The following is a 288358-nucleotide window of genomic DNA, read 5'->3' on the forward strand; positions in this document are numbered from 1 at the left end:
CTCTTATGACTAGACTATCGACACTGCCCAAGTATCGGCTAAAAGCTTTGCAGGTGACCAAATTCTGAAAAATCATGGAATCCCATCAGATCTGATCAACTCAGAGGAAGATTAAATTTTGACAGTCTCGGGAGATGTGTACAGAACAGAAGACTTGGTTGGTTTAACTACATTGAAAGAATGGGTGAAAATTCTTGGGTTAGTAGATGGAGAACAGTTTAAGTAGAAATGTCAGTTGAGGATGAGAAACCATGAAGAAAGTGGTAAAGATGGTAAACGAATGCTAAAAGACAAATCGCTCTAATTGCTACCCTCTTTCTTTCTCTGCTTTATTTGGATTTGCTCTCTCCTTTACTTCTAAAAGCAAGTTAGTTTTCACAGGAACATGCTCACTCAAAGTATTTTCAACCAATGAAAATCGTTTCAAAACCTCTAAAGTAACAAGTTTATGTCAAATTAATAATCTACTGTGAACTTAGAAACTCATATAAAACGAGGAGTTCAAAAACTAAAAGCCAGAGAGAGACTTCACGTGCTGACTGCACCAAAGAACCAAAGAACATATGCCTCCTCGTCTTGTGCATTTGGCGGAGGAAGGCAAATTGTAAAGGAATCTTCAATGACTCACATACAAACTTTCATCAGTTCGCGCACATCTATACACGCATTAACAAAAACAAAGTAAACCGACACACAGTTACTTACATAAGCATATTATTCACACTATAAACACTTTGACTTGTGATTACTTAAAATGAATACTGAACTGATTGAAAATAATTTTTATATTCTTATAAAATTATAGATATGTAGCAGTTTAACAGAAAAAGGATTCAGACGAATGCTAAAAAGCAAATGGCTCGAATTAGCTACTCTCTTTCTTTATCTGGTTCATTTCGAAATGCTTTCTTCATTAGTTCCTAAAGCTAGTAAGTTTTAACATGAAGGTTTTAACTCAAAGTAAGAATTGTAGCAAACAGGATTGCAAGGAACACCAGCAAAACCGAATCTCACAGCTCAAGATTTTGAATATACTTTCTATCTGGCTTGTTCAATCAGAAGCTAGCTCTCAGTTACGTGACCAAGTTTATAAAAGGGTTAAAACGGCAACTTTTTCTCTTTCTCTTTTCTTCCCAGATCTTGGACTGACAACAACTCCACACGGCACGACCTGTCCCCCACTTTTCTGCTGGGACTCAACAGAACTTACCTTCAGGCTCGGGGTTCGACTAAGATATGAACAAAAACAAGGCAACATACCTACCTCCGCACACAGACTTCAATGCAGTACACACTCAAACTCTCTTTCTCGTCCCACAGTACTGTCTCTGATCTTTCGTGATGAACGCTTCTACTACTAACTTCAAGGAAACAAATAATCCATCATGGCTATGGACCATAACTTCAACACACACACATGAACTCTTTTTTCTTTCAACATGCCTTCCTAATAATTCATTAATGTCCTCACATGGAAACTTATTCCACAACTAACTCTTTTTCTATACAAACCTACTAATAATGATAATCAATAAAGCCTTTATTTAATGTTAGTATGAGACCTCTCTGTCTTCATTTCTACAGAAGTTTCTATAAAACAAACAGCCCAAAGCTAGAGACAGAGAAAATTTCACCGGCAGCTGTGCTCAGAAGAACCCAAGAACATTACTCACCTCACCCTATCCTCATGGCTTTGGGCTGAGGGAAACAAGTCACAAAAAAAGGACTCAATGACTCACATACCAACCTTCATCAATTCACCCACATTTATACACACACCAACAAAATCAAGATAAACCAACACACACTCATACACACTGCCAAGCTGTCAAATACTTATATTCATATAATATTTTGTTGCAGTTTTAACAAAAAACTCATTTCTTTACTTAATCAACTATTAATACTACCCTTTCCTTTTAAACAGTGCAGACTGCTTGCTGGAACTACTAGTACTACTCTTTCTTTCTAACAGCATAATGCTACTTGCTGGAACTATTGATGCTACGCTTTCCTTTTAACAAGGCTGCTCACTGCAGACATAGTAAACAATATGGCGCTTTTATCATGCAATCAGTTATAAATCAAGCAGCTATAACGATACAACAATGTTATCGCAGGCCTTCTATTTTAGTGCACACAACTCCATTGTGACATGCCATAACACATTGACAAAACGTTATTGGCATAGAATTGTAGGAGTGAACCTAAGTGACCTCAGGCCACATACTACTACCATGAAGAAAAGACATTCTTTAATCCTCTCTTTCTCTAAAAGAACTCAACTAACCAAGATACCCAAAAATTTATTCCCTTTTCTCTTCTGCTGTTGCTGCTCGCTCACCCACACACACTCTCTTTCTCTCTCTCTCAGTCTCTCTCTCTCTCTCTCTCTCTCTCTCTCTCTCTTTGACCGATGATTGACCTAAAAAGGATTGGACAGTCAGTCTCCAGGCTTCTACGTTGTCACACGTGTCCTGCGAAGAGCAGACACAGAATTCTAAAAGTATGTAAAAACTAAGAAAATAAAATATTCCTCTCAAGCTAATATTTGTATCCACTTTGTCAGTTATAACAACCAATAAACAAATATTACAGAATGATCAGCTGATATTACAACCACAGTTGAGAGAGGAGAGCATGCATTATTTTCTCCTCAATCGACAGCTTAAAATAGAAAATAGAAAAATGATAAAAATGCCACGGGCGACAAACTTGGCACAAAAATATCCACAAATGCATCAAGCAAGCAGACAGATATGGATTTTGGAGTTTGAACATCACATCACTTAAGATATAATCGCAAAATAAAAACACAATGACAGCAACATTTTTCCTTTAAACCAATATATGTCTACAACTATGCTGACAATACAGGCAATTGGTCTCGGAGTGGCAGCTGCCTCTAGCGGTGGTCAACTTTTCCACCAATCGATGGCTATTTCAATACAGAAATTTTTTTTTAACCACAACTACATGTGATGAAACAGCCCTTTTTAGGACCATCTTTCTCCACAAAACTACTATCTATTTTGCGAAATCAACTCCTCATACCTGCAGTTTTCCTGCACCTTGCTGCAGCTGTTCCACACCTTCCTGCAGTTTCCAGCACCCTTCTGCAACTGTTAGCACCTTCCTGCAGTTTCTAGTGATGACAGTAAAACCACTCCAGCTTGAAGAGAAGCAGTACTCCAGCTTTAACTCAAGATTTTCAACTTTCTTTTATTTACCTTTCGGTAAATGAACCTGGATGGTATTTTTATCGTTCAAAGCAGTATAATTACGTTTTGTTCTCTCTTCTTTGCCATTGTTGTTTACCTTTTCCTTGCCTGTGTCACCTTTTAGTTGTAGGGTCGATTGTCACCAACAGTCGCCCCACAACAACTTACATACGCATATTATTCACACTGTGAATATATTATCTCTTGTATAAAAATGTTTTATTACAAAATTTCGTTTTTATCACTTTTTGCATTTACAAAACTGTCTATGTTTGAACTTGCATTTGCTACCTGGTGACCCTTCTATTCTCTCAATATTTTATACATTACCATTTAATATGCATGCATGTCTGTATAGATTTCATTTTCTTCCTTTGTTAAAACAATAACGTTTATACCCAATTTACCACATCTGGGCAGGAGCTGCTAGAAGCAGCTTATCCTGCCTTGACAGAGTTCAAAATAGACTTTGTAGCTTAGTGGAGGATGCCCTTTTCTCTTCTCTGCAACATCTTTCTCACAGAAGAGACGTTGCAAGCCTGTCTCTGCTTTATCGGTGTTTTCATGGCAAGTTCTCATCTGAGCTTCAATCTATGATCCCCCCTCGCCAATCTTTCATGAAAAACACTCGCCTAGCCAAAACCACTATCAATAATTTCCGAAACTCTTTATCTGTGTCTAAGCCTAAATGTAGATTCCATGAACAAAACTTCTTTCTTAGGACTGCACGTCTGTGGAACTGTCTTCTGTTTGCCTGCTTTCCAGCTGACTACAATATGGCTGTCTTCAAGTCCAACGTAAACAAATTCTTGATAAACCGGCTCCTAAGTAATCCAATTTACAAAATTCCCACTACTTATGTTTACTAGAATCACATTGACTAATGTATACCAATTAACCCTTATCCTCGAGTGGCCTCCGGCCTTGATGAGTGGTGATTCCTGTGTGAAAAAAAAAAAAAAAAAAATGTCAGCGTGGTTCTTGACTATACCCAAAGACATTATCCTCATCCAAAATTTGCCTCTACTAAGGCCAGGGACCATGTCACAGGTATAAAAATGGTTTATAATGAAACATTTCGCGTACTCAATTTTTCATGATAAAACTCTGTTTTTAGCACTTCCTAACTGGTGACCTTTCTATTCTTTCAATGTTTTATCTGTCTCCATTTTATTTTGTATGTACATCTGTATATATCCTTCATTTTCTTCATTCGCTGTGACATAACTTTTTATAAACAATTTATATTAAATGTTAGTGTGGTTCTTGGCAATATCAAGAATCCGAAATGGCCCTACCAAAATCAGGGCCCACGCAACTATCATCGTTTAATCTGCCCGTTTAACAATCTAACGAAATACTATTTTAAAATTAACCATGACAGATCAACAACGCTTCATTTAGAGATGTGAAAGTGGATTTACAAAGGAAAATTTTAACTTTAAGTTCGAACCCAAAAAAATGAAAAAAAAAAAAAAACACTGCTTAAGTGTAAGATCAAGGATAAGCGTTCTTCTTTGTGAGATATTCACGGAAGATTGGCGCAAAGCTGAATATACTTTGCAGACGCCATAATAACTAAAACGAGGCTTGAACACTTCTACTTCCGTTTCCTGTGAATTCCGGTTTGCCAGAGGAGACGACGAATCCTTACTGTACGAGATAAACTATGGCAGGCAAAAGAGTAGCGAAAACTCTTGTGGATTGGGCAGCTTTCGCCGAAAGAGTTCCACCAGCCGAGAAAGACATCTTCCGACTTTTCAAGGCGAAATCTACCGGTTTCATCACGAAGTAAGAAATGAAGACATTTTCTTTCTTTTAGCTTGTTTGAGTACTTTCCATTGGCCGCTTTCCCAGTCTTCGTTCATGTGAATTTCTCTTAATAAAAAATTGACTAATAATTAAAAAAATATATATAATTTCTTAAATCCCTTAAGAAAACAACCATATAATTCTATCATCTGTAACCATTCTTTTAAAGTTTATGTTAATGTTAAAGTGTGAAAATCCCACTTTGAGGTCACCCCTTTACTGTGTTCATGACCTTTAGATTTTCAGTTCTTTCGAAGGACATTTAATCTGTTTTAATTAAACCAACTTTTACTGTACCAACATTAATATGAACTAATTAATATTAACTAATTTTAATCAAAGTTATATCTAATTATCACAGACCCTGTTCAAAGATACTTGTAAGAGTTATGGAAACGTTATGTGATGTACATTTGTACTTAGGCAGAATACAGAATGTGCTGCAAATAACGCTGTTGTTTAAAAACTCATTCTTAACGCGGAGTTTTGTAACTATTCTATCAACTTAATAAACAAAAGATACCTTAAAAATCCTATCTAAAGAAAAAAATAAAAAAATAAAAATAGCACGGTCCGTATTCTGCATACCCAATAATATTCTTATCGAGGAACGTCTCCTATATACTACTCGATTTGTACTTTTAAAAAACTACATTGCTATTTAAAATGTAGTAAGGAAATACAAAAATAAAGACTTGATTTAATATTAATTTTTTTTTCAAAGATTACTGTAATTTTGCATTTTTAAATTTTTTTTTTAAATTTGAATCTTAGCGACCCGAGAGAGAGAGAGAGAGAGAGAGAGAGAGAGAGAGAGAGAGAGAGAGAGAGAGAGTCCTTTTTATTTCTATCAATATTAAACTTAGACAAACAAAATATTAAATTAAATCTTTTTGAATATTTTATGACCCTTCAAATTTCAAAATTACAAATCAAATAATTGTAAATGAGGTCTCTGGTTTGTTTTTGAATCCACAGAGATTCGAAAAAGTATTAAAAAAAAAAAAAAAATCAAATATGACATCTCATCAAAAGACAAGATAGGTTATTCTTCGGTAAAATTTTACTTTAAGGGCAGTCTCCAATTCGTATAGAAAAAAATATATATATTTTCGTAGATTTCGGTGTGCTAAAACCGAATCTCCTAACCGTTTCCGTTGCAGAAAAACAGTTTTCATGATGGGAAGAAATTACTTTCACAAAAAAGTGGCTGATCACTTTTCCGTGTAAATTCAACTTAAAACGAGCACCCACTTTCTGGCCACTAGTGAAGAGGCATTGTTTTGTTTATTTATTGGCTAAAATGTTTTTGCTTGTTTTCTTTTTTCTTCTGCTTTCATCTTTCAGTAAAGACACGAGGAAATAAAAAAAAATAAAGAAAAATCTGTATACAGATACGTGTAATTCCTTATGTTATCAGTGGTAACCATTTCTGTACACGCAACAGCGCGCATATTTTTGCTGCAGTTTTCCAGATATTAAGCTATGTCATTCTATATGTTATCAGTGGTGGCCATTTCAGATTATGCAAGCGTGCATCAAAAATATGCGCGTACAGAAATGGTCATCATCACTGATAACATATAGAATTACATGGTTTAATATCTGGAAAATTGCTTGCGTTTCACTTATTTTAAATTTTTGCCAAAGATTACTACACTGTGAGAAGGCAGTTTGGGACGTGAGTGCACATTTAACAGCCTTTGTTTATGCTACTGCGCACTCGCAGGCTGTGAAATAGCGGAAAATAGTCCTAGGGTTCAGGGGCTAATACTATGCAAACGGTAAATTTGTGACGGAGTCGATTATCATTTTGTTTTAAAGCACACCGAAATCTACAAAAAATATTGTTCTATATGAAAGTGAGACGGGCCTTAAAGTAAAATAATACCTATTCTTCTACCTAGCTGGATAGGTTTCATTTTACTTAATGTAAAATGTTTATCTGGCTCGAAAAAATAAGCAATGTCAACCAACACGCAACCACAAGAAAAACTAACTGCGTAACAAATCCATTGTGACTTTTTTTTTTTTTTTTTTTGTGGTCGTGTATTGGTTGACATTGCTTGTTTTTTCGAGCCAAATTAAAATTTTACATGAAATAAAAACGCAAAAACCTACCCAGCTAGGTAGAAGAGTAACCTGTCTTGTCTTTGGTAACATTTATTGGTACTTATTTAGTTTAATCAAGACATTAAAAAATGAAAATATTGTACGTACTCATTATGGAATTAAGTTCTCATGAAATATTTTACTTAATTTGATCAAGTAGGGTTTTTTTTTTTTTTTTACAGAAGAAAATCAAATTTTAATGAGATCGATCGTATCTCGCCATCTTGCCTATTTTATGGAGGAGATGGCGCCAAGGGAGATAACTCCAATCATCGCTTTATTTAAAGTTTGTCAAAAATTGACGAGATTTTTGAAACATGGGCAGAAAAAATACCTAAATAAATATTTTATTTTTTTTTGGGGGGGGGGTTCACTTATTTTACAGTTTCCTTTTCCTTTTTTAATCCTCTTTTTGTTTAAAGGTGTCCGTGAAATAAGCAAGATGGCAAGATACGATCGATTTCATTAAAAATTGATTTTCTTATCTTTTGTATAAAAAAACACAAAACTATTTGAAATTAAGTAAAAAATTTTTTTATGGGATCTTAATTCCATAACAGGTACGTATGATATAATTTTTTTCCCAATATTTTAATTTTTAATGTTTTGATAAAACTAAACAAGTACCCATTTATTTGTCATATATTTTTTACCACTTTTTCGAATCTCTGCAGATTGTAAAACAAACATTTAAGTCAGTTCGATTTTTACACAAACACAAAGCACTCAGATACTGTCAATTTAGTTAAATTGAATGTCCAAGTTTCACGTGCAAATGTTTTTCAATTCAAATGTTAAAAATAATGGTAAAATTGTTTTTGGTAAATTTTTACATTAAGTCCACCTTATAAATTTTCGACTATGCTGAATAAGAAAATCTCATTTAAATTTTGCAGAGACAAGTAGTTTTCGGGATATAAAGACCTGTATTATGCATTGTAATTCACTGGCTACCATGTTTCTACACGTGCAATAAACAAGTCTGGGTAAATTTTTACATTAAGTCCAACTCACCGTCCACATTCAAAATCTATTCCGGGGGGAATCTATTCCGAAAGCTGTTTTGAACGTGAAATTACTCAAGGAAGTGAAAAAAAAGTCATAATTGTTTTGTTTTACAGGCATGCACATTACTAGTTCCTCAGTTGTGAAAAAATAGCTGTCAAGAATTATATTAGCTTTTACGTTGGGTTTATATCTTGAGAATTACTTGTCTCTGCAAAATTTTAATATTTTCATATTCAGCATAATCAAAAACCTATTAAAGTTATCCTGTTAAAGAAAATTGTGGCAGTGGACCTAATGTAAAAAAAGTACCTTTTTTTTTTCCTTTTCTGATTAAATATCGTGTGAATTTTAAAAGTGACAAATGTTCACATGAACTTCATATTTTAATTTGCGAACCAACTCTACCCTCACTCTCAGTTTATCTTGTGAAACTGTCACCACAAGTGGCTTGAGTAAAAATCAAGCCCCTCCTTCAGGAAAAAAATAATAAACTTTTGTTTATTTCCTGGTAGAAACATAAAAACCATGATTTATTTATTTTTATAGTTTTCAGAAGATTTGGTTTTATTGAAAATTAACAACCTTCAAAAGAAAGTTTGGGCAGTTGTGTATTTTAGATTTGGATAACAATTTTGTTTTTTTTATATATATATATATTTTTTTTTAACAATTCCAAGGGGAGACAATTCAAAGAGTTGAAGTTTATTATAACTTACTTTCATTTTATGTTGTTAAATTATCTGAACATTTATTAAAATTAAATATAAATAAGTTAGCGTTTATAAAATAATTAGAATTAAACAACAATAGGCATTTTTTGTATTTATATATAAATTTATCACTAATTATACACAAATTTTTTAATGAACCATCTTTAAATAAAAATTCTGGAATGAATATAGTGGTTAAAGTCTTAAGCAGTGATTACTGATTTAATTAAAAATGATTTAGATTTTAAAGGGGTGAGGCAGTGCCACGGTATCCTTTTACTCATACTTTTTTCCAAGCTCTGGCTATTAATTGCTTCATCTTTTTTCTTGTTTTTTTTTTTTCTTTTCTTCCAGGATTCACCAATTCCCTGAGAATTTACCTGCCATTGATTTTGCAGCTTATAAGAAAATTCTCAACAATCCAAAACTTGTTGAGCCATTTGAAGCTGGAGTAAGTTTTTATCTATTCTAACAAAATATTCTTTTAAAATTTATTATAGAAAGATTCTATCGTTAGAAGATTGTAATATTTATCTGATATATTGTCAAACAACAGAGACTGATTGCGACAATTCACATGTAAGCCTAACTTGAAAAATAATAATCAAAACAATTAAAAAGTGATCTTCAATGCAAACATCCAAATTTAGAAAACATCAATATAAAGAACTACCAAATATTTAATTACACTTATAACTCTGGGGGAGTAACTATTCTAATCAGAAACAATATACCCCTCAGAAAAATAAGCATAACAACCGACAAACAAGCAATTGCCATTAATGTCACTCTACATAAAACGATAATGGTATGCTCCATATATATCCCACCAAATGATGACAGATAAAAACGAATTGAAAAAATTGATTGACCAATTACCTAAACCTTTCATTCTATTAGGAGACTTAAATAGTCATAACTATGGCTGTAACAACAGCATATTCTTTTCATTGCTTTGACTCTTGAGTATATACCCATTAATATCTTATGTTTTTATAGAGATTGATGTGGTTCTCAGTTGATTGGCTGTGTCTTACTGTGTCGGATATATATTCTTGAGTCAAAAGAATATTCTGTTGTCACAGCCTTAATCATAACATCCTATGGGGATGTAAAGACCCTAATAAAAAGGGCAAAACGTTGGAAGAGTTGATCGATGAAAATGATATATGCTTCCTCAATGCCGGTACACCTACACAAATCAATTAGTCTAGTGGAAATCATTCAGCCATTGACCTAAACTCATGTGATCATCATTGTATATGGACTTAAATTGGAAAGTACATGACGACACTTGTTGCAGTGACCATTTGCCAATATTGATAGAATGCCCAAAATTCAACAGTGAAAAACTTCTTTGATGGAAACTAAATAAGGCCAACTTGCAACTATACAATGAAAAATGTATAGGTTGAATCACATAGTCAAACAATGTCACAGTAAAATTTTTTCGGAATGCATTCCTAAAACCTCAGCATCTAACAGACACAGCAGACCCTGGTTCGACGATAAATGTTGGGAATCCATCAAATTGCAAAAAGCCGCTCTGAAGAAATTTCTGAAGCAGCCCACAACTACAAACCTGATGGAATACAAATTAAACAAAGCTAAAGCTCATAGAGTAATAAAGGCAACTAAAAAAGAATGCCGGAAAAATTATGTCAACAAGTTAAATTTCGCCATAGAACCAAGAGCAATATATGAGATGATTAAAAAAAATTGCAGGTAAACATCAATTAACACCAATTAAACATTTGAAAAATAACTCCAGAGTAACCAATAAAAAGAACAAAGCAAACTTACTAGCTGAAACCTTTTCCTAAAACTTATCTAATCAAAACCATAACACAAAATTTATAACAAACAAAATGCTAAACAGTAAATCTTTAAATCAAAAAACCTAGAAAATTACAATAAACTGCTTACATTAACAAAATTAGTTAAAAAATTTTTAAAAGATTCGACAACACAGCTGTAGGACCAGACAAAATCCATTACGAATTCTTACAACTCTTTACAGACTCAATAAAATTACTATTAAGAATTTACAACAAATTATGGATAGAAGGCAAATTCCCAGACTTATGGAGACAATAATAACAATGTCTAAACCAGAAAAAGATGATTCGAACCCGCAAAACTACAAACCAATCTCATTAACTAGCTGCTTATGCAAAATAATGGAAATAACACTCATTTGGTATCTAGAATCCAACAACTTTATTTCCAACCTACAATGTGGTTTCCGTAATAAAAGAAACACAACTGATCACCTACTTTGATTGGAAATGGCTATAATGGAAGCATTTATCAGGAATGAGCACCTATCAGCAATCTTTTTCGACCTAGAGAAAGCTTACGATACTACATGGAAAATAGGAATAATAAGAAACTTACATAAAAAGGCAAACTCCCATAATTTGTTAATTCTTGTCAGACCGAAAATTTATGGTCTGCATTGGATTTGCTTATTTGGATACCACAAACCAAGAGGAGGGAGTCCCTCAAGGTAGCATACTATCCGTGACAATAATATTAAAATGAACGGCATAGTGAAATGTTTGGACCCTGCTTTGAGGGATCTTTATATGTAAATGACCTCCTGGTGTATTGCAGATCAAAGTATATATACACACCACTGAGCGCAAACTCCAACAATGCTTTAATAAATTAGACAAATGGGCAACGGAAAATGGATGTAGATTTTTCAAATCAAAAACCAAATGCATTCATTTCTGTCACCAAAGAAAACTTCACAATGACCCTGCACTGAAACTCGGAAGAACAGTAATCCCCACTGTAGAACAACACAAATTCTGGGACTAATATTTGATAAAAAAACCAACATTCATCCCATACTTAAAAGAATCTAAGAAATAGTTTCAATAAAAGACTGCAACTACTATGTGGACTAGTACACACAAAGTGGGGATGTGGTGATCAAGAAACTAATGAAGTTATATAGAACGTTAATTACTACATAACTAAATAACTACCAACGTAATAGATGCACTGAGACTAAAGCTGCTTTCAGGAACGCCAGCAACCACTGTAAAAGAGTAATAAAAAATTCAAAAGAGCTATATGCCCAGTCTGTTAAATCCAAAGTAGCTGATCAGCGGCTTGGTTCCCACCAGTTTTGGCAAATAACAAATAGGATCCTGAACAGAAGTGTGCATTCTATCCCAACCATTATCAATGGACCAGAGGTCATCTCGTCAGCATCAGACAAGGCCAGACTATTTGCAAAGAACTTTGCAGTTAATTCTACCCTATGCGATGAAGGCCATCAACTCCCCTTATTTCTTCCTATAACACAGAACACGCTAGGTAACAAATATCTGTGCATGAGATCACCAAGCTAATCAAGAACCTTGATTCCAGTAAAGCAACTGGCCCTGATGGCATCCTAATTATAGTGTTAAAAAAGCTTCAACCAGAACTTGCTCCCATACTTACGAAACTGTTTAAGCGCTGCCTTAAGGAGAAGTGCTTTCCGACTCCCTGGAAAATCTCATCAGTATGCCCTGTATTTAAGAATTCAGGTGATAAGTCATCTCCCTCTCAGTACAGACCAATAAGTCTCCTGTGTGTTATGAGTAAGTTGCTGGAATCTATATTAAATAGAGAAATAGTCAACCACCTCAGCAGAAATAACCTTCTTAGTGACACACAATATGGTTTCCGTTCTGCAAGATCTACCGCAGATGTGCTAACTGTTATATCTCACAGGATTAGTGAATCTCTTGACAAAGGCTTCCTTTCTAGGGCAATTGCTCTTGACATATCAAAGGCCTTCGACAAGGTATGGCATAAGGGCCTACTTCATAAGATTTCCAGCTACGGTATAACTGGAAATGTTTTCTCAATCATTAAATCATTTCTCTCCGATAGGCTCATAAGAGTAGTGGTCGATGGACAAAAATCAGAGGCCTGCAGTATTAATGCTGGAGTCCCTCAAGAGTCAATCCTGGGCCCAACTCTCTTCTTGATCTACATCAATGATCTCCCTAAACACATACTTAAATCATTCGTTGACATCTATGCTGATGACAGGACCATCTACGGCAACACATCAAAGACTGTAAATGACAAAGTTCTTTCTGATTCTCTCTCCTCTGATCTCGAGCGCGTGGCTCAGTGGAGGAAGACGTGGCTGGTTACCTTTAATGCATTCAAAACCAAACTCCTATGCTTACATCATCAACACTCTGATCCCCATCTGGCATCAATTGTGATGGATGGCTCTTGTCTAGAAGCCCCCCAGCTTCTGGATTTGTCCTTTACTCCTGATCTGAAATGGAACACGTACATCAAGTCTGTTGCTAAGGTCGCTGGAAAGATGGTGGGATCCTTCTACCGCTCCAGAAGATATCTCACTACTGATGCAATTCTCTATCTATATAAAAGCCAAGTACGTCCAAGGATGAAATACTGCTGCCATATCTGGGCAGGAGCTGCTAAAAACAGCCTATCCTGCCTTGATAGAGTACAAAATAAACTTCGTGGCTTAGTGGGGCATGCCCTTTTCTCTACCCTGCAACCTCTCTCCCACAGAAGAGACGTTGCGAGCTTATCCTTGTTTTATCGTTATTTCCATGGCAGGTGCTCGTCTGTACTCCAATCTCTGGTCCCCCACTCGCCAATCCTTCACAAAAAACACCCGTCTAGCTGAATCCACTGTGAAAAATTTCCCCCACTCTTTATCTGTGCCTAAATCAAAACATAGATTCCATGAACATAGCTTCTTTCTTAGAACTGCACGCCTGTGGAACTCTGTTCCGTCTGCCTGCTTCCCACCTGACTACAACTTGGATGTCTTTAAGTCCAACGTTAACAAATTCCTAATGAACCGCCCTCTGAAGTAAACACTTCATTAAATCTCCACACTAACGTACTGTAGTTGCAATAACCCTTATCCCTGAGTGGCTTCCGGGCCTTGATAAGTGGTGACCACCGTGTATAAAAAAATTTAAAAAAAAAAAAAAAAGAGCAAAACTAAACTATGGCAGTTTCATATAATGAAATCCTACCAAAAGACTTGAGATCCAATCTGCGATTGAGGCTTGAAATTAGCACTTGGTGCTTTTAGAACATCCCCAGTCGAAAGTCTTCATGCAAAGGCTAACAAAATTCTTGCAAATATAAGGAGTCACAAACTGGGTGCCCAATACTACACTTAATTAAAAGCACACTGAAGTAATCCAGCATACAAAGCTACATTCAATCCAAAATATAAAAAGTTATTCGAAGCAAAAAGAAAAGCCTTTAGTCTTAGAATGGAAACAATACTACAGGAATCAGAAATGGCTGTAGAAAATATCCAAGAACACATACTAACTGAAACCCCACCTTGGATTCTAAAAACCCCAAAGTAATACTAAGATTAAATGAACTCCCGAAAGCAAAGTCTCACCTTAATATCTACCAAGAGAAAGCCTGTGATATCCTCTTAAAATACCCTGACCATTTACACATTTTCACCGGCGGTTCCAAAGACCACAATAGAGTGGCGTGTTCTGCCGTATCGAATGAAACAACCTTAAAAAGGGCCCTTCCAACAGGAAGCTTTATTACTACTGAAACATGTGCGATCGTCTTGGAACTCAACATTTCAGAACAAAATAAACAAGAAATTCCTGATACTATCAGATTCCCTTTCTGTACTAACATCACTGAATAACAAAAACTCAAGAATCTTCTAATTATTAAACTCCGAAACAGAATTGACTCATTATCTAAACACAAAGAAATAATTATATGTTGGATTCCAAGCCATGTTGGAATAAAAGGAAATGAAAGAACCGACTTAGCAGCCAAATCAGCATTAAACCTGAACCCTGAAACAATAAATAGTCTATATACTAATTTTAAACCCAAAATCAATCCACTATTTTATGCAAAATGGCAACAACAATGGAACAAGAACATAAATAACAAATTATACCAAATTTAAACCATACTGGAAGAATGGAAACCAACTACTAGAATATCAAAAAAAAAACAAGTTGTCATATCCAGAATTCATATTGGTCATACAAAACTCCTACATTCTGAAACAAGGGCAACAACCACAATTCTGTCAAATAACTTTCACCATCAAACACATTTTCGTGGAATGTAGAACCATTGATAATGCCAGATAACAATATTTTAAATACAACAATATGAAGAACATCTTCAAAAACAGCCGCCTGGCTTAAATGCTTTCCTTTTTGAGAGTAACAAGTTTTTAATTTTTGATAAAAAAAAATTTCTCTACAAAACAACCCAACTAAACCCTATGAATAAATTATGCAAAAACACAAAGACCTTTTTCTAAACTACTAGATTTGGCATTAAGTAACCTGAAAAGGTTGATATGCTGTTAAACAAGACTAAACAAACATTTTTATTCTGACTTTGATTGAATAAACTAGATTATGTAATTAAGTTTCATATTATTTCTATTACATTCCTATATGCATCACACGTTAATATCATCGAGAACTTTCATTTCTCCGTCTCATCTGCTATGATTAAAACTACGAAATCATCTTCAATAATGATTTGTTTCGTCATTAAATGACTTTCAAAAAAGATTGACATGCTGTAAAACAACAAACCAACAACAACGTTTTGTAGTTAAATTGTATTTATTTTAAATCTGTTTATTTTCAGTATGCTGCTTTGTCCATTCCGTACCCGTCGGATAAGGATAATGTTAAACAACGTGTTGTAGCCCAAGAAAAGGAAACTGTAAGTGAAGATCTTTTTCTTTTTATTTAAACTAATTTTTATCAAAAATCTTCTATATATTGTTGAGAACCTTTCCATAATGGAGATTTTGTGTCTGTATATTTGAAAGAATATTTTTAGTTATTTTAAAAATAGTCTTTATTTTTTATTTATGGCAAAAAAAAGGTGTGTATATAGGAATTTGAGCAAACGTTCAATGGAAGCGAATCCGATTCATTTTTTGTTACTTTTGGATCACCCTCGTATATGTATAGCGCCTGTCATTTCAAACGGTCACCTATCTAAATATGTGAAAACAATATAAAAACAATCCAAGATAATCATAAATTAAATATATAATGACCTTTATTATCCATTTTGCCTCATTCGACTGCTTCACCTTGATTAGCAATCTTATTCTAGCTTCTTTTGTGTATTTCTGCTGATAAACTTATTTCCTTTTTTTTTTCTTTTTTTTTTTTAAATTCCTAACACTGTTTGGGATGGGGAACATCAATAGTATCACTTATGATTAGGGAAGTTCTCAATGAGAGCTTCGTATTGAGCTATAGCTCTTGACATATCAAAGGCTTTTGATAGGATATGTCATAAAATCTGCTTAACAAGATAGTCAGCTATGGAATAGCTGGAGATGTCCTTTCAATTATTAAATCCTTTCTCTCCAATAGGCTTATAAAAGTAGTAGTTGATGGGCAGAAATCAGAAGCTTATCAACGCTGGTGTTTCTTAAGGTTCTATCCTGGACCCAACTCTCTTCCTGATCTTCATCAATGATCTCCCAAATCACATTCTTAGATCATTTGTAGACATTTATGCAGACAATACCACAATCCATCAACACTTCAAAGATCTTATCTTGAGCATGTGGTACAATGGGGAAAAGGTGGCTGGTTAATTTTAATGTATCTAAAACCAAACTTCTCATAATTGCTCTAACCCTCATCTGGCCCCAATTGAAATAAATGGTTCTTGTCATGGGGAAGCACCATGTCTTGATAAGCTTCTGGAACTGACCTTCATTCCTGATCTGAAATGGAATACATACATCAAATCTGTGGATTGCTGGAAGAATTGTTGGATCATTCTACCACTCCAGTAGGTATCATTGCCAAGGCAATCTTCTATTTGTATAAGAGCCAAGTACATTTTAAAATGGAGTACTCTTACCACGTTTAAGCAGGAGCTGCTTGGCATGCCCTATCCTGCCATGATAGTTCAAAACTGGCTTCAAAACCAAATAGGTTACACCCTTTTCTCTTCTCTGTAACCTCTTTCCCATAGAAGACGTTGTGAGCAGGTCTTTACTCTATCATTATTTTCATGGCAAGTGCTCATCTGAGCTCAAATCTGTGGTCCTCAAAAAACAAAAACACTCTACTAGCTACAACCACTATCAACAATTTCTTCCACTCTCTGTCTGTGCTTAAATCTAAACATAGATTTCATGAACAAAGCTTCTTTCCTAGAATTGTCTGCCTGTTCCATTGGCCTGCTTCCAGGCTGACTACAATATCATACCCTTCAAGTTCAATGTAAACAAGTTATTATTAAACTGCCCCCTTAAATAATCAAATTCCACCCAATTTACACCATTAGTGATTACTACACTACCACCTTACATTCATTAATCATTCGCCCTTGATAAGTGGTAACTCCCTTTATAAAAAAAGATAAAAAAGTCACACAAATGATGACTTTAAAACAAAAAAAGTAATTTTCATGACTTATTGTTGACGATATCGTCTTTATTCTCACACTCATTTCTTTATTTACTGTGGCTGCCCCACTAACTCCATTTGAAGAGTAAGCTTTGCAGGACATCCTCACAACCCAGTTACAGTCTTTCCTCTGATATTTTCTATTAAAAGTACATTTCAGATTTGTTTTCTAGCATTCCTTATAAAGAATATTTGATTTAAATCAACTCCTACCAACCTGATCTGCTGAAATAACATCCAAATTCCAAATGCACATTCCAAATAGTTATTTGTATATGAAATTCAATATTATAGTGATTTTATTCCATTTTTAATTTTTATATTTTTATTTAATTTCTAAGGAAAAGGAATAAACTTTAAAATATTTATTAATTGTATTGTATTTTATTTTTGTTAAAACTGGGCTTTATTTAAGTGATATGTGTTGCCGGTGACTTATACTGTGGTAAAAATCTCGATTTATTTTTATTTATATATATATATATATATATATATATATATATATACATATATATGCACACACACACACACACACACTGGGAATTGTCTGGGAATTTAATATTTTGTTTACACTTCCTCCTTTTGAGAAAACTGGTTCAACCTGTATAGGGTGAATGCCATACAACAAACTTATATATATATATATATATATCAGAATAATGTAATGCAATAAATCTACTGGTATGCAAATCCAGTGATTATCGGTCTTACAAAATATTATTGGATGTAATCTATAAATATAAAAGCGAAAATGTGTGTTCGCTTTTTCTCTATGTCTACAAAAGGCTTTTTTCAGAGAAACGGTCGGTCGCCTAACAACTTTTTAAAACTTTTTATATCACATAGTTAACAACGGAGCTCGACTGTCTATTTAATTTGCTTGACTTCAGGAAGATAAATATTCAACAGTTTTTGCTCGCCGCATGTGGGTTAGGCCTTTTCCTATAATAAAAGCGACACTAATTCTTGCGTTATTTTTCCGGTCTCAATCGCCGGAAATGTTCGAAAGCAATGAGCTTTACTCAATGTGGAAATGTTATTTCCTTATTTGGACAAGTGGAGCTGTTTCCCCCTACCCGCAACATCTTGGGGGAGGAAAAAAAAGCGTTCCGCACTAAATGATACCCCGCAGTCAAAAGTTGACCTCATTAAGTCATTAAAACGTGCACCTGCTAATTTAAGTAATTAAATAAATTCAAACGTGTTTCCATTACCATCTCGCGGTAGCCCAATGGTTAATGCACTCTTTTTTTTTTTTTTTCACACTTTAATTTCCAACTTTGCCTCAAGGGTTCGGGTTCGATCCTCATACTTACCTACCAAAACATTTTTTGTAAGCCAATGTCATCATTATAATAGGTATTATGAATTCTCTTTTTATTTTAAGACCTAATTTTCCCTGGAGTAATTTCTTGACATAATTTACACATGAACAATTTGGTCCCCAATTTTAATTGGAAAGGACATTTTTCATTACCGTCAGTTAATCTTTGGATTTTCTCAAAATTGTTCATGCAAAAATGTATGAAAAACTAATAAAGTTAAATAAATGATTGTAAGCTCAAAAACTGACAGGGAATTTTTTTAGGGTGATCATGCAGTACATTTGAATGGAAAGCATTTCCATTTAAAAGCTTAGTTTGATTTTGATTTTTAAATTGATTTCTTTCTAGGAAGCAGATATGAAGAAGCAAATTGAAGGCTTGCAGACGATGATTCAAGAGGCACAACTTATGGTAAGTTGTTTGGACTAATAAAAAAAAAAGGCTCTTATGCAAAATGTCCGAAAGATTTAGACGTAATCGAAAATCTGATTTGTGGCTTAATTTTGAATTCTGATGCATAAAAGGAGTCTAGATTGCCATCTTAAAAGTTCATTCTTCAGTGGCCGAACTGCATAGATGAATGTTTATTTGTTAATATGTAGACATAGTGAGCTAGAAATAAAATGACCACTGATTTTTTAGAATGCGTACAGCAAGTCTTGTAAATGATGTTTATGATAATGATTTTATGAGGAATAAAGAATTAATATTCCAACTTGTCATGAAACTGACAATTTTGAAATGATTCAGCGGATGATTAATAGTTAATTCTTGGAGGTGTGAAAACTGCAATTTACTGTCCACCATTGTTTGCAGTCAATTGATGCTTAGAGATGAAAATGTTCAAAAGATAGGTTTGTTGTTCAATACAAAAACATGGTGCAACTTTACTATAGCGTGTCGTCCAACCCAATCATGTATTTTGGAACAAAGGCGTTTCAGGAAAAAACACTATTACGTACTTAAGTGTCATGTCGAAATCAATACAAATTCCGAAAATTACAAAAAATGGTCTAGTAAAAAATGTGCTAGAGTTGATTTTCAAAAAAAAAAAAAAAAAAAACATGTAGTGGATTGGGAAAAAGCAAGATGGCCGATCTGAAATATAATGTGATCGGATTCTGTGCAAAGCAACTTAAACGATAGAATGCAGTTATCTTCCCCTGGTTTTGATTTTCTAAAGGATTAATTTACCTTGAAAAATCGCTACTTCACAAAATTCTGTTTTTACTTATAATTATTTTTCTACTGAACTATTTTTTTGTAATTTTTGGAATTTATACTAATTTCGGCATGACATGTAAATACAAAATGCTTTCCTCTGAAATGCATTTTTTTTTTTTTTTTTTTTTTTTTTTTTTTTTTTTAAGATACACTATAACAAAGTTGTATCAAAAATAACTTATTTCTTAGTGAAGTAACCTTCCCTTAAGAACAATTACTTTTATAATTTATGGGTGGAGTAAAGATTTCTTTCAGTTTTTACATAAAATTCAAACTTCGCGTCTTATTCTTTCTTGGCTGCTGTGCCTACGCCTTAACTTAATCTTTATAATTTTATATCAGCATTGGATTGTTTAATCAGTTTCTTTTGCATGATTTATTCTCCTTTTTCTGGTGGCCATAAAGAAGCACTTCTTGTCTCTTGTTTACTGCCTATTTCAAAATCCCTAAATTTAACACATGATTTTGTTTAACCAATCTTAATAGTCTGCTAGATTGAACAGATTGCAGTTTTTTATTTTTATTAACTATTAGGGTATCACTTCTATAAGAAATGGCCTTTTTATTTTCAGGATTGATGTAGATAAATTTTATGTAGTCTATGAACATGTACAGTTTGGTTGAAATTTATTTAATGTCTAAGTTCATAGCAGATTCAGTATGATACTATATTCGACTGAGGTCCTTAAGTGCTGGAGAGGTATGAAAATAACAAACGATAAATGACAAAAGATAAGGAAGTAGATTTTGTGAGTAATAAAAGAACTTATCAACAGACAATCAATAGGAATTTGTTTTTAATGCAGACAAAAAGAAATAAGATTAGGGTGTAATGAATGGCAATAGCAAAAGGACTGAACAATGAACTAAGGATCGAATAATAGGAACAACACTTGACGGGGAGGTGGGGGTCAGATACTTAGTGAGTTGAGGTCTGAACTCTAAGGTGGAGAGTTGGATTTTGGATGCGGCCAAGGTCGAGCAGTTGGTCGCTCAGAGATTCTCCGAGAGATGGTGAGATTAATTACGACAATAGACGTATACAGCCTCGACAGTAGATATAATTGTGAACCTCAGCATGTAGAAGGCAGTTTCACACACCCAGATTCCGACCGATATATCGTGAAGTATCGCCGTCTGTGTTTTTCTTGTGTCGTGAACCTGTATGTGCCCTCATCGACAGTTGGCAGCGAGAAAATGATGATACAGCCATAAGATGAACTAAAAATCACAGTACACAATGTTTGGGGTAGGCGACCTGTTGGTCACTCTAGTATTTTCATGCATGTGTGCCTCCATTGTGTTGATTCAAATTTGTTATTCAATTCAATCATTGATGCAACGAAGAAATTTCCCTTCCAAACGAAAACTCCAGTTTAAAAAAATTAAAGGTTTAGTTTTCTTTGTAGCTTAAAATGTAGTTTTATTAGGTTGAATAACAGCCTTGCAAAATGAGATTTTTGCTTGATGAAACCAGAATATAACACAAATTTTTTAGCTAAGAGCCCACTTTGCTCAGAGTACATGCTGACTGCCAACCCTCAGAAAAACCAACTGCTCGTATCCTGGTTCTAACAGCCTCCCCTTCTCATCTAGTCAACGACTAAAAATATCCAGTAGATATTCAAAGGCTTTTTTATCTCTGACATTTCTTAAGTGGATTGCTCTCAACATGATTCCCCATTTAGTGAGGTACTTATTTTATTTCAAACTAAAAAAAAAAACATCTTTTTTTTTTTTTTTTCAATTCTTTATGCCTCACCTCCTTTTCCTTTTCCTTGACATTCATCACTTTCCATGCATTCATATGCACCACTAAAACATGCAACCCAGCACATGTTTATATCCACTTATTAATGAGGTATTTATTTTATTGATTGTCACGTTTGACTTTTTATATTGGGTGTTCCATTATCATGGGCTTCAGACCAAACTTTTGAAAAATACCCATTCTATTTGGGGTGAGTTCTTTTTTTTACTCCTGAGCATAAGGGGCTACTATTTCGGATTGTGTCCAACTGTGTTAGTGAGATGTTTGTTCACATTACATTTAAATTTCTGCAGGTTAGAACAGTCAGAGAAGCAGAAAACTGAGGGAATTTAAAAGTCTGGCGTGTTGGGACCTCAACAACGAAGGAGTGGGATTTTGCTGCTTATTAAGTTAGTCAGGAGTTTGTATCTCAAGGGGGCACAAGTGCTATGAGTTCATCGGAGCATATTACGTTAAAATATTTGTAAAATAGGCACAGATGCGATAATGGGTCAGAGGTTAGCGCTTAGTCAACAGTGTGTTAATTTGACTTTTTTTTTTTTTTTTTTTTTTTTTACCTGATCTAAAAGTGAGAGACTAGTAGTAGATACACCATCTCAGTTATTTTATATTGAATGATAATCTTTTTTTTCCCCTGTGTGCGATAAGAGTAGCAACTTTAAATTGAAGTAAGTTTGTGTTTTCTTTTTTTGCCTTAAAAGAAAATTTCATTTTTTTCTTTTCAGTTGGATAAACTTGATACTTTACCAAAGCCTTATGAAATGACGCATGAGATGTTTGCCGACTATTTCCCTGAAAGTGCTGTCGATCCTGAAAAGCCTACAATGTATCCTCATGCCAAGCCATACCAGCCAGAAAACAACCCCAACACCTTGAAATAAGGATTCATCCTCTTTTAGTTTAGAAAAAGAACCTTTTCAAAAGTGGATGTTAACTTGGTTTTAGCTGCAAAACAAACTCTCACTGTACAGTTTCCAGATAATAAAACGATGTTATCTTAGAAAATTACTTTTGTTTGTGAATTGCATTACTGAAATATAAAACTAACACTGAATACCTAATATCAACACAGAAATTACTATTCTATATAAATAAAACAAACGTATGTATGTTCAGGCAAGCATTGTTAAATAGCACAGTGTTTTTGCTTAATTTTTCGAATTGTCGTTCTTATTTCTCGGTCGAATCTATGCAAGAAAATTCCATAGTCTTTTTTTTTTTTTTTTTTTTTTAACTTTCAACTGAGTTTCATCAGTCGTCTTCAGACAGTTTTTGATTACTGTTTCATTTAAAATCTGGATGCTTTTATATGCTTCGGTTAAAATTATATTTAAATTTCTTGAACTAGTGAAGTGTCTTGTGTGTGAAAAAAAAAAGAAAGAAAAATTTTTAACATGTTAAGAACACAGCTAAAATAAATATACAATGGTTTAAAGGTGTGATTTACAAAATGTTATAGAATTTACTTTTTTTTTTATTTATTTTTTAAATGATTTATTACTTTACATTATAACATATATACATACATGTACATACCGTATATTTCGGCATATAAGGTGACTGTCAGATAAGGACAAGGTACAAAATTGGAGCAAATTTTAATAAATTTATTGATTGTATAAAACAATTGCTAAATCACAAAACCAGGTTTGTTTAGCTTAGGCAACACCCAGAAATATTGGTTTTTAAAGATGATTTTTTAACTTTAAGGGTCGTTATATGTAAAGTTATAAATTATTTGAAAAAAAAAAGCTGTAGTTTTAACTTTAATTATTCATTTTTTTTATGGTTTCTTTTTGGATGATCCGTTTCTTTTAACTATTGCGCTCAGTTCTATCTACTTTATGTATATTTTCTATATTGTACATAATTGCAAGGCATTAAGGATGAAAACGTTCTAGCATACACACGTGTGTATTTATGTATATATATATATATATATACACACACACACACACACACATCAATTATGTTGTTGAAATATAAAACTAACACTGAATACAGAGCATGAACACGCACGCACACACACACACACACACATATATATATATATATATATATATATACATACACATATAAAATTGAGATTTTTGTACCATTGACATTAAAACCTATTTTTCTATTTAAAAATTAAAACAAATTTAACATACTCAGTCCTGCATATGTGAATGACTTCATAAAGTTTAACTAATTTGCATATTATCTTGAAAAATGAACTTTCGTTAATTATTTTTTATGGTTTCTTTTGGATGATTTGTATCATTTAACTTTTTACACTCAGTTCTATTTATGCATATTTTCTATATTGTGCATAATTACATAAGATTTGGGATGAAAACATTCTAGCATTTGCACACACATACAGGGTGACCCCAAAAAAACAAAAGCTAAATGGAGGCCATCTGGAAGATATACTGTAGAACGGAGAAAAAATGGCCAAAGACCCTTGTTTTGATGTGATGTTTGGAATATAATAAACTAGTTATGACCAAAGTTTCATTTTATTCGCACAAAACAATAAGAAACCGGGCCTAATTAGAGTGTGGGCCCGTTTTTTTTTTTGGGGGGGGGGGTCACCCTGTATATATACATATCTATAAAAGTGAAAATGCCTGTGTCTGTGTACATTTCACTACCAAATAACTGTCAATTTTCGGTCTAGAGACTCAAGATTTGACGTAAAGAGCATTGAGATTTGGGAAAATCTTCTTAATCTGTTGTCAGCCAGAAATTTGGCTGTCAAGGGGTCAAAATTCAACGATTTGACCTTTGAAAACTCTACCAAACTCCTCCGCCAATTTTGGGTCTAAACACTTGAAATTTTAAATGTAGGTTACTTGGACATGGATCAAACTTTTTAATTTGATTTGAGCCAAAAAAAATAAATGTTAAGGGGTCAAAGTTAAAAAAAAAAAGAAAAAAAAAAATTGACCTCTGCAGTCTCTACCAAATTACTCAGCCAATTTCTGGTCTAAACATTTGAAATTTTACATAAGTGTATTCAGAGATAGGGCAAGCTTTTTAGTCAGTTTGGGTAAAAAATTTCAGCTGCCAAGGGATCAAAGTTCAAAAGATTTGATCTTTGCAGTATCTAGCAAACTACTCAGGCAATTTTAAGTCTAAGCATTTGAAATTTATACATAACGGGTATCCATACATGCAGCAAGCATTTCAATCAGTTTTGCTGAGAAAATTTGGTTGCCAAAAGGTCAAAGTTGAAAGAGTTGACCTTTTCAGATTCTACCAAATTTCTCCGCCGATTTTGGGTCTACAGACTTGAAATTTTAGATCTAGGTAACTTGGGTATGGGTAAAACTTTATATTTTGATTTGAGACCAAAATAACAAGTGTTGTGGGGTCAAAATTGGGCTCAAAGTTACGTTTAAACCAGGACCAAACTCAAAGAAAACCAACCTGCCTCCTCCCTTGAGGCTTGCATTTACGAATATCCGCGGGCTTAGAACTAACTTAGATGATGTTGAATCATATCTCCTTGTAAACACCCCAGATATCTTAGCATTAAGTGAAACTAACCTTCACTCCTTCCCTCTAACCACTTTAACATGTCTGGTTATCTCCCACTCTGTTGTAAGGACTCGGACAGACATATGCATGGGCTTGGAGTAACACCCTCCCCCTGACTAGAGAAATAAAACTAGAATCAGAAGAACAGGCCTTTATGTGCTTCAGACTAAATATGCAACATAATATTAGCTACTTGTATTTTCTCTACCGCTCTCCCTCAACCCAGGACTGTACCCTAATAAACAAAGTCTCTGACAGCATAGATATAGCATTGTCCCTCGATACTAGTGCACAAGTATATGTATTTGGTGACTTCAATGTCCACCACAGTAACTGGCTTGGGTTCTCTAATTACAGGCGCAACACATAGCTTCTCTATATCCCATTCCCTATCTCAGACGGTTACATTCCCGACACGTTTCCCAGACTAGCAAGATCAACATGCCTCACTTCTAGATCTATTTCTGATAACAGTTCCCGATGATTGTACAACAAATGCCCACAGCCTACTCGGGAATGCTGATCACGCTGTGATTATGGGAGAAATCACCCTAAAACTGAAGACCCACTACTCAAAACAATGAGGTATTACAAAAAGGCTGACTGGGAAGCCACCAGGGAACTCATCAGAGATGCCCCATGGCAAAATATCTTTTCTCTTCCAGCTGAACCATGTGCAAATGAGACCACTGAATGGTTCAAAACTGCAATTGAAGCACATGTTCCCACACGGAAATTCTGTAGCAAGCCCCACTCTCCCCAATGGTTTACCTCTGCTTGTGCAGCTGCCATTGCTCAAAGGGAGCATGTGTTCTGTAGATTCAATCGACATAAGTCCAGTTCAGACAGAAGTATATAGAAGCTAGAAATAATTGTAAGAGAGTAATAGCAACAGCTAAGACAGATTACACTGAAACCACCAGGAAACACATCGAAGCACAGAAATTAGGAACCCGTGATTTTTGGAAAATCTTCAACAGTGTAGTAAATAATGGGCAGTCAACGATTCCCTCACTATCAAACAATCATGAGGTTGCTTGCACGGCAACCGACAAGGCTAATCTGCTTGCCAGTTGGTTTGCCTCAAACTCCACACTGGACCCAGCACACCACTCCCTCCCTGACTTTCCTTTGCAGACAGACACCACACTAGACAATTTGAAAATCACCCCTTCTCAGGTGCATGGTATCATAAAAAACCTAGACACCTCAAAAGCATGTGGACCAGATCTCATCCCGGCTGTGCTAATAAAAAAATACTCTGCCGAGGTTACTCCAGTTCTCTCCAAACTTTACAATAAATGGTTCAACGAATCTTGCTTTCCAGACTACTGGAAAACTGCTTCTGTGGTACCAGTCTTCAAGAATTCTGGTGAAAGAATTGACCCACTGAATTATCGCTCCATTAGCCTCCTCCCACTTTTCGGCAAAATATTTGAGTCCTTAGTTAATCAAGCCCTAGTCCAACACCTAACAGCTGCTAAACTCCTGACTGACAAATAATATGGATTCAGGCAAGCCCGTTCAACAGCAGATACCTTAACTGTAGTGTCTGAACATATATACCGTTCACTAGACAAAACAGGGGAGGGTAGAGCGGTAGCCCTTGATATACCTAAGGCTTTTGACAGGGTATGGCACCATGGTCTTCTAAGGAAAATTAGATCATATGGTATCACTGGAAGAATGCATAATGTAATTAAATCCTCCTTAAGTAAGAGAAAAATCCTAGTTGTCCTCGACGGTCGTACATCTAAACAATATGATATAAATGTGGGAGTGCCCCAGGAGTCTATTCTTGGACCTTTATTATTCCTGATATTCATAAATGACCTCCCTGATAAAATTGTTCGGAGATGGGTGTATTTGCTGATAACACCACCCTCTATAAATAACAGGCATGAGGGGAAAACAAATGAACACATATCTAAGGAAATGGCAGGAACACTAGAAGATGACTTCCAATCTGTAGTGGAATGGGGACAAAAATGGATGGTCACATTCAATGCTGCCAAGACTAAGCTTGTTTCCTTCAATAATTACAAGAAACCTTTTCTACCACCAATAGCAATGGCCAAGAACACACTGCCTGAAAGTACTTCCTTTAAACTCCTCAGCCTAACGTATACAGGGAACATGAACTGGAATATATACATTAAGAGCATTGCCAAGGCTGCTGCAAAGAAGGTGGGCTCTCTCTACCGTGCCAGAAAATTACTTAGGCCTGAAAGTATCCTGTACTTCTATAAGGCTACCATTCGCCCATGTATGGAGTACTGTTGTCACATTTGGGTTGGTGCATCTGCTGATTGTCTCTCGCTCCTGGACAGGGTTCAAAAGAGAGTCGCCAACCTGATAGGTTCTGAACTGTCATCTAGCCTTCAGCTTTTGTCCCATCGACAAAATGTTGCATCCCTCTCTCTGTTCTACAAATACTTTAATGGTGAATGCTCTGACAAACTGCAAGCACTTATATCTCCTCGACGTGACTACTCTAGACAAACCCGACAAGCAACTAAATCCCACCCCTTTACAGTAGAGATCCCTAGGTGTAAGAAAGCCTTTTACTCCAATAGTTTCTTCCCCAGAACTGCAAGTCTTTGGAACTCCCTTCTGGGATACTGCTTTCTCAACTGTACTGATATGCTGAAGTTCAAATGTAATGTGAACAAACATCTTTCTACTCACCTTCTTTTATAATGCCCCTGCAAATTATGTCCCCGATAGTAGCCCCCTACCTCAAATGGCACTTGCCTTGTTTGGGGTGAAAATTGAAAAAAAAATAAATAAATAATTGACCTCTGCGGTCTCTACGAAATTACTCAGACAAATTTTGGTCTAAACATTTGAAATCTTATATAAAGGGTATTCACACGTAGGGCAAGTTATGAACAGTACATAGGCCTGAACAAAGCCGGGCTGAACTGCTAGTCTTTTATATAAGCGACCTTATCTGTGTGTGTGTGTGGAACGTTTTCTACTAAACTCTTCTTTTATTTTTGGGTTTAGATACTTGAAAAATTGGTTTCTAGGGAATTTGGACTTGTGGAATAAATTTGATTTGGTTTTTAGCCAGTAAAACTATATATTGGGTACAATATAATAACTAATAGAATTTTGGCTCTTTCATAATAAATGCAAATATACATATATATGTCTGTGTGTGGATAAAGTATCTTTCTGAATATTTTGTCTACATAGTTGCAACTTGATATGTAGGGTATTTAGACCTGTAGCACACTTTTGATTTGTTTTTTTAGTCAGCAAAATTGCTGCTAAGGGTTCAAAATTGAAAATAAAATTATTGATCTTAGCAGGGTAAGTAGAATAAAACAAATCCTATTATTTTCACGCAAAGTTAAACATTCATAGTTCAATTACTTAATTTTTAACCTTTCATATCCATCTGTCAGTAACTCGGATGGTAATGATACTGGAGAGGTAAGATTCTAGCGAATGATACCCAAGTCATACTTCTTTTTTTATTGTAACACCAAAGAGGGGCCACATCAGATCAGTAGGGTCGATGTGACGTTTTTTGTTAAATGTGATAATCAATCCCGGGCAAACACCGGTTACAGAAAAAAAAAAAATTTTTTTTAGTTAATATTTTTATGTATCAAAATCTTGTTGTTGAGATACCATACGGTCGGGGGATAAAAATAGAAATCGCCTGCTAAACTTCAAAGCGAAAGATTACTTAAAACATTTTTTTTAACCAAAATATGCTTGCGTTTGAACTACACGAGCCAAACACAAAATATTCCGAATCAGAGCTTTGAAATGTTGGTCGGCTTGGAAATGTGTTGGTTGACAGGTAAAATGTCGGATCGTTTTTGATCTGAGAAGCACACACACACACACGAAACAGATCGGGCCTGATAAAAGAATTCATGACGTCAGCCCAAGGTTCGACATGAATTGTTTTTCAATATGACTTATCTAACAATGTCTTTTGGCAAATTGCTTTGGGCGCTAAAAGGGAATTCTGACATGTAAAGAATATTTTTTTAAAAATCACACGGATGTTTTTACAAAACAAATAAATTCAAAGGGGAAAGAATATCAAACGGATATTTTTAAATAGATGAAAGCTGGTGATCTATTACAAGCTAAACAATAATATTTCCTCTGATTATCAGTTGATAATATGGAAAAAAACATTATAAAGAAGGCGGGGTCAGACAAGTTGGGGAGGAGTCAATTTGATTTTTGGAAATTGGGGGCGGAAAAATAATACCTGCCACAGGCCAAATTGACCAATGAGAAGGAATCAGGTGGATTGTTATCAATCAATTTGATTGGTTGAAGACGAACGTAGGCGTCGTCATTATTCAAGGGTTTTACTATATAAGATCTGTAAAACTCGATTTAAAGAGAGAGATAGAAGATTTAGAAGAAGAGAGAAAGACAGGGAGAGATCCCTGGAGAGACAGAGATAAGGTCTTGGTAGAGGACTCCAGCCACCCAACTTCTCTCTCCCCCTCGCTGGTCGCCAGAGAGCTCAATTTGCAACTTAATAGAATTCAGAGGACCTAGGAAGAGACCAGCCAGAACACCTTAGTGATAATTACAACGGTCCGCGACTCCGACCGAGTATTTCAACACTCAAAAGCTCATTCACAAATCTAATTGCTTGCTTCCATTTAATCTTCAATTGTACATACGTCTGTAGATAATCATTTATGAATTTCCTAAATACATTATATATCAACCAACCTCCAGAGTTTGTTTGCTGATGTGCTGTTGTTCCATGTAATTTTAATTCTTTTTACTTGCCACTTGTGACCCCGTTCCCGTCAACGAACACCCAGTCAACAGGACGACCAATTAGACGATCAAGAAGAACAGGCCTTGAGGACCGTGCAACCGAGAAGAGTCCTCCAACGCCTTGATGAGGACTCACTGGGTGACGCGACGTACCAACGGTTGGCAGACCTGGTTGCCCAGTCGACATAATTAATTACCCGGTGACTAGTATAATCATAATTGGGCATCGACCCAGGGTTAAGATCATAACTGGGCCGCGATCAGAGGTTCAAGGTCGTGTAAGGTCACGTTCAAGGTCACATTATAGCATTTTGAAATCATTGCTATATATTGGATAATAATCAAGAAAATTGACGATAATAAGAAATAAGAAATCTGCATGAATTAAAATATAATATTTATGCATATATTTTACAAATGGGGAATGCCAGGTGACCTACTATAAAGTTGAGATTTTCTTGCCCCGACATTGATGTTAAAAGCCTATTTTTTCTATTTAAATTTTTTTAAAACTAACTTAATATACTCAGTCATGGATATGTGAGTGAATTTATAAAGGTTAATTTGCATATTCCTTAGAAAAACAAACGTTCAGTAAGGAATTATTCAGTTTTTATGGTTTCTTAGATGATTGGTCTCATTTAGTTTCTACATAATGCATAATTGTGTAGAATTTAGGATGAAAATGACCTGTTTTTTATATAACATACCTTGTCGATATGAAAATTCTCTAATATCCTTTCTGAATATTTGATCTACTGACTTAAAACTTGATATATAGAGTATTTGGACCTTGGGAACACTTTCAATTTAGTTTTTAGCCTGTAAAAATAGCTACTAAGGGGGTCAAGATTTAAAAAAAAAAAAAAAAGAACAGTTGATCTTGGCAAAGGTAAATCAACTCACTTCTGAGCATGCATACACATATATTTTTAGTTTGAACTTAATTTTTAGCCTTTTTTTTATCCATTTGGTGATAACTCAGATGATAGTAACAAAAGCTGAAATGCTAAATAATGACTAAAACTGAAGCACTGAATATTTTAGTTTCAATTCCATCTGATTTTTTTTTTAACTTTTGAAATCAGATTAATATATTGAGCACAATATAATAATAAATAGAGAATTAGCTCAATACTAATAATATGAAATCTGCATGAATCAAAATATCATATTTAAGCATATTTTACAACCGGGCAATGTTGAGTGACTTGCAAGTTATAAATAAGCTTCATTTTTAAAATGATTTTGAATATTATCTTAAAATAAAAATTAGCTTTAAAAATTGTACATAACAAGTGTCAGAAAGAAAATTTGGAAACTTAATTTTTTTTTGTTTAATCCTATCAACATAAATGTTAATGTTTCCAATTATTTTGTTTTTCTTCAGTAAAAATAAATTAACAATTTTACTTTTGTTGTATATACATAGGAAAAAAAATTAACGTTTCTTAAATACAAATTAACAATAATACTTGGCTAAGAACAAAGTGTAGTATCTGTTCTGATACTTCACTTTTTCTCTCCTTGGTCAGTGAAGGAGAAATCCTTCATGACTGAAATAATTCTTAATTTTGTCCCTATCCAGAGTGCCTCTTTTTGAGGAACTGGATTTTCCCTACATTAAAAACCGACCTTGTGTCTAACTCTGCCCTCGTTGGTAGGCAAGTAACTAGAAACAATAATACTTAATTTGGAACTATAAAATACATCTTCTGAAGTTGAAAGTCCTGATCATCATATTGTATGAATCCGAAGATTCTAATGTTGGCATTGGTTTCTCCGATATTTTTCTAATTAGAATTCTCTCTAGAAAGACACCAGGTACTTAGGGGTTGGACCATGTGAAGGTTGCCAACATCCTATGTGAAAGTGATTTTGTGTGGAAGCAACTAGATTTGAACATGAAACACTTAGATCGTCAGTCTATATTGCTAACCATTTGACCATCGCCATGTCCTAAAGTCACGATAATTAGTGATTACTAACCACTAAATCACAGTCAACTATTAATCACAAGTTGGCCATTTTAATCATGTAATGTTATGACCCTTTTAGGCTGTGATCATAGCGTAGTATCTGTTAACTGTGGCAAGCAGGGCCAAGGGTCAAAACATTATTATTATTAATTGATTTGCGCGACGGATGGTCGCTGGATCAGTTATTAAGATTAGAAGAATAAACATTTAAATTGGGAAAGAGATGATTAACGTGTGAATCGCAAAAGGAATGTGAAAATAGAAAATAGATGTAAACATTATTTTGGGGTTTGGATAGACAAATAACTAGATGGGGACATTAGGTTGGTCTGAGACACAACGAGGTGACACAAAAGAACATGTGATGTAGAGTTTTGGAGAGATTCAGAGAGTTGAAGCTTGACCGCCGGAGCGGACAGACAATCTAGTCACAGGGGTGGACAGACAGCTAGGGAGCGGGCTGTAAGAATAGAAAATGTAGACGAACTGCAGATCCTGTGAAAACCATTTGAGACAACTGTAATAAATTTATATTATACAAATATAAAGTATTGTTTTGTGGTTTCACAAATAAAAACAGGTGTCTCAATTGGATGGTGCTGGTTGTTTCATGGTTTGTCACAGAGCAGCAGGAAGATAGAAGAACTCTTCAAGAAAAAAGGTATGAAGCATATATTATTATTCTTATATATGAACTGTAAAATATTCCCGTGCGATAAGTCTGATACAACATGACTCAGTTTACACATTAATATCATATCCTGCTGGCTAAACAACATACATACGATTTATACATGTATTATCTGTCTGTTAAAAGAACAATATCTCACATCCACTAGATAACACATGACACGTTTCAATATATCATCTCTTCCAATATAATCCTGATATATAACAGACAAATTCTTTGTGGCTCTCGTATATCTAATCCATTGCTGGAAAAATAATTGGATCATTCAAAAAATTGCAAAAAGTACTCAACTCTTATATAAAAGTTGTACGCCCCAAAAATGATTACTATTGCCACATCTGGGGAGGTGCCACTTGGAAAACTTTCGGTGCGTCTATATTATAATAATGGAAAAGTATTGAATTTCCAGTAAAACAAATGGCAATTACATAATTGTCATGTTGCAAATAGTAACATATCCAAAAATTACAGCAAATGATAGGGTAGAAAATTAATTATGAAAAAATACATTTATAAAATCTAGCTATTTGAATTGGAGAGTTAACAGGGGAAGTAATTAACCTTTCAGCTTCTCACAAATTCAATTAGTTGGGGTTTTTTTTATATATAAAAAAAAAAACTAAAAATTCAAACAGTAAAAAGTTATTTTTAAAAAATTCACAAATTAGGTTTATTTTTGTTTTCCGAATAAATTCTGTCTGCTACAAATTGTTTCAACTGAGTTGTTTCTCCTTTTGTTTACATCACGTGACCCAATATGTCCAACCTAGCATGTAACCTTATCGGAACTGTTTTTCATGAATAATTATTTTTCTACCTTATTGTATTCTGTAATTTTTGGATATCTTACTATTTGCTACATGACAATTACGTAGGTACCATTTGTTTTACTTGAAATTCAACATTTTTTTCGTTATTATAATATAGAAGCACCAAATTTTCTTGTCTTTGTAAAATTGTTTTTGTACTCTGCAATCTGCTGTGAGATGATCTCTTTTGTTTGTTTCAGCTATCTTTGTCACAGAAATGCTGTTTATCTTTTTCTACTCTGTCATTATCGCAATTAGAACCCAGTTCAAGTACCAATCTCTGGTTCCTTTTTGTAAGGCATTCCTAGCAACAACCTATCTTGCAAAACTTTACTTCGATGTACCTAAGATGAAATGGAGGTTCTTATCCAGATTTCCCCATATTATATAAAAAAAAAAAAAATAAAGAAAAAGCTGTATGCACCAATGACAAAACAAAAATATCATCTTCTGAAAATCGATCAAGTAATTCTATTTTTATAAAAAATAATAATTTGTAAGCATTTAACGAAAATTCATAGGCATTACAACATAAATCTCCCAAGCTTGAATTATTGTGTTATCCCCCCACCCCGTCACTTTTTTTTTTTTTTTTCAAAAGATGTTTTCAAAATGGCGGACAAAGCAATCATTCTTTGGTTACTCAAGAAATTTGATTTTCCTTTTTAAAAATAAAACTAATTGATTAATTTGTGGTTTTTGAAATACATTTTCGTTTCTTTACAGTTACATACATCAAATTTTTCCTTATTTTTGTTTTTTTAATATAAAGGGAATCCTAGACAAGAACCCAAATAGGTTATCAATTAATTTTTTTTTTTTTTTTTTAAATTCATTTTCTTTTTTTTTTGTATTTATTTATTTTTTTAAGAATTTCCCATTGGTAGAACACATTAGCATAGAAATGTTTCCCTGCAGACTACAAAATAGTTATGTCATAAAATAAGTAATCAAATTTTGTCCATTTTATTCTTTTTTTAATCTTATTGACTCTTCATTCAACAAACTATCTCTCTCATTAATCCTTATCCACAAGTCGCTTTTAACATTGATGAGATGATTAAAAATATGTAACTTTTTTCTTTTTTTTTTTAAATCAAATATTTAGTTGAAATAAGGACAAGTTGAATATATATAAAAAAACAAAAAACATTTAAAATATTTTATAAACAGGAATTTATTTTGAATTATTTTTCTCTCAGTTCTTCATCCGGGCAATACCAGGTTTTTGTTGTTTATTTCAAATGAATCAGCTAAGTTTTGTTGACATTCGTTTCCCCCGATTCTTTCTAGAAAGATATTGGGCAATTACGGGAGAGATCACATGAAGGTTGCCAACATCCCAAGTGAAATTGTTTCTGTGGAATGAACTGGATTTGAACTTGGCACACCCAGGTTGTCAGTATGTGTTGTTAATCACTTAGCCTCCATCACTTCCACAACGTCAGTTAATGAACATAATTATTTGTTAATATTATTTAATTTGTTTATTATCAATAACATTTTATTTTATATGATGCACCATAACTTATTGCTCAAATTTATATTATTTTCAGTTTGTTTGCCATATTTATTTTAAAAGAAAATAACGTTTCATTTTAAGTTGGATAAAATTATTTATTGCATAGTCATACTGTTGTTTTTTTGTTTGTTTATTTGTTTGTTTGTTTTTGTTTGTTTGTTTGTTTTTTTTAACAGTACAATGCTAATTTATCATATATATCTATATATAAAAGTGACCTTGTTTGTCTGTCTGCATGAGGAAGAGTATCTACGAAACTCCTTTGCCAATTTTTAATCAAAAGATTTGAGTCGATATATAGGGAATTTGGATTAGGTTTCGAAGCTAAACTCAAGGCAGAATAGGGTACTCTGAGCAACTCTTGGTCAGATGTGGCAACAATACGCTTGTAGTACTTGCAGCACTAATTTAGCTCTTATATAGGTAGAGGATTGCATCCAAAATGAGATACCTTCTGGAGTGGTAGAATGGCGCAGCTATTTTTCCAGCAACCTTTGCAACAGATTTGATATGTTTTCCATTTCAGGTCAGGAGTGAAGATCATCCCAAGAAGCTTGTCGAAGCAGGGAGTCTCTTTGAAATGAGAGCCATTCATATCAAGTGGGGATGAGAGCATTTAAGCTGAAAAGATAGAAACTTGGCTTTGGATGGATTAAAATTAACCTTTTGCCCAATTGCACCACGCGCATAACGTTGGAGGAGAGAGACTCAGAGAGATCTTGGTTGTTGGCCATTCAAGAGTTCCTATAGATCATAATATTATCAGTATATACGTCGATAAATGACCTTCGGATGTGATTTGAGAAATTATTGATAAAGATAAGGGAGAAAGTTATACCCAGGATGGATCCTTGAGGCACGTCAGCGTTGATACTTTGAGCTTAAGACTTCTGTCCATTGATGACAACTTGTATAAACCTATTGGAGAGAAAAGATTTAATGGTTGAGGAGACATTTCCAGATATTCCATTCCATAGTTGGAAATCTTTATGTCAAACACTATCAAATGCCTTTGATATGTCAAGAGCTATTGCTCTCAAGAGGAACCCCCCCCGTCGATATATTCACTTATCCGCTGTGAAATTACAGTCAGTACATCAGCTGTAGATCTCACAGGAAAGAAACCATATTGCTTGTCACTGAGTAGGTTCTTTTTGTAGAGGTGATTGACAATTTCTCAAATTAATATGGATTCAAGCAACTTACTCATAACACACAGGAGACTAATCTCTAATATTTTTAAATATTGGGCAGACAAAGGAGGTTTTCCAAGATGTTGGGAAGCATTTCTCCTTTAGGCATCAAGTGAAACAGCTTGGCAAGAATGGGTGCTCTGGTTGCAGCTTTTTGAGTCTTATGAGTGAAATATTACCAGGACCAGTTGCTTTACTAGCATCAAGGTTTTTGATAAGTGTTTTTGATAAGTGTGGCAACATTACAAACAAATATGTGGATTCGTATTATTTGGATTCATCAGACTACTGTTCTCATCTTGAGTGCCATTTCCACACCGTTTCAGTCAATGTAATCTATAAATTTCTTCAAGTGTATCTTGTTGAACTAGGAAATGTTTCTAGAATTTGGATGGAAACATTCCCGAGTTCAACAAGATACACCTGCAGAAAGTCATAGGTTACATCGATCGAAATGTTGTGAAAATGACACTCAAGATGAGAACAGTAGTTCGATGAATCCAAATAATATGAACAACCAATCCTCATCTAATAAAATCAGAAACGAAATATGTGGATATTGCTAAGATTATTTACGATCTTGAGAAGAAATTCAACAGGTAGATGCCCCTGATTGCATAGGATTAAGTTTGTTTGGCTTTGTCAGCTGCTGATGAAATCATCTTAGACTTGTTGATGAGGGTTGAGATACAAAACTCGCACCTGTTCAGGATCTTGTTCATTATTCACCAAAACTCATGGGAATCAAACCTCTGTTCTTCTATATTGGACTTGACATATTGAGTATATGACTCTTGCTTTTTCTATAATCCCTTTACAGTGATTGCTGGCAATTCTAAAGGTAACTTAAGTTTCAAAATATCTATTAGGTTTAAAGCAATTGAAGTAGTGGTTTCTATGTGCAATAGCAGCAGCACATTCAGAGGTGTATCATGGCTGGCTGGTTGGTTTCTGTTGGAATTTCTTGGAAGGTATGCACCTGTCTATGCCGACATTTAACCAATTAATTAAGTTGGATGCTATAATGGACACATTCTTTTTAAACATGGCGCATAGGAGTGGTTCTAATATGAACGGAAACTGTCCCAGTCAGCCATCGAGTATCGAAACACTGTTTGATGGCGAGGGATATCTGGGGTTTGTTGTACTTTGTTGAGATAACCGAGTGATCAGAAGATCATAGTGGAAACAGAATTGATGATGAGCACAGTTCAAGGTATGTAGTTAGAAAAAGATCTTGACAATTTGCAAATTGTCTGTGAGCATCAAGTACCCGAGTGGGTTTGTTAACAATCCGTATAAAATCAAGGGAGAAATCATGGCAAAATCTTCCTTCGTCATCTGTTTTGTTTGAATGGACTTGCATTCAACACTGTGAATACTGAAATCTCCACAGACATTAATGTTGGCTGAGGGATAAGTAAACAGGGCATGATCAATTTGCTTAGTGATACTCTCAAAGATAGCTACTTCATCATTGTGGGAATGGTAGAGGGCAAATAAAAATGTGCTGTGAGTAAGTGCTACTTGAAAGCATACGTAGAGATGTTTGGACTCTTCTTTGGAGATATCCCTGCCACAGGAGACGGTATCTTAAATGTAGGCACATATTTCATGTCCATGGCGATCTGGAGGGTCGGGTTTGGATGTGAAGTTGGAATAGCCTTTGATGGAGAAATTGGCTATGGAAGCAGTTTCACACAAGAACAACAGGCCAGGTTTGGTCTCCCCCTAATTTCATCCTTTGGAAGGTAAGAACATAGACTCCTGATGTTAGAGAAGGAGACTTTGTAATGGGGCTCTATGCTGGAAATTGTGGTTTTGGGTTTTCTCTTGATTTGTTTGTTGGACTTTTTCATGATTAGGTTAAAGAGTTTGTGGAAAAGGTCAGACCATTGAAAAGGAAAAGCTGTAGCAGTTCCCACTAATATGGCATCGAGAGGCCCCACCAGAAGGTACTGCATGGTCCAAACTCCACTCACCAAATGGCAATGCAGCAGCCCGGTATTTTGCATCTGCTGCTTGGACAACCTCCTTGGGAGTTACGCCATGGTTCAGGTCTCTACCGGACAGATAACGTGTCAGCATAGGAAAACGTTTACCTTCAGCACCTTTATTAGTGACATAGCAATGAGAACAGAATAGAGAGAATTAAGTAACCTCTAGTTACTACACACAAAACTGCCGACCGAGTATAAAGCATTTTCTTCCCCTTTGTCAGAAACATCGCTCATTTGTTGAAGATGAGAACTGACGGATAAAACGGAGTTTCTGGACTGCTGAAAACACATCCGCAATACCTTTTTTAATCTCCTTTAAAACAAAATAAAATAAATACTTAGTATTATACTTAATATAAGTTCATAACTACTAGTTTAAAGGGGAAGTTTGGAGATACCCCCCCCCTCTCATGGTGCCATGTGGCCTAGGAGAAAAATACCTTTGAGAGAGAGCTAAATTTGCCTAATTTAGGCAATACATGATGATTTGCTTAAGAATTTTTAAGCAAGATATTACATTCGACAGTTTAAATACTTTTACATGATCACTGGGTATTTTTTTTTTTTTATCAATTATGAACAAAATATTAAAATGATTGGCATTGTGGTAAATTTATTTTAATTTTTTTGCATATTAAATTTCAATAAGTCGAGTAGGAGATTAAAAATATAATTTATAATTTGAGAGATTAGCAGTTTGGGATTTTTCATTCCAAAACAATATCTATGTTTACATTCTATCCAAAACTTAAAGAGGGATATTGTTGGTTCATACCTTTCCAGTATGGAATTGAACAAAATAAATCTGATAAAAATCTATTTTGTACTCTGTCAAGGCAGGATAGGCTGTTTTAGCAACTCCTGCCCAGATATGGTAGCAGTACTCCATCCTTGGCTTTTATACAGATAGAAAATTGCATCAGTAGTGAGATATCTTCTTGAGCGGTAGAAGAATCCCACCATCTTCCCAGCGACCTTGGCAACAGACTTGATGTACATGTTCCATTTCAGATCAGGAGTAAAGGTCAAGCCCAGAAGCTTGTCAAAACATGGAGCCTCCCCTAGACGAGAGCCACCCATTTCAATCGACGCCAGATGGGGATCAGAGCATTGATGATGTAAAGATAGGAACTTGGTTTTAGATGCATTAAAAGTAACCAGCCATCTCTTCCCTCATTGTACCACACGCTCAAGATCAGAGGAGAGAGAATCAGAAAGAACTTTGTCATTTACAGCCTTTGATGTGTTGCCATAGATGGTCGTGTCATCAGCATAGATGTCAACGAATGAATTAAGTATGTTTTGGGAAATCATTGATGCAGATCAGGAAGAAAGTTGGGCCCAGGATGGACCCCTGAGGAACTCCAGAATTAATACTGTGGGCCTCTGATTTTTGCCCATCAACCACTACTTTTACGAGTCTATCAGAGAGAAATTATTTAATAATTGAGAAAATATTTCCAGTTATACTGTAGCTGGAAATCTTGTGAAGTAGGCCCTTATGCCATACCTTATTGAAGGCCTTTGATATGTCAAGAGCAATTGCCCTAGAAAGGAAGCCTTTGTTGAGAGATTCACTAATCCTATAAGATATAACTGTTAGCACATCTGCTGTAGATCTAGCAGAACTGAAACCATATTGTATGTCACTAAGAAAGTTATTTCTGCTCAGGTGGTTGACACTTCTCTATTTAATATTGATTCCAGCAGCTTACTCATGACGCACAGGACTTATTGGTCTGTACTGAGAGGGAGATAACTTATCACCTGAATTCTTAAATACAGGGCATACTGATGAGGTTTTCCAGGGGGTTGGGAAGCACTTCTCCTTAAGGCAATGCTTAAACAGTTTTGTAAGTATGAGGGCAAGTTCTGGTTGAAGCTTTTTCGTCACTATAATTGGAATGTCATCAGGGCCAGTAACTTTACTGGAATCAAGGTTCTTGATTAGCTTGGCGACCTCATGCACAGATATTTGTATGTTACCTAGCATGTTCTGTGTTATAGGAGGAAATATGGGGAGTTGATGGCCTTCGTCGCATAGAGTAGAATTAGCTGCAAAGTTCTTGGCAAATAGTTTGGCCTTGTCTGATGCTGACGAGATGACCTCAGGTCCATTGACAATGGTTGGGATAGAAAGCACATTGCCAAAACTGGTGGGAACTAAGCCGCTGCTCAGCTACTTTGGATTTAACGGACTGAGCATATAGCTATCTTGCATTTTTTATTACTCTTTTACAGTGGTTGCTGGCAGTCCTGAAAGCAGCTTTAGTCTAGGTGCATCTATTACGTTGGTAGCTATGGAAAAAGTGATTTCTGTGCGCGATGGTAACAGCACATTCTGGGGAGAACCATGGCTGGCTGTTAGGTTTTTGTTGGAATTTTTTGGATGGTATGAATCGGTCTATGTCTACAATTAACCATTCGGTCAGGCCTGATAATATATTGAGTCATTTTTACATTCAAAATACAATGGACAATAATTTCATAGAAATATTAATAAACTCATATTTGCTACATGTTGATATCTTATAAATAAAAAAAAAAAAAAAAAAACGGTAGAAATTTTGAGATCTTTTTAATCTTTTTATTCTTCACTAGATTAAATATTATGAACAAAAATTTCATCTTTCCAGTATTTATTTCCAAATGAATGGTCGAGAGATTTGCACGAATATAGGAATCTGTCAAAGAGACCATTTAACAACATCGTTTATTCTAAACTGTGCATAGCCTTGCCCGGCCGTAAAATATGTTTAAATATTTAAATTCATATTTATTATTACAGAGCCAATTCTCTATTGAATATTATATTACACCTAATATATAGTATTAATTTCAAAAGATATAAAAAAAAAAAAAAAAAAAAAAAAAATGATTTGGGTGCCATCAGCTAGGATTGAAACCAAAACATTTAGTGTTCCAACTGTATTCACTACTATTTGGGCTTTCAACAGACAGATAAGAAAGGTGTAAAATTAAACCACTTCAAACTATGAATGAATTTGTGCATGCGCAAAAGTAATGTTATCAATTTCATCTTGCCAACATATTTCTGTAGATTATTCATCCATCCAAACAAAGATTTTACTCATTATAAACCATCCTTGGTGTAGGATTAGGATTTCTTGTTAATGTGATTAGTAGTTTTATGAGTTTATTGGTTAAATATTTTCACACCTACATGAATACATTTGTTTATATATATATATATATATATATATTTTTTTTTTTTTATTTGTGTCATCACTTCTCAAGGTCCGAAGGCCACTCAAGGATAAGGGTTAATGAATGTAAGATGATAGTGTAGTAATTGTTAATAATGTAAGTTGGGTAGAATTTGATTACTTGTGGGGGCAGCTCAGCAAGAATTTGTTTACATTTGATTTGAAGGTTTCCATGTTGTATTCAACTGGAAACAGGCCAGCAGTTCTGGGAAAGAAGCTTTGTTCGTGGAACCTGCGTTTAGATTTTGGCATGGATAGCAAGTGGGGAAAATCGTTTATAGTGGCTGTAGCTAATTGAGTATTTTTGCATGAAAGTTTGGTAAAGGGGGACCATAGATTGGAGTTCAGTCGAGCACTTGCCATGAAAATAATGATAGAGGAGAGACAGGCTTGCAACATAGATTTAGCTTTGCAATGACATCATTACTATCAAACATCTCTGCTCTACTCTGGACCAAATAACTGTCAGATGAATATAAAGTATCCGTTGACCCAAAATAAGCAAATAACATTTCTTCCTTGAGTCAAGAATAAATCCAATAACTCGACTGATACTAAACATGCTACGAAAAGGTTTATAAAACAAAGACAAAATAGCAGTGCATACACAGATGGAGATTATGTGCAAACAAAACGTAAAAGATCTGGCTCAATGTTAGACATAGGAAAACATCAAAAGACAAAAAGATTTTGCTCCAGATGCAGACAAAACCTACGTACAACAGCAAGCATGTCATTATTAGCTTTTTCTTTTTTTTTTTTCTTTTTTATTTTTAAACCCCAAACAAGGCATATTACCACTTGGAATGTAAGGGGATATGATTTGAAATCATGTCTAACAGGGGACTGTGGGGAGTTAAGCAATGCGATGTCTGTTCATATTGCATTTAAACTTCTGTGTGTCAGTACAGTCAGGGAAGCAGGAAACAGGGAGGGTATTCCCAAGTCTAGCAGTCTGACAGAAGAAACTATTAGTTACTATTAAGCTTTCCGGCATTTAGGAACCTTAGTGAAGAAGTGGTATTTTGCCGTTTGCTGTTAGTCAAAGGGGGCACAAGTGTTAGGGGTTCATCAGAGCATATTCTATTTAAGTATTTGTGAAACAAGTACAGGAATGCAACATTATTGAAGTGATGGAACAGTGGTTGGAGGTTGGCCAATAGTGCAGGACATTAGATTTTTTTTTAACCTGTTTAAGAAGGAAAAACTAGCAGTAAATGCAACAGCCTAGCTGGTTTCTTTCTGAGTTTGCTTGTGTTAAGCTAACCTTTGTAAGTTACAAAACTTTGTCACACATTTGTTTGCCTTCTCTTTAAAACTTCAATATTCATCACATACATCCAAAGCATTTTAATGAATTCAATTCAAAGCTGTGAACACGGACCAAAAGCTTAGAACATTTATGATTTCCAAAGGAAGCTGCTGAGCAGAAGCATCTAAATGAGTTGGTCATGGACAACCTGTTTTTTTGTTAATTGCATTTTCATCTCAAACAAGGCACAGTGCCACTCACCAAGGCCAAAAGCAACTTGAAGATAAAGGTTAATGAAATTGTCAGATAATGAACAATACTGTGAGAGGATTGAAAATGATGAATGAAATGGACAAAATTTGATTACTCAAGAGGACGGGTTGAAAAGTATTTGTTGAGATTAGACTTACAAAGACAATATTGTAGTATGCAAGGATGCAATCTCATAGCAATGTGTTCCATGGATAAGAAGTTCTTGGAAAATAACTGATGAAAATTTTATTTTTCAATACACAGAGGAAGAATTCTTTGATGATAAAAGATGAATTCTTTCTGTGAATGTTTTACTGGATTGACCCAGAGATTGAAGCTCAGTCGAGCACCTTCCATGGAAATAAGATATCTGGAAATATCTTCAAATCTAGGTGTGTAAAAAGTTTGAATTCACTCAGTTTCATAGATAGAAACATAATCGGATGTTTAAATATGCATACATCTATTTATTTATTTACTTATTTATAGATAAAATAGTTATCCACGGACACATGTTTCACCACCAATACGACTCATGTGTAATGGGAGGCAACTTTTCAAGGTTCAGGGAAGCTAAATCCATGCCAAATATAAAGATGTTGCTAAAGAAGAAGAAAAAAAAAGAAATATTACATCATATATATATATATCTATAAAAGTGAATGTGTCTGTCTGTGTACATTTCCCTACGCAATAACTCTGTCAATTTTTAGTCTATAGACTCGAAATTTGAAATACCGGGTACTGAGATTTGAGAAAATCGATGTGACGGGTGTCAGCCAGAAATTTGGCTGTTAAGGGGTCAAATTTCAACGATTCGACCTTTAAAAACTCTACCAAACTCCTCCGACAATTTTGGGTCTAGACACTTGAAATTTTAGATATAGGTTCCTTGAACATGGATCTAACTTAATAAAGTGATTTGAGCCCGAAACTATAAATTTTAAGGGGTCATAATAGGGGTCAAAGTTTTAAAAAATTAATCATTTTTTTTGTTTTTTTGCTTAGCATACACCTCCAAACACCCGAGCAACGCCGGGCACCCCTGCTAGTATATATATATATATATATATATATATATATATATATATATATATATATATATATGATTGCCACTCCCTCAGACACTGACCTTTTTTTCTTTTTTGTTTGTAGGCCTGCCGGTGAATTCACACGCTCAAGCACACGACACTGAAGATGGTCATACACACACAAATATACACATGTGCACATACATTTACCTACACATGCATTTATACACATACACAGATACATATAATGATGGCAGATCATTTATTACATGCTTCCATCATTTCAGGCCGACACATGTCACAACTTTTTCATCGTCACAGGACTATTTTTTATAGACAAATGCCTGAGGGAGTATCTGTACAAAGATGTTACAGAGTTTTAGCTTTGTGCGACAGCTAAATCTCGCTCTCGGTTCAAAATGTTGACATCCAGCAACAAGCAAGAGCAAGATAGCCAACAACAAGTCAAACTGTAGACCAGCTTAATGTGGGTACTGATCTCCTGCTTTATGTTTTTAAAGGGGTTGCCTTCACTACGGCTTACGGGAGCCCTCTCCACCCCACACACACATGGAAATAAAAACCTGCAGGTACACATACATGCATACATAGATGTACACAAACATACATATACATGTACACACACACACACACACATATATGTAAAATACACATGAAGGAGCATTCCAAAAGTCATAAAACCTCAATGATCAGGACGATAATGATGGTGATGGGTGCAATTAGTTTGACATGAATAAAAAAAATCAATCCAATATAAACAATTTGTAGAAGAGACAGTCACTCGAAGTGTTTGTGCAACTTAACAAATGAATGAACGTTGAAATCAGACGAAAGCAAAATCCAAACGATCAGTGTTTAAAGCGGCTAGACTTTTTTTTTTTTCTTTTTTAATTTGTTTATAAGACTCACACTTCTGCTGTAGATGATGATGATGACAAATTTCACATTATTTTACAAATAAATTGGACGTGGGAATCAGATGAAAGCAAAAATCCAACTGATCATGTGTGTGTATATATATATATATATATATTAGCTGTACCCTGGCACGCGTTGCTGTGGCTCAATTTGGTGTAATGGCAAAATCATCATATTAAGAACGCCATATTAAAAATGGCTTTTGGAATGAATACCGCAGTTCTCCCCACGTTAAGACTTTGTTTTTTTTTTTTTTTTGTAATAAATTGTTAGTTGAAAGCACAGAATAGTTACCAAACACCATCCCTCCCCATGGTAAGAATGGCTAAAGAAAACGGTTTTCTTTGTAGAAACGTATCTGTATGTCACCTAAAAATTTCTTTAATGAAGGAAAAGCATTCATATTTTTTTTATAAAAATCAACTTCTTGTAAAAAAAAAAAAAAAAAGTTTATTTTCCTTGTTAAAAGTTTTCTGGGGGGAAAAAAAAAAGCTTTAACCTAATAATTTATGGTAAAAAAAGAAGCAGAACCCCAACAATCGACTGACGTATAATGTCACAATATTTTTTTTTTTTTCTTGGCAGATTTGCCATTTAGTTGTATAAATAGCCTACAACCCTTTTTTTTTACACGGTGGTCACCACTTATCAAGGCCCGGAAGCCACTCAGGGATAAGGGTGATTGCAAGTACAGTATGTTAGTGTGGAGATTTTAAAGTGTTTACTTAAGGAGGTGGTTCATCAGGAATTTGTTAACGTTGGACTTGAACACATCCAAGTTGTAGTCAGGTGGGAAGCAGGCAGACGGAATAGAGTTCCACAGGCGTGCAGTTCTAAGAAAGAAGCTTTGTCCATGGAATCCATGTTTTGATTTAAGCACAGATAAAGAGTGGGGGAAATTTTTCACAAGTGGATTCAGCTAGACGGGTGTTTTTCGTGAAAGATTGGCGAGGGGGGACCAGAGATTGGAGTTCAGACGAGCACTTGCCATGGAAATAACGATAAAACAAGGATAGGCTCGCAACGTCTCTTCTGTGGGAGAGAGGTTGCAGGGTAGAGAAAAGGGCATCTCCCACTAAGCTACGAAGTCGATTTTGTACTCTGTCAAGGCAGGATAGGCTGTTTTTAGCACCTCTTGCCCAGATATGGCAGCAGTATTCCATCTTTGGACGTACTTGGCTTTTATATAGATAGAGAATTGCATCAGTAGTGAGATATCTTCTGGAGCGGTAGAAGGATCCCACCATCTTCCCAGCGACCTTGGCAACAGACTTGATGTACGTGTTCCATTTCAGATCAGGAGTAAAGGTCAAACCCAGAACCTTGTCAAAACACAGGGCCTCTCCCAGACGAGAGCCATCCATCCCAATTGATGCCAGATGGGGATCAGAGCGTTGATGATGTAAGGATAGGAGTTTAGTTTTAGATGCATTAAAGGTAACCAGTAACTTATCAAAAAAAGGGACACACATAAGGTCGTCACCGGAATATATCAAGAAGTTTGTTTATGTATACTTTATTTTAGATTAACCATTGTTTAACAAATAAAAGGATTAACTGTGTTTAATTTTATAATTTATTATTGTTTTATAATTAAAAATTTAAAACATTAAACAATACAAATAATACGTTGTTTAACAAATAAAAAAGAAATGAAAAACAAAGTTTTAAAATGATTAAATGTGTTTTATTTTATAATGTAACATTTTTATTTTATATTTTAAAATATAAAAGATTGAACAAAAAAAATAAGATTTTGGTTTGATTTTACATTTTATATTGTACTCGGATACATATGATGATGCGTCTCAAACATAATTCAATATTTAACTTCATCTTTCATTATTTCTTTTCGAGAACAAAACCAACATTTTATTTATATTGTTTAATGTTTTTATTTTTAAATTAGAAAAATAAAACATTTAATCATTTTAAAACTTCATCTTTCATTATTTCAGTTTTGTTAAACAACGTTAATTTTAATTAAATTTTAATCACAGGATTATATTTTCAATAATCACGTAAATAGAAACAAATTTTCTGTTTACGATATATGTACACCGGCGTCGACAACGTGTCCCTTTTTTTTGATAACAGGGTTGGAGGCTATTTGTACAACTAAACGGCAAATCTGCCTTTTTTTTTTTTTTTTTTTTTTTTTTAAAAATAATTTCACGCTATCTTATTGTTTAATAATAAATTATTAGCTGTAGTTGAAAGCACAGTATAGTTACAAAATACCCTCCCCTCGGCAATGTAAAAAATAAAAGTTATTTCAGCACGATACAAAAAAAGCATAATAAACTGTACTTTCACCTAACAATTTGTAGTTTTAGTAATAAAAATAAAATTTTGGGTACTTATATATTTTTTGTTACTGTGCTGAAATAATAATGTTAATATTTTGAAAGGCATTCGTAACATGGGAAGGATAGTAAAAATAAAAAGATATTGTGAAAGTTTAATCTAACCAAAAAAAACTATGTAAAAATAGGATATCAAAAATGCGTAAGCACCAAAATGTGGTTTAATTTTACAGGAAATATTGTTCCTGGGTGCATACGATGGCAGATGGTAACCGTACTATGTTTACATATATTTTTTTTATATCTAATAAATGTAAGGTGGAAGCACAAAATAGTTAGAAAACACCCTCACCTACTCCGTAAGAATGGTTTTCCAAATAATAACGATATATTTCAGCACGGCACCAGAACTACATAAGAACCGAAAATTTCATTTTTATTGGTCAATGTTTTTCATTCTAAATAAAATGAAAGACATGTAATCATTTCAAAACTTCATCTTGCAGTTTATTTTTTTTTAATTTGTTAAGCACATGATCACATTTTCAATAAGTGTGTTATTATATTTTACCTGTTTAAAGGTTGTAAAACATGTAAACAAACTTTTGCTCGATACGGGTGACGACTTTTAAGAGTCCCTTTTAGTGATTACCTGGTGTGAGGATATATGTACAACTAAACGCCCAATCTGCCCCCCAAAATCCGGTATTATTTTACTTTAAGGCCTGTCTCACGTTCGTATATACGAAAATAATGCTTTGTAGATTCATTTTGGTGTGCTGAAAACGAATCTGCAGACTGTTTCCGTTGCAAAAAAAAAAGTAGTCTTCATATGAAGAAATTACTTTTTTGAAAAGTGGGTGATCACTTTGCGATGTAAATGTAACTTGGAATGAGCACCCACTTCGTGGCCATGTGAGAGAGCGGCATATTTTGTGTGTTTATTTTGGTTTAATTTCCTTTGCATGGTAATAACCCTTGGATTCTGGGACTATTTTCCATTTCACAGCACTAGCCATCGTTTACGCTACGCACGAGCATAAATGAAGGCTAGTAAATATGCACTCGCATTCCGAACGGCCTTGTCAAAAAGCCTTATATGCAATAAACACAAAAGAAAATGCCCCCTCTCTCAGGTGGCCAGAAAGTGAGTGGTCATGTTAAGTTAAATTTACATGAAAAACTGGTCACCAAGTTTTCGGAAAAGTAAATTCCTCATATCATGTAAAGTATTTTTTTCAACGGAAATGGTTTACAGTTTGGTTTTTAGCACACCGAAATCTACAAAAAAAAAAAAATGTTTTGTTATATACGAGAGACGGGCCTTCAGGGGAGAAAAGTTTGTAAACAAATATTGAAATATTGTAAATCGGAAGTCATCAACTCATGGTGCAAGGGTAAAAATAGTTCCGCATTTACTGAAAATATTTTTATTTTATTTAATAATAATTTGTGTTACTATTTTAACGATTTTTTAAAAAAAAGTGTATTATAGTCAGAATTGTTATGTTTTGTCATTTCAAAATGGTAAACTGGAAGTATATTCGCTAATCGGCTTGGATAAAATCGGAAATTTTCCGACGAATAAAAGTTTTTTTTTTAGTAAGGTAACATTTATTTTTTAATATTTAAAAAGACAGTTAGATGATAAAGATTCACTGTTATAAAATTTCACAGTAAACGGGATTGTAAATTTCTAGTTTATCGATTTTGAATAAACCAGATGTTCCATTTTTATACATATATATATATATATATATATATATATATACACACATACATACACACACACATACATACATACAAAAATCAAGAAAACAAAAAATAAAGACAAAACCAAGTCTACACTTTGCTACCTTTCCCACATTTTATTTTAAAATTCAATTTTTTTTATTTTTTGAGGTTGAATCTTTCTTTATTTCTTCTGTCCATTGGTAGCAGTGAGGCAGCAAGCTGGAAATCTTTAAACCAATCAAATGTGTCGTTTCTCCTTCTGCTGCATGTGGTAGTAGGAGGAGGGAGAGGATTAATTATTATTGATTATTGTCAATATTAATAATATTTATCAAAGGTCCTGTGGACAGTCCAGAACTGATGGTGACTCTGGCTAATTGTTAGGTGTTGGTGAGAAAAGAACAGAATAACATTGCAGAGGGTGACTGGAGGGGTGGGGGGAATAAGATCAATAAGAACAAAAAATATCAGTGAAAGTTCTTGTTTTTCTCTTAGAAAAACAACAAAAAAACACTTGGAGCAAATAAGAGCATATAGCTAAAAAGGTAGAAACACATCACAGGCATATCTGCATTTATAAATCAGACGAAATTAAATTTGATACATTGCATTTAATGATTAGATCAATTTAAAAAAAAAAAAAAAAATGTATTTATACATATATCCAAGGCCTCCTGTCTTCAGAGAATAGACACCCAGATAATGGACAGACACAACAGCTTAGAAAGAAAATGGCCGCTGAATTCAAGTTTTATATAAAAACTGAAAGAAATCCTTACTCCATATATAAATTATAAAAATAGTTGTTTGCAAGGAAAATTTTGTGTTTTATATATATATATATATATATATATATATATATATTGAATACTGAAATTCATCTTCAATATTTCTATCTCCAACCATCAATTGACTGCAAATAATTGTTCAATACTTATAGTAAATTACAAATTTCACATCTCCAAGAATTGGCTATTAACCAATGATTGGCAAGCCATTGAATCATTTTGAAATTGTCAGCCAGCTTCATGAGACATTGGAATGTTGTTTTCTTCAGACCAGATGAAATCATTGTCATTTACAAGACATGTTTGATGCATTCGAAGAACTCAGCAGCCATTTTCTTTCTAGATCACTGTGTCTACACTGTACCAGATACCCTTTGTAATGGTGCCTGTACCAAGTTGTATAGTGAAGCAAGAGTTGTACAATTCCTCCTGAACCAACATTGCTTATGTCCAAGACAATAGGAAACAATTTCAGGATAAGAAGTGAAAGACTAATGTTATTTCACAGTTTTACTTCTAGGTTAGTTGCCCAACCCAGGCCTGAGAAACTAGTCTATCCTATCCTACTATTCTATACATAGCTGGAGAAAAGATATAGGTATGAGCAAAACTGATACAGTAGCCCTAACAGAACTCGTATCTAGAATGTGCTCATAAATGCTTTGTTGCTCAACAAGATAAATATAGCAAATATGTGTAAACATACCTGTGCTCTGGATACTCAATACACTTTCTCTAACAAGATTCAAATCCATGTTTGAAAGGGATTACCTTATTAGGTTTTCCAATGCTCGGACACTGAAGAATAACCAATCAAGGCTGAATTTATCTCAAAAATTTATTTTGGAATTCAATTTTCTGAGAGCAGGATTTTTTTTAAATGTGCGTGTGTGTGTGTGTGTGTGTGTGGACCTATAATTTAGAAGCCAGTACAATGCAAATATTAATTTAATTTAATGCACAATTAAAAAAGAAAAAAAAAAAAATACAAATAAATAAACATTTGTTTGTAATCAAATTTTTTGGTGAAACACCATCTTTCTAAGTGACAAGTAGTCAACAGAAGAACAATATGGTTGTCTTCAAGTCCAACGTAAACAAGTTCTGGATGAGCCGGTCCACTTAAGTTAACAAATTTACTGAATTTCCATTACTAATGATTACTATATTGTCCAATTGACTACTGTATACTCTTTAACCATTATCCTCAAGTGGCCCTTGGGCCTTGATAAGTCATGATGCCTATGTAAAAAAAACAAAAAAAAACGGTGACACAGACTTTATTTTTCTGTTGATTACCTGACACATAAAAAGACAAAGAAAAAGAAATTCCCGAAGGTGTTATTTCACTAAAAATTTGATAAACATTAAAAAAAACCCAAAAAAAAACAATCCTACATTGAACTGATTTTCTAAATTACAGGTTTATTCAAATTTAAACGCTTAAAAAAAAAAAAAAAAAAAAAAAAACATAACTGCTCTTTCAATAAAACACAATGTATCAAATTTCAGGTTTCAGTAATTAAAATGCAAGATTTATGAATCCATAAACCGTTATAATGCATGTGTATGTGGAGAGAGCTTATTGATGTTATCACAGTTCTAAAATGAAAGCAATTTAAAAGATGCTTTTCAGATAATATACTGTACAATTAGTACAATTAGTCTATGCTATTTACATAAAAAAAAATAAAACAGTAAAAGCCGTAAATTTGTTTCTGTTCATTCAATCATGCATCAATAGCGGTAGAGGGGAGAGGAGGGGGAAGTCGTGCTGAATTTTTTTTGTGGAAGGAGGAAGAGGAGGGCAAAGACAAAATTATGAGCAAGATGAAAAAGTAAAGTAAATGGATTTGCCATATTTTTTTTTATTATTTATCTCAGAAAAGTAAAATGTGTGTGTGTATAAATACAAATATATATACACACACAAATCGATTAACCATAAAGATACTAGAGGTTGCAAAGTGGTAAATATAATCAAATGTTATCGCTACCATATTTTTAGTAGTCAGCAGGCTAAAAATGATATAGCTAAGTCTGTGAATATATATATAACAAATAATGACAAAAGTCTGTATTCCAAATTTCATGATGTTGACCATCTTACAATTTATTCTTTTAAGTATGTTGATATTCAAAATTCTTGACAGCACCTGTTTCGTAGTGCAAAACCATTGTCATTTGTTATATGCTCTGTAATTACATTGAGCTTCATAAATTAAGGATTAGTACAAATAAAAGGTGAAATATAATTAAAAAAAAAACAACATATTTCCACAAAAATATATATGGAAATTAAATAAGAGTATGAATAACTTAGTAACAGTAAATAAAAAAACAAAAAACAGCAGATCATGATCAGTTAGATTTTTGTAAGAGAATATTAAACTTGACAAAATACATCAAAGAGGAATTTTACCAAATGCTGTTTTCAAATTATTTAATAAATTATATTTCTAATCTATGAAAAACAAAGTTATAATTCCATGACACAAAAAGGATTGAATTGAAGCAATTTCGCTGACACCTAGGTAAAATTTTTCCAGTTAATTAAAAACAAAGATTGCCTAATCAATAACCATGTTTGCATCTCGTTATATAGATGACAACTTAAAAATGGAGTGATTTTTCTTCACTTTTCCATTTAAATGCTTTGGAGGTGATTTACATTTCCTGTTGACAACCTTCATTGTGTTAACGGAAGGAATCTAATTAAATATATAAATCGTTTGTTATGTACAATATTGTTACTTCTCTGAAGAATGGAGTTGGAAGGGAGACAACTCACTCAAAGACCCCCCCCCCCGCTTTTATGACTATAGATTTGAAACATTAAAGATTTCAGATCAATTATTAATGAAAATAAATCTGGTATTTGCTTAGTTTTGTGTTAGCCTACTGAGATTACTTCCCTTGGATGGATGTGCAGCAGTTAAAAATCAATGGACAACAAATGCACAAAAAGTGCATTAATACATAATCAAGATTGAAAAATTTGCAAAGAAATACAACTTGGAAAAAGTACAAACTTTTCATATAAACCAAAATTAAATTTCGTTTTGTTTTAACATGTTCAAATCCACTACTAAATATATATATATAAAAAAAAAAAAAAAAAAAAAAAAAAATGGAGACCCACATCTAAAACTAAGCACCTAAAATAAGTTTTAAGATATTAAAAAATTAATCAGAACTACAGCAACCTCCGCATCTTTCATAAAAGCTATACCGCATCCCCCTCTTCAATAATAAAAAAAAAACAATTTCTATTATTAATGCGTCAATTTTGTAATAGGCTTATTTGGAAATATCTACAAAAGTTAACAAAAAGAAATGACGAAAATAGTTACTTTGTGAGAGTTAATATTCAAATGTTAATTTCAATTTCTGTGCAGGATACAAGTGATTAAAAAAACCTTTGAAGAGACGAGATGAAAATAAGTATCGTCAACAACAAATAATGAATAACTAAAAAAAGAGAAAAGATGTTGGTAATAAAATTTATGCTCAACGTTCGACAAACAATAACGGACATAAGTTCACTTAAAACATTTTTTTTTTGATTAGGTGAGGACATGAACAAGAAAACTATGTGCAAAATAACAAGAAAACGTTGACGCGAGATATTTAGATGAATGGGGATCAAAAATGTAGCAAACGGAAGCGAGTAATAATAAAACGCACACCCAAGATTTAATAAAAGATCAGTCACCAAATGAAGCATTCGACACACACACACAAAACATGAATAACAGTTTCTTTTTCCACTCGTATATCATTGGTAATAAAGCTGAAATTTGAACAACTAAAAACCCTGCCCTTTGAGATATTATTATTATGATTCTATGTATCCACATTATGAAATTTTATAGGAACATAATATTCTCAGTATTTACTTTAACAGTGCTCAGCACGCGAGTAGAGCTAGATAGTAAGTTATGAAAGTATACATGGCAATTAAACTACACAGAATTTTCTGTTTTTCATCCACATAAGGACTCGTCAGGCTAATGCATTAATTCTGTGTAGCTTCATTGCCATATATATTTTCATAACTTATTCTCTCTCTCTCTCTCTATATATATATATATATATATGTACATATATATCATATTATGTAAACAGAAAATGTGGGTGAGTAAATTGTGTGTGTGTGTGTGTGTGTGACTTAAAGATACATTATATAATTATGAATTAATCATTACAATGAGTAATGAAATAAATTTGTAGACCTAAAACTTAGTCTGGGCACAAGATAAAATTTCTCCACTTAAAGGAGACATAGTGCCATTGAATGAATGAATGAGTGTGTGTGCGTTCATATTAATGATAAGATACCAATATTTTTTTCCCCCCCAGATTTCAATATAATTACTGATTCTGTTTGAAGTTCTAGATTCCAATCCTTTTAAAATTTCTAAATATTTAGTTTGTTTTTTTTGTTTCTAATTTTTAAATCACCATAAAAACCCATGCAGTATGTGCATGCATTTTTGCAAACATAAAAATACATTTGGTAGAGTTGCTCTACAGATTTTAGTTTTACTGGTAGTTTGATATCAATAAATATTATCATTAGGACCAGCAACGGAAAATTAAATATAAAAAAAAAGTTAGAAAAATGCTTTTTGGCTTGAAAAAACGGATATAATTTTTCCAATTCCAATTAATCGTCCTAACAGTACTAACTGTAGACAAAAGCAAGCTGAAGACTCCTCTTCTGTTGAGATGTAGGGGAGGGTGGCACTACATTCACAGGATTTTTCCACTTACCTTTGATACCTTATAGTTCCAAGTGTTTTACAAGGTGGTATCAAGTACGACTTTTAAAACTTTTTAATGACTTGAGGATTGAACTTGATCCATCAACAAGCACTTTAACCATTATGCCAAATGAGCTGAAAAACATCTATATATGCGTATATAGTGATCACAAACCTACTTAGTTTTTAAGTAGGTATATAACTCAAACTTATTGATATGTCTATAAATATAGTGCAGGGCTCTATATTGCAAGTGAAGCAGTCGCATTTGTGAGTGATTTTTCAAAATGACGAATAGAAATAATGAACCGTTTATCTTTTGGCGATTGTATTTCTTTCACCGACAATCTTCCAAAGCTCACTAGTTTCCAACTGTTTTTAAAAATTTTTTTTTAATAAAATGAGCAAAGTCAAATTATTTAAACAATAAAAGGTTTAACAAAACAATATACTTTTTTGTTAACAAAGGCTGTTTAAAAAACATCAGAGGAAATTCAAATGTTTATACGTTCAAGTATCAACATAAAATATATTTAGAATTACACTTATTAAAAAAAAAAAACACAAAAAAATCTTTATGATGTGATAGAACGAAGATGTCATTCTAAAAATCATGTTGGCTCAGCTAGTAACTTCTCTATTTGGCTAGTAGACGACAATATTTAGTTGTCAAAGGTCAACTAAAGATAAATTTGTCGTAGAGCCCTGTAGTGACTATGCATTCATTGATTCAAACTTTTTTTCTTTGCAGGTAACTCAACTCTTTTCCCTGAGCATCACCAAAGTGCAGTGAAATCCAAGATGCTGTTCATAAAAATGCAGATACACACATGTATATCTACACACACATATGCAAACTTACATACCTACGAGAAATATAGACAGACACTAAATTGATATTCTTGAATCCATAAATGCAAATACTTGTCAAATGAATATTAAACAAAATAGATTATAAAAATGAAAACAAGACCTTCCTTTTTTACCAATGTCATCCATGATATATAACGGGCATAATCACATTGACAGAAAGATTCTTGTTAGATCACCATGTTAAGAAAAGTTGAGCCTAATCAGTACTAGATAGACCCCCCCCGCCACCCCCCCAAAAAACTTAACAGTCATCTCTCCTTTTTACTAGTGTCATCCATGACACTTTATATTAGTTGTTACATTTATAAGGAGAGAGTGCTCAGCAGTGAGCATGTATGTAGATGAATGCAAGAAACTGACAATCACCCTGCGTTGCTGAATCTATACAAATTTATATATCTTAAATTCACAAACAAATCAGATTTTTTTTTTTTATTATTTCCTCAAGAGTTCTGGTCTTACTAAGAAAAGAAAAATAAAACTTAAAAAGTACTTTATTTGTGAGGATTGAGTGCCTAATATCTATCATATGTCATATGTAAATATATAAAATTAATCATTGTAGACATGCAAATTTGATTTCCATACCTAAAAATGATATTGAACACTACTCCATCTCACAAATAGTCATTTATTTAATGACATACATACACACACACATATATATATATGAGCAGCATTTTTCTGCAAGACACATTTCATTAAATATTATGGACAAATTGTGGTCTTCAAATTTTTCTTTTTAATCTTTTAAAATTATCTTTATTAGTTTGTGTTTCAAGCGCAAACTGGCTGATGCATTCACAGTATTTGCTTTGAGTCCTCGTACTTCCAGATCTATCTTTAAGGATAGTCATCATGTAAAAAAAATGTGTATTTTCTTAATATTTAGTATTCATTTTAAACTAAAACTACAAATAATAGAACTGCCTTGCATATAAGAAAAAAGACGCCATCCATTAACAAAATTAGGTACTTGTACAGTTTAGTCAAGACATTAAAAAATGAAAATATCGAAAAAAGTTTATACTTCATGTATCCGTTATGAAACGAAGTTCTCCGAAAAAAAAAAAAAAAAATTCACTTAATTTCATCAAGCATTTTTTTTTTTTTTACAGCAAAAAAACGATTTATGATACCGAGCAAAAGGTTCGATTTTTAGGAAGAAAAGCTAGAATTAAAGATAGGAAGGGAGTGTCGGCACTTTACATTGAGTTATCTCCCCATAGCATGTTGTTCAGGTTCAGCAAATTTTACAATGGCTGACTTCAACGCGCTCTCATAAGAACGTGTTTTTCCGTTGTAAAAAAACCAAAAAAAAAAAACAAAAAAAACAAACTACTCGATCAAATTAAATTAAATTTTTTTTCGGAGATCTTCAGTCCAAAACGGATACGTACAATGTAACTTTTTTTTCGATATTTTCATTTTTTAATGTCTTGACTAAACTGTACAAGTGCCCAAAATTAATATCAATAATAGCAAAAATGTCATAAAATACTGATAATATTAATACCTTATTAATACTAAAACCAATCCCATGGTTCTCATTAAAACTATGACTAAATATTTAAAAATATGCTTTCTTTACTGGATAAACATCTCTGAAAAAGGATCTGAAAGTATTAGTAAACGAGTACAGCAAATATAATGGTCAGTCCAGCTTGAAACCTGAAAACTAATAAGAACTTATGATCTAAAATAAAGATTTGCAAACACAAGTTATCGGTTGTAATATATATGTGAATAAATAAATGAAACATTCTATTAAGTTACATTATTTGTGGTAAATAATGTATTACACTCAAAAGTGCCCAAAACTATAAAAGGTAGACCAATTACGTATAACACATATATTGTATAAAATAAACATTTTGTAGATTAATAAAGTAGACTGATTTTATTAAATGAAACACTGAAATTTCATACATTGTATTTAACAGGGAGATTTTTTGTTTTTCGTTTTTTTACAGATTCATGTTTTAATACTGAAAATATGCAACGCATTACACTGTTTTTTGTTGATGCTAATGCTAGCACAGGTAATATCACTAAACAAAGACTATTTAGACTTCAGAACTGTGAGTAAAATAAAGAATACCACAATAATATCTCAATTTCTAATTTTAAGTTCTTGCCAATACTAAATATTTAAAAATATGTTCTTGCATAGTCACCCTTGAAGATGGATCTGAATGGATCCTAAAATAGTAGGGCTCAAAATGAATATGGCTACTACATTGGTCAGTTACAGTTTAAAAATCAAAAACTTATAAGGAACTTAGGATTCAAAGAATATGAACATGAAAAATGTGACTCATACAAGATTCAAACGAAGGACCACTTATTGCACATGGCATTTTAGACTGCTAGACTAACAAGCCGAAGGTCTAAAGAAAGTCAAAATTAAAAAAAAAAAGTGTGAGAAATAAATTTCAACATTAAAACGTGTTCACCATATTTTTGCTCACTTAATGCAGCAACCAGATATAGTTACATCTCTAGTAAAAACACAAACAAAAATTTACCACAGAACATAGAAGATGAGTTATTTGTACAATTCTAACTAAAATTGTTTGGTTAGTGATAATATCTGCATAAACATTAGCATTGATAAAAAAAAAAAAAAGAAAAACATAATACATTTAGTTCTTGTCCAGAATTCTCCCTATATTAAAAACAAAAAATTTGGGTGATGTATGTACACGTGATTAAACAAAAATAGCAAATTTTATGAATATCTGAAAAGTGATGATCTCATCATTGTGAAAAAGATCTTAAAAAGGAGATAACTCAATAATTCATACTAGATTTATGTTTTAAATGCTTACCAATTCCCAGTAATCGTTTTTTTGTACCATATTTTCGTTTTGTCACAGGTACATCATTCAGATTTTTCTTTCTTTTTTATTTTAACAGGAATTTTGGACAAGAGCCATATATATAAACTGCGTATAAGTTAAATAAAATGTAATGCATCAAATTTCAGGTCATTTCAGTTCATTTAAATATATATATATATATATATATATGAGAGAGAAAGAGAGGTAAATAAACAATAGATTTTTCTAAATGTTTTTTTTTTTTTGTTTTTTTTTTTACAAGGGGGAAAAAGTGAAATTACTAAGAAACACCAACCTACACTCTCCCATTTGTTAAAAAGAAAAATTCAAAAATATAACAAACAAATTGCATGAGAATGATTGAGGAGTGAGTGGGGATGTGAGGAACACAAAGACGATTGTAGTGATTCTACGAAGAAATGTCTCTTCAAATAAAAAAATAAAAAAATTGAAGCTTTCTCAAAGATGTTTTCCTTTTAATGATTTATCCATTGGTTGTCAGCTGAAAAACCACAGAAATGCATTTAGGAAATAATACTTCCTCACAGAAAAAAAGTTATATTTTACTCCCCATTAGTGAATTTTTTGTTTTTAATCTTAAAATGATAATTTTAATAAAGTATTCAAATAATAAATAATGGTTAAAATTATCATTTTAAAATTATTTATTAAAGAAAAAAAAAAGCAACTCAGAATTATATTTTGGATATAAACCCAAAACGAGAAATTCAAAATATTTTATAATTATCATAAAATAATTTTAAATATTAAAAACAGAGAAAAAGATTCACAATAACTATTTTTTAAGCAAAAAATTAATTATGAGCATTAGAAAATAATTATGAAAAAAAAAAAAATTGTGATTACATTTTAAAAGAATGAATAAAAAAAATATTGTCTTTTACACACAATTGCAAGCAACACTACGTTTATATGAACTGTCAACTCTTTCTCTTGTGCAGACAAAAATGCAGTTAGAGTTGCCTCCCTTGTTTGTCCTTAATTGCCGACAGGAGGCAAAAGGAGGAAAAATAGAAAGAAAAAGAAAAACGGAAACTCCATACACACACGGATATGAAACCAATATTTCCTAAAGCTCAGAGTCACTGCCTAATCAATAGATTGATATTCATAATCTATGTATAAATAAAATATATGAAACGAAACAGAACAGAAAAAAAAAAGAAAAAAAAAAAGAAAAAGGCGGACGGATACGACGCATTCCAGTTTACAAACGGCTTTTTAGGAATGGGGAGGGGGAGCATGCTTATATAGCAACCTACCTGAACGCCCATCTGAAAATTGAACAATTTTTCAATTTTATTCATTTTTATTCTTTTTTTTTTTAAATTTTAATAATCCGAAGAATTCTTATTTTCAGTTTAAATAAAATTGGTAGAGGTTGGAGTGAAATGTCAACTCTCTTCTAAGAGTATCATCTTATATTCAATTTATATGGAAAACTGATTCCAAACATACACTTAAATTTGAAAAATCAATTAGAAAAAAAAAAAAAAAAAAAAAAAAAAAAAAATGTAATCTGAAAATGTGGTGCTTAAATTGATAATAAACTGAAAATGAAAAAAAAAAAAAAAGAAAATAATAAAAAAAAAAGATAAATAGAAAGCTGGGGTTTGATGAACGCGTCGTAAACGACCAGCCAAAAAAGAGAAAAAAAAAAAAAAAAAGAAAAAAGTGAAACAGAAATGAGGAAGAAGAAGGAGAAAGGGAGTTAAAAAAAAAAAAAAATCGAGTGATGGTATTTTTTTTTTTTTGTTGTTGCTTTATATGTATTTGGTTCTTCTTTATTTTCCTTTTCATTTCTGGTAGCACAAATGCCACCAGCCCAAAGACCTTTCGGTCAACTGTCAGATATATTTTGAATATAATGTAGCAAATAAGAATACAATGGTCCATTTGGTCAAATAGGTAAGACCAAAAGAAGACTGGGCTATTAGTGGTGGTAGTCGTAGTAGTGGTGATGGTGTTGGTGGTGATGGAAGAGTGCTCAACCACCGACTGTTGGTGCTGCAGCAACACGATGAAAAAGGAACGAGGAAGAGTAAAGTAGAAAAAAAAAAAAAAAAAAATGAGACCGTGAGAGAACAGTCTCCCACCCTCAATCAATGATGTCCATAGTAGCGTTGCCATACCTCCTGGATTTTATGCACCCATTCTTGAGCATGAGAGAAAGGATCTTCCAAATAATAGGTCCGGTTTGGCTGCAGATAGAAAATAAAATTTATCTTATTTTTTCTTTTTTTAACTACTATATAAAATATCCAAAATATATTGAATCAAAGATAAGGCATTTTAAGTAAATAAGTCTAAGCTTAACATCAATGTATTTGGCTGCTGAAGATGAGAATCTGTGAAAATTCCCACTCCCAAATTGGAAAAGAAAGAAATAGGTATGCATCATAAAATATATTTTCTTATTTCACCATTTTTTACTCACTATATTTTTTCAACCTCCTTTGTATTTCATTTTCTTGCTACTTATTATGTTTACGGTTAAGTTTGTTAGCACAATATTTGTGTACAGCCTGACATCTACATCACTTGACAAATCATGACCAAACTAATCACAATATCAATCATGATCTAACTTTGATTTAAATGTCCTCAAATTAAATTAATTCTAAGGCTAAGGTCAGAAAATGATGAAAGTCTTACTTCTATGGACAATTCTGGTTCTATTAATCATAAAAACTCACTCCTTAGTCTGTATTGTAGACAATGATGTATAGATCTGATACTCTTTGACGATAGCAACTATCTTGCAATATTTCAGCCTAATCAGATAACGTTTTAGGATTATCAAAGTTTCCATGTCGTGTAACTTCCTAAAATATTCCATGCAATATGGTGACGTAAAATCCAAATAATATTTTGATCCATCTTTACTATGTCAGGTATAGGAGGTATGCAGACTCACAACTGACTTGTGTTCTTGTTCATTAATTATGCATTTATTTTTATTATTAGTATTTTTTAATGTGGTTTTATATTTGTGTGAAATAAAACCACTTGATCAATTTACGTGTTTTTTAGCGTACACTATTTTCTTTCCATCACGGATACATGCATCATACAGATTTTGTTTTTTAATTTTTATAGGGGTAAATCTTGAGACATTGATTCCAGTTTCCTTTCATATAAATAACTGTAAATGCTTTTCTTTCATTTGCAGTTTCATTTTACAAAGGGTTTTATAATAAAATAAATGTGCAATGGTTTTCCATGCATGTAATATGTTGATATTTATTTTTGTGAGAAAATCATATCAGCAGTCATTTATAAGAAACAAATGAACCAACTTCCGTGTTATGGATATTATCTAAGGATGGTTGGGTCAGTTCTTATCAATTTAATAAGATTCTATATGACTATGCACCAAGTTTGAGTTCCCTCAACTACAATTGTGATTCCATTGCCAAAATTTTTACATGTTAGTGCCCAACATCAGTTAAAGATCTGGCATGGCTATGAAGACCAATATCTTCAGATGACTATTTTGTCTTTTTCATCAAGTTGTTAGGTTTTTATTTGGTTGCATGTCAGGACATCTGGATATAGGTGAAAAACATGGTTGAACTACCAAAGACACCTGTGATCAGAGGAAGGTGAGCCACTGTGTTCCTGACATGGTCAAGTCACTGAATTCAGAGATGATGTACACAAGACTGGTGAAAAAACTATATCCCGCAAAAATCAGATAGCAGCCTCCATTTAAATAATGAAATACTCTTACTATCTCACGTGTAAATAATTTGTATACAAGAAAACAATGTTCTTGTTTAGAATTTCCCCTATATTAAAAAACAAAACTGAAGAAAAATCTCTATGATGCACATAGCTGTGATGAAATGAAAAACTCATATTCTAAAAATCACGTAAATTGAACAAGTAGTTTTATTTTTATGAAAAATCATTTTTAAACAAAGGAAATTCGTAAGAATTATGTAAATCTAGTTAGTTTTGAATTATCTCCCTAAGATTTTTTAAAGACTTTTTTTTTTTTTCAAAATTGCAAGCAAGACAGCTGCTCTAATGTTACTCATAAAATTTAATTTTTATATATAAAAATAAAATACTTGATCAATTCATGTGAGTTTTGGAATGGGATATTTTCGTTTTATCACAGGTATATATATCATATAAATTTTTATTTTTTTTAATATGGATGAAATTCTGGACAAAACCCGCAAACAATTTTAAAATAAAAAAAAACAAAAAAAAAAAAACAAAGCAATTTTTTTTTTTAAACTATGCATATTATTATTTTTTATAAAACATTTCTATTAATATTAGTTTAATAAAATAATTGTATATAAAAAAAAGTAAAACTTACTGTATGTACAAAATAAATCTTGAAATTTTTGGCTTCAGGCCTCAGGTCTATTGACCTAAAAGGAAAAAACAATGGCATCATTTGCCATAATTCAACATGTATTACCTTAATATCAAACAATGATAATTGTCATACTTTCATAATCTGCCCAGTCATGGAGTATTACTGCCACATCCGGGCATCTACCATTAGTAGTCACACTCTTAGACAGGGCTCAAAAAATAGTCTAATTAGTAATACACATCAAAAATTGAAATTACTAAATATCTCAATAATGGCATGCATAGAAAGATCTTGATTACGGCCATATGCATTTTGTTACATTTTTTTTAACTACTTTTTTCAGTAATAATGCTTTATTTTTGCTAAAACAAGATTAAGCAATGAAATTTGCCAAATGAATGTACTTTTATGCAAGGAATCTGAGTATGGTACTGAAAATCTTCAGAAATTGGTTTCTTAGTAATCTGTAGTAAATGCACATAAATATGTTGCAATACCATAAAAATTCCATGTATGCATTAACAAAAAGAAGTTAGAGAAAATAAAGTTGAATTGTAATACATTTCATGTACAAGAAACAGAAACCTAATAAGTAGGGCTGTTTAAAAAATATATTGTAAGATTTCTTTAGTATTATTGTAGATTAATATGTGCTAAATCGCCTCCACCTGCCTCTCCAAAATATATGATTCTCATGTTTTTTTTTTGCAGCAATTACATATGAACACACTGAAAAACTTGCAAGAAAAAAAAAAAAAAAAAAAAAAAAAAAAATTATATATATATATATATATATATATATATATATATATATATAGCAAAAATGGTAATTAGTAAAAACCTGAAGAAAGTGCTCAATTCTATAGCAGAGTAAACATTTATTCTATTACCGTTTTATCTGTTTACTTACACTTCTGTTAAAGTCTGACAAAGTTGCTAGATCGTCGATACGATTCAGTAACAGAAACAGATAAAACGGTAATAATATATATATATATATATATATATATATATATATATATAAATTTAATGTAAAACAATTTTCGATTTTAGGGCCATTCTAATGTTTTAGGGCAGTTAACCTTTTTTTTCTCTATGGGAAATAAATCTTATGTATTTTTTAAAATTAAAAAAAAAAATTATTATGTGTTTTTAAGAAGGTCTTTTGTAGGAGGAAGAAGCTTAATACCCAGACTTCAAATTAGTAGTGGTAGGGCAAGCAGCAATTATATGTAAACACCCTGAAAACTTGGCAGAAAGAAAAAAATAAATAAAACAAGTCTTTTAGAGTAGGGTATTAGTTTTACATATAAAGTTAATATAAACCAATCCACCAGCATTTTAGAGCATTTAATTTATTTTTCTATGAGAGACAAATCATGTGCATTTTTTTTTAATGTAGGGTCTTCTTTTTTTTTTTAAGACTTTCTATGATGGGGGACTTGCCATTCAGATTTAGGGCTAGTGGTAGAGTTATGAAAGGGTTTTTATTTTGAAATTGGTGCCATTCAAACTTAGGGTCATTGAAATTTAAGGGTGATGGTACAACAGGCACTATTTGGAGGTGGGCTTGTCACTCAGACCTAGATTTAGTAGGTAGTGCAACTTTTCAAATCAAAGAAATATCAAGAAAACTGCTCTAAAAGGCAAGTATGGTCAGGAAATGGGGGTTCATTATACATCAAATGCAAAAATGATCCCTCTTTTATTCTAAGTTATCTTTGTCATTTTTTTCATTTCCATTGTTTTTAGAGTAATCACACATATCGTCTAAAAGAGTAGAATCTTATTTATTACTAAGAGTCTGAAAGTATATTTGAAAACCAATATTTCTTGAAGGAAATGTTCTAAAAAATATTTTTAAAAAATCACACACTGCATTAATTTAAAAAAAACCCCAAAAAACAAAAAAAAAAACCCACCCCAATAAACGTAATTCAATAAAATTCGATTTCAAGCTAACGGACAACAATTGCTGCTTAGGCTGTAATTATTAGCGCTACTGTTCAAATTGTTTACTTTCGCTGAAAATGTGTTATAATTTGGAGGGAGACCATATTTAAAAACATTTTGTACCAAAAGAGAAATAAACACATAATTACCATTTTAACGCATAAAAAATAATGAAAACATTAATTTACTCATTACTTAGAATTATTTAGAAACAAGTGTTTGAAACACATCATGTTGAAGTCTTATTTTTGAGACAACTGAAAAACGAATGAACCAATTTATTTCATATGCCGACAATAAGTGAGACTGATTTTTTTTTTCAAATTGTCTTCCAAATTTTATGATAAAATTCTTCAGAGGTGTGTGACACAAAGCTTTTAAACACAACGGAAGGTAAAAAGAAAAATCTGATGACAAAATGGTTGTTTCATAGCATTAACATTTTCATCATTACTTTCCTAAAAACTCTTCAAATATATCATGTAGATTATTATTTATTCATGCATGTGAAAGGATATCCATTTCTGAACAAAATGGTGGTATTTTGAGGACTTAAAATGTTTTGATTTCTGAAATATTATTTTAGTAGAACAACTTTGAAATATCTGAAGTGGTTTTAGGGTTGGTCGGCATTACTACTCTAATCAAACAGGTCCTGCACTATCAACCAAACTAAACTTTGTCTTATCGCCACAATATCACTGCCTGTTTTACAAATATTTTAACAGAACTCACTACTACTGCCCCTCTTTGCATACATATTCCGGGCAAGCAGCAAAATCCCACCCGCCTTACTGTTAAGGCCTCTGGTTTCTTCCCTTAAACTGCTAGATTTTGGAATTTATTCTGTTTCCTTCTTCCATGACTGTACTAATCTGCAGAAGTTTAACTGTAATGTGAACAGACATCTTGCTATTTAACTTCCCACAGTCACCTGTTAGACACGATCCCAAATAGTAGTAGCCCCTTATGTTCCAATGGCAATATGCCTTGTTTGAAATTAAAAAAAAAAAAAAAAAAAAAAAAAATTAAAAATGCATATTGCATTTGAAATCAGTTTTTCAAATTATGAGTCTTGACTCTTCAGCAGGTCACTACATAAAAAGCGGATGCTAAGAGCAAATATATAAACAAACCTAAGCGTTGTATAGAACTCATAAATTGATGCTAGTTTTACCTATTTCTCCCAAAAAAAAGGCAGAATTTATTAATCAAGAAATACTTATTCAGAAGAAGTACAGCAGGTAATTGTGTAACCCTTGCTTCACTATCAATTCCTTTACAGTGGGTATTGATTGTCTTAAGACTGAAGAGAGGCCTTTATAATATATTTAGTTACATAAAATACCAATATTTGTGGATGATAAATATATAAATAAATTAATGCTGAAGTGTGTAATAGTCTGCCTCTTAATTTATTGCATGCAAATATAAAAAGTCAAAATGCATAACAGGATTCTGTGGGCAACAGTACAAAAATAAAAAATGTACTTGCGCAATATAATTCAATTTCAGATAAATTCATTTTAGGTAAAAAAACAAAAAACACTATGTTCTTACCTTGCATATAAAAATTTTTAAAAATTATGAAAAATGATTCAATAGAAAAATAATTATAAGCAAAATTTAACGAATTATACAGTTTTATAATTGTGAAAAGTTCTTAAAATACAAGGGAAGCAACTCTGGCCCATGATCTTTGAAAAGATAATTATCTCCCTTGTTTCTAATTAAAATCCGGCATTTCAAAATAGAAAATGTTGGATTGCTAATAACTATGATCTATGATATTTTGTAAAAAAAATAATTCTAGCAGATGTAGTCAATCATTTAATATTTTTTTTTACTAATTTCAACATGATACGTAATTACATGTTTATCTAAAAAGCATTTTTGTAAAATGTAAGTATACCGCAAAAGCACACACACACACACACACACACACACACACACACACACAAAAAAAAACACAAAGTCAGAACACCTTTTCCCTGCCTAATGATTAAATTAACACCAAAAATGTAAAAAGTTGTGAAAAAAAAGAAAAAAAAAGAAAAGAAAGAAAAAAAGAAAAGAAAAAAAAGAAAAGAAAAAAAAAGAATAAAAAAAAAAAAAGAGAAAGATTTTTAAAACATTTCAATATAAAAATGCTTCCAACTAACCAAGGTATTTCCCCTTTAAGAACTTTATTCACAGGATCTACGTAGTAGAGATGTGGGCCCTCTGTAAGCAACAACATTCTTCTTCGAGCAAAGAGTCCCTGTAAATAAGAAAAAAAAATAATGACAAGACTTGTAACTGATTTGTCAAAAATATAATTGTCAATGTTTCTGAATTTTTGAGGTGAGGATTGATAATTTATATTATTTGGACTACTATTCTCATCTTCAGTGTTATTCTCACAATGTTTTGTCTGGTGGAATCTCAGACCTTCTTCAGTTGTATTTTGTCAAACTCAGGGAATCTGCATGGAATGCTGAATCAAACCCATTATTTAGCATGTTTTGTTCCATCAGCCATGACCCAGTAGAAGTAATTCTCAGTTGTATTCTTAGTATCGCCTGCACTGATGATTGAACCTTTAAACTTAAGATACACTTAAAGGTTGGAGGTTACATTGGCCGAAATGTTGCGAGGATAACACTCAAGATGAGAACAGTAATTCAAATGCATATAATTCCCTATTAAGAAATTTTAAAATTAAATGAAGATTTTTCTAACAAATAAATTATCTCTCTTGGAAATGAAAACTAACGTTTTGCAATGATCTCACTTGAGTACGAGGTTTAGGTGCTAATCCTTAACTGATAACCCCAAGTTAAAACTGAAGAAAAATTATTCTGATGTACATATCTGTAGCAGAAAAGATTGTACATCAAAAATCATGTAAATTTGATCAAGTAGTTTTCTTTTACATTTTTACATGAATTTGAGTGATTTCAATGCCCCCCTCTCCATTTTAAGAATGGCTTTCTAAAATCTTGCAAAAGTTTGAATTATTTGGAATTATCTCCTCTGCCTTGCAAAATGGCTTAAAGAGATCTCGATTGCTGTTTTAGTCATAAAATTTGATTTTCTTTTTTAAAATAAAACCACTTGATCAATTTAAACGATTTTTGGTGTACAATATTTTCATTCCATCATGGGTATATGCACACCATAAAGATTTTTCTTTATTTTTAGTAATTTTGTTTTTTCATGAGGGGAGGGGTTATGGACTTGCACCAAAGTTTATGTAAAATGACTGAACACCTTGTCAAAGTAATTCAAAATATAGATTGGAAGAAAAAAAAACCTTGAAGATGCTGTGATGTGAATCATTAGTGATGCGCTGATTCAGCATCCAAATTAAAACAAAAATTAATCTTTAAAACTTTTTGAAAGAAAGAGTTAGAAGTAACTTTTCATGTAAAGTGTTCTTGTGCAAGGAACTATACAATTTGGTAGAGGAAAATGACTACAAGTGAATCAGGAGGGTTACAAAAGAAGCAAGGGATAAAAAAATATATATGAAATTCAAAAACACTTTTTTACAACAAAATAAAATGACAAATCAAATCATCAAAGGTTGATAAGAGTTTTCTGCTTTACAGCAAATCAACCCAAGCCTCTTTCATGGACTAGCAAAGATATAAAACATTTAAAAAAATGCTAAGAATTTAAAATATTTTCCCAAACGAAATATTTTATCTTTAATAAGGAAAAGAAAATCTGCACATGTAGATTTTATCAAAAAATTTATTTTTTCTCTTCAGCTTTGCTGATACTGTTTACAGGATCTAAAAATACCAACCGGCATTGATCTTTTGACTAAGATCAAAGTGTAATATCTGGAAATATTTGAAATAGGATGATCTGTCCAGAGTAAAACTTTGCCAGATGTATTTCATAACACATTGGTTCAGCAGACATTCAAGTGAGGAAATATGAAGTAGAAAACAAATATTCTCAAGAAGATCACCCACCCCACTCATTTAGAGCATCAAGCTATTTACGAAATCAGTTTTCCATTAATATATAATAAACCATTAGATGTATACTAGCTGAAGTAAAGAGACAAAGCTGTCTTCCGGTTATACCTACAAGGCACATCACATAGAAATTACCAAGAAAAGCAGTCCTCTCTTCTGAACTCACCTTGCGTTTATCAACCAAGCCTTGCTTTAGAATTAGGTTCCCTTTCACAAACCTGTGGAAATCATTTTCACGAGCTTGCTTTTCAAGAAGCTCTTTCCGTTGGTCTTCAGTTATTCTGCAATGACAAACACCAAGGAATGGCGTGAAAGTACACAGACGAGATAAAAACCCAGTCCAGGTGGGTGCTTAGACTAAAATACTGTAATTGTAAAAATGATACAGCTGTAGCTGACCATCTTTGCTGGAGAAAGTAACCCCCAAAGAATCATTTTATAGATTTTTTTTTTTTTTTTTATATTGATACAAAGAATGGCTAGAAACATGGGAAATTAATGTTTTGGTAAATTAGTTTAGCTTTTGCAAATCAGTAAAAGCTTAGAAAATATTTTCATGCTAATCTGAAGAATAAACCATGCAAACATTTTGTGAGAAAGAATTAGAAAAAAAAAAAACATTTCTTTCAGACTGACACCTTTGAAATGACTAACCTTTAGTTAAAAATTATTTTTAGATGATGATATATCAAACAATTAAATAATATTTAGAAAAATATATTATTTGTGATTATAATAAAAACAAAAGTGCATAAAAAAAAATTATATTCTATGAATAGGAATAAGTCGCATTCAATGGATTACAAAAGCAGACATAAATTTGAATAAAAATCATATTTGGCTTTTAATTCTTTCATTAATGCCAATTGAATATACATGATATATATATATATATATATATATATATATATATATATATATATATATATATATATATATAAGTTAAAATATATTGTTAAGATGAACTTGAAACTTATTTTTATTCAAGTGCTCAATACAATGTAGAGCTTTTATTAATAACTTATATAAAACATGAGAAATAGTTTATATGCATCAATCAGCATTTCAATATTAACACATTTCAGCAGTCTGGTTGAGATGTGTCAACATCAAAACGGTGGTTGATCAACATAGACAATTTCTGTCTATCTCTCTTTCCATATATATATATATATATATATATATATATATATATATATATATATAAATAAAATGTAATAGAAAAAAAATAATTATAATGCTCAATTACTTGTGCAAAGCACACTTTATATAAATATTAGTGTTGGGACAATCAGAATCAGAAAAATCAGAACTTTTGGATGTATTGAAAGCAATATCAGAAAAATTTGTTTTCTGATACCAAAAACGATTCCTTTGATTTTTTTTTTTAATTCAATTTTGTTTCAAACAAAATCTTTGTAATAATAAAACAATAAATATTTATTAGTTTTAAACTATCAGTAAAGCTAAAAATCTAAAGATCATCCCCCTCCCACAAGTGTATTTTTATGTTTGAGAAAATATCTGCAGATTTAACATGTTTTTACGGTAATTAGGAATAAATAACTTTATAGTTTAGAGATTTATAAAGAATCGGTATCAAAATTGGGAATTTAGCACAGAACTGGTAAGAATAGTGGAGTCGTTCCATCACTAATATATGAATATATATATATATATATTAAATTTTAATTGTCATTACACATTAAGTTGATCTTTTATCAATACATAATATTTCACAGAAACACTAGAAACTAAGCCCACTGGGCTAAAGCTACCAAAAGTAACTGATTCTTCAATGTTTTGACTAAAAAATCAGTTACACTCAGTACCTTTAGCATAACAGGCTTAGGTTCTAATGTTTCAGTGAAATCAAAAGTATTAACTGAAGATCAAACTAATGTATAGTGTCAATTTCAATATATATATATATATATATATATATATTGAAAAAAAGAGTGATGTTTAATATTGAATTGCTGGGGACAAGGGTGTGAATGACATTACAAGGAACAAAGTGCTAAAATTGCATTGTTTCTACAATGAGAAAGGAATTGATATTACATATAATATAAAACAATAAAAAACATGTTACTTCTTAAATCAAAATACAAATATCATGTATTAATGAAATGAATAATTCTTTTCTAACAGTAAAAAAAAAAAAAGAGCATCTTAAATAACAGCAAAACCATAACTTTTTGATTTTATAATAAAAATACTTTTATTCCCTCCAATTTCATGAATGTTCTAACGTTTTTCTATTTGAATTTCTGGTTCTGGTCCAGAATTCTCCGTATATTAAAAATAAAACTAAAGAAAAATCTGTATTATGTGCATGCTTATGACAAAATGCAGATATATTCCAAAAATCACCAATTGATAGTTTTATATTGATATAAGAAAATCAAATTTTATGAATATCTGAAAGGTAACAGTCCTGCACCATTTTATAAAATATCTTAAGAAACAAAGGAAAATAATTCAACAATAATTCATACCTATTAGATTTGTTGTAATGGCTATGATTTTCAATTAATCACTTAAAATGATTTGATCAATGAAAATAAAACTATTTTATTTATTTCCATGATTTTTGGAATACATTTTTTTTTTCTTGCAGATATATAGATCATACAGATTTTCCTTATTTTTTGTTTTTTTAATGTAGAGAGACTTCTAGACAAGAAATAAAATTTCCAAACTCAATATTCAAAATGTATAGAAAAATAAAAAAAAAAGCAAAAAACCTGCCTAAATTATAGAAAATTGTTTGGTTAAGCAGAATTCTATTCTAGAGAAATCTAATTTCTCCTTCCATGTTTGGAAGATGCTACAATTTCATTTTTTTTCTTCTTTAGAAATAACATTTTTCCATTAATCTACTTTTTAATTCAAGACAAGTAGGATGGTTTAATATTTTAGTTATTTTATTTAAATAAGTAAGAATCATTCATCTAGTTTGGTTCTATGAATCGCGTGCAAATAATCTGCTGTAAAATGTATATTAAATAAACAATCAGACAAACTTTTCTAAATGGCTTTGATAAAAAAAAGAACAATTTTAACAACTAATTTTGTGAGTTTTAGTTTCAGCACTGAATTCACAAAAAATGTAACCAAATTCACGTTTACAAAACGATCTATTATGGAATGTAAAAATGTAGGTTGTTTTTTGTTTTTAAATTGACATTTAAATATTTGAAAAAAAACAAAAACAAAACAAAAAAAAACTTATTTCATTATTTCTGTTATAAACAAGATTGTCTGCTCTTTTTGCAACAGACAGATGGACGACGATAACAAGCAAGGTATGGTCTCTTCTGATTAATCTTTCTCTCAAATAACATGAAATCTCCCCATTTACCCAAGAACAGCTTCCTTGTTCGCTGCAGAAATCAAAAGTTTAAAAAAAGAAAAAGAAACAACAAAAAAACAATACAATTTTAACTATAACTACTGTTTCATATTAAAATATACTAATGGATAATGTAATTGTTGACAATGCATTTCCATAGAGATAAACTAGAAGCTCCAACATATATGCCTGAGATGGGTCAATATGAAAGGGACCAATTCTCTTCCATGACAACGCTTGCCCACATGATTTTATTTTATTTTTTTTACATGGAGGTCACCACTTATCAAGGCCCGGAAGCCACTTGGGGATAAGGGTTATAGCATGTGTACAATAATCAATGGGATAGTGTCGTAGCAATCGTTAGTATTGGAGATTTGATAAAGTGTCATTACTTAAGGGGGCGGTTCATCAGGAACTTGTTTATGTTGGACTTGAAGACATCCATGTTAAAGTCAGGAGGGAAACAGGCAAGCGGTAGAGAGTTCTACAGGCGTGCAGTTCTAAGAAAGAAGCTTTGTTCATGGAATCTACGTTTTGATTTAGGCACAGATAAAGAGTGGGGAAAATTATTAACAGTGGTTTCAGCTAGACGGGTGTTCATCGTGAAAGATTGGCGAGGGGGGGGGGACCAGAGATTGGAGCTTAGACGAGCACTTGCCATGGAAATAACGATAAAACAAAGACAGGCTTGCAACGTCTCTTCTGTGGGAGAGAGGTTGCAGGGAAGAGAAAAGGGCATCCTCCACTAAGCCATGTTGCTCAACTGACCCTGCAGAAGCTGAATAAATATGGTAGCTAAAAGACTGCCTCATCCACCATATTCACTGGCTCTCTCACCCACCGATTATCACTTTTTCAAGCAACATGACAATTTCCTGCGCGAAAAATGCTTCAAAAGCCGAGATGATGCCAAATCGGCCTTCAATAACTTCATCGCTTCCAGAACTTTGGATTTTTATGCTAATGAGATAAATAAACTCATTTCTTATTGGAAAAAATATGCTGATTCTAATGGTTCTTATTTTGATCAATAAAGTTTATTATGACAGGAGTCATGAGCTTTTGAAGTTGAACATAAAAAACGACATTAATTTTGCATCAACCTAATATGTACAAATGATAGCGAGGAATTTGAAAAAAAGAAAACATCTGATATATCCAAAGGCGTTAGAATTAAATTGTGAGCATAGAGGAATACAAGCTACATTTTGAAATTTAGATATAAAAATTAAGGATGGAATTTTTTATAAAATATTTAATAAAAGAGATTCCTTCCCCTTTCAAATAGTTTGTATGCCGCACAAAAATTGTACTTGCCCTATATATATATATACGTTTTATGGAAGCATTATGTCAGAGTTTCTGACAATAGCTTGCATCACCTTAAAATTAATAAATTTTATACATACAGTTTCTATCTTTGTATTAAGGATGATTAAACAAGGTGGTAATAAATCTAAAATATTTAAACAGTTAAATAAAGCATTTGTTCGTTATCCTTATGCTCTTAAATTGTATAAAACTAACAAAAATATATTAACAAGGAAAATTCAAAACTACATTAGTAATGTATATAAAAAATTGTATGTGTGTGTATATATAAATTATTTTTAACTTTCATATATTTTTAATAAATAAATAACAATGTAAATCTATAAAAGTGTGCGTGTGTTAGCTGTTAAGGGGGTCAAAGTTCAATGATTTAACCTTTGAGACCTCTACCAAACTCTTCCGCCAATTTTGGGTATAAACAATTGAAATTTTAGATATAGGTTCCTTGGACATGGATCTAACTTAATAACTTGATTTGAGCCCAAAACAATAAATTTTAAGGGGTTATAATAGGAGTCAAATTAAAAAAAAAAAAATAAATAAATAATCGACCTCTCAGACAATTTCTGGTCTAAATATTTGAAATTTTACATAAAGGGTATTCAGAGATAGGGCAAGCTTTTTAATCAGTTTGGGTTGAAAATTTGAGCTATCAATATATAAATGTATGTATGTATGTTTGCATGTCTGCTTAAAACTTTTGACAGAGGCGATGAATTTTCACAAGATCAGTATCGTTTTGAAGCTCGACCCTTCAGATGATAAATACCAAAACATTGACTAAAAACAATTTCTTCACTCTGAACTGGCCACTTTTCTACAGGGAGGGGTCGCTTTTTCACCGATATTTTCGAAAGTCATCCCCTCTTTTCGATTGTCTAGCCTTAATTTAAACCTATGTCACTTCCGGTGGTAACAGCAAAGATGTCAGATTTTTTCCCCGTTCTTTTCCCTCTTCGTGGTATGGGTTCGAGCCTGCCTTCCTACTACCATTTTTTTTTTTTTTTTTTTTGCTCCACACCTCCAAACACCCGGGCTGAAATGCGAGGATATAAATAAAGTACTAATAATAGTAGGGGATGATAAGCAGTATAATGGATCAATCTGAATGGTATAACAGATAGGTAAATTAAAAAAATATATCCATTTTGAATTTGAAGACAAGGACGAGTGTCACAGGTAAGGAAGACATTTGTTTTGATAGCATGACTAGGTTAGCCAAATTAATCTGGAGCAGGAAACTAGATCAAATATACAGAACATTTTTTTTGTTCTTGTGATTAAGGTGTCTGATCAACACTGCTGGAAGCCATGATTTAATATACTATTTTGTTTTTAAATCCCCAAAACAGTTTTATGATAGACAACTGATGATCCCTGAAATAACATTAGGACTATCGTGAATTCAAGAAAGCAAGTTGATGCAGCGATTGCAGGTGATTAAATGACTTACTGACTAAATAGTTTTCCAAAAAAACTTCCAAGACTATACACACATATATAACTCTCTACCCCGATCAGAAGTTTAAAATAAGGGATGTTGGGAGCCAAGCTAACTATTTATCAAATAAAGAAATAACTCTTTCCTACTTAACCACTCATATTGGCAAAATTGTTAGTTGGAACCCAATATTAAAATATACAAAGATTACAAAAAGAAAAATAAGACCAGGGACTGTAATATCAGATTTTCATACAGCAAGTGAGACGCTAGTTCTGGGGATACAAATATAAAAGTCTGAAAAGAATCCAATGTAGGCGACCATATTTTTGGATTTGAAACCAGCAGTACTGATGTTTTTCTGATCTTCTGTAACACATAAGTATTACATTCTTATTTTGATATTTCCTTATAATTGAGTACTCGGCTGGGTTTCTCTCCCACTAACCTTGCATAGGTATATAAGGAGAGTAGAAAGTGGATCTTGGGTTTACTTTTGGCAGCCACATAACTTTCGCTTCCTTTATTTTGTCCTTTATTTTCAACTTGGAACTCAATTTTTAATATCATTTCCAAAACTCCTAGATGGGAGGAGGGGGTAGGGAATGATGGTAATGCTTAAATATGAAACGTCAAGCCAATTTTATGTGGTTATCCAGTTTTACCCAAATAATAACGGCTTGTAAAAAAAAGAAACAGAAAAGAAAAAAAAAAAATGTCTAAAAAATTTCATGAACTTATGTGCTAGGTTTAAAAAAGTACATTAAAAATTATGCAAATTCATTAAGTATTTTTTTTAAACAAGAAAAAACACATTTTAACAGCAAAATGTTTCATCTGCCATTTTCAGCTTATATTAAGGTATACAGCCAAGAGAGAGAATTTAAACTTTAATCCAAGTAAGCTTTATTTCTAACACGTTTATCAATCAAATTTTATTTTATAAAAACAAAAATACTGGATGCATTTGCATAAATTTTGGTGTACAGCATGTTTTTCAAAACCTTACAGATATGTACATAATAAAATTGGTGTTTAAATATAATTTTTTTATATTTGGGTAAAACTAGATAAGGTTCAAATTTATAATACCCTATTTAAAAGAGAGAATAACAGCAACACACAAGCAAATTTGTTTATTGAACACAAATTGTATCATTAAAGAACTAAAAAAAAACAAACATTTACAACTTTAATCATATCGGCTTATATTTTATTTTTGAAGAATTCATTAGAATTAATAATGCAAGAAAAAAATTGAAAAAACGAATGCTTTAAATTTAGTTTATTTATGCAACAAAGTATTTGAAGAATGGAGTTAATGGAATGAAATACCAGTCAATCAATAAAACAGGATGAACATAGATCTGTTTATTTTAAACTAGAATGTTAAAAAAAGCTTAATAATGGTTGACTTGGCACAATGACAAATTTATATACAAGGGTAGGAAAAAAACACTAAGCATTAACACTTACATTAGAGAACAAATGCTTAACAAGACTGCAATTTTATTCAATTTGGACAACACTAGTTTGTATTTTCAATGAAGATACCAGGAAAGTAAAAGACGAGAAATAAACAATTTTTTATAGGCTCTTTGGTTTAAAGGGTCTAGAAGTGAGGTTGAATTAATTATATTCTGGTACGTTGGTTGGTTTGTTTTTATTTTACGGCATATCAACCCTTTTCAGGTTATTTAATGCAGAATCCAAAGATTTTGAATCCAAATTTTTTAATAGAATATATTTGTTTTCAAGCCGGTTTCTATATAACCCATAGTTGGGACCCTAACAGGTACTACCACTCTGGGTCAGAGTGGACCTGGGAGCAATGGCAATTAAAGGGTGGCTTCACACTCCCCAAAGCCTGCAAGCTGAGGCCTCACCACTGGATATAGTTTCAGGTCATATCCAGGACCTTCTGGTACGTGTTAGTAAAGTTACCCTATAGTCCTAAATACTGGTTCAGTATACTAAATAAATTGAGCTCTCTAGTAAAAAAAATGACGCTTGATGTATATCTGTAGCTCTATATTTGATTTTAGACTGAATCTTTCTATTCGGATTAAGCCTGTAATTCAAAATGTTAAATTTTTAAATGGACATTAATATTAGTACTAAAATTGATTTTGCTTTTGGCCATGGAAGAAACTGTGTGAAACCATGTACCTCGGAATATAAACGCCAAACTAAACTTTTCACTTCCAAAATTTAAATTAAAAAATTTATTTAAGTCTTCTAAAAGCCAACAGATCCTCTACAAACCATAATATCTACACTTCAAGAATTTTTCCAGCAGAAATCTCAGCATAACCATTCAAAGAAGTAGAGATCTATACGATTTAAATATTCTTACCTCAAGTCTATGGATGTACATACCAGCAATAGAGTTATGGATTTATCCAAGTTTTGACCAACTTCATTGATTAAATCTTCTGTCAAAATGCATTTTCATACTTTGATATCAATTTGAATATCCTGTTTTGCATTTGTATATTTACTAGCAGGGAAACCTGTTGTTCCCCAGGATTGAATGATCATCAATGAATGTTTCCAACTCTCATATTTTTTATTGTCGTTGAAATTTGTTTGAAAAATGGGTGATTTCACTAATCGATTTATTGCCTGGTCTAGTTGAGGATTCATCGCAGTGCACTGGGAGGAAGTCCCCCCACCCCACACACTGATTTAGTCCACAATACATTGGAATCTACATTACACTATAGAGAACCTACTGCTAATTTCATAATTTTTTTTATATATAATGACTTGAATTAAAGTTTAAAATACATAAGTCAAGTATCCTGTTTCAATTGTGAACTAAACAGAAATGTTCATTTCAAATGTGCCCCTGTCATATCAAAGCGCCTAGTGTTGATTTTGTTTCTTGCTTTACTGCAAAATTTAAACTCATATATATATATATATATATATATATATATATATATATAGATAGAGAGAGAGAGAGAGAGAGAGAGAATTACAAAATAAATATCAATATTCTCTAAAAATTAGAACCTATCAAGATAATAAAAAGCTCAATATACTAAACAAAGCAATTAAATAAAAAAATAGATGCAAATAAAATTGAATTCATTACAATATTTATTGATCCATCAAATTCAAATAAGGAATTACGATAATAAAAATTCATTAATGCATGAATTTTTAAAGATATGATTGAAAAATTAATTTTTCATTATTATAATTAGAACTTGATGAATCAGTATAATAATTTATTCAATTTTATTTTCATCATTTATTTTTCTTATATATATGTGTGTGTGTGTGTGTGTGTGTGTGTGTGTGTATAAAATTGGTTATAGAAATGTGGATAAACTAGTAAAAATAAGGACACAGACATTAAGACTGGATCAAGGTAGGTTCAATCATATTCATTTTATGATGTGACTTATATTGGAACACAACTCAACATGTTTATCACCAGCATAAATCAGAATAGATGACTTAAACCATCCCAATGACCAGATACTAGTCTTTTGCTTGTTATACACCTGTGTGGAAAGTTATGTTACAGAATATACTGTTGTCAAATAGTCATTCATCTAAGTATTAACCAGGCTCAACATCACTTAACTTCAGCAACCTGACATGACGAGCACATTAACGCGATGTCAGCAATATCATCATCATCATCATCATCTTCAGTTTAACGTCCTTACATGCTTGCATATGTTGGACGGCTTTTAGAAAATTGATTTCTAAAGTTATCTCTGGTCAGGTTTGTTTGGAAGGTTTTCCTTTAAATTGAAGTTGGATTTTTATAGTTTGGTTGCCCTTCCTGACACCAAGTTAATGCAGACCAACATTTTTATTAAGGCGCCATCTCTACATGATTGCCAATGAAGGCTAAAACTTCACTTGCTCTCAATGCGTGTAAATAAATAACAGCATAATTATCTTTCTCTTTTTAAAATACTAATTATTAGCCAGCATTAAACATGACATTAAATTCCTTTAAAAAGAAAAGAAAAAAAGCAAAATAAAATGACAAATATGCATGCGAGTATTATTTTTTCTAAACAGTTCACTTCTGGTAAGTAAAAATAAAGAAATACTCAATCTGAAATCGAAACCAAAACCTAAAGACAGGGAGTCAAGTATGATAACCATTAGGCCAGCTTGCTATGACCTTTAAAAAAATATCTTCAAACCTACTTATTCTTAACATAAGCTGTCATGTGAATGATTTATGCATGCGTAATTGTGAAACAGTTGACAAACAGATAAAAATCCGATTACCCCCCCCAAGCACCAATTTTTCAATTTTGACCCCTTAGCAGTCCTTGTTTTGTGGATGAAAACCAATTAAAAAGTTTACCACATGTCTGAATATTCTATATACCAAATTTCAAGTCTGTAGATCAAAAATTCATTGAGTATATAGGTTGAGAATTGTCCTCTCACACACACACATTCTCACTTTTATAGATTATATGTATCATAATATGTGATGGCTATTAATAAGAAAAGTTTTCAGGATTAAAACAAACAAAAACACAATTTTATGAAAGAAAAGAAATAATCAATACATCAAAATCAATCAAGAATCCTTGCTACTCCATAAATGTTGATTAAGGACAGCACATTTAGCAACCAATAAAAGAGAATGACACGGGAAGAACAAATTCAAACCTATTATGGCAGCTTTAGTTGATGGTACACTTAAATATATCTTTTTTTTTTTTTTAAATTTGCCAAGGACTATTTTTCATTTGGTATTCATTGCAGACAACTTTTAACTCTACTCAACATCATCTATTTAATAAATAAATGCATCTTAATGTTTAATGAAATATAAGTGGTATTTTCTTTTTAGCTCCTTAGGTCAAGTAGCTTTATGACTTGTCTGGGGCAATTTCCATTAAAAAAAAAAAAAAAGAGAAAGTAGTAAATTGTGAGATGTTGGCAGAAAAAAATAGCGTTGTTTATCACATTAACATGTAACATTTTTTCTTTGATTATTTTAGTGTTTTTAAGGCCATCATTTTAAAACACCAAACAGAATAAAAAGTATACACAATCCTGTTTCAAGGGTTTCATCATTATTTTTCCTTTCTTTATCACATTGCTGTAAGATCCACTTAGTTCATAATCATTATAAAACTTAATTTGAAAACTCAATTCTGTTCCATCCAGCACATTCTAGATACTATAATAAAAATATCAGTCAATATTATAAAAAAAAAAAAAAAATTAAATGATTACACTTCCGGTAAGAACTATATATATATATATATATATATATATATATATATATATATTTGCTTGATTATTTTTTTGGTAAAGAAATCCTGAGGTTTATGGGATAAACAATCAAATTGTTACTTCTTTTTGGAATGATATAAAAAAACAAAGCAAAAAACGTGTCCATTGTTTTTAAGTATGTTTTAAACTTAGAAAGGTTCAATTAAATTACTCCAAAAATAAAATTTTTCCCAATCTTTATAACTCAAATTGCCTCCTAGGTCTTCTTGAAAATTTATACAAACTTTCTCTAAAAGTTTTCTGGTTAGTGTCCAGAATTCCGCCTATATTAAAAAATAAAAATAAATAAAAACTATTATGGACATACCTGCGATGAAATAAAAATATCATATTTCAAACATCACATTGAATGAGTACTTTTATTTTTATAAAGAAAATAATTTTTAAACAATTAATGGAAATTTGTAGGCATTACAACAAATCTAGTTGGTATGAATTATTGTTGAGTTATCTCCCTTTGTTTCTTTTTTTTTTCTTCTCCTAAAATGGCGGACCAGACAGTCACTATTTGGATATTCATAAAATTTGATTTTCTTATTTAAAAATAAAACTTGATCAATTTACGTAATTTTTGGAATATGATATTTTTGTTTTGTCATGGCTAGGTACATTATACATATTTGTCTTTATTTTGTTTTTAAATATAGAGGGAATTCTGGACAAGAACCAGTTGTCTATCTAGATTATTTTTTCATTTTCATGGTTTCTAGCTTTTAGTACTGCAATTATTTAAAGCCAAAAAATAATGTATACAATAGATGTGATAGGATTTAGACTGGATTATCTTATCCCAGAATTTATAAGGTCACATGCAAACATTACAGAAGGGAATGATTATTGAAGGTAAAATTTAAGTAGGGGCGAAAATTCTCTTTGGTGCTTCATACTAGTGGATGACACATTCTCGACAATCAGTGTGACAACTGTCCTCCTAAGCATTTACCATCTCTTTTTGAGAAGGAGACAGTTTATCGTTAGTCGCCCCTACCGGAAAATGCTAATGGGACTGCTCAGGCATTTTCATGGGGCCAGAGTTCATTATCACTGAAGCATTGGCCTTTCTATTCCCACTTTCCAGCCTTGTGCCACAAATGCCTGCAGTGGGAGTGCGGTTAATATCAGGTAACTTTAAGACAATAAAAAAACACGAGAAGGAACTCTTCCAATGTTTGAAAAGATGCAGTTAAGAGAAAGAAAGAAAAAAGCTGAAACAATTTATATAATGAAGATATTTTTTTCAAAGAGAAATTACTTACACTGTCTCTGTAATGATTTCACCAATTCTTGCATCATCAAGACCAGGCTAAAAAATTGAAAAAAAAAAAAAAAAAAAAAAAGGTTAAATTACAAATTGTTTTATTATATTTTCATATTAACATTGGGAACAAAATTCTTAGGCAATTTTTAAGTTTGTATAAATTACTGGTTAGATCTTTATTTTCATAAATAAACATTGCTCTTTCTGGATTATAGATTTAAAAACATACAGGATGTCCCAAAATGATCCGACATTTGTTAGTCCCTCCAAAAAAGTTAAAAAATTAAATAATGAAAAAAAATTTAAATGTACGTAGAATGCCATTTTATTTCGCACAATCTTAAATATTAAATCAACCAAATGTTTTCCATCATTGCTAACATATGATTATAGATGTTCACAAAAGTTTTCATCACTTGATGGATTATTTCGAGTGGAATAGCAGCAATTTCAGAATGAATAGTTAGTTTTAATTCTTCAAGAGATCGAGGGTGATAGCTGAATACTTTTGACTTCAAATATCCCCACAAGAAAAAAGAAAATAGCAGGGGATTAGATCAGCCGATCTTGCGGGCCAACTAATATCACCACAACAGTTCAATTCATAAGGGTATTCTAAAATTAAAACAAAAAAACAAAAACCGGCATAAATACAGATATACATAAATTTTGACCTAATTAAAATAAAATGGCATTCTATGTACATATAAAAAAAAAAAAAATTTTCTTTATTTAAATTTTTTTTTTTACCTACAAATGTGTCAGATCATTTTGAGACACCTTGTATACAAAGGACATGTTATAAAAGGGTCAATATTTTAATCCTATTACTACTAACAATTATGAGTTAAAAACTATTGGTTAAAATTCTATTAAATAAAACCCTTGCAGAAATATTCTTTTGAACACTTTCATCATAATTATGCACAGTTTGAACTTTCTTTTATAAGTTTAACATAATTATTAAAACTAATATTTTTCCAAATAATAGATGATTAAACATTTAGAACATAAAATATGGATTTTCTTCTTCATTAATATAGATTTCAATATTTTGATATATCAAATAAAGCTTTGTTTCTCAATTGTAAAACCGAAATGAATGAAATCTATCCACCTTTAATGTCTCCCAATTCAAAAAAAGAATCTTTGCTCATCTAGTTGTGACTGAATATTAAAGTTTGAAGAACCTCATCATCTGAACTTGTATTTTGCTAATATGTATAAATACGCACACACATATTTTCTCAATGTTTTAGAAACCTTGAAAAAACATTCTTTAAATATCAGTTTAATCAACTATTTATCCATAAACCTATTTCAAACTTTAGTGTGACAAACCAATAAACAAAACCGGAGTTAGAATGGCTTATGAAAAAAAAGAAAAAGGTTGGTGGTTGTACAGAACGAAAAGATAATATCCCAAAAATCATGTCAATTGATCACCTAATTTTTATTAAAAAAAAAAAAATTTTTTTAAAGCGATTAATGGGAAATCGTAGTCATTACAAGGTTGATTTTGTAAGTTTGAATTATTGTGGGGTTCTCTGCTCTTGTTTCCTCAAGATGGCTTATTCATAAAATTTGATTTTCTTAATTAAAAACTATTTGATCAATTTATGTAATTTTTGGAATATGACATTTTTTTCGTTCCATCATGGGTATGTGCATCATACACTTTTTATTTTATTTTTTTTTTTTTTAATATGGGGGAATTTTAGAAAAAAAAAAACAATTTTGTCTAAACTAAAAAATTATTTGAAAAATAAAAAAATCCAAATAATTAAGAGATGATAAGAGCTATACCCGGTAGTTGCTCCACAGACTGGGGTTACTGGGTGTGGCAGGAAGATAGGGTATGAGATCTGGGGGGTCCTGTTCCCAAAGCTGGTCCCAATTAATTCCCTCAAAGAAGGGATGTTTCTTCAACGGTCCAAAGCCTCCAACCTCTGGACATCCTAATCTCTTAGTAGAGTCCAAAACCTGAAATCAAAAACAGAATCTGTATAAATAATAATAATGTATCTACCTTTGTCTGTATCTACATCATCACACCCATTGAAAAAAATTTGATTGTTCGATTACCAAAAATGAAATGCAAAAAAATATTTAATGTACCTATTTACTATGCCTCCCCACGAGACAGAGTTAGACACCAGGGTCGTTTTTTAACGTGGAGAAAAGGTACAAAAATAAAAATTGTTTCAGTCGTGGAGGATTTCTCCTCCACCGAAAGAGAACAAGAAATAGAAGTGCAGCATCTGAAGAACAGATACTACACTTTGATCTTAACCAAAAGGCAAAAAAATATTTAATGTAACCAACTTTAAAAAATAAGATTTTACTCATTTCAAAATGAATTTGTGATGAGGATTGATTATTCATATTATTTGTATTTATGATTGGAGTAGTGTTCTCATCTTGAATGTTATTTTCACGTTTCAGTAACTGAAACCTTCAAACTTCTCCAAATACCTGTGGCATAGTGGATACAGTACTTGATAAAATTCAATAGCAAGTCATAATCTTCTGGTGGTTGTAAGTTCAATCCTCAGTGTGGGTGATTTGTCTTATTTAAAGAATATTGAGCTGACAATGAACATTTGGTACTTATGCAGAATAAGGATTGTGCTATCGTTAGAAACTTTCCAAGCAGATACGTAAAACATTGGATGGTGCCAAACAAAAATTGTGATTCTTGTTCCCCCATACAAATACGAGCCAATTTGTTTCAATGAATTGAGAAATGAAAACATTCTTTTTCTTGTTACGAAAAAATACAATGAATAATTATTGGACAATTTTTATGAAACTTGAAAAAAAAACATTCATTGTAAGGTAAATTTTATGAATAAATATTTTTTCATAACTGATAGCAAACATTTTTTTAAAATTTTTTATGATTTATTTTTGTTCAAATTAAATATTTAGTTTTTAATAATAATAAACCAAGGATAGCAAATAAATGTCATTTTTTAAATGACATGGGTTGCTGCGATTTAATTGTTTCAGTAAATATTTTTATGGAAGAAGAGACAAGATTTTCTTTATGTTATTAATCCTGAGAGACATTATTTTAGGATAAATATTGTTAACACTAAATCATACAGATGGATGAAGATGCTGTGGAATGCTCATGGGATTCTGCCAGTGAACAAACAGAGAGGCAAACAAAGTCTATTCAAGAAGATTGTCACGACAGAACAATGACAAATTCATGATTAGATAAATCTGTAATGTAAAATCCAACACGTTTTTCGGAAATCACTACATTTATAGTACAGTATAAAGATAAGGACGTATCGGTTATGCTGGTACAGTCATGTAGAACATTCATCCTCCTGAATAAACTGCTGCAGAAGCAGGAAGGTTAGCCTTCTAAGGAAAACTAAGAAGCAAGTATAGAGTGCAATTGAGACAGTTGACATGCTGAACTGTGAGAACTGGAGAATGAGATTGTGAAACAAAAACATCTGCCATCTGGACAAACGAAAAGTGATGTTAAATAAAGAGAAAGAGAGGGGGGCTGTACTCAGTGACCATAGTTGGATAATATGGATGAAGTTTATAAGAATGATTAGGTCACGCATTATTTAAAGTCAAAGGTCATAGTAAAGACTTGTAAAGATTGACCTTCTGTGATACTATCAATCCTCCCACCCACCCCACAGTATTAGGAAGCAAAAAAAGAAAAACTATAACAGAAAGAGGAAATAAGTTGATCAGCAGAACAAAAAATATAGGAAGTAAGCTTAGTAGTAAGACAGTGGGGAAGAAGTTGGTTCATAAAGGCATACAAAGGCGTTCGAAAATAGGATTGTTAATCAAGGTGTGGCGGTAACTGGGACAAAAAAAAAAAAAAAAAAAACGGACATAGAGGTTAATATATTTAGAGTTAGTTTACAACAGTTTCTAGTTGGGGACAGTTGATAGCAGGTTGCAGCTTAGACCAGATCAGAAGAGCTTTAGGAAGCCAAGATGAGATTAATTAATCTACCGATTGACAAACTTGGTCTCGACAGACAACTAATAGTGGATGCTAGCGCCTAGAGGGATGTGCCTCATGACGGCGTCCTACACACACCTAGAGTACAAGTGATATCTGCAGCGGAATGTATCAGAGTCTTTTGTTTCTCTTCAATTTATTTTTTGTGCTTGTCAACACATGCTCCCCCTCGTCAATTGCCAATCTGTGAGAGAACACATAGCTAAAATGAGAATTGATGAAAAAAAAAAAAAAAAAAAAAAAAAAGAAGACCATGGCAACAATTGTAGTCGAGAGGGATCACAGAGTTTCAAGTTTAATGGTATGAAAACCTAATTTCACAGGCCAGAGAAAAATTATTCATGGTGTTAGATGAATGGGAACCTGTTGAGTTCAACCATGTTTTTTTTTTAATGGAAATCGTTCCAGACAAGGCAGGAAGCCACTTGATGTAATGAGTTAGTAAAAGAAAAGAATTTTACTTCAAGGTAAAAAGCTTGCTAATGATAAGTGTTAGATGAAATAGATTCTGACCTAAAAAACAGCAATTCTTCCCTCTTTGTCAGAAACATCGCTCATGAAATATAAAGACTAATAAAATAAAGAAAATGATAGTTAAATTTGAAGATTCACGTTCTACTCTTTTGAAATTTTAACATGGAGACGAGTTAATAAAAAACCCTTGAGACTCCAACTAAAAATAAATGTTGGATCATATTTTCTTCTAACAGCTTCATAATTTTCCATCTCGGCCTCATTTTTTCTTTAACTGAAAAACAGAGGCGTTCCTATAATCGATCTGTTTTGTTGATTTGATTTTTTTTTGTTTTTAGATAACTGCAATATTTAATAAAACGTATAATTTACAAGAGTTTAAATTTTTCAACAATGGTTTCCATGCAGGATCATTTATAAAAATAAAAGGTGGCCATTCATGATCCACATTCATATTGAGACTGAGGTCACCTGAATGCTCTTTATTATATTCTGGTTTTTCTTAGCTGCTTTAAAATTCACTACCGACGATTACCCTCAAAGATGTATGCAACACTTCAAATCATGGAGTGATAACATGGCTTTATACTGATCAATATTTTCCACTCTTAATTGTGAAACAAAAAAAGTGTTAAATGATTGATGTACAAATAAAAAATCTATGTTGCGATAATTTCTTCATTATTACCAGTGATGTTGGGTGGAGAAATAGGAAGAGAATTATGCACCAGTATAAATACCCATATATTTTTGAACATAACATATTCTTAAGCTTAGCTATCCCTCTATCACTAGTCTCTTCTGCTTAGACAAGGTCCCCTCCCCAACAAGTCTCCAAACCAAGCTCCAACTCCTGCTCCATTGCCGTAATATTGCATCCCTGTGCTTGTTTTACAAATACATTAATGGAATATGCTCTGATTAACTCATAGCACTTGTGTCCTTCTCATTGTATATACCCTTGATTAAGCTTACAAACAGCAAAATTCCACCCCTTCACTGTATAAGTCTCTAGAAGCCTTCTGCTCTGATAGTTTCTCCCCTTGGACTGCTATATTTTGGAATTTTGTCCCTGTTTCCTGGCTGTATTAACATGCAGAAGTTAAAATGTAATAGAAACAAACATCTTGCTACTCAACTCCCCACAGTCCACTGTAGACATGATTCCAAATAGTAGCTGTTTACATTTCAAGTGGCAATATAACTTGTTTGGAGTCAAAAAGAGTATATTAAAAAAAAAAAAAAAAGTCAGTTTAGGTGTTTCTATTTTAAACCTCAATGCCTTCAAAAACAACTTACCAACAACTTTTGTACCAGATCTTTAGCAACTGGATTGAATCCATCTGGAAATTCATACTCCAATTTTAAAATTTTCTGGAATATTTGATACTCATGGCTGAAATTATAAGGAAAAGTATTTAACATTAGAAGTATTAATAAGAATACACCTGTTCTCTTCCATAATATATTAATGTTAGAAAATTTTTGAAAGGTCTTCATGTATAGATACATACAGCATGAAAGTTTAAAAAAAATAGCTTTTCAAGTAAAAATAACTATTCTCAAATAATTATCAAGAAAAGAAAATCATTTTTTTTTGTTAAGTATATACAGTTCGTATATATATACTTAACGATATATAAATTTTGTTTAACTATATATATATATACACACACACACATATATATATATATACACTTGTGCCCGATATTATTCATACCCCCCCTTGAAAATTGAGTTTATTAGGTGTAACTTTGTAAGAATTTATTGTTTACGTCCATACTGATACATATTCTTAATAAACCTCTTCTGATCATTTTCGTCATTTTAAAATTTCGGGATACTTGTAATAAAAGAAATATACAGCTATTTATAAAATCTGCAATGTTCAAAAATAATCATACCCCCTTATTTTTTCAGTATTAATCGAGTTTCTGACTGTTTGTTTCCTGTTTGATTCTTATTTTGAATGCTTTTATACAACCTTTGATTAATTTCATTTCGTTTTTTGCATTGTTCAGAAATTAAAATCATATCAACTGAAAACCAATAAAAGAATAAAAATTATTAGAATGGGGAAGAAAAAAGAGCTTAGTAATGATCTTAGGACTAAAATTGTGAATTCACATAAGGATGGTTTAGGTTACAAGTCAATTTCCAAGACATTTGAGGTCCCTACAGCAACAGTACAGAGCATCATCAAAAAATTCCAGAGCCACCACACAACAAACAACTTGATTGGTAGAGGAAGGAAAAGGAAACTGTCTGCTAGAGCCACCAGGAATATTGTAAGAAGTGTTAATGCAAATCCAACCACCACTACTAAGGACATTTTAGAAAATCTGGAGTCTTCTGGCATAAAAATATCAAGGCAAACATTGCAAAGGACTCTGCATGAAAATGGTCTGAAAGGAAGAAGACCAAGAAGGACTCCATTGCACACCGGAAAACACCTTGCAGCACGTCTAAAGTTTGCTAGGACCCATGTGAATTCTCCAGAGTCCGTTTTCTCAAGTATTTTGTGGACTGACGAAACAAAAATTGAATTGTTTGGCCATATGGATGCTTCTTACGTTTGGAGGAAGAAAGGAGAAGCTTACAACCCAAAGAACACCATACTCACGGTGAAACATGGTGGTTGTAGCCTAATGTTTTGGGGCTCCTTTTCGGCTAGTGGTCCAGGTAGTTTGGTCAAGATAGATGGAACCATGAAGAAGGAGCAATATTTGGAGATACTCCAGAAAAACATAAGACAGGATGCGGAGAAGCTCCATTTAGGACCAAACTGGGTCCTTCAACAGGATAATGATCCAAAACATACTGCCAAAATAGTCAAGAAATGGTTTGAGGATAATCAAATTAATGTTTTGGAATGGCCTAGCCAGAGTCCCGACCTGAACCCTATCGAAAACCTCTGGCACATATTGAAAACTGAGGTTAAAAAGCGGAAGCCTAGAAATTTGAGGGATTTGGAGAACTACTGCATTGAAGAATGGTCAAAAATCAGTGTTGATGCTTGTAAAAACCTTGTTGATAAATATCCAAAACGGTTACAGGCAGTTATTATGAATAAAGGGCATGCTATTGAATATTAGTAAGAGAGGTATGAATAATTTTGAACTAGTGCCATTATTGTTTTTCTTTGTATAATGTTTCAAACTTGCATAATTTATTTATTTGTTGAGTTTAAATTAAATGCTTATGCTTGATTTATTGTTTGAAATCCCTTTAATATTATCTACCTTCTGGTTTGAGCAATATTCTTATAGAAATCTCAAAGATCCGAGGGGTATGAATAATATCGGGCACAAGTGTATATATACACACACACACAGTCCTGGTCAAAATCATAAGACCACTTAAGAAAGTAAGCGTTTACGCATATTATCAAATTTTTAATCAAACGAATAGTTGAAACCATTGCCAAAAGGGAAAATATGATAGAAAAAAATGAAATCTGCTTCATTCGAAACCTTAACCCTGATCTAATAATTATTTTTTAAAAAACAAACATTTTCACCTGGTTAAAATGATAAGACCACTGATAATTTATCTAACAAAAGGCAATTATAAATTACTAAAAAGGGCCTCAGTATTTAGTATAGCCTCCATTATTACAAATTACTTCAAAAATTCTCTTCGGCATGCTTGTGACAAAGTTTTTTATCAGTTGCGAAGGAATTTTATCCCATGTACTGAAAACTGAATCAGAAAGTTCCTTTATCGAATCATACTGGGTTCCATCCTTGAACACTTCTTTTGCCATCCATCCCCTTACTTAACAATATATATATATATATATATATATATATATATATATATATATATATATATATATATACTTAACAATATATAAATTTTATTTCTGACTGTAATTTTCAATCAACTAATTGTTATTTACAACAAGACACTTCTTGGAAAATAAACAAAATTTCTCTGTTTAAAGATGATAAAAGACTGAAATACATATCGTTTAAGATAGGATATTTTATTAGATGAAGAAAAGGATACAAGTAGAAATCCCTTTGTATTGGTACCACTTCTTGCTCTCCAAAATCAACAACTATCAGTATGTTAAATAAAAATATTTTTAATTTAATTTACTCATTAACCCACAATTTAAAATATCATAAAACGCATCTAATATGTTATTTACAACTCTACATGCAAATTGTACAGTTTAAATACTTTTTTTTTGTGCATAAAATTTTATTTTCGTATCTCAATTTTGCTTCATTTGTGATTAATTGTTTGTAAGTACATATTCAAAATATCTGTATTATTTGGACTAATGTTCTCATTTTGAGTGATATTCTTACAATGTTTTTGCCAATGTAACTTCCAACTCTTTTCAAATGTATTTTACCGAACTCCGAAATCCTTTTGTCAAACTTGGGAATCTGCATGGAATTTTGAACGGAACCCTTTATTTAATCCATACTTTCAATCTGTCAGTCATGACCAAGTAGAAATCTTAATTCGAAATTATATTTAGTATCGCCTGCATTAAGGATTGAACCATCAACTCCCAGAAGAGTGTCATGTAGAACTCAATTTTACCTATTACTTGTGAAAAGAACCAGATAAAATACTAGATGAAATTCAAATAATCCTAATGATTAATCCTCATCTCAAAAATTCAGAAATATAATTTTAAAAATATTTTATAAGGAATTTATGCAGTCATAAACATGTCCCCTATGATGTATGCTGGCCAAAATGTGCCTTCTATGATGTATTGAATAACATTCTAAATTAATACAAAATACCAAATCTTTTTTTTTTTTTTTTTTTTTTTTTTAAGGTGAACAAATGAAGATTTTAATACTTACTTTCCCCAAAATGGGGGAAGACCCGAATGAAGCTGATAAATTATACAACCCAAAGCCCATAAATCAGAACTGGAAAAAAAAAAAAAAAAATTAAATACTTATAACAAAATTTCAATCTAACCAATCATAACTACAAGTTTTCAAATATAGCTGTTTTTACATAAGTTACAAGAAAATCATTGAAAAAAAAAAAAAAATTTAACTTTTTGGATGGATGCACATCTAACAAATTTCTTTTTATTATTATCAAAAAATTACAGAAAAAAAAAAATTATATTCATGCAAAGGATTCATTTCATCATGTAAGTTTATGCTCCACCCCAGGCAAGTTGAACCGGCTTCTTCAGTAGGAAGAAGTTTCATGGTAATATCAAGTTCACAAGCAGTCCTCAATCGCAAGTATACCACAGTTAAAGGGGATGGTTTTTGCAGGGATATGTTGATGTCCTCCTACATTCAGCACCTGGTAATCCCAAATGGTCACCAATATGATATTGACCATGCTCACTTTTTTCTAACAATATCCGAACATAGCCTTACTATCTGTTTGTACTCCTTACTCCTCCAACGATGTCCTGTGGGTGATGCCACTAAATTTGGCTGTTCTGGGTCCCAACTGGTCACCTGGCACTTGGTAGTTACTATGCCAAAAGCCCTGGATGTTGAAAGGCCCTAGTTCAATGAACTACCACTCTCCCCACATTATAAAAGATCAAATGGGCAATTCGTCCAGCATTGGTCACTAAAGCCTATATCACTGAGAAACAAAGTTCATTTCAAGCCAAAATAAGAGAAGAATAACAAGCTGCTGATCAATCCTTTTATATGAAACAAATTGATTATTCATTGAAAGATTACACAACTCTGATCATTTACAAATCCTAATGTTTATTTCTGGAGGGCACTACTGGTAAAGTTTGGGTGATTTTTAGGGTTTAGCAATCACAACCCTAAGTCAAGAACCACTGTTTCAACAGCATGGATTCTGTGGATGAGCAGAACGGAATCTCTAAAGTTCATTATGTTTCACCTTGTATTGAAAATTAGATAGGCATGACTACCCCTCTTCCAACAGAATTCAATTCATAATTCTTAATTATGCATAATTGTTTCAAATTTCCAACAATATTCACAAGTCCTAATTCTGCAGAGGATTTAACTTGGTTGGCCAGTCATGGCCAACCAAGCCCGTCCTTCTTTGGTACCAATCTTTCACTGTTACCCTGACAGAGGGCGGTTCTTCTTCTCTTTAAAATTGATCTTTCGTAATTATGTGTTTTCTAAATTTTCATTAACCACAATTCCTCTTTGTATAATTGTTATCAAAATTTTAACCACAAGAAAGTGTCTTTCAGCAGTTAATTAATCATCAATCCCCGTCTCATCATCTCCCCACACATTAATGTGTGGTCCTTTTGTTTACTGGTCTCCAATTTTGTTACTTTGGGTAAGTAATATCTTTTTGGCACATTTCAAAAGACACGTTTATTCTTCATACAAATAACTGATTAACTTCAGTGACTGGTGTTGAATTTGGTCTGCTATATCTTATGTTTGTTTATAACGTCATTTTAATATCAACTCATTACCATATCAATTCATTCCAATATTGTAAAAGTTATTTTTATTTTGTGGCTTACTCAAGGCAGAGGACTCACCTGCCACTCATGACCAGTCAGCGGGGCAACTGTTGACACAATAAAACCCTCTGATAAATGTCATTCCTTCTTCTCATAACATAAGCTGTTCCTTTTCCCAACATCTTGAGAAAAGCGAGATTAACAAACCTCTTTCATTATCATGTCCCATCATTCTTCATTCAATTAATTTGGAAGTTTTCTTTTACCAAAACATTGTACAAGTTGGCCATAACCAGGGCTTGTACAGATTTTCAAAGCCTCCTCCAGACAAAATTAAAGCTTTCAAAACAAAATTTGATATATAAACAATGATATAATAAATGAAAAAACTTAATTGACAACAGGAAAAGACATTTTCATTTATACACAAAATATGCATGTCGACAATCATATTTACATTCCCTGACCCACTTATACAGGGTGACCCAAAAAAACAAAAACAAAAGCTAAATGGAGGCCATCTAGAACATACGCTGTAGAACGGAGAAAAAAAGGCCCAAGACCCTAGTGTTTTGATGTGATATTGTGAATATAATAAACTAGTTATAACCAAAGTTTCATTTCATTTGGACAAAACACTAAGAAACGTGGCCTAATTAGAGTTGGGGCCCGTTTTTTTGTATTTGGCCAACCAAGCGCAATTAAACGTTATTTTCCCCATTGTGGGTTGGTCTACACTGTGTTTGGTTTACTTTTAAATTTTTGGTATTGTTAATACAAGAGTTACGTCCCTTTGTCACAAAACTACCTGATGTTATGTGCAAACATCCACAATAATATGATGTAATTTCAGAACAAAGTATTTTGACTTTACTTTTAAGATTTAAAAAATACTCATATCTTTATTAATACTTAAAAAATAATTTAATAGTATTTATTTTGATTTTATTTTTAATATTACACAAATTTTTATTGGGAGTAATACGATTTTCAAGGCCTTTTCAAGACATTTTCCATATTTTCAAAGATTTTTCAATGTAATAGAAATAAGGCCTTTTCAAGGCAAAAATCAAAGTTTAAGGACTTTTTAAAGTCTGCGTGAACCCTGTTAACTTAATTCAGCAACAATGTCACAGTTTAACTATTCTGAATACTTTATTGTTCTCGTCATCCATTCTTATTACATGTTAGGAAATGATTTAAAAAAAGGGGGGGGGGAATAATTCATTAGCAGAACAAAAGTATAAGAAGTTAAGATTACAAATCAAGGTGTGGCGATAACTAAGACAAAAGACTGGACATATAGATCAATAAATTTAGGAGTCAGAACTAGTTTTACATACAGTCTTAAGTTAGGGGCAATTGACAGCAGGTTGTGGATCACAACAGTAATGGCCCCAAACAGATAATTAAGATGTGAACAGTTACATTTAGAAGGTCATTTTCTGCAATGGTATCACATACACACTCAAAGCACAACTGATATTTACAGAATGTACTGGAGTCTGTGTTTTCTGTGAGTTTGAATAGTTTTATTTTTTCATACTTGTTAAACAGTGCTTGCCAACTCAACAGTCGCAAATATGAGAGGCGATGAAATGGCCCAAAAGAGAAGAATAGAAAACAAGAAAAACCACAGTATTGGGGTGGTGACTGTCGAGAGAAGGGAAGCACATGGCTAGAGATATCTACAGTGTAGGGGTGGGATTTTGCTGCTTGTTAGGTTAGTCGGGGGGGGGGGGGTAATTTACGTCGTGGGGATACAAGGGATTGGAGTTTGTCAGAGCACCTTCCATTAAAATAGATATAAAATAGCCAAAGGGATGCAACACTTCGTCGATGGGACAAAGGTGGGAGTTTGGTTGACAATGCGGGACTTCACATGTTCTTCATTCAATCTTCACACTTTTCTGTTGGAAATAAACTGTTTACTTGATGCGCTTTCTCCAGAGTGAAATTGCAAATTGGTAATAATTTCTTTCCTTAAAAAACTGCTGGCACAGTTCCAAACAGTAACCCCTTATGCCCAAGTGGCAATATTCCCTGTTAGAAGTGAATTCAAGTAAAATTAATAAAAGTTTGTATTGTGCTATTTTCCTCACCAAGTATTACTGTAACATTACTACCATCGCAAAGGGACAAACGAAACAAATAAATCCGGTTTTGATGTTTTTCTTTTTAACACAAGCATTTATTACTGTTATTTTCATCACCAATAAAAAAAAAAAGTCTCTCGCTGCCACATATCCATTTTAGCCTGTCATTTGTTTCTCTTCTTTCTCACCACACGCTGGGCACAGCCGACCAATACTTGTCTGTGACTTCACATGTCCATTTCCTTCTACATCGTCTTTTTTTCATTATCCTCAACGCCAGCCATATGCCAGCCATTTCTCGCCTGCTTCTTTACACTTCGTTCTCCTCGATGCTGACTTTGTTTCTGCCGCAAGCACGCGCTGCATTTTTCTCCTTTTTTTTCCTTCCTCTTCTCACATACCTTCTAATTTGCATATGAGCGTTTTTCTGCTACTGCTAAGCTCTTCCGCATGCTGGCCATCCTTCGCTGCTGCTGATACTTCCCACGCACTATGTTAAATTATTTTCACGTAACCCTTTCCCTAACCAACAGATCATTTACTTGAATCTTTATTCTTCCAGATTTTTAACTAATACTGATATACAATAAAACAAAAAACAAAAACAGGATTTTTTTTTTTTTTTAAATCAGTCAAATTACCTGAAGGTACTCTTGCTAGTAAGTACCTCTGGTGAAACATATTGTGCTGTTCCCACAAAGGATTTCCGCCGCTGGGTATTGCGATTTTCTCGGCTGCCTTCTGAAATTTAACAAAAAAAAAAAAAAAAAAAAAAAAAAAGGTTGTTTTCCGTGGAAAAAAATATCACTAAAAATGGAACATGATGCAAAAATCGATTTAACAAAAAAATAAAAAATAAAATAAAATCTTACGGTAAGACACCATGAAAGTGGACCCTACACACATGCATGTTTCGTATAAAGACACTTTAACAATGCTCCCTTGCAGCAGAACTACGCATGCACAAGCGGTTTCATCTCTTATTTATGCATTCTTTTTTTTTTTTTTATAACTTAAATAAATTTAGTTCATTTTCTTTTTTTTGTGTGCATTGATATAAAAAAAAAAAAAAAAAAAATTGGTGCTTCTGCACTTTACAACCCGCACTATTTTTTCCATAGTATTTTCAAATTTTACAATATCTTTTTTATTGAATTGTTAGGTGAAAGTACAGAATAATTACAAAACACCCTCCCTTCCCCATGTTAAGTATTAGGTTTCTAAATAATAGCATTCAAAAATAGACACATGTGCATGAAAAGTGAAACAAAATGAACTAAATTTATTTAAATTAAAGAAAATTTATTGGTTTGGACAACTTGGAAATGAATTAAATTAACATTAAAATAAGCACGCGTGGAGAAAGTTGTGTACCAATTTTCCTCCAAGAAAAGGAACAATTTATTTTAAAAATAAAATAAAGTGCATGAAAAAAAAGAAAATGAACTAAATTTAAGTTAAAAATTATTTTAGTAAAAAAAAAAAAAAAAAAATGAATGAAGGAGTAAATAAAACAGACGATACTGCTTGCGCATGCGTTGTTCTACTGCAAGGGAACATCGTTTAAGTGTCGTTACAAAAAACATGCGTGTCTACTTTCATGGTGTCTTACCTATCTTACTTCAACTATGAATTTTCTAATTTTTATATTTTCCATTTACTTTATTTCATAAAACCTTATTTGAAATTTAAAACCAGATTTTAGCAACAAATAAGTCCATGTAAATTTTTTTTTTATTTTACTGGTTTTGCTTACAAATTCTATGAATTCTGAAACTAGGCCATGCCAAGAAAATAGTTGCTCATTCAAAGAGAAACTTTCCAGACGATCTAATCAGAACAAAAATTTGACAGTTCAGTCATGTGATTTGCCATGATCTAAGTCTCCCAACATACAACCAGACATTTTTGGAGCTTTTAACCACTTAATGGGAGAGTGTAGTGTGGAGAAATCAGAACAGTCAGCTGAAAATGGTGAACAATCTTCAACTGATTCAAAAGTGGATCAAAATACCATAAAATAATCCTAGCCTGTGTGATATGTGACATTCTGGTAAAAAGGATTGCGTAATATAACTGTAACAAAAATAAATATGCAACATAGATATTAAATTCATAATATGTGGATTATCCAGATTATTGATCTCATCTTTAGTGTTATTTACACAATGTTTTGGTCGATGTAACCTCCAACTTTTTTTATTTGTATCTTGTCCAACTCTGAAATCTGTTTGGAATTTTAACAAGGGTAGCATGCTCTCATTCCATCAGCTAAATAATTCACAATTGTATTTTGAGTGTCGCTCGCACTGAGGATTGAACCTTTAATGCTCAGAAGCATGTAACTTATAACTGAATTTTACCAAGTATTTTATCCACTATGTCATGGGTCCTTGGGAACAATTCTGATATGAATGTTGGAAGCCTAAAACCTATTTTTGTTTTTAAAAGTATAATCTTTCAACTTATTACTACAGCTTGATATATATATATATATATATATATATATATATGTGTGTGTGTGCGTTCAGACGATTAATCAGAATTGGAAAAATCGGAACTTTTCGAGGTATCAAAATCGGAAAATTTTTTAGCCTAGAGTCATTTGAACATTAAAAAAAAAAAAAAAAAAAAAAAAAAAAAGCATCAATCACTAATGTTTAGAAATTTTAAAAGAATCGGAATTTATATCGGAATTAGAAATTTAGAACAGAATCTGTAATTGTATCAGAATCAGGAAAAATTTTGGAATCATCCCATCACATATATATAAATTATTTATAAATTTAACAAAGATTTCAGAATTTGACAAGATACAACCAAGTTTACATTAACTGAAACATTTGTGCGAATAACAGCAGTTCAAATAATCCAAATTATCAATCCTCATGTTCAGTGTTTTTTTTTGTTTTTTTTTTTACCTGGCTGGCCAGATTCTCTGGAGTTTTTTTCTTCGTTCTGCTGGACATCATCTTTGCCTATGATTTTTGCAGATCCAAAATCTGTTATTTGTATATGCATTCTATCATTGAGTAATATATTTTCAGGCTTCAAGTCTCTGAATAAAAAAAATAAAAAAATTATTTCAGGTATGAAAATGAAAAGTCAATTCATGAAAGAGGTTTTACTATTTATGTTTGACTACATTCATCACAATTAATGTACGAGTAATTGCTGCGACTGCTGACGATGATGATTCACTATTCAAGCAACTTTGACACCAGCAATCTCCTGAATCCATCAGCGAAAAACATAGGTCCATATGTGCCTGATATACAACTAAATTTAGGCTGTTTAAAATGTAAGATTAGCTCTTGCCGATTCAAACAACCTGATCAGCAGCAGGAACTGATCATAGTGTTTGTATCTGATTGTGTTTTTTTTTTGTTTTTTTTTGGACAGGTGGGTAATTAAATCATAATTGTTGTGTACTATTTAAAAAATTAAACTGATGCAAAAGTAAAATATTTTTCTACAAACTTGAAGGGCAGTTTTTATAAGTTGGACTGGGATTTTATTTATTTATTTTTTTTTTTACTATAAAACATTAGACTCAATTTCCTATAATTTTAATAGTTGAATATTGTGATTAAATCATATACAATTTTTTTTTAGAAAACTTTAAAAGTGATTTGTTTACTCTAGTACCCTTCAAAATAATCTCCTCTGTCTGCAATGCAGGTGTTGTACCGTTTCAACAACTTCTGGAAGGCCTCATGGAAATCCTCTTGTGTGAACATGTCAATGACCCTCGTCACAGCCTCTTTCATCTCCTCAATTGTCTTATAACGACAGCCTTCAAGGTTTTCCTTGAGCTTAGGGAATAACTAAAAGTCACAGGGAGTGAAGTCTGAACTTTGGGGAAGGTGAAGAACTGTCTTGATGCCCATCTTAGTAAATAGTCTGATTTTCTCTTAGCACCCTTCCAAATCTTCAGTTCCTCGTGAATAATTGTGTGTACAGTTCCCTTACTGACATCAAACTGTGCACTTATTGTCTCTATAGACACACGACAGTCATGGAATTCTTTATTTGGCCAATCAACTCTGGTGTTTTCACTTCCTTACTCCTCCTGCACCTCTCATCATCCACCACAGATTCCTTGCCTTCCTTGAATCTCTTATGCTACTCAAAAACTGATACTGGATTCATGCAAGATGGTCCAAAAGCAGTCTGAAGAATTCCATACATTTCTGTGGCATTTTATCCAAGTTTAAAATAGAATTTTATTGCATATTGTTCTTCTAAAGTGTTTTCATAACTAGATTGCATTTCTAAAATTTATTAGCTGTGACTGTCAGGCTTTAGTAGGGTGCATTTCAATTCCTGAATGTAGCTGTTCATTTTAATCTAAAGTCATAAAAATTGGTCAGTCATCTCATAAAATTTATAGCAATAACATACTGAATTTTCAGGAATCTATGACTATTTGAAGTGCCATGCACAGAAACTGTCTGGAAACTTACTGAAGGCACCTTGTGTGTGTGTTATATATTTTTGTATTTTATTTCTTATTGATTTAAGGATAGAAAAATGGAATATTTTTAAAAACAGAATTTTTGGCAGCTACATGCGACCTTCTTCAGTGTAATGTAGTGTAGTGTGATGAGCGTGTAAAAGAGAGCGAAGTAAAAATAATTAAATAATTGTAGTCAGAACTCAAATGATAGAAAATTGAAGAAAGAAAAGTTTGATGCTTGTTTGAATGCCTGCTATATTAAAAAAAAAAAACAAAAGAAAAATCTGTATAATGTGATAGAAAGAAAATATATTACAAAAATAACAAATTGTGATTTTATTTTTATAAAGAAAATCATTTTTTAAGTTAATTTGAGATTTTCCAATGTTCCCATGTCAAAATCGGCTTTCTAAAGTCTTGCAAGTTTGAATTATTTGGAGCCATTTTGGTACGTACAGTTTAATCAAGACATTAAAAAATGAAAACATCCCCAAAAAAGTTATATTGTACGTATTCGTTTTGGACTGAAGATCTCAAAAAAAAAAAAAATTTCACCTAATTGGATTAATTAGGTTTTTTTTTTTTTTTTTTTTTTTTACAGCAGCAAAACATGTTATGAGAGCACAAAGAAGGTAGCCATCTTTGAATTTTTTGAACACGCCACAGGGAGATAACTCAGTTTTACGTGCCGACACTCCTTCCTTATCTTTAATACTAGCTTTTCTTCCTAAAAATAAAAACATGACTAGTTTTTGCTCAGTATCATAACAAATTGTTTTTTGACTGTAAAAAAAGAAAACTTCATCAAATTAAGCGAAATTTTTTTTTTTTGGAGAACTTCATTCTATAACAGATATGTATAATATAAGCTTTTTCAATATTTTCATTTTTTTAATGTCTTGATTAAACTGTACAAGTACCGGTATTTCCCTTATTTCAAAGATGGTGTTATATGAATACATTTCGTTTGGCCACAAAATTTGATTTTTTTATTTAAAAATAAAAGTACTCGATCACTTGATGATTTTTGGTGTACAATATTTTCTTTCCATCACAGATCAGTATGCCATATAGATTTCTTTTTTTTTTTTAATTTTTGTTTTTTAATATAGGAGAAATTCTGGACAAGTACCAAATATTTTTTTAAGGGGAAGTAACTGCATACCTGTGAATGATCCCTAAACCATTGAGATATTCTAGTGCTGTGACAATCTCTGCAGAATAAAATCGTGTGCAACTTTCATCAAAAGACGACAACTTCCGTAGATAATCCAGCAATTCTCCTCGCCGTGCATAGCTCAAAACAAAATCTGATACGTTAAGAAAACAATAACTTTCAAAACTTCTTGAAAAATATGAACAAAATAAGGAATAAGTGTTTATAAGTACACAAAAAATATTCAGTAACAACATCTTTCATAGTGCACTTTTGAAAAATTTCTTCCGTGAACCCTGATCAATGTCATCAATCATTAAATCTTCTAAAAAAATAATCACAACACTATTCTTATTTACTTGCAATCCCATGTGGACTAAATTAAATGCAACGTCGTTTTTATTTAAAATTCAGCTTTCAAAAAAGGTATTCTGGATTGTAACAAAAATTAAAATTACCTCAGTCTAGAAGGACCTCTCCTTCAAAGACCGAGAACAGAACAAAGTGCAGCATCAGAGCAGATACTATTTATATTAATTTATTGATTTCATTAACCTCCCATTTAATATATATATATATATATATATATATGTATGTATAAAAAATAAGATATTCTGCATGCAATGGATGCCTAGTATTGTGTAAAGCAAACAATGGATTTCACATGTAATTAGAGCAGGTGCACATTTTAAACTCTTTTCACTCTCTCTGCAGACAACCTATTATATAACTGAAAGGATACACAGTCTGTCTGTATCTTGAAAGGTGCAGTAGAGCCGAATAAAGAATGGATGGTTGCTAACACTTGTCAGCACTTCCTTCTCCCTCATCACATACTGAGTTTTCTTCTCCCGCACGATATGCTTTTTTTCCAGTACTTTAACTGAAAGAAAAAAAAAGAACAATATCAACATACACACAATAAACAAATAGAAATAGAAATGGATACACACAGAAGAAAGAATTATACAAAACAATATCAGAAACTAGCTGCACTTACCCCAGAGTCTTTTTTTTTTTTTTTTAAACCTAAATCATTATTTTGTTAATAAATTCTGAATCTTACATTATTACAGTATTGCCTGGTCATTCATTAAATTTAACTAAATTATGATGAAACTAATTCATTTTAAGTTAATATTTAATCTCTATTAAAAAAAAAATATATATTTGATGTAAGTACTTTCCAAAATTATCAAAAAATTTTTAAGTCAGAAATGACTATTTAATATTTTAGTTTAAAATTTTGAAAGGTCACAAATGATTTCAATCGTTTTTTTTTTATTATTAGTATACAACTATTAATAAAAGAGTAAAATTCTAATTTTTTTTTTTTTATACAAATGAAGCAAAATGTATTACAGTGGATTTAATTTTGTAAATTAGAATTTTTAAAAAATCATCACAAAACGAAAATCTCAAATTCAAGTCAAACTAATACAACCTAATACAATGTTACCAAAAATAGAATTTTCGGCTGAAAATAGAAGCGAAAGTTTTAAATATTGATGTATTCTAAGTTAATTTTCATTTTTCTTCTTTCTTTCCATACATTGAAATAATTGCTAAAAAATATCGTTTCTCCAGCATGTCACAAAGTATTTGTTCAGTGTACATTACCCTCCACTCCTCTATAAACCGTTGGGATATTATTTGTATATGCCATTTTATTGGAACAGGATTAAAAAAAAAAATTATTTTGGGGCTTTTAATTTTGGAAGATACAAAACTTACATTTTTTTATATACTAGTTCTATCAACTCAATGAAATCACTCTAGCTTTTAATTTTTATTTGATTACACATTTTTAAACTATAAGTAAACTACTTCTATTATATTGTTCAATTTAAAATGAGTTAAACACCTTCCTTTATAATTTTCATTTCTACGTAGTTATTTTAAAATGCTTCACATTAGCTGGTTAGGCTAGATTAATTTTAAAAATAAATAGTTCAGTATTATATTACTAATAACACTGTATAACAATAACAAATGAAAATTGACTAGTCAGAAACAAAGTTTGATTTGTTAGCTTAAATGCTCTTTGGGTCTGACTTTGCAACATCAGATACTGCGCCATGTTAGATTTGTTCCTTTAAACTGTTAATAATAATATACTTAATCCCAAAACATAGAAATTCATGCTTCATTTAAGTGACTTAAATCTCAAACCTATTTCAATTATTCTAGATGGTTGAGTTAATAGAGCATCAGCTTAGCAATATTGTCAAAGGTTGAATCACTGCTTGGGAATTTTTTTTTTTTTTTTTTTTTTACACAGTGATCACCACTTATCAAGGCCCGGAAGCCACTCAGGGATAAGGGTTATTGCAAGTACATTACGTTAGTGAGGAGATTTGATGAAGTGTTTAATTAGGGGGGCGGTTCATTAGGAATTTGTTAACATTAGACTTGAAGACATCCAAGTTGTAGTCCGGAGGGAAGAAGGCAGACGGAACAGAGTTCCACAGGCGTGCAGTTCTAAGAAAGAAGCTTTGTTCATGAAATCCGCGTTTTGATTTAGGCACAGATATAGAGTGGGGGAAATTTTTCACAGTGGATTCAGCTAGACGGGTGTTTTTCGTGAAAGATTGGCGAGGGGGGGACCAGGGATTGGAGTTCAGACGAGCACCTGCCATGAAAATAACGATAAAACAAGGATAGGCTCGCAACGTCTCTTCTGTGGGAGAGGGGTTGCAGGGTAGAGAAAAGGGCATCCCCCACTAAACCACGAAGTCTATTTTGTACTCTGTCAAGGCATGATAGGCTGTTTTTGGCAGCTCCTGCCCAGATATGGCAACAGTATTCCATCCTTGGCCGTACTTGGCTTTTATATAGATAGAGAATTGCATCAGTAGTGAGATATCTTCTGGAGCGGTAGAAGGATCCCACCATCTTTCCAGCGACCTTGGCAACAGACTTGATGTATGTGTTCCATTTCAGATCAGGAGTAAAGGTCAAACCCAGAAGCTTGTCAAAACACGGGGCCTCACCCAGACGAGAGCCATCCATCACAATTGATGCCAGCTGGGGATCAGAGCGTTGATGATGTAAGGATAGGAGTTTGGTTTTGGATGCATTAAAGGTAACTAGCCACATCTTCCCCCACTGAACCACGCGCTCGAGATCAGAGGAGAGAGAATCCGAGAGAACTTCGTCATTTACAGCCTTTGATGTGTTGCCATAGATGGTCGTGTCGTCAGCATAGATGTCAACGAATGATTTAAGTATGTGTTTAGGGAGGTCATTGATGTAGATCAGGAAGAGAGTTGGGCCCAGGATTGACCCCTGAGGGACTCCAGCATTTATATTGAAGGCCTCCGATTTTTGTCCATCTACCACTACTCTTATGTGCCTATGTTATGTAGATTCAGAATTTCTAATGAATATTAACAAAAATATACAACATATAAGTATACATCCAATGCTATTGATAGTAGTTGTAAAGTTTGAAATCAATGTGTTAGCATGGTTGGTGCAAACTTTGAATAGAAGGAGTTTGGTCACATCTTTCAAAAAATCATTTCATAAGGTTAATTTGAACATTTAAGAAAAAAAAAAAAGCAAATGCTATATAATTTTATTAAATGAATCAAATAATTTTTTTATGCAAGACATTTTTCAAAAATTTTATTTTATTTTTTCCTTATTTTGCTGATTGTTAATGCAGTATAATGAAGAGAAAAAAAAGTATTTTTTTAAAAAATGTCTTAAATTTAAAGTTTCAGAAATAAAAACGATTTTATTCATTTAATAATAATAAAAAAAAACAAGCCAAAAATTATATGGTCCCCCGACTGATGCCTTGAATTTAAGAAGAAAAAGAAAAATTAGCCCCAAAAGGTGTTTTTCACTCCTAAAAAACACCCTAGGGCTCAAGATCCAGAATTTTCCCAAGGTCAAATATTATGTTTCCAGATGTATATCCATGTGATCTTGCTTTTGGGTAATTTTTTAGCAAAATCTAATAGTCGAAAAAGATACTATATCCTGAAAAGTGCTATTTTTGGCCATTTTGATCCATTTTAACCCCCTGGTGACGCAACTAGAATTTTTATGAAAAATCCAAGAATGTTACATTTCCTCCCATGGGTAGTTGTAATTTAATGCAAAATTTCAGAAAAATGTAATAAGTAATTATTGAGAATTTCAGGAACGAACAGATGAGGGTGAATTCTAAGGTCCAAATCTCACTAGGTCGGTGGACCAATTATACATCATTCAGTTTTTGAAAATTTTCATATTAACCTTACAAAATTTTAAAAGATTTAATTAAGCCCCTTCTATACAAGATATAGACAATTCATATTAGATGCATATCATAGAAAGAAAAGAGGAAATTGAAATGGTGATAAAAATCACCAGCAGATGATTTATGTACTTTTCTGATGTTGTCTTCTTCCTTAAATTGATGCTATCTTTTCATTTACAATGGTTTATTAGGTTTATGTAGTCAGTAGTAACAGCCATTGAAGTCAACTAGAATTTACATTGATGAGATCTTGTGTTGTTTACAGATTTTGCTTTCTTTAATCTACATAATGGCAACTTCCAATAGGTTAGATTATTAAGAAACAAATGTTATACTGCTCTTGATGAGGAAGGGATTACAGATTGTTGAAGCAGATTGTCAGGGATCTACCAGGAAACTGAATATCTCTTTAATATTGTGAGCTGTTATCAACAAGTGAACACAAGCACATTTAACAGAGATAAATAGAGGAGTGGTTTTTATTAAGATGTTTCAAGTTCAATCCTTGTGCTGGGAATTAAATATATTCAATACTTTTTTGTTTCTCTTGTGAGCCAGTGTTAAAGCCACTGTCTGGATGCTTTTCTTATGAGTTGGTTGGTACACTCATAAAGTAGATGACCATTTTCACTTGAAACATTTTAAACTTTTTGTTTGCTCCACCATTTTGTATGGCAGTGAGACATGGACACCACATGCTTCTAACTTGTAACAGCTTCAGCATATTAACTGTGCCATGATCAGGTAAATATGTAGCATCAAACTATCATAAGCTCGATACTGGTGGAATTTAGGAGGCTTTACTTGCTCAATGTATTATGTCATCTCCTGGATCAACTCCATAACATGCATGGATACCCCACCCACAAGTGTTGAAGACCAAGGAAAACCTGGTTTGAATGCGCACAAAGTGATTTGACTGTTTGCAACAGGACTAGTATCATTTCTACAGATTGGATTGCATGGAAACCAAGCGTGAGACATTGCCTAGTGTTACCTACTCCGAGCCCAGGACACTCACAGCACCTTAAGTACCAAAACCAGATGATGATGATGAAGAATGGATCCAATTTATAGATAACTAGCAGGGAGATCCGATGTTTTCTGGAATTGAATGAGGATCAACAAATATTCCACCCTCCCATACTTTTATTGTTATTGAAATCAGTTAAATCACCCATTTTTAATCAAGTTGATTGCTCTAATTATGGACCCCTCCCACAGTGTACGGGGAGGAAGCTTCAGAAATCTCCCTGCAGTGACTTAGCCCACCATACATTACAGTCTACAAATCAATAGTAGAGAATCTACTGTTAATTTTATAAAATTATCCTTAATTAATGGCTTCACTTAAAATTTAAAATGCAAAAGTTAAATATCATGATTTAATTGTGATTGAAAAAGAAGCATTCATTTCAAACGTGCCCTTGTCTTATAAAAGAATCTACAGTTGATTTTATATAGGCTGGGCTTTTCTGCTTGTGCAGTGATATAAATTCTCAAATGCACTTGTGATGTTAAGTGGTATAAAAGTGTTAATGTTGATCAAAATTAGACTCCCCTCTTTAATTGGAGTTTTTTGATTATCCATTTTCGATACTTATTGGAAGCATCCCAATACAAACCTGTGTAAGAACAATCCCAGACACAAAGTACTTTCATGTGAAGAAAAAAAAATAGAAAAGTCGTCCCGGCCGTTTCAAATTTACAAGGAAATGAACTCATACACACAAAATTCCTTTTATATAATATAGCTAAAAGTATTGTCTGTTTTTTTTTTGTTTTTTTTCACAGGATGCACAAGACATTTTAAGTCCCTACTTTAACTTACCCACTTCTTTACTAATGTTCAGAGTACAATTAAATCTAACTTTGTATCCTTTCTATAAATACAACTAAACTAACTAATCAGCAACACTGCCCATAAATGATGCCATAACTCACCCAGAGGCTCAAGCTTGACCAATCATAACTAATTCTCAGTTGATTGGCCAGTTTTGTGTAATACAGCCAAATTCTCATCTTGGGATGTTATTAGTGCTGATTGATAAAGTTTGAGCTTGCTAAACGTGAACATACTAATTTATTGGCATATAAAAATCTCATACAATTTCACCACTTCCTATTCTCAAGCAAAACCAAATTCATATTTTTTAATCAGGGCTTCTTTGTTGTTTAAAAGAAATTTCTGTCCCATTTGAAGGTTTTCAATAAGGTGCAGAAACGTATCTGTAATTTGATTGGCCCTGTCCTTTCTTCTACTCTGCAACCTCTCTCTCAGACATCATATTAGTCAGTTTTTCTATAAATACTATTATGGAATGCGTTTCTCAGAATTGTCTTATCTATTTGCTTGCTTTCTTTGTTCCAGTTCGCCTAACTCACTGGTCTAATGGTCTCCATCAATTCACTGTTTTGATGCCTCATTGTAATACGGCTTCTTACTCCAATAGCTTTTTTCCAAGAACTACAGACTTGTGGAACTTTCTTCCTGCTGAGCGTTTCCCCTCATACCTATAACCTTGGTCTTTTCAAGATTAATAGGCATCTCCTGTCTTTTCGATAATTATCTTTTTTTTTTTGTTAGCTCCTTACATCAAGTAGCTTTATGCTTTGTCTAGAGCGATTTCCATACAAAAAAAAAAAAAAAAAAATTTTTCTTCCTTTTTGTGACTAATTATATACCACAGCTGCCTGACTATGTCAAATTATCAAAAGATCATTTATTATCTACATTCATTTATGGCAAATATTCATTTTTACAATGACTTTCACCCAAAATTGATAGCATCACATCATAAGTGCTTTGATTTCAGTCACTTTCGTTAGGTCAAAATTTTTGTCACTATGAACAATGAATAAGTACAGAAAAATGCAAATAGTTTTGAAAAGACTGAAATAAAACATAAGATTAAGTAATCTTAATATTTTAAAACAATACTACCCTCATGTCTGTACTATATTAAATAGAATTACTCCATTTGGTATCTTTACAAACAAAAATTTAGTTTCTCATTCAATTAAACTATTTCTAAATTTTTTCCATGACCAGTTTTTAGGTTGACCAGTAACATGTATAAAAAAAAAATCCAAAGAGTGGGCTGGTGTTAGTTCCTCAAAGTTGCAAGTCACACAAATCTGATATACTATAAAATGCTGTACTAGTAAACCAATTCAATTCCAGCTCAAGACGATAGCACTTCTTGACCATTTTAGAAGGAAGCAACAATTTTTTTTTCCACACATTAAAAGAACTTAGAGTCTAGAGGCACTTAAACTACTATTGAACGATTCCACTCCTCCTCCAGCTCCACTAAGGCTGACAATCCTTATTTAAGACGTGCAGTAACCAGAGGAGATTATTTCAAACAGTTTAACATTGCACGCCACCTTCCCTTAAAAAAAACAAAAAAAAAAAAAACACTGAAATTATCAATAATATTGATGGGAAAAGATATTTTAAAGAATAATAAAATCTTTTAAAGAGAAATTAAATTAATTTTAGTTTTTTCTCCAGAATTCCTCCTATATTTAAAAAAAAAAATATCTGTATGATGTATGTACCCTTGACTGAACAAAAATATATTCCAAAAATCAAGTAAATTGATCAAGTCACTTTATTTTTTAATTTAGAAAATCAAATTTTATAAGTGAGACGAGATTGTTTCACATTGCCATCTTGATAAAATCAAGGGGAAATAACTCAATAGTTTAAACTTGTGAAATCAGCCTTATAATGCCCCTGGTTTCCCATTAATTGGTTGAAATTGTTTTAAAATGATTTTCTGTATAAAAATAAAACTACTTCATCAATCTACACAATTTTTTTAATATGACCTTTTTGTTCCATCACGGGTACATACATCAAGATTTTTCTGTATTTTTGCGTTTTTAGGAAATTCTGGATAACGACTTAATTTTATAATGGTCAGTTTTGTGATGAAACAGATTTAATTAAAAACAACTTTAACCTGGCATATTTATCACACACACATGATTTGTTATATATTGCACTAACATTCTGCTTTAATATTTCGTAAATCTTAATTGCAAATGTTCATTGTAAAGTGTATAGATAAGAAAAAAGAACTTACTTGCATATTCTTTATTTGTGCTAATCTCCTTTGCCAAATACACCTAGAAATTAAAAAGAAAAAAAAAAAAGCAAGATTTTAAAATTAAAAATAAACATATCAATTCTCATTAATTGAAAGATTCAAACCATCAAAAAGAAAAATCAATCCAACGATATTATTTTACATATGTTGTTGTTGCTATAACAGCATTCACAGTTTCATTCAAATGACTTAAAAAGTTCACTCAAGGATTAGTTATTTTGGTGATATTTATAACCGACTAGCAGGGAAACCTGATGTTGCCTGGAATTGAATGATGATCACCAAATATTTCCGACTCCTATATTTTTATTGCCATCGAAATCCGTAAAATCGCCACATAACTCCATACAGTAACTTAGTCCAAAATGTTATTCTATATTGTACTCTAAAAAATTATGATTACACTGCAAATCAGCTCTCCCTTTAAGAGACAAGCTGCATGACCAAACCATCAAAAACCTCATTGCAACAAGATGGCAAGACTTTAGATTGAGGGGTTGGCAGACAATACTTGAAACATGGTTAATTCACCAGCAAGTAAGTATATTCACTATTGCAACCATGAATTGTAGTTTTAAGCTGCTTACAACTTCTAATGCTGTGACCTAATGACTTGCAATGTCTGCAGTTTAAACATTCTCTTGTCGTCATAGCAATGGGATCACTCGTCTCAGAGTCTGTTAATACAATTTGATAAATTGTCAAATTGGTTTGTCTTTCGAGACTTGTTTATCCGATACTGACAGAGAAACTTATTTGCCTCAATGCCAGATTCTGTATAGTTGAGCAGACTAATGTTGCCATTTTCTGCAATTAACTCAGCACTGTGCCCTAAAACAACATGGGCACTTGGAGTGATATCAATCCATAGAATTGAACCAACATGGGGATATGTAGCATGACAAGATGGTTCAAATGACAGCCATGTGCAGTACTAGTTGATCAATCTTGGCTCTTAATTCACTATTATCGATTCCTTGGGTGAGGAGTTTTCGGTTGGACCTCGTTAAGTTTGTAGAATGCGGGCAACTGAAGTGATGCAAACAATTGGGCTGACGTAAATTGCAAGTTTTTTGTACTGTTGACCTCCGCTCCTTAAATTTCAACAGTTTGTCGTACGATGGAAGAACATCAGTTCCAGCATCTTTCAGGAGTAAACGAATGTTTGTAAATCCGTTTGGTCATTTTGCCACTCTCGTAGATGGCTGATGCAACCTCCAATGAAATGTGTCGGTCTGGGATTCATTGCGTAGGATAGAGTTTCCCACTTTAGCAACCTCTGTTTTTTGTTAGTCGCACAGTCATTGGTGTTGTTGACGGTCACCGACTTCCTCCAGAGGGCGCTTTGCCTTTGGTACATAGGTGTGACCTTGGAGCACTACCTTCTCATCAAATGACCTGAGACCTGAACGATTCTTGTTTTATTGCTGCTGAAAGTCTTTGAACACAACTTTGATAGGTGGGAAATCTAGCTTGGATGAGAGCTATTTCACAACTTCATTGAAGGCTGGCTCTTTGTTGAATCGAGATTTTTGCAGTTCTTAAAAATCTCAATGAGAGCAATGTTTGTCATGTCATTCATTATGATTGTGTATCGAAAATAAAATAAAATGTGAGATGTTGAAAAAATTGAAAATGAGAAAAATGGAAATATTCAATTATAATGGATAAATTTTGAAAAAAAAAAAAAAAAAAATCAAGAATTTTTTCTGGTTTACAGCCAATATTTAAACTAAAAATAGCTTAAATTTTTTTCCAGAAAACAGTGCCGTTTCATGGTTTTCTGATGCCAAATTTGGATTCTGCACCCCAAAAAACATTGGTCTGGATGATGAAATTTGAGTAAGAATGACAAGAATTATATAGATTTGTGGTTTAAACAGTCATTGTGGGTTGTCCAAAAATATGGAAAAAATGGGAAAGTTCAAATTTTTACAGTATGTTAGAATTAAAATGGTTCCAGAGAGCAAATTTTTTTACCCAATTGGATCATGATAGCTTCTATGTCTAGATTCTTATTTTTGAATCAAGAGATATTTCATCTCGGGGCTTTTTTACAATCTTTCGTTAAAATATACTGGCCAGGGGAAAATTTGGGGCTTTTTTAATGGAAAAAAATGTTCATTTTCATGGTAAACTTTGTGAAAAAAGAAATACGCCCGTGCCCATATAGAAACCTTCTAGAAACATGTCACTGTCTACAGAAACCTAATAGAAAGATGTACCTGTCCATAGAAACCTAATAGAAAGACGTACCTGTACATAGAAACCTAATAGAAACGCGTCCCTGTACATAGAAACCTAATAGAAACGCGTCCCTGTACATAGAAACCTAATAGAAACGCGTCCCTGTACATAGAAACCTAATAGAAACGCGTCCCTGTACATAGAAACCTAATAGAAACGCGTCCCTGTACATAGAAACCTAATAGAAACGCGTCCCTGTACATAGAAACCTAATAGAAACGCGTCCCTGTCCATAGAAACCTCATAGAAACATGTCCCTGTCTATAGAAACCTAACAGAAACATGTCTGTGGCCATAGAAACATTCTAAAAAGGATATTTGCTACTATAGAAACATATTTAAAACATATTCATGATCATAAAAACATAGTGGAAACATTTATGATAGAGAAATGACTAGAAATATATTAATGGCAAAAATATAGCTTCAATAAAATAATGAATCCAGAAATGAAAAATAAATGGAAACGAAATTACGAAAGCATTATAAATATGAATTATATTTTGTTTATATTAGTTTTAATGTACATCCATTTTCAATAACCGAAAGAAAACTGTCATTTTGAGCTGATTGGGTTATAAGGGCATAAAGTAGAAGAGCCTATATTTCAAACTCACTCTCCTATTCATACAGTTTAGTAGGTAAACTGCCTCCAAATTTCACTCTATACAGTCTTATCTAATAAATTGATTTCAAATTCTCCTGTTTAACTGTTAATGTTCAAATTACCAGATCAAATATTGTATAAGAATATGAATAAGCATGACCTGAGAAGAAAAAAAAAAGTGGGTGCACAGTGAACGAGGTATAAAAAAAATATCACTTTTGCCATTTTGGGGCATTTTTTACCTCTTTTGAGCCCCTGGTGATGCCGAATCCTTGTGTAAATGGGTAACGGTGCAGTTTCAGGCCTTAACACATGTATATTTGAGTTAATCACTGTGAAAAACTACTATATAGTCAGACAAAGTTTTTGTTGAGAAATATGAAAAAAAGAGCCACAAAAAGGGGCGTTTTTAGCACTCGGTTCCGGGGGACGCAAACCAGAATTTTGCCAGAGTCACCACATTTTGGCCAAGTTTCAGAAAAATCTAATGGATGGATCAAATGTCATTTTTGGTTATTATGGAGACATTTTTGACCTCTTGAGCTCCTGGAAACAACAGGAATCCAAAAAATTTTTTTTTACTGTGCACATCTATTTAATGAAATACAATGTGGCAAAATTTAAAGAAAAACTAATGGACGGTTATCTGGCAATTGTCCGGACTAATGGACCCATGAACGCCACTGAAAACATAGGTCCCGCTCCGATAAATTGGGGGACCAAAAAAATTTTTGATTAATTAATTTAAAACTAGCTGTGTGTGTATATATATATATATATATATATATATATATATATATATATGTTGTTGCCTGGAAGACTGTTTACTTTCATTTTAGTTTGGACTTGATTTTCTTTGACCAAATTATTTCCACATATTTCTCACCTGAATTGATTTTTCTGTATATATTAAGATAGGTAAAAAAATACAAAAAAAAAAAAAAAAAAAAGTGTCATGAATAAATTATTAAATACCTTATCTGGTTGATCACTTGTTGATACTAATAGCTAAATTCTTTACTTGGAATAAATAAAAACAAAAACACAAAAAAATTAAAAAAAAAACCTAATTTCAACTCGTACAAAGATTGCTAACTTCTAAATCCTCATCTTAGCCAATAAGCATTCTTTAAGCCTATCTTAAACTACAACTTATTGGAAATTAGAAAAATTGTTAAGATTCTTTGGAGATGAAAAATGCTTCCATAAACGAATCCTTATAACATTGCAAGGATATAAATACCCAATATCTTTTGATTCAAATCAACATTTCGTAGATGAATGTCTGATGCAATAAATTGTAAGCTAACACAAGTTATAACTCAATCATTTTCAGTTATAAATATCACAAAGAAAAACTAAATTACTTGAGTGAAGTTTTATTTAAAGTCATTTGAATAAAACATTAACTGTAAATGTTTACCATCTGTTTTCTTCTCATATGACAAATTGACAAATTCCATCAATGTGTCTGAGCTGGTATAACATCTACAAAATTTGAAGGTTAAGTGATATTAGTAGCACATGCAAACATTTGTTTTTCTTTGGTTTATAAGCACAACTGAACCATAATAATTGATTCTGCAAACCAGAAATTACATTTGGTTCCAAAATGTAAAAGCTTAAATTTTTTTTCACAACAGCCACAATATACAGTTCCTATTTACTCATCTCCCTACAAGAACACTTGATTTGAGGCAACATTCACCCTTAATGGGTTCAGCTGGCTCTTCCAATAGAACACACAGCATCCTGGATGAATGCAATTAATGCACAACGGTCCACAGCAGCCAAGATAGCGATGGGCAGCCAGTCCTGGGATAAGCGGTGAACACTATAGACCGGAGCTAGGTTCGACATCAGCTCGGATGGTGCATAACCCCATCTTCAGCTGGCCTCCCAGGCATCTTCACTCTGTAACATTGCAAACAAACAAAGGAAATAAATAAATAAAAAGCTAAGGCATTTTTCTCTTTTTTAACAAAAGCATTTATTACCGTTACTTTTGGCACCACTTAAAAAATCTTTCGCTGTCACATGTTCATTTTACCTGGCATGTGTTTCTCTTTCTTTCAACCAGCCCATTCTCATCTTAGACCTAACACGACAATTTTCTTCGATGTCGCACTTTGCTTCTGCCTAGAGCATGGTGTATTTTTCTTCTCGTGCCACTTCCTAATTTGCATATCCGCCTTTTTTGGTTACTGCTGCTGTTAATCTCTTCGCAAGCCAGCCATCCTTCGCTGCTGCTGATATTTTCCCACTTGCTCATATGCACTATGTTACAAATATTTTTGGAGTGGTTCTGGAGCTTTTTTTTTTTTTTTTTTAATTATTATTCACGTTCACCCCAAACAAGACATATTGTAGCAATACACATGAAAAAATTGAAATAGCTTGAAATATTTCAATATTGGTATGCATAGAAAGAGCTTGATGAGCTAAGAAAGAATCTTTTTAAATTTTTTAAATCTGATTAAAATTAAGGAAGTTATGGCTATTTTTGTGCCTCACACGTTTGGATATTTTTCCCTCTTTAAGACCATATGCGTTTCGTCACATTTTTTACACTACTTTTTCAGTAAAAATGTCATATCTTTGTTAAAACACAAGACTAAAAAATGAAATTTACCATATAAGTGTATTTTTGTACAAGGAATCAGAATATGCAACTGAAAATCTCCCAAAGTTTATGGTTTCCAAATAATCTGCAGTAAATGTGCATAAATATGCAGCAATTCCTTAAAAATGCCATGTATCCATAAACAGAAAAGAAGTTGGAGAACTCAAAGTTGAATTGTAATGTGCTTTATGTACAAAAAACTTAAATCTAAACATAAGACCATTTAAAAATGAATATATTGCAATATTTCTTTGGTATTGTAGATTAACACCTTCTGTTTAACCCCACTCAACTCCTTCTGACCACCCCTCCAAAATGTGATTCTACCTTTTTAGGAAATTATGTATAAAATGCCATGAAAAACTTTAATGAAAGATAAACAAATTATTTTAGAATTGAATGTAAAATAATTTCCTATTACAGGTCATTCTAGCATTTTAGGGCAGTTAACTGTTCTTTTTTTCTATGGGAAAATATGCATGCTTTTTTTTTTTTTTTAAGATGATTATGTGTAGTTTTAAGAGGGTTTCTATGCAATGAGAATATGGGGAGGGTTGCCATTCGGACTTTGAATTAATTGTAGGGCTAAGGAAAATTATGTGTGAACATACTGAAAACTTGACAGAGACAAAGCTAACAAAAACAATATTAGAGGGGGGAGCGGTTAGTTTCACAAAAATTTAATGTAAAATAATTCATCATTTCCTGGCCGTTCTAGCATTTTAGGACAGTTAACCAATTTATTTTTATGTGTATTTTTCTTTAAGGAAGGATCTATTTTTTGTTTGTTTGTTTTAGATGCTTGTATGTGGCTTACAGAGGTATTTTGTTGGGGGGGGCTTGCCACTCGAACTTAGTGTTATTGTTAGGGTTAAAGAGTGTTTTAGGAGGAGACTTGCCACACATAATTTGTATTAGAGGTGAAGTTAAGAGCTTTTTTTCAAAAAGAGCGTTCAAAAATTTGTTGATTTCTATTTTCGAGGTTGAAGGTGTTAATTCCATAGGCCGTTTATACTACGCTGGAGCAGGTTGTAAAAATATCTTTCGCTTAATAAGTAGAAAAAAAATAACGAAATAAAAAGCTTCCTAATTGTAGTTTGATGTGTTTTCTAACTGCTTTTAAAATTTCAAGAATATTGATATAGATTTTGAGGGTTTGTATTACTATACACATAGATTCAAAAAAGTTGTCAAAAAAACAAATATATAACAAATAAATGTTATCAAAAGCAAGTTACTTTTCTACCTAACTGGATAATTTTTTAGTGTTTTTATTTAATGTAACATGTTTATTCAGCTTGAAAACAGTGTTTACCGATGTTTTGGAAAATTTAAAATGGCGCCCGACTCTCTTGAAACGGTAAGTTTGGGGAAAAGAGTTAAAAATAAAAAAGTAGACAAAATACTGCTAGAAACTCGCTCAATATATGTTACCGTGACATAGGCTGACATATATTCGGTGAGTTTTTAACAGTATTTTGTATAGTTTTTTTTTTATTTTTAACTCCTTTTCTCAAACTTACCGTGTCAAAGAGAGTCGGGCCGGGCGCCATTTTTAATTTTCTACGGTAAACACTGTATTTTTTTCGAGCTGAATAAACATGTTACATTGAATAAAAACACAAAAAATATATCCAGTTTGGTAGAAAAGTAACTTATCTTGCCTTTGATAACATTTATTTGTTATATATTTGTTTTTTGACAACTTTTTCGAATCTATGTATAAACGAGATTTTGATACTTATTTTGATTTTGAAAAAAAAACATTTGTGGCTGTTCGCAGTAAAACATTGTTTTAATTCGCTGTTCAAAACTAATTTAAAGAATAAAAGTGCATGCAAGCTATATATCTACAAAAGTTTTTGTTTTTTTAACCATGTTTTTAAATTTGACGAGATTTGTGAGAAATTGCAACAGATTTATAATGCCGAATTGGTTAGGATTGTTGTTATTATATATTCTGAAAACCGAATAGTTCTAAACTAATGTTATTCTGATAACAAAATAGCTCTAATTAAACATAAGAACATTTATATTCATATTTTCATGTTTTTCTTAATTCGTTCTTGAATAAAAATTAAAGAACGCGTGTTTGTTTACAACTGTGCTATCGCTGATTCTACAGGCTGGAGCTGCTGCTGCTGCTGCTGCTGCTGCTTAAACTTCATTTGACCAAATTCGATAATTAGAAACAATTTTTTTTTCGGGTAGGTCCTTTTAAATTATCAATTACCGCGGTCCTACTCAACATAAAACAATACTTTTAATTGATAAAGATAGTAAAAAGATTGATTTACTTACTACTGGGTGTCCGAAGAATTTTTTTTTCAAAATGTTCAATACTCGTCATATTAAAGTCTTATTTTTAACACGACAAAAAAAGAAATGGTCAAAAATATTTCGGACACTTGACAGTATTAAGATTAACACCTCTTCTAATTGGTTCCCAAATTTCATGACGAAATTCTTCATACAATCACGGTACGGACCTTTAGAAAACAGGGGGGGTCATTACAAAACCTTACCGAAAACGCCATTTTATGACGTTCACATTTTTATCACTTTATTTGCTTAAAACTCTTAAAATATATAATGTACATTCATATTTATTAATTCATTTGAAAGTATATTCATTTCCGAACAAAACAGTAGTAATTTGAAGACTTGAAGTGCTTTGGTTTAAAAAATATGGCTATTTTAGTAGAACTACCTTGAAATCTGTGATTATCCAAAGCGTTTTTTCGTCCGTGTGTATTACTACATATTGCCACTTCGACGTAAGGGGCTACTATTTGGGACCATGCGGAGAAAAAATAAAATGTTGGTTTATGTTACATTTAAACTTGAGCATATTAGTACAGGAAAGGAATTCCAAAGTCTAGCTGTTCAAGGGAAGAAACTATTAGAGTAGAAAACTTTCTTGCATTTAGGGACCTCAACAGAAAGGGTGTGATTTTGTTGCTAAGCGGGTTTGTTGGGGATATGTACGTCGAGGGGGCACAAGTGCAACAAGTTCATCAGAGCACATTCCATTAAAATACTTGTAAAACAAGCAGAGAGATGCATAAGCAATTGCTTATATTATAATTGTTTATGCAATTAAATATTGTTCTGTGGATTAACTATCCCAAGTTGCGGCGTGCAAAGTCTCCTCTTTAGAAAAGATTAGTTGAGGGGGAATGATTCTGCATCACGTCCCAATTTGGGTAGTGGAAACAAAAAGGTGCCTACGAAACCACAGGATTCATTATGGGCAATGTAGGTCAAATACTTCTAGCCTTTAGCGAAGGATTGTCCGAACAACTCTTTGATAGATCTGGACTTTCGTACTTATCATGATCTATAAGAGCAGATTGAGACACAAGATCGGTATTTAATGTGGAGCAGGAAGAGTGATCTAGCTTTGCCCAAGAGAGGTACTCTGGATTAGGACAACAATGAAAATTGCCTCAGTCAATGATTTCTCTTTCACTGCCGAGGATAGAACAGATACTACACTTTGATCTTAATCCATAAGTAAGTCAAAATATTTAAAAAAATAAATAAAAAGAATGGATGACATCTGTTTATATGGATTAAATTTGAAAGCAATTTTAAATCTTTAAACTAGCAAATAGTTATTTTGGCTTAAATATTGGTCCAGTTATAAACTTAAACCAAAGACAAAGATTCAACTGTGCCCCTGTTGTAACACAGAACCTATTTTAAATAGTTTAACATAGAATTATTATTGCCGATAGCATTTAAATTGAACAGAAAATTTCAATATGGTATTAAACAAAAAAAAAAAAAAAAAAATTATGTAGATAATCTTTGACTATTTGAACCACAATTTGTTATAAGAAATCGTTTAAGCGGTTGACAAATGTTTTCATAAACTGTTGCATTTGTCATGCACATGTGCTTGTCAATTTAATCATATTTAAGTACGGAAGAAACATACAGAAATAATCAATATCACTTATATTTACATGCTGAAAAAACATTATGCGTAAATGAACACTACACCTGAAGAAGTCAGGTGTGCACATTGATCGAAAGTATCATAGAACTAAAAATATCAACGCTGATAAGAACAAAAGTTCAAAGAGAAAAAAATGTAAACAATGATGTAGCTACTTGGCCACAAATGATAATGATAGAGTTTTGGAGTTGGATTTTATTTTTTTCATCTGACTCCTCATTTCAAGTCGAGGTTTGAAATTTTTTGAAGAAGTCAGTCAAATTGGTAAAAAAAAACAGACTCCAGAATCAGGAGTTGGTTATTTTTTCTTCCCCAGATGACATCAAGCCTTTTTTTTTTTTTTTTTTTTTTTTTTTTTTTTTTTTTTTTTTTTTTTTATTATTATTATTATTAACAAAGTCAAGACTCATTTTTTTTTTTCAGTTGACTACCAACATCTGGTTAATGCTATGTAATTACCATGAATTATTGTCAAACAATATAAAAAATAAAAAATGCAGGAAATCTAGTAAGGTATCTGATTATTTCTAACTTACATAAACTTCTTTCTCCCAGTTTTGTTTGTAACATGGAAGTTGCACCTAGAAAATTCAGTCGTGTAATACTCTTCTATTAATACTCCACCACCAGCCCTCAAATGGGTTGGAGTTTATAAACAGTCGTGTGTATGAGGGCTTTGCAACCTGAACAAATTGGTATTTTAAAATGGGAAGTTTTGACTCACGGTTTGAAAATGCATTAATGCTCGGTTTTTCATGTTGAGAAAGAAGTGAGGGTGACTAATGACAAACAAAAACATCAGACCTAAAATAAGGTATTATTTTATTTAGAAATTTTTATTTTTAAGTTATATTGAACATATCCAAGTGAAAATTAAGTAATTACCTTACGCCTACTTATTCATCAGTTTCTTCTATTATATAAAGGGCAACTGTCTGTATGTATGTCCAACTAAAAGTCAAAAACTATAAAACAAACACACACAAAGTTTGTATTTTCTTGCTTGGCACTGTAAATTAATAAATTTAGAAATAAAATATTTATTTTTTTATCCTAAACTGGGATAGATTCTGGAGGAAGTGTCTTTTTCCCACCTATTTGACATATTAACTAATGGGAAGTAACTGTTTTTAATGGGTTATTTCCCTTATGCTGACATATTCCTTGAATAATGTGTGTATATTCAGAGAGAGGAATGGGCTGGGTATAGAAGAAAGAGGGAGAGGGAAATCAGAGGAGAGATATGAGTATATGTAACACTTTTGTCCTGAGCAATGCCAGGTAGTCCTGCTAGTCATACAATAAAGGTACAACTAAATCATAATACTTGTCTATTGCTTTTAAACTTTAATTCAAGCCAAGAATCAATTTCGTTTAGGCATTACAAAGGCTTTAAAATCACTTTCAAAGTGACATGATAGTATTTGCGTAACAGCCATTTTCTTTATTAAGAGATCAACAAAATAGTCAACACTTGTGTTCACCATAATTTTTCAAGCGATGAGAAGTGATTAGAGGAAGGAAATAGAGAGCACACAATTAGCAGAGTAGATACATTTTAAGCCAAGTAAATAGTAGGCTCCCTCTACTGTGCTAGTAAATTACTCCCCATCTGACAGTATCTTGTATCTTTACAAAGTAACCATTTGTCCATGCATGGAGTATTGTTGCCACATCTGGACAGACACATCTACCATTAGTCACTTCCTTTTCGACAGGGTCCAAAAAAGGCTCCAACCTAATAGGTCCTGCACTACCAACTAAGCTCCAACCCCTAGCACATAGCCACAATGTTGCATCCCTGCACCTGTTTTACAAGTATTTTAATGGAATATGGTCTGATAAACTCTTAACACTTCTGTCTCTTCGACATAAATATCTAAACTAACTCAACAATCAGCAAAATCCCACTCCTTTATTGAAGAGATTCCTGATGTCAAATTATACATTTCTTGAAACCTAAAAACATTTTTCAAAGTGGCTAGATTCCTGAAAATGCCCAACGGACAGATGATTAGTACTTGGATCGATATAGAGACCAAATACCAGCACATCTACAGTAACCTGTTTTGCTATCAATGTTCCCATGCCCATTCTTCAGTAATATCAAGTGCTGGTTGTTTTACAAGTGCTGGATAGTGTAGGCCAACATTCAGTCAAACAAGATCAGAAAGATCAAGTGCCCAGCTTGGATGATTTAAGCAGAATACCATCTGTTTGCATAACCTTCCAAAGGGTGCCACAGTTAAAGTCAAAGGCAGCAGCAAAAACAAACAGACGACTGCGCTTTGCTGGAAGCACAAATAATGGTCAAGGATTAGCGCCATGGTCCAGACAAACACCATATTGGCATTGATCTTATTCTGGAGTTGTGTTTTTATTGGAATCTTCTCAGAAAAATAAAGCCAAATATTTTAGTAGACCCCTCAATTAGGATGATACGACTGTAGTTGTTGCAGCAGCGCTTACCATCTTTTTTAAACAAAGTGTTGCATCGCTGCAGTCTAAGGTGAGAATTTCAGTCTCAAATTTGGAATGATAATGTGATGGATGGCAAGCCATATTATTTCACACTGTGTTTGAGGATCTCAGCAGAGATAATATCTTTGTGGGTAGCCTGGTTATTTTTTTAGACTTTCAATAACAGTGATAACTTCAAGTGTGGGTGGAGTTGCTTAGCATTAATAAAGAGTTGGATCAGCGTTGTTCATAGAAACAGTGGGAGGCTGTTGGTTGTGCTTTAGCAAATTAGTGAAGTGATCTTTCCACTATATAAAATATACATTAAGATTGTTAAACCATTCTGGTTCAAGATGGTTTGCTTACCATCCCAATCTGTCCTCATACTTGAAGAGAAGAAGCTGCAGAGTTTATAGGAGTCTCCAACATCTCAGGCATATCCCAAGTTCTCTATCACTTTCCTCAAGAATGTATTTTTATCATCGTGACAGTGTGATGGTACAGTTATTGCATCAGGCTTAAAAAAAAAATGAAGATTTGTTTTATTGCACAGTGCCACTTTGATGTAGGGGGCTACTATACTATCCGGGACATAATTGCAGGGATACTATGTAGGGAGTTAGCAGCAAGATGACTCTTAACATTACCCTTGAACTTCTGCATTTCAGTATAGTCCGGGATACAGGAACCCAGAAAGTAATTCCAAAGTCTAGCAGTTCTGGGGAAGAAACTATTAGAGTAGAAGGCTTCCTGGCATCTGGGGATCTGTGTAGAGGTGGGATTTTGCTGCTTGTCTGGTTTGTCGGGCATATTTACGTTAAGGCGGTACAGGAGCTTGTAGCTCGGAGCATCTACCATTAAAATACTTGTAAAATAGGCAGAGAGATGCAAGTTGCGGCAATACCATCGATGTATATGCTCCAACTTGTGCCCTGTGAACATTAAGCCAAGAAGTTTGTACAAAGTATTTTCAGGTAATGTATTATTAGTTAAAGTCGAGAAGGTTTCTTGTAATTATTAAAGGAAAAAAGCTTAGTCTTGGCAGCATTGAAAGTTATTATCCAATTTTTGTCCCCATTCCACTACAGACTGCCTTAGATATATGTTCATTCATTTTCCACTCATGCCTGTTATAGAGCATGGTGTCCCCAGCAAATATACCCATCTAAGAGACAATTTTATCCGAGAGGTCATTTATGAATATCAAGAATAATAAAGAGCCAAGGATCGAGCCCCTGAGGTACACCCGCATTTATATCACATTGTTTTGATGTACGACCATAGAGGATAAACTGGATTCTTCTCTAATTTAAGACAGATTTAATTGTTAAGTATTCATCCAGCAATACCATATGATCTGATTTTCATGAGAAGACTATGCCATACCCTGTCAAAAGCCTTAGATATATCTAGGACTACTGCTCTACCTTTTTCTTCTTTGTCCAATGCATGGTATATACATTCAGAGATTACAGTTAGGATATCTGCAGTAGAACAGACTTGTCTAAATCCATATTATTGGTCAGACAGAAGTTTAGTATCTTTAAGGTGGGGGACTAGAGGTTGATTAATTATGGACTCAAATATTTTGGCCAAAAGAGGGAGGAAATTAATGGGGTGATAATTTGATGGGTCATTTCTTTTGCCAGAATTCTTGTAAACTGGTACCACAGAAGTAATTTTCCAGCAGTCAGGAAAGCAAGATTCATTAAGGCATTTGTCAAAAAGTTTTGGAGAGGACTGGAGCGACGTTTGTGGAGCATTTTTTTTTAATAGTACAACCAGGATGAGATCGGGTCCACATGCTTTTGAGGTGTCTAGGTTTTTTATGATATCATGCATTTGAGAAGGAGTGATTTTCAGATCATCTAGTGTGGTGTCTGTCCACAAAGGAAAATCAAGGAGAGAGTTGTTGGGTCTAAAGTAGAGTTTGAGGCAAACTGACTGGTAAGCATATTATTTAATTTCAATGTTTCAATGCATTTTATGATGGTTTCAGTGCATCCTCTCTTAGCTGTTGCTATTTTTTTCTTAAATTACTTCTAGCTTCTATAAACTCTTGTCTGTTTATACTGGAATTATGTTGGATAAATCTGCAGTATGCATGCTGCCTTTGAGAAATGACAGCTGCACAAGTAAAAGTAAACCATTGTGGAGATTGGAGTTTGCTACAGAACTTACATGTAGGAACATGTGCTTCGATTGCCGCTTTGAACCATTCAGTGGTCTCATTTGCGCACTGTTCTGCAGGAAGAGAAAACATATTTCTCCATGGGGAATCTCTGATGAGATCCCTGATGGCTTCCCAGTCAGCCTTCTTATAGTACCTTGTCGTTTTGAGCAATGGTTCTTCAGCTTTGGGTCGAGAGTTCACTTATTTTGCCTTTTGAGCAATTTCTATTGTTTGGCCAGAGATCGAATCACTTGTGTTTTTTACTGATGATTCTGAGCATCTCAAACTTCATGGATCGGAGGTTATGCTTGACTGTTTGCCAAAGCTAATTTTAAAGTAGCATCTTCAGATTGGTGTATTCGAGACCATCGAGCCGATTGTTGTTTTTTTTTTTTTTTTTTTTTTTTTACACAGTGATCACCACTTATCAAGGCCCGGAAGCCACTCAGGGATAAGGGTTATTGCAAGTACATCACGTTAGTGAGGAGATTTTATGAAGTGTTTAATTAGGGGGGGCGGTTCATTAGGAATTTGTTAACATTAGACTTGAAGACATCCAAGTTGTAGTCTGGAGGGAAGCAGGCAGACGGAACAGAGTTCCACAGGCGTGCAGTTCTAAGAAAGAAGCTTTGCTCATGAAATCCGCGTTTTGATTTAGGCACAGATATAGAGTGGGGGAAATTTTTCACAGTGGATTCAGCTAGACGGGTGTTTTTCGTGAAAGTTTGGCGAGGGGGGACCAGGGATTGGAGTTCAGACGAGCACCTGCCATGAAAATAACGATAAAACATAACGATTGGCTAGGTCAATAGAGAATGCATTATCAGTTTGATTATTTTTCAGTTTCAAAATATTGTACCTAACAAGTTTAATGCGAGACTTTATAGCTTTGAGGCAAAGATATATTGGTTCACTACTGGTTTTGACATCTTTAAAACACTTGATAATCTAGAGGTAGGGAGTACTGGGTCGGGTCTTCAGATTTTGGTGGAGACCCCCTCAGATCAAAATATGCACTAAACCGAGGTAAGAATCGAAAAAATTTTGAAAAAAAAATCAAAATTCATCTGTTGGCGCCATTTTTTAGATTTTTAGGCTCCGGGGGCCCAAAAATGCCCATTTACCCATCTTTGCAAAAGAAGGGATAAGAAATAGCAGTTGAAACTTAGGTATTTTCACTTCTTTTGACTTGGTCAATGAATTAGGATAGGAATGACACAATGTATAGCTAAATTGAGTTTTATTTTAGCATATAAAAGTCATTTTTTAGTACAAAATCGGGATTTTAGCACAATTTTCACAGTGATTTACACCCTAGATGTCATTCATTTTGCGGAAAGAAATACCCTTAATCGTCCAGTGTTCCAAATCTGGTAAATTTTACATAAGAATGTTTCTTACAAAGCTTCATACAAAAATTGTAAGTGTTATTTAACTAGTTTCCCAAGGGGCTTGGGGACTAGTACTAGTAGAATCGAATGATTGATAACATTGCAGTGTTATCTGAGAAAGGAGTTGTTTTGTTTATTTGGTCAGTTCAAAATGAGACTCTGAAATGTAGAGTCTCCTTGCTATGTTATTTTTATCATAATCATAGCACACAGTTGAAATCTCCTTCTCCTTGGGTCCATTCATATTTTTATTTGGGTCCATTTTGAATATCCTGACACAGTTATATTTCTCTTTCAGGATTGTATTGAAGAGTCAGCTGGTAGAATGAGTAGTGTTGCAGCAGTGGAGCGGGAGGAGAAAGTTAAACATCTATCTCTTTACAGAGAAAGACGTTTTACTAAACTGGGATATTCGTGCTCCTCGATCCTCGATGCATTGCCTTACATTCGTATGGTTCTTGACGAGACTCATCTCAGCAACCAACATGTCGAGATCGTGAGGATGTTACTGGATAGTGAATTGCTACTGAGTCAGTTGAACTGTCTTTCATTGTTCAGGTACAAAGTCTCATTACCTCTCCTAAATCTTGTTGAGGTAGGAACGCAGGATGATCTGTGCAAAATTCTTCCAAAGTTGTTTGAGGATCTTTCAGTTGGAAAACTGGACACCTTGGAAGCGTACACTGTTCAATACAGACATATAGATATTGAGGAACCGACATCTGAGTTGGAGATAAAACTTTTGAAAGATATGTGTGTACATGCATCCAAAACGATCGAACTTCAATGTGGTAGAGAGTACGGATTTGGGCAGTACAATGACATTCGTGCCACGCAAATACACAAGTTGACCGTGGAAGAGTGAAAAGACCTGGAGAGCAACAATGTTATGTGTGAACGAGAACTTGGAGTATTCGATCATCGTGCTATTGTTTCGAAATGTAGGAATAACAAGTTCAAAGCAAAATCCTTGAGAAACGATATGGTCTTGCACAGTGTGTCATTGGATGGTGCATCAAAAATTTCGACGGCAATTGCAAAACTTTTGAACAAAAGAGAAGACGAATGGAATGAAGAACAAAAGACTCTTCTCCGTCTAAAAGTTGAAGAGAAGATAAAGAAAGCGATGAACGCAAGCAATTACACTACTAAATTGCTCATAAATTGTAAAAGTTGGCGTGGTCCGTGTGTTAGTTCTGAAGAATTGATGTCGGTGCTAAAAGATCATTCAGAATTACAAGAGAAGATTGTCATGACTGAGTTAGCATATTACAGAGACACCCACAAATCAGATGTAACTGCAAATCCTGAACTATTCAAACTCAACAAAATCACTCATGAAGAGCGGCTTATGAATCTTTGCGCACTCCTGGATGGTTGCCCGGTATCCACAAGAATTCCTCTGCCCACTAATGATGATGCCCTAAAAGCCATCACTTGCATTCCACGAGTTGCAGAGGAAATCGTTGAGTTACCTTTAATCCTGAATGTGAATCAGATGTGTGTGGTGTTGTGGACAGTAAAGGGGGTGCCAACATGGTTTCTGGGGTACTGTACTAAAATCCTAGACAACCAGAAATACGAAATTGAACATTTGGAGCGTGTTTATGAAAGGAAGAACTTAAAATGGAGGTACCCAAACCCAGATGATAAGCAAACTATCGATGCAGATCAAATTGTCGAATGCGAAATCAACGGAGACTGGGATGTTCTTTCGGACCGAAACATGCAATTCACACTGCACAACCACAAAGAGATTGCAGCCAAGTTTGATGGATTATTGTAGTGCTTGTAGTGTATATCTGAGTCACTTTTGTTAAGTCTGTTAAGCACTTGGAAATCATAAAAGGACGGGATTATGTCGATTTCGGCCTATTTTCAGCAATTTTAGGTCCAATTTGGCCAAATTCACCCCTAAAATTGCCCTTAAAGACCCCAAGACCTGTCAATAATCATGGTTCTCTGCCTTATATGTGTGTCTGAAGTCATTCATATCCATTGGGAATGAACAAGGATCGATTAAGTGACTGAGAACAGGATTTTGGCAATTTTGTCCTATTTTTGGCAATTTTGGGTCAAAATTTGGTCTATTTCTCTTCAAAAAAGGCCCAAAAAGATCTGAGACCTGTATATAATCGTACTCCAATGTCTATTTTAGGTATCTACAGCAATATATACCTTTATAAAGGTGGACGAGGATAATTTATGTGACCCAAGATGGTTTTTGTGATTTTTGCCTGTTTTTCGGCCAATTTATGGCCAATTTTGGCCATTTTTTGACCGAAATTGACCAAGAATACCACAAAACCTGTTTAAATACATGACTCTGTGTCATTTGAAACTATTTATATCCATTAATGGGCATTGGAGATACACAAGAAGCAAAATTATGCCTTGAAATCACTCATATTGACATTTCGGACACATATTTCTTGAAAAACCAGCCCCAGATCTAAAAAATGCCGCCAACAGATGAAAAAAATTTTTTTTTCAATTTTTTTTTCGATTTTGACCTAGATACACCTTATATTTTGATTTGAGGGGGTCCCCACCAGATTTTGAAGATGTGACCTTTTTTCGACCCAGTACTCCCTACCTCTAGATAATCAAAGATGTTCAATGATGAACAGCGTTTAACAAGAAAATGATTGCGATTTGATTCGCCGTTGCAAAGTTGACAAATCTCATTCTTAGCACATTGGTCTCCAACTGTAAATCCGTCAGAAGATAAGACTTGCTGACATCATCTGCACAGGCATTCTACTCACTGACAACAATTAGGTCACTCAAAGGTATGTAATAAACTTGTAGTTTATTTTACAGGATAGTGTCTTAAAAACACAATGTTTTCTATTTTCACTGTAAACTTTATTTTTATATATTTCCTTTTTGTTTATCTCCAAGTGTCTGGTATAAGAAAATATGAAAAGAAAAATGACAAAGAAAAAACAAAGGGACAAAGAGAAAATAAAAAAGGGAAAAGAAAATATAAAAAAAAAAGAAAACAAGTGAAGCATGCATGGTCCCTCATGAGTGCACAGTGAACAAGGCATAAAAAATGACAGTTCAGCATTGCTCCACCCCCCCCCATTTAGCCATAAAAGTCCCCAGGGGAGGTCAAGTCCTAGTGAAAATAAGCAAACAGTGCAGTTTTAGGCCTTAACATATGTAAATTTGAGTTCTGCACCATGCAAAAAAGAAAAAAGAAAGCCCATCATTGCCCCCACCACCACCACCACTTAGCCCCCAAAAGTTCAAGGACTTAACATATTTACATTTGAGTTCAGCACCATGCAAAACTGCTAAATAGACATACACAGAAAATTTTGGACAAATATGGAAAAATAGTCCCAAAAATGGAGTGTTTTATTAGCCCTAAAAGAGCCCCTGAGGCACACTCAAGAGTTATTGCGAAGTACAGACAAACCAAATTATATAGAAAACAATTACAACTTTTCAGAAAGTTTTATAAAAATCCAAGGCATCAATTTTTTTTAATAAGCACAGAAGTGTTAATTTTAGCCATTTTAACCCGAACCCAGGGGAGCAATGAGATGGCATACTGTTCTAAATTTTCCCATAATTCAAGAGTGAGAGTTCAATTTAACTATGAAAATTGTGTTTTTATTGAAATTAAAACTTTAATCGCTAAAAATTGTAAAATTTGATTTTATTGACTTTACAAAAAAAAGAAAGAAAAAAAAAGAAAACCGACACTTGATTAATTTACGTAATTTTTGGAATATGACATCTTTGTTCCATGACAAGTACATCATAAGGATTTTTCTGCATTTTTTTTTTTTTTTATTCTTTTTAATTATGATTATAAATAAAAACCAACATACCTACATAGTGGATGCAAGTTTCATGTGCTTTTATCGCAAAAATATTTTTTAGAGTTGGAATTATCTCAAATAAAATGCAAGTAAGCAGGACAACAAATTTAATTTGTGAAATATGAGTTGCCAGAAATTAAAAAAAAAAAAGAAAAAAGTATTTTAATTAATAATCTTAAAAATTTAAAACTTGACACTTATTTACAACTAGCTGGTCTCATCCACTCACTATCATTTCACAATTCTTATTCACTACTTGAAATCCATGAAACAAAACTAACCAATAAGAAAAAGATGAAAACACTTCTATTGCTAGCTCATACTTTAGCATTCAATCTTTCATTCAGTCACATACACATTTAAGAAAAGGTTACATTTTTTTGTGCATTGAAAAAAATTTTAGTCTCAGAACAAAAATCTAAATTCAATTTTTTAAAAGATAAATTTAAAAGATGCTATTGCTAATTCAAACTTAAGCGATCCCTTTTTTATATGATTTTGAGATCTCTAGGTTTTTTTATAATATGAACCTGAGGTGATTTTCAGATCATCTAATGTGCCATCTGTCTGCAAAGCAAAGTCAGGGAGGGAATGGTTTGCTGGGTTCAATGTGAAGTTTGAGGCAAACCAACTGGCAAGTATGTTAACCTTCTCAGTTGCTGTGCAAACAACCTCATGATTATTGGATAGTTGAGGAATTGTGGATTGCGTATTATTTACTACGCTGTTATAGATTTTCCAAAAATCATGTGTTCCTAATTTCTGTGCTTCAATGCATTTTCTGGTGGTTTCAGTATATTTTCTCTTATCTGTCACTATTTTTTTCTTACAATTATTTCTAGCTTCTATAAACTTTTGTCTGTTTGCACTGGACTTATGTCAGTTAAATCTGTGGTATGCATGCTGCCTTTCTTTGAGCAATGGCAGCTTCACAAGTAGAAGTAAACCATTGTGGAGGGTGGGGTTTGCTATAGAATTTAGAATTCTAAAAAATGTACAAATTAGTGAGGAGTGGAATAAATATGCTTACTGTCGAGAAGGAACCTTCCCCAATGACTTTTCCGAATATAAAGTCATTGGGATATTTCTTGCCGGATGTCCTCTTGGCACTGGCAAGCTTAGAGTCTGCAGGCTGGTCCTTGGACATTCGAGTTGGGGATGTCACCGCTGATGATGATGTTGCGTTACCTGATGATGCTACGGTCGCCGATGAGGCTTGGGTGGTCGATGTGGCAGAAGATGTGACACCAACACTGGCTGACGATTTATGAGGAACACTTTTTGCTCCAGCAGAACTCTGTGATACCAAACTCACAGACTAGAAAGAAAATAAAAATAAACATTTACTTACTCAGCCTCATTAATACAAGAAGAAGTGCATCAAGAACAAAATTCAAAGTTTACAGAAACAAGAAAAAACATATGCATGCTATTAATAGTGATACAATTAGCTCAGTTCATAGAGAAAGACAAACATGGGAATAAGTGATGAAAATAGGAGAGAGAAAGACGGATAAATAAAGAACTAGTCGGAGACAGGTTAATTTGAAAGTTAATTTATAAAAACCGTCCAATACATGCCAACACGTACAAGATCTGTTAAATAGATAGTGAACTCTTAAAAAATGTCCGCATCATATAAAACTGGATATGTCCCTTGGTTTATGAAATGAAACATGTTTAAAAAAAAAAAAAAAAAAAAATTCTGCTTAATATATTGATACAAGTCTTTTTTGTTTTTCTTAATTAAAAGTTTAAATGAAATTGATTAAATAAGAGTTGCCCAGGAGAAAAATAAGTAAATAACCAATTCTTATCATTAGGGTTTACCACCCACTCCTACTGCTAAACAATGTATATCTTGTATAGCATTTTTCATTGCTTTTATCTATCAAAATAAGGAAACAGAAAATATTAATTTTAGGTAATCTACAAAATTCTCAGTCACACTCATTACATCTCATAACATTAATGGGATCAAATAATTAAAACAAAGTCAAACACCAGAAAAGATGAGTTCAGTTCAAAAACTGAATGAACAATCTGATAAAAAAAAAAAAAAAAAAAAAAAAAAAGAAAGAAAAAAAAAAGGGCTTCTACATCTCAGGGCACAAGCGAAAATAGCATTTCCTACCATAAATTACAAAAAATTATAGAGTAAAATTTTAATTAAAAATAAAAATCAGTTTTATCATTTTTCATTGATCTGCATTAACAAATGGATTGGAAAGAGGTCTATACCAGTGGATTTTAAAGGTTTCAGTTCAAAATGCCTTAGCAATTTGGTGACTACAACAAAAGATAGACAAAGCCAAAGAGTACAAGAGCTGAAGCAATAAAAATAAAGAAACATGTAAATTACGTTCACATATTACTTTTTTTTTCAGACAAAGATTAAATCTGGGTAATATAGGGGGATATGCACAGAAACCGGAGACTTTGATAGTATGGCCGCTTTGAAAGAATGGATGAGAGTGGTGATACCATTAGAGTTCAGGACAAAGCAGATGTTAGGGTGATTGCAAAAGTCATGAGTGAATGCCAGTATTAACTAGCAGATTATTACCACTATTGACAAGGGAAGAGTCTATCAGGTATGAATGTGCAATGTGATGATGTATGGTAGTGAAGCCTGTTCAGAGAGGATTAAGGATGTGTTGTATGAAGAGAAATAATATGTGAATCTTAAAGACAGGCTTAGATCTGATACCTAGTGGAAGACATAGGGAGATATGTGCAGAACAGGTGACTTTGATGGTATGGCCATGTTTAAAAAAAAAAAAAAAATGGTTGAGTGTTCTTGAGTCAGCAAATATAAACCAGTTAACATAGATCTTATTCGAGAAAAAGGCCAAGGAAAACATAAGTGATAAAAATAGATTTGAAAAAAGAAAAAAAAAAAAAAAAAAAAAAGGGGAGATAAAGAAAGATCTGGCCAACATGTAAAATGGATGTGAAACCGAATATGATAACTACTTGATTTATACTTTTAGACAGGAATTATGAATGCAAAAACAACAAAGAAAATTGTTTAAATTTTATTCTAGACAATATTGTAAGGTTACGCACATTGATGGTTACAATAGTAATTATGATTGTTTTTAGAATCTAACAAAAATGCTTTAGACGACATTTGTTTATTTTTCAAATATACTTCCAAACTTTTATTTTTTCGTTTGCTATTCTACAATTTAAAGTCATATTGTGCTGACTAGGTTAAAAATGAAATAAAATGAGATTTCTCCTGGAACTGCCAACAGTTGACGCAAATAATTAGACCGTTTTCTACACATGTTTAGTGATCTTCCATTAGTAATTGTGTATTAGGTAACAATTATTTCTAGTGGGACCTCATGGAAATTTCACAATGATTTATACATCAATCTGTACAGTTTATTGATAATTTTTAAATAATGTTAATATTTAAATGAATCCTCTACACATAATTGTCAATTAAATATTATTCAAGTAAAAACAAATGTCTTTTCTTTATTTAAAATTGAAATAACGTAATTCTTTTTAAAGCAATAAATATTATGTCTTTTTACTTTAAAAATAATTGTTAGTTAAATATTATTTAAATCAAGAAAAAGAATGTCACTTTTTGAAGTGTATTTATTTAAAATTGTCCTGTGACAGGATGACAATGTGATTTTGAAATTTAAAATAAGGTAAAAAATTCCGATTTCACCTAAGCAACATCAAATTAATCGCCAATCACAATCTTTGATGATCAGACGATCTCTTTTTTTTTTTTTTTTTTTTTTTTTAAACGTGTGTGATGTACATATAGACATAAAATGCACAGGACACGATTATATAGATTGGTTAAGTCCTTTAAGATACCAATTTGTCTGCTGTTTTTATTTATTTTTTAACTACTCTGATTGACGGTGCAATTTACTGTCTGAACAAAATCTTGTACTTTTGCAATTTGTGATACTTTTTGGCAAACTGACTAAAAAGCAGATTGCCAAAATGACTTTACAAAAACAAAAAAAAAAAAAAAAAATCAAAGAGGATTTAAGAGAGTTAGGATAATTTCATATATATATATATTAGTAATACTCACATACACCAAGTAGCTACACATACTCTGAGTAGTCAGGGAGTTTAGTTAACGTTTTAATAATAAATGAGAAATATTAATATAATTTAAAACAAAAAAGAATTTCACAATGGAACTAATTAAAATGGCTTACTTGTTTTCTCAGTACAATCGTTCTAGTAAATATGATTTAATAAGTTATTTTTTGTAAATAAATTATTTGTAGGACTTTAATTTTAGAAAGTAATTCAATAAAATGACTCACTTGCTTTAAAAAAAAACAATACATTATAATGGATTTAATTTTTCATCAGTAAAGTAAGTTTTATAAATAAATTACTGTGATGCTTGCATAAAAATCATGACGTATGTAGCTACACAAACACTTGTTAAAAATAATTTTTTTTTCTTTTGTAAACACTAATTTTTCTTGGTTGTTCAGAAGAGAATGTTTTTGAATAAAAAAAAACAAAAAAAACATCACCCACCCTTTTCTTCTATTTCAACAAAATCGATTGTTTCTTTATCTTTTAATTTATATAAATAAAATAGATGTGCCTGTGTGTAAATATTTAACCAATAAACTCTTAAACTACCAGTCACATAACATTGAAATTAACAGGAAATAGTGATCATACACCAAGGATGGTTTAGGAGTTAAATCTGTTTGGATGGATGAATAACTCATACAGAAATATGTCGGTAAACTGAAATGCAATATGTTCATTTCAACTTGCCGACATATTTGCATTATTTTGAGCATGCACAAATTCATTCATAACTTAAAGTGGTTTAATTTTAAATATTTCTTATCTATTTGTCGACAATTCAAATAGTAAGGAATGCAGTTGGAGTGCTAAATTTTTTGGTTTTGATTCTAGCTGATGGCAACTAAATCATTTACTGTTTTAACTTTTGAAATCAATGATATATATATAACAGAATTAGCACTGCAACAATAAATACAAAATCTGCATAAATTAAAAAATATATTTAAGCATATTTTACAACCAGGCAAGCTCCCTACGGCTAGTATTTTTTTAAAAAATGTTTAATCTCAATTGGCAAAAATCCAGGTGGTAACGGAGCCCCCTTCCTCATTCATTGTCTCCATATCATGGAAAATTTCGTAATTCTCTTAAATTTGCAGATAACTATTTTTCGAAAACAAAATACGCTTTTATTGCAAAAGAAGATACAAGAAAACATGCAAATAAAAATAGAAAAAAGAAAAAGAAATATGGATATTGTTGGATAGAAATTATCAATGACAATCGGCAAAATAAGATTTTTTTTATGTCAGATGTAGAATGGAAATAGCTAAGTCAATAGTCAATGTATAACATTTCAGAGAAGTTTTAAAGAGGAGAGAGAGCGAGAGAAAGGATAAAGGAGGAGAAAGAGAGCAAAAGAGGGAGAAAGAAGGAGAGAGAGCGAGAGAAAGGAGGAGAGAGGGCGAGAAGGGAGGAGAGAGGGCGAGAAGGGAGGAGAGAGAGCGAGAAGGGAGGAGAGAGAGCGAGAAGGGAGGAGAGAGAGCGAGAAGGGAGGAGAGAGAGCGAGAAAGGAGGAGAGAGAGCGAGAAAGGAGGAGAGAGAGCGAGAAAGGAGGAGAGAGAGCGAGAAAGGAGGAGAGAGAGCGAGAAAGGAGGAGAGAGAGCGAGAAAGGAGGAGAGAGAGCGAGAAAGGAGGAGAGAGAGCGAGAAAGGAGGAGAGAGAGCGAGAAAGGAGGAGAGAGAGCGAGAAAGGAGGAGAGAGAGCGAGAAAGGAGGAGAGAGAGCGAGAAAGGAGAAGAAAGAGGGAGAAAGGAGGAGAGAGAGCGAGAAAGGAGAAGAAAGAGCAAGAAAGGAGAAGAAAAAGGGAGAAAGGAGAAGAAAGAGGGAGAAAGGAGAAGAAAGAGGGAGAAAGGAGAAGAAAGAGGGAGAAAGGAGAAGAAAGAGGGAGAAAGGAGAAGAAAGAGGGAGAAAGGAAAAGAAAGAGAGAGAGAAAGGGGAGAAAGAAAGAAAGAGAGAGAAAGAGGAGAGAAGAAAAAGAAAGGACACTGACAGAGAAGAAAGAAAGAATGTTGTAAAACAAAACGAACAACTTTTTCAAATAAAACAATGGTTTAGAGGTCAGGATGACATTTAGATCTTCAAAATCCAATAATTGTTAAAATCAATTCAATAAATGCAGAGAATTTGGATAAATTTCTTTTTTCTTTTACACAGCACTTTAAAAATACCGCATTTCCTTCAAACCCAACTATTACACGTCTAAAAAAAAGTATAAATAATAATGAAAACAAAAATCTCACAAGTGAAAAAAGTTAATATATTCAGTTATTTAAAAAATTTTTTTTTTGTTTTTCTGTTTTTAAACTTGTAAAAAAACTATCAGGTTTTCTTCCATACCGTTTCCTGTAACCTGTTCCACGAAAAAAGAAAGAAAAAGTTTGCTAACTTTTAGTGTGGTTATTTTTCTTCTTGAATAACAGTATGAAAGTAAAACATGTGTACACCCACCCTCTCCGGTACTTATTTAATTTGACTTCCTGGTGACCTTAAGAGAATTAATATTTCATTATTTGAAAAAATGTTTTTATCACAACTACACTGAATTGTATGATGATGTAAAGTTTCTAAGTTTATCTTGTGAAGGCTTACTACTTTACTTTATATATAACTAGCGAGGGTACCTGGCGTTGCCCGGGTGTTTGGAAGTGTGTGTGGTGTTAAATAAAAAAAGAAACCGGGGGGGGGGGATCAAACCCGAAGCCCTGAGGCGAAGTTTGAAAATAAAATCAGCCAGCCAGAATGAGTTGCTGAAAGATGTTTAAATTGACAGGTGCGCGCACGGAAGTCGTAGAGCGTTACGACGACGACGTCAATGACTAAGTTTGTTTTTTATAAGCGAAGTAAAAAAAGTAAACAACGTTAAAACTTAAGCGGGGGGGGTGGGGAAATCAAAACATCGAAAAAAAAAACACTAACGTAAGGCAAACGAACGATGAAAACAGAAAACGAACACGTGAAAAATGGCTTAAATAAGCCCGTTTCGATATTAAAATTTAAAAAAATCGGTGGGTACCCGGTGTTTTTGGGTTTGTGCCTGGGGATGGATAAGCGAAGTAAAAAAAAAAAAACAAAAAAAAACAAAAACGATCGTTACGTGAAAAATGTCTTAAAATAACACTGGTACAATATTTAAATTTAAAAAAGCGAAAAAAAAAAAAAAAAAAAAAAAAAAGGACATCTCACACCACGATTCGAACCCAAAACGTTTAGATAATGAACCAACGCGCTAATCAACTGACCTAACGCGCCGTACATAAAATTTAATCTGATGCATACGTAGAACCAGTCGTCGTCACAAGAGGACTTTTTGTTGACCCCCCCCCTGTCGAAAATTGTCGATTTCAGAGTGAAAAAAAAAAAAATGAACGTTTTTGGCCAATTTTTCGATATTTTTCGAGCGAAGGATGGAGCTTCAATATGATACCGAGTTTATGAATTTTTGTTCTGTCTGTCGAAAGTTTTTAGCAGACACACAAACATATACATTTATACACATACATACATTTCCGCTTTTATATATATAGATGAATAGATTTAAGCTCTGATCAGTCAACTGTAAAAAAGAAAAAAAAACCCTAAGAATAACGTTGGCAAGCTTAATGCCCAGGCAACCACCTAATGCAAAGGAGGATGCAAGTCCGTTTGGAATTAATTTTATGATAAATACAAGAAACATTTCCAACTAGCATCAAGGTAACGTGTTTTCGTATAAATAAATTAATTCATTCAAAAGTATCTATAACAAAATAAATGACAAACACACACATGTGTGTGTATGTGTGTGTGTGAGGTATATTACAACACTACAGAAATTGGCTCAATGGTAGATCTTAATTTCAAATCTCACTAGGCTCGGATATGCTGATGAGTTGTAAACGATGAAACGCGTCCACAGGCATATATATATATATATATATCTATCTGGTAGAGGGATTAAATATAGGGATGTGAGAGTGCTACTCTTTGATAATAGTGCAAATACCACATGGCATTTACTTATCTTCAGAAAATATCAAATGGTTTGAGAATAAACAGATTTTAGGTTAATTTATTTTTATTTCGGACTACTAGTCTCATCTTTATTAGTTGTTTTTCATCTTTTATTTAAACAACTAATAAAGATGAGACTAGTAGTCCGAAATAAAAATAATTTAATATATATAATGCTCATCTCAAAAAATTAATTCCAATTAAGGAATAATATATATAGATTTTAGGTTGAAAAACAAGTTTGCTTTGTCCATTTTACGGCAAATGAACACTTATTTAATGTTGAAAAAATATCGATTGTGAACGATTTATTGTGTATGATCACTTGAACACAAGTTGCTGTTTTATCCACATTCATACTTTTCTTAACGGTATGACTATGTAACAGATCCAACAGAATTTTTAACTTGGTAGAACTGATTCCATCGTCCACAGTGATATCCATTAAGCTAAGCAAGCACCCACTTGACATACAAAGCACATTTTAAAAAATCACTGTGTGTGTGTAAGTTTGTTTCAAAACAAGCAATGAGACTGGTGATATTGATGAAGGTTTAAAGATATGACAGTGACAAAAAAAAAAAAAAAAAAATAGTTTACATTTGGTTTAAAAGCACAGAGCTGGACAACATGACTTGTATTTTAATTCTATAACAAACCAAACATTCCTAACCGCTAGTTTAAAGGCTTCAAATCCACTTTCGCGTATCAGTCATTTTATCTATAAATTGGCCTTCCAAAATGCTGTTGAAGCCTTTAAACTGTCAATTAGAAATTAATTTCTAGCTTAAATTAAAGTTTAAAGACAAAAGTTAAGTATTATTGGTTCAGTTGTGCTCCCCATAACAATACCCCCCCCCATCATATCATTGGACCCCAGTAAAAATTACCTTCTTGCCGCAGCAAAATGATTTAGCAACCATTATTATTGTTGAATTCATCCACCGGCTAGTTTCTCATTTCAGAAATACGCATTGTGAATGCATGAGATATATATATATATATATATATATATATATATATATATATCCTGCCAATATATAAAAACAGGATTTAAACTACATCCTGTTTGTAACATTTTTTTTTATATGAATTATTTGTTTATCTTTTAGGATTATGACACACACAAAAGTTGTAAACAAACATAATGGAAATCGACAATGCTAGAATATTTGGGACTTTTTGCTATATACATATTGGAATGTGAATAGATTTACATGTAAATATGAAGGTACATCTATAAAATTCTTTGCATGAATATTTTAGATTTTTGAAAAACTATGAATGAAGCTGATTCAATAGTAATTAGGCATATTAGTGGCCTGGCAAGGTCACAGGGGAGATAACGATGTAGAAAAGAAAAAAAAAAAAAAAAAAGAACCCTAAGAAAAATTCATTCCAAAGCAGCAAAACTAAAGCTGACTTGCCAGGACACTACATATACAAATATAGGCAAATTTTATTGGTTTGAAAATATAGGTTCTTTTTTACCAATTGTCATAAAATTTTACCCATAGAATAGTATTACAATCTTCAAAAAACCTGCAAATTTTCATGTAGTTTCGTTCCATAGAACCAAAGATAATACTATTCTATAATTAAAATTTTATGACAATTGATAAAAAAAGAACCTATTTTTTCAAACCAATAAAATATCTGAAAATTTGCCTACAAAACCACTGCTTAAAAACCACTGTTGTAGATGAGCATGTTCATATTGGAAAGTACATATCCAAAGTCGATGTAAAAAATGGAATTATGCAATAAAATGTTGGTTTACTGTATTATTCGATATTCTCTTACATTCACAAAATGCAAAAAAAAACTTTGTAAAACAGTCAAGAGTTGCTTAAAAAGTATTTGATTGACTGACAGTTAGATACCCTCTGAAAGGGTGCACCCGCACAATGACTTTATAATGAAGCAAGGGCGTGTTATTTCCTGACCTAGTCCAGTGGTCAGAAGAAGTGCTAGGCAGAAGGTGATAACGGATGGTGTAATTTACATTTTTTCTTCTCCTAGACTAGTCGCCCAACCATGGTTTAACAGTCTAGTGCACTATTTCATCCATAGCTATACAGGATGAGGCAGAATAAGTAATTTTCCAACTTCCTTCAATTCAAAACTTAATCATTACTTATATATGCATAAGTTCAAAGTAATATATATATATATATATACACACACGAGTCGAACACTTTATTTTGCAAGTATAATAATTACACGTGGGAGGAGGTATTCTATAGAGATCACTTTCTATTGTTATCTTATAATTAAAGTAGTATATTGTCAATGCTTGCCCCCCCCTCCTCCATAAAAAGGCAACTTATTACTGAATTATAACATATTAGTCATATGCGAATAAATGAATAGATAATAGCAATTCATCTACTAAAAATAACAACAATAGCTGATGCAGTCAACATATGGAATTAGAAAATACCCGCTATACTTAACACGGATAATAAACAAATCTTATATCATGACCCACAATGACCTTCAGAGAGATACAAGCAGTCTCTTGTATATTTAGCCCAATAGAGGATGCTCTTATTTCATGAATACAAAGAAAGCAAACAGAACAATATGCATTTTTTTCAAGACGTTTAATTATATGCCGACAAGGTCACTTAAAAGTTGCATGTTTGAAAATAGATTCTCAAAATCATTATTAACCTTTTATTTTTTTCCCCACTTTATTTGGCAGAACTGTCAAGGTTGATGAGGAATATAGCTGATCTTTTACTCTAGTAAAAGCTGCCTGATGAAGCAGTGATCTTTACAAATGTTTGTCTAAGAACAACATTTCTTCACAACTTATGCAATTAACATTACCATTCTGCTAATGCGTTTAAATCAACTGATAACAACTTTGTTGAGTTCGCTTGTTTACAATTAAGCACTCAATATTTACTAGCCTTGGTGCTCAGAGTGGCCCGGGTGTTTGGAGATGTGTGTTGAGCAAAAGAAAAAAAAAAAAAAAAAAAAAAAAAAAAAAAAAGTGGTAGTAGGCAGGCGGGCTCGAACCTGTACTGCAAAGGAGGCAAAAAAACGTGAACCCCCCCCCCCAAAAAAAAACATGGCGTCTTTTCTGTTGTGCCCATCGCCAAACCGGAATTGACTTAGGTTTAAATTAAGACTAGACAATCGAAAAGAGGGGGATGATTTTTCAAAAATATCGGCAAAAATGTCCAGTTGAGGATGAAGGAATTAATGTTTTTGGCCAATTTTTCAATATGTCGTCTGCAGGGTCGAACTTCAAAATGATACCGATCTCGTGAAAATCCGTTGCCTGTCGAATGTTTTAGGCAGACATACAAACATGCACACATTTAAACAGACAGATGAGATTTATATTATAGATGACATTTCTATTTATTTGGTTTGGTCATTTTTGTTTTACGGCATATCAACCCTTTTTGGGTTATTCACTGCAAAGTCCGCTCATTTTGCTAAATGTTTTTACGCTTCAAATTCTTTATACCTACAAATATTTATTCATGTAGCTTAGTTTGCTTGTTTTGCAGAAGAAATTGCTTTTGGCTTTGCCAAACACAAATAAGCTTTGCAAAGAGAAAGAAAAAAAACATTAATGTTTGATATATTTTTAGACGCCAATATCTTCTGACAGCCTAATCTGGTACCACCAGACTTTTTCATTTATAAAGACAGAAAACAAGGAAAATAAAATATCCGACTTTCTGCTATAAATAATAACAGAAAAACAAACCTTATAAATTCGAGCCTACTGTGTATAAGACATATCTGCCAAATTTATAGATCATTTTTCTTTTCATCTGGCTTTAATTTCATTTTATTCAGCTGTACCATTTCCAAATGAGCAACAGCTTTTTTCTAGTATTTTCCATATATGAAAAAGGTATAGATTATATCGAAATGTCATGAATTAAATCAAGTTCATTTCACATCAGATGATCATTTCCAATAAATATTTCTTAAAAAGAAAGAACGGAACATTGATCTCTAAAATTCTTAACTATCATCATATTCGGTTTAATGTCTGTTTAACATGCTAGCATGTGTTATACAGCTTTTAGTAAATTGACTTCCAAACAAACCTATCCATGACCAGGTCTTTGTAACTCTTTCTTTCAAGTTCATCTCTGCCAACCAACCGTGTCATCTCAACTGTTCTACATCTAATTTACATCCATTCTTCCAATGTAAACATGTTCTACTTCACATGTTTTGCTACTGCATACAAATGACAAGCGTTGCAATAATATATGCTTGGTTAAGAAAAGGGAGAGAACAGAAAATATCTCCAGCCAGAATCAGATTACTCAGGAGATATTCTCTTTGAAGAAAATAAGACCCTCATTAATGGGATGAGTCCTGCTGGAATCCGTTTTGTGAGAAAAACAATCTCCAAAGTCATCTACAGACGAACCTAAGAATGGAAACCAGTCAGATGCTATCCTCAGTGGCTGTCTGGAGCAGCCAACTTCCAGACAACTGAACAGTGACCGCCAATAGAAGGCCAGAGTTAGTCAAGCGACAATTTTATATATGATTTTTTTTTTTTTTTTTTTTTTACTAAAAGTTCTCTTTAAATATTTTTAGAACATTTTTTTGGCATCTTCCGAACATCACCTCTTTGTAAGAGATGATGCTCTGAGTATTACACTAGATATAGAAGACAGTATTTCATCCTCAAAATGGGGATAGAGAATAAAATTAAGTGATTTTAATAAGTTTTCTTTTTATAATGTAGCATTTTAGCATTTATTAAACTAATAAAATTTAATGAGATGGGTATGTTTGCTGATGACACCATATCCATAAGACTCGAGGGGAAACCAAATGTACACATATTTTAGAAAATGACTAAAACCTTACATGAAGACCTCCAATCTGTAGTGAAATGGAGCTGTAAATGTATGGAGACATTCAATGCTGCCAAGTTTCTTTCCTTTAATAATTACAAAAAACCGTCTCAACCACCATCATGGCTAATAATACATTACCTGAAAATAATTCCTTCAAACTCCTTGGCTTAACATTCACAAGCAGCATAAAATTGAAATTGGGCAGGCCACTATTATGTATTGAGTACATTATAATATTCAATAGAGAACTGGCTCTATAATAAATATGAAATCTACATGAATTAAAATATATTTAAGCATGTTTTATGACCAGACAATGCTGGGCGGCTTGCAAGTATATATATCTTTATAAAAAAAAAGATAGGCCACTCTCAACTGCTGAAAAAATAAATGTAAGTATCTAGTTCTCACTGTAGTAAGTTTGTACTGATAGCATAATGGTTAACATGCAAAAACTGTAGGGCTTCAACCTCAACTTGAAGTATTTGTGCAAATGTTTGCAAATTACACACACACAATGAATTTTTTTTTTTTTTTTTTTTTTAATTAGCTCCCTTCCATTTTCAGTAGAATTTCAGCAATAAAAAAACTGACATTCTACTTCCCCCCTTCCATGTTCAGCCTTTACAGTCTCACCCACCAGAAACAGGAGTATCAAAATTAATAACAATTAGAACAATTAGCTGTTCATTTATTTTCTTCCCCACTGAGCAAATTAGGTACAAGGCCGTTTTTTAGTGTGGGGAGAAAAAACCAGCTCCCCCAAGAGGGCACTCTGGCAGGGTCCAAAATTAGCAATTGTCTGATATGAAGGGTTCCCCCCACATTGACCAAATTAATTGACTTAAAAATTAGCAATCGTCCGATATGAACGGTTGCCCCCACATTGACCAGAACTGATTACTTCCTTTTCCACTCCTAGCCCGAAGGCTGAACCAACAGCAGTAAGTAAAAACAACTAATTGCATTTCATTTACTAGGTTCACAATAACCGACCCAATCATACTTATATATTTAAACAAGTTTTAAACCAAGTTGTGCTAATCAGCAGCAGTCACCAATCTCTCATCTCTAATAAGAAAACAGTGCATGCAAAGCCACTTCCTTCCACAAATTGTTTAACATATTTCTAATTGCTTACTGTAATAATTATGCACCCTCATCATTCAATAGATGACTCCATGCTAATGTCATTTACATTGATTCAGGGCAAGTGCAATACTGCATTACTTCCATCACATTGGTAGGAAGAATTATTGGATAAAAATGAGACTGCATTAAAAACAACTGTATGAATACACATGCAAGGTTGTTATTATTGCTCATAACATTGAGCACATTGGGATTTTTGACATGTATACTAATCATGAAATTTATCACAAACAATTAAACTTGGTAATATCCTTCATTAATTTGATACACTACAATCTTCCAAAGCATTTTTTTAAATCAACAAAACTTGAACATTTTAAATAAAATAACTATGATATAATATAAACAGGTTAATGTTATTTATTTATCTATTATACAAATTTGGCCATCTATTTTAATGATCTCATTTCAACTTTTAATATTTTATGCACAATTTTATTTACAATATCAGATATATACAAATCTAATTTTCAGAAATTATTTAATAATACCCTAAAAACATCATTTAAATCATATGTAAAAGACTATGATAGTCAATATTACTTTTCTAAACGGTTTCATAACACCAGATTTTCTTCACATTTATGTATAAAGTCATAGCGCTTTAAAAAAAAGAAACAAGGAAGAGAAAAAAGAAACAAGGAAGAGAAAAAAACAAGGAAGAGAAAAAAACAAGGAAGAGAAAAAAGAAACAAGGAAGAGAAAAAAGAAACAAGGAAGAGAAAAAAGAAACAAGGAAGAGAAAAAAGAAACAAGGAAGAGAAAAAAGAAACAAGGAAGAGAAAAAAGAAACAAGGAAGAGAAAAAAGAAACAAGGAAGAGAAAAAAGAAACAAGGAAGAGAAAAAAGAAACAAGGAAGAGAAAATCCAATAAAAAATAGAAAAAGAAAATCCAAAATGAAATGAACAAAACTAAATGAAAAATCCAGTTAGGTGAGATGGAGGGAAAATCAGTAAATGGAAGACTTATATAAAACATGCAAGAATTAAGATAATTTGAACAGTAAAATTAATATTTTACTCTTCAAATTTTCCACCATCTATGTCTTTTTTTTGTTTGTGTTTTAAATTTCATATGAATTTTATACAACTTCAGTGTTGAATTGAATGTATTTGATGTTACCATTTTAAAGGGGATTATATTTGGTAACTATAATATGTACATTATAGACATAATTTAAAGAGGTCTTAAATACAAGAAGTGGAATTGCTGAAATTACTTTCATTGGCTGATACTGAGCATCTATGTCATGGATAGTTTGTCTTTTTGAAGAATCCAAATAGAAATAAAATGTTAATAACTAATGGTTTGAAAGTTCATTTTTAAGAATTTATATATAGCATTCACTTAGAAACTCCAAAATTATTTTGTCGAATTTCTCCAAATTCTACTATTTGTACTACTAGTAAACACTCGACTAGCTACAATCACTATAAACGATTTCTCCCACTCTCCAACTCTGCCTAAATATAAACGCAGACTTCATGAACAAAGCTTCTTTCCCAGAACTACCCTCAATTAGAACACTATTCCACTGGCATGCTTTCCGGTTGAATACAACATAGTAACCTTCAAGTCCAATGTAAACAAGTTCTTGTTGAGCCATCTCTATAAATAATCAAATTCTACGTAATTTACACCATTAAGGATTACTACACTACCACCTCACATTAATTAACCCTTATCCTCAAGTGACCTTCGAGCCTTGATAAGGGGTGCCTCCAAGAAGAAAAAAAATTTATAGTAAATATCCTAATTATGATACTGAAATAGAGCCTCAACATCCCTCTGCAGGATCTAGATCAAAAGCCACTCAAGAAGCAGGTTTTAAATTAGAAGTTTTAATTCTTCATTATTTTGTCTACTCACAGAAAATTATGAATTTGTTTATAAAGAGATTAAAATAATCTTTAAGTCATTCACTCAAACATTTATCCGAGTCTAAAAAAAGAAAAAAAAGGAGTAGATTGATAATATTAATCACTAAATTGGCATCATCTTCCTTTTCATAAATGAATCTATACATGCTGCAAATATCAATAAATTCTATTGATAGTTTTTCTAAAAACTCAGATTATTTAAAATGTGTTTTCTTTCAATAGTCAAAATTTAATAAGACAACTAATCCATGCCATGACACTGTTGAAAAGTATTTATATTTAAACTGGAATATGAAAATGATTCAGTAATTCTAATCTTATTTCGATTCCATATCCTGGTAAATAAGAAATCAAACGCTTTTTTTTGTATAAAAATATTGGACCCCCCCCCCCCCCGGAAAATTCTAGGCTAATCATAACCCTAACCCCCCCCCCCCGAAAATTCTAGGCTCATCATTGATGAGACAAAATTTCAGTCAGCTAAAGTATTACTACTACTAGTAGTATGAACCGCCCCCTTAAGTAAACACTCCATCAAATCTCCACACTAACGTAATGTACTTGCAATAACCCTTATCCCTGAGTGGCTTCCGGGCCTTGATAAGTGGTGATCACTGTAAAAAAAAAAAAAAAAAAAAAAAGTATGTGTGGTAAAAATGATGTATTTTTTTATTTTATTGCTTTCCAACGAATTTTATAATTAAAATAACTTGAAAAAAATCGTTTTGTTTAGAAATAATATTAATACTTCAATCAGTTGCTTGGATATACATACCCTACCCCTTTAGTGTTACAGACAAAGGAATGCCTATTTATATAGAAACAGGCAATGTGCATTATACTAGATATATTTTCTTTTATGCCTCTTTAGAAAATGTTTACTTTTTGTTTATATATTTATTTACACACACACACACTCCTATAAATTTTCTTTTTGTGTGTATTGATATTGATATCAAAAACTTTTCTATTTATTTAAAAAGAAAATATAACTTAGTTATGGGTCATGGATTTACATTCATCTGCAAAAGATCTAGCTAATTTGCATATTCTTTGAAACATTCATTTTAATTCCTTATTAGTTTTTTCGGTTTTCTAATCGAATCATCATCTTCAGTTAACTATTACATGTTATTATATTCATACAGATATTCTACACGATTTATAGTTGCATAATATTTGTGTAAAAAGGTTATAGTAAACACAAACCTATATATATATATATATATATATATATATATATGTTTAAAAAATTTTGCTTACCAAACTCCTGTCAATTTTTGGTCTACAGACATGAAACTTAATATATGGGGTATTTGAACCCATACAAAACTTTATATCTGTGTTTTAGCCAAGGAAAATCAGTGCAACAGTGTAAAAATTTTTAAAAAGAAATTTGCCAGATGAAGGTCGAACAATGCCATTACGAATATGCATGCGTAACGTAAGAGCTATTGGTTCATGCTTTAATTTTTAGCCTTGCAGCAAACATGTCTTCATAGTTCAGTCAAAGGAAAAAGTAAACTGTAAGCTTTCAGTTTCAATTCTCAATGATGGCGCAAATATATATTGGGTCCTATATAATATAAATACAAAATCTGCATTAATCAAAATATATTTAAGCCTATTTTACGATCGGGCAATGCTGGGCGACCTGCTAGTATATATATCAAATCTAAAACTGAAACAATTTTGATATTTATGAATTTTATTGCTTTTTTTTTTATTTTATATGTATACTTTCCTTCGTTTCACAGATGACTTATTTCATTATGATGCAATAATATCACATTTGCACAAAGTCATTGTTGTATTACTGCCAGATATAGCTTTAACCTCGAAATAGGATTTGTGAATACCTATATAACAAGAATTCTAACTTTTATTTATGTTGGTTAATGACAATTTATGTAAAAAAAAAAAAAAATGTCCATTTACTATCTCGTACAGCTCAGATAAAAAACAAAAAGCAGATGTCATCGATCAGAAACATCTTCACATGCCTAACAAGAATCCAGTGTTAAAGGAGATGATAGGGATAAGATCACAGCAAGAAACAAAATTCAGTTTTTGGAGAATTAACAGAATTGCTAAACAGGTGCTCTTTTCAAATGTAATGTGAACAAGTTCTGGTTGAATCATCCTCTTATATAATTAAACCATACCCCAGCTCCTTTACTGATCAACTACCTTACACCCATTAACCCTTATCCTAGAGTAGCCTTTAGGCCTTGATAAACAGTGACGCCCCCTCCCCAAGTAAAAAAAAAAAAAAAAAAAAAAAAAAAAACCTGGAATGTCAGCCGAAAGTTGAGAAAGATCTAATATAACTGGGTACCACATGGTATGAACTTGAACACCTGGCAATGAACAGAGCAGACGAGAAAAGGATGTGTGGCTGACTCAGCGAAACTTGAAACCGGACGATGAAGTTGATTCTTAGAAATAAATCCAGCCATGGGAAAGTGTTTTTAAACACTTGCAATAATAAATTTTATGATTCAGAAGGAGTCAAGTAGGAAATAATTTTAATTAACAATATTTAAATATTTAAATATTACTGTATATACATAAAAAAAAAAAATATGAACATGTTCACCTTGAGACCACCCTCCCAATTGAAAACGTCTGCTTTTAAGGGCACTAGAAAGATGGTTTCAGGAGCACTCTGGATAAGAATAACATTATTGCATATAAGCGTTTATCTAGCCCAAACTTAAATTCTATTACACTCTCGCATTAAAAAAAAAACAAAAAAAAACGTAAGAGGCTCTGTGATTGGATTTGGGGGTGGGTGGGGGTGTCCTAAGTAGGGAATTGCACAGTAAGATATTTTTTCATATTACATTAAAATTTTTGCATGTTGGTGCAGTCGAGAAAATTCCAAAGGTAAGCGATCCTAGGAAAGAAGCGGATCTGACATTTGAGGACTTTTGAAGTGAAAATTCTGCGGCAAGTCAGGGGTAGAGTTTTGAAGCATTGTATATAATATATTGAGTAAATGCTGGAAATACAGTTAAAATTAGATAATACTTTTTTTCGGGCAATTTAAAGGGATTGGGAACAAAGTGTAATATCAGTTCTGATGCCATACTTAGTCTTTTCAGTCCTCAGTCAGTCAAGGAGAAGTCCTTTTGACCAGGGCAATTTCTACTTTTAATTCCAATCCAGAGTTCTCCTTTTTGGGAGCTAGTTTTTTCCTATATTAAAAACTGATCTTGTGTTTAACTCTGCCCTATTGGGGAGGCAAGTCAATAAGGAATACATTGCTTTGTTTCCAAAGAATAATCTATTGATTTGTTTCAATATAATGCCAAACAATCTATATTAAGAAAACTGATCAGACAAGATATTTGTGCCTGTGTACATGCGGTTTTCTTGCCTATATGTAACATGGATAAATACACATAAAATTAAAATTATTTTTTTTATTATTATTTCGAATATTTATTGAAATAAATATGAAGGGGAAAATTAAAATAAATTTTAAATCTAATTTACAAAAAAATAAAAACTACATTCTCTTTTTCTCAAAATCTTCATATACTTCAATTTTTCCGTTTTGGCAATAACTGATAAATACAATCTATCATAAACAATGATCACAACTTGGTGTTACAATCATTGTTTTCTTTGCATACATTATTTTGCTAAAATCGAATGCATTTGTTTAGCCTAACAGGAAACATTTTGAGAAAAAAAACCAAAAAAACATTCCTCCATTTCAGATGTCTTGTAACTTGTGCTGGGAAATTTAGAGCAGGAAATTTTTATTTTTATTTCCCTTTTTTAAAAGCCTACTGTCAAATTGTTTTAAAGTCAGATCTCTACATTTGGCTGTGGGAGTCTTTTTTTTTTCTTAACAAAAAACAAAATCTTAAGTTCTATAAACAATCCAAAGTCTAAGGTTTGTATTATTAAAACAAGTCTGAAACATTTGAATATCAAATTCAAAACATCTATTCATAAAACACTTAAATACTGGATGGATTTGAAACCCCTATCTAGCAGATTCCATAGGCCATCATTAAGACAATCACCCCCCCCCCTATCTTTTTGATAGAAAAACAATACTTTTCTTCTTTTCCTTTAGTCTTCCTATTCTAAAATGACAAAATTTTTAAAATTTCATTGAAATTATATTTGAATAACACCCAAAAAGTTTTTGACCTTCGGGCCAGGATCACAGTACGGTATCTGTTTTGATACTGCACTTTACCTTTTCTGTCCTAAGTCAGTGGAGAACGGGCCCTTCATGACAGACAATTTTTATTTTTGTTCCTATCCAGAGTTCCCCTTTTTGGGGAGCTGGATTTTCCCCACATTAAAAACGACCATGTGTTTAACTCTGTCCTCATGGAGAGACAAGTAAATAGGAACATCAAGAATGTGGGGGGACATTCTGTGATTGGAAGTAGATATTGCAAATGAATATCTGTTTATAAGCTAATTCTCCTAAAAAAACCAAAAAAACAAAAACATCCAAACATAGTTGCATGCAAAATGTGATTTCCTATAAATATTTTAATCTTTGAGCTATAAACTGGAAATGAAACAGTCTGCTAGAGTATTAACCTACTTATCTACTGAATAGGATGATCTCTTCTTCGACAATAGCACACACTTTGCGAATTGAACTAAAGAGCACAACACGCAGTAAATCTTGGCAACATGGAACTATTTAAAGATCTTATAGTATACCCATATTCACAATAAATAATTTCACAAAATTTTTTTATTTCTTATTACAAAATCATCTATTTATGAGGTAGTAAAAGAAAAGGAGAAATTAACAAACTTTAAACTAGTTAAAATACCTGTACCAGGGCAGGTTCATAAGATGATTGTAACCTTCAACTTTGAGACTCAACTTCAAAATACTTGAAAATCAATATAAAAAAAAAAACATTAAAAATATTACAGTAAACATATTATAGTAAAAACTTTTGGAATTTTCTTCCTGCTCACTGCGTCCTGTGCATATCAGTAGGCAGAAAATTAATTACATGTGAACAAACATCTTGTTTCACAAGTCCCCACTCAAGTTGCTCTCTCCCTCAAAATGGGAACCCTATTCCAGTAGCTTCTTTTGCGTCAGTGGAAATATGCTTTGTTCCAAATGAAGTAAAAAAAAAAAAAAAAAAGGTTGAAAATAGATTACAAATAAAATCTTGTTTTTATCAGTTGAACTTCAAATTTTTAGAATCGATATAATTGAATTTATTTCTTTTTGTGAGTGACATGTTCCTTTAGGGTCATTTAAAAATAAAAAAATGTGGAAATGGTCATGCACCCAAAATATTTTAATGCAATGAAAAAAAAAAAAAAAATGCATAAAAAAATAGTGATTACAGAAGTTATCAGCTTAAAAGTTTTTAAATTTAAGCCTAGACAAAATCTAATTGCGTAGATAAACAGTCAGCTTAGTTTCATTTATTTTGCTTAACCAAAACAATTTCTTGACATACCTTTCAGCTTAACATTGGAGTTAAGATGAGAGTGTTACTCTGGCATCTTCAGTTAAGCATAATAAATTCTGTTTGGAGAAAAACACTGTCTATTGAGCAAGAAACTCACAAAAGAGAGAGATGTGGGAGGGGGAGGGCAGCATGCTAACCTGTGAATTCCACCCAAAATATGTGATCAAAGATAACGTACAGATTTAGCACGAGACAAAAACAGCAATAAATATTTATTCTTAGAACAAGAAAATGCAAAAAAATACCAAAACAGCTACTTCTGTGGTAGAAAAATCAGAGATAATAATCTATTTAAATAAATTATTTTTATTTTCATTTACTGACATGTTTTGGACAGTTTTTCTTACCTTGGCCATTGTCCTTTCTGAGTCTTCTTCAGATATTTTTTGTTGAAGTCTATGACTTTCTTTTTTTTTTTTTTTTTAAATATTAAACTGAACCCTTTATTTCATTTCATACCGTTTTGATATCAGTTGATATTTTACTAAATTCCTTTATAACCATTAGGTTGAATTCACCCAAGAATATCACTTAATGTCTATCCACTAAGCTTTGTGTCCAGTAAAAGAGTCTAAGGTGAATTGGTAGGATTTATAAATCTAATGTCTGGTATGAATTTTATTTACTTCTATTAATATTGCACGTATACATATTGGCCACGCAAGATTGACCCATGCACATCTGCTTAGAGAAGACGAACCTCAGTGTAACCATTGCAATAAAGGATTAACAATCGAAGCATTATTCAAATAATGCAGACCGTCGTGAGTGGTCTGCATTCATCCAGGACGCAGTGCGTGTTCTATGAGAGGAGCCAACTCAACCCATCCTGGGTTTTAAGATTAGAAAAGATTAAATACCCCACCCTTTTTCTTTGAACATTGTAACGCTGGGTATGGGGCAGCCAAACCAGCTGCCAACATTCCACTATTTTTTATTGAAGCCAGCCGAGAGCTCTTTTTAGTATCCTCATCGTTCCCTTAAGTGCAAGTGTCTGGATCTCTTTTGCACTTGGTTCACCAGGAATATTAGTTAGGTAGGACTTCAGGTTCTTCTCCATAAACCCTGTGGCATCTATAATAACTGGTATGATTAGTGCAATAGTCTGTGATCTATGAATGAAATAAGCCTGGTTGAATTAACAATAAAGGTGAAATATCATGGCACACAAGTCAGTTCATGCATTTAAAACTTGTTTTTTTAGCATATGATGATAGTATGACAGATTGATAAAGACAAATTAAGAATGTGTCAACCCTTTTTAGTTCATTTGATGGTGAAACAATAATTATCATAAACAACATTGATCGGTTTATAAATTTTATAGCATATCCATCAGTTGTTGGTTATTTCATGTCAAAATGCAATACTTATTATAAAATATTAATTTTTTTACTAGAATTAAATGGTTCCTATAACATTGATTCTAATTGTTGATGGAAGTCAGGAAAGTATTAAGTACTTATAGCAATATTGGAAATATGACTAATATATACATTTTTTTTTTAATAAAATATGTATTAGTCACCAATTTATTTCATTTAAAACAGAATTTTAAATGTTAAATTTAATCATTACGATATAGTTTGGTCATTAAATTATTAATTGAACCAAATTATCAACTAATTTTATTGCAGTAAATTCTTCCTAATTCTGATGAAATTTTGAACAGCAACAAACCAATTCATTCTTAATTTTTTTGAACTACTAACAAGATTAAAGCGATTGGCTTGTTTATAAAGAAAGGAAATGCATTTTAGTGGATTTTGTAATCAAATTATTTCTTAAATAGGATTTTTAATTTTGTTTTATTTTACCCCATTAGTATATTTTATTTAATAAATAATGGATTAATAGGAAATAAAAAATGTTAAAGTCACAGAGACAAGAAATGCACACGTATAGAGATATTTGTCCACCTCATTGAAACATATAGAGGGTTTATTTCTCGAATGCAGCCATTTACAGTAGCCTCATTGATTAGCGCGCTGAGAATTGGAGTTAACTATAACTTGTTCTGGAGGAGAACGGGTTTCAAATCGTGTCACTGGCTTAAATAGTAATGCTTACACTGATGATTTAAATGTAGATAATATCAAATGTATATATATATATACACACACATACATACACTAGCAGTCCACCTGGCATTGCCCGGTCGTAAAATATACTTAAATATGATATTTTGATTCATGCAGATTACGTATTTATATTACACTATTGGGAGTACCCGGCGTTGCCCGATGTTAGGAAGTGTGTATTGAACACACAAAAAAGTGTTAATAGGCAGGCAGGCTCGAACTTGTGATGAGCGTTGCCCGGGTGTTTGGGAAAAGAAAAAAAAAGTGTTAGTAGGCAGGCAGGTTTGAACCCGTGACGTGAAGGCAGAAAAGAAAATGAAAGAAAACATGAACTTTCACCACTACGCTATGAAGCCATAGGAAGTGGAAAGCATTCAAATTTAGCAATGCAAATCAAAAAGTTGACTTACTAAGTGAATGCAGAAATGAACGTAGGCTGAAGGTCTGTTCAGCTTTGTTTTCCCACGATGTTGGGGAAAAACAGCTCCCCCCAAGAAGGGGGAGCTCTCCAAATGAATAGCAATTGTTTGATATGAAGGGTTTTCCTCACATTGATCAAAGCTAATTGTTTTTCTAGAGGTCCTGGCCGAGAAGGCCAGCGACTGACGTTTGTTGCTATTAGTTTCGCTTTTATATGAAAAACAAACACGTGAGACGATGGAATAGCGTGAATTTTATAAAAGTCGATCAAAATAAATTTAGATACGACGTCCCTTCGCAAATCGTAAGATATTATGATCTAGGAGTATATAAAAAGTTCTAAGAAATAGCACCCCTCCCTCCTGCCCCGAAAAGCCCGGCAAAAAAAAAAAAAAAAAAAAAAAGAGCCTTTGCTGGACATACAAAGACGCTTGCGGCCATTTTATCTTTTATATATATATATATATATATATATATATATATATATATATATATATACACACCGGCATTGCCCGGGTGTTTATCGGTGTAAAAGAAAAAAAAAAAGTTTTGGTAGGCAGGTAGGCTTGAACCCAAACCCTTGATGTGAAGGTGGAACAGAATGTGTGAAAAAAACTGACATCTTACCGCTCAGCCACAACGGGACCGGAACTGAAAAGCATTCTAATTCAACGAGTAAAAAGTTAAGTGATAGGTGCATAAATTTAATGAGGTCAAACATCACGCCATAGGGGAAACTTGACTTTCGCTGCAAGTCAGTTTCCCCCAAGATGTTGGGAGAACTAGCTCCCCATAAAAAGGGGAGTGTCCAACTGAATTGCAATTGTTTAATATGACAGGTTTTGGCTGCATTAATCAAAACTCATTGCTTTCTGGATGTCTCCAGCACGAGTGCCAGGGAGCTTCGTTATTCTACAGATTCAGTTTTGCTTATACACAGAAAAGCCAAACAAACACGCGAAGAGTAAAAAATATTGTGAAAATAGCGTGTAAAAATCGCCCAAATAAAAGATACGCACAATCTCATTTTGTGAATCGGAGATATTATATACTACTTAGATTATTATAAGTTCCAAGAAACAGTGAACACCCGAGCCTTTGCCGGATATACAAAAAATGTGCACACACTAACACACACTTTGCCTTTTATATATATAGACTAGCGGCGGTTCCCAGCCTTGCCCGGATGTGTGTGTGTGTAGAAAAAAAAGTTTTGGTTGGCAGGTAGGCTCGAACCCAAAGCCTTGAGGCGAAGTCAAAAAAGAAAACGTGACATGTTACCGCTACGCTAAGAGGGCAGCAGAAATGAGAATTGTTCCAATTAAACGATTAAAAAACGCAGGTGCATGAACGAACGTCTGCTTTTCTAGGTCAAACATCACACTATAGAGAAATGAAATCACGTAGTTAATTCTGGCTTCCAGCCAGCTGCTCTATTTGTTTGTTTCCCCAAGGGGAAAACCAGCTCCCTAGAAAAAGGGGAGTGTCCAAATGAATAGCAATTGTCTGATATGAAGGGTTTTCCCCACATTGATCAAAGCTCATTGCTTTCTGAATGTCGCAGCATGAAAGGCCGAGAACAAGACTTTGCTTTCGTAGTTTCGCTTTTATGTACGAAAAACACAAACAACCATGCGACAGAAAGAAATAGCACAAATTTTGTAGCATAAAAGTCGGTCAAATAAAACATAGACATGACCTCCTTTCGTAAATCGGAGATATTATAATCTAGGTAGTATATAAAAGTTCTAAGAAATGGTACCCCCCGAAAAAAGCCTTTGCCAGACACACAAAAAAGTGCACACACACACATTTTTGCTTTTAGATAGATTGGACCCAATATATAGTAATGATTTAAAAAGTTAAAAAAAAATTTTTTTTTTTAAATTAAAAAAATAAAAACTACTGCGCCATCACTGAGAATCAACACCAAGATTTACGATTTACCTTTTCCTTTGACGTTAATGCCCGAGCTATGAAGGCATGTCTGCTGCAAGGCTAAAAATTAAAACATGAACAAATAGCTATTACGTTATGCATGCATATTCATAATGCCGTCGTTTGACCTTCACCTGGCAAATTCCATTTTTTTTTTTTTGCACTGATTTTCTCCGGCTAAAACCCAAATATAAAGTTTCACATGGGTCCAAATACCCTGTATATTAAGTTTCATGTATGTAGACCAAAAACTGACAGGAGTTTGGTAAGCAAAATTTTTTAAACAAATATATGCATACATAAATATATATAGAAAAAAGTTTGTGTTTACTATAATCTTTTTACGCAAGTATAAATCATATAGAATATCTGCATGAATATAATTACACATATTAGTTAACTAAAGATGATCATCCCATAAGAAAATAAAAAGACTAATAGAGAATTAAAATGAATGTTTAAAAAATATGCAAATTAGCTAGATCTTTTGCAGATGAACGCAATTCCATGACCCATATAGAGTAGAAACCCAGGATACGGTATTAAAAATTAGTAACAAAATACAGTACAGTATATAATACACATGTATATAATCAAATAACATCATAAATAACACTATAAGGCGGGGCGAATGTCATAACCAGGGGCTGGAAAAACATCATATTTCACTCTTCTAATTTGTATCTGATAAATCATCATCCAAATTGCAAATAACGAAAGAAACATTAAAATTAAAATGAGAAAGAATTGATTTTGACTTCTTGCAGGATTCTGTTTCATGAAACTCTTTGGCTAACATCTTGGCGACGTTTATTTCCACCAAAGTAATTCCTTGACAGAACACAAAACACTTTTCTCACCACATCAAATACCAACCAGATTTCTTTTTCACAGCTGACAGCAGTCCTTTTTTTCCTTAGCCAGAGTCAGTTGAACCTTTCTATTCTATAATCCTGCTGATTACAATATGGTTGTCTTCAAGTCTAACGTAAACAAGTTTTTGATGAGCCGTTTCATATAAGTTAACAAATTTACCAAATTTCCTTTACTAACGATTACTATATTGTCCAATTTCTACTGTACACTCTTTAACCTTTATCCTCGAGTGGCCTCAAAGCCTTGATAAGTAGTGATGCCTATGTTAAAAAAAAAAAAAAAAAAAAAAAAAAAAAAAAAATTTAATGAATGACCAATTGAAAGGCAGCAACAGCTACTGTTGAGATTTCTCCAGGATCGTCCAAAGATCAAAAATTCAATCTTATAAAAAATTAAGAGCAAAATATTCTTAACATAGAACAATTCAATCTGGACATTTAGCAAAGACAATGCGATGACAAAATTCAGAGTGAAAGACTAGTGAAAATTCTATTTTAAATATAAGCTGAGGGACAGACAGATCCTTTTAAAGAGATGCTTAGACACATGTATAAATTTTTAATTTTTTTTTTTAAATTCTAGTCAAACATCTGTGCCCTCCTCCATTAAAAGACATAAGAATCAGTAAATCCTTTGTCAGAAACAGTAGAACTGAAATTCCTCATTTGAGGCCCTGAATTAAGTACAAAAATCCAATGTAGTAAAATTATAAATTTGAGAATAAAAAAAAAATCTATAATCATCGGTTAATGTCTGTTTATCATGCTGACATGTGTTGGATGGCTTTGAGAAATTAACTTCAAAACTAATCTATCTCTGTTAGGTCTTTATTTATCCCTCTTTTTCTCAAGTCCAGCTTTATCACTTCCTCCCAGATTTTTCTTGGTCCAACCTTGCTACCTCAACTGTTCTACATCTATACTAACCTAAGAACTCTCATCCATTCTTTCATCATGCTTATACAATCGAAGCTTGCTTCTTGTTCTGCACATACCCCCCCCATAATGTCCATAGTTAATCTATCCGCAACATTATATTTAAATAAGAACATCTTTGCACAGCACCCATTTATTTCAATGTTTTTCATTTGTTTTTTGTTTTTTTATTTTCTTTGCATTAAAAACCGACCATGTGTCTAGCTCTGTCCTCAGTGGGATTTTTTTTCAATATTTGTTATAAAAAAGTTTTGTAAATAAAGTTATGTATGTTTTTATATTTTGTTGCTTAAACATTTTTGCTTAAAGTTTCTAAAAAAACAAAAAAAAAAACGTTTTGTAAACAAATCTACAAAGGTAAACGAATGTAAAAAAGAAACCAGTATCGATCCTACATGTATCTTTTTAGTCGTTTCTGATTTTGGGGATGCCTTAGGTATAATTAATCCAAATTACAAATATAAAATTATCAAGTAAGCTATTTTTTGTTTTTATTTATATCAATCTCTTCCTTTAGTCCACTCTACTCCTTCTCAAGGCCTGTAATACAGGAGAACTCAGACTTGATCGAGTTGTTTGGAGGAAATAGTGGGTTTGGTACTCATCTGCATTTAAAAAAGTATTCTATCTGGTTTTAACAACAATGTTCCTTTACGGTATTTTTATGTTTTTTTTTTTTTCACCTTTACCCCAAACAAGACATATCGCAACTTGGACATAAAAGGCTACTAATTGGGACCATGCCCAAGAAAGATTAACAAGATGTTGGTTTAAGTGACATTTGAACTTTTGCATATACGTACAGTCTGGTAAGTCAGAACACTAGTGTTGATTGGCCAAATAAAAAATTTCATGGATAAGGACCGTTATGTATTCATTAAGACAATAACCTTTATCCCTGAGTGGCTTCCGGGCCTTGATAAGTGGTGACCACTGTGTAAAAAAAAATTAAATAAATAAGTGCACAGTTTGATGTCAGTATGTGAACTGTATATACAATTATTCACAAGAAACTGAAGATGCAGAAGATTTGCACAAAGTTTGTCCCAAGGATGCTCAGAAAAGATCAGAAAGATGTTATCATGACAGCAGGGAGATGGTCGAGCTGATCAATTCAGATCCTGCAATTCAGACCTTGCTCCGTGTGACTTTTGGTTATTCCCTAAGTTCAAGGAAAACCTTAGAGGCTGTCGTTATGAGACAATTGAGGAGATGAAAGAGGCTGTGACGAGGGCCATTGACACGCTCACACAAGAGGACTTCCATACATTGTTGGAACAGTACAAGTGCATTGCAGCTGAAGGAGATTACTTTGAAGGGGATTAGAGTTTCATGTGTGTACTATTAATAAAAGTGGCCATACGAAAAAAAGTCTGGAATCTTATTTAAGGCACCTCGTATATTTCAGTCATTTTGTTTTTATAAAGATGGGTTGATTTATTTTATAGCATATCAAACCTTTTCAGTTGTTAAATGGTGAAATACAATACTTGGGACTCATTGCATACGATTATAAACACACGTTTCTATTTTATCCCTAACAGCATCCGCAACCCCTTCTCATTGGTAAGATAGAAATTGTGGGTTTGTACCTTTTTTTTTTAATGTTATCAATGCATAATTTACAGTTAAAAACAATCTAAAACTTCATTAAAGATAAAGATTAAATGTTTTTAGATGTGAATAAAATCACGACATGAGATTGAGAAAACGCAAGTCGTTATCTTGAAATTGCCTGAAAAATGTGCATCCTGTTTACGTTGTAATTTGAAACAATTTTGTTGTTAGAAAAAGAACAAGCAAAATGTTAGATCAAACATTAACTGAGGCACAAACTAACTTACAAGCAGATATGAAGGATTAGAAGGCAACATTTTTTTTTTTTTGGGGGGGGGGGGGATTTGAGACCTTTTTTTTGGGGGGGGGGAAGAACCCCTTTACTTCAGAGTTAAGGCATAAGTTTTTGAAGCAGCAAAGAATCAAGGTTTTTAAAACTGACTTCTGGGTCTGATACCTCCTCCCCTATGCTCCCCACATCCTATGAGGTGGAAGTTCAGAGTCTGCAATCTTTGCCAGAGTTCAAAATCGGACAGTTTCTTTTTTCATCTAATATCTAAACTCTGATAAGACCTTCTTCATTAGATAACTCACTTAACATTACACAGTAATACATTTGCTAAATGGAGCCAAATTATAGCATTGAAATTGCAAATAAAAGATCTTAAGCAAATAATAAACTTAACTACTGAAAATGTAAGAAAAATTAAACAAGTTTTTTCTTTGTTTTGTTTTATAGCATATCAACCTATTTTGGGTTATAAAATTATAATCCTGAAATTTGGGGAAAAGGTTTTATGCTTAAAGTTCTTTATATCTTTAAATATTCATTGTGTTTGGTTTTCCTGTTTTGTAGCTGAAAATGATTGTTTTGCAGAACGAAAGAAAAACAAAAAACAAAATGCTACATTACTGTTGGATACATTTTAGGCTAGGAAAAAAAAAATCATCCAAGAAATATAAATTATTAAATACATCCATTCAGTGATATAATCAGAGCCTAGTTGTTTTCTGGATTCTTTGGGTTTTTTTTTCTTCCTTCATTTTTCTAACGGTTAAGTTTCATAAAACCTGTTGCACACCAAAAATTTGCAGCAATATTACTAAGAGAGAGAAGAGTCGGATATGAAACTTTGATTAGAATTTGACTTAAGAATGAACACCAAATGAATGTTTATCAATAGATTTATATCTCTACATTTCCAAAAGTAAAAACATTATTTCTTAAAAAACGAAAAGCAGCCGTAAGTGCTATTGATAACCTGTGTCCAAAGAGATTGTCTCAAATTTCTACTTGTCGCTTGCAGCTTATTGGTAGTTACACAAGTTAAAAGCTAACATTAGATAATATAAAAATAAAAATAGTGTTTATTCAGGAGATAAGCTCAATTATACATTCATAATTACAGTTGGGGGTGGTAAATTGGGCATTAATTAGTCGAGCCCAGGAAAAAGTGGAGCCAAGCTTCAGTTAGATCATCAAAAATAAATGTTTAGAGAGCAGGTCAAATGTTTGTGTGTATGAAGACAAATTGAACTTTAACTTCAAATTTAATAAAATATACCCAAAACCAATGTTTTGGGTATATTTTAAGCAACAATTCCATTTAAACTTTAAATGATATTTTTTCCTTTTACGTTTTTGTAAATACAGGATTTATTTCCCTCACATGGCATGAAGATGTGACAAGGTTATGAATATGCAATTTGAAAATCCAGTACTCTAGAGAAAGAGCAATCTGGTCTGCAAAAAATACCTGGACATTTCCGTTAGCATTGCTCAGCAAAAGCACTTCAGACAATTAGCAACAAACCAAGCCATGGGCAAAAAGGTAAAGCTCGGTAGGGTGAACCTCCTAGAAGTGCACAGGACCTGAACCATATCTCAGCCAACAGAGAACAAGCCACCTCAACAATGGCTCTTACTCTCTACCAAGTATTTAGGACAAATTTTACTTTTTTTTTTTTTTTTTTTTTGCATAAAATAACTCTTAATTGTATCATCAGTATCAGCTAACTGAGGATTATACTTGCAATCTCCAGAAATGTCACTCAAAATGGATTATTACTTTGCATTTTTATCTGTTGTACTACAGGCCTATGTGGTCCAACAACCAAAGGTTACACAAATAAACAGTGAAGATGAAAACAATAATACAAATAATCAATCCTCATCTCAAAAATTCAGAAACCTAAAATTAGATGAAAACATTTCTATAAGACATCAGAATTTCATTGCTCTAATTCTTTTTTCATGTTGCCACAACAGTCTGGCCGATCTATTTCTATGACCTTCTATTGAAATAGAATCAGAAATCTATAAATCAATATAAATTATAGATCTGACGGAGTGACAAACTTTTAAAATAACAAAAAGAATGCAATGAATTGTCTGAATAACTCTTGAAATGTAATTAACATCTCTATTCTCTCTGCTAACCCTTTTTCCTTTATTTGAAATGACAATGACTCATCCAAAAAGGCTTAGATGTTAATTGATATTTCACATAAATCTTACTTCAAAGAGTTTCATAAATGGAATTATTTGAAGAACAAGCATCAATAACATGCAATGTTTAAAACCATGGAAACAGCAGAATAAATAAGCAACAAAGTTTATTCCTGTTTCTTAATTTTTGAGATGAGGATTGATTATTCATATTATTTGGATTCTCCAGAAGCACCAGTGGCGTAGCGGATAAAATACTTGGTAAAATTCAGTTGTAAATTACATTCTCAGTGAGGATGACAATCAAAATGCAACTGCGAATTATTAGTATTATTTGGATTCATCGGACTACTGTTCTCATCTTGAGTGTCATTTTCACAACGTTTCGGTCGATGTAACCTCCGATCTTCTTCAGGTGTATCTTGTCAAACTCAGGAATTTGGACAGAATTTCGAGCGGAACCCTTTATTTACTTCTCGGGACTACTTTCTACCTCATTGATCACTTACCTTTTTATTTTTGTTCTGCATCTCTGAAAATCATATATTGCTAGAATTTTAAATAAACTGACAATTATTAAGGTAATATTTTTATTAATAGTATTGACCCAGAGAGATATTAATTTAAAAGAAATACTATTAACAGTAAATTATAGATTGTGCCACGAAATTTCTATGGGCTCCAATACTATTTTTTTTTAATTTTGAAAAAGTTAAAAACTTTTTTGTAAATGTTTTTAATAAAAAAAAAAAAAAGAAAAAAAAAAAGGGTAACCAAACTGTCCAATTCATTATTTTAATGAATTAAATTAATTTTGTCAATGATAATAAATTACAAATTCTATCATATATTTTAAATCAGATTTTTTTTATTCAGCTTCCTGAATGGACATTTTTAATGTCATGACCTTGTTTCATTATTTAATACACTTCGCAAATGACATCATAAAATACTTCATAAGCAGTCAGTGGAAATTCAAGTTAAAATACTTGCAGTTTGAAAATATTGAACAAAAAAAAGAAAAATAATTTCACTGTTTGAACTTACGAGTCAATATTTTTGCTCCTCTCCGTTTCATTAAAAAGTCTGAAATATTAAGACAAATATTGATTTGTTAAGAGTTGCAAATCCCTCCCTCTCCTTATGTTGCGTTTTCATATTGTGTGAAAAATGCAAAAACACAGATAATTTATTTTGCTGTAAACAAAATTAAAACCATTTGTATTGAATAGTTATAAAACTATTCAGAGTTATCTGGCATTGCCCCTAAAGCTTAAACAAAATAGAAGAGTTAAAAAAAGAAAAAAAAAAAAAAAGAAAAAGAGAAACAGCTTTCTTTTAAAATTATATTTCTGTTCTATTCTGTTCTCGGTCAGTGAAGGTGAAGTCTTTCTAGACTAAGGCAATTATATTTTTGTACCCATCCAAAATGCTTCCTTTTGGGGAGCTAGATTTTCCCTCACATTAAAAACCGACCTTGTGTTTACTTTGCCCTTGTGGACAGGCAAGTAAATACGAACATCTTGACTAAATACCTCTAAACAAGGAAATTGTCAAACAATTTTATAGCTCTGAAAAAATTACAGTTCATGAAGGTGTGGGAGGGCGTTAAGGAATTTTTTATTTCTTTTTAGGAGACCAATCTATTTACATACATTTATCATTACCCACCTCCTAACACTGCAGCTAAAACATTAGGCCATTTTCATGTGTGGAATTTAACTCTCTCAAAAAGGAGGCATTTTGGATGAAGGCAAAATTTACTGTGATCAGATCTGTCAGTATTCTCTGGTAAGAGCTTCTCAGACGAACAGCAATACCCCACATGTATACATATACACTCGAGATAATGCCAGAGAGGATAGCTTAGGACTGAACTGGAAACATTAATTCATTCTGTGCGTTGTTGTGTTTCCTTGGATATGGCCATTTGGTAAAACCGTCCATCTGTAGTCAGCACATTTATGATATGAGCAATATCTGATAAATCATTGTTGATAAATTTCTCTGATCTATGCCAATAGAGATTAAACTTATTTACTGTAATCTATTATATAAAGGGTAATTTTTTTTTCTTCTAAATTTTATTTTGTTCTAGTTCGGGATGGGAAACATTCACCCACTATCTCATACATTTTTTTTTTTTTTACATAGGCATCACCACTTATCAAGGCCCAGAGACCACTCGAGGATAAGGGTTAAGAGTGTACAGTAGTCAATTGAACAATATAGTAATTGTTAGCAATAGAAATTAGGTAAATTTGTCAACTAAGTGGAACAGCTCATCAAGAACTTGTTTACATTGGACTTGAAGATAACCAGATTGTAGTCAGCTGGAAAGCAGGAGAACGGAAGACAGTTCGACAGGCGTGCAGTTATAAGAAAGAAGCTTTTTTCATGGAATCTACGTTTAAGTTTAGGCATAGATAAAGTGTGGGGAGAATTATTGATTGTGTTTTCAGCTAGACGAGTGTTTCTTGTGAAAGTTTGGCGAGGGGAGGGACCATAGATTGAAGCTCAGTCGAGCACTTGCCATGAAAATAACGATAAAGCAGACAAACGAGCAACATCTCTTCTGTGAGATAGAGGTTGCAGAGAAGAGAAAAGGACATCTCCTATGAGTCTGCAAAGTCTATTTTGAACTCTATCAAGTCCTTTCTAGCAGCTCCTGTCCAAATGTGGCAATACTACTCCATCCTTGGACGTACCTGGCTCTTATATAGATCTTTTTAAGATTCTAACCATCCCTTAAAGCACAAGTGTTTGAATCTCATGCACTTGGTTCACCGGGTATATTTGCCAGGAATTTTTTGAAATTATTCACGAGTCCAGTTGCTCCTATAATAACTGGAATGATAGAGATCTTCCTAAAATTACAGTTTATTTTCATATTGTACATAAGACCCCCCCCACTTAGTTGTTTAAGTGTGTATATGCCCAGATAAAACTAAAAGCTACAAAATAAACACCAACAATTGATCTGCAGTTTATAGGTTACATATTTTCACACACACACACACATATATACCTACAGTTTTATTTATATAATTAATCTATACTCTTGTAAATTTGGATTTTTTTTTTTGTGTATTGATATACATATTAAAACCCCCCTTTTTCTATTTATTTAAAAAGAAAATACAACTTTGTTATATATGGGTTGTAGAATTGCATTCATATGCAAAAGATCTAGCTAATTTGCATATTCTTTGAAACATGCATTTTAATTAATTCCCTATTAGTTTTTTCGGTTTTCTTATGGGATGATCATGTTTAGTTAACTATTACGTTTAATTATATTCATGCACATATTCTACATGATTTATATTTGCATAAAAGGGTTATAGTAAACACAAACCTCTTTCTATATATATTTATGTATGCATATATATATTTGTTAAAATTTTTTGCTTATCCCGTCAGTTTTTGGCCTCAACATGAAACTTAATATACAGGGTATTTGAGTCCATGTAAAATTTTATATTTGAGTTTTAGCTGGTGAAAATCAGTGCAAAAGTGTAAAAATATTAAAAAGGAAATTTGCCAGGTGAAAGTCGAACGCCGGCATTACGAATATGCATGCGTAACGTAATAACTATTGGTTCATGTTTTAATTTTTAACCCTGCAGCAAACATGTCTTCATAGCCCAGGCATTAACATTAAGGGAAAAAGTAAATCGTAAGCTAAATGATTCTTGGTGGTGGCACACGAGTCATTTTTTTTAAAAAAAACTTTAAATCTTTACTATATATTGGGTCCAATATAATATAATAAATACGATATCTGCATTAATCAAAATATCATATTTAAATGTATTTTATGACTGGGCAATGCCAGGCGGCCTGCTAGAATACATTTAAAAAAAAAAAAAAAGCAACTTGAAACCATTTTTAATGCAATACAGAAATTTTTTCACATTCTTCTGACCGTGACTTAACGTTTACTCATTATCTGTGTAGGCAAACACAGTATCAAAAAACAGTTTATAATTATTTTGAAGAGAAAATCTTCAAAACCCAGTATGATTTAGATGTCTACAACATTAAGATATTTGGTAAGAGAAGACATTCCTGATTAGGATAATTTTTATTTTTGTCCTATCCAGAGTGCTCTTTAGTGGAGCTGTCCACCACCCCATATAACTATGTGTCCAACTTTGCTTGTAGGGAGACAAGTAAATAGGGATCCATGAGAATTACACCATCAATGCCCATTTCCTCCAAATCTTTATATCGCACTTTAAAGATAGATAAAGAAAATTAGGATTAACTACTTTACTAGAGAGAAGAAAGGAAAGCAATTTAATTAAAATTTTCAAAATAATTAACAGCATTCTTGTACCATGAAGAATCCAGTAATTCATTTCCAAAATTACTATTTCAGGTTCTTTATATCTTCAAATAATTATGTTGTTTGATTTGGTTGTTTTGTGGAGGAAAATTGTTGTTTTTGACTTTGCAGAACATGATTGAGTTTTGCAAAGAGAAAGTGAAAAAAACATCAAGGTTTGGTGCATTTTAGACCAGAAAGCCAGTATCTTCAGACAGCCTGATCTGGTAACACCATGTAAATTGATACTCGATTAAGCGCTGAATTAAGATGAAAAGTGAGATGCCCAAAGAGGCATAACGAACACAGTTATCAGCATAAACGTAGTGATAAAGCTGTAGTACAATATTTAAAATATATATATATATATATATATATACTAAACAGATCAACAAACTTAGTTTGAAATCAATTATCATCCTAATATGTGGTAAAATGACTCAGCAGTTGTACACTTGAGACAAGACCATAAGTCTCTCGAGCTTTTAATCGGCAGCTTGAAACACTCAATCAAATATTAAAGTGCATACCATTGTGTGCCATGCAAAAAAAAAATTCCAAAACAGTAGAAAATGTTGACCAGAACACATGACCAATAGCAAAAACAAAATGTGGGAGAGATGTGAGAAGAGGAGGGGGCAGAGAGATTGTTTTATAAGGGATAATATAATTTGTTTTTATTGTTATTATATTTTTAAAATCATTCATTATCAGTTTGAGGGCATAACATCCTAGTTTTTGTTTCCTTGTGTTTATGTATCCCTGAAAACAAATGAGAAACAATAGCAACACTCCTTTACAATCAAAGTCCATTTAAAATGTATGTAGTGTTCGCCTTTTACCAATTATACATTATGAAAATATTTTTGCCAACAATCCTTCCACTAAGACGGACTTGCTTTTTAAAAACTGTCTGCGCATTTTTATTCAGACCTCCCCCCTCATCCCAAACTCTCCGCTCCTGAGCATTTAAAACACAATGAAGCTAAGAGAGAAATGTCCGCTAACAAGCAATTACCATCAACCAGTTAAATAGCGTGTAACACTGAAATCTAATGATTATTTTTTTAAATAGGTGCATAGATGAAAGCATTGGTGTATAAATATATGCGGAGAAACTGAACACATTCTTACATAAAACTATAACTGTATTTTTGCAACTACCTACGGTTATTGTTAGGTAGTTTTGTTTTGCAGCATATCAACCCTTTTCGGGTTATTTAATGACAAATCCTGTAATTTTAGAAAAAAGATTATGTTTCAAGTTCTTTATATCTTCAAATATTTATTCATGGTGTTTGGTTTGATTGTTTTGTAAAGAAAAATTGTTTTTGTTTTTGGAGTTTCAGAATATGATTAAGTTTGTAAAGAGAAAAAACCCCAAAAAACAATTGCATCAATGTTTAATGCATTTAAGTTAGAAAACCGATATTTTCAGACAGCCTGATTTGGTAGCACCAGGACATGCTGTTATGGATATAAGATTATTAAATGTAATTATCTGTGTATAACAAACATGCTTCCTTCTTCTGAAGAATTCTCCTAATATGCATTTCGAAACTAAAAGTCGCAGAGCGGCACTAGGGGCCTCAAATGATTTGATCTTTTATGGATCATCCTTTTATGGGTCTTTAACCGGTTTAAATAGTTTTTAAAGGGTTAAAAAGGAGTCTAAATTGAAAAAATCGTTATACATTTTGTACATTCTTCTTAGTTTATTTTTAATCAGTTCATATGCGTGTCACGTTGGTACAGTGGTAACGTCACCAGCTTTGAACGATACAGTTTTGCTTTCGGTTTCGGTTCTAGCTGATGACACCCAAAAATATTTTTTTTTTTAATTATTTTATTTTTGAAATCTTTTATTTTTGAAATCACGTCCATAATACAAAGTCCGGACAAATTAAAATATCATATTTAAGTGTATTTTATGACCGCTAGTTTTGTATACACAGGGCTCTACATTGCGAGTGAAACAATCACATTTGCAAGTGATTTTTCGAAGTGGTGACTAGAAATAATGAAATGCTTATCTTTTGGCGATTGTATTTTTTTCACTGACAATCTTCCAAAGCTCACTGAGTAAAAAATATCTTCAACTTTTTTTTATATAAAACGAACAAAGTTAAATTTTTTAAACAATAAAAGTTTAATAGAACAATATACTTTTAAAACAAAGACTGTTTAAAAATATTGGAAGTAATTAGAATGTTTATACCTTCAAGTATCAATATAAAATGTTGTATATTTAGAACTACATTTAAAAAAAAAAACAAAAAAAAAAACAGAAAAATCTTTACGATATAGTTACTCATCACAGAACTAAAATGTCATATTCTAAAAATCATGTGAGTCTTCTATTTGGCTAGTAAACGAAAAATATTTAGTTGTCAAAGATTAATTAAATTTTGTAGAGCCCTGATACAGCAGATCAATGTCAAGACTCATATTTTGTACAGCAAGGATAATGTAATAGTCATCCCTTTATCTAAAAAAATAAAATAATTCATGGAAGATAGTATAACTTAAATACAATATAAATAAAAAGATATTTTAACTACATAAGTTTAGACATTTTATGTTGTAAGAAAATTAGTATTAATCCAATCTAATAGTGCTCGATATAAGGTATTTGAGATAAACTCAATAATTCTTGGATTTTTTTTTTTTTTTTTTTTTTTTTTAGATGGTTGTATTTTTTTTTTCTTTTTTTATCGAAATCGTTCCAGGCAAGGTATGAAGCCACTTTATGTAAGGAGTTAAAATAAAAATAAATACTTCAAGGTCAAAACCTTGCCATCGATAAGTGTTAGATGGAATAGATTCTGATCCAGAAAACAGCAATCCTTCCCTCTTTGTCAGAAACATAGCCTATGGAATAAAAGGAAGCGAGAGTTACAAGGCTGCCGAAAGTAAACCCATTTTCTACTATCCTTGGAATATCAACTCTTTTCATATCATTTAGTGGCAAATTCAATTGATTTTGCAGAACATACAGTTTGGAAAAGTGAATGAAAAAAGAAAAAACGAAAACATTAATGTTTAGCGCAGTTTAAGGTCAGAAAGCCTGTATCTTCAAACAACCTGATTTGGTAGCACCTATTTTCATGTCAAAACTAATGTATTTCAACAAATGACTGTTTCTGTGTATAATAGTATTGGTGGGTTGAGAGCTGGAGATCACTGACAACTGAAAAGCAGCAGCATATTGGAAGGGAGTGATCTAAATCATGATTAACGCCAGAATAAATAATTCCGGATTTGCCGAAGCCATGACTAGTAAGAAGGATCTGACCAACAAAATTTGTAAACAAAAAAAGAGGTGTGCCAAAATACAGGCACGGCAATGCAGACCTAAAATATGTCAATTCATGTATCAAAATAATAGAAATTTGAGAAGCTATTTATATACAATTTTTGGCTTTGTTTTACAATCCACAGATTCGGAAAAGTAGTCAAAATTCAAATACATAACAAATAAATGTTATCAAAGGTTCAAAGGTACTCTTTCTACCTACCTGGAAATTTTTTAGTGGTTTTGCTCACTTTAAAATGTTTAATTGGTTCAAAAAAGAAAGTTTCTAGAGTTTATGCGAGAGCAAGAAAAATGGCCACGCTCTTGACTCGTAAAATTCTAAATTAAAAAAATGACATAAAACTAAAAAATTATACAAAATACTGTTAGAAGCCCACCCAATGTATGTCACAGTAGCATATATTGGTGGGTTTCTAACAGTATTTTGTATAATTTTTAGCTTTAACTACTTTTCAAAACTTTAAATTTTATGAGCTAAGAGCACAGTCATTTTTTTTTTTTTGCTCTCATATAAATTCTAGATACTTTGTTTTTCAAACCGATTAAACGTTTTAAAGTGAGCTAAATCACTAAAAAATTTTCCAGATAAGTAGAAGAGTTACTTATCTTGTCTTTTGACTAGTTTTTCGAATCCCTGGATTGTAAAACAAACCCCAATATTTTGATATACATTAAAACATTACCAGAGCAAATTTCATTAGTTTCATTACATTTGTTTCAATTCATACTATATTAAATTAAGCTTTAAAAAATATCTAAAAGTAATGAGACTCCTCGTTAACATCATGTAGTTACAGTGTGTGTGTGAAATTTTGTTTGAAGGATAAAAATATCCAATAGAATACGTTGATATAGATAGGAATAAAATAAAGTAAATAGAGCAACAAAAAAAAAAATCATGATTCGCTTGTGTTAATATTTTCTGTTCTTTAATTTTTTAGATGAGGATTCATAATTTGTATTATTTGAATAATTCGAACTACTGTTCTCATCTTGAGTGTTATTGACACAACATGTAACCTCCGACTATCTTCAATGTACCTTGTCAAACTTGTGAATTTCAAACAGAACCCTTCATTTGATCAATGGGGGTAACATACTCTTGTTTCGTTTAGCCATGACTGGGTAGATGTCCTAAGTAATTCACAATTGTATTTTTTGAGTGTCATCCACACTAAGGATTGAACCTTCAACAAGATGTTGGGACATAAAACTTACCCAAAGTGTTGTGCGAATAACACTCATGATAAGAACAGTAGTCTGAATAATCCAAATATGAATTAATGTTTTTTGTTCTTTATGTATTACCTTATTCCTATCTATATCAACACACACACACACACACAATCTGAAATCAAATCAATGATTTGGCATATATTCTAACCATTATAGTGATTATGCATTTTGAAACATCATGCAAAAGAATGATCTAATACAAAAATATAAAATCACCCCAATCTTGCAGAATGTTCTTACATCTTTGTAAATAACTATCAGGAAAAGCAAGATGGTTTCTACACTCCTTCAACAAAATGATTGAAGACTTTCCAAGAGTTAAAAAATGGTACCATAAAGATCCATTTCCTACAATTGCTAAAGTAATTGTAGCAACCAAAGGCATTTTATTTATTTTTCCAAGTAAAAAACACTGATCCTCTACTAGAAAATTGGCAAAAACAGACATGAACGGATGATACTTCTCACTTAATTGGATAATTAGCAAAATATCAGGCCATAATTTTCAGAAGATGCACACATGAACGTACATATTGTTTACTACAGTATTTTTTGTTAATGTAACCTTTTTTTTTATTATTATTATTCGACCACTTTTTTGTTTGAGGGCTCATTAATGAGGTAGAAGTGAACTTTAGAGGACACTGCCAAAATATTTTGAAAATCTAAACTCATGAATACATTTAATACCAAAGAAATATTTTGCCATTCTAATACTGTTAAATATCTGAATAGCTGTCTTCAAATCAGATATGAGCTGGACAATAGACAGATTAGGTTAGAAACATACCAAGTCGTTTCATCTTGAAGCCACATGATGAAAAATGATTTAAAAAAACAAAAACAAAAAAAAGAAGAATTATTTTAATCACAATTGAGAAAAATTGTGAATCACAACATTCCTTTGATCCACCGCCAATAAGGTGAACAATGGATAATAATAAATACGGTTTATACTAATTAGGTGACAACTTTTAGTATTAACTAAATGAAGGACAATTGGAATCTGAGACAAAATTAGGCATTAAGAAATTGGGTGAAATTATAAATTAAAAATATCATTTCAGAAATTGAAGATAAAAGATCTAACGTAATATAATGTAAATAAGTGTTATATGAACTTGAGGAAAATAGCAAAAGGTCTCCAAGTCAGAGAGAGACTGAAAAGAAACCTGGTAAGGGAGGCATATGAAAGAGTGATGGTTTACACATCAAACCAGGAAGCATTTACTCAACACATAAAAACAAGTTGAAGGCCTAATCTATTTATATATTTGTGCAATGGATTGTTTTGTTGTGTTAATAACGAACCATTGTTGTGTTCAACTGTAAATAGGCTTATTTTAATTAGATTGTTTTGGTTTTTTGTTTTTTTCATTAGGAATGGACGTTGTTTGCTGCCAGTGTATGAGATTTATCAGGTTATGGGCCCAGACCAATGCAATATCACTGCTATGTTATTGATTTGACATTCAAAACTTTGTTAAATTATATTTCATGGCCACAAAATTGAAGTGGATAGGTTTAATGGTTCAAATTCTAGGGAATGGAAATATATAAACGATACCTCTTATACCCTGTTGATAAAGATGTTGAGAGACACAAACTGCATGATAAAGAAAGTGATCTTGCTTATTCTCTTATCATATCGTGTATTTACAAGGCACAATACATCCAGGTTTAGCACATTTAGTCCTCTAAAAGATGCATGGGGTGCTCTTAGTCAACAGGAAGTTATGTGACAAAATTACCATAGTGTTCATTACCAGCCAGAAAGTAACATCCCTGAAAATCTAAATCGCATGAAAACCTCATACAATTGATTGAACGAAATGGGAGATACAATTATTGATAAACAGCTTGCATGCGGTTTACTTACAAGTCTCCCTCTTTTATATGAAATATGAATTACCTCACCAGAACTTGGAAAATAAGTACAATTATGATAATACCTGGATAATAGACCCTAGTGCATCTGATCACTTGTCTTTGAAACGACGAGCATGCTGGATCCCCCTTCATGAGTGAAAAATTTACTTTCATCATGACTAATGATTGTGCAAAATTTTTTAAAAATTCAAGACGTGGTTATTGAGAAAAGTGCGAACAAATGAACAGAAGTGAATTACTAGGTCTAATCTCTTCTTTGTTGGGGGGACCAAAAATCTGATTTGTCTGATTTAAGATTGTCCTTACAAAATGATTTCTAGTGAGATATGCTGAAGGAAAGAGAAAGCTACATTGTAATTTTGGACTTGGTGATAAGATTTCAAATGCATATTCTGCTTGTTCCTAAATTGTGCCAAAACATTTATTCAACACAGGGAGAGTCTCAATTCACAACAGGCAGTGACTCCATAGTCTTGATTATTTGTTTCATATGCATATCATACCTCAACATGGCAAGTTTCAAAATATAGCAAGAGGGATTCAGCATATTGGAATGAAACATTTAGAAAGCACACTGTCTGGGGATGAAGTACCTGGAAGAAGTCCTTTTTACAAAAAAATCCCTTTCTGTAAGATGTATTAAAGGAGAGTTGTATAAGAAAGCTTTCAGAAATATAGAATCCGTTGCATATTACTTGCTTGAACTGGTACACACTGATGTTTGTGATATGATTTAACATTTAGTTGATGTTAATTGATACTATATAACATTCACTGATGATAAATTTGTGCATACAAATTTCATAAAACACAAAAGTGAAGCTAAAATGCTGAAAATGTCTTTGAAACCATGTTAAGATGCAAATATTTTCTTTAAATAATTAGATTTTAATTTCATTCTTATGATTTTTGGATAGCAACATAAATTATTAGAGAAAAACAAGTTTTTATTTTTGTAACTAAAATACTCTCAGCTTGTGTTGTTATATTGACATTCTGTGCAGATGATGCTGCGCGTGGATAAAACCTCTGTACTTTGAAAATTTTCTTAGGCGCATGATCACGGTAGTATAATTAGAAGTGGCAAAAAAAAGCTCTTACAAATTTAAAAATAAATCTAATGATTTGTAATAAAATATTTGCGTTTTAATATTGTTTCAAAGACATTTTGTTTATTCAAAATTTTTAATTTTCTTAGAAGATTCTTCTAAGAGCATTTTTTTTGACAATTTCATTACAAAAGAGAAGCATTTTATAAATTCAAGAAATATGTAAATTTGGTGTAAAAATATAATCAAGGAAATGATCTGCGATCTGACAATGATGAGGAATACAACTATAAATTTGTTGATTTTTGTACATTATGTACGATTTGCATTCAATGCTAAATTCCTCGGACACCTAAGCAAAACGTGTGGAGTGATTAAATCACACTTTGTGAACCTGTCTGTACTATGCCCCAAAAGTGCAAATTTACCCAATTTATTGTGGGATGAAGTTACTGCTACAACAACTTACATCAACAACCATTCTCAAACATCTGCTGCAGGGAATATTACTCCATACGAACATTGGTATGGACAGAAACCAGGCACGTCATATTTTTGCATATTTGTCTGTTTGGCATATATCCACATTTTGTTGGATACCTGTTTGCTACAAAAGGTTGAAAGTTCTTTAATTCAATTTCAAACATGTTTGTAAGTCTTGTCAAGTTGTATTCTTGTCAGATCAGTTCTGGTGATTGTCATGAAAGTGGATGTGGTCAGACCAGATGTGTAGATTGTGTTGTCCATGAAGAGGATTCAAAAGAATAAGAATCATTTCAGAGTGCTGAATACTAAACCTAATGTAGAGGTTGCGTCTGTTGCTGAAATGATTTCTGTTGATATTGACCATGACAATCTACTTGTACAAGCAACACATGAGCAAACCTTTATGCAGAAACTTTCTATGACTGGCACAAAGTGTCAAAGGATGTTCATCATATTGTCTGCACCAATTGTACTGGATCGCATCATTGAGTTGGCATTCAGCTAAGATTGGTTTTACACACCAGTCAAAGTTCAAACCTCGACAATCAGTTCGTCAGAAATAGGGCCAATTCTGTGATGTTTAATCTGTTGAGCTGAGGCATCCATTCTATTTAGCCCTAGTTTAGCCTCCCAGCTTTTGGGTAGAGCAAATTTATTACTTGTTGTCTGACACGCCTTTACAGAGGAATGCCGCCGGAACTACTCATGCATTTTGGCAGGGCCAGAGTGCTCCTCCTTCAGGGGTGCTGGCTTGATTCTTCCCATCTTTCAACCTTGTGTCATATCCCTCTATGGTGGAAGGATGATAAATACCTACTGCCTGAATGCTGTTATAAATAAACCAACATTGAAGAGGCCTTATCTGAAACTACTGAAAGCATATCTCTACTATCATATAAAAGGAACTTTTGCTGTGTATGTGTGAATTCATTCCCTATAGACTGGAAAACATCTGGGCCGATTTTTATGCAATTTCACACAAAGGTATCGGGCAGTGTGCACAGATAGGTTTTGTATCGAAAGGTCTTCAATAAATATCGATAATTATTGAAATTATCTGATGAAAAGAAGGAACAGGCGATTTTGACTAAAGTTAACACCTTAGCCTAACATAAAAAGTGCATTTGAGAAACTTTCTTACTAGCCACACAAGCCAAAAGGCTAGGCATATAAAATCAACAGTGGGTTCTTTGATAAAGTTACTAAGATACATAGAGAAACTGCTTAATTGTAATGGGATAAATTAGATTACGGGTCAGTAATCTCATAAAATGTATAGCAATAACATACAAACTTTTAAAGATTCTACAACAATTTTGAATGCTTGTAGAAAATAAGTCTGGAAACTTATTGAAGGCACCTTGTACCAGCAATGAATAAACTAGGCATTCAAGCATTGGCAGGATCTTCAAACAGGAAGAAAATATGTGTGCTTAATTCACGATGATGTTTAAAAAATTCGGAATTCAGATGAAGCCAAGCACGTCAGAAACAGAGAGGAAAGATTTTTAAAAACCTTCCTGAAATGTGTTATGTAATGTACAAAGGAAGAGAGCGCTTATAGTTAGCAGTCTTGTATGAGATTGGCACAAAACAAAATAGAAAACAAAGACTAATAATATGATGTGAACATGAAGTGACAGAGTACACAAGCAAAATAAGAATTTTTTTTTTTTGTCTAAAAGGCAATGGCAAATTAGATTTTAAAATTTGCGCTGTTTCACTTTAGCCGATGAAGACAGACTTAGGGATATAATAGAAAGATATTCTGTATTATGAAAATGAACTGCTCAGTACTTCTCCACAAAGTGCTGATATAGATAAAAGAAACAAGTTGACCATCTCAGCATGAAAGTTATCTATTAAGCATTAACTCTTTTCGACACTAAAACAAGGATACATACAGGGTGACCCCCCCCCCAAAAAAAAACGGGCCCCAACTCTAATTAGGCCGTGTTTCTTAGTATTGTGTCCAAATGAATTGAAACTTTGGTCATAACTAGTTTATTATATTCAAAACATCACATCAAAACACTAGGGTCTTTGGCCTTTTTTTTCTCCGTTCTACAGCATATGTTCTAGATGGCCTCCATTTAGCTTTTGATTTTTTTTTGTGGGGGGGGTCACCCTGCATAAACAAGAAAAATAATTAAAAATTAAAAAAAAAAAAAAAACTCATAATTCAGATAATGTCAACAAACCAGGGATGAGAAATTAGATTTTCTGCAGAAAAATTAGACCCCCCCCCTCCACAAGGAAAAAAGTTAATAAAAATATAATACGTACAGAAATACCAACTGAATTAATATTTCAGAAAATTATTTATGAAATCCAATATTATTTACATGTTTCCTTATCTTAATTGATGCATTTTCACATGTCAACCATTCAGCATTCTTCAGGTGGCTTTTGTCACCTAGGAATTTCAAACTAGTGGCTACATGGCCATATAGACATTTGGATTCTATCTAGAGGTTGTGAGTTTAATCCTTGGTGGAGAAACCAGAGATTAAAAAAAAAAAAAAAAAAGAAAATGAACTGATACAAATATCTAAAAGATATGGAATGATAGCAATCTACATTAGTAGATTAAATAAAGGGTTCAGTTAGAAATATGTAAAAGGTTACAGATTGACAAAAAGACACTGGATAAAGGTAGGAGAGTACAGCAATCTACTTCATATTTTTTTTTTTTTAGATTATCTGAACTGCTGTTCTTTTAGTGTTTGTTACTTTGACGTTGCGGACAATGTAACCTTGGACTTTCTTTATGTGCATCTTGTCGAACTATATAATAATCTAATAAGTAGTGATCTATAGTGATAATTAGTAAAATTGTACAGCTAAAAACAAAAACAAGACTCTCAAAGTTCGTACTAGAATTGCCCATAAGAAACCCTGTAGATTAAATAAATGGTTTCAGTTTGAAATTCCATGCAAATTCCCAGAGCTCGACAAAAAGATTCCAGAGCTTGAGAAAACACCTGGCGAAAATCAGAAGTTGTATCAGTCAAAATGTAAGAAATAACACTAAAGATGAGAACAACAGTCCGATTAATCTAAACAATACAAATTATCAATCCTCATCTAAAAAGAAAATTCAGAACCATCAATCTACTTATTCAGGCTTTTTTTTCTCCTCTTAAAGTATCAACTAATGAAAATGGTTATAAACCAAGATGGAAAAACAGTCATACTACAAACACGTAATATTTAAACATCCAGAAGTCAAATTTTATTTGCGTTTACTTTTTTAAAAGTTTTTATCTTGTATCCATCGGATGAAATATTTTTTAATTAAATCTATTTTCATATAAAAATAAAATTCACAATTGAAATTGGATCATTTCAAAAATATTTCTTTCTAGTTAAAAACAAAAAACAATTGTGACAAAAAAAAAAAAAAATATATTTTTATAGGTCAGTTTCTGAGTAAAAAGGTTAACATTCCTGTGAAATAATATTTGAAATGCTCACTAACATTTAAATCAGAAAAAAGCATACAATTTATAAAACCAAATTTAAAAAAAATAAAAAGGAATGTATTCAAATATTTGAGGTATATTTAAATATCACAACAAATTATTCAAGATTGTCGTTTTGTTTTCAATTATTTCAACCAAATAATCTTCCAAAATGTCAATAAGACTACAACATCAAATGTCTGTGGCTCAGACAAAACGATTTTGTTGCCATTCCCTTCCGGCTGTAATGGAGGAAATATTTCTATGCATCATTACCAATGAAATATGTAACAGCCATTTTGTGTTGTAAGGTTTATTTATTTTTTTTTTTTTAAATTCAATCAACTTTATGAAGGAATACAATTGAATGAGGGTCAATAAACTAAAGTTTTGACTGCAGATAGCGTCAAAATAAATGTTGGCAAGAAGAATATTTCATATCATTTGGATTGTTCAGACTACTGTTCTCATCTTTAGTGTTATTTTCACGTTTCGGTCGATGTAACCTCCAACCTTCTTTAAGTGTATCTTGCTGAACTCTGAAATCTTTCTGTCAAACTCTAGAATCTGCACAAAATTTTGAATGGAACTTCTTTATTTAATCTACAGACGTAACATGCTCTCATTCCATCAGTGATGGATTAAATAAAATAAAATAAAGAGTTTCCATTCAAAATTCTGTGTAGATTTTCAAGTTTGACAGAAAGATTCCCGAGTTTGACAATATACGCCTGAAGAAGATCGGAAGTTACATTGACCAAAACATGAAAATAACACTCAAGATGAGAATAGTAGTCTGGAGAATATAAATACAAATAATGAATTCTTATCTCAAAAATTCAGAAACATAATATTTATCAATCTTTAACATGAAAAAAAATTGTGTTTCATAATCGAAGGAAAACAGATTTTTGAACGCAGTCTTATCATATCAGATGTTCAATAATTATTGTGAAAAGGTGTCAAAAGAAAGTGACATACACTTAGCTCAATAGAAATGTGGACATTTCCAGGTGAATATTTTAAAAAGATAAGTCTCTGTTTAGTTACCTCCCCACAAGGGAGAGTTAGAAACAACGGTTTTTAATTTGAGGAAAATGCAGCTCCCAAAAAAAGGGCATTATAAATTAGAACTAAAATAAAAATTACCTTATCCTAGAAGGATTTCTTCTTCACTGACTGAGGACAGAAAAGATGAAGTGTCATATCAAAACAAAAAATTCAGACAAAAAAAAAAATTAATAATAATATAAGGATTTAGAGCAATAAAACAACAAAAATAACTTAGACTGCAAAGTTTTTCATCTTAATTTGTTTAACTTAGGTTCATTAGGAAATTTAACTCAGCCTATATATTTATATCGGAGAGTCCAGTCTAGTGTAGGCTGGGTTATCCCAGCAATCAACTGTTTCCTATTGTAGGCAAGACATCAATATAATCTATATTATATTTCTCTCAGTCTGTTCCACTTTTTCTTGGAAACTACTAGGCTGCTGGGTGTATGGACCTTTATTATAATGTAGCAAATGGTGTAGCAAACTAAGTATTACGTTCGATACATGGTTAGGAATTAGTAAAGATTAGTAGGTTTCATGCAAAAATGAGCACAAATTTATCCATATTCAACCATAAATATGGCATAAAGTATTCATTTTAAGGCTATAACTTTTTGTCAGCTTTTAACAGGCTAAAAAATACAGTATAACTATAATATTTAAGAAAGTAATCTTATCTAGAATGTTCCCCACCCTCCTCCAATTGAAAAGAAAAATAATGGATCAATTATACTTGAGGCACTCCAGAATCAGAAACGACTTAAAGGGCACATGTTGGCATGGCAACAGTTTCTTTTATTTCCAGTTAAATTATAAACAAAGTATATGCAACACTTATCCGCACAGATTTTTTTTTATTTTATTTTATTTTTTTTTATTTATTTATTTATTTTTTTTTTTTTACAAAAGATTTTTATTTGGTAAACTTAAAAAATAAAAACAAAACATTTTTTTAGTAAAGAAAGTTTTTCTTAAACAAAATGTATAAACCAGGCAAAAAACTTTTAAATAAATGGTTCACAAAACTTACAAAAAGAAGGGTGTTATATTGAATATTTATTTGCAAGCATAAAACAAAATTTAAAGTTTTTATTTAGAAAACTTTATAACAATGGAACGAAAACATTGCCGAGATGGTATCTATTTACTTACCTCTCCACAAAGGCAGGAGACACAAGGTCAGTTTTTAATGTAAGGGAAATTAAGCTTCCCAAAAAGAGGCACTTTGAATGGAGACAAAAATTAAAATCGCCTCAGTCTAGAAAGATTTCTCCTTCACTGACCGAGGACAGGAGAAATAAAGTGTAGTATCAGAACAGATATTACACTTCATTCCTCGCCAAAAGGTCAAAGACGGTTTCGAAGAAGAGATTTTCTGTGCGTCTTAATACAATTGAATATTTTTGTATTTTTTTTTTTTTTTTTTTTTAAACCCAAACTGCTCCTTTTTTCTTACATTAAAAGCTGACCTGTCCTCCTGGGGAGGCAACTAAATAGATACATCATCTGCAATGATGTTTTTTGTTTGTTTGTTTCTTTCATTTGTTTATTATAAAAATTTTGTAAATGAAATTATGTATTTAAAAAATTTTATTTTATAATTCTTGCAAATAAATCTGCAAAATCTCAACTTCACTTTTCCTGAACCAACATTTCAAGAAAATCTAAGATGACCAGTAGAAACTTTTGGAAGGGAACTAGTTAATTTTCCTTCTAGTATAGTTGCCATACGAAGGCCTGAAAATTTAGTCTATTTCACCCATAGCTAAGGAGGTAAGAGTTCATACTTTCCACAAAGTGACTTTTTTTTCAATCATTTCTACTTTATAATTTATGGCACCTGATATTCTCAAACAGTCTCCTCAGTTTGAAATAGCATCTTTGCCAGTCTGTGATGCTTTTAAGTTTGAAATAGTATTTTCATTGAATAGACCTATCTTAATAACCGTTCTTCTTAATAATAGATAAAAAGAAAAGATTCTCATATTTTGGCAGCGATCATCTCGATATAATGGATGAGAATTTAGGACTGTAAAAGTTGCCAATAAAAAGGATTCTGACTTCAAGAAACTGATTACAGAAGAATTACTTAAAAACTTCTGGATCTATTATCATGGTGGATAAAAGCCAATTTTAAGCTGGCTTGAAGACGAGTTAGTCAGCTGTCACTGTTCAAATTTAAAATATCAGAGATAGCACCTCCAAAGCAGTATTTCCTCTATTAAATTAGATGAGAGAGTGTTAGGTGTTTGACACACACATAAGTATAGAGGGGTGTTGATAGAATCGGAATAATTTTTTTTGTGTTTATTCTAGCCATACCAAAGTATGAGAGCTCCCAAATAAACTGGCCTTATGAAGAGGCAAGTACCAGAGAAGACAAAAAAACAATGATTTTTTGATCAATTCACTAAGAATTAATTTAAGGAAGATTGTGGATAAAACAATGATTTCATTATGATGCAATTTGCAAGGAGGTGGGATCAGTTTTAAACGACCAGTCAGATTTTTTTTTTTTTTTTTTTTCCAACTTACCCAAAATAGGAAATGGGAGTTTTTTTTGTTTTTTTTGTTTGTTTTTTTAGACAGACTTCAATGTCTGTGTTTTTCTGCTGATTATCAAACTTTTATTTTTGTTAGAATCATAGAACTACGATTAAGGAGAGCTAGCTCCTTTTTCTGTTTCAGGTAGAGTTACTTTCTTCCTTTTACCTCCTTATGTGAGTTCTCATGTAGAGATGCAAGAAGAGGATGAGACAGACATAAGTAGAGAGAGATATATTACTTCTGTCCATGATATTTGTGACAAAAATATTGGACTAAGACTGACAGGTGTAATATTTATATCATTCTATGTGTTGCCTCCTTGTAAATTAAATGTCTACATCAAGTCTACTGTGAGTTATCTTCCACTACTTCCTGTTATTCATGTGCTACACACACATATTCGGCTTCAAATATAATCTTCTGTAATGTCAAAACCCATATTCATAACATTTTTTTTTTAATAGAACAAGAAATAATTTCAGATTTAAAAAAAAAAAAAAAAGTAATACAAAAGAAATAAAGTCAAAATATGTACATATTAAACTTCCGCCCATGTATGGAGTATTGTTGTCACATTTGGGTTGGTGCATCTGCTCCTAGTTTTTTTTACTCCTGGACAGGGTTCAAAGAAGAGTTATCAACTTAATAGGTCTCGAACTGTCAGCTAGGCTTCATTCAGCCTCTCTCCCACTGATGAAATATTGCACCCCTCTGCCTGTTTTACAAGTATTTTAATGGTATATGCTCTGACAAACTACAAGCCCTTGTGCCCCCTCAGCATAAATGCTCCTGACAGACCCGACAGGCAGCAAAATCCCACTCCTACACAGAGATTCCCAGATGCCAGAAAGCCTTCTGCTCTAATAGTTTCTTCCCCAGAACTGCTAAACTTTGGAACTCTCTCTTGGGTTCCTGCTTCCCCGACTGTACTGACATGCAGAAGTTCAAGTGTAATGTAAACAGACATCTTGCTGCTCAATTCCCTACATAGTACTGCTGCAAATTATGTCCCAGATAGTAGCCTCCTACATCAAAGTGGCACCAAGCTTTATTTGGAATGAAAAGAAAAAAAAAGATAGGATTTAATTCTTTGTTTTTGCTTTTTTGTAATAAACAAATGTTGGGGAGCTGGATAATAGTTTTGCTGAAGGAAGACAAAGTAAATCAGTAATTAAAAGAAAAGTTTTATCAATGTAAATGAAAGTATACATTTAACAGAAAGATAAGAATAAAATGAAATACCCATCAAGTGCGCTTGAAAGCCAAATCACAACGTAATATTAGGAAAATAAACAAATATTTTACTTGTTTGAAATTTATCACAAATATATTTCAGAGGTATACTCCATCTTCAGTGTGTTGTTTCGTTTCTTTTTCTTCTCTTCTTCCTTGCCATGTTGTCAAGTTGGAGAAAGAAATCTGTAAAGAGCCGCGCATTTTATCTAGCGTTTGTATTTTGAAATGTTTGAACTGTGCATAGGCAACATGGGAATAACATCAAGGATGAGAGTTCATATAGAAACATTGTTTTAATTTAACACACTGAAGATGGAGTATATACCTCTGAAATATATTTGTGATAAATTTCAAACAAGTAAAATATTTGTTTATTTTCCTAATATTACGTTGTGATTTGGCTTTCAAGCGCATTTATTCAAATTAAAACGTTTCTATATTAACTCTCATCCATGAAGAATGATAAGAGTTTAAGTCAATTGCGATGGAGAAAAATTAGGTTACCTCCATATAGATTGCTAAATATTTATTAATACAACCCTGTTTAGAAAGACATTTGCAATAAAAATGTGTAGCTAATCAGAATAAGAAGAAAGGCTCCTCTTTTTTAGAAGTAAAAATATGTACATATTGACTGACTGGTAGAGAATCGAGAAGAATAAATCAGAATAAAGTCAATTGTCAAATACCTTCTGTGTTCGTGTCCAGAATTCTCCCTATGTTAAACTAAAATAAAGAAAAATTTATATTATGTATGTATCCATACCCAAATGAAAATATCATATTCCAAAAATTAAGTAAACTGATCAATTAATGTATTTTTAAATTAGCAAGGAGACTTAACATTGCCCGGGATTGAATGAGGATCAACTAATGTTCCACATTTCTAATGTTTTTATTGTCATCAAACTCACCCATTTTTCAATCAAATTGGTTGCTGTCTCTAGTCAGGGACCCACCGCGATGCACCAGGAGGAAGCTTCACATGTCTCCCCACAGTCACAGTTCACAATACATTGTAGTCTACATTGCACTGCATAGATCCTACTGTTGATTTTATAACATAATTTTTATATAATGGCTTGAATTAAAGTTTAAAATGCAAAAGTCAAGTATCATGATTCAATTGTGCTCTAATGAGAAACATTCATTTCAAACATGCCCTTGTCTTATCGAACAACCTACTGTTGATTTTATATGCTGGACTGTTCTGCTTGTGTAGTGATAAAACTTCTCAAATGCACTTGCGGTGTTAGACTGTATAAGGGTGTTAACTTTGGTTAAAATCAGACTTCCTTCTTTAATCAGATTTTTTGGATTATCAATACTTATGGGATTTTGCATTCAGATACTAAACCTGTCTAAGAACACCCTCAGATATATAAAGCACATTTGTGTAAAACTTAAAAAACAAAAAACAAAAAAAATTGTCCAGGCCATTTCGGAGTCTATAAAAAATGAATACAGACAGTACCTTTTATATATAAGTAGAGATAAGAAAATTTAATTTTATGAGTAACAAAATAAAAACCAAGAAACAAAGGGAATTAACTCAAACTTGTAAGATTTTATGTTGTACAAAGGGTGTCCCAAAAGAAATGCCTTCTATTTTTTATTCTGCCTGAATGGATCAGAAGGGATCAAAAATTGCATTATGATGATTGAATTTATGCATTCATGACCTGGAAGTTTCATCTCTGTTGCAGAAACTTGGTGTGAAACTCTAAGAAAATAACCCTCGTCATGGATGCGTCATTGAATTCCTGGCAAAAATCTATTGAGAATGGTGGTGAATACGCAGAAAAAAATCCTGGAGCATAAAAGGTTGCTTGTTTTAATGATACCATTCCAATCTTCGTAGCTCTTAAACTTTTTGAGTTAAATAAAAATAGGAGGCTTTATTTTTTGAATGGCCCTCAAATCCTATGAATTCACACTAATTGCTTAAAAATTATTTTCTTTATAAAAATAAGACAACTTGATCAATTAATGTAAATTTGGAATACGATATTTTAGTTTTCTCACAGGTGTGTACATTATATAAATTTTTATTTTTTTAAGATAGAGGGAATTCTGAACAAGAACCACTTTCTCTAGATAGGATAGTTAAAAAAATGTTTCAAGAAACATTTGCTTAGAAAATGTGTAGCATTTATTAAAAAAGTTATGCTAAAAGTTTAATCCTGTTTATATAAAACTGAAGTTATTTTACCCCCGTCTTTTTTTGTGTTTTGATGTGTACATGTAATGTATGGAATTTTATCTCTCTGCAAAAAAGGTATATTGTGATCTGCAGCTACCTTTCCCCAAGTAAAGAAGTATTCACATGTCAAACTTAAAATTAGTGGCGCATTGTTTATTTTAAAAGATAGGGATGTTAGGAATGAATATGTATGAGGATGCAAAATTATTATGCAGCTTGTATTATTGCATGGATAAAACAATTTGAGTATTAACTTGATTAAAGAAATGTAATGTGTGCTGTGAAAAGAAAAGCGAAAATATGTTCTAATCAAAGGATATCTCGCAATTAGCAAAATGTTTTCTCAAAGTGTTCACACACAGATTGAAAATCAAAGCACATTTGATGGTAAGAGGAATTTAAAAAAAATTTTTTTTTTTTTAAGAAGAAAGGTTGTCAAAAATGACTATGCATTGGTCAATAGAAGGTTTCTTACATTATGTAAAAACTATTATGCAGGGTGAAAGATGAACAGTTTGTAATATGGCATGGATACAAAATCTTAAGTACTAGTTTGATGGAAAGCTAAGTAATGTACCTACTATTGCGATAACACAAGTAATAGAGTATTGCTGCCACATTTGGGCTGGTGCAACTGCTACGTTTATCACTCTTAGTCAGGGTTCAAAAGAGTCGCCAACCTGTCAGGTAGGCTTCAACCTCTGTCCCATCGATGAAATGTTGTATCTCTCTGCCTTTGTTACAAGTATTTTAATGATAGGTGCTCCGACACACTACAAACCCTTGTACCCCCTCAACGTAAATACTCCCAACAAACGCGACAAGCAGCAAAATCCCACCCTTACACAGTAGATATCACCAGATGCTAGAAAGCCTTCTACTCTAATAGTTGCTTCCCTAGGACTGCTAGACTTTGGAATTCCCTCACGGGTTCTTGCTTCCTTGACTGTACTAGTAGTAGTTCAGTGTAATGTAAACAGACATCTTGCTGCTCAACTCCCTACATAGTACTGCTGCAAATTATGTCCCAGATAGTAGCCCCCCCCCCCTACATCAAAGTGGTACTGTGCCTTGTTTGGAATGAAAATGCAAAAAAAATAAAATAACTAAATAAAAATTTAATTGTTTAGTATGTATCATAAACAAATGTAGCAATGTATAAAAAATTTTTTTCTAATATTTCCGTACGTGATTGGAGGCTTTTAGAACATAAACAAAAAATGACCTCAATTTAACAAATTTCCTAGACAGAATTATTATTTTCTGGAAAAAAACTAAAGTGAATTACATTTAATGTAAAGAACCGGTTGCAAGGATAAACAAGAAATCACTAATCTGAATTAATGAATTAACTGCATTGCTATTTAGGTCTAACATAGAAAACCAGATTAATTTAATTTTATATATTAGATATGTATCTTCCATATGTTGACAAGAATCCTTTCTGGGATGGTACAGAAAATTTATTTTGATACAAAACGTCCATGTTCTAAGTGGTCATCATGAGACAAAATATTTATAATTAGTCCAACAATGAAGGTTATCAGATTATGTATGAGTAGTTACTTGAACAGTCTCTCTTATTGCTATGGTAGCACCAGCAGCTGATGCAATTACTTATAGAGAATTATTCTTTATTTTAAGACTTTTTGATAATGGCCACAATATATTATCCAGACAACATAAAAAGAAATTGCTTTATAACATTTAATAACTTGGTCAACCCTCATCTATATTATCCTGTACAAATGAGATAGGCTGTGAAACTCAGAAAAGCGTTCTTTTACTAGCTTGATCTCTGATTATTATTTAAGATTTATATTGAATTCAGGCAGACTGAGAAGATACAGTTGAGAGGGAATTTTAGAAACCACATAAAACTGAAGGGAAGATATCTTTCTTTTAACACTTTCTTCTGCATTTATCCTACACAGTGGTGTGGGATGTCTATAACCATTCTCTTCCACTATCATATATGGTCAAACCAGAGTAAGGATGAAATCTGGATATGTGGTATCTAACCACCTTTGCTTTGACTGTCCTTTGGGCTTTTTTTTTTCCTCAGAGAGCACCATCTTGAATCTTGTTTTTGTGAGTGTTGTTCTTAAAGCATAGTGCATATAATATTCCCGGCCAACTGGCCATTATAGTGTAACATTGACAGATTCGCGCCATAATCTGCTTAATTTGCACTTTATCTGGTATTTCTCGTGAAAGCTTTAAAACATTTATATAGTTAGAAAGAAAAGATACTATTTCTAAATTTGTAAATGCTTAATATACACTGCATTATTTTTAACACGGAGTTAAAATGGTATTTTCCTTTCAGTAGCAAAAATTGCAGAATATTTTTTTTTCTCAGACTCATTTTTAAACATTCATTTGAAAAATCAGAATAATCTATCTTTATCAATCTGACAACCAAGCAAAAAATTTATTAAACTTTACAACAAATGGGCTGATTTTTACACCAGACATGTTCTGAGTGAAATACAATTATGCAAAATTAAATTTTCATCTAATTAAAACTAAATATAGTACAATACTGCAAATTGTTACCATATTTACAAATTATTTTTTTAAATCATAAAAAGAAAAAGAACAAGCCAAACATTTGGGGTCTCACTCCACAAGTGAAAATAGTACTCTCACCATGACTAATGTTTTTGCAAATTTTTTTTTTAAATCTCAAAGGCGTGATTATTGAGAAAAGTATGAACAAATAAACGGATGAACGATTTGGGGGCGATTTTACTTCTATAATGCCCCCTAGAGAGGGCAACCAGAGATATCCCGGAAAATCTGTTCTGGCAAAAATTTACTTCCACCGTGACTAATGTTTGTGCAAAATTTTTAAAAAATCCAAGGCATGATTATTGAGAAAAGTGTGAACAAACGAAGGAAGTGAATTACTAGGTCCAACTCCTCCTTTGTCTGGGGGAGGGGGAGGGTGACCAAAAACCATTATTAAAATATATTTCACATATTAACGATCTGTTGAACAATCACCACCACTATTTATTTTGATTTAATTTAAACATTAAGTGTGACATACCTTTTAAAACAGTCTTGCATAACTTTACTTCTCTATTATTATATGACGTATTTTACAATCTAATTTACATACGTTTTTGTTGTGTATAGATATATGTAAATTAAATGGCCATACTGAAAACAAAAAGTCAGACATTCAGAAAAATTAGAAAGTGGTTGAATCAACAGAGGTGTGTGAAAAAATAGCTGAGAAAGATAGGCGATTTGTTTAGTTAATTATAAATTAATGCTAATTACGAGAATTAAAAAGGATTTTTTAAAAATACAATTCAACCCTGAAATATTTTAACATGTATTTTGTGCTATTAAAGTATGCAGAAAAAAACCCTTTGGGAAATGAAATTGATCAACTTACCTTAGTATAATGTGATCAGTTGTGAGATTAAAATGTTAAAATTTTTGCAAGTTAATATTTGATAATTAATGAAATTATTTTGGAAAGAAGCTAATTTTTTTTCCAAACTTTATAGAAATGCTTTAAAGTGTGTCATTTTTATTAATGTAATGACATTTCCATATGACATCACAAAGCATGAATGGTAGTTTTAATGTGTCATCCAGCTTTGTTATGTCATCCAGAACTTATGGTGAAATGATACAAAATCCACAGTTTTGGCAGTATACTTTGGTTCATCTAATAGTTATGGCTACAAAGAAACTTCTATGTTTCACCCACATAGGGAACCATTGTATTGAGCATTGTTGAAGTAAATGCTGAACATCGATAAATAAACTATTTATTTCCTTAGAACATTTTATGTGGATACATAATAAATATATATATTAGGCAGAAAGCTTTAAGAATGAGTTTACTAATCAAGGCAAAAGCAAACTCAAAAACAAATATAAATATTGCTATTTAATCAAATATATACCCATGGATCTATATATGCACATGCGTGTGTATATATATATATATATATATATATATATATATATATATATATATATATATATGTGTATATGTACCAATTGGCTATATACCTATATACATCTGACTTTTTCCTCAAAATATTTTTGAAAGAACTCTTCGCATGAATTGTTTCTCTATTTATATTCTTATATTTTATGACTAAAACTTGTTTCAGCTTGTAACCAGCAAATGCATAGAAATGCTGATATCTAGCATTCCTATTTGATTATTTTGCTAACAGCTTTTCTCTGAAACTCCGCAGATTAAGGATTACCTAACACGTCAGTTTTGGGGTATTCTGTTGAATAATAAAAACTAATTGTAAACTTTTTTTTACAGCTTTATTTGTTTACATACAAAATTAAAAATGGGCAATTTCTAAAAAATACATCCGATCTTAAAGGTGAAGACGCTAACATAAATATCGTTTAAAAAAATCAACAACAAAAAAAACTACATTTTATATATATATATATATATATATATATATATATATATATATATATATATATACATACACACACACACACACACATATTTTGTAATATTGCCAGATAATTATATAAAAACAGAATTTTTTTTTTTAATCTTTTTAAAACACAGGTCCAGAGTAAGTTTTTTTAGCTATTGAATCTTCCCCTTCTTTCCAGGGAGACATTGTGCCCTAGTTTAGAAACAGGTAAATACTACTTAGAAGCGCATGAAGACGAAAGAACTTCAAGGTTGAATCAAAACAATAGTAAAGTTATCAAGCAAGACTAAAACAATTTGCTAAGCCAGAGTTCCACACATGACCCATTATGATCTACTGATAGGAGTTTTGTTTTTTACAAAAAGCTAATCTTTATCAGCTGTCATCCACAACCCTCTGGCCTTTTTTCGTGTTCACAATCTAGATTTATCAGAGTGACCTGCAAGCAACCTCCACCATACACACATTTGTTCTCCCGGTTTTAACAGAACAACAACAATAAAATCGGTCAGCTTACAAACATAAATATCAATGATTGACTCAAGAAATCTAACACAATTATCTTAAATATCTCTAAACACTGCAACTGCAAATGATGACCTTTAGTCTTAATTACTTGTCGATTGAAAAGTATTTTTAGTTACATCCAAACCTCGATAACAGGCTATCTGGCTTATGTTTGAAAAAGTAGTCTCATTACTAAACCCATAGATTAAAGGGACACATCTATATAAAAAAAAAAAAAAAAATAAGTGCCCCTTTTTTGAAGGGGCGGGAGACTTTCTGCCCACATTAAAACTGATTTTGTATCAACTTTGCCCTCGTGAGAAAACAAGTAAATAGGTACTCCAACATTTAGAATCTCAATAAACAAATAGGCTATTTGTCCAGAATTACACCTATATTAAAAAACAAAAATAAAAATCTGTATGATTTATGTACCCGTGATGAAATGAAAATATATTCCAAAAATTATATAAATTGATTGTTTTATTTTTAAACAAAATCAAATTTAATGAGTATCTGAAGAGCATCTCACTTGCCATTTTGAAAATAAATCTCAAGAAACAAATGGAGATAACTCAATAATTCATACTAGATTTGTTGTAATGTCTAAGAATTCTTATGAATCTTTTAAAACTGAGTTTCTTGATGAAAATAAAATTACTTGATCAATTTACGTGATTATTGGAATATGATATTTTCGTTTCTTCACATGTACATACATCATATAGATTTTTCTTTTATTTAATACGAGGCATGTCAAGATACAAGATATATATCACAAGTAAAGCATTGTAGAAAAACAATTGAAGAAGAACATCTGTATGTTCACCAGAAAACAACAACAAAGGCATTTTACATGAAAGTGTCAACAATTAGGTCTGAAAATTATGTCTCCAGTTCATTTAATTTTTTGAATTTTTTAATTATTCATGTCAATATATTCTTTTCATCTTCAATATCTGCAAGGACCCATGGCATAGTGGATAAAGTACTTGGTAAAATTCAGTTGTAAAGTTACACTCTTCTGGAGGTTGAAGGTAAGTGCAGGTGACACTCAAAATACAATTGAAAATTACTTAGAGTTCTACCCCAGTCATGGCTAATGAAACAAGAGTATACTACCCTGTAGGGTGCCATCTGAAATTTTGTGTAGGGCGCCATCTGAAATTCTGTCCAGATTCAAGTTCAACAGAAAGATTCTCCAAGGACAAGATCCATCTAAGAAGGTTTGAGGTTGCATCAACCGAAACATTGTGAAAATAACACACAAGATGAGAACAGTAGTCTGAACGGTACTTGTGCAGATTTTGAACCGGATGTGTATCTAAGCGTTCACTCGAGTTTGCCAGGAGTATGATGTCAACCGCTCGAGTTTACCTGCAATCTGACGTAAGATGCCGATCAGCCAATCACAATGCGTGGCAATGTGCAAATGACTCTCGGATAAATATTGAAAGAAAAAAAAAATCAATAAATAAACAAACTAGATGTTACATGGAAAGCATGGGGACTAACAGCACTATGAATGTATTAATGTTAGACAAACAACTGCAGACGATCGAAGTAGTATTTATTTTTTTGTCAAAATAAATTAATCGGATCCCAAAAAGAATTGCATTGCATGCAATGTTAGATGAATTATTGCAAATAATACACATGGACGATAAAACGCTTTGGATAATCACAGATTTCAAGGGGGCTCTGCTAAAATAGTTATCTTTTAAAAACCAAGGCACTAAGTACTCAAAATAAAACCGTTTTGTTCGGAAATGAATATACTTTCAAAGGAATGAATAAATAATATACATATATTTGAAGAGTTTTAAGCAAATAAAGTGATAAAAATGTGAACATCATAAAACGTTTTCAGTAAGGTTTTGTAAAAACTCCTCCCCCGATTTGTAAATGCTCATAAGAATTTTATCATAAAATTTGGAAACTAACCAGAAGTGATGTCACTTTTAATAGTTTGGGGTGTCCGAAATACTTTTGATCACTCGTTTTTTTGTTGTGTTAAAAAAAAAAAAAAAAAAAAAGACTTCAACATGATGAGTATTGGAAATTTTGAAAAATATTTTCTTCAGGCACCCACTGTCAAGTAAATTGATCTTTTTACTATTTTTTATCCATGAAAAGTATAATTGTATATTATTTTCTCTTGTAGTAGCTAGCAATTTAAAATGATGATACCCAGAAAAAAAATCGTTTCTGCTTGAGTTTGGGCGGAAGACTGTCTTGTAGTATTAATAGCATCAGCAGCAATAGCACACCTGTAAGCAGACATTTTTTTGTGGTTGATTTTTATTCCAGAACGAATTCTTTTTTAAAATTGAAAATATAAATATATAAAAAAAAATGTTCTAACCTGTTTAGTGAGAGCTATTTGGTTATCAGAATATATAATTAAAGCAATCACAACCTCTCCGGCGTTATCAACTTCATTCAATTTGCTATTATTCACATATTTTTAGTTAAATTTTAAAAATATTTTTATATTTTTGAAAAGTCCAAAAAAAAAAAAAAGAATAGGCTTTTTAAATGTATAGATTTTAACAGCGAATTAAACAGTGTTTTGCTTTCAACAATCAAAAATGTCAAATATGATTTTTATGGGTTCAGGCATATGAGCGGTACCACCCCACTGTATTTTTTTGGGGTTTTTTTTTTTTTTTACAATGTTTTCAGCAGATTATTATTGAATGGAAACTAATCTACCAGATCATTTAAAAAAAAAAAAAGAAAAGAAAAGCAAAATCAATATTTATAGGAAGTGCTCAGTTTCTAGTGAAGTTAAGGAATAAAAACGTCTTAAACTGGAAAGTTTAAAAACAAAATGTGTCACTCAGTACACAAAAGACATGAAGCATAATTAAAAATATAGATCAAATTCATTCACAATTTTTGAACGATTTGTCAAAATGTTTTTTTTATATTTAAATAGGTGGGCAAAAAATACTTGCTACTTTTCCAAACATTACATTTTCTGTAAGAGTGATACCACTTGTTTTAAATTTAATTTTGTCTGTTTGTCTTAATTCTTGTAAAGTTTCACACCCCTCATTTACGCAAATCTACATGTTTAAAAGTAATTTGATGTTCAAAATCTAAGGCATAACATTTTCAAAAGCCAATAATTATGAACCACTAACCGTAAATATAGGTGTCAAACGCTGTCTTAAAAACTTAACTAGAAAAAAAAAAAACCCTCCCTTAATTCTACCTCTAACTATAGGTACGAATGGCAAGCCACATCCTAAAACCTTATTTAGCCCTAACAATCAATAACGCTAAGTCCGAGCGGCAAGCTCCTCACTAAACAAAATTCCTTGCACATGATTTATCTCCCATGAAAATAAATTGGTCAATTGTTCTAAAATGCTAGAATGGTCTTGACATGGCAAGTTATTTTACATTAAATTTATGTGAAACTAATCCCCACTCTAAATTCTAAAATTGTTTGTTTTTTTTCTATCAAGTCTTCAGGATGTTCACACAATTTCCCTTAGTCCTATCATTAACTCAAAGTCAGAGTGGCAACCTCCCCATCCGACCATAATTGCACAAAGATCCTCTTAAAACCATACATAATCATCTTTAGAAAAAAAACAAAAAAAAACGCACAGGATTTATTTCCCATAGAAAAACCAAAACCAAATGGTTAACTGCCCTAAAATGCTGGAATGGCTCAAAATGGGGAATCATTTTACATTAAATTCTAAAATAATTTTTCTTTATCTTTCATTAAAGTTTTTCAAGGTGTTCACACAATTTCCTAAAAAGGTAGAATCACATATTTTAGAGAAGTGATCAGTTGGGAAGGGAGGGGGGTATCGGAAGGTATTAATCTATAATAATACCAAAGAAATATTGCGATATATTCATTTTTTAAGCAGTCCTAGATTTAGATTTCAGTTTTTTGTACATGAAATGCATTACAATTTAACTTTGAGTTCTTTAACTTCTTTTCTTTTAATAGATACATGACATTTTTAAGGAATTGCAATATATTTATGTGCATTTACTGCAGATTATTCAGAAACAACTAATTTTTGGAGATTTTCAGTAGCATATTCTGATTCTTTGCACAAAAATACACTTATATAGCAAATTTTATAGCTTAATCTTGTGTTTTTACAAAGATATATTTTTACTAAAAAAAAAGTGTAAAAAATGTGACAAAATGCATATGGTCTTAAAGAGGAAAAAAATATCCAAATGTGCAAAATACAAAATAGTCATAACTTTTTAATTTTAATCTGATTTAAAAAAAAAAAAAATTAAAAGGATTCTTTCTTGGCTCATCAAGCTTTTTCTTTATATGCCATTATTGAAATATTTTAAGCTATTTTAATTCTTTCATGTATATTGTTATTGCAAACAGAGATTCTGTAAGAAACAGAATGTGGCTGGAGGTGTACAACCATACCCTGTCAAAAGCCTTAGATATATCAAGGGCTACTGCCCTTCCCTCCCCTGCCTTATCTAGTGCTTGATATAAACGTTCAGAGATTACAGTTAAAATATCTGCAGTAGAACGGGCTTGCCTAAATCCATATTGGTGGTCTGAGAGAAGTTTAGCAGTTGTAAGGTGGTGGACTAGAGCTCGATTAATTATGGACTCAAATATTTTGGCGAAAAGAGGGAGGAGGCTAATTGGGCGATAATTTAATGGGTTAGTTCTTTCAGAGTTTTTGTAAACTGGTACCACAGAAGCAGTTTTCCAACAGCCAGGAAAACAAGATTCGTTAAGGCATTTGTTAAAGAGTTTAGAGAGAACAGGAGCAACCTCAGTGGAGCATTTTTTTAATAGCACAGAGATCAGGTCCACATGCTTTTGAGGTGTCTAGGTTTTTTATAATATCATGTACTTGGGAAGGCATGATCTCCAGATCATCTAGCATGGTTTCTGTCCGCAGAGGAAAATTAGGGAGAAAATGGCTTGCTGGGTCCAAGGTAGAGTTTGAGGCAAACTGATGGGCAAGCATGTTAGCTTTCTCAGTTGCTGTGCAAACAACCTCATGATTGTTTGATAGTGGGGGTATTGTCGATTGCCCATTATTTACTACACTATTGTAGATATTTGAAAGGGCTTTTAGAGGGTATAATACAGATAATAGTTAGTCAAACTGTAAAAATTCAAATATTTCAGATTTGCATTGAATTTGAGTGATAGTTATTAGGCACTAATTAAGCAAAATTTCAATTTCTTAATGTTTAAGCTTACATTTTTGACATTTTCTAGAATCAAAATAATATAATTTCAATCCAAATTGGAATAAGAATTCTAGAAAATTTCAATCTTTGTAAGGGAATATAAATGTGCTACAAAACTGTTCTGGAAATTAATTTTACCTGTCCCGAGATCAGTATTATTCTAGTTATACATAAAGTACAATCCTCTGTATCATTAACGGGTCTAATTTTATCATTAAAAGAAATATATCCAAATCTGCGTTGAACAATTTTTTTATGTGCATTTTCAAAAACTTTAATTTTTATTTTGTTCAATTTCATCAAATTTTATATTAGTTCTGCTTGCTATTTTCTTTTAAGATACATAAGGTCAGAGGAATTTTTACTCTCACCCTCAAAACTACTACCAATGTCACCCACATACACTAGGAAAGATATTTCATAGGGCATATGCATTGGTAGAACCATTTTATTTCAGATTTGGTTCTGGCTATTCTATACTTACTTACTTGTAGTGGCATTCATTTGAGATGTTGAGCCGGCTCTAATAGTGTTAACCGCATCTTGCGTCAAAGCCATCCACCCATATCAGTTGGCAGCAGAGTCGACAGCATGATCCAGCCATTCACGGTTCCAATGACAAACACTAAAAACATGAGAACCAGACACAATCCCTATATCCACCTTGACCGTTACAAACCAAGTCTTAAGTTGACCACCTTGGCGCTTTTCCCAACCAGTGGGTGCAACCAACTGACGGACAAACTCGTCCCCTGGCTAGCGCAGCACGTGACCCGACCACTGGAGTCTCCTTTTCAGCAGTTTCCTCCAGGCCAAGAATATTACAACTAGTGCATATGGTTGAATTGGGGATTCAGTTGAAGGTGAACATGCAGGATACAGCGGAGGCAGTAGTGATGGAAGATTTCAAGTTTATGAAGATCCTCTCTGCGCAGTGGCCAGGTTTCACATCCATAGAGAAGAATTGTTCTGACCATGGCTTTGTAGATCTGCAACTTCCTGGAATGTCTTATCTCCTGGCGAGACCACAGTGGTTTTTGAAGATGAATGAAGGTTATTCTATCTTAGATACTCTACATTTTTAACCTAAACAAGGGATGCTCCATCTACCTACATTTTGTTTTTCTCTCTTATAAGAATTTTGATAGACTAATCCTCATATCTTTTTAAATTCTAACTTTCTGAAATAAAAACTAACATATTTATTGAACATTTTCTACCTCTGGTCATTCTTAATCAATTCTTACACAAATGAGAACATTGTTCACAATTAATTTCTACACATATTTCACTTAAGGATATACTATACTGAGCAGTTATCTTTTCTTAAAACAATCGCAGAAAAGCAAATTTGTCTTCTCTCTGATTCAATAATTTCTCTTTAATCATTATTAAATTATTTCATACTCGACTGAGTAAAAATACTAAAATATAATATCTATATTTATTTTGACCATTAAATTCATTATTATGTTAACATTAAGAGTGAGATTGTCAGTGTGAATAATTTAGTAAAATGCTTCCACACCTCAGTTATATTTCAAGTACTTCCAAACAGCAGATTAATCTATTTATAGTATGGTCATGTTGAAAGAATAGATGAGATTTCTCGAGTTGGATGTAGAACAGTTAAAGTATCAGGGGCAGATTATGGAAAACATAAGGGAATGATAAGGTTTGACTGGAGATAAAATGGAATAGAGACCTGGCCAAAGATAAGAAAGGCTATTTCTAAAAGCTGTCCAAGGTATGTAGACATATAAAATGGATGTTAAACCAAATATGATATGATGGCCATGACGTATTCTCACATTTCAAATCAAATTATGTCATTTATATATAGACTTCTTTTTCTTTTTTGACGCCTTAATCGTTTGCAAGCTCTCTCGATTTTAAACAAGACCAAATTCTCCCTAGTAGGATCCAAATTGAATTCTCTCAGACATGCTTTTACAGCCCTTAGGTATTCTTTATGAAATCAGGATTAGTGATTTGTTTGATAGATGACATTGGTAAAGCCTTTTAAGATCCACAGTTCTCATTGGCCAGGTCTCAGAGTCATAGAGAAGAATTGTCTGAACAAATGCCTGATAAATTCAGATTTTTTAATCTATCAGGATCTTGGGTTGAGACCACAGATGAGGTTGAAAATTCAATTACAATAAATCTTGGAAAGACATTGTTTGCTTCATTTTCAAAAGAATCCGACAGATAAATGCTGCTTAGATTTTTTTATTTGTATTTATCATTCAGTTTGGATCTTAAAAAGGTCATGAGCTCTACCACAGAATCCAACAAAAATTGGGAATTTATCAAGAGGGATAATCCAAACACCCTGGTTGAGACGAGGATACTTTGCTCTGAGAATTACACTTGCATAGAGTAAGATTTAATTAACCTTTGCTATTTCTTTTCCAATATCCATAAACTCAATAATCGGAATCTTTGTTATCGGCAGCACTGACCTTTAGCCACTACCTTCTAGTATTTATTAGAAGAATCAGAATATGGTTGGCGACGAATTTATAGATACTAGGGTATGACATGACCAGCCAAAGTAGAGTGTTGCAAGTGTCCATTTATGCAATCACCATTCTGTCTGAAGATATTACGGATCACTATATTTTCAGAGGACGGAGGTGTGATACCTCGTTGCATGATGGTTGCAGTTTGCGAATTCCTGGCTCCACTGACAAGGCTGTGACCAAACGAAAAAAGAAACAAAAATGTTTTTATATATAATGTTCGTGTTTCTTTGTTATTGTTGTTGAAATAAAGTATAATGCATTTATTTGAAATGGAAAGTAGGTGGTGCAAGCATATTGGTGCAGCTGAGGAGCTGAACAACAATAATTACGGAGAACTTAGCTGTACTTCCAGGTCCACAGGTGGTTGGTTTTCAATGGTGAAATAGTGATTGGTTAGCTATCTCGTATGACTTTGTTGAGGATTGCTGTGTATGGACAGCCATAATTCGGGATGTAAAGTAATGCAGGCTTGGTTAGGGAAAAAGCTGGCTCCATCTGACCAGGATAAGCATCATTATAACTACAATACTTACTTGTACTTGTTTTCGCATTCAATCTGGAGTGGTTCAGCTGGCTCAATCCAGAGAATTTACTGCATCCTGAACAAACTGGATCAACTGCAGTAGCTAGTTACAAGAGTCAGCCAATCACAGTTCCAGAAGTGAGGGCCCATGGTCTGCTTGGTATTGTTTCACTGTTCTGAACTAGGTTTTCAGTTGGCTGGCCATAGATGTTTTTTCCAACCTTGGGGAGGGTCTGGTTCTTGAAACGAGGAATTACATTCACAGGGAGATCATGAAATTGGCTGTACATTTTTCATGGATCATGATTGATACTTTCCGCATTTGCAACTACTATAACATTATGGCATCAACCAGGTTGTTGGCTTCTGATTAGACTGCATCGGCACAAAATCAGTTACTATTTAGGTGATTTCTGAATATTTTGCAGTTATTATTTATTGTAAAATTATTCTATAATTCATGTAACTGCAACATGGACATTCCCAAGTTAAATGTTAACAAATACACATAATCAAATTTTCTCCATTCCATTAATCACTTTTAAACCTATCATGGTCTTGTTCATTGAACCGATAATCTTACTAACCTTTATCTTTTAATGCTTTTTGCTTTTGTATGTGGTGACTCAGTATTAATTTTTTTTTTTTTTTTTAAATACAAATCAATTTCAAACATTTGAAACTTCCTTTTTTGTTATGATCATTCCCTAGTTTCCAAAATGAGATAAAATATTTTAAAGTTAGGTTCTCTGAACACTGAAATATCCAAATTTAAACTTGTTTTAAGAGTTTTAGGGTTAGTGGTAAGGCTTTTTAAATAATCTTTTCAGTTAAGCAATTACCCCGAAAATCAGACGTGTTTGTTGATCAGTAAGCTTAATAATATCAAATAAATAAAAAAAATCCTAGTCTCAACACTTTCGAAATATACAGGTTGGTGTAGAGAATTTAATTCTATTGTGTGCTAAAAATCATTTGTTTTTTTTTCTTTTTCTTTATGAGTACTCGACTGTTAATTATTATAGAAAAACGATATATCATATGTACTAAAACAAGCTCATTAAAATTTGATTAAAAATAATTTAATTAAATCCATCACAAAGCATTTCAATTTTGATCTTTTTTAATAGTTGAAAAACCAAAAATAAATCTTTATTACTTTGTAACCTTTTGACATTTGAAACCTATTGAACTGTCAAATATGAAATCATTTTGAGCTTTAAAATTCTTGGCAGATTCTCATGCATTAAAAGAATTTAAAAAATTAGTTACATCCAATATTTTTATACATATTGAATATTACCTTAACAAGATTTGTTATAGTTTTATAACTTTTAAAGTCATATTTAAAAACAATTTGGTAAAAAAAATGAAATAAAATTGAAAGTAAAAACCCCTGTGCAACGTCAGGTCTATTATGTAAAATGATTTTAATTAATAAATTTGATATTTTTATGCAATAAACATATTTAAAGTTTTGAAATGCTCATTCTTTCTTGGGTCAAAATAAAAAGAAAAGGATTAAGATTAGTTTTTATTATGTTAGTGACCGTGTGTGTGTGTAACGGTCTCTACCAAACTATTCTATCTACAGATTTGAAAGTTGATATATAGGGAATTTGGACCTGTTGATTTTTTAGCTAGCTGAAAATGGAAAAGTTGGAACTTGGCAGGCATAAGTTGACTTAAAGTGCTTCTCTATGCATGGCTAAATATACATTTAAGTTAATTTGTAAAGTTTTGATATGCATGTGAACTTAGCTGAAATGGTAGCAAATAACGCTGGTTTTGATTTTGATTTTAGCTGATAGTACCCAAGTCATCTTTTTTTTTTACTTTTGAAATCACTTCTCTATATTAGGTACAATATAATAATCAATTGGCTCTGTAATAATAAATACAAAATCTGCATAAATTAAAATATATTTAAGTATATTTTACAACTGGGCAGCCTACTAGTTAAAGAATAAATCTATAAATAAAATTTCTAGCAATAAATTATTATTACCTCTTACACTGAACAATTGTAAAGGGGGTTTGAGAGTATTTTAGTTAATTTTAAAAAGCTAAAAATTGAGTTTTATTTATTTATTTTTGTATGTGGGGGTATTTATCCTAGACAACACTTTACACGGGATGTTCGGCTTGTTATGAATATTTAACATCAGGAAATGCGTGCAGAACAGGAGACCATTGGTTTGATTATATAAAAAAAAACAAATAAAACTGAGTGCTTAGATTAAATGTAGAATAACTAAAATAGTAGGGCCTAGATAGCAAAAACACGTGAGAAAGTGATAAGAATGAATGTCAGAGAAAGAGGGATAACCAAAGACCTGGCCAGAGACAATTTTTTTTTAACTGTTCAATGCATGCCAGCATGTAAAACAAATATTCGACCAATGAGATGATGTAAACAGACCACTCTCCCACAATGTGCACATAACCACAAAAAGAGCAATAACTTCAAATGGAAGTTATATTTCCTTAGGATATTCTATTAAAATTTCTCTCTCTAGCATCTGCTTTTTCCTCCACCCAGTCTATTCATATCTAACTGAACATACGACAACTCCTTTATATAATAAGTTTCCTCTAGAAATGAGATGGCATTATAACACTGAAAACCAACCGCCCCCTGACGAAACTGTTCCAGTTGACCATAGAGAATGAATAACTTTTTCTACATTCTAGATATTATTCACCCAGGGCAACAGTCAACACTGGTTAAGAATATAACTTTGTGAATTTTTTTTTTTTTTGTAGGGTATTTTTTTTTTTAACTTTTAGCTGGACATACAAATACATGCACAACTGCTCTTTATATAATAGATTAAATGAATAAACGTTAAATTAAAACTATAAGATTAGTGTTTACATGAAGGATTAATTTGGAAACTTTAAAAAGTAGTCTTGATTAAAAAAAAAAACTTTTCCGATGTGAATTTTAAATGTTTATTTACAAATTAAAAAGATAAAATAAACCAAAGTTACAAAAATAATTCAACTTCCTCATGCGTATTTTGTATGACTCATTAAATTTTATGGTTAACTGGAATATCCAAATTGTGTCATATGGGATTTTTATTACTTTCATGTCTCAGTTTTAATTATGAATTTTCCAATGAACTATAACACAAAGATTATAGTTGATATTAAAGAAAAAATAACAGCTTAAGATTAAAATTCAATCAGAAACGAATGATGACAGAATTAAAAAATTTGATTCCTCTAAAATTGAAAAATGGTAGAGGGGTTTGAAAGTATTTTAGTTAATTTCAAAAAGCTGAAAACTGAGTTTTATTTAATTTTTTTTTTTTTGTATTTTATCCAGGACAACATTTTACACAGAATGTTCGGCCTGTTATGAATATTTAACATAGGGAGATGCGTGCAGAACAGGAGGCCATTGGTTTGGTTACAGTAAGAAAAAAAAAACAAAAAAAAAAAAAAACGAATGAGTGATTCTTGGATTAAATGTAGAACAGTTGAAATAGTAGGGCCTAGCTAGCAAAAACACGTGAGAAAGTGATAAGGTTGAATGTCAGAAAGAGAGATAAAGACCTGACCAGAGGCAGTTTAAAAAACAAAACAAAAAAAAAAAAAACTGTTTAATGCATGCCAGCATGTAAACAGATGTTCGATCGATGAGATGATGTAAACAGACAACTCCCCCACAATGTGCACATAACCACAAAAAGAGCAGTAACTTCAAATGGAAGAAGTCAGGAATACCGACTTTGTTTCCATTATTTTTTTTTAAACTTACGTTATGATGTCAGAAAAGGACCCCCACCCCAACGGCAAAAAAAAAAAAAAAAAAAAAAAAACTTACTCCACCCCATTACCATATACCCAAAGTTATGGTCTTTTCCAGATTATTTGCTCCCTCTACACTATTTCAGAAATCTCAGATGAAACTCGAAATTGATGACGTAAGTACTGACATTTTATGGGTGCCTATTCAGAATGGCTATTCGCTTTGTCAAACCAATTCTACAATAAGAAAACCGGCAATCATCCAGTATAGTTAGCAGCCGAGAAATTATAAACAAATAATATTTAAAAAATAACTAATATCAAATGCAGTAAAATTTAATTTAAATTATGCTGGTCGGAAAACAATCCTGAAATTATTTTAAAGTTTGTTTTCTTTATTTCAATATAAGATCTCATCAATATCTGCTTTTCAAATACAGGGAATCCAACGTGGTCAACCCATCTGTTGGGATTTCATTCCTTAGGAAAAAAAAAAAAAAAAAAAAACTTTTTGCCCAAGTCCACTACTCTCGCCCAGGCTTGGTGGTAGGTCAGCCTGTTTTATTTTTACTATCTTTTAAGTGATCTCCACTCAAAATCAACCGCCTGCCACTTTTGATTGACACTTGTTTGGCTAAGTCAAAGTAACGATAACATATTCAAAGAAATTTTACAATCACTTTCCACACTTTAGAATTATACAAGTCAAAGAAAATAATTTTTAATACGTTTGGTTAGGTTTTCAATGTGTTTGTTGTATATTTTATTTGTTTTCATATTTCTCAACTATTAAATATATTGCACGATAGCAAAAAGAAAAAAAAAGAAAAAAAAGAAAAAAAAAGAAAAGAACTTGGAAGGCTTAAGTCGATTTAAAGTGTTTCTCCATGCATGGCTAAACATACATGTATACATTTAAATTAATTTGTAATGTGAACTTATCTCAAATGGTAGCAAATAACAGGACAGCCTTGACCTTGCGATTAAAAACCAAGATTGAGTCAAACGGAACGACTCGCCGGAAGTGCAGTGAATCTGTTTAGTTCGTATATTTATGAATTTATGTGGAGAAAGCGATTGGCACAAATAAAATTCGGCGAAATCCTTTGCTGCATCACGAGCATTTCATGACAATTAAAACTTTTTTTTTTTTTTTTTACTTATGTAAAATGAAAACAAAAAAAACATGAAAAATAAAGTTAAACTTTTAAACAATTTATTTTAAATTAATATTTTCTTCTATACTTTAGAATGACAAATAATTTAACCAATGTTTATTTTTAAATAAAATTTAGTTTAAAATTAAAATGAAAACTAATTCCCGAGGTCCCGTCGATTCGTTCCGTTTGACTAAATCTTAGTTTTTGATCGCAAGGTCAAGGCTACTTATCAGTCTCCGAAATGGTAACTGGGCAGCCATATTGATTCTATATTCATTGAATGTTTACACACTGTAACCGTGTATTTCTCGAGTTTCGATGGGTAACTAAAATTAATTTTCATTTTTAACTATATAAATTTTTTTTTAAATTAAATGATTTGCGTTAAAAAAAAAAAAAAAAAAAAAAAAAAAAAAAAAAAAAACAAAACAAAACAATCCCTATGAAGTAGAAGTACCGTTTCCAAGACTGGAAACTTTCTTGTTTCGTTTAACACTTAGTTTATGATCGCAAGGTCAAGGCTGCTTTGTGCTTACGGCCTGGTCGAGGGCAGCCATGTTGGATTCTTACACGATTAAATTGTTTACACATTTTAAATGTGCATTTCTCTTGTTTGTATGTTAAATAAATTAAATTTTTACTCGAAACGACTCCTAATGTAATAAAGCTTAACATGAGAAACATTTTGGATGCCTTATTTTTTTCATATCACCTTATTTACTGACATTACCCTACCGTTTTATTTATATAGATTTTAGATTTATTAGCCATCCCAAGAAGACAATGTTTGGCATAAGGTCGGTTTTGAACATGGTGAAAATCCAGTTCCCTCCATAGGGGCACGTTATTCAGGACACAAAATTGTCCCGGTCGGGAACGATTTCTCTTCCACTCAGAAAATTTTAATTCTAAGTCGAAGACCGGAAATCAATAGGCCTTTTCAATAAAAAGAAATAATTTTTTTTGTTTAAAAACAAACAAGTTAATTAGGCTTAAATTGAGGATTTGTAAAAGTATAAAATCAGAGGGTTCTATTCTTTGGAAGAGTTATACAATTCAGGGGTTTGTATTACTGTACACAGATTCGAAAAAGTTGTCAAAAAACAAATATATAACAAATATTATCAAAGGCAAGATAAGTTACTTTTCTACCTAACTGGATATATTTTTCGTGTTTTTATTCAATGTAACATGTTTATTCAGCTCGAAAACCATACCATACAGTGTTTACCGATGTATTGGAAAATTCAAAATGGCGGCCGACACTCTCTTTAACACGGTAAGTTCAGGAAAAGATGTCATAAATAATAAACTAGACAAAATACTGTTAGAAATTCGCTCATTATATGTTACCGTGACATGAGTTGACATATATTCGGTGTTTTTTTAATAGTATTTTGTCTAGTTTATTATTTATAACACCTTTTCCCAAACTTACCATGCTAAAGTGTTGGCCGCCATTTTGAATTTTCCAATACATCGGTAAACACTGCATGTTCTTCGAGCTGAATAGACATGTTACATTGAATAAAAACACAAAAAATATATCCAGTTAGGTAGAAAAGTAACTTATCTTGCCTTTGATAACATTTATTTGTTATATATTTGTTTTTTGACAACTTTTTCGAATATATGTGTACAGTAATACAAACCCCAATTCAGTATTTGTGGGCGTGTGTGTGTGTGTGTATATATATATATATATATATATATATATATATATATATATATATATATATATTATATATATATATGTATGTGTGTGTGTGTGTGTGTGTGTGTGGAAAAAAGGATTCCAGCACAGTACAAGTACAGTGCTCGATTATAAGAAAAAAATTCGAAAATAAGAGCGTATTATTTATAATTTTTATTTACAGAAATTTTAGATAAGTCATCGGTACCATCGGTTTCAACCCTGATAATAGGGGGCCGTTTTTGATACCGATGCCATGCAAATGAAAGATGAGGAATAAAAGTTATCCATTTAGGTGAAAGTGTGCTGATTCACCGGAAGACTTACCTTAAGAATTTGGGATTAAATTGTTAGGTGAAAGTACAGAATAGTTACAAAACATACCCCCCTTCCCATGTTAAATAATAGGTTTCTAAATAATTAATCCAAAACAGAATACGTTTGATAACAAATACCCAATTCCGTAAACGTGGTCAACCAGCGCACTTTTACCTAAATTTATCATATCACCAGAACAATAAGGAAAAATAAAGGGGGTAAAGAAGGAAAAAAAAAAACTCCTTAGGCCATGACATTTTGAAGCTAGATGCTGCTTTGCTTCTCATCAGAAGAGAAGGGCCCAAATTATACAAAATGCAAATGTCGAAAAATTGATTTAATAACATTTAGATACGAAATGAGAACGAAGGAATAAGGTAATATGGTAAAAAAAAATAATTAAAAGTTTATTCCTCATCTTTCATTTAATATTTGTTTGCTCCTCTTAATAGTGTTGAGCTTTTATCTTGATAAGCTTGCTTTGTTAAAGATTTACTCTTCCATAACAATGCTTTGCTTAGCTTAACTCAAACATTTCTTGGCCTCCGGGCCAAGATCACAGTGACTGCTCTACACTTCACCTTTTGTCGCCAGTCAGTGGAGAAATCCTTCATGACTAATACAATTTTTGGTGCTAATGCAGAGAGTGATCCGCGCTATTTTTTTAAATCGTATTCCACGTTTAATTAAAGTTTTTTATGTTTTTATTCAATTGTAAGGTTAAAGTAGAGAGGTATATAACACTCTCCCCATGTTAAGAATGGCTTTTTAAATAACATTATTTCAGCACGGATCACTCTCTGCATGAGTACCACATTTTTATTCCTATCCAGAGTGTCACTTTTTGGGGAGCTGGATTTTCCCCACATTAGAAACCGACCTTGTGTCTAACTCTGCCCTCGTGGGGAAGCAAGTAACACACACCACACCAACACCACCTTAATTAAATCTCTTTACATTAGTGGGAGTTGTCTTAAAACAATTCAGTGGAAGTTATTTAGGACCAACTTATAGACTTTACTCAATATTTAATCGCTACCAACTGTAGGATTCATTTTTTAATGGACCCAAAATTAAAAAACAATAACACTTAAATAATGATTTGATCAAGTTAGAAACAAAAATGTCCGAACAATTTTTTTTTTTTTAATATATTAGTATATAAGCAACCTGTTTATTAGTTTGTAATCATTTTTTTATTTTAAATAAAATCAGATCGATAATATTCTATTTTGTAAAAACATCCTTAAAACCCTTGAACCCAATGAAAGGGAAACCTAATTGACCCATTTTATTAACTACGGAAGGACATTCGTGCAATTATACATTTAACTAGCTTGTTGAACTTGTTACGTTAAAAGTCATGAAGACGAAAGAAAGAAAAAAAATCTATATTAATTTGAGCAAGAGTTATTTTTTTTAAATTTTTAATGGAGAGACATAGTATAAAATCATATACTTTGGTAATTACTTTACAATATTACAATCTGCTTTTGGCATTCATACCGGAAAGCAATAGATCGATCAAAGATATGTTATGAGCTGCTGGTGTACCCTAAGGAGGAGGAATGTTTTACTACTATAATTCTGGGGTGTGGTCTTTTTTTGTCTCCCTATCCCTTAAGTTTGTAACAAAATAAGCATTTGTCAACTATGTCATTACAGATATTAGAAAAAAAAAAAAAAAAAAAAAAAAAATCGGAATAAATAGATAAATTTGAAGAGCGAAAAAAGTTACTGTTTCGATCTCATTCTTAAAAAAATAAAAAAGGACGCCTTTTTATCGTTCTTGCTCAGGTTATATTTAAAAAAAAAAAATAGAAATGACAAGAAAGATTAATATTTTTGTTACTTCTGCAGTTTACGAGCCGTGCTTACAATATATAACATTAGTACTCATGTTACCGTGCTAAAATAATAACATTATTTAGAAAGTCATTCTTAACATAGGGGAGGGGGAGAGTTATGTAACTATTCTGTACTTTCACCTAACAATTTAAAAGATATTGTAAAACTCCAATTTAACTTGAAAATACAACTTTAAAAAATAGCACGGTACCATAAGTGCATAAGCACCATAACGTTTTCAGAAAGCCATTCTTAACGTGGGGAGGAATGACTTTATTAACTATTCTGTGTTTTGATGTAATAATTTAATAAACAAAAGAAAAAATTAACATAACTTTTTTTTAAAAATCTTATTTTAAAAATAGTATACTGCAAAAGTACCTATTTTTAATGTATCAATAAAACTTTTCTTGCTTAAATTAAAAGTACTCATTCACGTTCACCTTGTATATTACCGATATAAAAAACAAAAACATTTGAAATAAAAATCCAGCCGGCAGCAACATTTCGAGTTTTTCTTAGTCGATATAAAAAAAAGGGTAACAGTAAAAAAAGGCAACACACAAAACCAGTGAAACCACTTATTTTCAACACATTTTTCTTTCGAAGGAATCCATAAATCATTAAGCTATAATCTTTAGAGCAATACATTATCCCGCCTTATAAATTAATTACTCACCATGTCAGTTTCGTCAACTGAAATATTATTTCCGTCTGGTCAAATAAATTCCGAAAAGATCTCCACTGCAAAACTTTACTACACAAGACTGTCATCTTACGCCACTAAGGCGGAAGTTACTACTGCGCATGTCAACATCAACACGGAAGTGTCCAACTGGTGCATTAGTTAACGTTCGTAGATTTCGCACTATGGGAACCCCTACTAAATTGCGCCGAATTTTTTGCATGCAATTATTTTTTATATCTAACAGTGAATAAAAATATATTAAATCGAGTACTTATTGCTATATTTTATCCTTAAATATTTGTTGTTTATAATTTGAATTTATCATAAAAGCTGAAGCAATCATTTTATGATTTATTGCAGGAATAGTAATCCGTATTTGTTTTGATAATGCAATTTTGCCGTGGAGATTCACGCTTGTTTGATAGACTCCCTTGAGCTCCTTATATCTTTATAGGTAAAAGAGATATTGATTTTAAAATGTCTTCACTAATTATAGGTAACAGAAAAGGAATTACGACTCATCTTACAATTAAATCTTTAAAAAATAACATAATACGTTAGTTATTTTTCAGAAATGATTTAAACTATATAAGTGCTTCCCAAAAACGTTTGTCTGTTTTTTTGTTTTTTTTTTACTTAGAAATCATTTTTTAGTAAGACCTACAAGTTTGATTGTCTACGCAAAACAGATCAAAATATAGACTGGAAAATAAAGATGGCCGACATAAATAAATAAAAGAAGGGAGATAATTTAACATTTTACCATTTAACTTCGCTTTTGATTATCTATGACAACTTGCTAACTTTCTCATTTTTAATTTTTGCTGGTCAATTTTTTTCTGAAGCGATTTTTTTTTTTTTTTTGGTCTGCACTTACTTCACATGGATATTTAAACTTACAGCCAAATATTTTAAAATATAATATAACCTAATTAAAATTTCTTTTAAAAATACAGAATTTTTTTGTGACGTATGGAACGAAAATGTCATATTCAAAAAATTACGTAAATTAAATTCTTTTTTATGTATAGAAAATTATTTTTTACGTGTTTCAGCGATAAATAGTATATCGTAGCCATTACAAACCTGATTTTGATTTGATCTCTTATTTCTGGAGAGGTGGTTAACGGGGGAGGTAACAATTTTATTTATATACTATGGCGGATCAAGACACAATGTTATCGCTTACTCATAAAATTTGATTTTCTTAATTTCTGTGCATTTTTGGAATATGATATTTTCGTTTTGGTGACACATAAACATATATATAAGTGAAAGTGTCTGTGTATCTGTGCGTCAGTGTGTGTGTGTGTGTGTGTGTGTATACATTTCCCTACGCAATAACTGTCAATTTTTATTCTACAGACTCGAAATTTGATATACAGGTTACTGAGATTTGGGAAAATCGACGTGATCGGTTTTTGGCCAAAAATTTGGCGATTAAGGGGTCAAAGTTCAACGATTTGATCTTTGAGAACTCTACCAAACTCCTCTGACAATTTTGGATCTACGCATTTGAAATTTTAGATATAGTTTCAATTGGACATGCATCTAACTTAATAACTTAATTTGAGCCCAAAACAATAAATTTTAAGAGGTCATAATAGGGGTCAAAGTCATAAAAATTTGACCTCTGCAGTCTCTTCCAAATTACTCAGACAATTTCTGGTCTAAATATTTGAAATTTTACATAAAGGGTATTCAGAGATAGGGCAAGCTTTTTAATCAGTTTGGGTCGAAAATTTTTACTTACCAATATATAAATGTATGTATGTATGTCTATTTGCATGTCTGCCATAAACTTTCAATAGAGGCGACGGATTTTACCAAGACCAGTATCGTTTTAAAGTTTGATCTTTCATACGACAAATATCGAAAAATTGGCTAAAAACATTAATATATTCTCCTTCAACTAGGCACTTTTCTACAGGGAGGGGTCACTTTTTCGCCAATATTTTTGAAAGTTATCCTCTCCTTTAGATTGTCTAGCCTTAATTTTAAAAAATGCCACTTCCAGTTTGGCGGTGGTCGTAACAGCATAAACGTTAGGTTTTACCCTGTTCTTTTCCTCCTTTGCGGTACGGGTTTAGCCTGCCTTCCTACTACCACTTCTTTTATTTTTTTTGCTCAACATACACATCCAAACACCCGGGCAACGCCGGGCTGAAATGCTAGAATATATATAAAAGTGGAAGTGTCTGTGTCTGTGTGTCTGTATACATTTCCCTACGCAATAACTCTGTCAATTTTAAGCCTACAGATTCAAAATTTAATATACAGGGTACTGAGATTTGGGGAAATCGATGTGATTGGTTTTTGGACAGAAATTTGGCGATTAAGGGGTCAAAGTTCAACGATTTGACCTTTAAGAACTCTACCAAACTCCTCCTACAATTTTGGGACTAAACACGTGAAATTTTAGATATAGATTCCTTGGACATGGATCTAACTTCATAACTTGATGTGAGCCCTAAACAATAAATTTTAAGGGGTCATAATAGGGGTCAAAGTTAAAAAAATTGACCTTTTTTTTTGTTTTGCTCAGCATACACCTCAAAACACTTGGGCAACGCCGGGCACCCATGCTAGTATATATATATATATATATATATATAAAATTAGATTAAATTCTTTATTTGCACTGTTTTATTTTAATAAAACATCGTTTTTGAATTTAAAAAAAAAAAGTTGTTTTGTGTGTGTTGCAGAGCCGATCATCTGGGTCTTACAACTAAGTAAGTAGATACAGGCTAGAAGTAATAATAATGGTCAAGAAGAGAGGACAAATGCAGATGAACAGTTTAAAAAGAGGTTGCATTTATTTGCACTAAAAGTACAGAGGTAATGATGGAAAAGAAAGAGAAATTGGTAGCTGGACAGCAGGTTTAGTGACATCTCTAGAAGCAGGACGGCAAGAAGGACAGAACTGACGTCTCTGGATAACAAGAAAAGCTGGATCCCTATAAATAATCAAATTCTACCCAATTTACACTATTAATGATTACTATACTACCACCTTACATTCATTAACCTAGACACCTTAAAAGCATGTGGACCTGATCTCATTCCGGCTGTACTATTAAAACAATGCTCCACTGAGGTTGCTCCAGTTCTCTTCAAACTCTTCAACAAATGCCTTAACGAATCATGCTTTCCTGACTGCTGGAAAACCGTTTCTGTGGTACCAGTTCATAAGAATTCTGGCGAAATAACTGATCCATTAAATTATCGCCCCATTAGCATCCTCCCTCTTTTCACCAAAATATTTGAGTCCATAATTAATCAAACTCTAGTCCACCACATTAAACTTTTGTCTAACCATCGATATGGATTTAGGCAAGCACGTTTTCCTGCAAATATTCTAATTGTAATTGCTGAACGTATATACTATGCACTGGATAAGGCAGGGAAGGGGAGAGTATTAGCCCTGGATATATCTAAGGCTTTTGACAGGGTATGACACGATGGTCTTCTCAGAAAATCAGATCCTATGGTATTACTGGACAAATACTTAACATAATTAAATCCTTTTTAAGTAAGAGAAGAATCCAGGTTGTCCTCGATGGTCATACGTCTAAACAGTATGATATAAATGTGAGTGCAACTCAAGGGTCCATCCTTGGACCTTTATTATTCCTGATATTCATAAATGACCTCCCTGATAAAATTGTTTCTGAGATGGGTATATTTGCTGACGACATCACGCTCTATAACAGGCACGAAGGGAAAACGAATAAACACATATCCAAGGCAATGGCAGATATCTCACTACTGAAGCAATTCTCTACCTGTATAAGAGCTAAGTACGCCCTAGGATGGAGTACTGTTGCCACAGCTGGGCAAGAGCTTCTCGAAGACCCTATCCTGCCTTGATAGAGTTCAAAAAAGACTTTGTAGCTTAGAGGGGATGCCTTTTTCTCTTTCCTGCAATCTCTTTCCCACAGAAGAGACATTGCAAGCCTGTCCCTGCTCTTTCGTCATTTTCATAGCAAGTGCAGGTCTGAGCTCCAATCTATGGTCCCCCCTTGCCAAACTTTCATGAAAAACATTTATCTAGCTGAAACCACTATCAATAATTTATCTTTATCTGTACCTAAACCTAAACGTGGATTCCATGAACAAAGTTTCTTTCTTAGAACTGCATGCTTGTGGAACTTTGTTCTGTTTGCCTGCTTTCCAGCTGACTACCACATGGTCGTCTTCAAGTCCAACATAAACAAGTTCTTGATGAGCCATCCACAAGTAATCCAATTTACCAAATGTTCATTACTAACGATTATAATGATATTGTCCCATTGACTACTGTACCCTCATTAACCTTTATCCTTGAGTGGCCTCCAGGTCTTGATAAGAGTAAACCTCTGTGTAAAAAAAAATGTCATTGTGTAACATTTTAAATGTTATACAAACCGTTCACCCCTGGCCGTTTATCATCAACCATCTTAAGATGGTGACATTCGAGCAGAGTCTCGATGTAACGTAGTATTCATGTTTACACACATAGGCCCAACAGAGCAAGGAACATAGGACAAGTAATAACTTGACTCCTTTTTTGTAATAATAACATTTATTTCCTCATTCTCCTGCTACATGTAATTTCTCGTTACGGCCGTGATGTCATCCATGTCTCAAACGTGATCTCTCTCCTTTTTATCGTTTTTTTCTTTTTCCTTACCATGATGTTATTTTGTACATGGCTCAATATTTGATCTAGAGGAGTAAACGTCGGTAAACAATTCTGTTATTCCTATGAATAGCAGTCATTCCTGTGGCATCCAACAAAAGTATTGTAGCAGATCAGAGAATTATGTGGATGATCATATTCTTGACAATAGATAAGCACAATGCCTTGGTGAGTGGAAAATTAGGGCAGAATGGTGTCTTTACAAAATACTCGTCCCTTTGAAGGATTTGGTGTTAGGAAAGGCATCAAGCCATAAAATTCTTTGCTTCAAACAAACTATGGCTGTTTTAAGCAAGTTTGCAAGAACAAGCGTCTCAGTAGCCACAGCAAAGCAGACTCTATGAACCATGGAAACCTGTCTACAACTGAATAAGAAGAAGATTTTAAGGAAATGACTTAACAGGAATGGATGATAAGTAGAAGTTATTAGCATACAACAATGAACATATATTTACTATTAACTAAGAAAAAAAAATCGGTTCTTGTTCATAATAATAATAATTCAATTCGAAAATGAAAATATTGAATTTTCTTTTTTTTACATGGTAGTCACCACTTATCAAGGCCCGGAAGCCACTCGGGGATAAGGGTTATTACGTGTGCAGTAATCAATGGGATAATTTCAAGTAAAACCAATGATATCTACTTAATTGTCACGTCAGAATAATGAAAATATCCAAAAATTACGAAAAACGATAAGGTAGAAAAGTAATTATTAATGGAAATAGTTTTTGAAGAGAATTAGCAAAAATTAAGTTTTGCTAAATTGGCTAAAGATTTTCAATTTTCAGCAAATATTTACCTCTCTTTTTTTTACAATTAGAACTCTACAATTGATTTTTTTTTTGTTTTGTTTTTTTGCAAAACTCAGTTTTCACTAATTGTCTTTGAAAACTATTTTCATTAATGATTAATTTTCTACCCTTTAAATTGAAAGCCATTTTTGGTTTCAGAAGAAAAGAAAAAAAATCTTGTTTCAAACAAAATGACAATCGTCAATCAGAGAAACTTTGAATTGTAAAAACCAAGACAAAAACAAAGAATAGGTTTTCCGTTGGGTAGTTAATCTGTACAAGTGCCGGATTGTAAAAGTCTGCAGACAGAGAGCAAACTCCTTCTTGTGTTGGACATGAGAAAATCATGGGCAGGAATGCTGAAAGATTCAATAGCAATTCTGGTTTCTGATTGGTTGCTAGCAGAATGTGGCTCCATTTGATTCGTCAGTTCTATAAGTAGAACCTTCCAACTTTCTGTAATCATACCCTCTATTATACGCTAGTAATGGTTGGGGATGGGTCTACTTGCTGCTTAGGCGGCTTGGAGACTGGGTAGAGTACTCGTCAAGGATCCATTCTTGACACTCAGCCTGACAGGTGTGGGGCAGGAAACTATCCAGTACCTGTCGGACTGAGGTACACTGTCTGGGTATCAGTCAGGAAGTCCACACTCCCAGGCCTTGCCAACCAGCTTTTGGGTGGGGGCAAGTTTATTGCTTGTTGCCTGAAGCGCCCAACTGGGGAATGCCGACGGGGATGCCCAGGCAATTTTTGTAAATGCAAGAGTTCCCCTCCTTTTGGGGAGCTTGCCTCATTCCACCTTCCAACCTTGTGTCACACTTTGCTGCGATGGACAGCAGACAAATATCTACCCTTTATTATATTAAAAATATTGTAACACTACCTTATCGTTTTTCGTAATATTTGGATATATTTATTACAGTGACAGTAGATACCATTGGTTTTATTTGAAATGAAATATTTCGATTTTTGAATTTCGCTATTATAATGAAGAAGAACCAAAAAATCTATTAAACATACTCATAGCTTAATGAAGTGTTTGTACACTGTCGTGAGCTGAAATCTAAAGCAGAGTTTTAACCACTCAGCGTTTGACTTTGCATTTCCATTTACTCAGTGTGTACTATAATAGATTAAGAGCTTGCACACAAAAGAGATATTTGTCATTATTTAATGCAAAGTTCTTTTTGTTAACACTCGCCATGAACCGTTTCAGGTTGCAAGCATGATCTGACTGGTTGAGTCTACAGAATATTACTTTATCTCTATTTGGATTCGTTTTGTCTTTTTTTTTTTTTTTGCTAATGAGTCACCGCTTATCAAAGTCAGTCAAGGATAATGGTTAATAAGATTGCCGTTTTGATGATGAACAATATTACGAGAAGATTTCAAATGATTAATGAAAGGAAATAAGTTTGATTACTTATGGGAATGATTTATGACAAGTATTTTTGGGCACTGAATTAGAAGACAACCATGTTGTAGTTTGCAGGGAAGCAATCCTGTAGTAATGTGTTCCATAGATGGGAAGTTCTTGCAAAGGAAGGAAGAAAAGTTCCTTTCAGTTGTGGTAGAATGACAAGTTCTGGCTACGAATGTTTTACAAAGAGATTAAGGATGGGGTAATCGGATCATTGTTAATGACTAATCTACTTATGTATAAAAGGCACTGTGTGTGTGTGTGTGTATTTTTTATTTTTTCGCATAGGAGTCACTATTTATCAATGCCCGGAGGCCACTCGAGGATAAGAGTTAATGAGTGTATGGTAGTCAATGGGACAATATCGTAGTAATCGTTAGTAGTGAAAATGTAGTGAATTGGATTACTTAAAGGAATGGCTCATCAAAAACTTGTTTACATTAGACTTGAAGACGACTATATTGTAGTCAGCTGGAAAGTATGAGAGAGAGAGAGAAAGAGAGAGAGAGACACACACACACAGAAAGAGTTCCCTATGAACTCTGAAATGGCTGGGCCAATTGTTTTTAAATTTCACATAGATGTACTTAATGTGTCTGGGAGTGTTCTTAGATAGGTTTTGTATTGGAATGCCTCCAATAAGTATCACAAATTGATAATCCAAAAATCCAATTAAAAAAGGAAGTTCGATTTTGATCAAAGTTAACACCTTATACAGCTTAACATCACATTTTAAACTTTTAATAGAAGTTTGTACAATTTTGAGTGCTTGCCGTCAGTGAGGTAAGCAGAAAATTTAAACATGTATGGATTATTTTTTGTGGTGGTCTCTATTTATTCCTTTCATGTCTGTGTATTTTTCAGGATCGAGCTGGAAAGAGACCGGTTATTGTCAGCTACCCCTTGCTGTGACGTCACATAAAATCTTGTTTCCCTCTCCTCTCTCTTTCGTTATACAACAGAGAAAACTAGAAACATTTGAACAGACACACACACACAAAACACACACATGCACACCAGTCGTAATGTGGAGGATTGATTTACAATAGTTTTACATAACTGAACCCCAAATATAAAATAAAGCCATTTTTAGAAAAAAAAAAAAAAAAAAAAAAAAAATTCTTTCATAATCTAAAAATTTGATATTTAATCAATAATAATCTGCAGAAAGAATTCATTTTTTGTTTTCAATAGCAAAAATTTTAAAGTGGGTGGAGTTTCATGATTCAAAATTCCTGATTTTTAGTAAAATATTGACAGACTTGATGGCTTCGGATGTTAGATGTTTTACGCAGATTGTACTTTGAATTGCTTCTGCACACATTCTATTCACTGAACCACAGCGATTACCGGCTGTTTGCAGAGCTCAAAAGAATGCACCAGTGAAAGAGATTTGGCTTCAATGAAGAAGTGATATTGGAAACCGAGGAATATTTTGAGGTCAAAAACAAATTGTTCTACAATACAAAAGTCATTGAACTGTCAGAAAAAGCATTGGGATAAATGTGTTCAGACAAGGTATAAATGATATTAACAATAAAGGATAAAAAATTACTACCGGAACAGTAGTAGAAACTCGCTATGAAGCAAGCAAACAACAGAAGATGTTGTATTTGAGAGAAACAGCTTACCTTGTAGGCTTGTATATACTGATGTTTATTAGCTGTTTTCTTTTCGGATAAAGTTAATGTCAAGAGAGATATAAAGCACCTTTCTAGGGCTTTCCTTGTCTAAGTTTTATAGGATGGTGCTTTTTGGGGGGTATTTCATAGCATATCTTTTAAAACTTTATGTCGTCATGTTTGGGGGGGTATTTCGTCTTATAGATAATATTGGATCATCAGGAGAGAATATGCACTGTTTCGGGGCCTTTCTTTCTACGGCTTGTTTGCGTATTGCCCCCCCCCTCACTGATATGAGGCCCAATTATCTGCTCAATACAGTTAAAAGAAAAGATGTTTAATTAAACGGCTCTTGTTACGAGCAACGGCTTTGCGCATGTCGTTCAATGTTCAAAGGCTACGTCTGACACATTTGTTAGGACACGCACAATTTACTACCTTATAAACTAGTGGTTCTCAACCTTTTTTTTAGCTTGTGAATCCTTTAATAATATATCCGAATATTTCTTCCTGTTTCTAAAAAAGAAAATATTTCTGATTTAAAATGTACATTCATATTAACTTTGAAGTTGTAAGTTATTTTAGTTTGAGAAAAGAAATGTTCCAAACAAAATCGTAGTGTCAATCCAGAGAAGCTTTGAATTATAAAAGCTTGCAAATGAGGACAAAAAGCAGAGTTTCCAGTAGGTAGCCAATCCAAAGAAGTTTTGAATTGTAAAAGCTTGCAGACGAAGAGCAGAGTTCCTTCCTGTATGAAAACGAAAAGAACTGTGCAGGAATTCTAAGAGATTCAGTATATTTTATGAAATGATTCTGGTTTCTGATTGGTTGGTAGCAGAGTGTGGTTCAATCTGATTATCAGTTCTTTATAAATAAAACCTTCTAATTTATTGTAACCATACCCTCACAATTATACAAAAAATATTGCAACATTCACACTAATAACTAATACTAGAATAATAGCATTTAATACAAATACTAGTAGACAGAGAGAGAGAGAGAGAGAGAGAGAGAGAGAGAGAGAGAGAGAGAGAGAGAGAGAGAGAGAGAATGTGTTTGCTGTGGCACTGGATCTAATTTGTGTCTGCTAATCTCTCCCCCACCAGGAAATTCTTTCCATATGTTGCATATTAGGGACCCTACGTCAGTAGCGATTAAGTTAGTGCAAATTTTGACAAGGGTCACACTGAGTACAGGATAACTCAGATTTATAAAACAGAAAATTATTTTCAGGGTTGAATGAAAGATGGGTGATATAAAGTTAAGGGAGGGGGAAGCTGTTCAAACAGTAGACAAAACAGAGATGACGTCACGTTTTTGAAGCTGATAGAAAACTGTTTTCAAACCAGTTTCTCCAGGGAAGGCATGAGAATGAGGCACTGCCAATATTGTAGAATGACCTAAGCAGAACGTTACCTCAATGTCTGTCTGTGTGCGTCATTCGTTTCAGTAAATTAGAAAGTTAAGTAAGTAATTAGCTAATGGGAACATAGGTCTCTTTCTCCTGACTTAGTTCTCTCCAAATAAAACCTTGAAGAAAACTCTCAGCAAACGTCTCCTGATGTCCTCTTTCTTCATGAAGGAAAGCATATTTCTGTTACAACTATTAGATGAAGTAGTAATGATAAAAGGAGCGACTATAAACAAAGAGACAACATATAAACAGCTCATACATGCAAAGGACACATATATGTATGAAAACTTTTATTTTGTTATCGAAAATGTAACACAGTGTCCCATCCCCCGGTTGAGTACCATTGTTTTAGAAAAAGTGAGTTGAGTAATCAACAGCTGATTTTAAGGATGAGTAATATCCTGAAAGACAACATCCTTAATTAATTCTCGAATGAGTAACAAGTAATAAGATCAGAAGATGTTCAGAATTACACTGTTTATAAAATTAAGAAATTAATGCATGCAAGCAGATAATGCAGTCTGCTTGGTCTCTGACAATAACTTCCTTCTTACACTTTATCCAAATTTAAACTGAAAGTTCCTGCTCACTATTTTCCTTCTATCTACAACCTTGGTCTTTTCACAACTAAGGTTAATAGGTATCTGCAATAATCAACTTTCATTCTTATTAGCTCTTTACATCAAGTGGCTTCATGCCTTGTTTCGAGCGATTTCTATTAAAAAAAAAAATTTTTAATGTACAAGAACAGCTAATAAAGAAAGACATTTTTTAAAAGTTCTGTTGTGACTGTTTTTTTCTTTACTGATAGCTGGGTACCCTTTTTGATTAAGGATTGTTTATGGATTCATAATGAGAAAACCAATGAAATAAAGAAAAAAAAATTTTTAATTAATTTTTTTGATAAATTGTTAGCACAACCAAAAATGAAGAGTTAGTTAGTAATAAATGAGAGTTCAAAGTGTCTTAAAACGTTCCAAGTGAAGAAAAGAACGTAGTCTGTGTGCAAAGTGGAGCAGACGTATTCATTCTATTGGTGCATGTGACAATGTCTATAAGTTCAGTAGTCAATGCTTGCCTTTGTTTTAGTCAATGTGAGAGTATATGCGTGAACTTGTTTGTGAGTGAGTTTGTGAATGGTTTTTGTTTATTGTAATTTCCACCTTTTTGGGGGGCATGCTCTGTGTATTAGCTCTGGAAAAAAATATGGAAAAAAGAAAGAGGACGGTGATAGCTTGGATTTTTATATTATGTTAAAAAATTGTAACAGGTGAATATTTCTGCGATTAACTGAAAGAAGCTGCTGATTAAAATTTTTTTTTTCCCCCCAATCGAAAGTCAATATTTGTAAACATTTTGATAGAGTATGGCATAAAGGTCTACTCCACAAAATCTCCAGCTACAGTATAGCTGGAAATGTCTTTTCAATTATTAAATCATTTCTCTCTGATAGGTTAATAAGAGTAGTGGTTGATGGGCAGAAATCAGAAGCTCACAGTATTAATGCTGAAGTCTCCCAAGGGTTCATCCTGGGCCCAACTCTCTTCTTGATCTTCATCAATGATCTCCCAAATTACATCCTAAGATCATTTGTAGACATTTATACTGACGACACTACCATCTACGGCAAGATTTTAAAGGTAGTAAACGACCAAGTTCTCTCTAATTCTCTCTCCTCTGATCTTGATCACGTGCAATGGGGAAAGAGGTGGCTGGTTAATTTTAATGCATCGAAGACCAAGCTTCTATCTTTCCATTATCATTACTCTGATCCCCATCTGGCATCAATCGAAATGAATGGCTCTTGTCTTGGGAAGGCTCCATGTTTTGACAAACTTCTAGGTCTAACCTTTACTCCTGATCTGAGATGGAACACGTGCATCAAATCTGTTGCCAAGGTTGCTAGAAAAATGGTCGGATCGTTCTACTGCTCCAGTAGATATCTCACTGCTGATGCAATTCTCTACCTGTATAAGAGCCAAGTACGTCCAATGATGGAGTACTGTTGCCACATCTGGGCAGGAGCTGTTAGAAGCAGCTTATCTTGCCTTGACAGAGTTCAAAATAGACTTTGTAGCCTAGTGGGCAATGCCCTTTTCTCTTCCCTGCGACCTCTTTCCCACAGAAGAGACATTGCGAGCCTTTCTCTTCTTTATTGTTATTTTCATGGCAAGTGCTTGTCTGAGCTCCAATCTATGGTCTCCCCTGTCCTGACTTTCATGAAAACCACTATCAATAATTTCCCCCACTCTTTATCTGTGCCTAAACCTAAATATAGATTCCATGAACAAAGCTTCTTTCTTAGAACTGCACGCCTGTGGAACTCTGTTCCATTTTCCTGCTTTCCAACTGACTACAATATGGTTGTTTTCAAGTCCAATGTAAACAAATTCTTGATGAGCCATCCCCTTAAGTAATCCAATTTACCACATTTCCACTGCTAATGATGACTACAACATGTTCCCCTTGACCACTGTACACTCATTACCTTTATACTTGAGTGGCCTCCGGGCCTTGATAAGTAGTGACTCCTTTGTCAAAAAAAACAAAACAGTTTGCTGCTGCTGCTGCTCCTTCTATAAATTCTTCTTGATTGCAAGTTGATTGATTCTTCAACAATTTAGCTCATAACTATGGAAAAATACAAAACTGAAAAACATAAAGAATCCTATACTTTTAGGACAAGGGGGGTTGACAGTATTAACTAGTGATGGGACGATTCCAATATTTTTCCCAATTTTTTTTTTTTTTTACACAGTGATCACCACTTATCAAGGCCCGGAAGCCACTCAGGGATAAGGGTAATTTCGATACAATTACCGATTCTGTACTAAATTCCAGATTCCGATACAATAACCGATTCCGATTCTTTATAAACCTCTAAATATTTAACTATAGAAGTGTTATTTTTCACCAATTACTGTAAAAAAATATGTTAAATGTGCATATATTTTCCGGAACGTAAAAATACATCTATGATCAATGTGATGATCTATTGATTTTAGTCTTATTGGTTGTTTAAAATCAATAATTATTCATTATTTTATTATTACTATCAACAATGGAAGATTTTGCTTTAAACGAAATCAAATAAAAAAGACAACTGAAAGAGTCGTTTTGGCATCAGAAAATATTTTTCCAATAACAATATTGATACCGATACCCACAAATATTCTAATTTTTCCGATTACCGATTCTGATTAATCGTCCCTAGTATTAACAAGAACGCTAGTAATAAATGTTCCAACACTTTCGTACTCTCTCTCTTTCAGATCTATGTGTGCCTATGTGAATAAAGGAATGCTTGCGTATATATGTGAATGTCAGATTGATTTTTTTTTTCTGATCCTGAAAAGTGGATAATAAATAAGACAACATGGTGGTATATTCAGAAGAATGTATATTTATAGAAATACAGAAATATTTTGTTTCTGAATTTTTGAGATGAAAATTGGTTATTTGTATCATTTGTTTTTTCAAACTGTCATATTTGCAATGTTTTGGTCAATGTAACCTCCAGCCTTCTTCAGGTGTACCCATGGCACAGTGGTTATAGTACTTGGAAAAATTCAATTGTAAAAGTGACATTCTGTTGAAGGTTGAAGGTTCAATCCTCAGTGTGGGGTGATCAAAAACACAATTGCAAATTACTTAGGACTTCTATTCAGACGTAGCTGATGGAATGAGAGCATGCTACCCCATGGATTAAATAAAGGGTTCTGTTTGAAATTCCCAAGTCTGACAGAAAAATTCCCGAGTTCAACAAGATACACAAGATAAGGGATAAGGTTAACGGTTGCATTGACTGAAACATTGCGAAAATGACACTCAAGATGAGAACAGCAATCGGAAAAATATAAATAATTTGTTGGTTATTATGGCTATGATAGTCACCAATGACAAACACGGCATTTAGTTGTAACTCCGTTCATAGTGTTTGGAATAATTGGCACTTATCCAGTTCCCCAATATGAAAAACTACTCATTAAAAAAAATAAATAAATAAACAATTACATATTAGGTTTAAAAGGACAGTACACTTAAAATACAAAAATTCATCAATTATTTTTTTAAAACAAAAATAAAACATTTTATAGGCGAAATATCTCAGCCAACACTTTCTGCTTACATTAAGGTTAGCTGCCAAGGAACATAATTCAGAGTTTCAATATCACATAGGTATCATAATAATATCGGCTTCTTAATCAAATTTTATTTCATAAAAAAACAAAATACTGGATGAGTTTACGTAAATTTTTCTGTACAGCTTTTTAACCTTAAAGGTAAGTTCATAATAAAGTTTTTCTGCAATTATAATTTTTAATGTTGGGATAAACCTGGATGAGCGCTGAAGAGTTTATCTACACCCAAAATAGAGAAGACCGATATTACACCTTAATGCTTTTTTTTATTTATTTATTGCCTACAGCTCTTGGGGAGCTAAGGCATAGATGCTATGCCTGTCAGCTTTAGCACTGTGCTACTCGACCACAGAATACTGCTCATGCTACAAAGATCAACATCAAGACTTACAGGATGAAATTGACCAACCTGCCATCTGTCTACAAGATGTCTGAAATTGCTCCGCAGCAGATCCGTCTAGAGGTAGCAATGACAATCACCATTCCCTATTATAACATTAAGAGGTGCTGCGACAACTACCATCCTGCAAGAGCTTTGCCACGGTCACAGGCCTCAGATGTACAACACCAGTTTCTTTCCGCCTGTGTTGATAGAATGAATCAGTCAAAGACAACAACAATGATGTTTTTCTGGTACCGAAAAAGACCTTCAAGCAGGCCCTGAACTCTCCTGGAAAAAGTGAAGAACACCCAACTTGGCCTGAGCAAAGGTTGCCAGAACACAAAACAACATGCACAAGTGGGGCTATGTATGTGTCCTTGCAAAACCGACGTGTAAACTATCACACATATCCTTACAGACTGTTCCCTAAGTGAAGCATGCTCTGAAGTGGATCTGAGAAATGCCTTGGACACTGTCCGATGATAGACTTCTAGACGGAGTGAAACGCTATGATGATGATAATTTATATATTAATTAATATTAATGATGTTAATAGGGTTAAGATTAGGGTTAAAGTTAGGGTAGCTTAACGTTAATATTTCTTACTCCGAGTTCTCATAAATCATTACAAGTGATCACTCGCTGGTAAAAATAGGTGGTGTTACCTAGAGTTTCAATGACAACAAGTCTCCCCAGATTTTCAATACCCTTCATTTCTTTCAATCTGTATTGTATTCCTGCACATCATTTACCTCTGAGTTTTAGCTGATAATGGTTGATGGCTTTCTCTGGAAATTGAGGAGCATTAAGTCTATTTAGGATTCCAGGATTCCCCATCCCCTTCCAATACAATGTTTGATTAGTGCTTTATCTCCCACCTCTATCTTCCCATCCTCTCAAACCCTTTGCAATCATTTCTGTGATATCCATTAATGCTGGTATCACCATATATGAGGAGAGGGAGGGAGAGAGTTGTTAGATAATAGGATGGTTTTTATATATCTATCAAAACTATAGGTAGTTTTAGTTCTCTTGTTTTCGTCTTAGTATGTTTCATGAATATTTCCAGTTGTAGCTACAAAACGCTATTTTATTTCAATTTATCTGTTATTGGCCAGAATTAGCTCGCTGTCTGGGTTGGTTTTTGCACTCTAGGATTTTCTTGATATTTTGGCTATTTTCATCAGCGTTATGATATGCATTCTATCAATCCCCCCTTTGATTGCAATTGATTTTTTTTCATGAGTTTTTGTAATTATTATTATTATTATTATTATTATTATTATTATTATTGCCATTGTTAGTATTGTTATACTACTACTACTACTACTACTACTACTACTACTACTACTACTACTACTACTACTACTACTATTCATTCAAGTCATTTCTCACTAATAACATCTAGTGGTTTTCCTTGGGATCTGTATGACAGCAAGACTCACATGATTACTAATACTTTTCATTATATTCCATTACTATTGTAACTCATTTGGTGTGCTAGGACCATCTTATGTTGAATTCTTGCTGATTGCGTGTTGATTAATTGTGTCTAACTGTGTCGGATATATACCCAAGAGTCAAAAAAAAAAAATGAAAAGAATATGCTGTTGTCATAGCCCTAGTAATAACCTATATACGAACATGAAATGCTTTAACATATTATTAGCCATGTAACTTTCGTTTTCCTTATTTTGTCCTTTAGTCCTCACATTTCATGAGCGGTTTTTTTTTGACAAACAGGGAAAAATTGCTGTTTTCTAGGTCAGAATATATTCCATCTAATACTTGGCAAGTTTTTTTTACCTTGAAGTAGTATTTTTTAGCTCCTTACATCAAGTAGCTTCAAACCTTGTTTGGAGTGATTTATATATATATATATATATATATATATATATATATATATATATATATATATATATATATATATATATATATATATATATATATATAAGCAGAGACGTTTTTAAAGAAGAATTTTACAGTTTTCTTTTTTGCTATCTATGTCACCACTGGGCAGCTATGCCAGTTATACCGTGAAATAATATTTTTTCAGCTCCTTACATGAAATAGCTTCATGCCTTGTCTAGAGCAATTTCCATTAAAAAAAATAGATTGTGTTCATCCAATGAACTCATCTCTACTTCAATAGTTTTTCGAGTTGCCTAGGAGTTTGTTCTTTTTTAAATCTGAAGTACTGCATATTTTTTTTTCATTTCTAAAGATCCTAGTTGTGTTTATTAGTGTTCTCTAGTGACTTTTTCTTTTTCTTAGTAGTGTGATTTCTATTTTTTTTTTTTTTTTTGCCATTCACAAATTTGAATCCTGCATTACATCTCCTAAGTATGTTGATTCATGCCATCATACTTGAATTTAGTAACTCCCACGTCTTGCGATGCATGAGGCAATCAAAGTATACCATCATTTTCAATCTGAAACAGTTCACTCCAACTTCTTCCCATTGTAATCAAATTTCTCTTGATTGTCTACTTCCAGTTCATTTTTGATTTTTTCTCTTCTTTTCCCATCAGGTTCCACTGGAACACTTGGTTTGCAAGTCTCTCTAATCTTAAGGTATGTCTAAGGTTGTAGATTATTCACTATACTACTTGTTGGTTAGTGCGATCTCTGACTTCTTAGTTGCTAATGTGATCACTCTATTTGATCTCTGAAAACTTCCTAAGGCATTTGGAATAAAGGACGTCTTATTTTTTCCTTTGGCTGATTTTGAGATACCAAGTTTCAATTCCATATACAGGATCGAATGATAAAACTGTCATTCTAGAAAAGATGACATGATTCCATTTCCGTTTGATGAAAACCACTTTTCTTTTCTTTTTTTTTTGTTGCAGACCATTTACTAGTTGGCCAGTTGTGTACAAATCCCAAGAGTGATAGGAGCCTTCTATAATGTCTGAAAGTGACACAATGTTCAATGAGCAAGACCGGAGATGCACCACTGTACAACTCATGCTCTCTATCTATCAAAGTTATAACAAAAAGACCATTGCCAGCATCCTCAAAATGTAAATCCAAAAGGTTCAACACTTCAGGGCACAGCTCAACAAGATTTTCAGCCACGGTTATTGTCTTTGTTGTGGTTTCAAGTGAGGACCATATCATGCCACCTCACATTTTAGAAGTCGGTTTGAAAGTCAGCACCAAAGTGTACCTGGATGTGCTAAAGAGTGTGGTGATCCCCTGGTGCAATCAGGTCACTGCTGGCAAACCCTGGGTGTGGCAGCAGGACTTGGTGTCCGCCCACAAGTCTAAAGAGACCCATGCTTGACCAGAAGGAGTGCTACGACTTTGTACCCTTCTTTCACTGCCCCTCCCCGTCTTCCCTGAACCTGAACCCGCTGGACTACTTCTTTGGTCATACATCGAGAATATCACCAACATAACTTCCTACAACAACAAAGCCAGCCTAATCACCACCTCTTCTGTCAAGTAATTGCCGAGCTCCTACTGAGCTTCAGCCAAGTGGCTGCCAAACTCCTGCTGGCGCTTGTGGAAAAGGCATGCTCCCAGTTCCGGACCTGTATCAAAGCGGTGATTGAGGCTGAAGGCGGCTATATTGAATAAATGCCAGCTCTACTACATAATTAAGTTATCTGAATTGATTTTTTCAATAAAAGTTTTAAAATAAAGCTTTAGTGTTGTTTTCTTTAGGGCGACACTTTTATCATTCCACCCTGTAGTACTGTATACAATACGTTGGTTTTATAAATCTTATTTTAGATCTGAGATAGCTGCAATAAAAAAAAATAGTAAAAATAGAAAATCTTCTTGGGTCTTATCTTTGCCAGATGTTGCCTTCCAGCTGCCACTTGCAGTCTCTAATTTTTGTTACTTTTTCCATTAAGTTGACAATTTTGTTTAGAATTTTAAAGATCTTTAAGCAATAATTATCTATAGTTATGGACTTACATTGTATGCATCCTTGTAGTCAATCCATGCCGTTGCTGTGTTCTTTTTTTCTGGTTTTTATTTTCTTCAATTTGTTCTGATTTGTGTATAACAGGTCATTTATACCTCTTGTCACTTATCGGCATCTTTAGAGAGAATTATGTGGTTATTAAAGGAGTGGTAGACCTCTTTATTAGATTTTGTGCTTATCATTTTCCACATGATCAGTAGGCAGGTTATTGGTCTGTAGTTGCTTGGTATTGTTTCCTTCTTGCAGCCTTTTAGAATTAATATGTTTCGCTACTTATCTAGTATGTCTGCTTTACATTACTATTATTAATTACTCATTTAAAGTTCCCATGTGAGTCATTACCAGTGATCGCTCACTGGCAACAACAGTGCACAATCTTAATAGCAACAAGTTTTCTTGGATTTTCAGTATTCTCTGCTTCTTTCAATAAATGTTGCAAATCATTTTGTTTTCTTGCAAAAACTGTATAGCATCATTATTTTTTATCCATTGATAACTGCTGTTACAATATTTGTCCTCTAATGGGGTATGATTCTGCACAGTCGGGAGATTCTATTTATAAACGATGCTGCTAGGAACTGACGAATCAAATTAATTCACGTTCTGCTACCAACCAATCAGAAACCAGAATTGCTCCATAAATATTAAACCTTTCTGTAGCAATTTTGCATATGTTTTTTTTTGTTTTTTTTGTCTCAACATGGAAGAATCTTTTGCTCTGTGGATTCCAATTCGAGAACCATCTACTGCAAACCAGTCAACTGCCGGGACTTGTGTAGAACAATGAATCATCGGCAACTGTTCTGAAACTAAACATGGCTTACAGTTCTAGAGGTTATGGACCCAATGTGCGTCTTTATTTTGATGGATCCGAATCAAAATTCGAATTGTAGCAAGTTAAATTTCTAAAATATCTACAAATTCAAAAGCTACACAAAGTACTTCAAACACAACCTGAAAATAGAAACGACCTCAACTTCATTAAAAAGAACGCAACTGTCTTTGCGGAATTAATACAGTGTTTAGATGACCGAAGTCTATCACTAGTAATGAGAAAAGCCCTAGACGATGGCTGCAAAGCATTGAACATATTGAGAGAGCATTATTTATTGAAAGGAAAACCCAAAATTATTTCTTTATATGCTGAACTGACCTCTCTAAAACGAATGGAAGCTTAAACCATTACTGATTATATTATAAGAGCTGAAACGACTGCAAATTCTTTAAAAATGTCTGGTGAAGTTATAAACGACAGTCTGTTAATTTCCATAGTCCTCAAGGGATTACCGAGTGATTTCAAGCCATTTACCACCGTGATAACCCAGAAAGAAAAACCTATGACTTTTAGCCAATTCAAGATAGCACTCAGAAGTTATGAGGAAACTGAAAAAAATGATCGCAGAAAAAAACGAATCTACCAATATCAGAAAATTTAAAAATGCACACATAAAAACACCAGAATTAAATTATACCCATGTCGGGAATAAAAACTGCAACTTTGCCAAAAACAATTTTTCCCCTAAGAAAAGTACAAAAATTATTTGCTATAATTGTGGACAACCTAATCATAAGAGTTTTCAATGTAGATACAGGACTCAAAATGGCGACTCCATTAAAAATGTGGAGAGTTCTGTTAGCGAACATACATTTATATTTTCATGTATGTTTAACGCTTCAACAAACAATAATAATTTTCTTGTCGATTGTGGTGCCACGGCACATGTGATTACAAAGGAATCTGATTTTATCAATTTTGATCCCAATTTTAAGCCACAAAATCATTTTGTAGAACTAGCTGATGGGAGTTGAGTAAATGATATCGTTTTGAAAAGAGGCAATGCTAAAATCTCGCTAAAGAACAATAAAGGTGAATTATGTTTCTGTATTCTAGAAAACGCTCTTCTAATCCCAAAATTTAAACAAAATATATTTTCTGTACAAGCTGCCACTAAACAAGGTGCAAATATAAACTTTAGCCCCAATAAATCAAAACTGGTATATCCGAATGGAACTGTATTCGATATTAAAGAAAATGGAAGACTATATTATTTAAATAGCGTAGTCCATTGAAAACCGCCTGCCATGATCTACAGACATGGCATAAAATTCTTGGACACTGCAATATTCCTGATATCAAAAGGTTGCCGACTGTAGTTGATGGAAAATACAAACATCAAAAAACTTCAACTGCGACATCTGTACACAAGGGAAAATGACAAACTATCAAAGCAAGATACCAGACAAGAAGGCCAAAAAAATCCTATCAATGGTGCACTGTGACTTGAATGGTCTCGTGGAACCGATAGCTAGAGAACATTATAGATATGTGTTGAATTTCATAAATGACCATTCAGGTTTAATAATGATTTACTTTTTACAGAACAAATCTGATACCCTGCTAGCAACTAAAAGATATTTAGCCGACATGGCTCCATATGGTAAAGTAGAGTGTATTCGCTCTGACAACGGTACAGAATTCACTAATAAAGACTTTGAACTTTTACTAATTAACCATCGTATCAAGCATGAAAAATCAGCTCCTAGATCGCCACACCAAAACGGGACTGCGGAATGTGCATGGCGGACACTTTTTGAAATGGCAAGATGCCTACTCATTGAATCTAAACTCCCCAAAAACCTCTGGACGTACGCACTTATAGCAGCTGCCTATATACACAACAGGTGCTTTAACAAAACACTATCTAAAACCCTGCATGAAGCTTTCTGTGGTAAAAAACCCAACTTAAGCCGAATGCATATATTTGGTTCAACTTGCTTCGCATATATAAATAAAAAGAGTAAATTAAATATTAAAACTGATAGAGGTATATTTCTTGGATATGATAAAAACAGTCCAGCCAATTTAGTATTTTTTCCAGAAAAAAATAAAATAAAAAGAATCCGATGTGTAAAATTCACAGACACGTTTAATTTTAAAGATGAAGCCCCGTCATATGAAGAGGATGAAATTATATTTCCTCAAATTATTAAAACAAATGAAAATAATAAAGATGACGGAGACAAGAGTATCCATGATGATGATGATGATGACGATGATGATAATAAAGTCGAAAGATATCCCAAAAGAAATAGAAGGCAACCCGATTTTTTTGTAGTTGACAATATAAAGGATTATCAAATCGACTATTGTTATTCCATGGAAAATATGCCAAAAAGCTTTAACGAAGCAATTAATTCAGAACATTGTGATCAATGGGAAATAGCCATGAAAAAAGAAATAGAAGCTTTGACCGAAAATAATACCTATACGGTAGTACCTTTCCCAAAAGATAAACTTGTTATTTCTACAAGATGGGTCTTTACAAAAAAACTAGAGCATCAGGCGTTGAACAGTACAAAGCTAGATTTGTTGCTAAAGGATACTCTCAGATTTATGGTATAGAATATTTTTCTACGTTTTCACCTACCAGAAACTTAACGACAATCAGAATTTTAATTCAAATCGCATCGCAATATGACCTAAACATCCATCAAATGGACGTGAAAAATGCTTATTTGAATGCCCCAATAGACTGTGAAATTTATATTACCCCTCCAGAGGGATTTATAATGAAAAATAAAAATAGCGTGTGGCAGTCTAAAGCAGAGTGCTCAGTGTTGGAATACAGTATTTCATGATTATAGGATTAAACAACAATTTAGACAATGCGCTGCAGACCCCTGTTTATATACCCAACACAAAGACAATAAACTACTGATTTTGGTTTTATGGGTCAATGATATTTTAATCGCATCAAATTTTGATATAATGTTGACCGATGTTAAGAACAAATTAAGTAAAAAATTCAAAATGACCGATCTTGGCAAAATATCCTGTTTTTTGGGGATAGAATTTACTCAAAGGAAAGGACTTATTACGATGAATCAATCGAGATGCATTGACAAAATACTATTAAAATTTGGAATGGGAGAGTGCAAGAAACGCTCTACACCGGTCGAAAATGATATTAATAAAAATATACACAGAATCTGAAATAATAAATGATAAATTATACTGAGAAATTATAGGTAGTCTTGTATATTTAATGATTGTGACCAGACCCGACATATGCTATACAGTAACAAAGCAGTCACAAAAATTATCAACACCGAGGACGAAGGATTTAAACAGAGCTAAACAAGTCCTTCATTATTTAAAAGGAACTAAAGAACAGAAGTTAGTATTTAGAAAAATAAAAAAATCCCCTAAAATTAGAAGGATTTTCGGATTCAGATTGGGGAAATGACGAAGATCGAAAAAGTATATCTGGATATTGTTTCAGACTTTCAGAAAATGGGCCTATTATTTCATGGAAATCTAAAAAGCAACAGATTGTATCTCTCTCTACGTGTGAAGCAGAATTTATTGCGATCACGCACACGACCCAGGAAGCACTCTACCTTAAAAATATCCTAAAGACTATTTTAGAGCCAGAAGTAACTAAAAGCCCCGTAGTAATTAATTGTGATAATCAAGCCAGTATATTCTTAGCACAAAACACGATAATCAACCAAAGATCTAAGCATATAGATATAAAATACCATTTCATAAAAAACGAGGTGAAAAAGGAATCCATTATTTTGAATTACATATCATCAGAACAAAATATCGCTGATGTGTTCACAAAACCCGCAACAAGAATAAAGTTAAAGCGTTTTTCTTCAAAACTTGTTGGGGGATTCGACTGAATAATTTTTTCATGGGCTTGTATGTATATAAATTTCTATATATTAAAAAAAAAAAAAAAAAAAAATTAGTCTTGGGCAAGACGTTAAACTGCATCCATTTTATTTGTATAACACTTTAACCTACTAATGCGTAACTAATACTTTTACTGAAAAAAAAAAACCTAAAAAAAAAAGTCACTTTTTTAAAACCTTTTCTTTGTAAATTTCCTTTTTGACAAATAGCTTTTGCACCATTTTTTTTTCGACAAATTAAAAAATTTTTTTTTTTTATTCAATTTATTCAATCCAAACAAGGCACAGTGCCACTTTGAAGCAGGGGGCTACTATCAGGGACTTAATTAGCAGGGTCATTATGAAGGGAGATGAGTAGAAAGATGTTTGTTAACATTACACTTGAACTTCTGCATATCAGTGCAGTTGGGAAAGCAGAATCCCGGAAGGGAGTTCCAAAGACCCGTAGTTCTGGGGAAGAAACTATTGGAGTAAAAGGCTTTCTTGCACCTAGGGATCTCTACTGTAAAGGGATGAGACTTAGTAGCTTGTCGGGTTTTTCGGGGGTAGTTACGTCAGGGAGATACAAGTGTTTGCAGTTCGTCAGAGCATTCACCATTAAAGTATTTGTAGAACAGGCAGAGGGATGCAACATCTCGTCGATGGGACAGAGGCTGAAGCCTAGATGACAGTTCAGGACCTATCAGGTTGGCGACTCTCTTTTGAACCCTGTCCAGGAGCGAGAGACAAGCAGCAGATGCACCAGCCCAGATGTGACAACAGTACTCCAACATGGGCGAATGGTGGCCTTATAGAGGTATAGGATACTGTTAGGCGTAAGTAGTTTTCTAGCACGGTAGAGGGAGCCAACCTTCCTTGCAGCAGCCTTGGCAATGCTCTCAATGTATCTATTTCAGTTCATATTCCCTGTAAACATTAGGCCGAGGAGTTTAAAAGAAGTACTTTCAGGCAATGTGTTCTTGGCCATTGCTATTGGTGGTAGAGAAGGTTTCTTGTAGTTATTGAAGGAAACAAGCTTAGTCTTAGCAGCATTGAATGTGACCAACCATTTTTGTCCCCATTCCACTACAGATTGGAGGTCATCCTCTAGTGTTTCTGCCATTTCCTTGAATATGTGTTCATTTGTTTTCCCCACATATCTGTTATAGAGAGTGCTGTCATCGGCAAATATACCCATCTCCGAAACAATTTTATCAGGGAGGTCATTTATGAATATCAGGAACAATAGAGGTCCAAAGATAGACCCCTGAGGTACTCCTGCATTTATGTCATATTGTTTAGATGTACGACCGTCGAAGACAACTTTGATTTTTCTATTATTTAAGAAGGATTTAATTACTTTATGAATTCTTCCAGTGATTCCATATGATCTAATTTTCCTTAGAAGACCATCGTGCCATACCCTGTCAAAAGCCTTAGATATATCAAGGGCTACCGCTCTACTCTCCCCTGTTTTGTCCAATGAATGGTATATACGTTCAGAAACTACAGTTAAGATATCTGCTGTTGAACGGGCTTGCCTGAATCCATATTGTTTGTCAGTCAGGAGTTTAGCAGCTGTTAGGTGCTGGACTAGGACTTGATTAACTAAGGACTCAAATATTTTGGCGAAAAGCGGGAGGAGGCTAATGGGGCGATAATTTAGTGGGTCAGTTCTTTCACCAGAATTCTTGAAGACTGGTACCACAGAGGCGGTTTTCCAGCAATCGGGAAAGCAAGATTCGTTAAGGCATTTATTGTAAAGCTTGGAGAGAACTGGAGCAACCTCGGCAGAGTATTTTTTTAATAGCACAGCCGGGATGAGATCTGGTCCACATGCTTTTGAGGTGTCTAGGTTTTTTATAATAGCATGTACCTGAGAAGGGGTGATTTTCAAATCGTCTAGTGTGGCGTCTGTTTGCAGAGGAAAATCAGGAAGGGAGTGGTGTACCGAGTTCAGTATGGAGTTTGAGGCAAACTGACTGGCAAGCAGATTAGCCTTGTCAGTTGCCGTGCAAGCAACCTCATGATTGTTTGATAGTGGGGGAATAGTTGACTGTCCATTATTTACTATGCTGTTGTAGATTTTCCAAAAATCCTGGGTTCCTAATTTCTGTGCTTCGATGTGTTTTCTGGTGGTTTCAGAGTAATCTGTTTTAGCTGTCTCTATCACTCTCTTACAATTATTTCTAGCTTCTATAAACTTCTGTTTATTTGAGCTGGACTTATGTCGGTTGAATCTGCGGAACGCATGCTGCCTTTGACAAATGGCAGCTGCACAAGCAAAAGTAAACCATTGGGGAGAGTGGGGCTTGCTATAGAATTTCCATGCGGAAACATGTGCTTCAATTGCAGTTTTGAATCATTCAGTGGAAGAGTAAAGATATTTTGCCATGGGGCATCTCTGATGAGTTCTCTGATGGCTTCCCAGTCAGCCTTTTTGTAATACCTCGTTGTTTTGAGCAGTGGGTCTTCAGTTTTAGGGCGAGAATTTAGGCTGATTTCTACTATTATCACAGCGTGATCAGCATTCCCAAGTGGGCTATGGGCATTTGTTGTACAGTCATCGGGAACCGTTGTCAGAAAGAGATCTAGAAGTGAGGCATGTTGATCTTGCTGGTCTGGGAAATGTGTCAGAAATGTAACAACTGAGATAGGGAATGGGATATAGAGAAGCTATGTGTTGTGCTACCAGCTACGTCTGTGTGATTAGAGAATCTTAGCCAGTTACTGTGGTGGACATTGAAGTCACCAAATACATGTATTTGTGCGCTAGTATCGAGGGAGAGTGCTATATCTATGCTGTCTGAGACTTTGTTTATTAGGATACAGTCTTGGTTTGAGGGAGAGTGGTAGAGAAAATACAAGTAGCTAATATTGTGTTGCATATTTAGTCTGAAGCACATAAAGGCCTGGTCGTCTGATTCTAGTTTTATTTCTCTAGTCAGGGGGAGGGTGTTACCAATATAGACTCCAAGCCCATGCATATGTTTGTCTGAGTCCTTACGGTAGAGTGGGAGATAACCAGGCATGTTAAAGTGGTTAGAGGGAATGGAGGAGTGAAGGTTAGTTTCACTTAATGCTAACATATCCGGGGTGTTTACAAGGAGAAATGATTCAATATCATCTAAGTTAGTTCTAAGCCCGCGGATATTAGTAAATGCAAGCCTCAAGGGAGGAGGCAGGTTGGTTTTCTTTGAGTTTGGCCCTGGTTTAAACATAACTTTTGCTTGAGCTGTCATTTCATTTTATTTAAAAGTTTCAGTTAGGGTGAGTGAGTGAGGGGGTGCTGGACAAGTAGTTGTGCAGAATACCAGACATGCAATACAAGTAAACCATCAGTTGTCCTCACCCTCAGGATTGTGGCCTCAGGAAAGCCCACCGGGGATGAGTCCAGGGTCCCTTTCCATGCGCGACATGGCACTACAAACATCCCGATATTTTACAACTGTTGATGGAGCAGCTGCTCTAAGCGCTACCAAAAAGTTAGGGCTCCTGTACTATCAGTCGGAAACAGCAGCCAGGAACTGTCAATCCGGTACCCTCAATCCATTAGGCAAAACCAGCCCAGTCCATCTGCACCGACATATATGGCACTGAAGCACCTCACTGTGTCCAGTTTATGGGGATGGGATGTGGTGGGAGCAGGGAAAAGCGGCGTTTATTGCCCTAGTCAGGAAACAAGGTCAACCACTGGGTGATTCAGACGAGTCACTGTGATAGTACGTCTACGCCTGGTCAATAGGTAAAGAAGGAGTATGAAAGCTGGGCGATAGACAGAGCCTATCTCCTCCTTAAGCAGTTTAGGTTTGCCAACCGGTGATATTTGTTTGAGTCACCAGCTCTAGGAAGGTTGTCGTCCAGGACTGAAGAGGCCTCCCTCCCCTAGGTTTAACTTCAGAGTTTTCCTTCTCCTAGACGGATGACCTGGGAAGATCTACGGGTCCATCAGCTCCGAGGGGGTTCGCCCCGTGCCTGGGTCCTAATCCAGGTATTTTTGCGACCCCGCATGGGTAGTTAATATTAATTGGTTATTTTGTTTGAAACGCATGTTCATTGTTAACATTAATATCTCTGAAAACGATACACATGCAAAGAACTATTGTCTAATACCTTTTTGCATGCTTATTTTAAGGCGTACATAAATTACAATTGACTTTTATTTTTTGTGCACATTAGTTTTCTTTTTTATTTTTCAAAAATGCCCTATTTTTTTGCATTGTTTTACTTAACAAAAAAAAAAAAAAAAAACCACTCACTTTAAACGGGTACATATTGCATGTATGTTTATTTTTATGTATATTTATTTATATGTATATATGTATGTGCTTTCATCTTTTCTTTCTTTTTTACAAAACTGCATAATCAAATTTAAGAAATGGCTTCTTTTTCAAAAACCCATCCCCTTTTAAGGTAAAAATACGTTCCATTTTTCTTTTCTCTGTAAACACGTATATCTGTTTGACATTTGAACACAATTAAAGATGGCGTCTTTTTACATGCTAAAATGTTAAGATCCAAATGATTTCTAATTTTGTTATGTATAATTGAATATAAAAATATATTTTTATTTTTAAGCAGAATAAACATAAGGGACTTCCCCATTATAAAAAAATAGGGAGGATGTTACAATATTTGCCGTATAATGGGGTAGATATTTATTTGCTGCCCACCACAGCAAAATGTGGCACAAGGCCGGAAGGTGGAGAACAGAATTCCCCAATAGGGATGCCTCAGGCGACAAGCAATTAACTTGCGTCACTAGAAAGCCCGGTGGCAAGGCCTGGGAAGGTGGACCTCCTAGGTAGTACGTAAACGGTGTACCTCAGTCTGACAGGTGCTGGGCCAGTTCCCTGTCTCTCTGCAGCCGAAACCACTAGGAGACACATCCCATCATACCGGAGTATAATGGGATATGATTCTGCACAGTTAGAAGATTCTATTTATAAACAATGCTGCTAGGAACTGACGAATCGAATTAATTCACATTCTGCTACCAACCAATCAGAAACCAGAATTGCTCCATAAATATTAAACCTTTCTGTAGCAATTTTGCATATGTGTTTTTTTTTTTCGTCTCAACACTCTGTGGATTCCAACTCTAGAACTGTCTACTGCAGACCAGTCAACTGCCGGGATTTGTGTAGAACAATGAACCATCGGCAACTGTTCTGTCTACTGCAAACCAGTTACCTCTCAGGGCTAGTGTAGAACAACGAACCATCGGAAACTGTTCTGAAACTAAACATGGCTTACACTTCTAGAACTGCTGTTAGTTTTCTTTGGAATTAAAATGGCAATATGCCTCCTTAGGATTCCATTACTCTTCATGTCCTTCCAGGAGGTCTCAATGGTGCTCTTTCTTCCTTGGTCTTTTCACTCTCCTTGACCTTCCATGACTATTTTTGTGGCAATAACAGATACCGGTTCAATCCATTGTGTGTGTGTGTGTGTGTGTGTGTGTGTGTGTGTGTGTGTGTGTGTGTGTGTGTGTTTCATTTTTTTTATGAGAGAGAATCAGATCGTGTAATTTATATTATCTAATCTGGTAGTTCCAGTTTCGTTGGTTTCATACAATGTTACTGTATGTTTCTCATGTTTACACAGTGTTTTTCTATTTAAGTTTATCTGTGACTGTTCAACAATTTTTTTTTTGGAAATCGTCCAAGACAAGGCATAGAGCCATTTGATGTAAGGAACTAAAACAAAAATTACTTCAATGTCAAAAAACAACCAACGACAAGTGTGAGATGATAGATTCTGATTCAGAAAGCAGCAATTCTTCTGCAACAGAGCCTCTAGTGCTGTTAGCAGCAGCAGTCATATGACAGGTAAGATATGCAAATGACCAAGCTGGCTGTGCAAAGTGACGTCACAGCAGAGACAAAAGGATACATATGACCAGGAACACAGTGGTGTTCTCAAGACATGATGAGAGAAGCATGTGCTCGAGACATGGCCAGAAAATAACAGCAAGCGACACATCAGTGATGAGAGCATCTTTTAAAAAGATATGTCGATGCGAGAAATGAAGTATTTAATACAAGATGTAAGGCATTATTGGAAATACCAAGAATAAACGCCTTTTGTTTAAAACTGAAAAGGCGAGTCAAATTTCTTCCTCTTTTTTTCTTCTGTTTCCTTATGATCAAGTCTACATGCTAACAGGGAGCATTAAACTTCCCCCTTTGTCAGAAATATCACTCATGGAATGTGAAGACTAAAGGACAAAATAAAATGAAAGCAAGAGTTACAAGGCTGCATTGACCCAGAAAACAGCAATTCTTCCCTTTTTACCAAAAACATCGCTCATGGAATGAGGAATAAAGGACAAAATAAGGAAAGCAAAAGTTACAGGCTACCAAAAGTAAACCCAACGTTCACTAATAATAACACAGGTCGACAACAAATTTGTTGTCTGTATTTTTTCAACCAATTTAGGACGAATCTGCTATGCTAAATTGAAAAAAATCACATTGTTTTTGCTCAATCAGGTCAAGTTTTTGAACCATGGTAACATGTTTTTTTTATGTTTTTGTTCATATGTGTAGAGCATTTAAGAAGGATTCGGTGGGGGGGGGGGTAAAACGCCATGTTTTCATTAGAAATGATTATTTTAATGACAAGATGTATTCAGGTTCGATAGTTCTAGGTGATTAACTAAAAAAGGGATCAGTTTGAAGTTATAAAACCTCGAAATCTTCCAAAAATTGGTGCCCAGCAAATACGAAGATAGGACTGGCCTGTAGAGGAGGAATTGGTTCCTTACAAAGAAAGGAACATCATCAACGACTCTCTGTTGGGCAGAGACAAAATAATTTTTCCACTGATGCACATCAAGCTCGGCTAATCAAGCAGTTCACCAAGGCTCTGGACAAGGAGTAACACTTCATGACTGGCACCACTACTTGGCCAACAGTGTTAATTGCAGCAGTGCCAAAAGAGGAAGAGCTAGATAAAGAATCACTGGAAGATAAGCAGAAGTATAAAGGAAATAATTGTAGCAGAAAAGTTGACTGAGTTGGTAAGAATGAAACTTCATGGTCAGTTTGAACGAAATACTAAGGCACTTAGTCAGGATGCATGGAATTTTCTGTCTAAAGATGACTTGAAAAGAGGGACAAAAAATCTTATATTTGCTGCTCAGGAGCAGTGAATAAGTGAAATTGGAGTCAAAGGGAAGTCCGAGGAGATAAAATGGATAGCAATCATGAAAACAGTTGAAATCTTAAAGAAAATCCTATAATGTAAAATATATATATACTGTGAACACTAACCAGGGACTTGGATGCTGCAATAAGAATAAAACTATAGCAGAAAGAACCAAGAAAACTGAAACCACAAAATAATCACCATCTCAAAAAATAATCATGGCATCTATATCAGATGGCACTACACGAAAGAGTTGTGAAGAGGATCGAAGAGGAAAGGCACTAAGCAGACCTCCACTAGAAGAATGCAGAGAAAACTTGGGACTTGAGGAGGCTTTTTGCCACCTAGATTCCAAGGAATGCCAATGGTCGATATCAGTGAGAAATAACATGTTGGGATAACATGAAGTCTCCTGCACTGACTTGTTGCCACTTAGACTCCAGGAAACACCACAGTGAGCAATCGCTGGGGATGGTCTGTGTGAGGACTTCTAGTGAGTGAATATTAATAATAATAATAATAATAATGATGATAAATCTCATAAGCTGACCCTCCCTCCTAAAAATATCCAGAAACCAGACAACACACACACACACACACACACACACACACACACACACACACACACACACACACACACACACACACACACACACATGCATGTTGTGACATCAAACTCAGCTGGTACTACATAAAAGAATTAATAATTATCGAAAGACTGAAAAGAGGCATCAACCAAAACTTCCACTGGGAGGATGCAAAGAGAACTGTACGAGTGCTAGGAGCAGTTTCGAAAAACTTAAAAAAAAACATTACTTGAAGAAATTGGAATTAAAAGGAAGATTGATACCATACAACACATACCACTAATGAAAATAGTTGAAATTTAAAGGAAAATCCTTGAATGCAGAAAGTATCCTTCATAAATAACAAACGTTAACTAACTATGGATAAGAGTCTTTTTACAAAGGAGTCACCACTCGAGGATAAGGGTTAATGAGTGTACGGTAGTCAATGGAAATATCGTAGTAATATTCGCAGCTTTCCCAGCTTCAATTTGATATGACACATGAATATAAAGCTCAAACAGATGACTCCCTACAGTACTTTAAAAATACAAAAACAAACACAAATCAAGAACAAAAACGACAACCAGCACTGCAAGCCACAGTGTCTAGAACTACGTCTGCTGGACGAGTATAAATACAGCAAGTTATTTCAACCAGAGGCTGACCAGCCTGGCTTGTCGGGCAGCGAGGATCACCCCCATTAACAGCACAACCCAATGCAGCATCAGCAGCAGCCAAACCACTACAGAACAGCCTTTTACCATCGACTCACTTGATAGCCAAACCTAGTAGCAGCAGTAGCTGGAGCCACTTGCCGTTGACGCGCTTGATTCCCAGCAGTCCAGCTTCTCAAGTCAGCACGTGTTTCCTGTAGCCACTGGTGACGACCTCGTAGCCATGCCAGTTCAGTCACCAGCTGGACTCCAACCCTCAGTGTCAGACCTCCTACCAACATTCAGTTTCTTTTTGGAAAATAAAACTAAACGAATTTATATTCGTTCACGACGGTACTTACTGCTTTTGTCATCTTTTCTTTGCCATTGTTATTTTTCGTCTTTTTCTTGCCTGTGTCTTTTAGTTGTAGGGTCGATTACCACCGACATTCGGCCCTGCAACACACTCAAAAAGGTTGTGAAGGGTTAAGCTGGATGGAAAGATGGAGAACAGAGAGAGCCATCCAAATCTTCACTGAAGAAGTATGGAGCATTCTGGAATCTTAGGTAGGCTTATTGCCATACAAATTACAGAGAAAGCCAATGGATGCAAGCAAATTGTTGCAATCGCTGAAAGTGATTTACAACAGTTACTGCTGCAATTCTTTATCTATATAAAAGCCAAGTACGTCCAAGGATGGAATACTGCTGCCATATCTGGGCAGGAGCTGCTAAAAACAGCCTATCCTGCTTTGACAGAGTACAAAATAGACTTCGTGGCTTAGTGGGGGATGCCCTTTTCTCTACCCTGCAACCTCTCTTCCATAGAAGAGACGTTGCGAGCCTGTCTTTGTTTTATCGTTATTTCCATGGCAGGTGCTCGTCTGAACTCCAATTCCTGGTCCCCCCTCGCCAATCTTTCACGAAAAACACCCGTCTAGCTGAATCCACTGTGAAAAATTTCCCCCACTCTTTATCTGTGCCTAAATCCAAACGTGGATTCCATGAACAAAGCTTCTTTCTTAGAACTGCATGCCTGTGGAACTCTGTTCCATCTGCCTGCTTCCCACCTGACTACAACTTGGATGTCTTCAAGTCCAACGTTAACAAATGAACCGCCCCCTTAAGTAAACACTTAATCAAATCTCCACACTAACGTACTGTACTTGCAATAACCCTTATTCTTGAGTGGCTTCCGGGCCTTGATAAGTGGTGACCACCGTGTAAAAAAAGAAAGAAAAGCTATTGAAAAAGGAAGAGCATGCTAAAAATCCAAAGAGACTTGTTATCGCCCAGACCCCAGGAAACGCTAGAAAAATGAGACATACTTCTATATTATTATGTAATAAAAACTGTTGCATGAAAGAAAAAACAAAGTTTTTTTTATAATAACACCGAAAGGATTTATTTAATTACTTACACCATTTTGTATAGGTGGAAGAAAGCTCGACTGTGCCTATGAGGAAAGAAAAGTTATTTGGGCTGTCGAAAGTCTGTCAGCAGTTATCTTCAGGCAAAGATAGTCGATGCTTGAATGTCCAATGAACAGGGACAGGGGAGAAAGAGAAAAAGATAGAGAGGGGAGGGGGAAAAAGAGAAAGAGAGGTGATAGATAGATAGATAGATAGATAGATGGATAAAGAGAGATGGGAGATAGATACATATATATATATATATATATATATATATATATATATATATATATATATATATATAGAGAGAGAGAGAGAGAGAGAGAGAGAGAGAGAGAGAGAGAAAAGGGGCATCTTTCCCTGTTGTTTCCAGAGTTCTCTCTGCTAACCAATCGTGATTCCCAAAGAGATAGAACCAATTCACAAACTTCTATAAATTAATAGTTTGTAATGAATTTGTCTCTAATGTAACCTTGATAATCGTTATCAGGAAACCCACTCGCAAATACTATAAAGCAACAAAAAAATTGGGGGATAGCAGTGTAAAAAAAAAAACAACAAAAAAACTCTAAAATCGAAAACAAATGATACCCGTACATATTTTTCAGGGTTTGTTTTTGTTGGAGGTGTGGGGTGATAGTAGCGTGTTATTAATGTGTGCATAGGTAAGTGTAAGGTTTGTTAGTATTTAATTTTCTGTTTATGAGAGGTTATGTTTGCATTTGGTTTATTTTTTAAAACGATTGCCTCTTGTATCGCCATATTTGAAAAGTTTTGGAGCATTTGTCTATGTATTAAGAGGTAGATTCCAGAATAATCGAATTGTCAGCTCTCAACCAATGAGAATGGGCGGAATTTGAGAAGGGAGAATTTATTATTTTTGAATCGGGAAATGAAAAGATTATGCTATGTCTATGAATTTATGATCCAATTACGAGAGGTGCAAGCACAATATTTGTAGAAGTTGTATTTTTCCTCCTAGTTTTGATTGAGGGCAGTACAAGGACTTATTATTTAGGTGGGAAATAGGAACTACTTCCTCTAAAGATGCTGCGATTGTGATGGTGTTGTTTCTAGGAGGAAATGTAGGATTTTATGATAATGACTAAATGTGTCGAAAATGTGGTTCTAAAGTTACATAAGATAGTGGCTAATAGTCAAGACAATAAATTTGTATGTGTCATCTGTTGTTGCAAACCTACAGTACTTTATATTTTTATGGATAAGCACCAGGATAACATTAAGAAGTTTATCAAATTGAAATTAAATTATATATATATTCTAAAGTAGATGAGGACCTCAGCTATCCCTCCTAAAGATGTGATTCTAAGTTTTTCAAATGATTACGTGTGAACATCCCGAAAAAAAATATTTTATAATTAATTAGTTTTGCATATAAATTAAACATAAAATGATCCTCCATTTTCGGGTCATCATAACTTTTTAGGGTAGGTAACATTTTTCTATCTCTAAGTCTGACTGGCAAAATTGTAAAACCAGATGAAATCGCCTTAAAAAGTAAAAAGCACAGAATTTATCTCCCATAGCAAAAATATGCTCCAGTTTAGAAGAATTTTTCTTTCACTGACCAAGCACAGACTAAATAAAATATAATATCAGAACAAGTACTACACTTTAAAGCAAGCATTGATTATAAATTTTTTTTAAAGATTATGACATAATTAATGCTTTGAAAGTAATATCTATTTAGTATTATATATGAAATCTGAAAAAACACTTAAAATGAATAAATATGCTAGTATAATCGACAGATTTCTAAGATGGAATCAGTATTGAAAGGTAATTGCTTATTAGCTGAGACTCCACATCTACTTTTAAACATATGATTTATTTTTAATTTACGAAGTTATGTTTTCCCTTTATACATTGCATCCAAGATTTTCATAAACTCATGAGATTTTTATTTATATCTTTCACTTCTGCTATTTTTTCCACATTTAACCAATTTTACAATTTTTGCTAGTGCCAATTTTTCCATGCCCTTTTTGTTTATCATACTGTTAGAGAAGAATTATTTCAGTCGCCACAATACCAAATTTACTCATGGAGGGGGGGGGTATCAACTTAAAATATCTCTAAAATATTGATAAATTTAATTTTAGTCATAACTCTAAAAGTAGATTTTGTTTCCAAGAACAATCTATGCATCATTATTAAGACAAATGTATCTATTAATCCAAGATAGTTAGAAAATCTATAATTATTGATTTTTAATGAAACTTTGGGACTTACTCAGGAAAACGTATATAATTATTTTTAAACATTTTTTTTTAAATACAAGTTTAAATAGCTATTTGAGAGATAGTTTAACAGTTATAAGTTTTCAAATTTCCATACATTTCCATAAATTACTTTAATTAATTTCAAAGTACTAGGTTTAAAGAATTTCAAACAAAAAACACAAACATTAATTATTTTAGAGGAGATATACTCAGTGACTGAGTGACCTGACTGGACAGAGCCAAGCACTAAAAAAAGTCTTCAAAACGGTTTCATACCCAACTGTGAACTCTCTGAGAGGTTCCATATAAACGTTTAGTAAGTAAGTGTGAAAACAAATTAAAACAATAGGTGTGAGATTCGTTCAGTGGGGGGGGGGGGCTAAGTCTTTAGAAAAAGATATTTTTTTTGATATGATAAATGTTAGCTGATGATTCCGGGGCTGTTTTACGCATGCAATTCCATGAATCGAAAAACGAAGCCAACATTTAAAAAACCTATAAGTTTTGACATCCAAACTATTTTTTAAATTACTTAATTATGACTCTTTCTTTAATAATTACTATTAAAAAATATTTATATAAAATGATTAGAAAAAGGCTAAATTTGAAGCCAAATTTGAAAAAAGGCCCAACAGAAATTTCGAAGGCCAAACTGCTTTTAAAAGGCCAAATTTCACGAACTTAAAAAACCCAACCTGGCAACCCTGCCAAAGGGGCTGAAATCGTCCTGGATGGGGGGGGGGGGGGAATGAAATCAGTGCACCCTGCAAGCTCATTGGTCAGTGTGTAACCAAATCACCTAGCAAGGGTATTTCTCTGTGAAAAAAAAGTCTTTATTCATGACTGCTACAGCCTCCACCTATGGTTGCCAGTGAGTGAGCCCTGCTGAGTATGTGTGAAAACTTCCAGTGAGTAAATGATGCTAATAGTAAATCAATCCACATAGGCAAATAACACCAACAAAGCACAGATAAGTTGAAGAAATAGCAACAGGAGAGAGAGAGAGAGAGAGAGAGAGAGAGAGAGAGAGAGAGAGAGAGAGAGAGAGAGAGAGAGCAATACACAAATTCAAAGAAAATGAAACTGCTAGAAATCCAATAATCTGCCCCCCCCCTCACCCCACCATCCATTCTCACAGGCAAAAAAACAAAAAAAAACAGCACCGGGCTTAATTGTTACTAAACAAGGTAGTAATAAAGGGTAAGAAAGAATGGAAAGACCCAAAGGTAAAGCACCGTTCAGACTTACACAAGAGAGGTGCAGAGAGTACTGGAATTATTAATTGAATATACGCAAAATTGATATGGCAAAATTGTAAATGTTTGTTTTATGCAAGGGGAGGTAACTTGTTTCAAAAGCGAACAAGAGTTATACGCACTGACATTTTTCAAAATTACATCTTTTCTGTTTATATATATATATATATATATATATATATATATATATATATATATATATATATATACACACACACACACACACACACACACACACACACACACACCGCTAGAATACAAAGGAAAAAACCTTACAGATCTTATAGCGGCGCTTGTTTTATTTCGCCAATGTTATTTTAGTTCAATTTAATTAGAAAATAAACGAAATAAATAAATAAATAAATAAATAAATAAATAAATAAATAAAACGTAAAAACAAGTCAAAATAAATGTCTTATCTCTGCCAAAAACCGTGATTGGATTTTATTGTTAATTAAATCAAAGATAATGAAAAATTCAACAAATTAAACACTTAAAATGATAAAAGTAAAAATCTAAAAAGAAAAAGAAAATAGAAAAAAAAAAAACGAATTAAATTTTGCAAATTTGTAGATCATCAGTGATGATGATATGATCGAATTTAGGAAAACTCGTCCCGGGAAAACTCGTCTCGGGAAAACTCGTCTCGGGAAAACTCGTCTCCGGAAAACTCGTCTCGGGAAAACTCGTCCCCTTTCGCTAAGTAGGAAAACTGGTCCCGTATTGAATAAATATCGATTGAAAACACATTTTATGATCGTTCTTGAAGGAGATATTGTTTTTTAAAATAAACTATAGCCCCCCCCATAATATTTTTTAAAAAATATTTTTACTTGTTTAATGTTTTTTTTTTTTTATATAAAATCGATTTTCTAAGTGTCCGTTTTCTAAGTTCTTAGTGGTTTAACTTATTTTAAAGCGTTTATTATGTTCATACAAAGTTTATTACAAGTTTTTTTTTGTTCTTATTTTAACGATGTTTTTTGGAGTCATAAAAACAATAATAAAAAACAAAACCCAAAAATTAAAAAGAGCGATTCGATTCTTCGTTACGCTTTTGGTTTTGTTTTTTAATTATGATAGTTTTTTGTTGTTATGTTTTTGTTTTCTGTCATACCAAATGCACTCATGCGTTATTTAAAATTATGATTTTATCAATTATCAACATTTATTGTCGTCCTGTCAAATTTTGCAAAAATTAACTAATAAATTAAAAGCGAAATATTTTTTTGGCGCGAGAGATGCCATGTGCTAACAATCTCTCGTTAACTCATTTTTAATTTTTTTAATTTTTACTTCAAAATTCTAAAATAAATCATTAAGAGAGAAAGTAATCACTAAATAAATTTATTAATCAATTTTATTGAAAACTCCGCTATCGTTTATCAAGAATCTTTTTAATTTCATTTTTTGTTGGTTGCTTTTCGAAGGGAGATATAGGTTTTATCCCCCCCCTCTCTCTCTAAATTATATTTTAAAAAATATTAAAATTTATTATTTTCTTTTTAAAACCAAATCTCCCTCAGTAATTTCTTTAATTTTCTATTTTTTAGCGATTATCAAGACCTCCTAAGATGTGATATACCGGGCATTATTTCTCGTTCTCCCGTAACACTCGACATGTTTTTTGTTTGTTTTCTGTTTTTTTTTTCTTTACCAAATAAACGATTCCAAACAAATTAAATAAACAACATAGTCGGCGAGGTAGAAAAATCGATTTTACCCTTTTATAAACAACAGTATATAAGTAAATTCTTTTTATATTGATATAAAAAAATATGCGGTCTCGTTTATGAACATAATAAACGCTTTTATTAAAAACACAAAAAAAAACATTAAACAAGTAAAAATATTTTTTAAAAAATATTATGGGGGGGGCTATAGTTTATTTTAAAAAACAATATCTCCTTCAAGAACGATCATAAAATGTGTTTTCAATCGATATTTATTCAATACGGGACCAGTTTTCCTACCTAGCGAAAGGGGACGAGTTTTCCCGAGACGAGTTTTCCGGAGACGAGTTTTCCCGAGACGAGTTTTCCCGAGACGAGTTTTCCCGGGACGAGTTTTCCCGGCACCGATATGATCATCATCACCCTTCGCTACCCACCCCAACCAACACTCGACAAAAAAAAAAAAAAAAAAAAATAGATTCTGTTTTTCTTTTTGTTTGTTTTTGTTTGGCGATTAGATGAGAAACCCTTTGAAAAACTGGTGGACAGAAAAAAAAAAAACGAACAAACAATCATTTAAGAATTTAGAGTGAGGGATCAGTTGCGCATACAAATTTAACGTAAAATGATTCTTCATTTTCATGCCGTTCTAACATTGGCAGTTAAGCAAATGTTTTATGGGATTATGGGGGATTCACCGTTTTCTTTTTAGGGCAAGAGTAAAAGAAAGTTAGTACCCCCACCCCCTCACAAGAAGGAGAAGAAGTCTTGTGAGCAATTAATTTCTAGGGAATGGAAAATTTCTACGAAGTTAAAAAAAAAAAAAAAAAAAAAATCCCTTAACCTTAAAACTCACACAAGGCCGATTTGTTGGGTGTGTCAGAAATTTCGTGAAAAATATTGAATAATTTCACCCCGTCTTTCTAAGCTTATAACTCCTCGAAAAATGTAATTCAAGCCCTAATTTTTTTTCAATTAAAGGAGCAAGGACCAAGGTTTCATAAAAAAAAAAAAAAAAAAAAAAACGTGTTTTTTTAATTTTTTTTTTAATTTTAAACTTCGGACTTTACAGGTAAATTTCTAAAAACACTACTTTTTTTTTGTTTTAATTTTGAATATATTATTTATTGATCTTTTATCTTTAATTTGTAATATATAACACTTTGGTGAGTAAATTAATTATTTACTTTTTAATAGACATTTCAAAATGGGAGCCGTGAATTATTCGACCCCCTGTCTTTCCAAGCTTATAACTATTCGAAAATATAATTCAAGCCCTATTTTTTTTCAATTAAAGGAGCAAGGACCAAGGTTTCATTAAAAAAAAAAAAAGGAAAAACAAACAACGTGGTTTAAAAAAAAAGGTTTTAAACTTCGAACTTTACAGGTAAATTTGTAAAAAAAACAGTACTTTTTTGTTTTAAATTTGAATATATTATTTATTGACCTTTTCTCTTCAATTTGGGATATATAAAACTTTAGTGAGTAAATTAATTATTTACTTTTTAATAGACACTTGAAAATTGGGGGGGGGGGCATGAATTTAAAAAAAAAAAACGTTTGTCTAAAATATTATATTCAGTTTATTGGAAAGAGCATAAAATTTCACATTGACCCTGAAAATATCGTAAAAATAGAGTCGATAGAAAAATTTTGATAGATTTTTAAAGTTTAAAAATTGAAAAATATTGAGTTCGTAAAATTCATTACTGTTTTTTAAAAAATAAAAAAAATATTTCTATTACTTTTAAAACAACTTTAATAGTTTTGGAAGTATAATCCATAAAGAAAATAAACAACCCACTTTTAAAAGAGAAATTACGAGTTTTTTATATTTTATTCGCAGTTTCATGTTAGGGGTGTCAAAAATTCCTACAAAAATTCTGATAATTTGCAAGCCCCCCTCCCCCCATACAAACTTACTTAAACAAAACCTTTCCTAAAACTACACATAACTGGACAAAAAGTAGACCACGCTCACAAAAAATAAAAATAAAAAATAGATAAAAACACACAGAATTTATCTCCCATAGCAAAATATAATGAAATAAAAAAAAATTTGAAGAAACTAAAATGTCCTAGAACGGAGTGATCATTTTACTTTAAATTTATATGTGGAATAAGTCCCAATCTTTAAATTTTAAAATAAGTTTTTACTTCTTTCCACTAATTTTTCAGGATGTTCAAATGTAATTGTGGAAAAAGTAGAATCTCGTTTTTTTTTTTGGGGGGGGGGGGGGGCTTGCTCATCTACAATAATACATTCATCTTTTTTTTTCTTTGTTTTAATGTATTTTTCTCTTTTTAATAAGATACTTTCATTTCAAGTTAAAAACTCAATAATTGCTAGCATATAACAACAGAGTATATATAAATAGACAAAATTGGCCTACATTCCATGGACGAAAATTTTGTTTCATGTTTATAATTTTCCAATTCACAACATTGATACATATTTTATGGACGCTTTCGCTCATAGCCAAATAACAAGATATCAATTCAGGATCTTTCGATTATGTTTTTTTTTTTTTTTTTTTTTTTTACACAGTGATCACCACTTATCAAGGCCCGGAAGCCACTCAGGGATAAGGGTTATTGCAAGTACATTACGTTAGTGTGGAGATTTGATGAAGTGTTTACTTAACGGGGCGGTTCATTAGGAATTTGTTAACATTGGACTTGAAGACATCCAAGTTGTAGTCCGGTGGGAAGCAGGCAGACGGAACAGAGTTCTCAGAAAACCAAAGTTTGCTTTTAGAAAAAAACAACAACAAAAATCCTAAGGCAAAAAACAAACAATTCACATTGATTACATTATAAGAATTGAACAGTAAAATAATTAAAATCTTGGTTACTGGAATGTAGCTTAATACTCTCTGTTTCTCACACGTATGGAGATATCTTTTCTCGGATATCATTTCTTAGTAAGTGTTTTTGAATTTCTGGAATTTATGCTTTTCCTTCCTTGAAACAAATATTTTTTGTTTTTTATTCCAGTCTCTTATGCGTGGCTGTCTATAATATTTATGTCTCTAATGATTTGTGTGATAGCAGCATTGGCTATATGCACAATAAAACACATGTAATGCGTTTACGGAAAAAGTAAATATAAAAATTCCTTTATACATATATAAATAAATAAATACAAAAATAAAAATCATGTTTGTGGATTAACTTTTTGTGGTACCTACCTACCACATCTGATGAATCTCACCCGCCTTGGCGGAATTAAATGAATTATAATGTGAAATGGCTAAAATGTTGGTTTGAGTTCCTCCTATGCAATTTATATAATCATTCACGAATATATTGTTTTGCTGTATCACAACTCATTAGTATGGCTAGACTAACATTCAACCCAAGCCAGGGATTGAACGTCCAATCATTTTTATTTAGTCGGCAACTCTTACAACTAAGCTACAGAATAGACGCTCGTAAATGATATCCACCATAGCTAAATATTAACTGCCACTTTACAGTGGTTACTTTCTTTATTTGCAAAGAGTTTCGCATTATGCTAAGTAATAGTAGATAGCATCATCTAATGACAGTGCACAATACAAGAAGATGGGTGGTTTGAATTCCAAGCTAAGCTATCCCTGGCCAGATCTTTATTCTTCCCTCTTTCCCCTTGATCCATTTTTATCATTTTGTCTCATGTTTTCCTTGGCCTTCCCTTGTAAACTGAACCTGCCACCTCAACTGTTCTACATCTATTAACCCAAGAACTCTCGTTCAGACCTTAAACATGGCCATACCATTGAATTCTACTGTTCTGCGCCCCATCAGAGAATCCATCATATAAACTCCTTGGTCTAATATTCACAAGTAATATAAATTGGAACAAATACATAAAAGGCATTGCCAAGGCTGCTGCAAAGGAGACGGGTTCCTTCTACTAAACTAAAAACTTATCACACCTGGCAGCATCCTATCTATATCTCTCTGATAAGGCTCTTTGCCTAAACCAATGTGACTCTTCTCTTTCTCCAAATTTTCCTGTCTTCTGTCAGATGCCTCAGATCTTCAGGATCACAGTTGGCGTCAAGTGCACTTTGCTGGAGGTACGTGGATCTAGGTCGTCCTATGTTCATGCGACTGTGCTGTGGAGTTCACAGCAATACATTTCTCACCAGCTCTTGCTTGCTCCTCTGGTAGTGACCGACAAATCATAGATGTGATAGTAGATATGGCAGGTAGGTTGCCATAAAGTTGCTCCTTCATGGGATGATCTTGCCAAAATATATTTAACAATTCATAGCATATGGGCGTATGTGCTGTCTAGCTTTCTTTCCAATCTTTTGGTGAGTGCCCAGCATATTATATCTCTACAAAGGCACCATTCATCGATGCATAGAGCATTATTGCCACAAGTTGGCTGGTGCTCCAACTACTGGTCTCTCTCTCTCTCTCTCTCTCTCTCTCTCTCTCTCTCTCTCTCTCTCTCTCTTAGACAGGGTGAAGAAAAGAGCCTTTAATCTAACAGGCTTCATACTATCTATCAAACTCCAGCCACTGCCCCATCACCATAATATTGTATTCCTGTGTTTGTTATACAAGTAATTTCATTGGATGTCTTCTGATGAACTTGCTGTTCTTATGCCCTCTCAACCTAAATACCTTCGCTCAACTCATCAATCAGCAAAATCACACTCGTCTTCATTGTAAAGCTTTCTACTCTATTAATTTATTAATATTCCCTCTCTGCTCCTTGTTTCCATGACTGTAACAACTTGTAGAAATTTAAATGTAATGTGAACAAACCAGCTAAATCAAGTTGCTCGTCACATAATTAGAGAAATCTATTCCACCAGAATTCATTCATTTCAGGAAGAATTTGATTTTGTCATCATTTGTTCACGCAGTTTTGTTAGCACGTAAAACTGTGGTTGAAATGTGGTCTTTTTACACACAAATCCATGAGACTATATTTTTTGTCTATTCACGTATGTAGACAGTGAATGGGTTGGAACATTCTAGAAAGCAAACATAAGAAGGTCAACGTATCAAAGACAAAACAGTCTAGACAAAGTTTTTGCAATTTCCAGATATTTTTTCACAGGCTTCTTCACCGTTGCTGAAAATTATCACACATGTTGAACTTTGTCACAGGGTGTAAGAAACTGCACTAGGAATGTCAAGTTCAAACTGCAAATGGACAAATTACTCAGTCCTTTACTAATGAAGCTCACACGAACGACAATGGATGAATATTTTTTGCTCACAAAACTTTTACCCTCCTTATATACTTCGTTCGCAGGTTTTCTTCATAAAATATGTTGATCATAATGATTTCCTCAGTTCAGAAAGTATTTCCTCAGTCAGAAAAGATTTACAGCCGTACCCTTACAATTATGCAAATATTCTTTTTCACTTGGATAATAATTCTGAAATTTCGTCATATAAAAATGCACATTTCTCCACTTTATTAATGGACTTCAATCTTTTTTAATTTCGTGCTCATGAGCTGATCTCGAACATTCAAGAATGACTATAACTTGCACATCTCCCATACACAAAAATAAACTATTTCTGGTTAAATAAAATTTATTCTTTTAAGTTTTAGAATTTGTCCACGAGTTGTTGCTATTTACTGATGCCTTTTTTTTTTCTGGTAAGGGAAAGGAGTTTTGATCTATGCTACCGTCACCGTCATGAATTTGGAGCTGAAAACGAATATCGCATTAAAATTTTCCATAAACAAGTAGTTTTTCAAATATTAAGCAATGTCAATCTTTATGTTATAAGTGGTGGCCATTGTTGTACGTGCAATCGCACATATTTTTAAATGGCCACAACTTATAACATAAAGAATTACATTGCTTTATATCCAGAAAACTATTTGTTTGCAGAAAACTGTAATGCGATATTCGTTTTCAGTATACCCGAAAACCTAGAGAAGTTGTCATTTTAAAGGTGATTGTTAAGGCAAAATGTAAGTAAATATTTACTCAAAAGACATCCAGAAACAAAGAGTTGGTAGAATATTAAAGATCAGAGAGTTATAGAACTTGTCCAGTGAAGAGAGAATCGTTTTATGCATGAAAAATTGTGTAGCCATATTTGTTGTTTGCATGCAATAGTGTACATAAATGGTAGGCATTGTAGATGTGTATGTACATTAGATTGCTTTTGTTTTGTTGGAAGTGAATATTTTTTGTACTCTGATTGGATAAAATAAATTGTTGATTTGATCTTTAGTCCAATCGGAAGTCGATACATAAAAACAGCATTTATTAATTGCTTCTGTTTTCAACAACAGAAGAAATAATAGAAATATAAAATAAAAATCCAATTTAAAATAAGATGGGTAATATTGTACGATATATGATAAAGACAACAATAGAAAAATCACACAAGGTCCAAGTAACTACTCCTTCTGTTTACAGATAGATGGTGGAAGGAATTAATGCACTCATATGTACACGTAACATTTCAAGGTGAAATTCAGAATAAACTCTGCTTTAAATAGAAACTATATCTCTAGGAAAAGCTTTCAAATAAACTGGATGTTTTTCATCAAATACTCCACCATTGCAGAATCTAATAAGGTTCGAATAAAATATTTTGAGTTAAACATAATAATAAAAATGATAATGAAACATCATAATAAATATAATAAAAATAATGATAAAAAATAATAGTAAACATAATAAAAATAAAAATAATAATAAATATGATAATAATAAACATAATAATAAACATAATAGTAAACATGATAATAATAAACATAATAATAATAAACATAATAATAAACATGATAATGATAATAAACATAATAATAAACATAATAATAAACATAAACATGATAATACAAATGATAAACATAATAAACATAATAATAAACATAATAAAAATAATAAATATAATAATAAACATGATAATAATAATAAACATAATAATAAACATAATGATAAACATAATAATAATAATAAACATGATAATACAAATGATAAACGAAATAAACATAATAATAAACAGAATAAAAATAATAATAATAATAAATATAATAATAAGCATAATAATAATAAACATAATAAAAAATAATAAACATAATAATAAAAATAATAAACATAATAATAAACATAATAATAAACATAATAATACACATAATAAACATAATAATAAACATAGTAAAAATAATAAACATAATAATAAAAATAATAAACATAATAATAAACATAATAATAAACATAATAATACACATAATAAACATAATAATAAACATAATAAAAATAATAAACATGATAATAAAAATAATAAACATAATAATAAACATAATAATACACATAATAAACATAATAATAAACATAATAAAAATAATAAAACTAAATAATAGACATAATAATAAACATAATAAACATAATAATAAACATAATAATAAAATAATAAAAATAATAATAACATATTAATAACCATAATAAAAATAATAAACATAGCAATAAACATAATAAAGAAATATTCATAATAATAATAAACATAATAAAATAATAAGCATAATAATAAACATATAAAGAAATAATCATGATAATAAACATAATAATATACATAATAATAAATAATAAAAATAATGAAAACAATAATATACATGATAATCATAATAATATACGGAATGATATAATAATAATAATAATAATAATAATAATAATAATAATAATAATAATAATAATATAATAATAATAATAATAATAATAATAATAATAATAATCAAAATAATAATCAAAATAATAAAAAATGATAATAAGCATAATAATATTCAGAATAAACATAATAAAAATAATAAAAAATAGAATAAAAAAAAGAAAAACAATATTAATTAGATGGGATCAAAATCAAGGTATCTAAATGATCACAACATTTTTATAACTAGAATGTAAAAAATATTGTTCAGCTCAAGTTCAAATCCGGTTTGGCTTTTAAAAAAGAAATTATTTCTGAAATTCTCACAAAGTCATGCTGTAGTCACGATGAAAATAGCAGATAAAATTGTCTGAAATAAGATTAACTTGAGTAAATTGAATAATACAGGGATTGGTAATTTTTCTAAAAAAATTATTAAGACATAAATTGACCTGCTCAAAAAGAGTTAGACAGCTCAGTTTGTATATATATATATATATATATATATAAATATAACACGGAAATTACATAATTGTCGATGCAATAATTTATTTCAACCTTACGGTATTTTCAAGCATCTAAACTAGACAATTACATTTTTGATACTCTTTCTTTTTTTTTAGTATCAAAAATGTAATTGTCTAGTTTAGATGCTTGAAAATACCATAAGGTTGAAATAAATTATTGCATCGACAATTATGTAATTTCCGTGTTATATTTTTATGTTATTGCTCTGTTTACCACATTGAGCTCTCATACCCGGATTTCTTCCTGGAATTATTCCATTATAACACTATATATATATATATATATATATATATATATATATATATATATATATATATATATATATTAAGTAATGTGATTTATAATTTAAAAATTTTAAAAAAAATTTTAAAATTTAAAAATCAAAATTTAATTAAATTAAAAATCAGTTTCATAAGAAGGAACAACAAAGTCAATTATCTGTACGATCGTTTCGGAAATCCGTGCTTTTTATTTGTGGTATACATGAAGTCACGTAGAACAATTATACATAGTTTTTTTGGTAAGCACGGTCTCCTCATCAGCAAATTTAGGAGGATTTATATTGAATTGAAAAGACACCAAAAATAAACCTAGCATTAAAAGTAAGGCAGATGAATCTGAAAAATTGAAGTAAAAGGTTTGGATTTAAAATTTATAAGAAAATTAATAAGAAAATTGGTATAGGTTAGAGATAGAAATGAGTAGAAAAAAATATATATATATATATATATTTTTTTTTTTTGAATTTACATAATAAATTTGATTTAAAAATATATAGATATAGTTACCTTTTAATTTTTCTTTTTTTGAAATCAGGAACTGTATTTAAAGTAGTCATTTAGATGTTTGCTATAGCTTTTTATTTTATTGAATGATGAATTTTAAAAGGGCGACGCTCGTGCAGTAAATTGTTTCCGTTAGCGTATTTTGATTTAAAGACGCTACAGTTAATATCTATAGAGAGAGAATATTTAATTTGCAAGTTTTTAAGGGGAGATAATTGTCATGGTTTTATTTATTATTTGATTTACGAGTCTAAGGGCGGTAATTGGTCTAACTTAATTTATTAAAAAAAAAAATAAATAAATAATCTATTTTTACTAATGAGTAATTTTTAATGATTTAAGGTGGTTTATATTTATTAAATTTAAACCAACGTTTATGATTACATGATAGAAGCTCGTGTCTTGAATTTACTAGTTTGGTTGTGCTTTTTATATCTTCATATTTTAAAATTTTTAGGGTTTCTTTTGTACATAATGTACAAAATTTATCTCCTGGTTTATATGATTTGCAAGTCTCAATTATTTGCCATTTTAAGTTGAAAGAAATATTGCTATTTTTTAGTTGCCAAATATAGTTGGATAGAGTAGTTTGGTTTGATAGAGAGTTATTTTTAAAATAATGTTTGTGCGTTAGTAAAAACATATTAGATAGAATTATCCCCAAAATTAAATCCATAATAAAATACCCACTATGGCAATCTTCCAACCAAGTAATCGACTGGTTTTCTAATATTCAAAATAAAAATAATATTAAATTTCTTTCTTTTGAGATTGAATCATATTACCAATCTATATCACCTATCCTACTTAATAAATCTCTATTAATGGCACGAAAATTAACTAATATAACTCAAGACCAAACTAAACTAATACTTATAGCTAGACAGTCTTTAATAACATTTGATAATAAATATTGGACCAGGAAAAATACCCCTAACCACTTCAACATTTTAATGGGATCGACGGACTCGACTCAGGTCACTGATCTAGTTGGCCTTTTCCTTTTAAATGAAATACATTGTATACTCCATAAACAATTCAAACTTGAAGGAGGGCTATATAGAGATGATGCACTTTTCATAACGAATTCTACTAATAAAAATTATGAAAATGCAATTAAAGCTCTACATAAATTATTTAAAAATTATGGACTTAGTATAAAAATCGACCCTAATAAAAAAATTGTTAATTTCTTAGACATAACCTTAAATCTTGAAAATTCTACCTTTGAACCATACCATAAACCTAACCAATCACTTCTATATGTCCACAATCAATCAAACCACCCTAAATCAATATTAAAATCAATAGTTCCCAATATCGCTCTAAGAATTTCTAGACTGTCTTCTACTAAATCAATATTTACCAAAAATGAAAAATACTATAATGAAGCCCTTAAAAACTCTGGATATAACTCACAAATTAAATTCATAAATGAAAATGATAGAAACATAAACTGCATTAAAAATAAACCTATTAAGAGCGTAATAACATATAATATGGCAATGTCTTCCCGTATACGAGTTAAGAAAAATAACCAGGAGACAAAAAAAGATAAAACCAAACTACAAATATTAGATAATAATATAAATAAGCAACAAACTAAAACCCGCAAACGTAAGAATAGACACAAGGAGATCCTATGGTTCAACCCCCCGTATTCCAAAAACCTAGAAACAAACATAGCTAGAGAATTTTTTAAAATATTAGATAAGAACTTTAAAGCCCCCCATAGATATAATAAGATTTTCAATAAGAACACAATTAAAGTCTCTTACTCTACTATGCCTAACCTTCATCAGAAAATAATTAGCTCTAATAATAATAAAATTAATAAACTACAAAATGCAACTATACAAAATACATCGGACTGTAACTGTAGAAGAAAAAATAAATGTCCCCTACAAGGCTCATGTAAAATTAAAAATGTTATCTATAGCTGCACAGTATCAAAAACTCCAAATATACAAGAACCTATCAACAGCCATAACTCAACTACCAGATTAAATAATAACACCAACTTAAATCAATCTACCGATCAATTATTAACCAACCCACCACATTATAATCCAACAATAGACCTAACGGAAAATAATCATAATAATCAAGAGGTAATATATATTGGTTCCACATCTGGCCCAATAAAACATAGAATTTCAACGCACAAACATTCTTTTAAAAATAACTCTCTATCAAACCAAACTACTCTATCCAACTATATTTGGCAACTAAAAAATAGCAATATTTCTTTCAACTTAAAATGGCAAATAATTGAGACTTGCAAATCATATAAACCAGGAGATAAATTTTGTACATTATGTACAAAAGAAACCCTAAAAATTTTAAAATATGAAGATATAAAAAGCACAACCAAACTAGTAAATTCAAGACACGAGCTTCTATCATGTAATCATAAACGTTGGTTTAAATTTAATAAATATAAACCACCTTAAATCATTAAAAATTACTCATTAGTAAAAATAGATTATTTATTTATTTTTTTTTTTTAATAAATTAAGTTAGACCAATTACCGCCCTTAGACTCGTAAATCAAATAATAAATAAAACCATGACAATTATCTCTCCTTAAAAACTTGCAAATTAAATATTCTCTCTCTATAGATATTAACTATAGCGTCTTTAAATCAAAATACGCTAACGGAAACAATTTACTGCACGAGCGTCGCCCTTTTAAAATTCATCATTCAATAAAATAAAAAGCTATAGCAAACATCTAAATGACTACTTTAAATACAGTTCCTAATTTCAAAAAAAGAAAAATTAAAAGGTAACTATATCTATATATTTTTAAATCAAATTTATTATGTAAATTCAAAAAAAAAAAAAAAAAAAAAAAATATATATATATATTTTTTTCTACTCATTTCTATCTCTAACCTATACCAATTTTCTTATTAATTTTCTTATAAATTTTAAATCCAAACCTTTTACTTCAATTTTTCAGATTCATCTGCCTTACTTTTAATACTAGGTTTATTTTTGGTGTCTTTTCAATTCAATATAAATCCTCCTAAATTTGCTGATGAGGAGACCGTGCTTACCAAAAAAACTATGTATGATTGTTCTACGTGACTTCATGTATACCACAAATAAAAAGCACGGATTTCCGAAACGATCGTACAGATAATTGACTTTGTTGTTCCTTCTTATGAAACTGATTTTTAATTTAATTAAATTTTGATTTTTAAATTTTAAAAATTTTTTTAAAATTTTTAAATTATAAATCACATTACTTAATATTGAATTAGCTCTAGGACATTTAACTATCGAGCTTATTATATATCTAAATTACAACGAGCATTTCCTGTATTTTAATTAAACTAGTAATTTCACTATTACATTAAAATACACTTAGCTCTTTAGACTATTATTCTAATCTCCTTTAAATTATATATATATATATATATATATATATATATATTATTAATTGGAATTCATTATTGAGATGAGTATTATTTATTGATTTATCTATTGCAGACTATTATCCTCATCTTTTTTAGTTGTTGTTTCACAACGTTTCGGCCGACAATTCCTCTGGTCTTTATCAGGTGGTAACCATAATGGGATAGGAACTCCGTATCCTGAATCTCCTAACTGCATCCTCAGCCATTACTACCTTCTATGGTTGTTGTCGTCTCACCATGAAACGTCGTGAAACAACATCGCCCTTCAGGGCCCATGGTGCAGTGGATAGAGACATTGAATTTCTTCGGTTCCAGGTGAGCATTGTCTGAAGATAGTGGTTTCAATCCTACTCAAAGCCGGCCAGAGGCTTACTTGGCCATAAACTTTGGTGAGATGACAACAGATAATAATAAACAAAATGAACATAACAATACGAAAACAATAATAAAAAAATGATAAAAAACATAATAATAAACATTATAATATTCATCATAACAAATAAAAATTAAATGAACACAATAATAAGCATAATAATAAACACTATGATAAATAAAAAAAAATAAAAATAAAGAATAATAAACATAATAATAAAATAATTATAAACATAATATTAAAAATAATGATGAACATAATAATATACACTATAAAATTAAAAATAATAGACATAATAAAGATAATAACAAAATAATAAAACATAATAATAAACATAATAAAAATAATAATAATAAACATAGTAAACATAATATTAAACATAATAATATACATAATTAAACATAAAATAATAAACATAATAATATTAACAATAAACATAATAAACAATAAAACATGATAATAAACATAATTAATAAAACATAATAATAAACAATAAAAATAACAAAAAAATAATAGACATTATAATTTTCATCAAATGATCTGTAATGTATAACTAATGAATCGAATTATTCAGAACACATCTTTGACGATAAATTTTGATGAAATTTAGTTTAGAAATTTTTTACTTCCATGGTGAAATAATGTTATTGTTTAGAAACTATCTTAACATAGTTAGACAGGAGCGGCTTTATTAAGTATTCTGCATTTCCACTGAATAATTTAATGAGCAAAACATACCGTAAAAATTGAATTTCACTTGAAAGTCTAATATATAAACATCTATATGTCTGTCTGTCTGCCTCCATATTTTCAAACTCTATTTCCACCGAAACTAAAAGTCACAGTGCGGCGCTAGGGGCCCAAAATGAGTGGATTTTTTTACAGATCGTTCTTTTGTGGGTCTTTAGCCGGTTAAAATAGTTTTAAGAGGTCAAAAATGGGTCAGAATTAAAAAAATCGTTATACATTTTGTATATTCATCTTAGTTTATTTTTAATTTTTAATTTATAATCAGTTTATATGCGTGTCAAGTTGGTACAGTGGTAACGTCACCAGCTTTGAATGCTACAGTTTGGCTTTCGAAAAAAAAAAAGTATTGGGGTGCTATCAGTTAGAATCGAAACCTAAAGCTAAACTGTAAAATCTAAAGCTGGTGACGTTACCACTGTACGAACTTGACATGCATATGAACTGATTAAAAATAAACTAAGATGAATGTACAAAATGTATAACGATATTTTCAATTTTGACCTGTTTTTTACCTCGTAAAAACTATTTTAACCGGCTAAAGATTCATAAAAAAAAAAATGGTCCATAAAAAATCCTATCATTTGAGGCCTTAGCGCTGCTCTGCAACTTTTAGTTTCGGAGGAGATAGAGTTTGAAAATATGGAGACAGACAGATAGACATAGTGCCTTTTATATATTTACTTATTTATTTATTTAAATATTTACTAGCCGGTGGAGGGGGGGGGGGCTTTACCTGCTGCATACGCTTAAATATGATATTTCATTTGTTCAGATTTTGTATATATTATTATAGAGTCGTGATTTCAGAAGTAAAAAAAAAAAGGATTTGGATGCCATCAGCTAAAATCAAAACCTAAAGCAAAACTGTAGCATTCAAAGCTGGTGACGTTACCACTGTACCAACGTGACACGCATATGAACTGATTAAAAATTAAAAATTGAAAAAAAAATAAAATGAATATACAAAATGCATAACGATCTTTGAATTTTGACCGGTTTTTGACTCCTTAAAAACTATTTTAACCGGCTAAAGATCCATAAAAGAATGGTCCATAAAAATTAAATCATTTGAGAGCCCCTAGCCCTGCTTTGCAATTTTTAGTTTTGGAAAAGATAGAGTTTGAAAATATAGAGACAGACAGACATTGCACCTTTTTAATATTAGACTAATGGGGGGAGGGCGCTCGGCTTTGCTCAGGCGTAAAATATGCTTAAAAATGATACTTTAATTTGTCCAGATTTCGTATATATTATTATAGTCGTGATTTCAAAAGTAAGTAAAAAAGTATTTTGGTACCATCAGTTAGAATCGAAACTGTAGCATTCAAAGTTGGTGACGTTACCACTATACCAACGTGACACGCATATGAACTGATTAAAAATTAAAAATTAAGAATAAACTAAGATGAATGTACAAAATGTATAACGATTTTTTTTAATTTTGACTCTTAAAAACTATATATATATATTAGTGTTGGGACAATTAATCGGAATCGGAAATCATAAAAATCGGGACATTTGGGGGCATCGGAATTGGTATTGGAATCGGAAATATTGATGCCTATTTTCCGATGCCAAATCGATTCTTTTAATTGGCTTTTTTTATTTGATTTTGTTTAAAGTAAAATCTTCTATTGCTGGTAATATTGATAAATTAATAAATATTCATTGATTTTAAAATACCAGTGAAGCTAAAATCGATAGATCATCCCCCACAAGTATAATTTTAACGTTTAGGAAAATATCTGCACATTTATGTGTTTTTTACGAAAATCAGGTAAAATAACAATCTTATAGTTAAATAATTAGGGAATTATAAAGAATCGGAATTTAGTATGGAATCGGGAAAAATATTGGAATCAGGAAAAATATTGGAATCGTCCCATCACTAATATATATATATATATATATAAAGAAAATGACGATATAAAATTATATAGCAATAAAAACTATACTTTTCCTATATTGCAGAGATCAATTTACCTTCCTCAAACATCCACAATATTTTATTTCGCTTCTAATGTAACTATCACTAGACGTCACATCCCTACGATATTACCCAGCATCTTCACTCCTCTTTGATGAGAAGTATTAGGCTTCGAAATACCATGGTATAAAGAGTTTTCACCTTACATCCCAATTGATGTATACCCCTATTGAATAAATAAATCTATATATATTACTATATAGTTTTATATCGTTATTTTCTTTTTTTATTGATTTATATATAAGTTTCAATACAATTTGTTGAGCTTTGCATTATCCTGATAAGTCTCCTCTTAAAGAATTCATCTTATTCTCCTCCTTTAAATCCCTCTCTCTCTCTCTCTATATATATATATATATATATATATATATATATATATATAGATTCAGCCGCTATGATGAGTCGTAGACGACGAAACACGTGTCAGTGGATTTTATTTAAAAAAAAATAATATATGTGCCGCTCCCCATTAAGGGGGTACCAGATTGGTCAGTGGGAAAATTATTCTCAACAAGCATTTAGGTAAAAATGCACTTTCGTATAAATACTTGAATTCATTCAAGAAAGTATCGCTAACAAAAACAAATAAAAACATATATATATAGTGCAATATCTGAGAAAAGTCCAATATTTGAACCTGGTGGTAACAATGTTTTCTGACTTCTGTAAAGTTATATATATACATATATATATATATATATATATATATATATATATATATATATATATATATATAAAATTTTTTTAATATAATTATCCACTGACACGTGTTTCGTCATCCACGACTCATCAGAGTGGCTGAATCTAGCGAGATTCGAAATCGGGACCTCATGATAAGAAGCCTAAACCTCTACCAAGGTAAAAATGCACTTTCGTATAAATAATTGAATTCATTCAAGAAAGTATCCTTAACAAAAACAAATAAAAACATCTATCTATATATATATCTATAAAAGTGAAAGTGTCTGTCTATCTGTGTATGTGTCTGTGTACATTTCCCTACACAATAACTCTGTCAATTTTAAGCCTACAGACTCGAAATTTGATATACAGGGTACTGAGATTTGGAAAAATCGATGTGATCGGTTTTCGGCCAGAAATTTGGCGATTAAGGGGTCAAAGTTCAACAATTTGACCGTTGAAAACTCTACCAAACTCTTCTTACAATTTTGGGTCTAAACACTTGAAATTTAGGTTCCTTGGACATGGATCTAACTTAATAACTTGATTTGAGCTCAAAACAATAAATGTTAAGGGTTCATAATAGGGGTCAAAGTTAAAAAAATTGACCGTTTTTTTTTTTTTTTTTGCTCAGCATACACCTCCAAACACCCGGGCACCCATGCTAGTATATATATATATATATATATATATATATATATATATATATATAATGTATAAAATACAGTCGTTAAGTTGCACTCTTATTGTGGTTGAAGGTTCAATCCTCAATGTGGGTGACACTCCAAATAGAATTGCAAATTACTTAGCTGACGGAGCAAGAGCATACTACCGCTATGGATTAAATAAAGGGTTCCGTTTTAAATTCCATCCAGATTCCCAAGTTCGTTAAGATACTCCTGACGGTTATATCAACCGAAACGCTGTGAAAATAATAAAATTATCTTTAAGATGCGAAGTATAGTTCAACGTATCCAAACAATTCTGTGGTTAATGTGTTTAAAAAAAATTCATTTTTGTTTTTAATCACGATAAAGTTATATAATCACATTCACTTTTATGTGGCAAACATTAAATACTTGTTTCCAGTACAAAATTGCTGTTATTTCCTTATCCATAATGTTGTTGTTGTTGTTGTTGTATTTTAGTTGTTTTACGTCATAACTACATTATGCACCTTCTTTAAATACACAAAGAAAAATGAAACCAAACAGAAAGAAAAGAATTAGTTATGATTTGGAATTATTCCAAAGTGATCATGCCGAAAGCTGCACGTTTTTAGCTTTGCTAAGACAAAGAAAAAACTCTTAGAGTAATTTTTTACTTTTTGCACTTCTTAGAAGCAACTATAACTGCTCATGTCTTTTGCCCTTGTTAAATTTGTATTCAAGCGAATATGAAACTTCAGCTAGTTAATATGATTATAATTCCTTGAATAATTATCTAAACTCGAATGTAAATTAATATTAAGCCGACTTTACAAATTGATAATAGTTAATTATTGGATTTTAATTAATTATAAGGTTAAACTCTAATGATTCAAACTCGATAGATAACGACAAACTTCCACCCATTAATATGGGAGGGGAGATTATCATCAAGTGTCCTGAATTGTTAACTTAGCACCGGACTTACTACTTAGATACAAATAAGTCACTTGTACCCATTCCCCTCCCCCCCTTTTTTTTTTTTAAATGGAGAGTAGATAATACAGTGGATGTGTTATCGGCAGTTCCAGTAACTCTCGCTTCTCCTATTTTGTCATTCAGTCCTCATTCAATGAGTGATTTTTCTGACAAAGGGTGAAGAAAAAGCTGCTTAAAGATCGGTAGTACTTGGTGACCAGTAGTCTGAGATGTCGGAAATTTTTCTGTCTCTGTCTGTCCTTGTGGCCATGTCACTAGTAAGGGTGCTGGAGGTAAATGTTTTGTCTGGGCTGACGTTATCCGCCTGATAGTCAGGGACCCGAACCTTGGATTAACCACTAAGGAGGCTGTCCTATCAGTAGGCGCAAAGTACTAGGACGGCTGTATTGCCATTTGGTGAGTGGATCTGGACCATGCAGTAGTCTCTGGTGGGGCCTCTCGATGCCATGGGTAATTGTTACAGCTTTACCTTTTCGTGTGCTACAAAAAAAAAAAAATTTCCTGTCTTTTTCTCTTTTACTTTCCCTCTCTGTACTGCTCTAACCAAGTATGCCGACCTATTCCACAAATCCCAAACCTCAACATTAAATATCTCCAAAATAAAAACTTGATTAAACCTAGAACCCCATCTTCCAACGTAGACCCCTACTACCAGGTCTCCTTCTCCAACATCAGGGGTTTACGTTCCAACCTTCCAGAGGTTGAAACCCAATTACAGGAGACGAAACCGGACATATTATTTCTAAGTGAAACTGGAATAGGGCCGACCACTTCCCTAGATGAGTTCATAATTAACGGATACTCTAATTTAACAGCTAAATCTGACACCCAAGATCGCCATGGGCATGGAATATGTGCTACATTAAGGATGGCTTCCCGTGTGGCAGGGATATCTCTAAAGAAGATCCTAATTTACCCTATATGTGCTTCAGGGTTGCATTTGCTAACACCACTGCATTTATATTTGCCCTCTATAGGCCCCACAACAGCGGAGTTACTATCTTTAAGAGCATATCTGAGAAAATAGACCACATAGTGTCTTCACATCCCTCGGCTAACATCCACATCTGTGGTGACTTCAACGTCCATAACGTGGAATGGCTGACCCATTCAAATAAGACAGATGATGAGGGGAGGTTTTGTCATGATTTTGCCATTGCTTATGACCTCACTCAGATTGTTTGTGAACCCACCCGTGTGCCCGATACACCCGGTCAATATGCAAGCCTCCTAGAACTTTTTCTCTCAACTTCCCCTGAGCTATGTTCATGTTCCGTTCATTCTCCTCTAGGATCCTCCGATCACTCCGTCGTATCAGTTAAGATAAAAACGAAATGTAAGAAGCCCCCAGACGTACTCCTCCACCGTACTGTATACCGATACTCTATGGTTGACTGGGATAGCTTCCGTACATTCATATCTGATTTACCTCTGCACTCCATGTTTAAAAAGGAAGTGTCCTCTATAGTATCAGATCTGACCGAATGGTTAATTGTAGGCATAGACCAATTCATACCATCTAAAAATTCCAACAAAAACCTAACAGCCAGCCATGGTTCTCCCCAGAATGTGCTGCTGCTATCGCGCACAGAAATCACTTTTTCCATAGCTACCAACGTAATAGATGCATTGAGACTAAAGCTGCTTTCAGGACTGCCAGCAACCACTGTAAAAGAGTAATAAAAAATGCAAGAGAGCTATATGCCCAGTCTGTTAAATCCAAAGTAGCTGAGCAGCGGCTTGGTTCCCACCAGTTTTGGCAAATAACAAATAGGATCCTGAACAGAAGTGTGCGTTCTATCCAAACCATCATCAATGGACCAGAGGTCATCTCGTCAGCGTCAGACAAGGCCAAACTATTTGCAAAGAACTTTGCAGCTAATTCTACCCTATGCGACGAAGGCCATCAACTCCCCATATTTCCTCCTATAACACAGAACAAGCTAGGTAACATACAAATATCCGTGCATGAGGTCGCCAAGCTAATCAAGAACCTAGATTCCAGTAAAGTAACTGGCCCTGATGGCATCCCAATTATAGTGTTAAAAAAGCTTCAACCAGAACTTGCTCCCATACTTACGAAACTGTTTAAGCACTGCCTTAAGGAGAAGTGCTTTCCAACTCCCTGGAAGACCTCATCAGTTTGCCCTGTATTTAAGAATTCAGGTGATAAGTCATCTCCCTCTCAGTACAGACCAATAAGTCTCCTGTGTGTTATGAGTAAGTTGCTGGAATCCATATTAAATAGAGAAATAGTCAACCACCTCAGCAGGAATAACCTTCTTAGTGACACACAATATGGTTTCCACTCTGCAAGATCTACCGCAGATGTGCTGACGGTTATATCCCACAGGATTAGTGAATCTCTTGACAAAGGCTTCCTTTATAGGGCAATTGCTCTTGAAATATCAAAGGCCTTCGACAAGGTATGGCATAAGGGTCTACTTCACAAGATTTCCAGCTACGGTATAACTGGAAATTTTTTCTCGATCATTAAATCATTTCTCTCCGATAGGCTCATAAGAGTAGTGGTCGATGGACAAAAATCGGAGGCCTGCAATATAAATGCTGGAGTCCCTCAAGGGTCAATCCTAGGCCCAACTCTCTTCCTCATCTACATCAATGACCTCCCTAAACACATACTTAAATCATTCGTTGACATCTATGCTGATGACACGACCATCTACAGCAACACATAAAAAGCTGTAAATGACAAAGTTCTCTCTGGTTCTCTCTTCTCTGATTTCGAGCGTGTGGTTCAGTGGGGGAAGATGTGGCTGGTTACCTTTAATGCATCCAAAACCAAACTCCTATCCTTACATCATCAACGCTCTGATCCCCATCTGGTATCAATTGTGATGGATGGCTCTCGTCTGGGTGAGGCCCCGTGTTTTGACAAGCTTCTGGGTTTGACCTTTACTCCTGATCTGAAATGGAACACGTACATCAAGTCTGCTGCCAAGGTCGCTGGAAAGATGGTGGGATCCTTCTACTGCTCCAGAAGATTTCTCACTGCTGATGCAATTCTCTATCTATATAAAAGCCAAGTACGTCCAAGGATGGAATACTGTTGCCATATCTGGGTAGGAGCTGCAAAAAACACCCTATCCTGCCTTGACAGAGTACAAAATAGACTTTGTGGCTTAGTGGGGGATGCCCTTTTCTCTACTCTGCAATCTCTCTCCCACAGAAGAGACGTTGCGAGCCTATCCTTGTTTTATCGTTATTTCCATGGCAGGTGCTCGTCTGAACTCCAATCTCTGGTCCCCCCTCGCCAATCTTTCACGAAAAACACCCGTCTAGCTGAATCCACTGTAAAAAATTTCCCCCACTCTTTATCTGTGCCTAAATCAAAACGTGGATTCCATGAACAAAGCTTCTTTCTTAGAACTGCACGCCTGTGGAACTCGGTTCCGTCTGCCTGCTTCCCACCGGACTACAACTTGGATGTGTTCAAGTACAATGTTAACAAATTCCTAATGAACCGCCCCCTTAAGTAAACACTTCATCAAATCTCCACACTAACGTAATGTACTTGCAATAACCCTTATCCCTGAGTGGCTTCCGGGCCTTGATAAGTGGTGATCACTGTGTAAAAAAAAAAAATCACCAGATAACTATGTCCAACATGTCCAACACATTCCAGCATGTACAACAGGCTTTAAGCTGAATATGATCATGACTTCCTTCCTACTCTTTCTGGTGCTATCAAATCAGGCTGTCTGAAGATACTGATTTCCTGACCTAAAATGCACCAAACACTGATATGTTTTTTATTTCTTCTTTGCAAAATAAAATCATGTTCTGCTAAGCCCAAAACAAAAATAACAGTTTTACTCTACAAACCGAACCAAACCAAACCACACCAAACCAAACCAAACCCCATGAATAAATATTTGAAGATATAAAGAACTAAAAGCATAAAAATTTTCTGAAAATAACTGGATTCAGCATTAAATAAACCAAAAAGGGCTGGTATGCTGTAAAACAAGTCAACCTTCTTCCTCCTCCTCCTTCTCCTCCTTCATAGCGTCTATGCGTGCATGCAAATGCATGCGAAATGACGTCACCTGTAAAGAAAAAAAGACCATAAAAAGGAGAAAGAAAACGATCGCATGGATGACGCTCGAGAAAACGATCATGTAAGAGACGTCACAGCGGTAACAAGAGAATGAGGAAATAAATGTCGTTGCGCCCCCCCCCAAATCCCAGTAAGTTGAAGTTCTTTTCTATTCTTTGTCTTCTTTGCGACTGAGTCTGCAACGTGTGGGTTCCATTTATAAACGTGTTAATTCCTGGACAACATTACACTCCTTCTCATCATCATCATCATCATCATCATCATTGTCGTTATTGAGACCTCATCTATATAACATTTAGCTTGTTCTTTCTTTAGTTAGTCTGTACGTTACGATTTGAAAAAGATCACATACAAATTTTGAAGATCAAACTGTTTTAAAAAAAGGCCCAAATTTGCACACTTTGGCTTTAAAAAGGCCAATTTGGCAACCCTGGATAAGAATATGAAAATGACCTCACTTTGATGAAGCCTCGTTTTTTGAATATCATTATCTATCTGTATCCCTATTAAGTTTAGTTTTTCTCTTGCTCTGACATTGATATTAAAAGCCTACTTTTTCTATTGATATTTATTTGCTTCTCCATGAAAGCAAAATGTGACACAAGATCGTTTTTACTGTGGGGGAAAACCAGCTCCCCAAAATGGGGCACTCTGGAAGTAGGCAAAAATAAAAGTTGCCTTATTATAGAAGCGTTTCCCCTGCATTGACTAAGGACAAATTAATTTGAGTGTAGCATCAGAACAGATACTACACTGTGATCTTATGTATTTAGTTTATTGAAACAGAAATCAAACACACATTACAATAACGAAAACATTAAAAGAATACAATTTAGCATGAATTACAACAAACTTAGGCATGAAGCCCTAAGAAATTTGGGGATCGAAGGTTTTTCTATTTGTCTATGAAACTTTGAGTTTACTCTTAGTTGGCACCTTTCACCACAATACCGCATTCTTTAACGTGTGTGATTAACATCACCATTCTCACTATGGCTAGGATAGCTAGAAAAACTATTTTTTTCTCCCTATGCATCGGCAGATCAACGTTGTCAGAAATGTAAGTGATGTTAATGGATTCTCAACATCGATGCGACCCATTACCACTTTGACATACTTCTGTAGTCATCGGAGGTTTCTGCAATATTTTTTTTTTACATGGGTATCATCACTTATCAAGGCCAAGAGGTCACTCGAGGATAAGGGTTAAAGATTGTACAGTAGAAATTGGACAATATAGTAATCGTTACTGATGGAAATTTGGTAAATTTGTTAACTTATATGCAACGGCTCATCAAAAACTTGTTTGCATTAAACTTGAAGACAACTATATTGTAATCAGCTGGAAAACAGGAAAACAGAAGACAATTCCATAGGCGTGCAGTTCTAAGAAAGAAGCTTTGCTCATGGAATCTACGTTTAGGTTTAGGCACAGATAAAGAGTGGGGGAAATTAGTGATAGTGTTTTCTGCTAGACGGGTGTTTCTTGTGAAAGTTTGGCGAGGGGGGGTACCCATAGATTGGAGCTCAGAAGGTGTGCTTGGTATCTCTACTTCTCGATCATCGCACGTAGCAGGGACACAAGAGATTCAGCCTTAGGCATTCCTTGCGAAGTTTGGCAAAGAGTGGTAGTGCTTCTCGGATAAGCCGCCAGGTCAGGGAAAACTTTAAGTTGTTGAGATAAGCCCGACCTGGCGCTCAATTCCACTATTAGCAGATCTCCTCCTTTAACCATCCCAGCTGCTCCCCAAAAGGATCCAAAGTGCTACCCATCATTAGTTCCTGATAAAACTTCTTCTTAGGTTGTGAGAGGACACTGGTCTCCGGCACAGTGCCAAGCGTGGCTCACCATTCGGCAAAGAACTTTGATTACTCCTTCAGCTTATTACGGCCTTCAGCCGAAAGGTTAGATTTGAGGTTGGGAAAGGTGCTCCCAACCACAGGGATCCACAGAACAACCCAGCCAATCTTTCAGCACGTCTGTGACATTTCAGATCTGGCAATCTCAGACTTCCCTCACTTGGACATTGAATACAGACCTCCGTGCGAACATAATGCTTTCCCTTCTCCCAAAGAAGCAAGAAGAGGAGCTCTGTGAATGCCTGAAGGCATTTCGTAGGATGGGGCAGTACAGCTAATCTGTAAAGGATGAGCAGGAATGCGTAAGTAGTGCATGCATCCACTCAAACTTTCAAGGACAATCTCTCTCAAATCCAAGTCTTCGTGAACGATTCGACCTTGAACTATACTTCCTACCAGTTCATATGTAACTTGCTAAATGCTCCTCACCAGAAGAGGAAATATAGAAAAAACTGGCTTAATGACATGATATAAAATATCATTTAGCCAGTTTTTTCTATAGTTGCATAATTCTGGCCTCCTCCTCCTCCTCCTCTTCTGATGAGAAGCATTTAGCTTCGAAATGCTATGGCCTTTAGAGTTTTTTTTTAAATTTTCCCCATAACTTTGCCTTATTGTTCTGAGGATATAATAAAGTTATATATAACTTTTATTTCTCATTTTTCATTTAATATTATTGTTTGCTCCTCTTAATAGTGTTGAGATTTTCTTATCTTGATAAGTTTTGCTTTGTTAAAGACTTACTCTTTGATAACTTAATTGTATATATATATACATTGACGAAGATGAGAAACAACAGGGGCCCAATGACTGAACCCTGTCGCAACCACTTGTTGCATTGCATACATCAGAAAGGCAGTCATTCACTTGAACCTGGAAGGTGTGGTCAATGAGGAAGACACTGACCCACTGCACAACCTCAGGATGGAACCCGTACACCTGGAACTTAATGAGAAGTTGACGATGATTTACAGTGTCTCTCTTGACCAGAAGGTTCGTTAGGCAAGACCTCTTTGGCACGAAGCTGTGTTGGGATTGTGAGATTTGCTCAGTCCGCTGATGGTGTGACATCATCACTCTTTTCAGCAACACTTCCATGATTTTGCAGATAATAGAGGCAAGTGGAGAACTTGCTCAACGTCTTCTCTGTCAAACTTGATTTGCGACATAGGTGGGGCATCGTGGTCAAATGGTGGTGGTTCTCTGCCATCATCTGTTCTGAAGATAGTTGATAAGGTTGTGTGAAAATGGCAGATTGCTCAGCAGGGTCTTCAACAGTCACTTCATCTGTCTTCAACTTGAAAATCTGGTTGTGTAGGCGGGCATTTTGCAAAGAATGCTTTTGGGTTTTTGGGTTTTGGTTAGTGTCGTTGGCTATATGCTCTTCAAAATTCAGGTGCTCTTGCCTCTCAATGTAGGAAGCATGGTTTTGCTGCCTTTTATACTGTGCATGAGCGGCATCCGATTTGTAGTTAATGTACTCCTGCCAAGAGTTCTCTCTGTTTTCATCTTTTTCGTCACCCACAGTTTGCTTTTGGCTCATCGCGGATTCTTCAAAGGTATAGTAAGTTCTGTGATCCAGGCAAATGCATGCTTAACACAGAGGTCTTTGATTGAGGTCAATAAGCTCATGGAACGCCAATCAATAGTGTTTGCAGCATCAAGTAGAGCCAGTATATTCGTAGCTGAGAACACGCATCAGGTCGGATGGTAATAGCAGCATATAACCACGATTTTGTGATGACTACATCAGAAAAGGTTTGTAAGATTCAGTCTTGAAGCTCGGAGAATTCCGATAAAAGGGAACATGCATTAGTATAGAGGATGGTTATTGACTTATCTGAGGTCGTGCTGTGGGTATGAATTGGTACGAAAAGTACAGGTGGGGGCTGTGTTCCTATTACTAGTGTCTATAAATAGAATCTTCCGATTTTCTTTAATCATAATTAATAATTATATCAACAAGCCAAAAACTATATGGTCCCCCGATTGATGTTTTTGTCATGTTTTTGAATAAAAGATAATGAAGCAACTTTAGTAAAAGCCCTATAACCACAACACGGTATTGCTTCTGTATAATTTTTTTTTTATATTCTAGATGTTAAATTTGGGGGGGGGGCACATATGTAATTTTTTTGTTATTTTATCGATATGAAGTAAATGAATCAAAACAGATATAAAGTAATCACACATTAAAGTACAAAACAAATTGATCTCTAAATGGGATGGGAAGCCACAGTGCTGGTGAAGAAGAAAATTCTGTATCAAGAATTAAGTCCAATATACCACCTTCAATTTGAGTGGTGTAATTTAATTGTTGAGGTCCATTAAGGGATTCTATTTGTGCCACCTTGTTTGCAAGAAGCTGATCCAAATTAAAATCACCCAACAAAAGTACCCTAATACTAACAGGCAAGTTGTTGAGCTCATCGGTGAGAAGATTTGAAAAAATTCCCTAGTGTGGTACACGAGCATACAACCAATCGCCTGTTCAGTTCAATCTATAAATATATAATCGATATTTGTAAAATCGAGTCTACAAGAGTTACTTCCCTTGTACTGTTAGCCAATATCAGTCATAGAACTGTTACCTATTTTGCCCATTTAAACCCTTGGCCTGATATAAAATATTGGACTAAAACAGCAAAATGACACTGTTTCATGACAAACGATGCCTTAATTTTTTTAAATTCAGTACCATTTAAAACACCTATTTAGAAATAAGTATGAATTTTTGGAGAAAAATAAAAATTATCCCCAAAAGGTGTGTTTTTCATCCCTAAATCACCCTGGGGCTCAAGCCCCAGAATTTTCCAAGGGTCAAATATTACATTTCCAGATATATATCCACGTGGTCTTGCTTTTGCGTAATTTTCAACAAAATCTAATAGTAGGAAAAGATTCTATGTCCCGGAAAGTGCTATTTTTGGCCATTTTGACCCCTTTTGACTCCCTGTGAAGGCAACCTGAATTTTTCCAAGGTCAAATAATACGTGTCCAGATGTATGTTCATGTGGTCTTGCTTTTGGATAATTTTCAGCAAAATCTAATGGTAGGAAAAGATTCTATGTTTCCAAAAGTGCTATTTTTGGCCATTTTGAACCCTTTTGATTCCCTGGAAACACAACCAGAATTTTTATAAAAAATCCAAGATGTTACATTTCCCCCCGCGGGTAGTTGTAATTTCGTGCAAAATTTCAGAAAAATGTAATGAGTAGTTATTGAGAATTTTGGGAACGAATGGATGAATTCAATGAATTCTAAGATCCAAATCCGACTAAGTTGGTGGACCAAAAATATTGCAACAGATATGAATTTTTATTAGTGGTGCCATCCATATGTCATGCTCGGGACTTATTAATTTATGTTTTATGATGCATTTTATATACCAGTTTCTCTAGTCTGTTCTCAGTGTTCCTAAACACTGATCCCTCCGTTCTCAGTATCGTCCGTGCCTAAACACTGATCCCTCCGTTCTTAGTGTCGTCCGTGCCTAAACACTGATCCCTCCGTTCTCAGTGTCGTCCGTGCCTAAACACTGATCCCTCCGTTCTCAGTGTCATCCGTGCCTAAACACTGATCCCTCCGTTCTTAGTATCGTCCGTTCCTAAACACTGATCCCTCCGTTCTCAGTGTCATCCGTGCCTAAACACTGATCCCTCCGTTCTTAGTATCGTCCGTTCCTAAACACTGATCCCTCCGTTCTCAGTGTCATCCGTGCCTAAACACTGATCCCTCCGTTCTCAGTGTCATCCGTTCCTAAACACTGATCCCTCCGTTCTCAGTGTCGTCCGTGCCTAAACACTGATCCCTCCGTTCTCAACGACCATTTTTTTTTTGCTTCCTTTAAAAAGATAAAAGGCGAACCCTCGTTTTTAACCGAACAACCTGTGTCTGTCATTCTTCTTTGCCTTTTTGCTGTTCACCGTTTGCCTGTGTCTACCTTCTTAGTTGTTGGGTCGATTGTCCCTGGACGACTGGCCCTCCAACAAACATATCAAAGAAAAGGGATTTGATGTTCAAGAAGACATGAATCAAATTGACAATCTCATTATTCCTTATCCTCGAGTGGTTTTTGGACCTTGGTAAGTAGTCATTATTATATTTGTTTGTCATCGTGCTGAAATTGTAGAGGAACACCTTTTTTAGCAAAGCGTTTTTATTGAATGATAATGCAATAGAATTTCTTTTTCTTTAAAAAGGATAATAATAAAATAGAAATATTTTATTACTATTATTGATGACAAGGATAAAATAATGGCTATAGCAAACCCTTCCCTCCTAAAGAAGAATAACGGTTCCGACAAAAGTGTAAAAGACATTTATAGCGAAATGGTCATGTTGCATCTCACACGAATAAGAGAAAGTTATTAGTTTGGAAACGCCAATAGCATTATACAGTAGACGTATTTTCCCCCCTTCAATTGCAAAATAGAATCTGTCTAAAAAATGTTCACTTTGACAATATTCTTTTGCAACAGATTAGAAAATTGGAAGCAAAAGATAAAAAATAAATGAATAAATATAATGTAAATGGGATTTGTGTGTGTGTGTGTGTGTGTGTGTGCACGCGCGCTTTTCATGATATTGTCATTTTCTTTCTTCTTTTTGTGAAGAGTGCACTGTATATGTGCTAAGCACATATATTCATATAACTGAACCTGATATTTCGTTCAGCCATTAAGTAGTAGAGATACCTGGCCCTGACCGGGTGAATAGATAACACAAAATACGATTTTTAAAAAATATATGTTTATCTAGCTGAAATAAAACATTAATTTTTGTAAAGTTATATATTTTTTATTCTGCAGAAATTATACAAAGCAAAAAATTAGGTACAAGGCCACTCAAAAATTGGGGCGAGAGTTTATGGTCATCCTCGTCACTGTACATTTGGTTAGTCTATGCTAATCTTAGCTAGAGCTTCCATTCACCTTATTACCACAAACACACTGGGGTGGTCGTCCTACTTAAGATTCCCAAATCAAATCTTTTTTTATAGCCATTGATATCTATTGATATATAGAGTGATGTGGTTCTCGGTTGATTAATTTTGTTTAACTGTGTCGGATATATAGTCGAGAGTCAAAACAATGAAAAGAATGTGTTGTTGTCATAGCCCTAGTGATGAATATAACTAAGTATTTTCATGGTAGATTTGCAGACATCTTGATTCACTTCTCAAAATATGGATTTGAAGCGAATGTAGAAATATCAATTAATAATAATTGAAAAACATTTAAATAAAAAACAAAAACATTTTAACAATAAAAGACGTTTAAATTTACAAAACACTGAGTACTTTATCCATTATACCACGAATCTTCAAGTATAAAGTACAAGGTAAAATTCAGTTCTAAGTGACACTTTCCTGGAGGTTGAAGGTTCAATCCCCAGTGTTAGCAATACTAGGAATACAATTGTGAATTACTTAAGATTTCTACTCGATCATAACAGACGAAACAAGGGCATGCTATGCCCGTAGATTAAATAAAGGATTCTGTTCAAAATTCCATACAAATTCCTTGGTTCAACAGAAAGATTCCCAATTCAGCATGATTCACCTGAAGAAGATCAAAGTTGCATCAGGTGAAATGTTTGGAGAATAACACTCAAGGTGAGAACAGTAGTCCAAATAATGCAAATAATACAAATTATCAATGCACATCTAAAAAGTTTAGAAACATAAAAATGAGTCTATAAGATAATATACTAGAACAATTTCATGTTTGTACATACGTTATCACCTGCCACTGTTAAAAAAAAGTGGAATCGCCTGATTGCAAAAGATGCACTGCAACAAATGTAATATTTCAAATTTCATCTGATAGTGCTGTTGTTGTCGTTTTTGTTGTTGTTGAGTATCAGCCATGATCATGATTTTCTTGTCATTCGTTTCCCGATATCTTTCTATAAGAATTCTTTCTAGAAGGATATTATGTACTTACAAGAGAGACCATGTGAAGGTTGTCATCATCCCTGAGAGAAATTGTTTTTGTGTAATGTCCTGGATTCGAACTTGGCACATCCAAGTTGTCAGTTGTATTGTTAACCATTGAACCACCGTCACCTCCCTGATGGTGCTGTTGTGCTGAATCTGAAACTTAAACTAAAATACACTTTTTACCCTTTAGCAATGGGTGGTTAAAAACATTTCTTATAATTGTTGAAGGAAAGGCGTTTTGTCTTAGTAGCAGTGAATGTAACAATCTGTTGATGCCCCATTCTGCTCCAGAGTAGAGGTCATTTTCCAAGAATTCAGCCATTGGCTTAGATATGTGAACATTTTTTTTTACCCAAATGTAGATAATATAGTCTGGTGTCATCAGCAAATATACTCATCTCAGCCGCAATTGCAACAGGTTATAGGAGTCTATTTCAAAACTCTTGTAGGAGCTTGTGACATTTCCATTCTATGGACCTCCGGTATAAAGGCAGACCCCACAATATTATTGTACCATCTTTAGGCAGAATAGATATTATCTTTTTGATCCTAGCCTGGAAGCCAAGAAACGGCATTGCAATGAAATCAGGTACAATGAAACTTTTCAGAAACCATTTGGACGGAATTTTCTGGAGACGGATGGGCGCTATCAAGGTTCTCAAGTTCAAGACATTCTATGCGATGGCGATTGTTACGCGGTTAAAGGTTTAACAAAGTAAGAAATTAAATGAGAACAGGGTGATTAATTTAAGTATAATATTTACTCAACGTGCACAAGAAACATTTAACATTAACGAAAATCAAATAAACATTTTTACTTAAACTGACGATGAAGTCAGAAAACCTAGTGGCAAGGAGGTGGAGGAGGGAATTAGGAGAAGGAAGTCAAAGTACGTTGAGTATTGTACTTATTCACACAAACAAATTTCTAAATTTAAAAATTTATGGTAGCTTTGGTCAGGGAAATATTGCAAAAGTAAAGTTACCTTTTCATGAAAGGAGGTTTTAAAGAGGATTCTTTCGGCTGGATTTATAACTCTGGAATCATGCTGGAGCCGAAGTTGAACTCGTCACGTCAATAAACCAACAATTGCAGGGTTAGCGCAGAAAATCTCTTTTACAGAAAGCGCCACCCAGTATTAAAATATTCTAGAACCCTGTCGATATTTCTTGAAGGTTCTGTAAAGTTCTGACACCTGGATCTTTCTATTTCTTTTCTTCATTAATGTAGACTTTCGTGAAAGAAAATAATTGACAGATACCCCCCTCTCTCTTGCTCTCTCTCTCTCTCTTTCTATATATATATATATATATATATATATATATATATATATATATATATATATATATATATATATTTTAAATTTATTTATACAAACATTGATGGCTATATATGTGCATACATGTTTCTGTAATCACTTGCATTGGGAGATTACGTCTTCAGGCCAAGAATTATCGTCGAGAACACACACACACACACACACATACATACATACATACATATATATATATATATATATATATATATATATATATATATATGCTTAAATAGTAACAACTAGGTAGATATGGGTATTAAGAGAAGGAGGTCAGAGTACGCCGAGTAGTTTAATTATTCAAATAAAGAAATCTCTAAATTTTACATTTATGGTATGTTTCGTCAAAGAAATATTTCGAAAGTTACCTTGATTTATAATCCTGGAATCATGCTCGACTTGAGGGTGAGCACATCACGTCGATAAACAAACTATCCGGGTTCGTTCAGAAAATCTCTTTTATAGAGCGGGCCATCCAGTATTACAATATTCTAAAACCCTCTCTATCTTTGTTGGAGTTCTGTAAAGTTCTGGGGCCTTCTGGACTTTTCTAAATCTTTCTATTTATTTTTTTTACAGATAAGACCCCCCCTCTCTCTCTCTTTCTCTCATATATATATATATATATATATATATATATATATATATATATATATATATATATATATATATATGTATATGAAGAATTACAGTTAAGTTTACCAAAATGATCCAAGATGGCAAAACTAAAGTAAGTTATAAATATTCAAGAATTAATATCTATAAAGTAATCTCAACCAGATATAAAAGCTCGATAAAACCAAATAGAAGATAGAGCTTATAATAAGAACAAGTAATTAATAAAACATGTTAAAAAACACTTTGAAACTTTAACTGAAAGTTAAAAACATATTTAATTTTAAAAAGGAAACACTAAATAAATGAATAGTCCTTAATCTTGAATCTTGCCTCGACAGCCGAGCTGTATATTTGACCCAATTCTTTTTTACGCACATTTTATCTTTCTTCTAATAATATATTGGAATTCTTTCCCATTTCCTTGTACCTATTTGTGAATTATTCCACGGATTTCTGCCTTTTGGATTACTTTGGATCATCTTCCAATTACGCCGTTTCCTTGGACTTTACTTGTGCGAATGGAAATTTAACTAAGTTTCTTGGATTCTGCATCTTTGGATTTTACCGTCATTGAAAATTTTACCCTTCACCAGATTATCCATTCATGTGAAATCACTTTTTTATTCACCCTATTCCCTCTGCTTCACTTTTTGTTATCAAGTAAGATCTATTTCTTACTTGTAGTTTCATTTAATACTTTTGCAAGCAAAATCCGATCCCGCATTTTGCTAAATCCTACCCTCTGATGAGAAGGATAGTATTTCTTCGAAACTCTGCAGATTAAGGACTATCCATTTATTTAGTGTTTCCTTTTTAAAATTAAATATGTTTTTAACTCTTTTTCAAAATGTGTTTTAACATATTTTATTAAGTACTTCTTATATATATATATATATATATATATATATATATATATATATATATATATATATATATATATATATATATAAATGTAATTCTTGGTTCGTTCTAAATCGATAAAACCATATTTCTACATTACCAATTTAATTGAAATTTTCAGAAAATCTATCTGTAAAGTTAAAGAATGATTGCATGTTATTAAAATAATTTAACATTGCGAATTATAAAAATATTAATTAAAATAAAAATATTTTTCGTAAGTCGTTTCTGCAAGATTGCCCGGTTTTATTTCCGCTAACTTCCGTTTCAACTACTCTCGAATTACAAGATAAGTAAAAAAAAAAAAAGGTACTCATGCAGAGAGTGATCCATGCTGAAATAATAACGTTATTATTTAAAAAGCCATTCTTAACATGGGGAAGGGAGGGTGTTTTGTACCTATTCTGTACTTTAGCCTTACAATTGAATTAAAAAAATATAATAAAACTTTAATTAAACGTGGAAATACGATTTAAAAAATAGCACGGATCACTCTCTGCATTAGCACAAAAAAAAAACAAACTATTTTTCAAATTTAAATACATTTATGTACCTTACCAATTTTTTGTTTAGTTTCTTTCACGGCATTGTTTACATAAAAAAGCTTGTTTTAACTTTTTTAAAACTGTTTCATTTTTACGGCATGCCCCAGCGTATTATAAACACCCTAATCTCCCCATGTTAAAACGGCTTTCAAATTAAACACGCCCTTCCACAAACCTCGAAAGCCGTTCTTAACGTGGGAGGTTGGGGGTGTTTATTCCGAAAGCCATTTTAACGTGGGAGGTTGGGGGTGTTTATTCCGAAAGCCATTTTAACATGGGGAGATTAGGGTGTTTATAATATGCTGGGGCGAGTCGTAAAATTAACGAAGTTGCTATTTATTATTTATTGCAAAAATTGCTTGAAATTTATTTATTTGACAAAAAAAATCTTGACAATTCAAAAGAATGTTTAAAATTATTTATTTGTTCGAAAAAAAAAAAAAACTATTTTCTAAAAGTTCAATGTTGCTTTCATTTTAAAATTGTTTTCTTAAAATTATATTTTTTTACGCAAACTTTTCAATCAATGTTTTTACAATTATATTTCGATTCCCAGTAAAAAAATAAAAATAAAAAACAACCCACCTCTTCGTAAAAAAAAAAACGATCATTTAAATTAATTTGTTGTTGGCCTTTCAAAGTTGCTTTAATTAAAAAAAAATGTATAAAATTATTTATTTGTTCGAAACACACACACACACACACACACACACACACACACACACACACGAAAAAATAAACAAACAAAAAAAAAAACTAATAAATGTTTTGGGTTTTCAAATGGCGCTCGCCCAGTTTAAACTATTATGAATATGTCATTTCAATTTTCTGTTTTTAATAATAAAAAAAATGTTCCATGAAAAACTTTCCCGTCCTCATTAATTAAATCGAAACATTTCCAATTAAACAATTATGGATATATGTTCTTTTTCACTTTCTTCATTTACTTTTTTTCATAGTTCTTTCCGGAAGTTTTTTTTTCTGAACAAATAAATAATTTTAAACATTCTTTTGAATTGTCAAGATTCATTTTCTCCAGTAATATCGGTTTACCAAGTTTTTGGAAGTAATAAATGATAATTTTAATTCAATTTAACGTTTCCGGAAGAAGTAAATGTTAATTTTGGTAAATTTATTCTTTCCCTTTCCGGAAGCAATCGTTCGGCCATATAATGATGTCTCCCCTTGATTTGGATAGCAACTGCGTGAAAAAAAATGGCGTCTCCAATTTTGGCAATAAAGGGTAGAAGCACCATTTTATTCATTGTTGATTTATTCAAACAGTCCTTTGGAAAATAAATATTTTAAATAAAGTGGGGTACTGCTTGGGCGTTGAGTTCCATGGCGACCAGCAGAATTATTTAATAGTCGCTCCCTTAGCCACCCCCTTAGTCAAGGCTAACGCATGCGCACATAACATTTATCATTTATTTACTTACGTTACCTCTCGCACTTTTACAAACATTATTTATTTACGTTGGCTTAACTCTTTTCATGAATAAAAAAAGTAACTAAACCTGATTTCGTCACTTTTACAAACATTTATTTAATTACGTTGGCTTAACTCTTTTCATGAATATTGGGAAAAAAGTTTTACTCTTTATGAATATTAAAAGAAAAAAGTTACTAAACATTTATTAATAATTTCTCACTTTCACAAACATTTGTAATTCATGTATTTACTTACGTTGGCTTAACTCTTTTCATGAATATTAAAAGAAATAACTAAGCCATGTATTGATAATTTTTCACTTTTACAGACATTTTTAATTTACATGAGTGGACAATTTTTTGGGTAAATATTTACATTTAGGTCCACCTTTACAATTTTCTTTTTCAAATGACGACTTTTATTGATAAATAAATCTACTTCTCTGCAACGGGCACTGAAACCCTCCTTTTTTTTTTTTTAAATAGTATTTTCGGGTGGGTATGCTGACAACAAATATCAGTTAAATTTTGCAAATATTTTTTCACCCCCCCCTCCAAAAATGGTGTTTATTCCGGAACCTGTTCTTAGGATGAGGAGGTTGGGGGTGATTATAAGGTGGATCTAATCTAAAAAAAATACCAAGTTTTTTAAATGATTAAATAATTTCTCACTTTTACAAACATTTTTACATGCGCACATAAGCAACTATTTTTTATTAACTTTTTTTAAACATTTTTTATTTAAAAATTAGTAAATTTCAATGGATAGAATAATAAATCATTTATCATTAAGATGTGTTTTTGGTTTTCTGTTAAATGAAACTTTTTTTTTCATTACAACAATAATGAACCAATTAAAATCTTCCGGCATGCGTTCAAGGGTTACGAAATTATCAATAAATCGTTTAGTTACTAAGCCAACGGCAGTAAATAAAAATGTTACATGCGCATGCATTAGCCTTGACTAGGGGGGGGGGCTAAGGGAGCGACCATTAAATAATTATGCTGGTCACCGGAACTCAACGCCCAATGAGTACTTAAAGTGGCACTTATGTTATCGTGCTATTTTTTAAAAATAGTATTTTCGCACTAAATTCAAATTTTACATTATCTTTTTCTTTTATTAATTTGTTTGGTGAAAGTACAGATAACTCGGTCGGTTTCTAATGTGTGGAAAATCTAGCTCCCGAGAAAAAGAAAGAAAAAAAGGGTACTCTGGATAGTAACAAAAAATTAAAATTGCCTCAGTCTCGAAAGATTTCTTCTCTACTGAACGAGGAAAAAAACGGTGAAGTGTAGTTCACCTTCTGTTTCTCTCCCCCTCTCTCTTCCTCTCTTAATATCTCTCTCTATCCATCTCCCTTTCCCTCTCTCAATCTATCTTTCTCTCTATATCACCCTCTCCATCTCTCTTTGAGCCCCTTTCTTTCTCTAAATCCCTATATCTGTCTTTCCTTTCCTCTGTGTCGCCCTCTCTGTTTCTAACTCTCCCCCTCTCTCTGTCTATCTGTCAATCCCTTTATCTCTCTCTATCTCCTTCTCTTTCTCTATTTTCCTCTCACTTTCTCTTTTCTATCTATATATCTTCCTCTCTATCTGCCCATCTCTAATCCCTCATCCTATTTTAGTCTCCTAAATTAATTACAGTGAATAAGGCATTGTCAAAACATGGATAAATCCTATTTTAGTCACCTAATTTACTGATTGTGAGAATAGAAGTTATTTGGAAATTATTGCTACCTTGAACAGCACCAGAAGTAACTGGTAAAACCTTTCTAATTAAATTGATTTTGACAGCCATTCGGTAACAAAATGACATAGCCTTAGCCCTTGCTGCATGAGGAATACCTGCAACCTTGCTGCCAAGTAGAAGAATTATTTATTCTACTTTGAAACATTCAATTTTTCAAAAATCTCATGTTCGACATCTCCAAAACACCCAATATGGGGAAAAAGATTGCAGAAATGCAAACTTATTGTTTAGGATGAATGCACAATGGTACACTAAAAATCACTTGAGGCTCTTGGTCGATCCTTGCAAGATTTGCGTGGCAATGTCAGACCATTTGGGAATGCAGTAATATTGATTGCAGGAGATTTCAGACAAATGTTACCTGTTATTCTTCAATTAACACCAGCAGATGAAATAAGTGCTTGCCTCAAATACTCTACTTTTTGTGCCATGTGAAGACATTAAACTTAACTGAAAATATGCATGTCCAGTTGCAGACTGTACATAAATTTTTGCATCACTTGTGGGAAATTGGGTACGGAAAAGTGCCAGCTGATCAGAGATAAGGGCAAAATTCTTTAACTTTTAACTTCTGTAATTTTATTACATCAAAAGAAGAGGTAGTTTAAAAGGTTTTTGCAGATATTCAAATTATAAGAATTCCACTTGACTGAGTGAATGAGCTATTCTGGCAGGTCAATACAAAGACGTCCACGCTATTATTCAGTGTAAAATTCTAAGTGAGGTAGTCAAATAAAAATCCATCGACACTGTTGTGAAAGCAGATAAAGTGGTTAATTATCCAACAGCTATATTTGCCAGGGATGCCATCGCATGTATTGCAACTGAAATTTGGCGTACTAATTATCATGTTGTGAAATATAAACCAATCCAAGCTTTGCAAAGGCACATGGCTTATAGTAAAAAAATTAACAAACAATATCATAGAAACAACAATCATAACAGGACTTTTTTACAGATGAATATATCTTCATTCCATGCATTCCTATGATTCCACCGGATACATCATTACACTTTAGGAAATTGCACTTTCCAATTTTATTGTCGTTTGCAATAACCATCAACAAAGCACAAGGAACAATCTTTAAAATTGTGTGGCTTACAGTTACACACTGACTGTTTTTTCACATGGACAATTTATGTTACGTATTCAAGAGTCACCAAACCAGAAAATCTCTACATCAGCTAAGAAAATGGAACAACAAAAACTATGTACCCATACGAAATGGAAAATTAAACCTATAAGAAACATGCTTTTTCTCATTTTGGAACTTTTTCCATTGCGCCAATTTGAGCCACAGCAACGCGTGGCAGGGTACAGTTAGTGTGTATATATATATATATATATATATATATATATATATATATATATATATATATATATGCTATTTGAGATGCTGCATGGTTGATAGTATTATGAAGGCCTAATTTATCTTCCATATATATATATATATATATATATATATATATATATATATATATATATATATATATATATATATATATATATATATTCCTATGATCTAGATAGGGTTAGGAGACAATTTATGTTTGAGTTATATCATGAGTAAACAAAGAACTGCTCACCATCCAATGGCTATTAATCTACCTCTAAGTATTCTTTTGAAATGTATAACTTACATTATATATTTTTCACATAAACTTATAATTTTAAAAATCTAATAGTTTTCATTTAAACTACTTTCTTTGAAAATTAATTAACATAATATTCAAAGAAATTTTTAGATAATTTATACTTTTTCTATTATTAAATCACTATAATTAATTACTGTTCATATCAACAAAACTACTGCATGTATATGTATATCGGGAAATAGAGAAAAATTCCAAATAAATGCCACTAAACGTTGATTGATTATACACGGTTTAAAAATAGTTATGCTAATTAGGCATAGTAATAGTTGTGTCTGAGTGTTGCTCTCAACTATATATACAGTTTTTCAAAACATTAGGTTCTATTATTGATTTAAATAACAGTAGTCTGTTTTAGTGGTAATAAAAGTGCAACTAGCAGTGCATTGCCAGTGTCAATTAACAGAAAAGTCTATCGGGCATGTGTATGCAGCATGATGATGTATGGAAATGAAACCTGGCTAGTTAAGGTTGAGGACATGCATTGCATGGAGAGAAATCATGTGAATGATACAATGGATGTATAATGTGAGTCTTAAAGACAGTCTTTGTCCTGATGACCTCAGGAGAAGATCATCATTATCATCATCATCATATCTTATGAATTCGAAGATTCTATTTTTTTGGCATTGGTTTCCCCGATATTTTTCTAGTCAGAATTCTTTCCAGAAAGACATTGGGTACTACATCCCAACTTAAAGTGATTTCATGGAACGAACTGGTTTCAAACTTGGAACACCCATGTCGTCAATCTGTGTCGTTAACCACTTGACCATCATCACCTACCAGAAGAAGATTGAATCTGGACAGTCCAGAGAAATATGTGCAGAAGGGTAGACTCTGATGGTACAACCACATTATAAAAATAGATGAGAGAGAGTTCTTTACTTAGGGGAACAGTTAAGGTAGGAGATTAAATTAAAAGAGGAAGATCAAGGCTAAATATGACACGAGAGAAAGTAATAAAGATGGGCTTGAAAAAAAAGAGGAATAAATAAAGACCTGACCAGAGATAGTTCAGTTTGGAAGTCATTTTCTTAAAGCCATTCAATACATGATAGCATGTTAATATTCAGAGCTTCAAGTTTATTGTAGTATGTCCATCTTATGGATAATAATGAACTCTTTCACTTGTTATAAAGACCAGGAAAATATATCCCGGCATTAGCACACACGTTACGCACAAGTCATGTCACATTTACAGCCGGACTGACGTATACCCACACTCTTCATTTCTTGTATTTACTTTTCTGTTCAATATATTTTGTTTACATTAATTACTGAGCTGTAGTTTTCTTTGACAGGAAGAATTAAAAAGTGAAGAGAAGATTAAAAACTTTACAGAGAAGCACCAAGGAGAAGTTATTTTGAAATGCAAACAACAAGAGGTAAGGAAAAAGCAAAGACCAATGTCAAACCAATTCATAAATAGAATTCGCAAATAATTTTAGATTCTTTGCATGAACACTTAAATAGAAATACCAAATTAACCGATAAACTTGTAAAACATAATTGGGGTGTTGTTCAGAAACTAATGGATGATATTAAGTAAACACAAACCTTAAATTTAATTGCAAATGATTAGAGACATGGTGCAGATGGTCTGTGGCCTCAAACGGAAGTCTCCAGATACTGTGATAAATCCTAGAAGTAAACGCTACTTACACCCATGCAGAGTTAAGGTTTGGGAGAATGTGTTGTGGTGTGACCACCCTATGAATAATAATGAATTCTTCCACTTATTATAAAGACCAGGAGAATATGTCTATCAGCGTTAGCACACAAGTTATGCACATGTCATGAACACGTGGCAGTCGGACTGACGTATACCATACTCTTTATTTATTTGTTGTATTTATTTTTCTGTTTAATATATTCTGTTTCCACCAAATACCGAGTTCTTCCAACACAATACGGGACCACAACAAAGTTATGAAGCTTTTCTATCAAATAACCGTTTTTGGCATTAAATAACCCGAAAGCATTCATGTGCATAAAACAACCTGACATTAGATGAGCACCGATGTGGAAGAACGTTTTTGTTTAGGACATGTGTTCAATGTAGCATAATTTGCATATTAAAACTTCTTGTACTGTGTTGATTCTGTTTTTGGTAGTGGTATTGGTTTCTCTGATTCTTCACAAGAGGGACCATGTACAGGTTGCCAACATCAATAATGAAAGTGTTGCTCTGGAACCAACACGACTTGAACACAGCAGTCAATGCATTTGTGCACACACATACATGTATGTGTGTTTAATGGTGTGTAGAGAGAGAGAGAGAGAGAGAGAGAGAGAGAGAGAGAGAGAGAGAGAGAGAGCAAGATATATTTTTATATATATCTTGCTCTCTCTCTCTCTCTCTCTCTCCCTCCCTCCTTCCCTCTCTCTTTCTTTCTCTCGTCTCTCATCAGTTCTCTCATATTGTATCCATAGAGCTACACACTTGTGTTCAAGTCGCATTAATATGCCGCTATACATTCATGAGCATGTTTTGGTCAGCCAGTTGCAAGTAACTAGAGACTTTTTAAGGCGATATTGCTTATACAAAAGTTTAGTCCGAACTTTCCCCACTTTGGTATTGAGCACTCGTATTATAACCTCGTTAAAACTTCATTGTTGCTTTGCCTCTGGAAAATATTAACCCGGAATTATATATATATATATATATATATATATATATATATATATATATATATATATATATAGAGAGAGAGAGAGAGAGAGAGAGAGAGAGAGAGAGAGAAAGAGACAGACAGACAGACAGACAGACAGAGAGGGATGGAGAGAAAGAGAGGGGCAGAAGTAGAAAGAGGACAAAGCACAAAAAGAGAGAAGACAAATGAAAATATGTGTGGGAGAGAGAGAGAGAGAGAGAGAGAGTGAAAAAAGAGAGAATGAAAAAGGGAGTTAGAGACAGAGAGAGAAAGAAATCAGAGAGAAGACAAACGAAAATGCCTGAGAGGAGGAAGAGAGAGAGAGAGAGAGAGAGAGAGAGAGAGAGAGAGAGAGAGAGAGAGAGAGAGCTTTTGGTACTGTCAATACAAAGTGCTATGAATAGACTGCGTTTTAAAATGATTCTGCTTTTCAGTCGCTGATGCTTGCATTGCCAAGGTTGATGCGTGGGCTGGTGGAGTTGCGATGCTGGTGACGTCATCTGATTGGTTGGATCAGTAACGGCATGTGAAAAGTGGGAGGAGTGGGATATGGAGAGTTCAGAGAGGAAGTGAGGAGAATTGGAGAGAGAGAGAGAGAGAGAGAGAGAGAGAGAGAGAGAGAGAGAGAGAGAGGAGAAATGGTGCGTGGAAAGCTGACCATTGTTGTGACAGTGGATGGCGCTACCGTTGTTTCTGCTGGTGTTGCTGCGGTGTCTCTTACAGCTGTTGTTGTATTGCTGTCACTCATGATGACCATGGTGATGATGATGTATTATTAAGGGAAAATAATGTAGGACTTCGGAAATAGGTTGATATAAAGAGAAAAGATCATAACATTAATTCCGTAATATTTACCTACATAAGTACTTACCAAAATAAAAATAAGATTGGGAACTATAAATATCACAGAGTTTCATGCAGCGTACAAGACACCATTTTCCGGGAGATAGATATAAACAGGAGCTGAAGAGAGTCTGACATAGGCGACCAGAGGTTTGTCCTCTTTGTTTTGGATTTGAAACCGACGGTACCAATATTTTGCCGATCTTCTGTAACACAAATATAAATATATAAGTACCTATGTAGATTAGATACCTATGCATATATCCTCTCTCTATATATAAAGTTAAGTATGTATACATATTCATGTATCTATATTTCTACATACTGAGTAATCTCTAAACTAATACACGGATTTTTATGAATTTTGGAATATATATTCTAGGCAACACAGTAAGTAACATGGGCACATTATCATTATCATTATTATTTTGTAAACTTGACTATTTAGGATGTGCGCCCATCCAAACTCGCCTCCCCACCACCAAACTTTTAAATTAAGTTAGATACAAAAAAAAATAATCGAAAAAAAGGATTGCACTACATCAAATTTTGAGTTATATTGCGTAATAGATTTTTTAAAGGATATGTGCATGCGTGAGTGTCAAGAATATGTATGTGTTTGGTAACATCCTAAACTATTGAACTTAACATTATAAATTATGGACTATGTCCAGGGTAGAATGATAAATTTGTAAAGAAAACCACACTACAGCTTTATTTTAAAACTTTTATTGAAAAATTCAATTCCGATAACTTGAGTATGTAGTAGAGCTGACATCTATTCAATGTAGCCGCCTTCATCCTCAATCAAGTTGGCTTTAGTGTTGTGGGAGGTCATGTTGGTGATTTTCTCGACGTATAACCAAATGAAGTAGTCCAACGGGTTCAGGTCGAGGGAGGAGGGGGGGCCTAGTGAGAAGAGGGTACAAAGTTGTAGAACTCCTTCTGAAGCCAAGCCTGGATCTCTTTGTCCTGCTGCCACACCCAGGGTCTGTCAGTAGCCACCTGATTGCACCAGGTGATCACCACACTCTTCAGCACATCCGGGTACAATTTGGCATTGACTTTCAAGCCGACTTTGAAGATCTGAGGTGGCATGATGTGGCCCTTACTTGAAACCACACCAAAGATCATAACCATGGCCGGAAACTTCATTGAGCTGTACCCTTAAGTGTTGAACAGTCTGGATTCGCATTTTGAGGGTGCTGGCAATGGTCCTGTTGTCATAACTTGGATCGGTAGGGAGCATGAATTGTACAGTGACCCATCTTCGATCTTGCTCATTGAACATTATGTCACTTCCAGACATAATAGGAGGCTCCTATCACTCTTGAGATTTGTACACAACTGACTAACTAGTAGATGGTTTGCAACAAAAAAAGAAAACCGGTTTTCATCAAACAGAAATGGAATCATGTCTTTTCTATGGCGACAATTTATCATTCTACTTTGTATCTGTTGTGCTGTGTACATCCTCTGGATAATAATGAACTCTCCCACATATTATAAAACTGGAAGAACATATCACTCGACGTTAGCACACAGGTAATGTACGAATCATGCATGTGGTAATCGGACTGATGTATAATCACATTCTTTATTTGTTGTATTCACCTTTCTGTTCAATATATTTTGTTCCCACAAATTACCATTATGGGATCACAACAGTATTCTACAAAACAGACTAAGAAATATGGATACATGTGGGTGCATGATATATATATTTTTTTTGTAAACTTTACCATTTAGAGGGATGCTACAGTTAACAGCAGATTCCACAGTTCTTGATGGCATGAAAGGGATCGAGTTTAAAAGACAAAGTGTTGTGAAACCAAAACTTACCTGCATCATGGACTCTTCCAGTACTATATTGCAGTGTGGGATAATATTCTCAGCAAGCAGTATTGTAACACTGTGGAATCAGCAGGGGTATTAGTAGCATGCTGCGCATATGACTACCCATATTGGACACCACTGGATAGTAAGCTCCACTTACGTTTTATCCTATCCTTGTAACCTTTTTGGTTAATATATCTTTCTTACACCTAATCTGTGTTCTGCGTTTTCCTTCCATGGTCCTAACGTTGGGTCCACATCACAAAGTTAATTCCTTTATTTCCTGATTGATCCTGAAGTTATGGACAAGTGTTTAGATTAAAAATTAATCTATGACGTGATGAGGAGCATATCAATCGCAATCTTTGTTTGCTGTAAGGACTTTTAAAGAGTCGAAAAAGATGTCTCATTTCTTACCACAATCATACCAATCAGGAACCCGCCGTAAAGATTCATTACAACAAAGAGGGTCATTGTGACGGTGGCGGCCTTTTTTCTCTTTATTTATTCTGTTCAGCTCTAAGAGGTGTATACTTCCGGACCTTACCTTCCTGCTTTGGGAAAGAGTTAGTCTATCGCTAACTGCTGGTACATTTATCACTAGTCTCTCACTCTTAGACAGGGTCTAAAAAAAAAGAGTCGCAAATCTAATAAGTCCCACACTATCGGCTAAGCTTCAACCTCTGTCCCATCGCCACAACGTTGCATCCCTATGCTTGTTTTACAAGAACTTTAATGGAATGTTCTCTGATGAACATATAGCACTTGTGTCCCCCTCAACGTACATACTTCCAACTAACCTGACAATCAGCAAAATCTCTCCCCTTCATCACTGAGGTTCCCAGGAGCTGGAAAGACTTCTACTCTAATAGTTTCTTCCCTCGGACTACTAAATTTTGAAATTCCGTCACTATTATCTGCTTCTCTGACTGTACTAACTTGCAGAATTTTAAAGGTAATATGAAGATATATCTTGTCACACAACTCCCCAAATTTCCCCGTAGACACGATCCTAAATAGTAACTCCTTAGGTCCAAGTGGTAACATGCCTTATTTGAGGTGATAAGGAGTAAAAGAAAAAATTGTCTATGGCACCTTCACTCGAGCTGTTCAGGCAATTTTTAAGGGGTCAAAGTGTTCCACCTCTTAGGAAAGTTATAATTGATATGAATTTTATGTCTGCCTTGACGGTGAAAATGTGTAAAAATTGGTTAAACAGACAGACATTTGTTGTCATATATATATATATATATATATATATATATATATATATATATATATATATATATATATATATGTGTGTGTGTAGATAGATAGATAGATAGATAGAAGATTAACTTGACAATAAAAGACATCTATTTGGCCATATTTTAATACAGGGTTCGTGTTTAAAGAGCAACTCCGCAAAACCCTTGGTAATATTATTGCCTTTATCGCTCACCGTTATGGCCATTAAGTTTTGTGTTTTTATGAAGTACGAGTTTGTTAAGCGATCGACTTTATAGATGCAAATGTTTGTAAAGGCATAACAAAACGGTAATGTTGTTTCTCAGGAAACATCAATTCCCAATTTACCACAAAACCTTTATATGTCTGCGTAAATATTCAGATTGAATGTTTGGATAGGAAAATCGTAGTTGATATTGGTGACAACGTCATTGGGTTGAAATCCAATACTCAATAGTAAAGATTAAGTGTCATTGAAGTAGTTTCATGAATAATATTTACTTACTACTATGAAGATAGATGAGTAGATGGGGATATATGTGCAGATACAGACAGATGGGAACAAGCTAAGAAGTGTATATATATATATATATATATATATATATATATATATATATATATATATATATATATATATATATATATATATAATATAAAGCTGAACATCTGTGCGTGTGTGTGTGTGTGTGTGTGTGTGTGTGTGTGTGTGTGGTCACGAATAGACTCCTATAGGGTTGATTATTTTAAAAAACTGATTACATATAATGATAGAAGATGTATCGAGGATCAGGAATGGGTATGTTTGATCTGGCAGAACGGTGGTTCATAAAAATTGTGAGGTCTGCGTTCGAGCCTGGCCCCAAAGTATGGAAACAAAAAAATGAAAAAAAAAGCGTTTACAATGGTTTTTGATATAGATGTACATAAGAATACTTTGAGAAGTATGTTTTAACTTAAATAGGGATGGTATAATAAAATGTTGGGGTCTGCGTTCGCGCCTGTATTCCATGGAAATATGGCACAAACTTTAACAAAGACTTTTCATATTTATTTGCGTAAGTATACTTTGATAATTATGTTTCAGTTTGAAGAAATATGGTATAATAAAATTATTGGGTGTTCGTTCACGCCTGACCGCCATAGAATGTAAATATATCACAAAGTTTAACAAGGTTTTTTAAAAGGGGTGAGGGTCCACAATAACACCTTAGCTTTAATCTTAATTCACGTTAGATTTTATTTATTTTTTTGAGTTGAATCATATTGTCTCGAATAAATTCACCTCA

General features: G+C 32.8%; 2 protein-coding genes and 1 pseudogene across 14 annotated transcripts; 1 reads left to right on the forward strand and 2 right to left on the reverse strand.

The window, feature by feature from the left end:
• Positions 1-4824: 4824 nt before the first annotated feature.
• Positions 4825-22647, forward strand: LOC145292163 (ATP synthase subunit d, mitochondrial-like). Its single transcript, XM_080138331.1, has 5 exons — positions 4825-5012; positions 9218-9314; positions 15524-15601; positions 18993-19055; positions 22365-22647. The coding sequence occupies exons 1-5, from the start codon at positions 4891-4893 to the stop codon at positions 22518-22520; spliced, it is 516 nt and encodes a 171-aa protein (XP_079994457.1). The 5' UTR covers positions 4825-4890; the 3' UTR covers positions 22521-22647.
• A 37312-nt stretch (positions 22648-59959) lies between these two features.
• On the reverse strand, positions 59960-205304 carry LOC145292166 (3-phosphoinositide-dependent protein kinase 1-like). 13 transcript variants are annotated; one of them, XM_080138367.1, is made up of 17 exons: positions 204566-204686; positions 180384-180420; positions 160132-160170; positions 128406-128693; positions 108051-108093; positions 100447-100587; positions 99714-99858; positions 97011-97147; positions 94731-94830; positions 90414-90482; positions 86881-86977; positions 82908-83084; positions 81100-81146; positions 68587-68701; positions 66612-66709; positions 62494-62548; positions 59960-60361 (listed from the first exon to the last, which is right to left on the reverse strand). In XM_080138367.1, exons 4-17 carry the CDS (start codon positions 128520-128522, stop codon positions 60263-60265), a joined length of 1440 nt encoding a protein of 479 aa, XP_079994493.1. In that variant the 5' UTR covers positions 128523-128693; positions 160132-160170; positions 180384-180420; positions 204566-204686; the 3' UTR covers positions 59960-60262. The 13 variants fall into 13 exon arrangements, with proteins under 13 accessions (XP_079994493.1, XP_079994500.1, XP_079994496.1 ...); XM_080138374.1 differs by having other exon boundaries at positions 94731-94827; positions 204566-204678; XM_080138370.1 differs by lacking the exon at positions 204566-204686 and adding an exon at positions 185307-185409.
• On the reverse strand, positions 83192-83413 carry LOC145292584 (U2 spliceosomal RNA; annotated as a pseudogene).
• Positions 205305-288358: the final 83054 nt, after the last annotated feature.

Source organism: Euprymna scolopes, chromosome 13 (assembly GCF_053919585.1).
Source record: "Euprymna scolopes isolate OS-2025 chromosome 13, ASM5391958v1, whole genome shotgun sequence".
Taxonomy (NCBI): Eukaryota; Metazoa; Mollusca; class Cephalopoda; order Sepiida; family Sepiolidae; genus Euprymna; species Euprymna scolopes.

Bases quoted from the DNA above. Each gene is read 5' to 3' on its own strand.
- LOC145292166 (XM_080138363.1), bottom strand. From the start codon at position 136,406: ATGAATTCAACAATAATAATGGTTGCTAAATCATTTTGCTGCGGCAAG. The intron at 100,588-108,050 runs GTAAGTTCTTTT...TTTTTCTTTCAG, and splicing joins CACAAATAAAGAATATGCAA to TTAAAGTACTGGAAAAAAAG. The intron at 99,859-100,446 runs GTATCCTTTCAG...TTAACGTATCAG, and splicing joins TCAAGATACAGACAGACTGT to ATTTTGTTTTGAGCTATGCA.
- LOC145292163 (XM_080138331.1), top strand. From the start codon at position 4,891: ATGGCAGGCAAAAGAGTAGCGAAAACTCTTGTGGATTGGGCAGCTTTC. The intron at 5,013-9,217 runs GTAAGAAATGAA...CTTTTCTTCCAG, and splicing joins TCTACCGGTTTCATCACGAA to GATTCACCAATTCCCTGAGA. The intron at 19,056-22,364 runs GTAAGTTGTTTG...TTTTCTTTTCAG, and splicing joins TTCAAGAGGCACAACTTATG to TTGGATAAACTTGATACTTT.